Genomic DNA, 288,358 nt, shown 5'->3' with positions numbered 1-288,358 from the left:
ACATACCTTTGAAATATGGTGGCGGATAATTTAAAAAGAAAAATTCTACAGCAGCCATCTCTCGGCGCTAATTGCACAAGATGGTGGCTATACATGACTCTTTAAAGGTGCTTATGCAAGATGGCCGCTATACATAGGTTCTTATGAGACTCCCTTGGGATGCTTGCGGAAGATGGCGGTTATACATGGCTCCTTATGAGATGTCCTAGGGATGCTTGCGCAAGATGGCGGTTGCTCTTATGAGGCGGCTTAAGGGTCCTTGCAGAAGATGGCTAGAGACTCCCTAAGGATGCTTGCGCAAGATGGCGGACGCAAGATGGTGGCTATACACGACTCCTTATGAGACGCCTTAAGGGTGCTTGCGCAAGATGGCTGCTGCTCTTATGAAGAAAGCTAGCTTAGAGGCTAACGCGTCGTGCTAGTTCGATTCATTAAATTTGGGGCTTAAATGCAAAATGTTAAATATCTCGAAAGCGGTGCATCGTAGAGCAAAACGGACAAAAATTTTCTGCTCAGTACCTCGGTTCGCAGTACGAGGAACAAGAAAAACATAGTCTAATGATGAGATCGACGGTTCGATCCCTACTTAGGCCCTTTGGCATTCGCTCTGTTTTAGCTTTATTGAAGCAAGTCTTCGTAACATGATCAGGTTTAGCTATGGTAGAGAGTATAACGTGCCGTGCAGGTTCGATTCATTAAATTTAGGGCTTAAATGCAAAATGTTAAATATCTCGAAAACGGTGCATCGTAGAGCAAAACCTGATACCTAGGTTTGCAGTATCAGGAACATGATAGCATAAGAAAAACGTAGTCTAATGTTGAGATCGACGGTTCGATCCCTACTTAGGCCCTTCGGCATTTGCAGCTATCTAATTCTACAAGATGGCGGCTATACATAGCTTCTTATGTGACAGCTTAAGAGCGCTTGCACAAGGTGGCTGCTGCTCTTATGAGACGCCCTAGGGGTGCTTGCGCAAGGTAGCAGCGACAAGACGGTGACTATACACAGCTCCTTATGATACGGCCTAGAGGTGCTCACACAAGATGGTAGCTGCTCTGATGAAGAAAGCTAGCTTTGCATCGTGCAGGTATCTTTACAGCACTAAACCTCATACCTTTGAAATGTGGTGGCGGGTAATTTGAAAAATTCTACGTTCTTTTTCTTAACAGCACCTATCTTTAAACAATAGCGGCTATACATAAGCTGTTAAGGCCTCCTCTTATGTCAAGTCATAGCTCTATCGAACAAGTTTAAACCTGCATCGGGATAGCTAGAGAAAGCACGTGCTGCAGTGATGACGTCATTATGCATGTTTAGATTTGCAAATCACTAAAGAAACATAACAAGACTAGAATCGAACACTGCACTCTATGCCGTTAACTTTATCATGTGATCGGAACATTGATTGAAGTGTTTAGAACGCTAAATAAGTAGAACCGAACACTGTACTCGATACAACATGTGTTTAGAACATGTCAGGGGATACCTTTGTTCTAAGAAGATTAGGTTACTGCACATTCCTTGTAGGGCTAATAGGCTAAAGGGCTAATGGGCAAAAGGGCAAAAGGGCTAAAGGGCTAAAGGGCTAATGGGCTAAAGGGCTAGGGTGCCTCTCCTCTCTTTATCCGGGCTTGAGACCGGCTCTACAACTAGAGGCGGAGTTAACACCCTAAGGAAAGAAGAATGTTGGGAAATAATCTATACTAATATAGCTACTCGATCGACTATATACTACAGATGGATGACTTAGGCGAGGGTAAGCGCTTACTTAATAATACCTCCACGACGTAATTCATGCTCTATTTAAAAATTTCTTCTTTGTACTGTGTGTAACCAGCATCATGATAGGCTCTTAGCAGTTGTAAACGTTTTACGAGTACATTGGGGTCTTTACAGTACCTTATATCTACATAGGGTAACAAAGGCTTGTTGTGAACTTGGAGTCTATATGCAGACAGTTGATGTGTAGGGACTTGTTTTGATGTAATACTTGCTTCAGCAGTAGCGTTTCTAGGTACAAACTTAACTTGTTTCGATAGCGATGAAGCGTTGAAATTTCCTTCTTCTTTACCTTGCATCTCTTCTTGAGATGTTTGCACTGCGACAGAACGTGTAGTAGGCTTAGGAAATGAAGTAAAATCATCAAGCTGTAATAGCAATGAATTTTCTTCTTCTTCTTCTACTTTCCCTTTACTACTGTTTTGATCAACATCATTATCCTTATTATCATAATCATGATCTTGCCTCTCTTTATCTTGAAGTTTGTGCTTAGTAACAGAACTCGCAGCAGGTCTAGACAACAAGGGAGAATTAAAAATCTCTCGCAGAGGTGTACTTTTTAAACATAAATCAGTGTTCCCTTGAATATGGTTGAGCTCTTTGTATTTTGTTCCCGATGAAGCTACATTACACGCGGCTTCATGACGTTGAGCGTTGTATGCGTTCTTGAACTCTCTTCTACAATGTTTGCATTGAAAAATTGTCCTACATGATATCTCATGACGTCTCCTGTGATAGCTTCGGGAAAATGCTTTTCCACACTCTTCGCAAATATACCTAGAAGTGGGTTTTTCCATGACGGACTTTTATCTTCTACTAACAGATTCTTCTTTAAATCTACTTGACATTTGTTACTCTCTACTTCGATGATGCGAACAGCTTAGCGATTAACAGTAAACTAACACAAAAGCGTATAACCAAGGTAGCAACAGTAAGGTTTAAGCCCATCAAGATGGCAAGAGTGAGGTTAGCGACGTTCTGCTGTTGGATTTTAAATTCCGCGCTATAACATGCATAAGGTGGCAGCCTTGAGGTTTACCGCCGTAAAGATGGCAGCAGTGAGGTTAGCGACGCTCTATTGTCCTTCAAAGTGAGGTTAGGGTTCGTCAAGACAGCTGTCAAAAAAGCACGTGGCTATGTTTACCAAACAAGAGCACGTGGTCACGACGTCACGGTCACGTAGTATGCTGCTTCAGCATGCAAAGTTCAATGTCTACACCTACGTAGTTAACACTCTGCTATGTTCACAAGATTTTTACACATAGCTATTCTTTATGCTTTAAGTTCCTGCACATAGGTTATGTTAAGATAGCAGCACAAGTACAAGCGATGTTCACACGCTCGCGTAGAGGTTGTTTAGTACGATAGTTGATGTATGCATTATCAAAAGGTGATATGTACACGCTTATAAACCTTACTATTCTTACTGCTACTATGTTCGCAAGATTTTCAAACATCGCTATTCTTTGTGCTTTAAGTTCGTTCGTGCTACTATGTTCGCAAGATTTTCAAACATCGCTATTCTTTGTGCTTTAAGTTCGTTCGCTTAGGTCATGATAAAGTAGCAGCGCAAACACATGTGAACGTTGTACATTCTAGCGGGATGTGTTTAGTATAATAGTTGATGCATGCAAAATCGATAGGTGTTGTGTACACACTTTGAAACTTAACTATTCTTCGTGCTTTAAATCCGTGCACATAGGTTATGCTAAGATAGCAGCAAACTCTAGCGGGAGAAGTTTTGTACTCTAGTTGTTGCATGTACAATCGATAGGCAATGCGTACACGCTTTTAAAACATTGCTATTCTTACTGCTGCTGCTATGTTCACAAGATTTTTATACATCGCTATTCTTTATGCTTTAAGTTCATGCGTATAAGTTATACTAAGTTAGCAGCATACTTATAAGGTTGTTGCAGGCTCTAGTGGAAAAAGTTTAGTAAGAAAGACGATGCATGCAAAATCGATAGGTGATGTGTACACGCTTTGAACTTGGCTATTCTTTGTGCTTTAAGTTCGTGCACATAGGTTATGTTAAGATTGCTGCATGCACAAGCAATGATCGCACGCTCTAGTAGAAGAAGATTAGTACAAGAGTTAATGCGTGCAAAATTGACAGGTGTTGTGTACACGCTATTCTTTGTGCTTTAAGTTCACGCACATAGGTAGCAGTACACAATTGCGAACGTTGTACACTCTAGCGGTAGAAGTTTAGTACGATAGTCGATGCATGCAAAATCGATAGGTGATGTGTACACGCTTTGAACTTGGCTATTCTATGTGCTTTAACTTTATACACATACGTTAGCAATACACATATGCGATCGTTGTACACTCTGGTGGTAAAAAATAGTCGATGCATACAAAATCAATAGGTGATGTGTACACGCTGTTAAACATCGTTATTTTTTGTGCTTTAAGTTCGTGCGTATAGGCTATGCTAAAATAGGAGTACAATCTAGCGGAAGAAGTTCAGGGTGATGTGTACACGCTTTGAAACATGGTTGTTCTTTGTACTTTAAGTTCATGCACATAGGTTATGCTAAGATAGCAGCACAATCTAGAGGAAGAAGTTTAGTACGAGAGTCGATGCTTGCAAAATCGATAAGTAATATGTACACGCTTTGAAACATGGCTATTCTTTGTACTTTAAGTTCGTGCGTATAGGTTATGCTAAGGTAGCAGCACAATCTAGAGGAAGAATTTTAGTACGATAGCTGATGCATGCAAAATCGATAGGTAATGTGTACACGCTGTGAAACATGGCTATTCTTTGTACTTTAAGTTCGTGCGTATAGGTTATGCTAAGATAGCAGCACAATCTAGTAGAAGAAGTTTAGTGTGATAGTTGATGTATGCAAAATCGATAGGTGATGTGTACACGCTGTGAAACATGACTATTCTTCGTACTTTAAGTTCATGCGTATAGGTTATGCTAAGATAGCAGCACAATCTAGCGGAAGAAGTTTATTATGATAGTCGATTCATGTAAAATCAATAGGTAATGTGTGCACGCTTTGAAACATGGCTATTCTCTGTACCTTAAGTTCATGTGTATAAATTATGCTAAGATAGCAGCACAATCTAGTGGAAGACGTTTAGTATGATAGTCGATGCATGCAAAATCGATAGGTGATGTGTACACGCTTTGAAACATAGCTATTCTTTGTACTTTAAGGTCATGCGTATAGGTTATGCTAAGATAGCAGCACAATCTAGCGGAAGAAGTTTAGTACGAGAGTCGATGCATGCAAAATCGATAGGTAATGTGTACACGCTTTGAAACATGGCTATTCTTTGTACTTTAAGTTCATACGTATAGGTTATGCTAAGATAGCAGCACGATCTAGCGGAAGAAGATTAGTGGGATATTTGATGCATGTAAAATCGATAGGTGATGTCTACATGCTTTAAAACATGGCTATTCATACTGCTGCTCTGTTTCTAAGATTTTTAAACATAGCTAATCCTAATGCTGCAATTAACGACGTAGAGCTAAGGATTGATTACGTGACCGAGACGTCGCGACCACGTGCTCTTGTTTGGTAAACATAGCCACGTGCTTTTTTGACAGCTGTCTTCTTGACGAACCCTAACCTCACTTTGAAGGACAATAGAGCGTCACTAACCTCACTGCTGCCATCTTTACGGCGGTAAACCTCAAGGCTGCCACCTTATGCATGTTATAGCGCGGAATTTAAAATCCAACAGCAGAACGTCGCTAACCTCACTCTTGCCATCTTGATGGGCTTAAACCTTACTGTTGCTACCTTGGTTATACGCTTTTGTGTTAGTTTACTGTTAATCGCTAAGCTGTTCGCATCATCGAAGTAGAGAGTAACAAATGTCAAGTAGATTTAAAGAAGAATCTGTTAGTAGAAGATAAAAGTCCGTCATGGAAAAACCCACTTCTAGGTATATTTGCGAAGAGTGTGGAAAAGCATTTTCCCGAAGCTATCACAGGAGACGTCATGAGATATCATGTAGGACAATTTTTCAATGCAAACATTGTAGAAGAGAGTTCAAGAACGCATACAACGCTCAACGTCATGAAGCCGCGTGTAATGTAGCTTCATCGGGAACAAAATACAAAGAGCTCAACCATATTCAAGGGAACACTGATTTATGTTTAAAAAGTACACCTCTGCGAGAGATTTTTAATTCTCCCTTGTTGTCTAGACCTGCTGCGAGTTCTGTTACTAAGCACAAACTTCAAGATAAAGAGAGGCAAGATCATGATTGTGATAATAAGGATAATGATGTTGATCAAAACAGTAGTAAAGGGAAAGTAGAAGAAGAAGAAGAAAATTCATTGCTATTACAGCTTGATGATTTTACTTCATTTCCTAAGCCTACTACACGTTCTGTCGCAGTGCAAACATCTCAAGAAGAGATGCAAGGTAAAGAAGAAGGAAATTTCAACGCTTCATCGCTATCGAAACAAGTTAAGTTTGTACCTAGAAACGCTACTGCTGAAGCACGTATTACATCAAAACAAGTCCCTACACATCAACTGTCTGCATATAGACTCCAAGTTCACAACAAGGCTCTGTTACCCTATGTAGATATAAGGTACTGTAAAGACCCCAACGTACTCGTAAAACGTTTACAACTGCTAAGAGCCTATCATGATGCTGGTTACACACAGTACAAAGAAGAAATTTTTAAATAGAGCATGAATTACGTCGTGGAGGTATTATTAAGTAAGCGCTTACCCTCACCTAAGTCATCCATCTGTAGTATATAGTCGATCGAGTAGCTATATTCGTATAGATTATTTCCCAACATTCTTCCTTCCTTAGGGTGTTAACTCCGCCTCTAGTTGTAGAGCCGGTCTCAAGCCCGGATAAAGAGAGGAGAGGCACCCTAGCCCTTTAGCCCATTAGCCCTTTAGCCCTTTAGCCCTTTTGCCCTTTTGCCCATTAGCCCTTTAGCCTATTAGCCCTACAAGGAATGTGCAGTAACCTAATCTTCTTAGAACAAAGGTATCCCCTGACATGTTCTAAACACATGTTGTATCGAGTACAGTGTTCGGTTCTACTTATTTAGCGTTCTAAACACTTCAATCAATGTTCCGATCACATGATAAAGTTAACGGCATAGAGTGCAGTGTTCGATTCTAGTCTTGTTATGTTTCTTTAGTGATTTGCAAATCTAAACATGCATAATGACGTCATCACTGCAGCACGTGCTTACTCTAGCTATCCCGATGCAGGTTTAAACTTGTTCGATAGAGCTATGCCTTGACATAAGAGGAGGCCTTAACAGCTTATGTATAGCCGCTATTGTTTAAAGATAGGTGCTGTTAAGAAAAAGAACGTAGAATTTTTCAAATTACCCGCCACCACATTTCAAAGGTATGAGGTTTAGTGCTGTAAAGATACCTGCACGATGCAAAGCTAGCTTTCTTCATCAGAGCAGCTACCATCTTGTGTGAGCACCTCTAGGCCGTATCATAAGGAGCTGTGTATAGTCACCGTCTTGTCGCTGCTACCTTTCGCAAGCACCCCTAGGGAGTCTCATAAGAGCAGCAGCCACCTTGTGCAAGCGCTCTTAAGCTGTCACATAAGAAGCTATGTATAGCCGCCATCTTGTAGAATTAGATAGCTGCAAATGCCAAAGGGCCTAAGTAGGGATCGAACCGTCGATCTCATCATTAGACTACGTTTTTCTTATGCTATCATGTTCCTGATACTGCAAACCTAGGTATCAGGTTTTGCTCTACGATGCACCGTTTTCGAGATATTTAACATTTTGCATTTAAGCCCTAAATTTAATGAATCGAACCTGCACGGCACGTTATACTCTCTACCATAGCTAAACCTGATCATGTTACGAAGACTTGCTTCAATACAAGCTAAAACAGAGCGAATGCCAAAGGGCCTAAGTAGGGATCGAACCGTCGATCTCATCATTAGACTATGTTTTTCTTGTTCCTCGTACTGCGAACCGAGGTACTGAGCAGAAAATTTTTGTCCGTTTTGCTCTACGATGCACCGCTTTCGAGATATTTAACATTTTGCATTTAAGCCCCAAATTTAATGAATCGAACTAGCACGACGCGTTAGCCTCTAAGCTAGCTTTCTTCATAAGAGCAGCAGCCATCTTGCGCAAGCACCCTTAAGGCGTCTCATAAGGAGTCGTGTATAGCCACCATCTTGCGTCCGCCATCTTGCGCAAGCATCCTTAGGGAGTCTCTAGCCATCTTCTGCAAGGACCCTTAAGCCGCCTCATAAGAGCAGCCGCCATCTTGCGCAAGCATCCCTAGGACATCTCATAAGGAGCCATGTATAACCGCCATCTTGCGCAAGCATCCCAAGGGAGTCTCATAAGAACCTATGTATAGCGGCCATCTTGCATAAGCACCTTTAAAGAGTCATGTATAGCCACCATCTTGTGCAATTAGCGCCGAGAGATGGCTGCTGTAGAATTTTTCTTTTTAAATTATCCGCCACCATATTTCAAAGGTATGTACCTAAAGAGTGTAGCACTGAGGTTTGCGATGTAAGATGGCGGATGACAGCTGACAAAAAGCGCGTGAGTTTGTTTACTAAACAAGAGCACGTGGAATTTTTCAATTTGCCGCCACCACATTTCAAAGGTATCTAGCAAAAGGTGGCAGCACGGTGCTCTCTTGATTAAAGATGGCGGATGACAGCTAACAGAACTTTTCAAATTGCCCGCTACTACATGTCATAAAGAGGGCAGCACGGTGCACTGTGATTAAAGATGGCGGATGACAGCTGACGAAATTGTCCGCATGATAGCAGCACAGTGCTCTATTGATTAAAGATGGTGGATGACAGCTGTCAAAAAAGCACGTGGCTTTGTTTACTAAACAAGAGCACATAGAATTTTTCAAATTGCCGCCACCACATTTCAAAGGTATCTAGCTAAATATGGCAGCACGGTGCTCTCTTGATTAAAGATGGCGGATGATAGCTAACAGAACTTTTCAAATTGCCCGCTACTACATGTCATAAAGAGGGCAGCACGGTGCTCTGTGGATTAAAGATGGCGGATGACAGCTGACGAAATTGCCCGCATGATAGCAGCACAGTGCTCTATTGATTAAAGATGGCAGATGTCAGCTGTCAAAAAAGCACGTGGCTTTGTTTCCAAACAAGAGCACATAGAATTTTTCAAATTGCCACCACCACATTTCAAAGGCATCTAGCTAAAGAGTGCAGCACTGAGGTTTGTGATGCAAGATGGCGGATGACAGCTGTCAGAAAAAAGCACGCGAGTTTGTTTCCAAACAACAGCACGTGGAATTTCCCGCCACCACAAAGAGGGCAGCACTGTGCTCAAAGATGGCTGCTGTCAAAAAGCATTTTTCAAATTATCCGCCACCACATTTCAAAGGTAAGTAGCTAAAGAGGGCAGCACTGTGCTCTATAGATTAAAGATGGCTGGTGACAGCTGTCAAAAAGCACGTGGATTTGTTTATCTCACACTAGTGAGGTTAAGTTTGTAGCACTAAGGTTTAGGCCCGCCAAGATGGCAGCACTGCCGATGACAGGTGACGAATTTTACATCTATTACGATAAAGAGGGCAGCACAGTGCTCTGTAGTTTAAAGATGGCGGATGACAGCTGTCAAAAAAGCACGTGGCTGTCAAAGAGCACGTGGCTTTGTTTACCACGCGCTAGTTAGGTTAAGTTGGTACTACTGAGGTTTAGGCCCGTCAAGATGGCAGTACTGAGGTTAGCGATGCGTTGTTGTCTGTCAAAAAGCACGTGGCTGTCAAAAAACACGTGGCTTTGTTTACCTCACGCTAGTTAGGTTAAGTTGGTACCACTGAGGTTTAGGCCCGTCAAGATGGCAGTACTGAGGTTAGCGATGCGTTGTTGTCTGTCAAAAAGCACGTGGCTGTCAAAAAAACACGTGGCTTTGTTTACCTCGCGCTAGTTAGGTTAAGTTCTCACTACTGAGGTTTAGGCCCGTCAAGATGGCAGCAGTGAGGTTAGCGATGCGCTGTTGTCGATGAGAGCTGTCAAAAAGCACGTGGCTTTGTTTACAAATTCAAATCTCCCGCCAAAATTCAAATTTCCCCCAATAATTCAAATTTCCCGCCAGAATTCAAATTTCCCGCGGGAGGAGGCCGCAGAACTCTCCCATTATACTACTGTCAGAAAGTTACTTTGATTATTTTTGCCTCAATTCAGTGTTGCGACTTATTTATTGACTCACCCTCGTATCTGTGTCGGTGCGACGTAAAGTAACTAGCAAAATAAAAATATCGGAAAACTCGTTAAAATATGTCACATAGGCAATAAAATATTGAAATATGATGTATATAACAGAATCATAAATTATGCAGTCATTTGTACCATAAAATCGTTTCAAACGACTGAAAATTCCATAATTCGTACACATAATGCATAAGCATACATTTTCAATCCATAAAAAAAAAATACAAATGCATGAACTTCCGGGCTCTGCTAATTAGTTTAGTCCTGATTACTTAAGATTAGCTTCTGCTTGAGTAGGTCATTGCTCGCGTGTCTGACTCACGATCCCTAGATCGTGGGTTAATGGAGTCGATTTTTCAAGCACAGTAAAAGGTTTGGCGATCCGTGCTATTGTCGATGGATTGTCAGAGATACCTGTTGGTGCATTCAGAGTCTATTGACAACATTAACTCATTCTCAAGTGTCGTCCAATAAAATGCTTTGCTAACACGATTGGAATTTTCAAAAGTTGTCGGCAGTTCGCCTCTAGAGCATCTCTTTAATAGATCAATAGACCTGCAACTCGGTAGCTGAGGCCAAACGATTATTGTTATTATTTCCATTGGCAAATTATTTTAATAAATATATAACATTCTTTTCTGAAAAGAGTTCATCTTCTACGAAATGTTGTATTTTATTGTTGTTGTTATTCTTGGTCAGTTATAATTTAAGTTGAGACAATTTTTTGTTATAACCTTATTCTGTTACTAATTTCATTATTAATTAAAATTTTATCACAATGTTTATACTCACTGTCTATTGTAAAACGAACCAGCCAATATCCTAATCCATCTACGACGCAGACTTTTCATCTTAAGAATGGACAGGCTTTTCAAATTTTGAATTTCACTGGAACACTGCAGTACCCCAAAATGCCTAGGAGTTATTTTCGACCGTGCTTTGATTCAGAACGCACAGCTCGAACATAGAACAGAAAATGGGAGCTAGAAATGACATTCTACGGAAGTTAATTGGTACAACTTGTGGTGCACCTCTGCCCTTGCGTTGTGCTACTTCGCTGCTGAGTACGCATGCCCAGTGTCGTATAAATTCTGCCATGCCAAAACTGTGGATGTGGCGCCCAATGAGGCATGCGAAATTATCACTGGTTGTATACGTTTCACGCCTTCAGAAAAGCTCCACGGTCTTGTCAGCGCAGCACTTCCAGACACCCGCCGAGAAATTGTTGTCAGGATGAGAAAAACAAAGCAATGACATTTCAGGTCAGTCCATCCTCTGTTTGGATGTCGGACAACTTTCCAACGGCTCAGACCAAGAAGGAGCTTCTGAGCCACTTGGAGGAATATCAAGGCAAAGCAGGATTAAAGAGAAACAGGCAAGAAGTTTGTATCTAAATGAATGGATGATGCCAGATGAACATCTCCCTTCCGACCGCATGGTAGATTTGGAAGTCACTCAGAGTTAAACAATAGGCTGCATTTAGGTGTCGTATAGGAAAGCGGAGCTTCGATGCAGATTCCAACGTGTGTGAATGTGCAGAAGAGCAGACCACAGCACAATTATTATATGGTGGTAGATGTACAGCTTGTTGCACAGTGAAGACAACACCAACTGTCACCTTTTGGTCCACAAGAGTGTAATCCTATGAGCACGCAGTGTAAACTACATAGAGTTTAAATTTTTTGTGTATTGTAACGGTTCAAATCCCGTTACAAGATGATATCTGTATTTTTATTATTCTATGATTTTATCAGCTTTTTATTATTATTATTATTATTATTATTATTATTATTATTATTATTATTATTATTATTATTATGTCAGTATTATTATTATGTTATCTGTGATATTGTTACTATTATTGTAATTATCAGTCTTATTTAATTCAATTTTGCAATGCCTGTTGCTTGCAAGATTGTACTTAGATGCATGCATATATACGTATGTGTAGATTATCATTAAATACCTGTACAGTGAGAGTTTCGATGTATCAGATGTGGAAGTGACGTTGTTATATTGCTATACCACTGGCGATTCTGCCAAGTCATCGCCATTCCATGGCTACGTCATCGTATTTATTTAGATATGCGCTCAGAGAGTCGGCCGCCCCGGGCTATTTCACCACTGTATGTAATATCTGTCGCGTAGGTGGGAGTATGTCATTGTTATTTCTGGAGATTACGTAGCTGTGTCAACCAACGTCTATATAAGGTGGATGCATATTGTAGCGTCAGTCATTACTTAAACGGAAGCAGTACAGTGAAGAAGTCTACTAGATCAAGAGGCCTTAGTTGGTCAGCCAACGAGTGTGAACGAGAGATGGTGAAGACTCAGTGAGCCATTAATTATTGGTCATTGAGAGAGTGAGACCAAATGGTTGGTCCCTCACTTAGTGGAAGACACGGACGCAAGGGCTTACCATGAAGTCAGAGAGGGCAACCCTGGACCTACCAAGAGGTAATACCATATTGACTTACAAGTCAGATGATATGAAGAAGAAGCAGTCACAAGGATGTATCACCAAGTTAGGCGTGACACATCTACAGTAAACACCAGATCAAAGGAATACGTCGTAATTACACTAAAAGTGTTGAAGGTACAGTCAAGTGAATCAGTGAGGGAAATATTTCGTATAAAGTGTTAAATGTCCGGTCAAGAAGAATTCAAATTCATGCCTAGTTTCTTTCAGTTGCAATGTCATAATTTCATATTCTCATCTGTTTTATCGCAACAAGACTCACTATTTTTTATATATTATTTAAAGAATATATATTGTTCTATCAAACGAATTCATAGTTTTATTTCATTGACAGTAAAATATCTTAACCTCAAAATTAATGGGGAAACCGAACGCCAATCTCCTTTTCCCAGAACTTATATGGTATGTTGTCAAAAGTAAGCTTATTACCCCACACCCTAGAGATAGTCAAGAGTCTCATTCTATTATTGCTGCACTGAGTGGCAGCTGGCGCCCTTCAAATAACGTATGTGTAAGTGAGCAGGTAACAACTAAGTGTGAGTATAAGGTCCGACGAGTGTGTATTTTATTTAATGAATATTAATTTTCAGATTTTCCATTTTAAATGCAGATATTTCAGATTTTTCAAGTTAAAATACAGATTCATAATATTTGTAAAGTCAGTCAGCGAGTCAGGAACACTTACAGTATATGCAGCGTATGTATTAGCTTTTTCCTCAATGTGTTCTTTCTCTTCTGACACAGTAAATAAATAATGTTTCTAATATTAAATGTTAATTAATACATGCTATTTTTGCTGCACGATCAATTTATAAGTAGGAATAGTTGTTTCTTGAGCAACTAAAGATTGATGTATCAACATTACTATTTCTTATGTTTTAGATGTTGCCAACATCGAATGTATGAATAGATGAAGACGAAAAGGCTACAGGTTTTCTTTTAAATGTGTTTTATGTTCCTTATCAAAAGATGTAGGCTCTTTCAGTATCAAATTAGTTTTGGATTATTTATAGTTAATAAATGGTCATTTTATAATGCTTAATTACCTATTTTGTTACTTCTTATTCAAAGGAGTTAAAATATGCATGTGGTGCAAGTTTACTATTATTTTATTAAATTATATTAAACTAATTTTCACCTTCATCTAATTTGTTGTACTATTTTACACCAGATGTTTGACTCACACCACGTTATTTTCACCCAGTGAAAACATACGAAACAATGCTATGTCTACCGTGATCTGGCTGAGAAGGGGAGACTGTATGAGCATTATTCCGATACCGTTAACAGGTTTTACTCGACCGGCCATATCGCAATGTCAAATCATGCTATGGCAGCGATCTGTTTTTAATTATGTTCTTTCGATTATGTCCTCGCACAGAGTAATGGACATCAAGAGTACCAGCCCACATCGGGATACCGCATAATGAATATGTAGATGACTTAGCGAAGAAAGCATGTGACAGTGGACAGGTCCTGAATACTCCCAGCAACTTCATGCACTATACAGTGATTATGTTCCAACGAGCCTATAGTCAGTGGTCACAAAAGTGGGAAGAAACAATGAGCCACAAAGGTAAATTTTACTCAACGATTGAACAGAATCCCCCGCGACGTCCTTGGTTTGCACAATGGAACACTCAACGACGATTCATCTCGACTATCACCCGAATGCGCTTCAATCACGGAAGTTTTAGAAGTCACCTTTATCGCATCAACGTAGTGGACACACGATACTGTTCCTGTGATGGTCAGTCGATTCAGGACCTAAACCATCTCGTTTTTGCATGTGCTTATTACCACCAACAGCAAAATGTGTTTATTACAGCTCTGCTTCACGCTAAGCAACAGTTACCAACCTGTGTAAATACACTACTGGCGACCAAAAACAGAAGTGTATACTATTATTGGGAATTATTTAACAACTTGACTACAAATTTGATTGATTTCTTGTGGAAATTATGTGATTTTAATATAATGATGTGCAACATCTATGTGTTTTATATGTAATGAATTGTAAAGTTCAAACCAGCGTACTCTAATATCCAGGTAGCTGTTTGGTCTGTAACTGATCTAAAGCCAAATAAATATAAATTTTTAAAAATGGACATCAAGAGGACGAGTCTGGAAATACCACTGGGTTACTTGTCTTAAAGGTGGTGGAATGGAATAAAAATGAGTCTCCCTAACGCGGCGGAAATCTATGCGTTAGACTTTTATTACATTTAAGGTGACTGCCTACAGAAAGAAATAACACATATACAAATAATGTCGAGCCAAGAAAAAACCTCTCACAGTAAATCACTATTGAAACACTGAACTATTGACTTAAACCTGATGGCATACTACGAATGTTGTTATGAAGTAACTTATACAACTGCTGTTGAAACGTCCGCCTTGAGAACGTGAAAAAAGCTTTTCAGACTGCCAATTGCAATATGATATAATTAAAAATTTGAAACATAATATGCTGTCAAAGACAAACGACATGTTTCGTCGAATGAAGTGGACACATTTCAGATTCCTCAAATCTTATCAAATATAATAAATGGCATCAGATGTACAAGTATCGTATAAGATGTGTATATGAATTATATTCTAGTACCAGTATTTCAACATCTTTAATATTCTTCCTCTTCTTGTGTCATATTTGGCACATTTGGACTAGGTCCAGTGTTACGGTCCGATGCCCTTCCCTGTGTGGAGGATGTATTCTCTATTGGGGGTTTCTGCGGTGGTGTGTTGTGTGTTTGAAAAGCACTATTGAGACGAACACAAAATACATAATCCTCGATCCAGAGGAATTAATCAAACGTGGCTAAAATCCCCTCTTAGCCGAGAATCGAACTGGGCATCTTTTGAAAAGAAGGGCGGTTACATTGACCATTCAGCCAAGAAGCCACAAATCTTAATATCTGTAATAAATAAATAAATAAATAAATAAATAAATAAATAAATAAATAAATAAATAAATAAATAAATAAATAAATAAATAAATAAATAAATAAATAAATAAATAAACAAATAAATAAATAAATAAATAAATGTGGTTGGATTCTGACTCAATCCGGTAGTATTTGAAGGTACTCAAATACATCAGCCTCCTGTCGGTAGATTTACTGGCATGTAAAGGAAGTCCTCCGGCACAAAATTGCGGCATTTCGGCGCCCCCGAAAACCGTCAAGGTAATTAGTGGGACGTATAACCAAAATCATAATAATTATTATAATATAAAAGTACTAGTCACGAAATACTTTCTTCCTATCTTGGTTTCTTCCCATTTTTTAAATACGGGGTTGGCATTAAAGCGGATTGAACCCAGTTATATGGCCATATGCCCTTCTTAATGCCATCCCTATGTTAAGGGATGTATTCACTAATACGTGTTTCTATGGTGGTTGGTAGTGCAATGTGTTGTGTTTAAATACATATGTGTATTATGATGATCACAAAAATCCAGTCCCCGAGCTAGAGGAATTAACCAAACAGGACTAAAATCCGTGACACGCCCGGGAATTGAACCCGGTACCCTCTGAATCGAAAGCCACTAAGTTGATCATTCAGTCATGGGACCGGGCCTACGGATGAAATGCTAATGTGTGGAAATTTCCTTTATTAATCTAGTTGAAAAGTGTGAGTATACCTAGTTTTGCTGAAGAGACTGCGGCTTTCAAAGCGAAATCAGTGGCTTTCAAATTAACTTACTTATGTTATTAGGTTTAAGTACCTCACATTAAAGTTTAATATACCGATACTGTACGCATTCCAGCATTAATTTACAGAGTAAAATCTACAATACAACAACTTTTGGTGAATGAGTTTATTATTTAAAATACATTACTTCATTTTGATTAAAGTTGGTGGTTCAGAAACGTATCTCCTTAAATACGTTGTAATGTCGGGAATCAGTATCCATCTCTTTGTTAACAGAAAACAGGAGGTGGCTAGCTATCTTTGCCTTGAGGGACTTCACAAACCATCTACTCTCTCTCACATACACAGACAATGAATACATAGTTTCGCATTCATACTTTGAAACCACAAAGCTCGATGTTTTTAATATATATATTTTATACAGACAAAAAGTGTTCTTTTCCATTACATTTCAAAATTATATTAAAATAAATGAAATACGTCTTCTGTTTTTTAAAAAACTCTTGTGTTAAATATATTCTGAAGTCTGAGTCTGCTTCGTTCTCCCTTCCTCTGTGGCGCACTCTACCGGCCGGTCGTAATAAATATGTAAATTGAGTTCTGGAACATCATCAAACGTTCATTTGTGTCCCTCAGGCGGAATCATCCCCCGCACTCCCCTTCCACCTCTCCTGTAGCTGCCTCTTTCTCTCTCATCTTTTGCTAACTGATGTTAGATTTTTCTATTTATACTCCTCTGGCTTCAATGGAATCAACTCTTCAACTCAAACCCTAAAAAAAAACCCTACCCAGCCCACCTCGCTCAGTGCTGTCTCCCACCCAACATCTTTTTTTCCCCTGTACCACCACCAACACCACCACCGCTACCACCACTCCACCCACAAAGCCTCTCTCCCCCACCCTAAAAATTAATTATGTTGAAAATATAGTCCCTCTTTGCAATATATATACACCGTATACCCTGTATATGAGGCTTTACTTGCATTTGATCTGTTTCGTACAACAGTGATTTAAAGCGAAAGTAACATACTGAATTTAGAGAATAATATTATGTGGCAATTCAGTGTACTATAATTAACTTTATAAATAATAATAATAATATAGGATACATACTTACAACTTCATTATAAACTGTTGCGTCTTGCAGTGTACAGTCTGTAAGATTCTGCGAATTAATTTATTATGTGCCTCCAAGTTCTTTTATCTCTACTTTTTATTTTAATAAACTGAGTCCAGTTATTGTCATCTTGGTCTCCTTGTGCCTCTACTATCATCTACTACTATATTATCCTAGGTAATCTTTCCTCCTCCATCCGTCTCACATGATCCCACCGCCGAAGTTGGCTTATAAGCAGAGCTACATTCATCATATTCATTCCTAACTTAGCATTCATCTCCTTATACCGAGTAGACTCTTACCTTTGTGACCACTTGTTTGTGCCAGAAATCCTTCTCGCTACATTATGTCTGTTCCAACTTATGCATAAGTTATCCTGACTCCACCCAGACTTTACTCCCGTACAGTAAAGCCGATCGAAAAACAGACCCACAAGTTCACCAACCAGGAAATTCGTCTTCTACCAAGTGTTCGCCAATCTTGTTGTTTTATGATTTGTAGAAGGCGATAGTTTTGCCCTTTCCTCATAATGTGTCCAAAATTTTCAAGCTTCTTTTCAATAAATGTCATCAATTTAAATTGACAGTTCATTCTTGTCCATATTTGTGATGCGTTCGGTCCGCGAGATCCTCAAAATCCGCTTATAACCCACGTTTCAAAAATCAATCAATCAATCAATCAATCAATCAATCAATCAATCAATCAATCAATCAATCAATCAATCAATCAATCAATCAATCAATCAATCAATCAATGTCCGGCTCATTGGCTGAATGGGCAGCGTAGTGCTCTTCGGTGCAGAGGCCCCGAGTTTGATTTCCGGCTGGGTCGGAGATTTTAACCTTAAATGGTTAATTCTCCAACATCCCTGCAATTCATACACCCCTAATAACACTGTCCTCTATAATAATATCACGCAGTATCCAATACACAGGAGATGCCGTCCACCCTCATCAGAAGGTCTGTTTTACAAGGGCTGCACCAGGCTAGAAACAGTAACTGAAATTATTATCAATCAGTCTATCTACCTATCTATTTATCTATCTGTATTTAGGGCTGTCGCCTACGTGGCAGATTTCCTATCAATTGTTTAGCTAGTTTTGTTGAACTATTTAAAAAGGAGTTTGAACTTTATCAAACATCATCCCTGGGTGCAGGAGTCAACATTTCGGCGCCATATAGAAGAACTGATAAGACATTATCAGTGCTATAGTCAGGCTGGTACGTTGTACCGGTATAAATAAAAGCATGTGGTTAGCGTACCGGCAAACATTTATGGAACTGAATATACTCCTTTCATATTTATTATTTAAAATGTCTGTTAGCTGTTTAGAACCGTTATAATTAGGTTTGAGTTATTATTACTATTTTGAGTTTTGAAAATTGTATTTTATTCCCTCACTTGAAACACACGTTTGTCGTTTGACCTTTTCGGGAAACTATGGACAACCCCTGAAGAGTTGCTGTGGTGTGATCAGCTAATTTCGAACTTTCGCGGCTTGCCCTGGAAATGGCTAGTTCGCACCAAACATATGGGATGGCGCTTCAAGTATCACGCTCCAGTAATTGCCTTATTTCAAAACTCGCAAAGGGGACATGCTGACAGCTTGCTCGAGGAGAAATGAACTTATCCTGTTCCAAATGCAGCCACTTGCGCAGAGTTATTTAGCTACACCATTTCTTTAGCTTTGAACTGAAAGATATTACGTAGCTATACAACAATAATTAGCCAATAAAATAAGAGCATGAGTGTTAATATTGGAGTTAAGCCAATTTAAATTTCGTGGTGGCAATATTTAGTGTCAAAATGTTGGCTAGTTGGCACGAGTATAAGTGTAATGAACGACGTCACAGAATTACTGAAGTACGAGTCCTTCTGGGAACTCCTTTGACGTAATTATTATTTATTTTAAGAGTAACTTACTTTCTAAAAATACTACATTAGGCATAGCATCTTACCATCCTCTTCTTCAGGTCTAGGCTTAGGTCGCGGCAGCATAGTAGGTGATTCATCACCATGAAAGCAATTCTTGCTCTCTTATTTTGATCGCGTAATCCCTGTATTCATTTATGGTGTAACCTAGTTGGGCATAGCTAGAGTCTCTCTATTGGTTGAATATTTACAGTAGGAAAACTTGGAGGCATAGGTATCTTAACTGTGAGTATGATCATGCATTTGGTCTTCTTGATATTCATATCAAGACCATACTTGAGACTCATATGACATACTCGGTCAACAAGACACTGTAAATCTTGTAGGATTCCGGACAAACTGTGACATCTCGTACCGAATGTTATAGATAGTTTTACCATTAGCCCATTAGCTTTGATGCAATGCTTAACACCTTCCAGAGCTTCCTTTAAAATTTGTTCAGAGTACAGGTTGTAAACAGGATTAGAGAAATTCTTCAGCCTTGTTTCACTACTCTTCGTATTACGACTGGATTTCATATGATGCTATCAATACCACCCCGGGCAAGACATTAAACTGCGTCTACCGAGTGACCACCGGTATAAGTGGTCCCCCTCTACCAAGTGCCAACGGCCTCCCCGGAGGGCGGACGAGCAGGTAGAGGTCCAGGGCACCCTCTTGTCCTTGGGGTAGGAAACTGCCCCTAAAGGCGGAAGAGCCACTGGATAGCCAACGGTATAGGATCAGGAAGGCAAGGGGAAACCACCTGATTATCATCCCTTGAGCGCATCATGCAGAGTCAAGAAATGAATATTGGTATGCTGCGCGACCCGAGTAGCGATCGGCGTCATTTTGGGTCTGTGCCGAACGATGTGAAATAAGCGACCGGACGTGCAGAGGTGAACGATCAGGCCTCGCACGGTAAATCTGCTACTGATCGACCAAATGCAGACCAACTTCGCAAAGGTAAAGCAATAGCTTTTTTTTTTGCTAGGGGCTTTACGTCGCACCGACACAGATAGGTCTTATGGCGACGATGGGATAGGAAAGGCCTAGGAGTTGGAAGGAAGCGGCCGTGGCCTTAATTAAGGTACAGCCCCAGCATTTGCCTGGTGTGAAAATGGGAAACCACGGAAAACCATCCTCAGGGCTCCGATAGTGGGATTCGAACCTACTATCTTCCGGATGCAAGCTCACAGCCGCGCGCCTCTACGCGCACGGCCAACTCGCCCGGGAAAAAGCAATAGCTACATGGAATGTGAGAGGGTTACTTCAGACGGGAAAGCTTCACATTGTAGAAAGAGCAGTGCCGGATTAAGGTGTTTGGGGGCCCTGGGCTATTTAAAAATGTGGGGCCTCTTCTTCGTAACATTACGTAAGACTAGCATACTGAAGTCGTTATAGAACTACTTCCACTTAAATTGATGAGGAAGTGTTGAAATAGACTAAAATTTTTCTCTATTTTTCATATTAATATTTCATAATGCCTAAACATATTTTACATTCGTCTCATCATCACTATCGAATCAACATACAAAACAGAACTTACGTTTTTTTGGCACCATTAGGATATTTTCTATCCATTTTACATGAACATTACAGTTGTAACTTACGAATGGTATGCGCATTCCACCGTGCTTCCCCTGTCCCCTTCCACTCACTTCCTAGACCTTCCCGCCCCCCCACACCCTTTTTCACTCTCTGCCCGTACTCGCAAACTGCCAGATTTAAATTTTCGTCAACAATAACCTTTACAATAATTACAGTGCGTAAGAAGCGAGGATTCGTGTCTCCGAACGGTAATTGATTCTAGCAGTGATGAAATATTAACGCGGACAGCTGATAAGAAGGAAGTAAGAGTGAGTGTTCGATATTTTGCGAGCGTAAATATTCATATACGTGCACGGAGGTGGAGCAGCAGGCCTTTTTTTAAATAGAATTTTAGGTTCGACCAAGGGCCGGGGCCCCTTGGACGCGGGGCCCGGGGCTGCAGCCCCTTTAGCCCCCCCCCCCTTAATCCGGCCCTGAGAAAGAGAACTAAAGAAACATCAAATATACATTTGTGTACTGTCAGAAACTCACTGGAGAGGATGTGGGCATTTTGAAACAGATGACCATGTAATATACATCGCCGGGGCAAATGATACAGGTCATAACGGCGTCGCGTTTCTTGTTGATAAGCGGATATCCCAATATGTTGAGGAATACAGACCTATCAATGGAAGAATACTGACCCTCACTCACAACACCAAACCATATAAACTACACCTGATCCAGGTATATCTGCCCACCTTCGCTGCAGACGACCAAGAAATCGAAGACTTCTATGCAGACAAGGAAAATACAATAGCATCACTTAAACCAAGAGATATTACCGTCATATTGGGAGACTTCAATGCAAAAGTAGGAACCACCTCGATGGACAACCACTTGCGAGAAACTGTAGGACAGTATGGCCTGGGTGCACGTAATGAGCGAGGCAATCGGTTGATACAGTTTGCAACTGAAAACAATCTTTCCATTATGAATACCATGTTTAAACACCACAAATGTCGTCTCTTTACGTGGACCTCCCCGAAAGGGCATTTTAAGAACCAAATTGATTACATCCTTGTCGATAAAAGATGGAGAACCTCCTTCCGTAATGTGAAAACAAAACCTAGTGCCGAATGCGGATCGGATCATCGTTTACTCTGGGCCTACCTTAGAGTCAAACGGAGCAAACCAGTTGTCAAAATAAACTCCAAAAAGTTAGCGGTCCCTGAGCCAATTGCTTTCCAAGAAACACTACGAAGCACTGGGCCACCTGACCTAGAGGGAAATTGTGATATGGCTTGGAAGAAAATTGAAGAATGGATCACAGACGCAGCGAGCAAGGTCCCAAAGATGAACACCGTAGTGAAGCGACAATACTGGATTACTGACGAAACTTTGGCACTAGTTGAAATTAGACTTAACATCCGGCTCACAGCTACAGATACAGAACAACAAGAACGACTAATGAAAAAACTGAACAGTGATATCAAATATGCTTGTAGAAGAGACAAGAATTAACACATTAAGAAACTGTGTGCAGAACTAGAGGCGCGTGCGACCAAAAATCACAGCGCAGAACTGTACGACAAGGTAAAATACTTAGCACGAGAGTTTATGCCTAAGACTCAGATTATTAAAGATGACCAAGGGAATATCATCACAAATGCAGCGGGAAAGTAAGGAGATATTACTGCATCAAGCTGTTCACTGATGACCCACAACCAATTCCAGGTCACCAGAATCCAACAGACTTTGAACCAATGATCTTTAGAGAAGAAGTGGAACATGCAATAAAAAATCTCCGGAACCGGAAAGCACCAGGCCAAGATGGAATCACTGCTGAAATCCTAAAGAACATGGATGACCTAGGTGTCGACATCCTGCACAGGTTATGTCAGAAGATATGGACATCTGGAAATTGGCCGGACCAGTGGTACCACTCCGTCTTCGTACCACTGTTCAAGAAAGGTTCTCCAATTGACTGTGCAAACTATCGAACGATAGCCTTCATCTCCCATGCAAGTAAAATCATGCTCACGGTGTTGAACGAGAGGCTGAAGGCCTTCTTGCTTGCACAAATCTCAGAGGAACAAACCGGGTTTGTTCCAGGCAAAGGAACTCGTAAGCAGATCCTAAACATCCGGCAGCTCATAGAGAAGACAAGGGAATATAATATCAAGATGTTTCTGTGCTTCGTGGACTACAAGAAAGCCTTCGACAAGGTAAAATGGTCAAAGCTCTGGGCTATACTCACTGAGATGAAGACGTCGAGACATTCGAACACTGCGACAGTGAGAGTTAATGGTAACCTCTCAGACATCTTTTCTACTTATGCTGGAGTGCGACAAGGTTGCATTCTTTCCCCCCTCCTATTTATTGTATACAGTGAGTATATTATGAGGAAGATACTCGAGGACTGGAGTGACAGCATCACAGTTGGTGGCAGGAAAATTAACAATCTGAGATATGCGGATGACACTGTGATTATTGCAACAGATGATCATGAACTAGAAGCCATCATGCGGAGGTTAGACGAGCGAAGCAGAGAATACGGTCTTGAAATCAACAATAAAAAGACCAAAGTGATGATTGTAGACCGAGCTCGATAGCTGCAGTCGCTTAAGTGCGGCCAGTATCCAGTATTCGGGATATAGTAGGTTCGAACCCCACTGTGGGCAGCCCTGAAAATGGTTTTCCGTGGTTTCCCATTTTCACACCAGGCAAATGCTGGGGCTGTACCTTAATTAAGGCCACGGCCGCTTCCTTCCCACTCCTAGCCCTTCCCTGTCCCATCGTCGCCATAGGATCTGTGTCGGTGCGACGTAAAGCAACTAGCTAGATGATTGTAGACCGTTTTAATAACAACAGGCCTGCTATAACAAGAATTGCGGATTATGAGGTTGTCAGTCGCTTCGAGTATCTAGGATTTATTGTCACAAATACTGGAGACTAAGAACCTGAGATCCGCAAGCGCATTGTGATTGCGAAAAATTCAACGGCAAAACTTACTCGCATCTGGAAGGACACCTCCATCACTTCCAAGACAAAGCTCACCCTCATGCGAACTCTGATCTTCCCTATCGCGACGTATGTATCAGAAACTTGGACGATGAAGACAGCGGATCGCCGCAGGATTGATGCTCTAGAAATGTGGTGCTATAGGAGATCACTGCGAATACCATGGACAGCACACCGTACTAATGAAATATCAGAACATCAGAACATCAGAACAAGACTGTCGACCCTTGTCAACCGAAAACAACTCAGATGTTTTGGTCATATTGCCAGAAGACAGGAGGCAATGGAAATACTTATCATAGAGGGAAAAGTCGAAGGCCGAAGACCTAGAGGACGTGCGCCGTTACGATGGATGAACCAGATCAAGAACTTAAACCAGGATAAGCTTACAGCAGCAAGCAAGTCACCATGCCCACAGCAGAGACTCCTGGAGGAAGATCACCGAAAGGATTGTCGTGTGATGCCACTACACCCTTACGAAGGGTTGGACTAAGAGAGAGATCAAACCAACAGTCGCATATTGTTCCCAGCAACAATTTATAATTCTTCCAATAACCTTTCCTTTTTTTAAAATGATTGTCAATTTGGTCATGCAAACATCTATCGAAGGCTTTAGTATAATCCATAAAACAAGCATAGGCCTATATATTGCAATTAACGTCTTTGCAACGCTGAAACGAAACTTGTAGTGGAAATAAAGCCCCATGGGTGCCCAAACAACTTCGAATACCAAACTGATTACATTTCTAAAAATTAGGTAGGAATAATAGGCAGTTGTGTACGTTACGAGTCAACAGAAGCTGAAGAACGAACATCTTTTGTTGAGGAACATAACACGCATTTAGTAAAATTCGTTAAAAGTCGCTGAAAGACTCCATAGATGTATAATAATAATAATAATAATAATAATAATAATAATAATAATAATAATAATAATAATAATAATAATAATAATAATAATAATAATAATAATAATAATAATAATAATACATATGGTTTTGTTTTGCCTTTGCTACAATTTGGAAGTGACTGAGGTTTGTGCGATGCTAGTAATGCCAATCCTTATGCAGCTAGTCCCTACTATGAATGGTGTGAAAATGTTGCTCATAGGGTCGGTTGGTGCATGCATTTCAGTGAGCTTGGCAGACTGATATGTAACAGCAACTTCTGGCTCGGTGAAGAAAGCAACGGGAAACTACCTCGCTCTTGATTGCCATAGTATGCCTCTTCAGTGATGCCTAAGTCATTTATGGCAGCTGATGATGGAGCTGAAGAGGATCAAACCAGTCTGAAACTGAAAACACAACATACACACATGGTTTTGTTACATTAACTATTTTAGAAGCTTGTAAAACTGTTGTTTATGGTCAGGTCTACTTATACTCCCAACATCAACCTAATTGTTGTGTGACAGTGAGGTATGCACTATTCTGTATTCATAATTAATTGAGCATAAGGTTAGATAAGACGTTAACAGCTTGTCAGATATAAGCCTGGCATTTCGCAAGAGTTGAACTGGAAAAGTAGGAAGAATCCTTTTAAAAATATCTCAGAGTAGGAGAAGGGTTTCTTCCTTCGCTGTTTACCTTCCTAGCTCTCTAACTAGGATTTAAATCCTCCATGATAAAGTGCACAATGAGGAAAAGGAAGAACCATGGATAGTGGCTACGACCAAGGACGTACTGAGAGAGTCTTTGCTCCAGGGATCACTTCAATAACATTTGAAAAATGTAAATATAAAATACTCGCTTCGGTTCGTCACTAAAACGAACTTCATAAGGTCTCCAAAATGTAGTAACAGGAGTTTAACCCACTAGGATTCTTCTTCATATTATATTATTATTATTATTATTATTATTATTATTATTATTATTATTATTATGTAGTACGGCCTCTCCCTAGTTGTAGGCAAACCTTCTAACGCATGAAAGTGGTGAAGTATTTTTTTTGCTAGTGGCTTTACGTCGCATCGACACAAGTTAGGTCTTATGGCGACGAGGGGAAAGGGAGAGAAAAGGGCTGGGAGTTGGAAGGAAGCGACCGTGGCCTTAAGTAGGAAACAGCCTCAGCATTTACCTGGTGTGCAAATGGGAAACCACTGAAAACCATCTTCAGGGCTACCGACAGTGGGAGTGGTGAAGTATCTCCGAGACAAACTGAACTGGACTATGTCCACTTAAATTACTGGTTCATCACTAGATATCCCTACTGTTGTTTTAATGTCACCTAGGGTCTTGGATTGTATTTAGTTGATTATTGTCTTTTGTTTCTAAGTTGCCATTACTGTCTGGTTATGTCACTATCAGCCAATCAGCGTACCGCTTGTTTATGTCATTATCAACCTATCAGGACCCAGCTCGTCCTTATAAAAACTGTGAGCTTGACCATTATGGATCGATCATGATCTGATCTTTGAGACTGCGACGTAAAATGAGGCTCTCCTCCCTGGAGACGACGACGAAACTGGGGCTACAGTAAAGGCAGACGGAGCTTTGAACTAACATGCAAACTTATCTGTGTGTGGTGAAAGGAAGACAAGGTCTTCGTTTTATGAAACCAAAGAGGCTTGAGCGTCTATAGACCTACTTCAAGAGCAAAAGCTCAGTTAGTAAAGAAGATAAGAACTTTTATAACAATGTCGTAAACGTTATTGATATAAGAGTACCGCGTGCTGCGTGCTGCGATTACCTTTAATGTAAGGTTTTCTTCTTTTCAGTTTAGGTTATGTAAGGTTATGTAAGGTTTTCTTCTTTTCAGTTTAGGTTATATTATATAGGCTCCTAGGCTGGCTCCGGACGGAGTGTAAAATCCCTTTATGAGTACTATGTAAATTTAAGGACGAACGAGTGTGTACCCTCGTTTCCCTCATTCACTTTGCTTTCTGGTGACTAAGTTTCCTAGCTCCAAGTTTCTATTCTGTGTTTCGCACTTTAAATTCTTTCTGGTGTTAGTCACCTTGTAGTATGGCTTATCCTTTGTGTCAACGGGCCTTTCGCCCAACTAGGTTTTATGACAAGTTATGTCACGTAATTGCTTGAGGTGCTCAGCATCCCTTTCATTTTGTTTTCGGCCTTTCTATTAACTTCTTGTTCCATCATTCTTCGGCCGTTTATTATGAACTTCGGCTCCTGTGTTTCTTGGATCTTTCGATCTGCAATTTGTGTGTGGCTCACCTATTGAGTAAGGGCAGTGAGTGTAATATAAAAGCTTTTAAGCTTTTTCCAATGGCATAAAAGAAATGTATCGTAAGTTTGGTCGACCATTAAGCAAAAATTGTATGTGAAGCCCAGGGTTCGAGACCCTTCTCATGTGAAATATCAATAACGTTTACGACATTGTTATAAAAGTTCTAAACTTCTTTACTAACTGAGCTTTTGCTCTTGAAGTAGGTCTATAGACGCTCAAGCCTCTTTGGTTTCATAAAACGAAGACCTTGGTAAAATGCGAGACAACGGGAGCTGCTTCTCCCCGATGTTTATACTTTCAAAGCTTGATCGTTGTTTGTTGTTGTTCTTGTACGTTTTTCAAACATTTACTGTTGTTATTCTTGTTGCTTTGAAATTATTTCGAAAGGAAAAGAAGAGATAACTTGGAAAATGCATTCTAAATTTCAAAATGTTCTTGGTGTGCTTTGGTCCAGTGCCTGCTCCCCCACTTCGTTCCCTTTGAACCACAATTATTATTATTATTATTATTATTATTATTATTATTATTATTATTATTATTATTATTATTATTATTATTATTACTGTCGTCCGGCTCCTTGGCTGAATGGTCAGCGTACTACCCGTTTGTTCAGAGGTCATCGGGGATTCCAATGTCTGAACGCGAGATGGTTCACCTTCTTTGCAAGAATCGAACGCCGTAACATGTAAAGTCAAGAAGTCAGTATTTTCGGATGTAATCTTTTCTTTCCCATGACATCTGGCAAAAAACTTGCACGTTGCGGTACTCTTATTTGTGCAATAAAACTCATGCTCTTCGTACTGGAAGTTCTATCCCTTTAGGATATTTTATGGTCAGGTATTTTCCAGCGTTTGAAATACACACAATGGAGTGACTCCATCCATGTACACGATTCCTTCCGTGTAGCAGGTGACAAAGGAAAGCGGATTATGACGTCAACATCCACAGTGTCAGGTCTCTTTTCAACCAGTGATTACAAAAATCCATCTTACCAACTTGCAATCTATACCGATTGATTACTGAACACGAACTCAGTACTATCGACAAATTGATTAAATTGTTCAAAATGGAAATTTTGCGCATAACTTGTTTCCAAAATCGCTTACTTTTCACAAAAAACCCCCCAGCAAATTCGTTATTATGAATTTCGCGATGTTTTGCGAGCTCAAATAATTAAAATAGTTTTGAGGTTTTATATCAATAGTAATTACACCTATAAAACCAGGTTTTTCTTAAAATTCTCAAAACACTGGGTGTTTGTCTTCGACTCAGTACACTTATACTGTATATACAGTACAGTACACGAGGCCTAATTACCACCACAGTAACATACAATAGCGAATATATCCCTTTATGCGGGGTTGGCGTTAGGGAGGGCATTCGGCCATTAAACTAGTGACGACCCTAATAAATATGAATTAAGAGCGGGAGCAGATCAAAAATAACGTTGACTGTTGTTTAGTTACCTTCCCTATTTGCACGTAGGGACACAATACCAAGTACGTATTCATATATCACTTGCTAACACAGTGATTGGACTTCAGATCTTTGATACATGAAAAAATCCACAGCCTATTTCGAGTCATACGACCGGGTCAGGGTGGAATGAATGAGACCCTCATCTTGCGGCGAGGATAGGAATTTTGCCGGCTGCCGAAGCCTGTCGCACTCCTCTGGGATAATGATTAATGACTGACAGATGACGAACTGACATTGGAGAGTGTTGCTGGAATGAAAGATGACAAGGAAAACCGGAGTACCCGGAGAAAAATCTGTCCCGCTTCCACGTTGTCCATCATAAATCTTACATGGAGTGACCGATCTTTGATACATTTATAAACAAATCGACATTTTTCGCTCTTCGGCGTGCACTTCTGAACATTTTCTTTTATTGAGAAGTACTTTCTGCAAGTGTCATTGTAATTGAAATAAGTGTAGGCCTACATCTCATAAATATTAGATCTGTTTCCATTTAATGTTCATAATAGACACACGCAGTTGTGACGTCATTTTATTACAACTGTCATCACATCCTCGCTCAGACGAGTACAACGGGAAGTATGCCATCAAACCAATTGATAATTTGCAGCTAGATTCAAAAATGCAAAGTCGTCATGCAGTCAAAGTTGGAACATTTTGGCGCGTTATCTACGATTTGCACTACATATCGACTAAAACGGAAAATTCTGTACTGTTCCGAATACAACACTTTTTAACAGTTTTTGAAATTCCATTGGAAAGTAAAATGTTTCCTTGGATCCTGCGGTCGGATTCGAGTGAAGTTTTCAGGATGCGGATGAAATAGAATTCCATAAATATTCATATCCATGTAAGAGGAAGTGTTAACACCGCAGATGGCAACGAGCTTCGTCCCCTTGTTTCTCTGCAGACAATGCGACACCGCAGAATAAGACCGCACTGAAACAACAATGCACGCCAGCCGTGACGGATTACAAAACAAGAATCGGTGACACTTTCCTTGCTGTAATATCGAGACCGCAAATTACGGGCTGTTGCTTGCCATTACAGTGACACATGACGTCACGCCCTCCCCTCTCTCTACCTCTTCGTTTCCCTCCAATTGAATTATTCCGGCACTGAGCATTACATAAACTGTTGTGGGAAGCAAATGAGAGGGTAGCTGCGCGGAGATGCACAATGGATCAACTGAGCATCTCTCTGTGTCCTCGGAGTACCCGTGCAAGATGTTTCATTATACGCTCGCTTGCAGACGACTTTAAATCTGTTGATCGATGAAACGTACGAGTATGTAGAATTCATTAGTGACAAATGAGAAAGATAGGAATGCGATTCTTCTCCACTTGACAGCAAATGCCACTTATTTCTAATTAGCGCAGTGTATCTGTAATATTTAGAAATGACCGGCTCTGTGCGTAATTGAAATGCTGCTTGATTATGCCTAATGTAGAATAATGATGGTCTCTGTCATGGAGGGTAAGAGAAGCAGAGGCACACCAAGGGGACAAAGGTTCTACTCAGTTCTTAATGATTTAAAAATATGAGGACACAACCAAGGCTACAGAGTTAGTTGTAGATGGAGGATTGTGGAGGCTGATAGTTATTTCACAAAGGTTTGCAGACTGAACGCTGAAAGGCAGTCGTTATGAAAATAAGACTCGCTATACATTTCTCTTGCTTCCTAATCCCTCCTACCCATATTCCCTATACGGCCGGCAGTCGACCATTTTGGTGCTCGCGGCGATCAACCGACACTGAGTCATAGTTTGCTTAATCTCTTCGAGTTTCCTCCCCCTAGCTAGATGTTATGCATGGTACATTACCTGGCTACACAGTGACTGGGACCACTGGTACATTACCTGGCAACACAGTGACTGGCAACACTCGTACAGTACCTGGATACACAGTGACTGGGACCACTGGTACATTACCTGGCAACACAGTGACTGGCAACACTCGTACAGTACCTGGCTACACAGTGACTGGGAACACTGGTACAGTACCTGGCTACACAGTGACTGGGAACACTGGTACAGTACCTGGCTACACAGTGACTGGGAACACTGGTACATTACCTGGCTACACAGTGACTGGGACCACTGGTACATTACCTGGCAACACAGTGACTGGGAACACTGATACAGTACCTGGCTACACAGTGACTGGGACCACTGGTACATTACCTGGCAACACAGTGACTGGCAACACTCGTACAGTACCTGGCTACACAGTGACTGGGAACACTGGTACAGTACCTGGCTACACAGTGACTGGGGACACTGGTACAGTACCTGGCTACACAGTGACTGGGAACACTGGTACAGTACCTGGCAACACAGTGACTGGGAACACTCGTACAGTACCTGGATACACAGTGACTGGGAACAATGGTACAGTACCTGGCTTCGCAGTGACTGGGACCACTGGTACATTACCTGGCAACACAGTGACTGGCAACACTCGTACAGTACCTGGCTACACAGTGACTGGGAACACTGGTACAGTACCTGGCTACACAGTGACTGGGAACACTGGTACAGTACCTGGCTACACAGTGACTGGGAACACTGGTACAGTACCTGGCAACACAGTGACTGGGAACACTCGTACAGTACCTGGCTACACAGTGACTGGGAACACTGGTACAGTACCTGGCTTCGCAGTGACTGGGACCACTGGTACATTACCTGGCAACACAGTGACTGGCAACACTCGTACAGTACCTGGCTACACAGTGACTGGGAACACTCGTACAGTACCTGGCTACACAGTGACTGGGAACACTCGTACAGTACCTGGCTACACAGTGACTGGGAACACTGGTACAGTAACTGGCTACACAGTGACTGGGAACACTGGTACAGTACCTGGCAACACAGTGACTGGGAACACTCGTACAGTACCTGGCTACACAGTGACTGGGAACACTGGTACAGTACCTGGCTACACAGTGACTGGGAACACTGGTACAGTACCTGGCAACACAGTGACTGGGAACACTCGTACAGTACCTGGCTACACAGTGACTGGGAACACTGGTACAGTACCTGGCAACACAGTGACTGGGAACACTCGTACAGTACCTGGCTACACAGTGACTGGGAACACTGGTACAGTACCTGGCAACACAGTGACTGGGAACACTCGTACAGTACCTGGCTACACAGTGACTGGGAACACTGGTACAGTACCTGGCTACACAGTGACTGGGAACACTGGTACAGTACCTGGCAACACAGTGACTGGGAACACTCGTACAGTACCTGGCTACACAGTGACTGGGAACACTCGTACAGTACCTGGCTACACAGTGACTGGGAACACTGGTACAGTACCTGGCTACACAGTGACTGGGAACACTCGTACAGTACCTGGCTACACAGTGACTGGGAACACTCGTACAGTACCTGGCTACACAGTGACTGGGAACACTGGTACAGTACCTGGCTACACAGTGACTGGGAACACTGGTACAGTAACTGGCTACACAGTGACTGGGAACACTGGTACAGTACCTGGCTATACAGTGACTGGCAACACTCGTACAGTACCTGGCTACACAGTGACTGGGAACACTGGTACAGTAACTGGCTACACAGTGACTGGGAACACTGGTACAGTACCTGGCTACACAGTGACTGGCAACACTCGTACAGTACCTGGCTACACAGTGACTGGCAACACTCGTACAGTACCTGGCTACACAGTGACTGGGAACACTGGTACAGTACCTGGCTACACAGTGACTGGGAACACTGGTACAGTACCTGGCTACACAGTGACTGGGAACACTGGTACAGTAACTGGCTACACAGTGACTGGGAACACTCGTACAGTACCTGGCTACACAGTGACTGGGAACACTGGTACAGTACCTGGCTACACAGTGACTAGGAACACTGGTACAGTACCTGGCTACACAGTGACTGGGAACACTGGTACAGTACCTGGCTACACAGTGACTGGGAACACTCGTACAGTACCTGGCTACACAGTGACTGGCAACACTGGTACATTACCTGGCTACACAGTGACTGGGAACACTGGTACAGTACCTGGCTACACAGTGACTAGGAACACTGGTACAGTACCTGGCTACACAGTGACTGGGAACACTGGTACAGTACCTGGCTACACAGTGACTGGGAACACTGGTACAGTACCTGGCTACACAGTGACTGGGAACACTCGTACAGTACCTGGCTACACAGTGACTGGCAACACTGGTACATTACCTGGCTACACAGTGACTGGCAACACTGGTACAGTACCTGGCTACACAGTGACTGGGAACACTGGTACAGTACCTGGCTACACAGTGACTGGCAACACTCGTACAGTACCTGGCTACACAGTGACTGGGAACACTGGTACATTACCTGGCTACACAGTGACTAGGAACACTGGTACAGTACCTGGCTACACAGTGACTGGGAACACTGGTACAGTACCTGGCTACACAGTGACTGGGAACACTGGTACAGTACCTGGCTACACAGTGACTGGGAACACTGGTACAGTACCTGGCTACACAGTGACTGGGAACACTGGTACAGTACCTGGCTACACAGTGACTGGGAACACTGGTACAGTACCTGGCTACACAGTGACTGGGAACACTGATACAGTACCTGGCTACACAGTGACTGGGAACACTGGTACATTACCTGGCTACACAGTGACTGGGAACACTGGTACATTACCTGGCTACACAGTGACTGGGAACACTCGTACAGTACCTGGCTACACAGTGACTGGGAACACTCGTACAGTACCTGGCTACACAGTGACTGGGAACACTGGTACAGTAACTGGCTACACAGTGACTGGGAACACTGGTACAGTACCTGGCTACACAGTGACTGGCAACACTCGTACAGTACCTGGCTACACAGTGACTAGGAACACTGGTACAGTACCTGGCTACACAGTGACTGGGAACACTGGTACAGTACCTGGCTACACAGTGACTGGCAACACTCGTACAGTACCTGGCTACACAGTGACTGGGAACACTGGTACAGTACCTGGCTACACAGTGACTAGGAACACTGGTACAGTACCTGGCTACACAGTGACTGGGAACACTGGTACAGTACCTGGCTACACAGTGACTGGGAACACTGGTACAGTACCTGGCTACACAGTGACTGGGAACACTGGTACAGTACCTGGCTACACAGTGACTGGCAACACTCGTACAGTACCTGGCTACACAGTGACTGGGAACACTGGTACATTACCTGGCTACACAGTGACTAGGAACACTGGTACAGTACCTGGCTACACAGTGACTGGGAACACTGGTACAGTACCTGGCTACACAGTGACTGGGAACACTGGTACAGTACCTGGCTACACAGTGACTGGGAACACTGGTACAGTACCTGGCTACACAGTGACTGGGAACACTGGTACAGTACCTGGCTACACAGTGACTGGGAACACTGATACAGTACCTGGCTACACAGTGACTGGGAACACTGGTACAGTACCTGGCTACACAGTGACTGGGAACACTGATACAGTACCTGGCTACACAGTGACTGGGAACACTGGTACATTACCTGGCTACACAGTGACTGGGAACACTCGTACAGTACCTGGCTACACAGTGACTGGGAACACTGGTACATTACCTGGCTACACAGTGACTGGGAACACTGGTACAGTACCTGGCTACACAGTGACTGGGAACACTGGTACATTACCTGGCTACACAGTGACTGGGAACACTGGTACATTACCTGGCTACACAGTGACTGGGAACACTGGTACATTACCTGGCAACACAGTGACTGGCAACACTCGTACAGTACCTGGCTACACAGTGACTAGGAACACTGGTACATTACCTGGCAACACAGTGACTGGCAACACTCGTACAGTACCTGGCTACACAGTGACTGGGAACACTGGTACAGTACCTGGCTACACAGTGACTGGGAACACTGGTACAGTACCTGGCTACACAGTGACTGGGAACACTGGTACAGTACCTGGCTACACAGTGACTGGGAACACTGGTACATTACCTGGCTACACAGTGACTGGGAACACTGGTGCAGGTCTTTCGAGTTGAGATCTGCGTGTCTATGAAGATGGGGCCCTACTTGTGATGAATTATGATAATGAGAACGGCACACACACCCAGCCCCGGAGCCATCGACATTAACCAATGGGGGTTAAAAGCCCCGACCCGGCCGGGAATCTAACCCAGGACCTCTTGAGTCAAAGGCCAGAACACTAACAATTTAACCATGGAGCCGGACTATAGCAGGCCTCGCATGCTATTTATTATTATTATTATTATTATTATTATTATTATTATTATTATTATTATTATTATTATTATTATTATTACGGGGTTTCCGTGGTTCACAGAGGGATAAGAAGCGTCGTCTTGGTTGAATGGCTGGACAAGGAATTAACTAGAGCAGAACTTAACACAACAAATTTGGAATGTTTATTTATTTCCTTTTGTTAAAATTGAGAGATAGAAAATCTGAATGAATACCCAACAAATATAACAGGTTATTAATGAGGTCGTCATCTCTAACGATATCAGGGACTTAGAAGTCTGAAAATCAGGTACAAAACTTGTGATATTACCAGGCACTTAATTTATATAGAAGAGAGCCTTATTGCTCTTGGCAGGTACAATATTTTTTAAGAGAACGATTTGGTCTCAAAAGATACACTACTCAGAAGTCTGAGCTCCAAAATACCATAGTCTAGCCTCGCAGAGGCATCCGTTTCTTATGGCGCACTAACATTCCACATGGCAATCGATCGGTTGGCCTCACATTAAAGTATTCATGCACATTTGCCCCGATGTGGGCTTATCTCGTGCTCAGCAGTTACATTAGTCACTGTTCCCAAAGGGAACTAACACAATGAAATCTCTACGCTCAGAAATTAATAAACATTGGCATACTTGCCCATACTACGTGGCCTTAATAGTAAAAGAACAGGTTACATATAACCGGCCATAAACAAAAGGCAAGGAGGCGAAACACCAGCACTTCTTATAGAAATTGTTAAAACCCTAGGTGGGCATACGGCCCGAAGATACAGCGGCTAATCTTACACTACACGGGGGTGACTAAAGGAGAAACATTAATGCCAAGATAACATTCACAAAATTTGGAGGTTGAAAGCTTTAGTCAACCAGTGCAAGGTTGAATGGGAAAACGATAAAGGGTCATCAGTCTTTGTACACGTACATTACATCTTTCCCAGTAGGGAATACAACCAGAGTCCTCAGACTTGCCGAAAATTCTACATTTGAAACCACCAATTTACAAACTTACATTAAAAGAAAAGTAGTTAAAACCTTCCCCTCAAACTATCCGCAGGAGCTATCACATGTCTAGATAAATTCTGCCATTACCTTGTGCCGCTGGATCTTCCTCACGCAGGCCTCGCCCTGCTTCCCTTCGGACAAGTTGCACTCCCAAGCACTGGAGCAATTCAGACAAGACGGCCGTAAAGTGCCCTGCTTTTATAGCACCCTAAGGTGAAGCTTCCAGAACTCCTTACTGATAGGCTGGATTCCTGTACACACACCCGGTGGCTAAAGGACATACTTCCAAGTATCTGATAGGTTGATTCAATCGAGGAGGAGCCAGCTGAAGTGTTGACAACTTCGGTACATTATAAAATAACAATCCTCAGAACCAGGTTTACAAACTTCAAAATAAACAGGTAATTACAAATCGATGGTCTAACCACCTAACGATAAACGACAAAATCTTTGGAAGTTTACAAGTTCAAGGCCGTTGGCATAGATGACTTAGAGAATGTGCGCAGTTTAAACAGCCGGGTAAGTTGTACCCTTGGTATAGTCCTCCCACCCTAAGGTTTTACAGCTTTGAAATCGTGAAGTTCATTAGCACATTGCTTTAGAGAAATGCATAGGTAAGAGTTCATTCTTATTTGTTTGTTTCGGATTCTTGTAATAGAATTGTCCTGATAACAGCACCGAAGTAGTCCAAGTCCGGGCTATAGAGCCCAGGGTTGGATGGGCTCGCTCGGACGCCTCGGGTACCCTGAGATACCATCCTCCCAATACATTGAGGGCACGAGGCTGGCGTGCCCGTGACGGCATCTCTCCCAGGTTGATTTCACATGGCCTTAGATGTAATGCTGGGCACTGTAACATGCAAATTCTGGGGCGAAAGTGACTGTCGTGCATAAGATACTGTACTGTAGATAAGGTTGGCGACTTTGGAGGAGTAGCACATGAAGTTTCTGGTCAAGTTTGTTGGCAGGGGCGGCTTATGGCAAAATACGTAGAAATTAGAGAAGGGAATGTTTTTACAAATTTGTACAACGAAACAAAAGTTAAAACTTAGGATGCAACTTAAACTTATGAATAACTACTAGTTTACAAAAGGAGCAGAAGGCCTCCTTATCTTTACTTCCAATAATACTTAAACTTATACCATAGCGTATTGAAGAGGAAGTGCGACATCTTCTCCGTTCGGCCGTAAGAGAGCTCAAGAGGCTGGTAGGACACCCGCTTGGTGGCAGCACAGGCGATTGCGATGTCAACAGAGACCCTTGGCCATTAGCCCGCGTTATATTTACCTTCAGATGTAGTAATTTTTATTGCTCATTATTGTCGCTGTCAGAGATGTTTCGACAGTTTGCATTATTAGTGTATTCACGATTGAGTTGTGTGAGAAGTGTTATGTTTTAAATACCTCGGGCTTTGTCGCTATTGTGCTATAAGGCAACGTATATCAGTGCGGGAGGAAACTATCACATCATGCCCTCGTGTTTTGTACCAGGCTGCAGTTCTGAAGATGACCGATCGTATTCAGATAGGCATTTCTTTAGGCCCCCTAAAGAGAGTGGTGTTTTACTGAAATGGGAGAAGGCTATCCATAGAAAAGACCGAAAATTAACTCGTAACTGTTTCGTTTGTGACATTCATTTTTGCGATGACTTTCTCTAGTAAAAGTAGACTCGTTTACGGTGAATGGTAAAAGAGTAGAGACACCAAGACAGCGCTGGAAATTAAAACCAGAAGCATTTACTCACATATTTCCTAATCTACCCAAGTATATTTCTAAGGCAGTTAAGAAACGCAACTCTCCCACGAATAGGCAATCCACACGAAGATATTTCTCTAATAAAAGCCCTGAACAGATCGTAAATATCAGTGATAGTGATCAACCTGTATGCTCAGTAGTTGAAGATAGCTCTAATGTCGCAGATGCTAGGAAAAAAAAATTGCACTATTAAAGAGGAGATTGAAGAATCAGAAACGTAATTTCATTAGAACGCAAAATCAACATTTCTAATATAAAATCAAAGAGAAATTTCACTGAGTCAAAACAATTCGGTTCTCTCAGCAAAAAACAGAAAATTATAGTCGATACAATGTTAAAGAAATGTCAAGCAAAAAGTAAAAAAAGAAATGAGATATAGTGATGAATTTCTTCTTGATGCACTTCTTTTCAAAATAAAGTCTCCCAAGAGTTATCGGCACTGTTTAAATCATGACTTGCTGCCTTTGCCTTCTGAATCCCACTTGAGAAAGTTGGTGAAGGGCCTAAAATGTTCGTACGGCAGAAATGAGCATGCTACCGCTGCAATAGCAGATTTTTTTAATGGAAAGGAGGAACATGAACGCTTAGGGATGTTGATATTTGACGAGGTGAAGTTACGAGAAGAAATTCGCTTTAACTCGGAATCGTTGCAAGTGAATGGTTTTTTTGATTTGGGGAAATTTACTGAAGACAAGGGTCAGTTGGCAAATCATGCTCTAGTTTTTATGTTTTTTCCTTTTCTATATAACTGGAAACAGCCCATAGCGATATATGCTAGCCGGAACGCCACCCTTGGTGATATAATTGCAAACATTCTCATTCAAGTCATCATACAATTAGAGCAAGTAGGTGTCCGAATCATTGGTTTCACATCGGATGGTAGCCAGTCGAATACCAAGTTGTGGAAATGCTTAGGAATATCTGGTAACATAAAGAATCTGAAGTGTTATATTTCCAATCCAGCTGACTCCAACAGAAAATTATGGGCATTTTCAGACGCGCCACATATATTTAAATGTGTAAGAAATCATTTTCATGATAAAGGACAGGTTAATTATAATGGCAATATTGTTGATTATTCATTCTACAGAAAAGTTTACGAATGTGACTCGTCTCCTGAATTTTCCGGATTGAAAGTTTGTTACAAACTGACCTCTGCCCACTTGGATCCTAATTCGTTTCAGCGAATGAATGTAAGACTGGCATTTCAACTATTCAATAGATCAGTCGCTAATGGTATAGCATTCTATCGGGGTATTAAAACACAGGGTTTAGAAGACAGTAAACAAACGGAAATTTTCACAAGCGATTTAAACTGTCTGATTGACGCATTAAATTCGTCTATTCCCACTCAAGCACTGTATAAAGGATCACAGGCACATGAAACATTAATTAAATGGCAGAATGTTCTCAGAGATACTCAAAATTCATTTGCTTCACAAAGGACACTGGAGTCCTTAAGAGTTACCGTGGAAAGTACCTTAGAAGTGTCTGAATATTTGTGGAAACACCATTATAGCTATGTTTTGACAGGAAAATTTAATCAAGATCCCCTAGAACGTCATTTCGGTATTCTGCGATCACTAAGTTGTGATGATCATCCGTCCACTATTGACTTTCTACATTTACACACGTTGCAGTCTATTTACGTACTGTCTAAACTTGCCTTATCGTCTGGCGGTAACTGTGAGTACAGAGCTGAATCTCCATTGACGTCTCTTGTTAATCAAATGCGTATTCTTGCAAGATAAATTGAAAGTAAAAATCGTGCAGTGAATACACAAGCTGTAGATGAAATCAGGGAAAAAAATTGTGAACATCGAAAATGACATTCAAATACCAGACTGGGAAAACAGTTTACCTGAGTTAAGTGGGCGGAATTGTAACAAAGAGTACTTAGTGTATCATTTAGCCGGATACATAGTGAGGAATATTTCAAAAGTGATTCAGTGTGATTTATGTCTTCCTTTCCTTTTCGGCAAACCGACTGATAGTGTGCCTGCTTCCCTAACACTAATTAAAGATTACGGCTCAATGCAAAGCGCCACATATCTCACATATGCGTCGGAAAGTGTTTATAATGTGTTGTAGCGAGTGGAAAATGTTGTTGCGGAAAAGCTATTGTGTATGGATAGTTTATGGGGTGATACTTTCTTTGAGTGCTTGGATAAATTAGATGTTATTAAGGTGAAGTCATCGCAGTTGGGGTGCTGTGAAGATCATGTGCTGTGTTTGCTACCAAAACTCGTATTTCACTACTTGAAATGTCGATTCTTCTTCCGCACGAAGGAGATTAGAAGGGAGCTGGTTACTTCGAAGGCAGCGAAATCATCCAGGAAATATTCCAAAGTGTCCAGCAGATGAAATCATTTTCAAACGTAAGTTGCATGCTTGAGTTTCTTAGTAGATTTTGAAGTAGTAGTCCCGATAATGCCTCTGTTATCCTCTCTCTCAGACATCACTGTGGATGGCAGTGCCATCTGTGCGGCGGTCCACGGTAACTCGTGAAGACGTCGCACTTCCTCTTCGATACTCTATGCTTATACTAATAAAATACACTAAGGAAAGATATATATAATTTGGCAATTTAATCGCTTGGTGGCTTTTAAGAAACAACGAGAAAGACCTTCACATAGACTTTACTTGAGACAGGTGAACACAAAAATTCCTTTCAGTCTCCGGATTACTCACCAGAAAGGTGACAGGAGTAAGAAAATCAGAAATAATACAAGGTCCATGAAATCTCAGGGCAAGCTTGCCCGCGGGAATAACATTTTTAACCATGACCTGATCTCCAACTTTTAAACTGATGGGTTTTCGTCCATGGTCATACCTCATTTTTACTCTCAGATGAGAGATCTTTAGATTATTCCTAGTTTTTCTCCATATATCCCGCTTATTCTCTGGATCTATTGTCTCTGGTAAGAGCTCATTGATAGACCATAGATTTAACCATGGAGTGTTTGGGACGAACTTAAGAGAAATTGGCGAAAACTTGTGGAACTCATGAACGGCCGAGTTAAAGGCTAAAGATAACCAATGCAAGGATGTGCCAGAACGAGGATGATTTTCGTGGTGGAAGGCAATAAGGCTGATCGAAAATTTCGATTACCCCGATCAGCGAGAGGTGGCTGTGGGTAGTATGCCAACGTAGTGATATGTGAAATAGAGAGATCAAAACAGGACTTATGAAATAAATTGGAAGTGAAAGCCTTAGCGTTATCGGGAACAATGTACTGAAATGGTCCAAAAAATGAAAATATTGAGTTGAGACAAGAAACAGTAGTCTGTGCAGTGGAAAGCTTAGTCTGAAACAGCCATGAAAATCGAGTAAAACCATCCACACACACAAGAGTGAATTTATTTCCGTTCCCTTTACATTACGGGAAGGGTCGCATACCGTCAATATACAATCGCTCCATTGGGCGAGAGGCTTGGTGCGATGACAACAGCCCTACTTTGGTAGATAACGTGGGCTTGCTAATCAAATAGGATTTACATGCTTTAACCAGTTTCCCAATCTCGCCGTCCATACTTTTCCAAATAAACACTTCTCTTATCTTCTCTCTAGTTTTAAAGATACCCAGATGTCCCCCTAATGGGGTCTCGTGGTAATATTTGAAGATCATAGGTACTAGAATTGATGGAACAACAATTTTTATCTTTTGATCGTGCCCTGATGGGTAACACAGGACCCCATTCTTCAATACATAAGGAAAAACATGTTCCCCAGCACCGGATCTTCACGTTGGTATTTCGCTATGCCATGGTATAACATAGGGGCATCAGTAAGAATGGCGCTTACACCAGAAGGTGCGGGGTGAGAAGGCGGGGGCTTTCGTCAGAATGAGAAGAACTTATAGGGTGAATAGAAAACATTTTGCCTAACCCATCTGCGACCACATTCTCAGATCTCCGCACGTGTAGCTCGTCAAACTGAAATGCAGAAATTCTGATAGCCCAACTTAGAGCCTGACCGTCCGCCTCTAATTCAAACTTGACATGCTCTATAAAGGCGGAATTTTTCTAAGACAGCGAGTGCAGCAAATCCCTCTAGTTCATATATGGAATATTTGGCCTCTTGAGGTGACAAGGTACGAGACGCATAGGCGATGGATCGCCTTCCGAGTTCAGACTCCTGTAGAAGAACGGCAGCGACAGCAGATGAAGACGCGTCGGTCTGTACAATGAACTTCCTGGAAAAATCCAGCATAGCCAAGACAGGGGCATTGCAGAGGGCTAATGTGAGATCCTCGAAAGTGGCTTTTCAAGAAGGACCCCATTAGAATATAACACATTTCCTGCGAAGACGATTCATGGGTGCCGCTCAGTTAGCGAAATTTGGGATGAATTTTCTAAAGATGCTCACCATACCGATGAATCTAGCAACCCTTTTAACATATTTGTGAGGCTTGAAATTACGGACAGCCTGAGTTGTTGATTGGTCTACCGAAACTTCGTCGGGGAAACTATATGCCCCAAGAAAGACGTAGATGGTTTAGGAAAAGGTACCTTTGACAGCTTAACCGTCAAACCTGCGTTACGAAGGCGTTTTAGTGCTTCCTCTAGATGAGCTAGATGTTCTTCGAAAGTTTCTGAGAAAATAACATCATCATCCATATAACGGTAAAGATATTAAAATTTAATATCAAAGAAGAGCCTATCAAGCAATCTAGTAAGAACCACCACGCCCGTGGGGAGCGCGAAAGGCACGCGGTTGTATTCATACAGATTCCAGGCGGTAGCGAAAGCAGTCAGATGTTTCGATTCTTCCTCAAGAGTTATCTGATTATAGGATTGGTTGAGATCTAAAATGGTGAAGAACTTAGCCTTATGAAACCAAGAAAAACATGAATGCAAGTCGAGAAGGGGTACTGACTGGAGAACAATCATACGGTTCAACGCCCTGTAATCAACTACTGGCCGGAAGCCGCCTTGTAGTTTTGGCACAAAAAATGGGTGAAGAATACGCCGACTTAGAGGATCGAATGATACCATCGTAAACATTTCCTTGAGGGCCTTCATCTTAGGCGGAGACAATCTATAAGGAGGAAATCTTACGGGGATCGAATCCGTGACCTCTGTCTTGTATTCAGTTAAGTGAGGCACACCTAGATTTTCCGAAAACCCATCGTAGAATGACTGACATAATTTGCGGACGCTGGTAGCCTGATCCTCAGGTAGATGCATAAGGTCTAAATTCTTACTGTGGGGGAGGCGAAACATGCGAACATGATGCAGAATTACAATTCAAAATGGGCATATGGAAATTACTATGAAACTTGAAAGCGCACGATTTCCTATGAAGATTAAGCACGAGACCTGAATGCGACATGAAATCTGCCCGTAATATCAAAGGGCATGGCAAACTTTGAGCAACAAATAACTTAAATTTCCAGGTAAACATAAGAATTTTTGCATGGATGAATCCTAACATTTCTAAAGGAGAAGAGTTGGCCGAAACACAGTTTACACTGGAAGGAACATATTCAGAAAATTTGCAACAGTACTTAAAATTAGAATAACATTCTTCTCAAATGATGGGCACAATACTTCCGGAATCTAAGAGGGCAGTAACAGGTTCGTTGTTTATTTCGATTTTGAGGTAGGGCACAAATCCTGAAGTATCAGAGGCAAATTTTAAACATTCTCTTGGACCTTCAAAGGACGCCTTAGACGAGCCTGAAAGGGTGTGATCAGAATCAATCTGAGCTGAGCCCGGACACACAGACTGGGAAGAGGACTCAACCGGGCACTCTAGTCAAATTCTGTTGCTGTTGTTACCAGAGGTAGAACAAGAAGGTGTACTATTCTGTGCGTTACAATTCTTAGCCAGGTGTGTAAATGAACCACATTTAAAACAGCCTGAAGAAGACGACGATCCATTTTAGAACCTTTGGTATTTACAGTAGTAAAGGGTACTTATTCCTTACATGGTCCGCAGACCCACAAGCATACTATTTGCGGGGAGTGGAAATTTTACGAGGGGGTGGCCGAGAAACATTAGAAGAAAGGGGTGGGTCGCGCGCAACTCTCAGTGTGTCGGCATATTTCACTCCCTCCGCAGGAACAGACATCGCCTCAAGTTCCCTAAACGTGTGGGATGGGGAGCAAAACACAAATATGAGTGGTAAGATGGCGAAATTCCTTCAATAATGGTATGTACTATTTGACTTTCAGAATAGTGCAAGGGAAATAACCTTAATATTCTGAATGAAATCAGGTAGATTTTCACCTAGCCTGTGGACTCTAAAATAATATTTCTGAATTAATGATGACAGGGCTCTCGCAGGGATAAAGTTAGCCTACAAGTGAGCATGGAAAAGATCAATGGAACAACTTTCTGATATGGCTTTAACTCTTTTGTCTGCTTAAACACCAACTGTGTAGGGATATATTATTTTTACACTTTGGGAGGTTAACTGGGCAAACACCAAAGCATGATCCTGGTTTCCACAAAAAATATTAAGGAAATGACGTCATTAGTGGAGCTGGCAGAAAATTTAGACATCTAGAAAATCAGAACCAAACTTCAAAACAAACATTACTCTATCAAGTAATTACAAATCGATGGTCTTGCCATCTAACTGTACATGGCAAAATCTTTGAAAGTTTACAAGTTCAAGTCCTTTGGCATAGATGGCCTTCGAGAAGGCGCGCGGTTGAAATACCCGGGAAAGATAGTACCCCTGGTACAATTATAAACTATGCTTAAACTGGCTTCGGTGGTGGGGACGATTGTTAATCTAGGATACTAATAGACTTAGCCATGTAGGGTAGGAAAAGTAGAGGAAGACAAAGGAGTAATGGTTAGACTTAGTTTCTAATGATTTAATGACAAGATGTGTGGAACTATATGAGGCGACAGCGCTAGCTGAAAATAGAGAATTGTGAGGGTTTGCAGACTGAACGCTGAAAGGCATAGTAATCCACGGAGTGGGCGAAATGTCCGACTGCACCTATATCCTATCTGCATAGATAGGCCTTTTTAATGAATGGAAATGTACCTGTCAAGCATGTAGGATGTCGGTATGTGTTTGTCGGTATGTGTTCCTTCACGGAAGAGACGAATGTGGATGGCACCATATTCTCATATGCATTTTGTGGAACATTCGCTCAATGCATTATCTGAAGTAGATAGGTCCTGGGCCACGTGGGGACTTCCACGTCGTCAACCCAGTCACGGAGGTCAACTGCCAAGTGTGCTGGTGCATCATCCTCTTGCAGCCAGACAGTGTTCATCACACCTGCTGCTTGCAGTTGCGGACGTAATCAGTTATTCAGCATGTTGGAATAGGACACTCGATTCACTGGTCCATCAAATAAATAAGAGCCAAAACAGATGGTTTGAATTCAAGTCCGCCCACATCATCATATGTGGAAGTGTTATGTTCAATTTCTTGATAAAAGTGGGGATTCTCTTTAGCTCAGAAGATGAACTTCCGATTTATTGAACTGAGGTAAATGGTGGATTCGTCAGTAAAGAGGACGTCTTTCTGCCTCGGCCGTGTTAGAAATGTTTGTAATAACAAAGTACATGCTGCCTAGCGCCTGTCCAAATCCCTGTCTGATAATTCATTCACAATCACAGGCTGGAAAGTCCTTCATGTGGTCGGCACGTTTTCTTGTTGATTTGTCTTTGATCTAGCCACGGACTGAGTGAAGACAATACAAGCTTCCTGTCACTGAAGGTCTCCCGCTTCGTTGTGAGTAAAACCGCTAAAAGCTTTTGTTTTTCCAATTCAACAAATAATCTCTCTTCGATGGTGCCATGCCAAAATGAGACCTAAAATCGTCCATGATGTCACCCATGCATTTTTCGGTATTTGGCTGCTCGTGAATCTCTGCTGCAGCAACAAATCTTTATTCAACACCTGTATTCGCCATTGCTATTTGCATTGTTGTGGTCTTTCCCTCAGAGTCCCGTAATAATCGAATCCGAGTATTATCAACACCATTGTTATGCGTTTCTTAAAAGAACAGGTGTACTGGGATTTTTTCCCATTCTGTACATTATTATCACTATTATTGTTATTATTATTATTATTATTATTATTTTTCTTAATATGTTTACCATCAAGGGTTCGGCTTTTCCCTCGGACTCAGCGAGAGATCCCACTTCTTTCGCCTCAAGGGCAGTGTGCTAGAGCGTGAGACTTTGGATCGGAGGATACATCTGGGAAGGAGGACCAGTACCTCGCCCAGGCGGCCTCACCTGCTTTGCTGAACAGGTGCCTTGTAAGGGGGGGGGGTGGAATGGGAAGATCAGGAGGGATAGACACGGAAGAGGAAAGGAAGTGGCCGTGGCCTGCAATTAAGTACCATTCCAGCATTTGCCTTGAGGAGAAGTGGGAAACCACGGAAAACCACGTCGAGGATGGCTGAGGAGGGAATCGAAAACCCCTCTACTCAGTTGACTTCTCGAGGCTGAGCGGACCCCATTCCAGCCCTCGTACCACTTTTCAAATTTCGTGGCAGAGCCGGGAATCGAACCCTGGCCTCCAGGGGTGGCAGCTAATCATGCTAACCACTACACCACAGAGGTGGGCCATTATTATTATTATTATTATTATTATTATTATTATTATTATTATTATTATTATTATTATTATTATTCAAGGATAGATCCTGTGTACACTGCTAATTTTTAAACTAATGTTATAGGGTTCAGGAGATGGTGAGTTCAAATTCCAAATGTCAGGGTTGTACATTTGTTGAAGACATGTCCGCTACCTTCCCACTTCTCATCGTAAGCTGCTTCATCGTCGCTGAAAACTCCTATCGTTTGTGTGAGATTAAACAAGAAAAGGGGACATGGAACTAAATATAAAAGGATATGGTAAATTTCGTCACTTCTAAACGTTATCCCATTTCATTCCTTACTATCAGAGGCAAGCCAAGTTGACCGCTTGTTAGACCCAACCCTGCGACTTGTATTGTTCTTGATAAATCAGGTAGCGTAAAGCTCATTACTCTTGTTAATTTCAGTGTCCGGTGCTTCTGTCACTCTTTAGTTAGCGCGTTCTGCCCCTACAACAACAAGAAAATGGAAGATTAGTTCCTTCCAGCCGCATCAATGTGCTGAACACGTATCAGAAGTGAAATAAGAAGACAGCCAAACCCAAGGTTGAGGTTACCTCCCTAATACGCTTGTCAACAATGCCTTAACAAGATCAGCACCCTCTTCGGACGAATTGCATTTGTTCTGCCTCCTCAGGAGAGTGAATGATTCACGTTGTTCCTCTACGTCTGCGACCACCCAGTCAGGGTGAGAAAACACACGGGCCAAAGTATACTGGTAAACTGCTAACATTCAGTGATGATGACGATTATTATTATTATTATTATTATTATTATTATTATTATTATTATTAATGTTATTATTATTATTATCATCTCTCTTTTAGCCAGAGGTTGTCGGTTCGATTCCCTGTTTGTGGAAGAATTTTTTGCAAGCTGCTTCACGTCACATCGACACGTCTTATGGCGACGGTGGGATAAGGGAGGGCTAGGAGCGGGAAGGAAGCGGCCGTCGCCTTACTTAAAGTACAGTACCAGATGTGAAAATGGGAAACCACGGAAAAACGTCTTCAGGGCTGCCGACAGTGGGGGTCGAACGTACTATCTCCCCGATGCAAGCTCACAGTTGCGCGCCCCTAACCGCACGGCCAACTCGCCCGGTGTGGAAGGATTTGGATCCTAGTCTGAGACTTAAAGTACGTTTTCCTCGAAGCAACTCCAGCGATAATCACACCGCGATAGTCGCTTAGCGATCATCGTAGACGACTTCTCTTCTGAAATTGCATGTTACCATTTTCCTACTGTACACGCGATGATCGCTAGAGTCGATCGTTGAGCGGCTATACACGCCTGCTAAGAGCAGTCATAATCGCAGTCGCTAACGTTTCTTCGTGTTTAATAATTTTAAAAAAATCTTCTCAGAATGAAAAGTTGCAATTTTCCGCTGCAGAGGATGAAAAGTTCACGGAATCAGAGCGAGAACATCCAGCATTATTTCATATGCAACATGCACTCTACTGTGATACGCGAGTGAAGGACAATATTTGTAAGGAGATTGCAGAATATGTGGAAAGATCAGGTAAGTTTAATAACAAGTAGGTTGTTTTTAAACACGCCCACTACCGGGCGAGTTGGCCGTGCGGTTAGTGGCGGACAGCTGTGAGTTCGCATCCGGGAGATACTGGGTTCGAACCTCACTGTTGGCAGGCCTGAAGACGGCTTTCCGTGGTTTTCCATTTTCACACCAGGAAAATACTGGGGCTGTACCTTTATTAAGGCCACGGCCGCTTCCGTCCTTTTCCTAGGTCTTTCCTGTCCCATCGTCGCCATAAGACCTTTGTGTGTCGGTGCGACGTAAAGCAAAAGAACAAAAAACACACACTCACTAAAGTTAGGGGCGCACAGCTGTAAGCTCGCATCCGGGAGATACTGGGTTCGAACCTCACTGTTGGCAGGCCTGAAGACGGCTTTCCGTGGTTTTCCATTTTCACACCAGGAAAATACTGGGGCTGTACCTTTATTAAGGCCACGGCCGCTTCCTTCCTTTTCCTCGGCCTTTCCTGTCCCATCGTCGCCATAAGACCCATGTGTGTCGGTGCGACGTAAAGCAAAAGAACAAGAAACACTCACTAAAGTAATTCAATTAATAATTATTTATTGCTTGTTTTGTTTAGTGAATGTTCTGAATCCCACGCTACTCTCTAGAAAAGTAGCTTGTGAATGAATCTCTCATGAAAATCCGTCGTGGTTTGCAAATCCACCAGTTCTGGCCAGGCCAACGGGATTTTCTACTGGGAGGTCTTGAACTGTGCCAACTTCATCATAAAATTCACGTAACTACCGATTGTATCAACTAATTTTCTGCTGGTAAAGTGCTGCAATAACCGCAAAAGAAGCACACAGGAAGACACCTCAGCGGTTTGTGCCAGCGATGATCACTGAGCGACTATCGCTGGAGTCGCTTGTAGGAAAACGTACTTTTAGGTGTATGATATGGGAGACAGCTAACCTGGTCATGAAGGCAAAGTGATACAGATGGACTAGACGCCACGCTGTTCACGTAACACTTCGGTACCGTCCGTTCTCAGTTGATGTTCTAATCATCCGCTTTTCTCGTTTTAAACCAAAAACTGAACATAATTTTACGATATGACACCTTTTAATACTGCTCATCGATGTGGCTAAACGGCAGGTATACCAAACTACTGTAGTTGACACGCAGCTGAATCACACAGTTCAGATTGTATTAGGACTAGCCATCTGTTCTTAGCCATATCTCATCACACATATTCTTTGGGAAAGTGCTCTGCTACGAGAATACAAGAAAATAATGGAGGACATTAAAATGCTTAATTCATGATCGATTCCTTGGCTGAATGGTCAGAGTAGAGACCTTCGGTTTAGAGAGGCTAGGTTCGATTCCCGGCCTGGCGGGGGAATTTTAACCACGTCTCGTTAATTCTCTAGCTCTGTAGCTGAGTGTTTGTATTCGTCTCAATACACATCTTCATGTCCGCCTCCGTAGTGTAACGGTTAGCACTACTAGCTGCCGTCCTCGAGGGCCCGGCTTCGATTTGCGGTACTGCCAGAAATTTAAGAAATTTAAGAATGTCAGGAGGGCTGGTGTGTGATTAAAATGGTACATGCAGCTCACCTCCATCGGGGGTATGTCTGAGAAGAGCTGCACCACCTCGGGATGAGGACACGAGTTCACTTAAACACATATTCAATTCATATTTATATTTATTTTATATATTTATTTATTCATATTTATTTTTATAATTATTACACTACAAACCATTACAGAAACATGCAATAGTGAACACATCCCTCCATATAGGGTTTGCGTCCGGAAAGGCATTCAGCCGTACAACTGGGATTACTCCACGTATAGTGTCAACCCCATGTAACTGGGAAAATACTAGAAAGAAGAAGAAGAAGAAGAATAAGAAGGAGAAGAAGATTCTAATCCATGGAGACATCGATGATACTGTTATACGCACGTCTTAGGACAGCCAGTAACCTACCTGACAACAACTTCAGTCTGACGCCGGTCTAGAAGCAAGTATGAATTTCCAACGTCCCATCAGAATGTCATGGTTAAATCGGAAGATTTTGGATTACGTTGAAAGACCTGGGAAACAAAATCAGGATTCGTACTGCTATGGTAGATGCGCGGACCAATTGAATAAGCAGGGAAAACATTCCTCGGCAGAATTTAGTTGTGCAGTTCCAAGGCAAACACTCCAGCAATAGTGGAGCAGTGTCCTCGTACAGCATATCGGGGAATCTCCACAGACCTTTTTCAGCTAACGGGATCAAATGTGGACATCATCATTTGTTTATGTAAATAAGTTCCTAATAGTATTACTGTGATATGTTTAATATTTTTTGCCACAGGCGAAACACCAACCGTACAATACCTATAAAAATAGTAATAGACAGAATATTATGAAACAGGCATCAGTACAGAGAGGCCAAGAATGTGAAAAATACAACCTTCCCGAAATGCTTTGTAAATTACGAATATAATATCTGTGAAGTTAAATATTTTCTGACGGTTACCAAGAACAAAAACAGCATTTTGCCATGCAACTAGTCTGTACGCATCATCATCATCATCATCATCATCATCATCATCATCATCGTCGTCGTCGTCGTCGTCATCATCGTCATCATCGTCATCATCATCATCAAATATCCTGCGCATAGTTTCTGTATAAGGAAATGCAAGAAATGTATCTTCGTTTCAACAAATAATATATTTTTCTTCCACGCCATACACGGTCATCGTTAGTAATTTAGTACTTCATTTTATCATCACGTCACAGACTTAAGTTTTATAATGAAAAGTTTAATTAAGATGAAGGGTAATTTTATAAGTTCTTAATCTCTTACTAAGTCAGCTTATTTCTTTCATGATCCGTGTTCTTCTATTTCTGTAGTTGCGTGATATTCTAATGTAAATGAGAACATGTCTGTGGGATGGTTGTCGTGTACCTTAATGTCTGTTTGAATATATCTAACATTAAGTTGGAGATGTGATTTATATATGGTAAGATTTTGATTACATTATGTTGATAATAGGTATAACAAGAATTAGATTTTAGAGTGAAGCCGGCATAACATGATGCAATAATCTGCGAGCTTTAGGCTGTAGCCTACTTAACTTCGGGGCACCGAACGTGTGAAGTTATCGAACGACTATAATCATTAGCGAAAGTCCTGTTGCTTTCCGAAATGAAAGCGCTTTAGTTTTGTTAAATTAAGGTAAAATAATTCATGGTAATCGAACAGATCCTTCCAAAGGGTATCACATTTGAAGTACCTAGGAAGTCGGTTAACACAAGAAGAGGATCAGGAAGTAGAAATTAAAACCATTACAAGAAGTGTGTTTCTGAAATTATAACATATGGTGTGCAACCGTACCTTCCGACTCAAAACTGCTCTGCTACATTGATCAATCAATCAATCAATCAATCAATCAATCAATCAATCAATCAATCAATCAATCAATCAATCAATCAATCAATCAATCAATCAATCAATCAATCAATCAATCAATCAATCAATCAATCAATCAATCAATCAATCAATCAATCAATCAATCAATCAATCAATCAATCAATCACTACTAATTTTCATTTATGACTGTCATCCAGATGGCAGATTCCCTATCAGCTCATCTAGTCTTAAATTATTTCAAAAAAAATTTAAAATCTATCGAACATTTTCCTTGGCGGATTATTCAAATCCCTAATTCCTCTTGCTGTAAACGAATATTTGCCCCATTTTGTCTTGTTGAATTCCAACGTTATCTTCATATTATGATCTTTCCTACTTTTAAAATCTTGTTTCAATCTTATTCGTCTAATAAATATGAAAACCTACAACCTGTTTTCCAGTCATTGACGGGTCAGGGATGAAATGAATGAAGCCCTCATCTAGGATAGGAATTGCGCCGACTGCCGAGGCCTGTCGCACTCCTCTGGGGCTATGATTAATGACTGACAGATGAAATGATATTGGAGAGTGTTGCTGGAATGAAAGATGACAGGGAAAACCGAAGTGCCCGAAGAAAAATCTGTCCCGCCTCCGCGTTGTCCACCACAAATCTCACATGGAGCGACCGGGATTTGAACCACGGAGCCCAGCGGTGAGAGGCCGGTGCGCTGCCGCCTGAGCCACGGAGGCTTCCACTAATATATATTTTTTACAATTTGCATTACGTCGCATTGTACTAATGTCGTTCCATGCCATCTCTTCCTCACTTTTACTTTCCTGGGAACTAATAAAAATCCTTGAAAGCATTTTTCCTGCTGAATTCGAAAATATAGTTTGTTTTTCTATTACAGGTTCGGGTTTTGAGAAAATCGAGAAACTTTCTACAAAGACTTTCCACAGATTACTGTTGATTCTCAGGCGAGTGGTATAGTAAGTTGAAGGAAAAATATTACGTAGCAAGAAACAGGCTTTCCTGTGTTTCACTTACTCTCCGAAAAGCTGTTGTTGATAAGGAACCCCTGCCTCGTCCCAAGATTTTGCCTTCCCTGCTCATAATGTTAGGTTTAACCGAGGTTTCTTGGACAGCGAATGAAGGAAAAAAGAGACTGTCAGCATCTGAGGGAAACATTCCTAATATGATAGAGAAAAAGTTGAATGAAGGTTTCTTCATTGGCTCTCAGATACTGCAGTTAATAAAACATACTCAGTCTGAACACATGAACAGTGAAGTTAAAATATTGGTATGAATCTCATTCAAGAACGTCCCAGAAAACTTTCCGAGAAACAAAAAAATTGCGAACTATGTGCAACTGGTATACGAACTGTTATTAAGCTATCACTACATTAGAGACGACATTGCTGAGCCTTGAAACAAAACACATCACAGGTACACCCAAAACGAACCCTAATGTACGACATTCTTGTGTTGTGATTATTATTATTATTATTATTATTATTATTATTATTATTATTATTATTATTATTATAGCTAGTGGTTTAACGTCTCACTTTCGGCGACGCAGAGCTGGGAACGGGCTAGGGTTGGAAATGTATCGACCATGGTTTTAATTAAGGTACAACCCCGGAATTGGCCTGGTGTGAAAATGAGAAACCACGGAAAACCATCCTCGGGGCAGCCGATGGTGGTATTTGAACCCACCATCTCCCGAATGCAAGCTCACAGCTACGCGACAATAATGTTGTTTGTTTGCTGGTTGTTTGTCAAATACCTTCGTATTCTGTGTACGTGTGCACTATTTAATACATCAGAAGTGTGACAGTAGGTTCAACTTGTAATACGTTTTCGTATTGCTATTAGGTAATTGTTCTTAACTGCATCAAAACTGTGACACTTACGCCATAATCTTTTTCTTTCTTTCTTAATCTGCTTACCCTCCAGGGTTGGCTTTTCCCTCGGACTCAGCGAGGGATCCCACCTCTACCGCCTCAAAGGTAGTTGTCCTTGAGCTTCAGACTCTGGGTCGGGGGATGCAGCTGGGGAGGATGACCAATACCTCGCCCAGGCACCCTCACCTGCTACGCTGAACAGGGGCCTTGCGGGGGGATGGGAAGATTGGAAGGTATAGACAAGGAAGAAGGAAGGAAGCGACCGTGGCCTTAAGCTAGGTGCCATCCCGGCATTTGCCTGGAGGAGCAGTGGGAAACCAAGGAAAACCACTTGGAGGATGGCTGACGTGGGAATCGAACTTTCCATTACGTAGCAAAGTTTATTATTATTATTATTATTATTATTATTATTATTATTATTATTATTATTATTATTATTATTATTATTATTATTATTATTATTATTATTATAGCTCATAACTTAAGGCCACGGCTGCTTCCTTCCTTCTTCCTTGTCTACCCATTCCAATCTTCCCATCCCCCACCCCGACAATGCCCCTGTTCAGCATAGTAGGTGAGGCCGCCTGGGCGAGGTACTGGTCCTCCTACCAAGTTTATCTCCCCAGACCTAATGTCTCAAGCTCCATGACATTGCCCTTGAGGCGGTAGAGGTGGGATCCAAGTCCGAGTGAAGAACCAACGCTCGACGGTAACCGGATTAAAAAAGAAAGAATGTAACCAAAAAATATTTCCTACAGCGTGGTTTACTCTATCGATGGCGTAGATTTCATGAACTCCGGCGTTGGTACCGGTAAATGTGTTCCTGCAGTTAAAATTCACGTAACACAAACAGCTACTGATAAAACGTTCAGATGTGGAGGTACACATTTGTGTGCCTAGGCTGTGATATCTTATGAATACAATTCTAGGGTGTCTGCTGTGTGTAATATTGTTTATTTCGCCAAATTTTGACACATTTATCCGTTTCAGGTCAACCCGAGATCAATCGGTAGTGTTTAGCTTTCGTGCTTGTTTCTTTGCCTGTCTGTTTGTTTGATTGTGCCCCCATCACGGGTAAACGACTGGATAGATCTCAACGAGACTCCATATTTAGAGTCTACTCATCCAGGGTTAGGTTTCGACATGCATATCATTTAAAAATCGCTGAATAGACTGGGGGTTTATAGGAAGACTAGAAGATTTTTTTAAAGTTTTCTTTTACACTATTGATTACACCTCGACCAAACTTTATATTTAGAGTCTACTCATTCAGGAGCATGTTCCGATATGCATATCGTTTAAAAATCACTGAACAAACTGGGGGTTAATAGGAAGACCAGAAGGCGTTTCTTAATTTTCTGTTACATCATTGATTATATTTCGACCATTCTTCGTATAGTGAGTCTACTTATCCAGGAGCAGGTTTCGATATGCATATTATTCAAAAGCCACTCAACAGACTGGGGTTTTAACCTATAGGAAGACCAGAAGAGATTTTTCCAATTTTCTCTTACGCTATTGATTATACCTCGACCAGACTCATATCTGGAGTATACTTATCCAGGAGCAGGTTCCGATATGCATATTTTAAAAAATCACTGGACACATTGGGGGTTTATAGGAACACCAGAAGAGTTTTTTCAGTTTTCTTTTACACTATTGATTACATCTCGACCAAACTTTATATTTAGAGTCCACTCATTCAGGGCCAGGATTCTATATGCACGTAATTTAAAAATCAGAGAATAGACTGGGTTTTTTAAAGAATAAAGAGTTTTTCAATTTTGTTTTACACTATTGATTACATCTCGACCAAATCGTCCAGGAAGACCAGAAGAGTTTTTTTCAATTTTCTCTTACACTATTGATTATATCTCGACCAAACTTCATGTTTAGAGTATACGCATCCAAGAGCAGGTTCCAGTATGCATATTGTTTAAAAATCTCTGAACAGCCTGGGGGTTTATGGGAAGACCAGGGGAGTTTTCTTCAATTTTCTCTTACACCATTGCCTATATCTCCACCATACTTCATATTTAGAATATAATCAACCAGGAGCTGCTTTAGATACGCACATTATTTAAAAATCACAGAACAGACTGGGGGTTTAAAAAATAAAAATAGTTTTTCAGTTTTGTTTTACAATATTGATTATATCTCGAACAAACTTCATATTTAGAGTTTAAACGTCCAGGAGCACGTTTTGATATGCATATAATTAAAAATCACTGAATAGACTGAGGGTTTGTCGGAAGACAAGAAGAGTTTTCTTTTCAATTTCCTCTTACGCTATTGAATGTATGTAAAATCCGCGGACTATATGTGAAACGCCCCTTCATTTTGAGTATTTATGTACATAATTTCGCTTAAATAGAACTATTTAAACTTATTTTACCACCTATTCAATGCTTAACAAGCAATGCAAAATTAGGATCTCATCCTTATTTTATTGCCTAATTATTATAACATGAAACATGTTTCGTTCATTTTCTGAACATCTTCAGCCATAATGTTTTTTTTTTTTGGCTAGTTGTTTTACGTCGCACGGACACAGATAGGTCTTACAGCGACGAAGGGACAGGAAAGGGCTAGGAGTGGAAAGGAAGCGGCCGTGGCCTTAATTAAGGTACAGCCCCAGCATTTGCCTGGTGTGAAAATGGGAAACCACGGAAAACCATTTTTCAGGGCTGCCGACAGTGGGGTTCGAACCTACTATCTCCCGAATACTGGATACTGGCCGCACTTAAGCGACTGCAGCTATCGAGCTCGGTCAGCCATAATGTCTTTACAAGGTTAATATAATAATAATAATAATAATAATAATAATAATAATAATAATAATAATAATAATAATAATAATAATAATAATAATCTAGGATTTGTATATATGATTTGTCGTTAACACACTTATTAATAACAATCTTTATGGAACCTTATTAAATATAATTCTTTATATATTACGTCGTGTAATTAAGATATATAAGACAATTTGTTGAGCTTGAAATTAAAACTTTTTATAATGTTCAAAAATGCGATGTCTATTAGTTGCTCTAGGTATAACTACATTTCACAATCTATTAACACTGCTAATTGTCTTAATTTCTTTTTTTGTTGTTTGAACATAAAAACATTTTGTTAAAATCTGGCAGAAGTTTTCTCACATGTTGTACCATTTAGAAATGAAACTGATACACTCTCAAAACAAATGAGATTAGGCATAATTATTATTTTTTACGTCCTCAGAAACGTGCACCCGATGCGCCGTTATTTGTTATAGGTTATGATAATTGCAACTCTTTACACGTTTTTTAATAGTAAAACTTTCTGCTTGTGCTTTGTCACAACGTAGGCAGGAGTAGAAGGGATATGTCAACAATCTCACTTACATAGTTTGGGAGAAACCACTACTCATCTATCAACAAAGTTTGAGTGTCCCCATTTGACCCATGCCCTGCTTAAGCGCACAAGATTGTCAAACATCAATATGTGATTTCAACAAGTTCTACTATTACATTTTTTTAAAGAGTTGCAATTATCATAACCTATAACAAATAACGGCGCGTCGGGTGGTCGTTTTTGAGGACGTACAAAATAATAATTATGCCTAATCTCATTTGTTTTGAGTATGTGTCATAGTTTCATTTCTAAATGGTACAATATGTGAAAAAGTTTCTGCCAGATTTTAACAAAATGTTTTTATGTTCAAACAAAAAGAAACCGAGCTCGATAGCTGCAGTCGCTTAAGTGCGGCCAGTATCCAGTATTCGGGAGATAGTGGGTTCGAACCCCACTGTCGGCAGCCCTGAAGATGGTTTTCCGTAGTTTCCCATTTTCACACCAGGCAAATTACTGGGGCTGTACCTTAATTAAGACCATGGACGCTTCCTTCCCACTCCTAGCCCTTTACTGTCCATCGTCGCCGTAAGACCTATCTGTGTCGGTGCGACGTAAAGCAAAAAAAAAAAAAAAAAAAGACAAATAGCAGTGTTAACTAATAGATATCACATTTTTGAACATTATAATAAGTTTTAATTTCAAGATCAACAAATTGTCTTATCATACGACGTAATATATAAAGAATTATATTGAATAAGGTTTCTTAAAGACTGTTATTAATAAGTTTGTCAACGACAAATCATATATACAAATTCTCGGTCAATATTATCAATCATCCTTGTTAAGACATTACGGCTGAAGATGTTCAGAAAATGAACGAAACATGTTCCATGTTATAATAATTAGGCAATAAAATAAGGATGAGATCCTAATTTTGCATTGCTTGTTAAGTAATGAATAGGTGGAAAATAAGTTTAAATATTTCCTTTTATTAGATTTTCAATACGGGAAAAAATGAGAATAGTCTCTTGTAATTTCATTACTCTTAAAATGACGGAGAAAAATATTATTTTCCACGGGCTTCATGCTCTGCAGCCAGTGACGGACACCCTCGCGCACCTACAGTTATTTGAAGGATCATTAACAGGAGGAAATCAGTGAATGCATAATATTTCTCTCGGCTTGAAAATTAACGCTACTTAATGCATCTGAACACGGAGGAAACATGAGGTACAACTTTCCCTTTGGTGTTCTGTTTCTCTATCTGTATATTCCTAAGAGTGAAAACCTGGTGGACTTATTTCAACCAAAGTATTTATTTGGAATCTACTTCCTCCGGATCGTGTTATCAGGTGCACATGATGCCATGGTAACCACATAGAGTTGGTATTTATAGGAAGAATATTATCAAATATTTTTGTTCACATTAGGTCTAAGAATATGGTATTTCCGCCTCTTTATGCCATGTACGTATTTAGCGTACGAAGGATAATAACGGGGATGGTTACGAAAAATGGGATTTTTGTTCCAAGGCCGGTGGGGCATGTCGCGCATGTCACTTCAAGGTGGGTAACAGGAAGAACTAAAGATCCATTTTACTATTTTCGGTAGGCCAGATGTTAACAGAGGTATCATCGACGTCAGAGCGCCGCGCAAGTAGTGGGAGGTACAATATGCAACCTGAGAACCACGGAGAATTTCGCACAAATTCGGGTCAGGAACTGTACCGTGCAATAAATTCGGAAATCGTCCTCATTCTCTCTCGAATATGTTCAGCTTCACCATATTTCAAGTTACTGCCCCGAGCTGTCGTAGTAAAATATGATTTTAACATGTCAAATTAAACGTGTGAATGTTACTTCGCATAAATTCCTGAAGGAAACATGTAATCCACTGCAAATTCCCGTGCGAAGAACGGATACAATTGCTAGTTAACGAATAAGACGAGACATATTATAGTATGAGTACAGAAAAATCTCAGGACGGGACGAAGTGTACGAAGTTCGAAACTGATTCTTTCGAACAAGAGTCCTCTCGTAAAGTGTATATTCATTCAAGGTTGGTATAATGGATACTGTTTGTTAGTGTATAGCGAGGGTGAATACATTAGCAACGTAATGATCCCTTGCATTGTTGAATGTTGACTTGTAACAGTGCCTCTAGCTATGTACCCAGCAATCTTACTGTATACTAGCTGCCTTGTGGTAATAATGTTCCCTGCAAATACACATATAACAATAAGATTTTTACGTATTTGTATACGATACCTATGTTTGCCCATGAATAAGAAAACGAACTAGGCTTTTAAGTTTGAATTGATGGTGTATTCAAAAACAGTATTACCAAATTTATTAGAGGGAATTTTTCTGTGTGAAACTAGCTACAACATTATGCAAAAGAGTAAATATGAAGATAATAATAATAATAATAATAATAATAATAATAATAATAATAATAATAACAATAATAATAATAATATTTTCCCAACCCAGTACAGGCGATGAAGGCCCTTGGAGGAGTAGAAGTTAACGATTTCCACTACCCGTAACGTAGGCATTTGAGTGGGATAGAGTGATTAGCTCTGTGCTTCCCTTCCTGTTCTCCGAGGAATTAAGTTAGTTTTCATGTTTAGTGCAGTATGCCTCTCGTTTCGTTTTTTACTTCCTGATGGTAAACTGAGCCCACGACTTTCCAGGTAAACCGAACACACCATTACCACGTCATTTATGCACCCTCTAAAGTAATAATAATAATAATAATAATAATAATAATAATAATAATAATAATAATAATAATAATAATAATTGTACCGGAAGGTACACCTCTACGCCGCGCGTTCAAAATGAGCGCCTAAAAGAACTCCTCTATCTACCAAATGTGAAACCAATAATACAACAAGTTAGAACTTTACTCAGAAGATGTCACCACAGAAATTCGATGTAATTTTGTTATTGTGAAGTTTCCTGTACTGTGTGGATTTCTCTTTGCTTTGTTTGCCCTTCATCAAGAAGTTTGGACATTCTTTCATAGATGTCACTGCTGAAAACTATGATCATGCACCCTGGTGCGAAGTGAAAGAACCTTTAATTTGAAGAAGTTTTGTATTCATAAGTTTTTTTACTAATTGCTGTTGATTTATTTTTGGGTTGGCAATATTTATCTTTTCTTTCCACTAGTTTTGAATCCAGGCAATCCCAAATTTCTGCAATTAATTTTCAACCTATCACAGCCTTCTTCTTCGATTTGGAGTGTAACCTTTCAAACTGACCAATAAATTGAGAGGGTGTGGCTGGTTTATTCGTGAAAGGTCTCGAACTTTCCCCGAGGGTTTATAAACTGAGGATTTTCTCGTCTCTTGGCCAATTGATCGTCATCTAACCTAGTGTATGTGTCAAGCAGGAGGCGGGATGCGCCTCTCTCATCAGGCAGCAATACACCGACAAGGTAATGGCCACTTAACATCTTTATTTCTTGCTAGTTCTGCAGTTTAACCCGAGGGAGAGGTCCGAAACTTTAACTATGTAACCTACCTTTCTGAAAATATAACTTCGGCCGGCTTATGTAATCTTCTTTCTTCTTCTTTTCTAGCCTATTTCACTCCACTGCTGGATATAGGCCCCTTCCATATGTTTCCATCGTCTTCAGTCTTGAGCCACTTGGAACCAGCATGTTCCAGCCAACAGCTTTATGTCGTCGAGCCATCTCTTCTGGTGTCTTCCAATGCCTCTCTTGTGTTCCCATGGTCTCCAGTGAACAATCCTAGAGGTCCACCTGTTGTAATCTTGTCGAGCTACGTGTCCTACCCAATGGCTGCTGAATGAGTCTATCTATGTGGAACTGTTTTAATGTTAGACACAGAACAAACATTACTATGGAAGGGTAGAATTACAAAAACATTAGTAAAATTATAAAGCCTCACCCAACAATAAAATATCTCATCACCTGTCTAAAGCTGGAAGCAGAGAATTCAGATCATTCAGTTATGCGGATTCTGTTAATTTCACATCCGGCGGAGCTTGACTGTCGATTAGAATCCATCCACACTTTACATCTTCAGGCTTCAGGAAAACAAGTGCAGCATATTTTCTTACACTTCGCCTGATTTCTTCGTTTTCCTTGTAAGGAGTCGTCATTCCTATTTCCTGAACCTTCCTCCACAGACAGTGTGTGAAATGGAAAAAAATCATCCGTGAATCTCAGATCGAGGAAATGTTTTTCTTAGAGCAAAAATAGCACCAGTCTGAAAGTCTATTGTGAATTCCTCTGGTTTCATTCTGGAACAGCTTGCACAATGTTTTCGAGCATCCGAATATATGTTCCCTTTTTCTTGTCAGGAAGAAGTGTAAATACAGTAGGAGTGATGTATGTTAGTTTCACTTTCAGTACTTCCCAGGTCCATATGTATCGTGCATAGTTGGGTGAACTAGCTGGTTACACCCTTAAATATACCGTCAACGAAAAACAACGTTTTGTCTCGCAACATTTCCTCAGCTAAATAACTGGCGAAAATTAACATTTGTGCCGTCACTTGAAAGGAGGAAGCTCTTTCCGTCAAATATTTTCAACAGTTCTTCTCTGAGGATGATTTCTGACGGTTACTTCGGTTCTTTCTGCACTCCATGATCCTTATTCCTTCCATAGTACATTGAATGTTTAATACCTTGCAAACTGAGGAATGTGTGTTACAAGTTCGTATCCTTTATTATGCAAATGTTGAAATTCTCCAGAATCAATCTGAGGTATAGAAGAACTAGGCTCTTCTCTAGCAGGTTTCTTTGCACGAAATATTGCTTCTTTCATAGTTTCCAGATTGACAAACTTTAAGTCTTTCTGCGCGTGTTATGAAGCGAGTAGAAAACTTTTAAACTTAATTTTGCCTCATCAGGTATGGGATCATGATTTACAATTCTCACGATCATTACCTAAAATAAGTAAATAAATAATAATTAGTAATTAAATATTAATAATAAAAATAAGAATAACAAATACTTAATAATAAAACAACTGCTTTGGTTGCTAACAAATACAACCAAAATTAAGTTTAAAAGTTTTCTACTCGCTTCATAACACGTGCAGAAAGACTTCAAGTTTGTCAATCTGGAAAAAATGAAACTGGGTCAGAAATAGTAAATATACTGTATTTTAATATATTTGCAACTAAAGTTTAAATGAATCAGAGTTGAAACTTAACAGAGAGGTATACATATTAACATTATTAAAGTCTGTTAAGATTAAGTTCTGTTACATACCATTAGTAAATAATTTTCCTTTGCACTTCTTCGTTTTCTCCTTCAAACAAATCCATGTGGCAACACCTTTTTTACTAATTCTAAACTGTCTGTAACTATAACCATGCACTAAGGCACATGGCTTACCTTTCTCCGTCTCAATAAATTCCATAATCGCATCACGATTAATGAGCAGAAACAAGCAAATGAACTAAAAACTCAACACAGTGGTAAAGCTAACGTTATGTGTGACACTAGAGCAGAACTGGATTGTTAAGATGGGTGGAAGAGGGCTCGAAAACCCTGGAACGAGCTGGCATTCTTCCCAAATATTTTATGTCCGCAATCGACACTGTCCGCAATCAATACAGCACTTTTGCAAGTAGTGTACCATCCTGCTTCACGGATTTTTTTTTACCGAACACGCTCAGAACATATTAAGTAAGCCACAGACCTATGGAAGTAATGGATTCTCACTTCCATTTGACAGGCGAGGGATTCCTTGGAAACAACTTAGAAAACGAAATAGAGGCCAGTCAGGCAAGACGGGACAGATGTTTCATATCACAGCGGAACGGGGGTCGTGTTTCAATGCCGTCAGCTGATAGGAGTTCGCAGCTCGAGAATAACGGCATTTGGGTAGTGTGTTAGAATTGAGATCGCATTTCTTGGCAGTGGATATCAATAATTACGGAATCTAGTTGAAATTTTCATTTGGGAATAACGCGTGTGTTATTAGATACTGTAAATTTGTTTAATTTGGATTGTAATGTACATTTGAAACCTTAAAGTTAGAGTATAATGAGCGAAGTTAGCCAATTTCAGGGTTGTCCAAAATATAGAGCGATGGTAATGATGATTGTTTTGTTTGTGAGAGGCGCACAAAGATTCACGGAAATGTTATGACAAGATATGACATCGTAATCGGTTTACATTGTACGGCGAGTTACTTATGGTTTTGTACTTAATTATCAGGGTTATCCAAGTAGTAATAATGGTTAATATTAGATTAAATTAAAGTGCGATGTCACGAAACAGACAAATCCTGGGAATAAATGATGTAATTTTTTCCAGCTACAGCGACAAACAACTGACGATATACATCCAACATGATTAAAAATGAACTACGTCAAGACTTGTGTAGGGACTTGTGAAAGAAACCATTCGTCCGCGGAGATAGAATTTGTTGTTCATTAGGATTTTCATTAAATCATTTAAATTTATTTAATTATTAAATTCAGTGGAAACGTATTTTGAAATAACTTTAAATCAAGCGAATGACTTGAAGATGCATTCTGAAAATCTTAGTTTATTTTTCTGGGGAATATGTAAATGTTAACGTAACGATTAAGGGGACATATCCGAAGGTAATGGATTTTACTGCCACAAAGTATTGTGAGCATTGTTGTTGTTGCATTATTTGACTTTGATTGATGGAGCAGTAAATGTGCTGGGGTTAGTAAAGCGGAAACTTTGGTCATCAACCGATGTAACTTAATTGTCTTTAGCCTTCAGCTTAGAAACTTGGATGGTCATGGGGTCATCAACCTCAGTGACTTAGAGTAGGGCCATATGCCACCGTAACATCATTTTCCTTGCGGTCATCATCCACAATGACTTTAAAGTAACTTAGAAGTTTAGACGTCGGTCCATGACATAGTCGCAGGTCACATCGATTCAATTAAGGGTCCATGCCGTATAACCACTGTATGGCACACACCGATTGGACTGCCTTAATTATACCCAGAGTTCAGAGTTTGTGTTACGAGGACTTAACCATAAAGAATCACTATGATGGTACATGTAGTTTCACATGGAAGCCGAATTTAAGGATTTCGAGAGTTTCTTTTTTAAATTAATAATTGAGATAATGGTTTCTAATAAGGATGCCCATCAGGCAGTTATGTCAAAGGCTCACACCAGTGTTCTGACCTTCTGTGTAAAATGATTGTGGTGTCCAGTGGACACGATTGGATCCTAATGATACCGATGATAAATTATTAACTCTTCAGAGATTACTTGAATAAATAGGAATCTTTTTTAAACAGACCTTTCATTTGAGTAGATAGATTAGAATTACTGAACCGTAACTTTACCTCAGCAAGTGACGAAGAACCCGATACGACCCAAGAGACAGATCTCATGAAGTTTTGCTGATAGGTAAGGAACGTATCCTTCATAGTGGACCAAAGGGTTCAGTAAAATGTCGCACCAACAGTGTGGCTTGAGTCACGATAACGATTAGGAAACCTGAGTCACGATAACGATAAGGATATTTCGTAAAAATCGTGTACTAGAGGAAATGAGAAATAATGTTGAGGCTATGCCACGTTATGGATGATAAAATCGTGCACCAGAGTTGAGAGTGAACTCGAAGAAATAAATGAACGCCCGATGAGTAAGGCTAGGAGATAACACTATGAGAATAATTTATCTACTGAATGAAAGGTATAATTAATATATGTTAGAATAATTTCCCAAAATTTTGAATACTGGTTTGAGTGTTTTGACTGATCACTTTGATCAAGTGAACATTGAATTTCACATTTTATTAAATAATTGTTGAGATAATGTTGCATTAACAGTGTGATATGCTAGATAGGAGGATGTTGTGATGTTTATCGTCTGTATTTGTATTATACGTCGTGGAAGTCGTAGGCTCACCAGTGACTAATTTTCGATCAATTAGTAATGTCAATGCAGGAGGGAGAATTGGCCTAAGGGCAGTTTCTCCAAATGTTAAAGGACTTAAGTGAGAGTATAAAATAGATCAACAAAATATTTTTTAAACAGACCTTTCATTTGAGTAGATAGATTAGAATTACTGAACCGTGCCTTTACCTCAGCAAGTGACGGAGAACCCGATACGATCCAAGAGACAGATCTCATGAAATTTTGCTGATAGGTAAGGAAGGTAGGTATCCTTCATAGTGGACCAAAGGGTTCAATATAAATAATTCAACTCCTTCCTCACTTTCGTTACCGCCGCCCCCACCCTTAAGCGGATTTTCTGAAAACGAATATTTGTGTTCTTTTATTTTTAAATAGGATTCCAAATATCAATGTTCATGCCTGTAACATGTTAAGTTTTTGTGATTTATTGTAGATAATTTTGCTGCTGTAGAATCCTGGAGCAGACGTTGCCATGGTTACGGCAGTTCATTACTGTATCCGATTCCTATAGCAGGGGTAGAGTGGTGCCAATATCTCCAATATTTTTCCTACATATTCTATTATTTTTATATCTCCGCCCCCGTGTCCCCCACTTCGAATTGCTTTGAAAATAAAATACTGCCCATGTTACTCACTCGCAATGTAACTTTCTATAGGTGAAGAAATTTTTAAAATCGGTTCAGTAGTTTTTGAGTCTATTCCTTACAAACAAACAAATTTTTCCTCTTTATAATATTAGTATAGAAGTATAGATAGACATAGAAACACTCGCCTTGGAAACAGCAAGAAAATCATTCGAGGCGTAGGTTAATCCTATCCCTAACCTACAGCATTGAAATTATCTGGCCTGCTCTCATCGGGAAATCCTAGCTACTTTGCAAAATATTAAAGCACGTTTCGTAAAGAAAGCCCTAGGTGTATCCAAATCAACAAATCTCACCTAACATATTTACTAGCTAGAGAGACTAATTTTCTGGAAGATTTGAAAATATCATCCGTGCTCCCGTCGATCACAGCAGCAGAACAAGAATTACAATGTTTAAGGGACTACCACCTGGAAATCTGGCCAGTTCGACAGCGCGGGAACCATGATCGACAGAACCTAGACGTCAGGAAACTTCGAGATGAGCGATATAGTGACGAGACTGTCTGTGCATGGTTTTTGCCATCATCTCTGCAAAAACAAGAAATACCACATCCCCATGGATGTCAGCTTTGTGAGAAATCATGTGAACAACGAACTTTGTACAAAGCGAACAAAAACATACTTGAATACGCAAAACTAAGTGTTAATAGAAATAATATTTAAATCATTATTTAAATAATTTAAATCGTTATTAAACCATCATTTACCGGACAAGTTGGCTTTGCGGTTAGGGTCGCGCGTCTGTGAGCTTGCATCCGGGCGGTAGTAGGTTCGAATCCCACTGTCGGCAGCTCTGAAGATCGTTTTCCGTGGCTTCCCATTTTTACATCAGGCAAATGCTGGGGCTGTACCTTAATTAAGGCTACAGCCACTTCCTTCCAAATCCTAGGCCTTTCCTATCATCGTCGCCATAAGACCTATCTGTGTCAGTGCGTCGTAAAGCCACTAGCAAAAAAAAAAAAAAAAAACATAATTTAGTGCATTTCCAATTATTATAATAAATCATAATTTTGCGGAAGATATTTATTTAAGGTCCGTTCTTACTCCTGACAATAATTTTAAGCGAAGCTGGGATGTTGGAATTTCGTTCCGCAGGATTTCCTCAACTTTTCGGAAGACAAGTATTTAACGTCCGCCTCTGTGGTGTAGTGGTTAGCGTGATTAGCTGCCACCCCCGGAGGTCCGGGTTCGATTCCCGGCTCTGCCACGAAATTTGAAAAGTGGTACGAGGGCTGGAAAGGGGTCCACTCAGCCTCGGGAGGTCAACTGAGTAGAGGTGGGTTCGATTCCCACCTCAGCCATCCTGGAAGTGGTTTTCCGTGGTTTCCCACTTCTCCTCCAGGCAAATGCCGGGATGGTACCTAACTTAAGGCCACGGCCGCTTCCTTCCCACTTCCTTGTCTATCCCTTCCAAACTTCCCATCCCCCCCGCAAGGCCCTGTTCAGCATAGCAGGTGAGGCCGCCTGGGCGAGGTACTGGTCATTCTCCCCAGTTGTATCCCCCGACCAAGAGTCTGAAGCTCCAGGACACTGCCCTTGAGGCGGTAGAGGTGGGATCCCTCGCTGAGTCCGAGGGAAAAACCGACCCTGGAGGGTAAACAGATGATGATGATGATGATGAAGTATTTAACGCCCTCTCGACAACAGAAGGCCAACGATTGACTGACAGCAATCACAACTACCGTACGAACGTGTCGTGGCGACCATGGAGTTTTAGTTCCGTATTACTTCCACTTATTTACGGCAGACTCCTCTCTTTCACCTTACCTAATCGACCTTCCTTGGTAGACTTTTATATTTTCTCTGCACCTTCTTCTTGATCAGGGGCTGCCTGGCCGAGGCGGTAAAGGCGTGCTCGGTTTGCCCGGAAGGACATGGATTCGAATCCCCGTCAGGAAGTCGTAAAATTTAAGAAACGAGATTTCCACTTCCGGAGGTGCATATGGCCCTGAGGTTCACTAAGCCTACACCAAAAATGAGTACCAGGTTAATTCCTGAGGGCAAAGGCGGCCGGGCGTAGAGCTAACCATTCTACCTCATCACGTGCCGCGATTAACTGTGGTGGGAGCCTTTACCTTCCACTCCTCCAAGGGCCTTCATGGCACAATTTTGTAACATATTTATTACTCTATAAAGAATAACAACATCCTCAAAAAGCCTTATCTCTGATTCCACTTTTTTTACACATATCATTTATGTATATAAGGAAACATAAAGGCCCAATAATACTGCCTTGAGGAATTCCTATCTTGTCTCTACGATATACACTCCAGTTCTGTGAAAAAAATTCCGCATGCATAACATCACTTCTCAGCCATGATTCAACTCCTATCTGGTAAGTACAGTATATATCTGGGGGAGACCTAGCTCAACACGGGAAAAAAACAGGCCAATATTCATTCGATTGTTAAATTGTTAAACTTCATAACTGTCTTACTGTTTCACGGATAATAACGATTTTTTCAGAGTTTCCTCCCATAGTGTTGTTCTACAATCTGTACCTCATTCAGGTCAATGGGATTTATATTAGATTTTATATAAAATATTTATTTTTAGTATTTTCAGGTGCTCGGAATAAAAACTCGACAAAAATATCTAAATCACAATCTATGTTAGTGACTGAGGTTCATTTTGTAGGTGGGGGTTTGATATACACTTTAAAAAAGGAAAAGTACGAAAATTCTTATAAACTTGGAACTTATGAGGGAAACAGTGATATATTGTTAAAAAGGCGGGAAATTTAATTTACAATGTTATAATTAGAATTTTGAAATTATTGCAGTTGCTTCTGATTGCTAGGAAGCATGTCAATACTGGGATATGTGTAGAATTTTTCAACAACGTTTGTAGAATATTTAACAATCGAATGAATATTGGCCTGTTTTTCCCGTGTTGGGCTAGGTCTCCCCCCTTAATTATATTCCTTTCTTTACAATACTAATTCTACAGTTTTAATATTAATAACGTTATGTCATCCTTACTTGACTTCATGCACATTCTACTCTCATCACCGCTCCATTGTCCGACTCGCTGGCTGAACGTTCAGCGTACTGGCCTTCGGTTCAGAGGGTCCCGGGTTCGAATCCCGGCCGGGTCGGGGATTTAAACCTTAATTGGTTAATTCCAATGGTCCGGGGGCTGGGTGTATGTGTTTTCTTCATCATTATTTCATCCTCATCACGACGCGCAGGTCGCCTATGGGAGTCAAATAGAAAGACCTGCATTTGGCGAGTCGAACCCTTCCTGAGATATCTCGGCACTAAAAGCCATACGACATTTCATACCGCTCCATTGTCCACCTCGCTTCCCTGAATATACCTCCCTATAACTGTTCTAAACAAATCCCCTAACTTATAGAGTACGTACAATTGCTGTCGAAATGAAGTACATCTGTTCCGTATCTCTTACCAACCCACTAATATTTACAAATTTCACTTCCAATTTCCCATAAGACCACTCTAATTTATCATTTAAATGCCCGATCACATTCCAGTCAGTATCATTTCTATACAGTATCGCACTGACAACAATATACTCTCCCTTAAATCTGTCCTGCGCTTTTATAAACAGATACCATACATCTCCAACCATGTTAGTACCTATTCCTGCGCGCAGTACTTTGCTGGTACCAACGTGGAAAACGTACCCTCCTACTTCTTTCTACTTTTCTCACCATTTGTCTTAATCTAATTCGTGGATAACACTCTACCCTGGTTCCCTGTCGCCCATGAACCTTCCCCAAATGCATAACAATAAAGTCGCCCATGATCAGAGTCTCAACCCCACCTACATCATTAGATCTCATCCTAACTTGGTCCCCCTTAACTTCCCTGACGGCTGCAATCCCTACTTCCTCCTCTCTTCTGCCCCTCTCACGAACCTCTACCACCTCCCTCTTCCTATTCTCTTTTCTACATTTCCTACCGTGAGTGGGGGCGGTAGAATAACACACATGGCATCCCATGCCTGTCGTAAGAGGCGACTAAAAGGGTCCCAAGGGCTCTGAACTTAAGAGCGTGTACTGGCGACCACGGGGCCCTTAGCTAAGTCCTGGCATTACGTCCACTTGTGCCAGGCTCCTCACTTTCATCTATACTACCCGACCTCGGTTGGTCTACTCTTGTTCTTTGCCGGCCCCGACGCTATTAGGTTTCCGATGCTAGGGAGTCTTTCATTTTCACGCCCTTCGTGGCCCTTGTCTTTCTTTGGGCGATATCGTCATTTTTGCAGTGTCGGATCCCTTCCATTTTTTCTCTGATTAGAGGATGGTTGCCCAGTTGCACTTCCTCTTAAAACAGTAATCACCACCACCACCACCGTTCCTTTTCCTCTTGAGTTCCCCTCACTCATCTCTTGTTCTACCATCACTGAAATGAAATGGCGTATGGCTTTTAGTGCCGGGAGATCCCAGGACGGGTTCGGATCGCCAGGTGCAGGTCTTTTGATTTGACACGTGGGGGACCTGCGCGTCGTGATGAGGATGAAATGATGATGAAGACAACACATACACCCAGCCCCCGTGCCAGTGAAATTAACCAATGATGGTTAAAATTCCCGACCTGGCCGGGATTCGAACCCGGGACCCCTGTGACCAAAGGCCAGCACGCTAACCATTTAGCCACGGAGCCGGGCTACCCTCAGTGACTCATACCGATTCCTCACTAATACCTCTCCTGAACTTACTCCATTTTCCTTCCCCTTAAACCATTAGTCCACCTGTATTCCGCAACTTCTAACCTTACTTCACCTCCATCTTTCCCACCTGCCGTATTCTGTACATTGAATTAGGAGGATATATCTTCAGTCCTGTTCTTCGCTAGAGGCCTAATTATCTCGCTCAAACTCGCTATCTCTTCCCTCATATTCCTTAACATCTGCTCACACGGTCCGCCTCTGTGGTGTAGTGGTTAGTGTGATTAGCTGCCACCCCCGGAGGTCCGGGTTCGATTCCCGGCTCTGCCACGAAATTTGAAAAGTGGTATGAGGGCTGGAACGGGGTCCACTCAGCCTCGGGAGGTCAACTGCGTAGAGGTGGGTTCGATTCCCACCTCAGCCATCCTGAAAGTGGTTTTCCGTGGTTTCCCACTTCTCCTCCAGGCAAATGCCGGGATGGTACCTAACTTAAGGCCACGGCCGCTTCCTTCCCTCTTCCTTGTCTATCCCTTCCAATCTTCCCATCCCCCACCAAGGCCCCTGTTCAGCATAGCAGGTGAGGCCGCCTGGGCGAGGTACTGGTCATTCTCCCCGGTTGTATCCCCCAACCCGATGTCTGAAGCTCCAGAACACTACCCTTGAGGCGGTAGATGTGGGATCCCTCGCTGAGTCCGAGGGAAAAGCCAACCCTGGACGATAAACAGATTAAGAAAGAAAGAACCTGCTCACACTCAGGTCCCTATACCTGCTTACCTCGACCACTCTTTTATCTTCTTCACAGAAATATGAAATCATATGAAAATATCAACATAAATAAAATAACGTATTCTGTAGATATACATAATATCTGAGGAAAAAAATATGTACACTACAGAAGGATTTCAGGACAATAAAGCAAGAAAGATAATAACTGATGAAAATAACTATACCACAGTTCTACGTAAGCATGTTCTATTTATAAATTAATAAGAATAACAAACTAACTGAAACTACATAATGTAGTTACAATAAATATGTAAATCATTGAGCAAGACTTGATTGAATTGGACTGCAAAAAAGGTCGATGAGTAAATGAGAATTCGTCAGGATATTTTACGTGATCACAAATTATAAAAGCAACTAAACGAACGTGTCACCGTAATTAAGTTGCATTTATTATTTACTAAAGATCGTGAACCGGCTTCTGAATCTAATTGTTTCGTCTCAGCAGAGGTTGCCAATTATATTACTTCTTTTATGGATACGGTCATGGAGACACTTATTTAAATTAATCTGCACTAGCAACATTTAAATAGGAGGATGTGTGGTATTGTTAATAACACAATCGGTGTAATGGTAATGACAAAGCTCCCTTGAAATCCCCTGGGTATTCGTGAGCTTCGGAAATACACGTCTGGTTTATCATTTGCATTCCTCTTAATTATACACTTATACCACACAGTCCTTGTTTCGTTGTTAAAATCATATTCACAAACGTAAAAATCCAAGGCAATTTTGGTGTCCTGGCTCGAAAACTACGAGCCCTCTGGCTGTAGAATATCGGATTCAAATTCTTCCCATCATGTCTTGCATTAGGCTCGCGCCTCTACTGAAACAAAACAAGCATGGGTCGCATGAATTTCAGTAATCTAGCTCCTAAATGGGGGCAGTAAAGTACTCGCAGGACTTAGTGTTCCTATTGCTGCACCTTCAAAGTTAAGGGTGGGGGTGAGAGGCAGAATATTATTAACTTGCATCATCCGTGTATTTTTTTAAAATTTCGAGTAAGTATAATGTTTTATTTAAAATTTGTCTGACCGAGCTCGATACCTGCAGTCGCTTAAATGCGGCCAGTATCCAGTATTCGGAAGAGAGTGGGTTCGAACCCCACTGTCGGCAGCCCTGAAGATGGTTTTCCGTGGTTTCCCATTTTCATACCAATATAATGGTCCGTTATTGGACATTATAAAATTTCCAGCTAACTCATTCTTGGTTGCCTGCGTTTCGCCCTCGTGTGCTAAGTTGGGCTCGTCAGTTGGGACTTAGCACACCTCCCAAGACGCAAGGCTAGTGCATACGGCTGCTTCCATCCCATTTCTAGGCCTTTCCTGTCCCATCGTCGCCATAAGACCTATCTGTGTCGGTGCGACGTAAAACAAGTAGCAAAAAAATATCTGATAATCCTTTCATCTTGTTTTCAGCCGTGAGATTACCTGGAGATTATTTTAATTCAGATATTTTATTTCCTGTCTAAGAGATAAAGGCCATTTTATTTACTAGAAATATGTGTGTTCTAATGCCCATTGGGCGTGATGATGGGTGGTTGGTAAGAGACTAAGAAGGAGGTGCAGACTGGAAAGAAATAGAAATAGCAGTGGAAGTAAGGAAAAATTGAAGGAACTTACTAGGAAATTGAATCTAGCAAAGAAGGCAGCTAAGGATAACATGATGGCAAGCATAATTGGCAGTCATACAAATTTTAGTGAAAAATGGAAGGCTATGTATAGGTATTTTAAGGCAGAAACACGTTCCAAGAAGGACATTTCAGGAATAATTAATGAACAAGGGGAGTGTGTATGTGAGGATCTTCAAAAGGCAGAAGTATTCAGTCAGCAGTATGTAAAGATTGTTGGTTACAAGGATAATGTCGAGATAGAGGAGGAGACTAAGGCCAATGAAGTATTAAAATGTACATATGATAACAATGACATTTACAATAAGATACAAAAGTTGAAAACTAGAAAAGCGGCTGGAATTGATCAGATTTCTGGGGATATATTAAAGACAATGGGTTGGGATATAGTACCATATCTGAAGTACTTATTTGATTATTGTTTGGTCGGAGGAGCTATACCAGATGAATGGAGAGTTGCTATAAGTAGCCCCTGTGTATAAAAGAAAGGGTGATAGACATAAAGCTGAAAATTACAGGCCAGTAAGTTTGACATGCATTGTATGTAAGCTTTGGGAAGGCATTCTTTCTGATTATATTAGACATGTTTGTGAAATTAATAACTGGTTCGATAGAAGGCAATTCGGTTTTAGGAAAGGTTATTCCACTGAAGCTCAACTTGTTGGATTCCAGCAAGATACAGCAGATATCTTGGACTCTGGAGGTCAAATGGACTGTATCGCGATTGACCTGTCTACAGCATTTGATAGGGTGGATCATGGGAGACTACTGGCAAAAATGAGTGCAATTGGACTAGGCAAAAGAGTGACTGAATGGGTTGCTATATTTCTAGAAAATAGATCTCAGAGAATTAGAGTAGGTGAAGCTTTATCTGACCCTGTAATAATTAAGAGTGGAACTCCTCAAGGCAGTATTATCGGACCTTTATGTTTTCTTATATATATAAATGATATGAGTAAAGGAGTGGAATCGGAGGTAAGGCTTTTTGCGGATGATGTTATTCTCTATAGAGTGATAAATAAGTTACAAGATTGTGAGCAACTGCAACGTGACCTCGAAAATGTTGTGAGATGGACGGCAGGTAATGGTATGTTGATAAACGGGGTTAAAAGTCCTCTCAGTTTTAATTACTGCGTTGATGGGGTGAAAGTTCCTTTTGGGGATCATTGTAAGTATCTAGGTGTTTATATAAGGAAAGATCTTCATTGAGGTAATCACATAAATGGGATTGTAAATAAAGGGTACAGATCTCTGCACATGGTTATGAGGGTGTTTAGGGGTTATAGTAAGGATGTAAAGGAGAGTGTATATAAGTCTATGGTAAGACCCCAACTAGAGTATGGTTCCAGTGTAGGGACCCTCACCAGAATTACCTGATTCAAGAACTGGAAAAAATCCAAAGAAAAGCACCTCGATTTGTTCTGAGTGATTTCCGACAAAAGAGTAGCGTTACAAAAATGTTGCAGTATTTGGGTTGGGAAGAATTGAGAGAAAGAAGAAGAGCTGCTCGACTAAGTGGTATGTTCCGAGCTATCAGTGGAGAGATGGCGTGGAATGACATTAGTAGACGAATAAGTTTGAGTGGCGTCTTTTAAAGTAGGAAATATCACAATATGAAGATAAACTTGAAATTCAAGAGGACAAACTAGGGCAAATATTCATTTATAGGAAGGGGAGTTAGGGATTGGAATAACTTACCAAGGGAGATGTTCAATAAATTTCCAATTTCTTTGAAATCATTTAGGAAAAGTCTAGGAAAGCAACATATAGGGAATCTGCCACCTGGGTGACTGCCCTAAATGCAGATCAGTATTGATTGATTGATTGATTGATTGATTGATTGATTGATTGATTGATTGATTGATCTTCATTTATTTGCCGTCCGGCTGCATGGCTAAATGGATAGCGTGCTGGCCTTTGATCACGAGGGTCCCGGGTTCGATTCCCGGCAGGGTCGGGAATTTTAACCTTAATTGGTTAATTTCGCTGGCACTGGGGCTGGGTGTATGTGTCGTCTTCATCATCATTTCATCCTCATCACGACGCGCAGGTCGCTTACGGTAGTCAAATCAAAAGACCTGCACCTGGCGAGCCGAACTTGTCCTCGGACACTCCCGACACTAAAAGCCATACGCCATTTCATTTCATGTATTTGCCCACACAATCTTTGGTCAAGATGTCCTTGTCTTATAGCAGACCATTACACGTGTGTTGTTTCTGTGTCATGTGTGATGACTGTATGTTCAGTGTTGTGTAGTGTGTGTGTGTGTGTGTGAGAGAGAGAGAGAGAGAAAGAGAGAGAAATGCTGCTGCTGCTGCTGCTGCTGCTGCTGCTGCTGCTGATGATGATGATGATGATGATGATGAGGTTGGCAGAGGGTGAAGCGTGGTGTCCGCACATAGCCAACTCCTGTCGGATAATAACAAAATCAACAGGTCTGCTCAAGGCTTAACGTCTTCATCCGACGGACGAATTACAGCTTTATATACCCTCACCCCATATGAGCACTGCAAAGATGTTTGAAATTTAACCCAGGCTTATGGCAGAAATCTAGTGATTCGGAATTGTATATTACCACACATCACCTCTCCTATCATGGTGACGTTTTTCCACCTTCGGGATTCGAACCGGCTAACCACGGTGTCAGATTATAAAGACTTTAAGCCTCAACGATCATGGCCACAAGATGGGCTTTTCCCCAAGAAATATAATAGTTACTATATTAATCCTCCAATATGAACAAGGAAAAACAGTAATTGTGACGTATTATGAAAGGAGCACCGCCGAAGTCGAACTATAGTAAATATTCGTTTTCAGGATTGTGATATTGAAAATTGGAATGCGTTACATGCAACAACCTCGGAGAAGAAGTCCAAAATATATTGCAAAATCTTCTGAATTATTTAAAGCAATATTTGGAGTTTCTTAGCGTTGTAACGTATCTAACTACATGTAAGATTACTGCATTGTTTGTTCTGTAACAATAGAGGAAATTCAAAGTAATTTTATTTCTAATTGTTGAACGTTCAGCATGCTACTATAGCATTTACGGATTATGAATATTACATATTTTCTGTTAGCTGTAGAGGTTCGTTCAAAAGTAAATTATTTTTAATTTTATAATGAATTTTATATTCTACTGTAAGCAAATGTTCTTTCCAGGATATATCTCAAGTACAATATACGAAGGTGGATCAATAAGTAAGGCTCAGTGTTTCTTGCTAAGGGTTTAAGTATAACTCATATAAAACGTTATTTGGAACTGAAAATTAATATCTGCTGGGCTGAGTGGCTCAGATGGTTCTACCAAAGATATGTCTGTAGCGATTCAAATAAATTAAAATCTGATACAAGATCTCTTCTAAAGACTTATGACACTTAATAGTCGTAATATTGCTTAGCACCCTGTTGTACTTCCTCTTAACACAATGCTGCGCCAGCATTATCCCACGAGGTCATTGATTTCTTGTTGAGTAGGTAGGCTAGGGAGGTTTTGACCCGACGTCATCGACCCCTAGTTGAGTAGTATGGCTATGGCGGATCGCGAATATTGCGTACGAGAGCAAGCCTACCCTCACAGACGCCATTTTGGGGTGGCCTAACCTAACAGACGGCATTTTTGAGGGGCCCAACCTCACAGACACCATTTTGATGTTGAGTAGTTAGTCTACGTGCATTCTGTACCCGAGCAGTATGCCAATGTACGTTCTATGAGGAATAACGTCTTATCGTTGCGTACGAGAGCAAGCCTAAACTCACAGACGGCAATTGGAGGGGCCTAACTCACAGAGGCCATTGGAGGGCACGAGTAGTATGCCAAGGTACATTCTATACCGAGCTTGCGTACGTGAGGAAGCCTAACCTCACAGGTGCCATTGGAGGGGCCTGGGGTACATTTTGAGCCCCTGCTAACCTCACGGAGTGTTTTTTGAACGCAAGACGTCATGGTCCACTTTGCAGGAGCCAAATCGAACGAGTTCCCTTGGAGGAACCGAATCGGAAAGTCAGTACGAGAGCAAAGCTAACCTCATGGACCCCATTGGAGGAGCCGTATCGAACAGGTACACTTGGAGGAGCTGAATCGGATGGATCCCCTTGGATGAGCCGAGTCGGAAAAGTCAGTATGAGAGCAATGCTAACGTTACAGGCCCCTTTGGAGGAGTCAAATCGATCGGGCGCCCCATGGGGGAGCAACTGAACGTACATTGGCTTACTACTCGGGTATAGAACGTACATTGCCTTACTACTCGGTATAGAACGTACATTGTCATACTACTCGATTTAGAACGTACCTAGGCAAACTATTCACCAATGGCGTCTGTGAGGTTAGGCTTGCTCAGAGCGTACGTTGGCTCACCACTCGGGTTTAGAACGTACATTACCTTACTACTCGGTTTAGAAAGTACATTGCCTTACTGCACGGTTTAATCATCCCGTATATCAGCAGAATTAGTTATTGACTACAAGAAATATTCATTAAACTCGTGGATAAAAAAGCAGTTACCATTTTTATTGATTATTTTCTTTAAACATTTTCAAGTCTATTATACGTTAGGGACGTAGTGAGGAGGAGACCTTTTGTCCACCTGATAAGACGTGTGTCTTGATGCAAGATGAAATGAGGAAGGGGGCACAGGTAGAAACTGACACGCAGGTAACCTAGATTGTGCCAAATAAGTGCTCATGCTAGCTGAGACTATACGATTATTTGTATTCTTTTTATTATTATTTCCACCATCGCGGTGTAGTGGTTAATGTGATAGTGGTTAATGTGATTATCAACAGTAATGCAAACGTTGACATGCAGGCAACCTAGATTGAGCCAAATAACTGCACATGAGACTATACGATTATTATAATAATTTCATTATTATTATTATTATTATTATTATTATTATTATTATTATTATTATTATTATTATTATTATTTCCGCCACTAGAGTGTAGTGGTTAATGTGATAGTGGTTGATGTGATTATCAACAGTAATGCAAACGTTGAAATTGGCATGCAGGCAAGCTAGATTGAGCCGAATAACCTAGCCCTACTACTCGTGCCCTTCAATGGCCTCTGTGAGGTTGTGCTCGTACACAAGGATATAACGTTATTCCGCATTGAACGTGCATTGGCATACTACGCCTGTATATAATGCACGTAGGCTTAACTACTCAACAACAAAAGTGGCGTCTGTGAGGTTAGGTCCCTCGACAAGGACGTCTGTGGGGTTAAGCTTGCTCTTGTACGCAAAATCCGCGAACCATCATAACCATACTATTCAAGTATGGGTCAATGACCTCGGATCAAAACCCCCTAGCCTACCTACTCAACTAGGCGTCAGTGACCTCGTGGGGAAACGCTGACGCAGCACCCATTGTTTTACAACCGGTGTTGCCCTATTACTGACGGGTTCTCTTAAAGTCCAACCAACGTCTAGCAAACTCTAGCGGAATTTTTAAGAACAGAGATAACGCACGTTAATTTCTTGATAACAAGCGATTTTTCGTATAGAAAAAATGATTTTTCTGTATGGACTACAAAGTATAATGATTTCCGAATGCTGTACAAATAGGCCAATAAAGATACAAAGAGAAGTTTAACACAGACAATCAGAATTGTAAGAACAGTGAAAAGAAATTTCACGATAAATGGTTTTCATTTGTTTTGTCATGTATTTAGATATTTTATTTCGGCAAAGCGTATATTAATAGCGTCAGGCTAATATTTCAGCACTGGAGTGAATGCACAATGCATACTGTATGTTTCTGATTAGATGTGGTGAATTGTTTCTTTTTAATTATTCGATCCTTATTTATTTTATTAGATATTTCATATCCAAAGTGAATCACTTGAGAAAATTGAATGAATGTAAGTCGACCACAAGGAAGTGAGCAGGAATTAAATGAAGTAGTTTTAAGAAAAGCATCATTATTTAGTCTTAGAGTTAGAGGGTTGATGCTCACTCATCATAAATCTTTACCTCCTGCCAGTGGATTTCAATGGGAGATTCATCTTTTGCCCATAACAAGAGAATCAAAAATAAAATTACCACATCGGATCACATTTCATGTTGTCATGTTGTGCTGTTATCATAGGTAAACAATCGTTCACTTCGAGGACCTGGATTGAACTGTCGGAACACTGCATCATTAACAGTGTAAACACACGAAAAAGGCAAGGAACGATTACTGTGGAAAACCTTACTTATTGGTCGACGATTGTATTAAAAATAACTAGCAGTTTCCCGCTGGCTCCGACCACAATATACAAAGTATGGTGTTGTTCGTTATCGTGTATGTTGTATGTTGGGTCTTCAGCCCGAAGGCTGGTTTGATCCTCTGCAGCTCCGCCAACAGCTGTCATAAATAGCCTAGGCGTCACTGAAGAGGCGTACTAGGGAAATGAGGAGTGAGGTAGTTTCCCGTTGCTTTCCTCACCGAGCCAGCCGCTGCTATTACATATCAGTCTGCCAAGCCCACTGAAATGCATGCACCAACCGACCCTATGAGCGATATCTTCATACCATTCATAACAGGGACTGGCTGCATAAGCAATGGTATTACTAGCATCACTCATACCTCAGTCACTTTCATATTGTCAAAGCCAAGGATGAGACTGAGACAGGTCAATGAAAGTAACAAATTTGATATAGCCCATACCAGAAGACATAGTGCACTGTAAACACTACATCTCGCCAGCAAAGGCATTGTTCGTTATTATCCTCACGGATGTATCTGCAAATTTTCGAGTGAATGAAATAAAGCACATGATCTGCTGTGGTAATAGAATGTAACATTATGTCAACAAAACACTTGAAAATACATCACACAAAGAAATTGAATTAAGCGTTCCTTGGAACAACACTACGCGCCGAACTGATAAAAAGTCCTTTAAAGAACTTCGTCATGGAGACAAATGTACTCATAACTTTTCTCAGAATCTACCAATTTAAGTAGTTATTACCTCAAAGGAAAGCGCTTGATCCACCGAGTGTTTTTAGACCAAAACGAACTGCGTACCTCATTTAGAATGAAAAATATGATTGCTTCAATGAGAAAAAATGTTGAAGAAATGAGACGGCAAATTGAACGTGCACTCATAACTCTGTGGCTTGGTTCTAAAAGGGCCAGTGCCATTTTTAAAAATCGAAATTGAGATATTAACTGATACAAACGCGTTTTATCCTAGCTTTCAACATGTTAAAAGGGCCAATGTCTCTGTTAAGTATTAAACGAACAGTTAACGTTTAATTAAATAAGCCCTTGCCTGTAATGTTAGATTACCAATAAAGACTAGAGACCTGGCAATTTTTAAAGAATACGATAGAAAAAATTAGCGTTTAATCAGGTGACTTCCACAAAGAAAGTATAAAGTTATTTAAAGTTAGTTGTTGAAAAAAAAAATTGGAAAACTATAACCAAAACTTCAAATGCTCATAGCTCAAAAACAGGTTTTTTGACATTGGCCCTTTTAGAACCAAGCCACTGAACTTTCCTCAAAATCAACCAGTTTGAATAGTTAAGAGCTGAAATGAAAGATCTTGATCCACTGAGTGTTCTTAGGCCAAAACGAACTCCGTACCTCAATTAGAGCCAAAGATATAATAGCTTCAAAGACACAAAAAATTGAACAAATCAAATAATTTGAGGAAGGCGGAAGTTAAGTGATGTATAGTACCTGATAACAAATCTGTGCACAGTAAAAAAAAAAAAAAATAAAAAAAAAAAATAAATCGACCGGATTGAATGGCTGGACTGACTGACTTTAGTTTTCATAATTTTTTAATACATAGACAACACTCATAATAATAATAATAATAATAATAATAATAATAATAATAATAATAATAATAATAATAATAATAATAATAATAATAATAATAATAATAATAATAATTCTAACCTCACTGTCGGCAGTCCTGAGCGTTTTCCGTGGTTTCCCATTTTCATACCAGGCAAATGCTGGATCTGTACGCCACGGTCGCTTCCTTCCCACTTCTAGCTTTTTCCTATCCTATCGTCACCATAAGATCTATCTGTGTCGGTGCCACGTAAAGCAAATTGTAGAACAGAATAATATAAAAGTATTTCAATATTTGATAAAAATATAACAATAAGTTGTGGCCAACTTGCTACAGAGACTGTACGTACCTGCGGAAGGAAGCAGTCGCGACGGCTGACATGTTTGAGGGTATTTATTTCTTTGATCCGAAATATTAATGACTGTCATAATTACATCTCAATATAGAAACCATCCTTCTTGTCATACAGAGGCGTGCCTTGTTCCCTTGTAGTAGCATGATGATCGTTCAGTAAGTGATTTATGTCTGGAATACTGAATGTTATAACTCAAATATTTCACCTACTTGTTTTACCGTCGCTGTGACAGAACCTCCTAACTTTTATTCAGCCACACTGAAGCTAATCATTCAAAGATCATGACATTTCATATTTTATGTTGAACGTTACATGATAATTAAGATGATTATGTCCTACAAAATTTAGTTGAGGCGAAGGAATTGGAAAAGTTTTATCAACGAATGTTAAAATCCCTAACTATAAATTATTACAAAAATATGCATGAGTATTGGACGGCAATCAATTATTATCGTTCATTAAATGCCTTCGCAGATTAATACACCACAGTATTACTGCTTTATAAATTACGCTAAACTACTTCGATGTTCTTGTTTTAAAGCATGATTGAGTAGAAAGTATATATTTAGTCTCGCTCTAAGATATAAAACTATATTACACAATAATCCGATAGTGAGGGACATTAAACGTTATGCAATTTATCAAGACTAAGCAGATTTTAAACAAGTACTCTCGTACGATATATATTTAGCATTACAAATACAGCTCGTAAAATTAGAGGTATTTCACATTTTATCGAAAAACTTATTAAATCATGAAAGGGCCGTGTAGCCGTAAACATTTGGGAGATGGTGAGCTCAAACCACCACACCGCTGCCAGTTCTGAAGATATTTTCCGTGCACACCCATTTTGACAAGAGGAAAATTCAGGACCATTATTTTAATTAGGACCACAGATGTTTATTCCTAGCTCTAGCCCTCTGAAATCTAATCGTCACTGACAACCTTTACCGCTGTGGTGGTAAACAGCTAGTAATGGGAAAACGAAATAATCTTAATTACGACCGATGTTCACATAATTATCGTCGGTGTTTTGAGAAGGCGTCGATATTCTTGTGAGATGCAGTCGTGTTAGAAATAATAATATTTCCTATGAGAATATAAAGGTAGGGAGCCTTCGTGGCTCAGGCGGCAGCGCATCGCCCTCTCACCGCTGGATAGCGTGGTTCAAATCCCGGTCACTCCATGTGAGATTTGTGCTGGACAAAGCGGAGGCGGGACAGGTTTTTCTTCGGGTACGCCAATTTTCTCTGTCATCTTTCATTCCAGCAACACACTCTACTATCATTTAATTTCATCTGTCAGTCATTAATCATTGCCCTAGAGGAGTGCGACAGGCCTCGGCAGCCGGCACAATTTATATCCTCGCCGCAAGTTGGGGGCTTCTTTCATCCCATCCCGGACCCGGTCATTTACTGGAAAACAGGTTGTGGGTTTTCAATATAAAGGTAGGCCTATCAAAACGACGTTTGATGAGAGGTCAGGAAGAGTAACTGAGGTAATGCACTTGAATAATATTAAATAATTGTTTTTCCATCCTTGTGAAATTGTGTTGGCGATACAGTTTGATGAGCTATTTTGTAGAGTCACGAGATTTTGGAGATATTGTCGAGTATTAACCCTACGAGCTCGCATGTCGGGTATGTTCCAACATCACCCATATGTGAACTCTTCCGATGTATGTCTATTATCAGAACAGCACAACATTTAATCTTTTTATATTAGGCAATATCATGTAAATAAAGTAGCAGTTCACTGTCTTTGGATGTAGTTTTCCTGTCAAGACGAAAAGCCCCTGAAAGGAACGTCACCCTTCGTCTAGCCACACACTCAGAAGATATATACATGCATAGGCCTACTAGCTGATGTACCCGTGCTTCGCTACGAAATTCTACGTTGTATACAGAATTCTAGGTTAGGTAGTGTACACGTTGTGAGTAAGACTGTATTAAATTGCATAGCTCTTAACATTACCCTGGAAACGCGACGGGGAAGCCACCAAACGTCTTTTCTCATATGAAAACTGGGTTAGGGAATTTTCATTGTAATGGTTGGCCCAATTTCCTACCATCAGTTACAATCAGGTTGGGGAGTTTTCATTATAATGGCAGACACTCACTCTCCACCTGCATTTTAAGACTGTTTTGGTGGTTTTTCCAACTGAAATGAACATAGATCATTAGAATGACGTCAGTAGGAATGGCGCGATCAAAAGCAATGCTTCCATGTGAAATACTCGATCAAATAAAAAACCACTTATTTTCTCACATTTAACGAACAGTACTACGCTGCCGATCAAACAGTCCAAAGCCCCAGAGCTGGAATGACCAAGCCACAGACAGCCGTGATCCGTGAACACTCTTCGTCTTTTTCGGCGGGAGGGGGGAAATGTCAAATAGTGCACAGTCCCAGGGCAAAAAATACCAATTTTATTAATATGTTTCTTAGGAGTACCTGATGAGTCGGAAAATCTCAATTCACTACACTGGCGGCGGAAAAATCTGACTTGGAGGCAAATTTGTTCTCCAAGCCAGAGGAGAATCCCTCTTCACTGTTGATTTGGAATAAAATGAATGTAGAATTTAATAAAAGTGACAAGGAAGACGCTTTTCTTGAGAAACGGCTCTTTCCAGAGTTGAATTTTGAGTTATTTAGTGAATTGTGGTGCTATAATTAGGAATAGGCCTAAATTGTAATTCTACACAGGACCAGGTCATACTACTACTAAGTGAACCTCTGCTTTAGGCCTAAGTGTGCACACTGCCCATTCGAAACAGCGCTTCAGATTAGGGATGGAATAGCTGGAATACTGTGATGAACCAGTGTGTTACGTACCAGCAGTATCAGAAAATGTATGAACCAGAGCAATAGCATGCTAAAGAAGAACGTTTCGTAACTCCCCACCTACTTCCCGCCAATATTCTGTCAAGCTGTTATACTCAGCACGCAGCAGTAATCCCATCTATCGGAGTAGAGTGCCAGAATAAGAGACAAAGAACATCACAGCAAACAATGGTGAGTGTAATGTAATTGTTGATCAATGTTGTGCGCTTTCGATATTGTAGGCCTTCACATTTAGTTTCTTCCGACTCTGAAATACCACTCTTATCATAGTCGGTACGGTAAACCTGAATAAAACATAAATGATTCGGAATTGTTTTCTCTATAACTTTTAGAAAGGACCGCAGTGGCGTGCACTGAACCCCATCTACGCCAGCGCTGCTGGGGTAAAGAACTTCGTATTAATATTTTCTAATTATTCCTTAGAACGCTTTTTATAATGTTTAAAAAAATGCGAACGTGTAAGCCAAACCAAGTACAGCTGTCCCGACAATCCACTCGCACTACCGCAGTTCAGCTTCCCCAGCGAGCTGGGTTTCCTTGCCGGCGCCATAGAGAGCTACCCCCAGCGAAATTTAAGGTGCCTTGGGTGACGCATGCTCGAGGCCGAGCTTTACTCCCTCCCCCGACAGCAATTTACGGCGACAGGCCAGCTAGCTTATGTAAGGGGTGTTAGTTTTAATACTTGACACTCGAAGTCTTCAGCGCCACACACTAGAGACTGCAAAGAAAAATATCAACATCTTAACAGTATAGCCACTTGCACATGGTCTTGATAATAAAAATAGAGCCAGTATATGAAATAAATTGTAATATAGAAGAATATATTTTATCCTTGGTTTTCGGCATGTATACAGTTTTTTCGAGCAATTCATTGATGGCAAGTGTAGAGTATGTGTTCCGATAGCCGCAGAACAATATTTAGGTTGCCCAGCATGAACACAGAGTTAAGCGCGAATGGTTGTCTGTGATGGTGGTATATGGTGAATTTTTGTAGTGTTCCTCTTGGATTATAGGTGAAGTTTTCGCGAGTTCTGTGGCATTCTTCATGTATATAACGTGTGTTATACGTCGTGACAAATATTTTGTCTCGTTTGTCGTTGATGCACGTACACTCAGTATGCGAGTGAAACTATAAAACTTCAACGACGGTAAAATACCAGTTAAATTTTGCTGATTAGTTTAGATTAGTCTTTTAAAGCAAAAAACAAATAGTTAGTGCCAGTGCATTTTTGTGAAAACCATGACTGTACTATCACGAAGCGTCACCGGATGAAACTGTAAGTACATTGTTTAAAATCTACTATAGATTAAGTTATGATGGTGTCGTCACTGCCATGAATTTCAATTTGGAAGTATGTGCGAGCGTGTGGTTGAAAATATTCTTGAAAGATCATTCTCAGGTAGAACTTTCCACGAAAAATGCAGCCTTATAAAATAGTAATGTTGACTTTAGAGAGTATAGTGGGCCTACGATTGTTTATATTTAAAGACCTTTTTTGCAGCTGGGGTAATGAATATGTTCACCACACGCCAATAACATAGGTATTTAAAAATTAAATATTAGGAGCCTTCCCCTAAACTACAATTTCATCCAGGGTAAATAAAATTATCCATAGCTTAGACTGTAGTTTCTTATTCCCCGACTCTATATACCGATTTTCATTAAATTCTGTTAACCCATTTTCTCGTGGCTCGGCGTTGATATGGACTTAGCAATAAAAATACAAATTCATGAATATCTGTGTTATCATAGTCGGTACGGTAGAATGTATAAGACATAAATGATCGGAAATTTAATTCTATATAACTTTAGTTATGTAGTCGATAGGACCACTAATAATATAACTATTTGAGAATTAAATTGTAGGCCTTCCCCTAAACTACCATTTCACTCAACGTGAATAAAATGATTCATAGTGGCTCATCCCCAGACTTTACATACCGATTTTCAGTAAATTATCTTCTCTGTACATACATACATACATACATACATATATACATACATACATACATACATACATACATACATACACACATACATACAGACCGACAGAAAATACGGAAAAGTAAAAAGTGCAATTCTTTGTTACTATGGACATGGTCGAAGCAGAAATACCATTCATTCTTTTCAAATTCTGAGCAATGTACAGACAAAACTCTTATTTTACATATATAGATATTTACAATGTGCTTTACGTCGCAGGTGAAAGGTCTTATGGTGACGATGGAATAGGAAGGGGCTAGGAATGAGAAGGAGGCGGTCCTAACCGCACTTCCAACTCGCTCGGTCATAAGATGAACACGTACTGAGCTAAATGTAATATCAAACAGAGAAAAAATCTTCCCCAAAACCTTTCCAGTGCAACTTACTTTCATCAAGGTGTTTACTTTGAGACGTCCTGTACAGAGAACGAGAGAAGCTTACCTACATTTACGAATTTTCAGTAAATATATCATTATGTAAAGTTCACGGTCATTTAACTAAAATATAGTTCTCCGTAGAGAACGATAATTGGATTTCATCGATTGAGAATATAACATAAATTTTCAAACTCTTTAGGACTTTTCAGTCGTAAATTAACCAACGTTTCGCCCTAGTGTGGCATCAGAGTCATCAGCTGGAATGCTACACGAGTCCAAGACACTAGTGCGCTGTTGAGATTCCGGTCAAAGCCTTTCTTGAAGTACAATGCAGTGAAATAGCAGTAGATATGCACCACTATATCTATAATGCAGCCTTTGACTTTCGTATCCCTTATGGGAAGTTATTACGGTACTTTTAAATGAATTGCGAAGTCAGGCACTTATAGTTCACTGTCACTGCACTGTACTTTAAGAGAGGCTTGCAATGGTGTCCCAACTGTTCGTTTGCCGCCAGCGTCCTGGAGAGATATGGTATTAAACTGATGAGCCTGACGCCACACTAGGGCGAAACGCTGGTAATTTAACGATTTAAAGTGCCTAAAAGGCTTGAGTACGTATATTTCTATTTCAGATTCGTATAAAACATTTTTGCTTCACGAGTAGATGGCAATATATTCATAGTTTCCCAGAAAAATAAAGTGAGTAGACTTTTTTTGATATTTGTTCATGGCGTCTATCTCTGCAGATCTTTTACCACTACTTTCACCATATGATAGGAACCTGCGTGTAAGTGTCATTGCCGAAGTGTAGAGTGTTGAATGTGAGGAAAGGAACGTTAAGGACGACTCAAAGACCCAGTCCCCAGGCCAGAGATATTAGAAATTTACAATTAAAAGCCCCCTGACCCGGCCGGGAATCGAACCCGGCGCCGCCGAGTGACAGGCGGACGCGTTGCCCCCTACACCGCGGGGCCGGACAGTGAGTAGAGTTTATCAGCAAAACTTTTTCGACTACAAAGTGTAAACATTTCTCTCTGTAAGCTGTAGTTTTAGCGGTATCAGCTTATTCACCGAGGCCATTTATTTAATATCCTCGTAAAATGCTGGCATTGGTCTATACCTGTCTGTCAGTCTCTTAATTTAAGCTCCCTTGAATGTCATCAATGCACATGCGATTAACCACCTTCAGTTTACCACCGGTAATTCTTTTTTGCTAGTGGCTTAACGTCGCACAGACACAGATAGGTCTTAAGGCGACGATGGGGTAAGAAAGGCCTAGGAGTCCGCCGTGGCCTTAATCAAGGTACGCCCCAGCATTTGCCTGGTGTGAAAATGGGAAACCACGGAAAACCATCTTCAGTGCTGCCGACAGTGGGATTCGAACCCTCCAACTCCCGGATGCAACCTCGCAGCCGCGCTCTCCTAACCGCACGGCCAACTCGCCCGGTCCAGTAATATTGAAAGGGAAGGTACCGGCAGAGGGAACTCCCTATCCATGCATGTATACAGTACTGAAATATAATGGGTCTATGGACAGGTCAATAGTGGAGCTGATGACCAAATAGGCCTATGCCTCGAGCGCCTTATATGAATCATGGTCATAATCATAATTATATTCAAAATTGTAACCTTCGAAGTTAACAAACAAGCATTCCGCTTCGTAAAAAGTGCGCAATGTACCGTTACAGGGGTCCATAATTTTCTTTGGTGCGACGTTTTCAAAACAAGAATTTAGAAGGGACTAACTCACAGTTTGATTACTCTTGGTATTCGCTGTAAAATCAGAAATCACCAGGCACGTGCTGTTACCGCCAGCAGATAAAAGGGTCAAAGTATGTACGGATAATTAGAAAGAAAACTCCCTCCAGTGTAATGTGATACGGGAAATCGCACCGGTCTACATGACAGGTGCACGGTTAAGAGCTCTATTAGATTGTACGGCGAATTAAAATGAAGGCCAGTAATTGAAAGGGAAGGTGCCGGCAGAGGGAACTCCCTGGTCAGGCATGCATACAGCAGTGAAATATAATGGGAATTTAATTTATATTCAGATTAGATGTCATTACCATTGAAATATAGGCTGCCACTAATCGCTTGAGACATTCTCGGCCGAGTATTTCCAAGATAAATAAAGCATTAATTACAGCAGGAGGGAAGGAGTGGGTTGGATCTAGCAACAGTGCAGCCGTGCAGAAATAAGGTCAGCAACACGTGTTTCTACAGCACCTGCAGTTAGGACTTGTTTCGATAAGTACTGGAAACAGTAATCAGAGGATGAATTTAGAGTCATACATCCTAAGGCAACATAATTTGATAAAAAACCATTTTAAATGTTTATTATGTTTATTGGACAAACCTAGTCATTTATTATTATTATTATTATTATTATTATTTTCTGATGAGATAAAATGATTTGCAATTTAGGCTGCTGGGCAGCTTGTACGTATGTGAATGAATTACATTCTTTGGCTTTGTTGTTTAGCTTCCTCTGTATCCCTTTGGTCTCAATCCTTTTTCACACTTCTTGCATAACTCTTTTGGAAGATATATATATGTGTTAGACCTACTGTTTCAGGGATGTTGAAAAAATTCAAGATCTTGTCTTACCTGTTTTTGTCAATGAGGTGTTGTTCTCTTCCATCTTTTCTAGGTGTCCATCATATTTTTTAGGAGTTGTTTTACGTAGCACCGACACAGATAGGTCTTATGGCGACGATGGACAGGAAAAGGCTAGGAGTGGGAAGGAAGCGGCCATGACCTTAATTAAGGTACAACCCCAGCATTTTCCTGGTGTGAAAATTGGAAACCACGGAAAACTATCTTCAGGGCTGCGACAGTGGGGTTCGAATACTGGATACTGGCCGTACTTACGCGGCTGCAGCTATCGAGCTCGGCTCCATAAACTTAAGGCGCCTTCTATTAATGGTGCCATTCAAAGGTTACTAATAATAATAATAATAATAATAATAATAATAATAATAATAATAATAATAATAATAATAATAATAATAATAATAATGTTATTGTTTAGATATCTTCCTACATCCCTTACGACTTGCCTCAGACTATTATGTTATAAAAATAACGCCTAGAGGTGTTCGGACTACGTCTTATTAAAAAGACGAGGTACATGGTTATGGATACTATCCAAATCGACGGCATCGACCTGCTGGAAATAAAAGGCCTTCATATATCGTGGCTCTACCATCACTGCCGATGGGACCCTCAGTACCGAAACAGCCAAGCTTGTCAGTGATGTGTGGCGGAAGTGGCAGTCTGTGACTGGTGTGCTCTATGACGAGAAAATTCCTGAACGGTTATATAAAAAATATATCGGACTGTCATCCGCCCAGTTGCACTATATGGTGCAGTGTGTTATCCTGCAACAAAGGAAGTGGAATATCGACTTGCCGTTATGGAAATCAGAATGCTTCGCTGGACATCGGCCCTGACACTCCACGATCATGTCACTAATGATGGCATCTGTCGTAGGTATGGAATTGAACCTATCATAGACAAGATGTGGGGAAAGCGCGTGCGATGGTACAGACAGGTGCTTCGAGCAGACAGCACATCTGTCACAGGGACAGGTTTGACCATGGAAGATAAAAGCAGCGAGGGCTCGACACCCTTCATAAACGACCAGAAGACCGTCGGTTTACGTCTTGACTAGGTGTATGATCGTGCCAAGTGGAGAAATAAAGCCAATAAAGCGGACCCTGCCACACTGCGGGACAAACGCTGAGAATAATAATAATAATAATAATAATAATAATAATAATAATAATAATAATAATAACAAAAATGTATATCAAAAAAAGTAAACTTACGACACTACAATACAGTCATCAAACCAGAGGCACTTTATGCATCTGAAACACTGATCATTGGCGGCAGGTCACGAATGAAAAGCATTGAGAAACAAGAGAGGAAAATTCTCAGAAAAATCCTAGGACCAAAGTTCGAAAATGGAATTTGGATGAAAAAGAAACCATACGAAATTTTTCAATTCACAGAAAAAATCACAGATACCATCAGAAAGAGACGACTAAAATTCTACGGACACCTACACAGAATGGATAACAACAGGCTGACAAAAAAAATTCTAAATCTAGCTCTAACCCTGAAAATCCCCAACAATGGTTAGCAGAAATTCATGAAGATCTACAAGAAATGGGTTATTGAGGACGAAACCATTCAAGATAGAATGAAATTTAGAAGCTTAGTAAACAAACATAAATTTGCAGAGAAACCAACAAGAAAAATACAGGCTGGACAGAAACACGCAGAAAGGAACACAGTGAAAAAATGAAGATATATTGGGAAGAAAAGAAGAAAAAATATTGTGCAAAATAAGTTCCAACGCACTCCACAGTTGGGCACAACGAATCAATAATAATAATAATGATAATAATAATAATAATAATAATAATAATAATAATAATAATAATAATAATAATAATAAATAATCTTATGAACGATATGTGGCAGGTGACGATCTACATTTTGAACACACACTGTACCAATGCAATTAAGTAAGTTTATTTTTTGCTATTTGCTTTACGTCGCACCGACACAGATAGGTCTTATGGCGACGAAGTAACATTTCAGTGTCATTTAATAATAAATAATGTTTTTGGTTTTACGTCCCACTAACTACTTTGTTACGGTTTACGGAGCCGCTGAGATGTCGCAATTTAGTCCCACAGGAGATCTTTTACGTGTCAGTAAATCTACCGACACAAGGCTGACGTATTTGAGCACCTTCAAATACCACCGGACTGAGCCAGGATCGAACCTGCCAAGTCGGGGTCAGAAGGCCAGTGCCTCAACTGTCTGAGCCACTCATCTCGGCTCACTGTCATTTGTTATGCTGCACACGGTACTAAAATAAGTAAATGGTCTTCATGCATACAGTGTGCATGTTTGAGAAGGGAGACAAATTGGTTATATAATAGTTCGACATTAGTTAAATCTCTTTCTGAGCGAGATTTCGTGACAGTCTTCGTTCCTCGATTAATTTGTACCAGATGTCACATGTGAATGACCTCTGAGAGTTCTTATTAGCTCTATACAGTATCTAATTTATAAGACACTTGCATTTCTTTGGTGGTTCTAATAATAGCGGGCTTCTTTGTTGTCAAGATCGCAGTTTAAAAAGATGGAAGGGATGTTGACCTACGAAATGAGCAAGAAAATAGATTTTTTCTTGGAGATAATCATTATGCTAGTTAACAATGTAAAAAGGATGAGAATATGACGTAATATTATTAATTACATCTAAGTAATATTTTCTCGACAACATGCACACTTGTTCAAGTGAATTATTTCGTCATGCTAGGGAAGATTATAGGGCTCGTGTACGTAATACCGCGTGAATGTGTACAAAAATTTTAATTGGTAATGGTTTAAGGTCGCTCTAACTCATCTTGCTGGCGGTGGGATAGGAAAGTCTCAGGGTTGGTAAGGAAGGAGTCGCAACTTCGATTAAGACACAGCCCCAGCATTTGTCTGGTGCACAAATCGGAAATCTCGGAAAACCACCTTCAGAGCTGCCGATAACGGAGTTCCAACCCACCATCTCCCGAATGCATGCTCACAGCTACCAGGATTAAACTGCGCAGACTGCTCATTTGATCTCTGTGATATAGTTGGTTAGTTGTTGGTATTCCGCTCTCTACATAGCGGGCTTGATAATGGCTGCGGCCGTGAGTATTTGACGGGGCTTAAGTGCGAAAACTCCACGTCGTTGGATATTAACTACGAAAAATAATCTATAGCCGCCTCTGTGGTGTAGTGGTTAGTGTGATTAGCTGCCACCCCCGGAGGTCCGGGTTCGATTCCCGGCTCTACCACGAAATTTGAAAAGTGGTACGAGGGCTGGAACGGGGTCCACTCAGCCTCGGGAGGTCAACTTAGTAGAGGTGGGTTCGATTCCCACCTCAGCCATCCTCGAAGTGGTTTTCCGTGGTTTCCCACTTCTCCTCCAGGCGAATGCCAGGAAGGTACCTAACTTAAGGCCACGGCCGCTTTCTTCCCTCTTCCTTGTCTATCCCATCCAATCTTCCCATCCCTCCACAAGGCCCCTGTTCAGCATAGCAGGTGAGGCCGCCTGGGCGAGGTACTGGTCATTCTCCCCAGTTGTATCCCCGACCAAGAGTCTGAAGCTCCAGGACACTGCCCTTGAGGCGGTAGATGTGGGATCCCTCGCTGAGTCCGAGGGAAAAGCCGAACCTGGAGGGTAAACAGATGATGATGATGATGATGATGATGATGAAATAATCTATAGCCTAGCGTCTGCAATTAGGATGGATTTTACTATTACTACTACTACTATAATAATTTCGTGTGGCTATTTCTAGTCGTGAGCAGCACCTGTAAGGCAGAACCTCCGATGAGGGTGGGCGACATCTGTCATGTGTAGCCTAGTTGCTTTACGTCGCACCGACACGGATAGGTCTTACGGCGACGATGGGACGGGAGAGATCTGGAAGTGGGAAGGAAGCGGCCGTGGCCTTAATTAAGGTACAGCCCCAGCATTTGCCTGATGTGAAAATGAGAAACTACGGAAAACCATCTTCAAGGCTGCCGACAGAAGGGTTCGAACCCACTATCTCCCGAATACTGGATCTGGCCACACTTAAGCGACTGCAGCTATCGAGCTCGGTTTATGTGTAGGTAACTGCGTGTTATTGTGGTGGAGGATAGTGTTACGTGTGGTGTGTGAGTTGCAGGGATGTTGGGGATAGCACAAACACTCAGTCCGCGAGCCATTGGAATTAACGAATAAAGGTTAAAATCCCTGACTCGGCCGGGAATCGAATACGGGACCCTCTGAACCGAAGGCCAGTACGTTGACCATTCAGCCATCGAACCGGACAACAACAACAAAAACAACAACAACTACTACTACAACTACTCCTACTACTACTACTAAGTTTTACTACTAGTTGTGCGGACAGTTTTAATTTGACGTCATCTAAGCTGGTTGTCAATTTTGACGTTCTGCTTTACTTGGATGATCTATGGCAGACTTTTAATTGGTTTTGTAGGATGAATACTAGCTGTGTTACCAGGGATCTTTTAGGTCAACATGCCAACATTGTAAGTTACGACGTGGACTATTTTCCGCCATCGTGAATCGACTACTTCAGCTGGATGAACCTGTGACGTTGGGATGCAGAGGTCGACAGTCTGCCAATGAAATGTCGTATGGCTTTTAGTGCCGGGATATCCCAGGACGGGTTCGGCTCGCCAGGTGCAGGTCTTTCTATTTGACACCCGTAGGCGATCTGCGCGTCGTGATGAGGATGAAATGATGATGAAGACAACACATACACCCAGCCCCCGAGCCAATTAAGGTTAAAATCTCAGACCCGTCCGGGAATCGAACCCGGGACCCTCTGAACCGAAGGCCAGTACGCTGACCGTTCAGCCAACGCGTCGGACAGTCTGCCAATGATCCATTATTATTGATCCGATATACGCATCTCGCTTTCAGCATTCCTCTGTTGCACCACATTTCAAGAGCTTCTATCCCCTTTATTTCTGTGCAGGTTATTCTGCATGTTTCACTTCTAAACACTGCCTAGCTCCACGGAAAAGTTTTTTCCTTTGCAAGTTGCAACGATGGGATAGGAAAAAGTGTAAGAGTGGGAAGGAAGCGGCCGTGGCCTTAATTAAGGTACAGCCCCCAGCATTTTCCCAGTATGAAAATGGGAAACCACGGAAAACTATCTTCAGGGCTGCCGACAGTGGGGTTCGAACCCACTATCTCCCGAATGCAAGCTCACAGCTGCGTGCCCCTCACCGCACGGCCAACTCGCTCGGTACAAAAGTCTAGAAAAAGATATGTGTCCGATATTCATAAGTCTGTCTTTGTTTGAAATGGGCAAATATTCAGTTAATTTGACGTCAAGTTGGAGAAGTGGGCATAGCTCTGGAACATACACTGTTCAAACGTTTACTATTTGTTAAGAAAGATTGGACATGAAAGCCCAGCGACTACTTTTCTCACCAAACGTTCGAATCCCAGCCATTACTCATCACGACGCGCAGGTCGCCTACGGGAGTCAAATCAAAAGACCTGCACCTGGCGAGCCGAACTTGTCCTCGGACACTCCCGGCACTAAAAGCCATATGCCATTTCATTTTTACTTGTGAATTTTTTTAACGTGGAAATGCATCTTGTAATCGTTCTTGTATCTCGTGAAAGTGTACATCACGTGGGTTGTTATCCTAAGAATAACAGTCATAGGAGAACTTAAGTCCTGTGTTCAAGTTTTTCTGCAAGATAGAACAACAAGAAACCGTTACAGTACAGTTTAGAGAGTCCATTGCTAATCATCTTATTCACCAGCGTATGTACTTACCCGCTAAACTGTGACACCCTATCATATCGATTGATCTTTGTTTAATGGTGTATTGTCAAACTTCCGACTGGTTCATGTTTGCCTGTTCTTCTGGTGATATTCCCGGTACCTGTAACACAAGTCAGAAAGTTCTGTATAAACTGAACCTGTACCATAAAGCGCAGGCCTATAAACATGAAAGCTACAGATCACCATAAAGCACAGCTCTGCCAAAGGCGATCCTCAAGGTTCCAGGAAATCCTCGCGTTATAATTACTGTTATTTACAGACCGCCATAAAAAGAAGTTGGAACCAAAGTTTTCTAATACCCAACCTTAAAAATAGCATACGATTTCTCTTACCTCTGAAGACCACCTTCGAAGTTACGATGTACACTCGAAGTTTTATGTTGTCGAAAAATTGAATTGATAGTGTTTTAATCATTCCCGTCTGATTTTCGTACGTTGAAAACCATAATATATTTTTAATTTTTTTTTTTTTTTGCTAGTTGCTTTACGTCGTACCGACACAGATAGGTCTCATGGCGACGATGGGACAGGAAAGGGCTAAGAGTGGGAAGGAAGCGGCCGTGGCCTTAATTAAGGTACAGCCCCAGCATTTGCCTGGTGTGAAAATGGGAAACCACGGAAAACCATATTCAGGGCTGCCGACAGTGGGGTTCGAACCTACTGTCTCCCGAATACTGGATACTGACCGCACTTAAGCGACTGCAGCTATCGAGCTCGGTGTAATATATTTATGTAGGGTGTTCATGTATGTCAACGAGAGTGACATACAAGGCATAACAAAATGTCGTTAAATAATAACTGATGCTGATGAAGGCGACGAAGACAAGTACCAACCTCTAACTCGCAATTTTCATTCAGAGTCAACCGGGGGAAAGTAAGGTAATTTTGTATCATAATGTATCAGGTGGGGGCATCCGTGGTGGTTCTGTGTGGTCTCCGTTCGATTTTTACTTTCGAATGATTTTGTAAGTACAGAAATTAGACCCCAGTTTTGACGGATACAATGACCGAAAATGTGGGATTCGCAACATAACTGTGATTTAAGGCATCATGTGGTATGACGGGCTGAGTGGCTCGGACGGTAGAGGCGCTGCGCTGGCCTGCTGAGCCCAGTTTAGCAGGTTCGATCCTAACTCAGAGTAGTGGTATTTGAAGGTGCTCAAATACGTCAGCCTCATGTTGGTAGATTTACTGACACGTTAAAGAACTCCTGCGGGACTAAATTCCGATACCTCGGCGTCTCCTAAAATGGTAAAAGTAGTTAGTGGGACGTAAACCAATAACGTTATTATTATTATTATTATTATTATTATTATTATTATTATTATTATTATTATTATTGTACTTCCTCGCCTTTACTCTGGATGAAAATTGCTTCTATCCTCATTTTACCTGTTCACATCCCCTTTATCATGGCCTTCTGTTATGGGGGGCCATTCTCCCTACGCCGTGCATATACCGGTGTTATTTCCACAGAGTAAGGCATTAACTACGACACCATCCGCGACCACCATCGCAAGCCTTAGGATTGAGTAGCCCTCGGTAGACATATCGAGAACAAGCAACTTCTCTTTTGGAAATTCGTTAACGTAGCTGTTGATGTTACATGAGATTAGGGTGATTTGCTCGAACTTAGGGAATCAGCCATCGATATGAGTTTACCATCACCTCGGTTCAAAAAGACATCAGCTGTTTATATTCTTCCTCTCACGCCACATGCTCATCGGATGTGACTGTCATCAGGGCGATTTGGTGTTTATTTTCTCCTTCTGCGAACAGCGCTGATCCCGTACCAGTTTCGCAGGTTCCTTAACCGATATATTCATCTTCGTTCACGGCCTCTTCTTCCTTCAATTTTACCTTGGATGATAATTTAACGGAGGTGGTACTTAATGTTTGGCATCATGTGTCCAAAGTACTCTAGTTTTCACTTTTTGTTGATGTGCATGATCTCTAGTTTCTTAGTAATCATTTAAGAATTTCGGTGTTACGTACTTAATCCATCCATAGTATTTTTATGTAGCACCGCGTCTCAAAATATTCTAATCTTAAGTTAGAGTTCGCTGTGAGTGTCCAAGCCTCAGCTCCGTAGAACAATGCTGAGAAAACGTTGCAACGAAGTGTACGAAGAGGAAGACAATGTTAAATTTCCTGTTGCAGAGGATTTTGGAATTTTCTTTAATGGAACTGTTCCCTGTTCAGTCGGAGATCTTATTTCTTTTCAGCTGTGGCACTCGTGATAAAGAGAAAAGTAGAAAAGTTGTTGTAATGTGTTATCGGCGACTGTCAGGATAAGAATGGGAATGGCATGTCTGTTCACAACCATCACCTTGGTCTTGGTGCTTAGATATACGCCTGCAGATGCACTGTATTGTTCTGCCCAGTTCAGTAGCGCTTGCAGATCTTCAGTACTTGCGTCGAGTAGAACCGTGTCATCTCCATAACTCAGGTTGTTTGTTACAACTCTACTACATTCACTACAATCCCTTCCTTTTTTTTTTTTTTTTTTCTTTCAGAACTTCAGAGAAAATTCTTTCAGAATAGATGCTGAAAATCAGCAGAGGCAAAAGACAACCTTGTCTTACTCAGTTTTATTTCATTGGCTGCTGTTTATGTAAGACGTGGAATACTGCATTGTATGCAAATTAATCATAACAATTATTCATGCGCCTCAATTCCTGTCAACTCACAGCTGCGCGATCATAACCGCACGGCCAACTCTTTCGGTGGAATAATGAGGCTGTTGGTGGGGGGTAAGGTAATGTAGGAGCGGAAAGGAACTAGCCACCCTACCGTACGTAAACTCCGGCTCAGGTACACCTCTGCGGAGGTTCGGAACTGCCTTCGGGCAGAACACACCCTTACTTTACCTTAATCTTTCGTAGGTTCCTTTCGTTTTAAGGATTTCCGTCATAAATACTTATTTCTGTCGAAGGCACTTACTGTGTGTGGACATGCGGCTGTCATTCTTTTTGCTGCTCTTGATCTGATCTATTCCTTCCAGTAAAAAGAAGTATATACTAGATTAATATTCAAAAAGTATACTACAGAAAAATGCACATAGCCGTTAAACGTTGTCAGGGTGATTTCCATAGCAACTCTCCACTGAGATATCTATCGGCTCGTGGACTTACCTTCCACACAAATGTGTCTGACATTTCCCTTACTTTTTTACCTTAACGGTAAAATGTATAAAACAACCAGTTTCTAATTAATATTCTAAATAGTAATAATAATAATAATAATAAATATTATTTATTTAGCTTATGATGAATACAATATTATGTACAACGATCATCTCAAATTCATAACTGAAGTTCCCTATCAAAAGTTGAGAGCCAGAAAAGAGCTTCGCTTGAGACACAGCGTAAGTCCTCTATAGCCTCTATAAGCGTGAAAAGGACACTCAAATCCAATGTGATCCACTGTCTGCTCCTCTTCTCCGCAGTCACATTGCGGAAATGTCTTCTATCCCCATCTGAAGAGAGTGGCTTCACATCTACCTTGGTCGGTCCTAATTCGGTTTAGCGTCCTCTACTGCCATCTGGGAAGGGAAAAGCCATCTGGGTACTTGCAGGGGTTCTCAATGATGTGATGATGTGGTAACGAGGATTGTTGTTGCCATTGTTCTTTCCAGGCGTCCGATACATTAAAGGAGGTGTCCTGTAGATTCATTGCAGTACGCCAAGAAGGGTGTCTGTATTCCAGTCGTTTAGCTGGAGAAGCTAAATAATAATAATAATAATAATAATAATAATAATAATAATAATAATAATAATAATAATAATAATAATAATAATAAATTCATGTAGGATTCAATAATATCGTTGAGATAAGCAGTTTGTTACTGAGTGACCACGTAACGACCTTCTTTTTTTTGCTAGTTGTTTTACGTCGCACCGACACAGATAGGTCTTACGGCGACGATGGGACAGGAAAGGGATAGGAGTGGGAAGAAGCGGCCGTGGCCTTAATTAAGGTACAGCCCCAGCATTTGCCTGGTGTGAAAATGGAAAACCACGGAAAACCATTTTCAGGGCTGCCGACAGTGGGGTTCGAACCTAATATCTCCTGAATACTGGATACTGGCCGCACTTACGCGACTGCAGCTATCGAGCTCGGTGTAATGACCTTCAGCTGTGTGTCGAGCTGATTAGCCCAAACAGTACAAGCGATATTTCAATGTGCTCAGTTACGACGCCTCAAGGCGGTAGATTTACTGCCACGTAAAACAACTGCTGTGGGACAAAATTACGCCATCTCGGCGTTTCCGGAATCTTCTTTTTTAAAAGTTGCTTTACGTCGCACCGACACATAGTAGGTCTTATGGCGACAATGAGACAGGAAAGGGTTAGGAATGAGAAGAAATCAGCCGTTGCCTTAATTAAAGTACAACCCCGGCATTTGCCTGGTGTGAAAATGGAAAACCACAGAAAACCATCTTCAAGGCTGCCAACAGTGGGGTTCGAACACCGAAAACTTTACCTTTAAAGTTATTGGGAATATTATTGAATCAATAATAGTATTACTGTATTTAGTTTATGGGGTTCTGTTTCATATCTTCAAATCACACACACACACACACACACACACACACACACACACACACACACACACACACACACACACACACACACACACACACACACAGCACAGCACAATACAGCACACTCCCAGCAACTGCAGAAATACGTAATTATTCAATACATCCTTCTACACAGGGTTGTTGTCGTGAAGGACATCTATATCCTGTGTTCATGGAGCAATGAAAATTAAAAGTTTGGCTAGAACTCGCAAGCCAAATACTGTCGGGAATGGAAGACTACACGGGTTGAGTGAGTGAGGTCCGACAGAAAGATGAATGTGGTGAAGCTGCTAGAACACGGAAGCAATGTCAGACATGGCTAGGGATCCCGCGGTTTCAAATTTAGACCCTAGGATTACCCCTTTTAGTGGCCTCTCACGATAGGCAGGGATACCGTAGACATATCCTACGCCCCAACTAACGGGCACAGATTGTTGAACAGGTACTTTCAGAAGGTAATAAAAATTACAGCCATAAGTAACGAAAAGCGTAACACCTAAGAAGCTACAGCAAGAAGAAAATTCATAAATTATAGCACAATTTAAAAGGCTGTGATATCTTCCTCCACACATGTGTGAATTTCTCGTTGAACTGTTCTACGTTTTATTTCCAAACCTCAACAGTGAATCAATTAGAGACAGGCATAATGGCGGGTATTCCCTCTCTCAGAAACTGGAACTGGGAATGGGAAACATGTCTTCCTGTACTGTAGTACACTCAACGAGCTAGATTAACAGAGAGGCAGAAGCGCTGCCTGGCTGCAGCTAATTGAGCGAACGTCGATCATGTTTCTAGTGGTCACATAAGCAAAAGAGCGTGGCTTTCGAATGACGAAAACTGTTGAAAATACGCATTATAGGATCACTTGTGCAAACATTGAAGACCGTTAGCCGAAAGGTTAGAGCATTAGTAATAAGAGTGCGAAAGCGCTACTTCATCCATGTTGTGGCGCGAGGCCAACATCACGATCAGGTGATTATATAAGGAGAATCATCATACAGTGACATACGAACTGGCCAAGAAATCGGATCAAAAGCATTACACTGCTTGTCTGTTGTGGGTAAGCGTAAATTGCAATAAAACGCCGTCGACAGAAATGAGTATTTATGACGGAAATCCTTAAAACGAAAGGACCCTACGATAGATTAAAACCTCCTTCCTGCACCGAGCGAGTTGGCTATGCGGTTATGGTTGCGCAGCTGTAAGTTTGCATTCAGGAGATAGTGGGTTCGAATCACACCGACGGCAGATCCGTGGTTTCCTATACCTAGACCAGGCAAATGCTGGGGCTAAACTTATCTGTATTTCATTTTTTACAATTTGCTTTACGTCGCACCGACACAGATAGGTCTTATGGCGACGATGGGATAGGAAAGGCCAAGGAGTGCGAAGGAAGCGGCCGTGGCCTTAATTAAGGTATAGCCCCAGCATTTGCCTGGTGTGAAAATGGGAAACCACGGAAAACCATCTTGAGGGTTGCTGAGAGTGGGGTTCGAACCCACTATCTCCCGGATACAAGCTCACAGCTGCGTGGCCCTAACCGCACGGCCAACTCGCCCGGTGTAACATAATTAAGGCCACGACCGCTACCTTCCTAACCCTAGCCCTTTGCCATCCCTTCGCCGCCGAAACCTTCGAAGTGTTAGGGTGACATTAAAAAATACCGGGCGAGTGGTTTTAAATTGCGTCTGATTAATTCTTCTGGCCAGAGGACTGGGTGTTCGTTTTCGTCCAAACACTCTCCTTTTCAAATTCACACAACACAACACACCATACTACAAACCAACAGAGAAACACGCAATAGTGATTACATCCCTCCAAACAGGGTTGGAGTCGGGAAGGGCATCCAACCTAAAACAGGTCCAAATCAATATATGCAACACAGTTCACACGCGCGTCCCCATAGGTGTAGGAAAAGCGGAAGAAGAAGAAGAAGAAGAAGAAGAAGAAGAAGAAGAAGAAGAAGAAGAAGATTTGTGCCACCAACCTGGTACATCTTAAGCATTTTTAAAAATAAAATAATGTAATTAATGCAATTTATGTAAAAACGACATGTTAATAAATATTTTTATTCTACTTTTAAATAAATCGTTAAAAGCATTTAACTGTTGAATTAATAAACGCGGGTGAAGCCGCGGGTACATGCTAATACAGTATATAGATAGATTTTAATTCACATTTTTATGAGTTTCTTTGTTATAAAAGCATTGTTCATATGTTGTTTCATGGAAACGCTTTTAATAATTATATTGTTGGTTTCAGGCAATAAATAATTTTAAGGTTTTCGGAGATGCTGAGGGGCCAGAATTTTGTCTTGCACGAGTTCGTTACCTGCCAGTAAATCTAAAGAAACGACGCTGATGTACCTGAACACCTTCACATACCATCGGAGTTGCCAACCTGGGCACTTTAACCGTCTGAACGAATCACCTCGGGAAAAACTATTTCATATTTTATTTTCTGTTATTATTTATTATGCCTTTGCTGGCGGGATCTTGTGTTTACAGTTCACTATGTCTTCTGATATGGGCTAGAGCAATTTTGTGACATTCATTGATCTGTCTCTGTCTTATCCTTGGCTTTGACAAAATGAAAGTGACTGAGGTATGAGCAATATTAGTAATGCCATTCCTTATGCAGCCAGTCCCTGCTATGAATGGTGTGAAAATGTTGCTCATAGGCTCGGTTGGTGCATGCATTTCAGTGGGCTTGGCAGACTGATATGCAATAGCAACTTCTGGCCCAGTGAGGAAAGCAACGGGAAACTACCTCGCTTCTCATTTCCCTAGTACGCCTCTTCAGCGATGCCTAGGCCATCTATGACAGCCGATGGCAGAGCTGTTGAGGATCCAACCAGCCTTAAGGCTGAGGACTAAACATACATTCATTTTATTTACTGTAATTTCAAGAATATAATAATAATAATAATAATAATAATAATAATAATAATAATAATATAATAATAATAATAATAAAAAAATAATAATAATAATAATAATATTAATAATAATAATAATAATAATAATAATAATAATAATAATAATAATAATAATAATAATAATAATAATTGTACCGGGCGGTACACCTCCACGCTGCTTATTTAAACTTTGCGCCAGTTGAAACTCCCCTACTGGAAGAAGTCTGAACTTTGTTTTATGTGATAATTTTCAAGTTACCCTGAAGATGCCACTACTTGGAAATTTTGAAGTTTCTGAACTGTGTTGTTTTCGATGTATTTTTGTTTTGCTTGTAGTAAGAAGTGTGAACATTCTCTTCTAGAGGACACTACTGAAGAACTACAACGGTGCACCCTAGTGCGAAGTGAAAGAACTGTTTTTTTTTGGAGAAAATTTAATTTCAAATGTTTGTTCTTTGCTAAATTTCTTTCAGTCATTGTTTAAGTTGGCAATATTAACCCTTTCTTTCCCCTTGTTTTGAATTTAGCCAATCCCGAATTTCTCGAATTAATTTTCCACCAATAATATGTTTCTTCTTCGTATTGTGTAGGGGGTTTCTTGGTGAACCAATAAAATCCTTGTGGGAGGGTGTTCTCATTCCAAAAACGCCTCGAACTTTCCGCGAGAGTATATAAACTGCTGATTTTCGGGTCTCGAGGCCACTTCAGTACCATCGTTCAGTGTGTAAAGTACATAGCAGGGGGCGGGAAGCGCCTCTTTCTTCAGGGAGCAGTTCAACAGCAAGGTAATGACCGATTAATAACTTCTTTCCTTGCTAGCTCAGCAGTTTAACTCTCGGGGCGGGTCCGAAGCTTTTCCACCATGTAACTTTCCCTAAAATGTAAAGAATCTTTGTATTTATTCTACCTTTTAAGCTTCATATTGGGATAGAGAGTGCTTAACCCTCTCGAGCTCCCTCTCATATTGCATTGAGGTGAACTTATTTTCACAACCGTTTCTTCCTTAACGTAATGTAAATTGTTTCCTTCTAAAGTCACCTCTTTAGTATGGGATTAGCCCTTGCATTAACGGCCTAGTGCCAAGTAGGTTTTAAACAAAGTGTATTAGGAGCGCAAGTTCGCCTCCTCTCAAATTGGTATTTTAGAGGCCAGGTAATTAAATTTTCTCACTTAATAGGCCTCAGTAGGTTGGGTATCTTTACCCCTGTGTCTATGTCCTTAGTGGACAGCTTGAAGGTGGAATTTGGTGTGGCCTTTGACAGGCTTAAATTTTGAGAGCAAGTTGCTCTTTCTTGAAAATTTTGTTTTCTGCGCGCCTCAAGGAGGCCTTACTGTGTAATTTGGAGCAAGTGCTCCTGGGCTTGATTGGGGTCTTCTGCCCCTTTGTTAAATTCTGTATATCGTAAAGTTGGGCTAATTGCTCAAGAATTGTGTGTCTGGCTCTCGGAGCCCCAAATCCTGTAATTGTACATTCTCGATTAGTGGTTTTGCTACTCTGTACCTGCCATTATTGTTATTTCTTGTTTTTTGCTAAGAAAATATAACCTTGTTAAATTTTAAATTCACTTTAATTTCGTAGCCTGAGACCTGTTCACCCCCCGCACCTTCTTTCACCTCTAACTACCACGGAAAACTCCGTAACAAGTGGTAGCAGAGCGTGGTTGAATGGATCTCAATTTAGCCACTTTTGACGGCTAAACATTGTTTTGATTCGAACTCTAACAATTTTCTCTGTTGCTGGAAATTTTGATTTTTTCTTTTTCAAAATTGTTGTGTCATCATGCCCGGCCCTCGCGATGTTCTCCATCTCAACTATTTGCGCAAGGAGGAGTTGATCTATGAATTAACTATTAGAAATGTGCAATCTGGAGGCACGGTTGCAGTAGACACAAACAAGCTTAGAGAGTCCCTTGATTTGCCCATTTCCATCCCCACTTTGGGAGAGAAAGAAATTGACGACTCTCTTTCCACGATCACCGAGAATACTACTGGGCTAGCATCTGTAGTTAGTTTTTTTTGACGAAAATGATCCTTCTCCGAATCAAATTAAGCGTGTGCAAGCCAGGCTATTTCATTTTTCAAATAGAGTTAACGATCTGTTGTCTCTGAAGTTGAATGACGTTCAGAGGAAGGAAGCTAGTACGTTGCTTGAAAGTATTTCTGAATTATCCAGTAAGGTTACCCAATTGTTAACTGGGGAAGTTCCTCCCAAAATCGATCAACCCACCACGGTGAATGTAGGTAGCGAGGAAGAGCCTCCTAAGGGAGAAGTCAATAGGATAACCGTTGGAGCTCAAACGATCTCTGCCCCATTGGACAACGAGTCTGTACGCCGTGCATCGTTGAATAATGTACGTTCTGAATTAACTTCTTTGCCACTGAAACCTTTACCTACGATGTCACCTGGGTTCAGCAGCTTGCCTCATCCATTAGCAATGTTGCTCAGAGGTATCTCGAAGTTTTCGGTTAACACTACCAGTGAAGTTATTTCTTTCTTAAGGTTTTTAGTTGAATTTCAGGATCATGCCCTGGTTTTTTCTCTTTCTCCATGTCAGATTTTGCAAATCATCTATCCCTATGCAATAGGTATTCTCTCAGACAAAATAGTAAGAGCCATTGCTGAACAGTCATCTATTGAAGATTTTCACGCACACTTGCTTGCAAATTTTATTCCTGCTCGCGCGAGGTCATCTCTGATTCAGAAGTACTATTATCGAGTACAAAGATTGGATGAAAATCTGGCTGATTTCATACAAGACATTAAGTTTTATACTAGGGTGTTTGCTCTTCACTTCCCTGAGGATCAGATTGTACAGGCTATTGTAGAAGGAATTTCACCATCCTACAGGTCATATTTGTGTTTCGCGGCGTGCCCGCAAACCTTCTCTGAACTTGAAGCATTGGCCGTCTCAGCGGAAGGAGTTAGATACGCCGATTCCTTGCGTGTCGCGAAAGAACCCCCGCCTTCTTTTAGTAATACTCGGCCTCCACCTCGCCGATCAGTCACACCTCGTAAATGTTACGCTTGCGGGTCGCCTGACCATCTTCGGAACAAGTGTCCATTGATCAAATCTAGTAGGGCAAATAATGGAGCTCGCTCATCACAAGGCTGTTTTAAATGTGGGGCTTCCTCACATATCGCCAAGAATTGCCCAAATTCAAATAGCACCCCCTCCTGCTCAACTTCTGGTGCAACTTCCACCAATGTCACTAATAATAAGTGACTAGCGGCTTCGGCTGAGTCGACTAATTCTGCTTCCCAAGGCTCAGCTCCTGGCAAACAGGTCGTAAATTCAGGGAACGTTCAGTCTTCAAAGTCATCTTTTGAATGCCCCAAAGAGTGTCTTAGGATTGCGGCAGATACCCCCGCATCTGTTCCTTTTCTTAAAATTGAGTTAAATAATGAGCCTATAACAGCTCTATTAGATTCAGGCAGTGTTTGTTCAATTATTTCGGATCTATGGTATTCAAAATTGAAATCGGTTTGTAAACTACCTGACTATGGTTCATCTCCTGTTCAATATGTTTCGGCTAATTCATCTCCATTAGAAATTCTCGGTTCTGTAAATGTCAAAATTCGTATTTTTAAATTTACATGGAAAATCAAATTGTTTGTGGCTACGCACTTGTCTTGCCCCATCATATTGGGAGCCGACCTAATTTCTCACACGGGTCTTGTGCTCGATCTTCAGAGTAAGTCGTGCACATTCAAATTTGCTTCCAATTGTAAAATCCCCTTGTTGAAATGTAATTCTGCGTCATGTTCATCTATTTCGCCTACCCAGGATGAGATGTTGTTAGACCTTAGACATCTACCTGAGGAGCAGGCTGATAGTATTCGTAAGTTGTGTCAGTCGTTCCCAGAGGTGTTCTCTGATACTCTTGGTGTTACTGACCTTATCGAATACAAAATTGAGGTCACGGATTCGATTCCTGTCCGTTTTCCACCTTATAGGCTATCTCCACCTAAAATGAAGGCTCTGAAAGAAATCATCGATCAGATGTTGAAGGATGGTATTATTAGGCCCTCTAAGTCGGCATATTCTTCGCCTATTTTTCTAGTCCCGAAACCCCAAGGGGGCTTCAGGCCTGTCATTGATTATAGGGCTCTCAATCGGAAGGTGGTGTTACAATCTGTGCCCCTTCCCGACCTTCACTCTTGTTTTTCATGGTTCCGTAAGGCCAAGTTCTTCACCATCTTGGATTTGAATCAGGCCTACAATCAAATTCCCCTAGCGGAAGAGTCTAAACATCTTACAGCGTTTGCCACGGATTGGAATTTATACGAATACAACCGCGTGCCTTTCGGGCTTCCCACGGGAGCAGCTGTACTCACTAGGCTGCTAGATAGGGTCTTCTCCGACATCTAATTTGAGTACTTGTATCACTACTTGGATGATGTCGTCGTATTTTCGGAGACCTTTGAAGAACATCTAGATCATCTGCGAGAAGTTCTCAATCGCCTTCGTAAGGCTGGGTTAACTGTTAAGTTGTCCAAGGTTGCCTTTGCGAAGCCCTCTATGTCATTCCTAGGGCATATTGTGTCACCTGATGGTGTTGCCGTCGATCATTCTAGAACACAGGCCATCCGTGATTTTAAACCTCCCAAGGACATTAAAGGTATCGCCAGGTTCATTGGTATGGTGAATTTCTTCAGGAAGTTTATTCCTAACTTCGCTAATAGAGCGGCGCCCTTAAACCTTCTTCGTAGGAAAGGCATCAAATTCGAGTGGGGACCTTCTCAACAAGCCGCTTTTGAAGATCTTAAATTAGCTCTCTGTAATGCCCCTGTCCTTGCTATGCCTGATTTCTCAAAGAAATTCATCGTCCAAACTGACGCGTCGTCGTCAGCAGTAGCTGCAGTCCTTCTTCAAGAGACTGAACTAGGGAGGCGACCCATCGCCTATGCATCTAGGACTCTATCGGCTCAAGAAGCCAAGTATTCCATCTATGAGCTCGAAGGTTTGGCAGTCTTATTTGCCTTAAAAAAGTTCCGTCTCTATCTGGAACATGTCAAATTCGACCTGGAGACAGATAATCAAGCCTTAAGCTGGGTCTTAGGTAGGCCGCGTCGTACTGGTCATATAGCCCGTTGGGCCATCCGTATTTCTGCCTTCCAATTCGATGTCAGGCATATCCGAGGTACCGAAAATGTTGTTGCTGATGGACTCAGCCGTATGTTTTCCAACGAGGTCGAGACCCATGATCCGGTCGATAGTTCTTCACCTCCCGAGTCCATGCTATCTGATGTTAATGCCATCTTAACAGATGCTCCCATGCTCTTTAGGGATGTCGAGAAATACCAACGTGAAGATCCGACGCTGGCTCCGATAATGGAAACCCTTTCTTCTGGGGAACATGTCGTCCCTTATGTTCTGAGGAATGGTGTTTTATGTTGCCCATCAAGGCATGATAAGATGATGAAGGTTGTCGTTCCAGCTGTTCTTGTACCTATGATCTTCAAATACTATCATGAGACCCCATTAGGGGGGCATCTTGGAATCTTTAAAACCCTTGAAAAGATTCGTGAAAGGTTCATCTGGAAGGGTATGGACGGTGAAATCCGTGAACTAGTAAAAGCTTGTAAATCTTGTTTGCTTAGTAAACCAACCATGTCCACCAAGGTAGGCCTTCTGTCTTCGCATCAAGCGTCGCGCCCCATGGAACGCATGTATATTGATTATGTAGGACCCTTCCCCCAGTCAAGGGGAAATGCCAACAAGTTCATCTTTGTATGCGTAGATGGTTTTACAAGATTTTCCTGGTTATTTCCGACTAAGCTGGCTACCGCTCAGTCCACCATTACTTGTCTAAATTCTATCTTTGCTTCTTTTGGTCCGTGCCAATATATTGTGTCTGATAATGCTAAGGCGTTTACATCAAATCTTTTTCGTAAATTCTGTTTTGACTTGTCCATCTCTCATGTGACGACTTCTGCTTATTACCCTCAACCATCTCTGGCTGAACGGGTTAATCGTAATCTCAGGTCCGCGCTTATTGCCTATCATCATGAAGATCATTCTAGGTGGGACACGTCCCTGCATTGGTTAGCTTTTGCTTTGAATTCGGCGGTCCATGAATCTCACAAGTTTACTCCAGCTTCTTTGATGTTTAAGTTCGTTCCTAACACGCCGCTCTCTAACCTCTGGTCTCTGAGTGACATTCTACCCGAGACAATAGATCCAGATAATATCAAAGATCTTTGGAAGAAAGCTAAAGCCAATCTTAAAGTGTCTCATGAAAAGGTTAGTGAAAGATATGATCGTGGACGGAGACCCACCCATTTGAAGGTAGGCGACCAAGTGATGGTCAAGAATTTTGTTCCCGCGGGCAAGCTTGCCCCCAGATTTCATGGGCCGTGTGTCATTCTCGATTTCCTTACGCCCGTTACGTTGTTATTAAGTAATCCAGCCACCGAGAGGATATTTAGGGTTCACCTGTCGCAGGTGAAACCTGTATAATTTCTGTGCTAACTTGCTTCATATTATTTTAAAAGAAATAGGAAGGTTATATTTTTTTGAGGGGTTTCACTTTTAAGGCCTTCTGCCCTTGGGAGCTGTTTCCTTTATGTGTAATTATTTTGTGTAAACCTCCCCCGATTATTTAAACTGCCATCCTGACCTTGCCACGGCCATTACCACGCTCCCGTCTCCTGCTCCACTATACACAGTGGCTTGCTTTTGAAAAGAATTTCTCCACGCCGCTGGCCCCTCAACCTAACCTCAATGAATGTACCCTACTATAATTCTGGTTCAACAGAAATTCTGCCGCCGAGCTTTAATGTTTCAGTGCCCCCGCAGCCGCGCGGCACCGTACCGCTACTGGAATAGAGGAAGGGCCCCCTCTCCTCCAGCGAGGTCGACCAGTGTACGGCGAGCCGGAGCCCTCCTCCCGGCCAAGGCTGATGTGCGGCGCACGACCTGCTACTTGCCCGCAGCCTGTATACGTTCACCGCGGGCGCGGCGTGCTTCAACACCACTGCTCCTCTCATAGTGCGGGCGAGCGGTGTCTCAGGGTACTTGAGGGGTCCGAGCGGCCGCCTTTGGACACAAGCTGCAGCGGCTGGTCTGGCCGTCAAAATTATCAACGTTTAAAGTACATATCCAACTACATGGACATTTACTATCAGCAATTACTACACTTGGGAATTCGACAGCAATATCTGGTGGACTTAGAAGATTTTTTTTCCTCAACTTCAAAAACTAAAATTTTCCTTCTGAATTCAACTTCTACAAACATAAAGACATTACTTCAGCAGTTACTACGAGAATTTTTGAAACTGGATCAAATCAAATTTCAACAATTTTGATAAATGCTTCTGCAATTAATCTCCATAGCAACATCATAACTTGGACCTTGTTTTCAAACAAAAGTTTATGTTATTCTGTGTTACCCCTTGGAGGAACTTTTGGGGGGGGGGGGGAGGTCTGTACCGGGCGGTACACCTCCACGCTGCTTATTTAAACTTTGCGCCAGTTGAAACTCCCCTACTGGAAGAAGTCTGAACTTTGTCTTATGTGTTAATTTTCAAGTTACCCTGAAGATGCCACTACTTGGAAATTTTGAAGTTTCTGAACTGTGTTGTTTTCGATGTATTTTTGTTTTGCTTGTAGTAAGAAGTGTGAACATTCTCTTCTAGAGGACACTACTGAAGAACTACAACGGTGCACCCTAGTGCGAAGTGAAAGAACTGTTTTTTTTGGGAGAAAATTTAATTTCAAAAGTTTGTTCTTTGCTAAATTTCTTTCAGACATTGTTTAAGTTGGCAATATTAACCCTTTCTTTCCCCTTGTTTTGAATTTAGCCAATCCCGAATTTCTCGAATTAATTTTCCACCAATAATATGTTTCTTCTTCGTATTGTGTAGGGGGTTTCTTGGTGAACCAATAAAATCCTTGTGGGAGGGTGTTCTCATTCCAAAAACGCCTCGAACTTTCCGCGAGAGTATATAAACTGCTGATTTTCGGGTCTCGAGGCCACTTCAGTACCATCGTTCAGTGTGTAAAGTACAAAGCAGGGGGCGGGAAGCGCCTCTTTCTTCAGGGAGCAGTTCAACAGCAAGGTAATGGCCGATTAATAACTTCTTTCCTTGCTAGCTCAGCAGTTTAACTCTCGGGGCGGGTCCGAAGCTTTTCCACCATGTAACTTTCCCTAAAATGTAAAGAATCTTTGTATTTATTCTACCTTTTAAGCTTCATATTGGGATAGAGAGTGCTTAACCCTCTCGAGCTCCCTCTCATATTGCATTGAGGTGAACTTATTTTCACAACCGTTTCTTCCTTAACGTAATGTAAATTGTTTCCTTCTAAAGTCACCTCTTTAGTATGGGATTAGCCCTTGCATTAACGGCCTAGTGCCAAGTAGGTTTTAAACAAAGTGTATTAGGAGCGCAAGTTCGCCTCCTCTCAAATTGGTATTTTAGAGGCCAGGTAATTAAATTTTCTCACTTAATAGGCCTCAGTAGGTTGGGTATCTTTACCCCTGTGTCTATGTCCTTAGTGGACAGCTTGAAGGTGGAATTTGGTGTGGCCTTTGACAGGCTTAAATTTTGAGAGCAAGTTGCTCTTTCTTGAAAATTTTGTTTTCTGCGCGCCTCAAGGAGGCCTTACTGTGTAATTTGGAGCAAGTGCTCCTGGGCTTGATTGGGGTCTTCTGCCCCTTTGTTAAATTCTATATATCGTAAAGTTGGGCTAATTGCTCAAGAATTGTGTGTCTGGCTCTCGGAGCCCCAAATCCTGTAATTGTACATTCTCGATTAGTGGTTTTGCTACTCTGTACCTGCCATTATTGTTATTTCTTGTTTTTTGCTAAGAAAATATAACCTTGTTAAATTTTAAATTCACTTTAATTTCGTAGCCTGAGACCTGTTCACCCCCCGCACCTTCTTTCACCTCTAACTACCACGGAAAACTCCGTAACAATAATAATAATAATAATAATAATAATAATAATAATAATAATAATAATAATAATAATAATAATAATAATAATAATAATAATAATAATAATAATAATAATAAAAAATAATAATAATAATAATAATAATAATAATATTAATAATAAGTGTAATGGAGTGTGGCCACCGGAGAGGCCTGGTGCAAGTCTTTCGAGCGGACGCCTTAGAGGTGACCTGAGTGTCTGTGAGGATGGGGCCCTTTCTATGATAAATTCTATTGCTGAAGACAGCATACACACTCTTTCCCCGAACTACCGGAAGCCGTCAGCAGCCACAGAGGGCCAGAAAGCTAATATGTCATGACAAGCCACTGACAGCCGGACCGGGAATCAAATCCGGGACCCTTGGACCAAAACCAGCACGTTGGCCATTTAGCCATGAAACCGGACAATATAATGTGATGTATCCATAAGAAGTATCTTTAAACATTTAGGAAAGGCTTCCGTACAAATATTCGCCCGGAAGGACGTGGGTTCGAATCCCCGTCAAGAAGTCGTAAAATTTAAGAAACGAGATTCTCACTTCTGGAGGTGCATACGGCACTGAGGTTCACTCAGCCTACACCAAAAATGAGTACCAGGTTAATTCCTGGGGGCAAAGACGGCCGGGCGTAGAGCTAACCACTCTACCCCATCAAGTGCCGAGGTTAACAATGGTGGAAGCTTTTACCTTCCACTCCTCCAAGGGTCTTCATGGCCTGTACGGAGGTGACTTTGCTTTGCTTTTCCGTACAAATAATACGTAGTTGATACTGAACAAATATTAATTCCATGACTGGATAGCATTTGTGATAAATCATAATTTGTCTTTTTCAACGGAGATAAAGTTTGTGTTTCTGAGGGCTGTACATTCATTACTCACAGAGGTGCACATGAATTATCAAAGCAATGTCTGCAGCTGACAGCAGGCATCTGGAATGCATGCTCCAGTGAACTGTAAAGATCTTCAGTGCATTATCACTATATTGATAGCTTTCGGATTCATAAGAAGACCTGCGCACTACTATCTTCTTAAAGAAGCAATACATATTCGTGACATATTCGTTACGGAAAGAATCGGAAAGGAAATATTCTATATCTTTCTAATTACATTAGACTGAAGGTAATTACTACCCTCATGTTAGGGAATTTCCTATTTTAAGACAAATTCAGTCCCCGTCTGGCTCTGCTTATTCACATCGTGTTCCTGTTTTTCCCTGCAGTCGAGTAAGTGGTCTTAATGCGTGTAGTATTGGCTTTTTTCTGCTCAGTAACTTTATCAGGCAATGCTGTGTTTTAGTTCCAGAGATTCACTATACTGAACCCTTGAACTTACCATTCCATCGTTGGTCGGCCACGGCTGCTACAGTAGAACAATTTAGAACTCTTAAATCTTGGGTCGCTGCGGGAATAAATTCGGTCACGATCTTAACCAAACGATGGGGTTCAGAAGAGAGCCTAACTACTTGAAATGAGGAGCAAAAATGTGCTTACTAACTTTTATTAAACTGAAAGAGCACGATAACATCGTTAATTTAATATGCATTCTTGCCACAAAAATATAAAAAAATTTAATTATTGATTTTTGAAAAGTTCCAAACACAGTCACATTACATAACGTCACTTCGTTTCTTCCAATGTCGAAGAGTTGCTTCGGATAAGCTAATATGTTAGTGGACAGCGAAACTGAAAAACTGAAAAAGGGAAGACCTGAAAACCGGGCACCTATTATTCCAAACGAGAACTGAGAGTTAATCCACACGATCCGTGGAAAATCTGACTTTCAACAAGTAGAACGCCTGATTTTCTCTTAATTAAGGTTATCCACCAGTCAAATACCCTTCACGGATACGGAACATCCGCCGAATGGACCCTTAATCGAACCAAACTGACTATCAGTTGCTTTGGATAGGTTGCGAACTATTATGGGAAAGCATGGTGTTCACTACAAGTTAATGGCATCATTCACAATTGAAATAAAATTCCACCATGTATTTGTCATTCATGACACCCTTAAGTGATAAGGTAATCCCGATGCTAAACGTGCATCACCCCACACAGCTGTTCGGAAGGAACCAACAACAACATGATCCGGGAGGATCTTACGTTAAGTCGTTCTAAAGGAACAAACCTGCGAAATGCAGGAAACACTTACTAATCATGCATTTAGAAGAAATGCCAAACACTGAAGTTAATCAAAAAGTGAAAAGTCACTTGAAAATATTATTATTGAACCGATTTTCAGGTTAGAAATGGGTTTATTATGCTTAATAAATTTACCAGTCCACGCTAAAATTTACTACAATTTTAAGGAATTCTTTCCCTTGAAAAACAATGCTACCAGTACAGATCTCTCTATTTACTGTCTGTCCCAACACACTACTGGTAAAGTGATTACTTACTTACTCTAACTATGAATACGAATGAAAATACGACAAGATAAAAAATGAAATAAAATACTGGCTGACGAATCGAAACCGCATTCGCAACTCAAGTCTCACTCTAAAACACTGAGTGTCAATATGCACACTATCAACGAAAACGGACGTCAAGACGAGGAAACAATAAAGTCCGTAAAAATAAATTAACATCTCGAAGTCATACAGCTTAACACGCACGAAGAAACACAGTAAAAATATTTAATCTAGATCGGGTCGATGTCCCACACTTGGACAGCCCTCGACTCGTCTGATAGCATTCCCGTTATCTCAATGAGAGCTTCGCATAGACCCTCTACAATAAATCAAATCGTACTGTAACTGCTACCTTCCTCCAGGCCACTTCACAAAAAGAACAAACAAAAGAAAAACATCCAAACCGAGACTTGAGTGTGTACAGCTACCATCCCAGACCTATCGTCGGGCTCACTTGAAATCTGTACACCCTAAACCTAATCATTATGTACATGATGCCTTCCAAATTCTATCGTCGGGCGTGACCTAGGACGTCTCATCATCAATGACTCCAAGAATAAACACGTGACGTCCTAATCCTATCGTCGGGCGTCAAAGTGGGTCGTACTACGCCTCCCTTAACATATCAGGCGAAATGCAATTCTCAAACAACTCTGATATTTAACACTAGATTTCGTCAAACAAATACGCACGACGGAACCCACGTCTCTATTATCAAATGAATGCAAGTCGAAATACAGCAAGTGTCTACCTCTCGAAAAATACAGTAAGTGTCTACCTCATTATAATATGTGAACTCAAAAATAAATAGACGTGACGAACGGTTCTCCACCTCGAACACAATCTCAGCCTGTGCACTGACGTGTTAGGGAAGCAAATGAAAATTCCCAAACACACGTGTACCCTTTTAGTGGATGCCTTCAAAATAATAACCATCACCATCGCATTCGAAATTCTCAGATCGCCTATCATCAATTCCAACCATCTTATCCATGACCTCTCCAGTGAACAAATTAAATATAACCCAACCGTGTGTCCAAAGTGCTCTTTGATCCTGGAGATCGTTCATTCTCTTATCATCCATGCGGGCTTTACATAACATAGATCACTGGATGTGTACTACCCAGACTTTAACATTTTACAAGAGTCGTTTTCACTTGGAATCTTTCTATAAATTTCACAATGCTTCACATCATAGTCATCTCAAATTCGGATTGATTGCGGAAAACAATACAGCCTGCTTCACACAGCCTGTTCCTAAATACTTCCTCTACAAAAATACAGCTTGTCTCAACACTCTTTCTCCTCGCTTTATTCCAGCGGTATTACTTCCATCTATCTCGTCTCCACATACATGTCAATTCATCGCTCTCAATTCCTTTTCCTTCAAGATCCTTTTTCATACATCGATCCCCTGGTGAAAACGACAACCATTATTAAACACATCTCTTACTTTACTATTATTAAGACTTTCGGACCTCAAGAATCCAAGAGCACACATCGACCTTTCGCAATTCAAGTATACACGATGTCTCAAAATTTCCTTCCCCTTAACGACTGTGACTCTAACAAATTTTATTGACATTATCTAAATATGCTTACGATCCTTGTAAAAATAACTGGTTAAATGTAATTTAACAGAGAGGAATTTCCTTATCCCGCGGTAAACATTATTATTATTATTATTATTATTATTATTATTATTATTATTATTATTATTATTATTGACCAACATTTCTGAATGCAACTGACACCTGAAATTACGATATTCGCCACGACAAATTTACACTTATAACGTTCACAAATCCGCACTTTGAATGATATCTCATCTCAACACAAAATTTTAAGCGTCGCATTTTACCGTTCTTGACATGAACTTTACACACTGAAATTTTCACACGCTGACCAAAATTTACAACGCCTTTCGCCTGATAATTACGAATATCACCCGACAATCATCTGGAAATTTTGTTTAGGACAGACAGTAACTAACTAACTAACTACAACATAATATAAAATAGACAGACCTGCACATTGGTGACATTCTCAGCATTCTGATTACATCATCACCAGCAACCTCGTACTTAGCCACTCATTTTCACAGATAACATTTTCATTTTCAAAAACTCACTCATCCAAACACTACCCTTCACACACACGAGATTAAAATTACCATATAAATAATGCACTTTCTCTGTAACTTGCACCACGAACTTCCCTCGTTCTGCAGTCGACTATAACTGTCTGATGCGTTTCCCAGAGTGGTTTCTCTCCCCGTTGTTTCAATAAGAACAGGTGTTCGGCCGATAAGGGAGTAGAACTATTTTGAATCGCTTCCCCCAGACCTTCTTCACTTACAAGAGTACACGAAATGATAAAAATAAAATCTGCTGTGTATTTTTCAACCAGCCTACACCTTCCCAGTTCGTCTGCAAACGTTCACAGCTTCTCCAATCACTTTTCTTCTTAACTAAATATATGGACCTTAGCCACGAACATGTATTGAATTATTGTCGGTCAATCTGGCGCGAATTTCTAATGACGACGGGCACAAGCTCCCGCGGCTTCAAGTTCCAGATCGACACTGAAAAATCTACGGTGGGGGGTTTCTTTTATAATTTCCGGAAGGACGCTATCCCCTCTATGAGGCTTGGTTGTGAAATCTGCCAAATTTGCTTCTAATAAACCAATTTTGATAAGACTTGTCCCAGAACTCCGGACAGACTTGCACTTATGTTCGATGTTAATTTTATAATTTTTCTACACTCACAACAGGAGGAATAAATTGTTTCTGCCCGTGTGTTTCGCGCGTTTTCTTCCTTCCATGACCTTGGCACGTGTAGCTAGTTCGCTGGTCTCACGCTACCATGTACTTGGGCTTAACTGCACTTAAAATTTTCCCTGGTGTCTCTACCTTCACAGAGGGTGTGTGAATAATTTTGCTTATTTCTTTCATTATTTACTATATTATCAAAATCCCTCATTCTGCAGAATTCCATGGATTAAAAGAATTGTCGGGCACTCGAGCCCCGCCGAGGTGTCCCGGCAATTCACGAGCTCGCCGTAAGGAAGAACCTCCCCACGCAACATCGGGCTCTTGGGAGCGCAAAATGGCTGCCCTCAAACATACAGTAGTTTCTGAATACCAAATAAATATTTGCGAAAAATAAAAATTTTCCTCACCGTAGAATTATGGGTTCATAATCCACCTACGACGAAATGTTTACCCAGAAAGGGGAAATATTTAAACAGATATATTCCTTCAAAATTCTGAATTGTACATGGGAATTTTGATACAAATGAACCATGATTCTACGTAAAATTTCCCAGCCGATCTCACTCTTGACGTAGGGCTCTGTTACTTTCACGTATTTCCCTGTTTTCTTCTTCCAACAATAGGATTGCGTTACAGATATCATCAACAAAGTCTTCTCTTAAGAATGAACATTGTAAACATTCAGCGTCTTCCTCTTCTTTACTCCCACTGCTTGCCTGTCCTTGGAGTGGTGCCTCGACCTGTCTTCCTCTCGACGTGACGATCATATTTACGGGTTGTACTTCTTCTTCTTCTCCTTCGGTGACCATTTCCCCAGCTGGTAAGGCTGCGTCATCCTGTAGTGGAATTCTTTCTTCGGCTCTATGATCAATCTGTAAATTTCTTGTTGGGTTGCGGTCATCATTTAATTGGGAGTTGCTCGAAGTCTGTTTCCTGTTGTTATTGATGTTATGTGCGTCATTCGGTTGTCTCTCCTTCAGAATCTGGGATGAAAGACTCTGAACCTTTTCCTACTGGGAATTTGAAGTTGTTTTTCTTCTATCAAGAGTCGACATTGACTCCTGCTCAAAATCTGGCGCAAACGGGTTCAGACCGGAGTTTCGTTGGTCTTGCCTATGTACCTTCTGGAATTCCAAACTTTCAGCCCCGAAACAATCGGTGTTGACGTCCTGGCGCTGTATAGCCCCCTGCCATTTTTTCCTTTCGTGGTCCTTCCTTAACCCGTCGGTGTACTGAACACGTTCACGGTACCGTTCATCCTCATCACGGCGGAAGTTCTGGGTTCGATTATTTCCCCAGTCCCTGCGGTTATTAAGTCCATTCCTGAAATTCCTCTGGTTTTCTCTGTCCCCATCGTATCGCCTCCAGTAAGGGTTCCTCCTTTGTGGATAATTCCAATTACCCCTACGCCTTTTCCAATCCTCATTTCGTGGATGCGAGGGTTCCCAGTTATTGCGAAACTCACGCCTCCGCTCAGTCGGCTGTGGTTTCCCCTGCTCAGGTGCCTCTGGACTTCCCTCTGGAACCTGGCTAACAGTGTTTACATGTTGCTCGTGCGATCGTCCCCCTCTGGGTGCTATTTGATTATGGGTATGATCCAGTTGCCTAAGGATCATTTCTGCCTGCATGGGGGTCTCTACCTTTGATGCAATGAGCATCCTTTGTACTTCGGGAGGTAACTGCTTCTGGATGGCCTGTACCAACTCTTGCTCCGAGGGCGGCGCCTCAAGTTCTCTGAACTTTACCATTTGTGCAATAAAGTATTCACTGAACTTTGTAGGGCCTATTGCAGTATAGCGACGTGAGTATAGCTCTAATCTAAGACTCTGCTGAATTTCCGTACTCCAAAATTTATTGAGAAACGCCCTCTGGAATTCATCAAAGGTATCAAAGTGGTATCGGAAGCCTTTAAACCATAAAAGTGGTGCCCCCTCTAAATATCTTTCAGCTACCCTCAACTGACGTTCCTCAGGAATCTTGGCGTCCCGGATGTACTCCCTGAGATCCTTAAGAAATCCCTTCGGCGTGGTATGTGGACCTCCATTAAATTTCTTAGGCTGGTCCTCATGTAACTTGATCATGTTAATAACGTTGGTGACCCCTGAGCTTTGAGATCGACTGGTATCTACATTCGAGCTCTGACCGTTATTATTCACATGATTAATATTTGGCAATTGACCACTGAGGTCAGAGTTAACAGCTGTCGAGGTTTGACTTAATACTTTGTCCACCTTGGACTGCATATCTACCACGCTGCTAATCCAACTGCTCACTTCGCTCTTAATGAACCCAACTTTCTTGTCTGTCTCTTCCTGGGCTGACGTGATTTCCCTTAAGTCCTGTTCTATACTAATTTGCCTGTCGTTGAATTCCCTGGTATGTTCATTTTTCATTTCAACTAACTCCTCTTGAATTTCTTTAATTAAAATTTCGGAGTCCTCATTAGCCGCTTGGAGTTTACTAATTGCTTCCTCATTAAGTTGCAACAGTTTCTTCTCCATGGTTTCGGTTTTCGACAATACTTGACTCTCCAATTCCACACTAATTTTATCTACCTTGTTGTTCAGTGACTGAATGTCCGCAGATAATATTTGACGTTGTTCCTCTATTATGGTTAGCGTTTTCCCCTTTTCCTTATCACTGGAGATCCGCATCTCTACGACCTGTTGTGTAATGTCGTCCTTAAATTCAACCTGACTGTCAATCAGCTGTTTATGCGCCGCCTGGCTCTCCAGTAAATGCTTGTCAAGTTCCTTTCTCATCTCATCCTGACTATCACATAACCTATTGTACATGTCGTGGCTTTCGTCAAAACGCTTGTCCATATCGGTTTTTAAGCTGTCATGGATTTTAGAAAATTGTTTATCAAAATCGTTCTTTAAATTGACCAGCACTTCCGCAAATTGTTTGTCAATTTCATCCCTAATTTCCACTTGGCTATCATCAAAACGCTGGTTGAGTTTACCTATCTCACCCCTAACTTCCTCTTTAAGTTCGGTGCAAATAGTGTATGTCTCCTGAACTACGTTCTTCAATCCAGCCTTCAACTCATCACTAGACTCTTTACACCTAGCCTGGGTATCCTCGATACTACTCTGTAACTCCTCAATCTTACCATCCAAACTTTCATTATGAGCCTTCATGTCCTCTCTCAAATTCTCACTCTGGACTTTCGTGTCCTCCCTCAAACTATTCAAACTATCACTCTGAACTCTCACATCCTCCCTCAAACTATCTATCTTACTATTCAAGTTCTCATTTGTCTTACTATTTAAACTCTCATTCTGGACTTTCATGTCCTCCATCAACTTACTATTCATTTCTTCCATCCTCTGCATTAGCAGATCCATCATCACCTGACCTTCCATCTCACAATACCACAAAGAATACAATAATGAGTACGCTGGCTGTCGATGCAACCAGAATACTCCAAACTACTAAGGAAAGAATTCACTATCTACTGCGTTTTCACATACAAACGCTATTATAATTTAATACCGAAACTGACAACATTCCAACAGTCGTCTTATAAAATTTTGTTTACATGGCTGGTATCACAAACTCGTTTAATAAAAAGAAAATCTGAAGTTAATAAGTTACTCTGGATAAATATCCCAAATAGTTTCGCTTCCGTAAATTAAGTAAATAAAGAACATGTTAGCGCATAAACATTGAATGTAATTCAGCATTACCACTTCCAAAATTTATATTGGCAACATGACATAAGCTTCAATACAGCTTTAAATACTGGTTTCCTAAAATGCATTGTGACTGTTATTATTATTATTATCTACCAAGTAGTTACGCTCCTCATTAAACGTGTTAATATCTAGCACTCTCATTGGGCATAATTCGTTTAACTGTGGCTCAGCCATAATTTTCACCCGCTTGTATTATTTATAATGTGGCTTAAGCCTCAACATTATTTTATATTTTTCTAACATTTATTTTCAATGGATAATTTCATTATCGTTATCGTGGCATCGTATCGTTATCGTGACTTTGGGCTCCTCATCGTTATCGTGACATTAAGCCCCACAGTTGGTGCGTCACTTCTACTGAACCCTTGAACTTACCATTCCATCGTTGGTCGGCCACGGCTGCTACAGTAGAACAATTTAGAACTCTTAAATCTTGGGTCGCTGCGGGAATAAATTCGGTCACGATCTTAACCAAACGATGGGGTTCAGAAGAGAGCCTAACTACTTGAAATGAGGAGCAAAAATGTGCTTACTAACTTTTATTAAACTGAAAGAGCACGATAACATCGTTAATTTAATATGCATTCTTGCCACAAAAATATAAAAAAATTTAATTATTGATTTTTGAAAAGTTCCAAACACAGTCACATTACATAACGTCACTTCGTTTCTTCCAATGTCGAAGAGTTGCTTCGGATAAGCTAATATGTTAGTGGACAGCGAAACTGAAAAACTGAAAAAGGGAAGACCTGAAAACCGGGCACCTATTATTCCAAACGAGAACTGAGAGTTAATCCACACGATCCGTGGAAAATCTGACTTTCAACAAGTAGAACGCCTGATTTTCTCTTAATTAAGGTTATCCACCAGTCAAATACCCTTCACGGATACGGAACATCCGCCGAATGGACCCTTAATCGAACCAAACTGACTATCAGTTGCTTTGGATAGGTTGCGAACTATTATGGGAAAGCATGGTGTTCACTACAAGTTAATGGCATCATTCACAATTGAAATAAAATTCCACCATGTATTTGTCATTCATGACACCCTTAAGTGATAAGGTAATCCCGATGCTAAACGTGCATCACCCCACACAGCTGTTCGGAAGGAACCAACAACAACATGATCCGGGAGGATCTTACGTTAAGTCGTTCTAAAGGAACAAACCTGCGAAATGCAGGAAACACTTACTAATCATGCATTTAGAAGAAATGCCAAACACTGAAGTTAATCAAAAAGTGAAAAGTCACTTGAAAATATTATTATTGAACCGATTTTCAGGTTAGAAATGGGTTTATTATGCTTAATAAATTTACCAGTCCACGCTAAAATTTACTACAATTTTAAGGAATTCTTTCCCTTGAAAAACAATGCTACCAGTACAGATCTCTCTATTTACTGTCTGTCCCAACACACTACTGGTAAAGTGATTACTTACTTACTCTAACTATGAATACGAATGAAAATACGACAAGATAAAAAATGAAATAAAATACTGGCTGACGAATCGAAACCGCATTCGCAACTCAAGTCTCACTCTAAAACACTGAGTGTCAATATGCACACTATCAACGAAAACGGACGTCAAGACGAGGAAACAATAAAGTCCGTAAAAATAAATTAACATCTCGAAGTCATACAGCTTAACACGCACGAAGAAACACAGTAAAAATATTTAATCTAGATCGGGTCGATGTCCCACACTTGGACAGCCCTCGACTCGTCTGATAGCATTCCCGTTATCTCAATGAGAGCTTCGCATAGACCCTCTACAATAAATCAAATCGTACTGTAACTGCTACCTTCCTCCAGGCCACTTCACAAAAAGAACAAACAAAAGAAAAACATCCAAACCGAGACTTGAGTGTGTACAGCTACCATCCCAGACCTATCGTCGGGCTCACTTGAAATCTGTACACCCTAAACCTAATCATTATGTACATGATGCCTTCCAAATTCTATCGTCGGGCGTGACCTAGGACGTCTCATCATCAATGACTCCAAGAATAAACACGTGACGTCCTAATCCTATCGTCGGGCGTCAAAGTGGGTCGTACTACGCCTCCCTTAACATATCAGGCGAAATGCAATTCTCAAACAACTCTGATATTTAACACTAGATTTCGTCAAACAAATACGCACGACGGAACCCACGTCTCTATTATCAAATGAATGCAAGTCGAAATACAGCAAGTGTCTACCTCTCGAAAAATACAGTAAGTGTCTACCTCATTATAATATGTGAACTCAAAAATAAATAGACGTGACGAACGGTTCTCCACCTCGAACACAATCTCAGCCTGTGCACTGACGTGTTAGGGAAGCAAATGAAAATTCCCAAACACACGTGTACCCTTTTAGTGGATGCCTTCAAAATAATAACCATCACCATCGCATTCGAAATTCTCAGATCGCCTATCATCAATTCCAACCATCTTATCCATGACCTCTCCAGTGAACAAATTAAATATAACCCAACCGTGTGTCCAAAGTGCTCTTTGATCCTGGAGATCGTTCATTCTCTTATCATCCATGCGGGCTTTACATAACATAGATCACTGGATGTGTACTACCCAGACTTTAACATTTTACAAGAGTCGTTTTCACTTGGAATCTTTCTATAAATTTCACAATGCTTCACATCATAGTCATCTCAAATTCGGATTGATTGCGGAAAACAATACAGCCTGCGTCACACAGCCTGTTCCTAAATACTTCCTCTACAAAAATACAGCTTGTCTCAACACTCTTTCTCCTCGCTTTATTCCAGCGGTATTACTTCCATCTATCTCGTCTCCACATACATGTCAATTCATCGCTCTCAATTCCTTTTCCTTCAAGATCCTTTTTCATACATCGATCCCCTGGTGAAAACGACAACCATTATTAAACACATCTCTTACTTTACTATTATTAAGACTTTCGGACCTCAAGAATCCAAGAGCACACATCGACCTTTCGCAATTCAAGTATACACGATGTCTCAAAATTTCCTTCCCCTTAACGACTGTGACTCTAACAAATTTTATTGACATTATCTAAATATGCTTACGATCCTTGTAAAAATAACTGGTTAAATGTAATTTAACAGAGAGGAATTTCCTTATCCCGCGGTAAACATTATTATTATTATTATTATTATTATTATTATTATTATTATTATTATTATTATTATTATTATTATTATTATTGACCAACATTTCTGAATGCAACTGACACCTGAAATTACGATATTCGCCACGACAAATTTACACTTATAACGTTCACAAATCCGCACTTTGAATGATATCTCATCTCAACACAAAATTTTAAGCGTCGCATTTTACCGTTCTTGACATGAACTTTACACACTGAAATTTTCACACGCTGACCAAAATTTACAACGCCTTTCGCCTGATAATTACGAATATCACCCGACAATCATCTGGAAATTTTGTTTAGGACAGACAGTAACTAACTAACTAACTACAACATAATATAAAATAGACAGACCTGCACATTGGTGACATTCTCAGCATTCTGATTACATCATCACCAGCAACCTCGTACTTAGCCACTCATTTTCACAGATAACATTTTCATTTTCAAAAACTCACTCATCCAAACACTACCCTTCACACACACGAGATTAAAATTACCATATAAATAATGCACTTTCTCTGTAACTTGCACCACGAACTTCCCTCGTTCTGCAGTCGACTATAACTGTCTGATGCGTTTCCCAGAGTGGTTTCTCTCCCCGTTGTTTCAATAAGAACAGGTGTTCGGCCGATAAGGGAGTAGAACTATTTTGAATCGCTTCCCCCAGACCTTCTTCACTTACAAGAGTACACGAAATGATAAAAATAAAATCTGCTGTGTATTTTTCAACCAGCCTACACCTTCCCAGTTCGTCTGCAAACGTTCACAGCTTCTCCAATCACTTTTCTTCTTAACTAAATATATGGACCTTAGCCACGAACATGTATTGAATTATTGTCGGTCAATCTGGCGCGAATTTCTAATGACGACGGGCACAAGCTCCCGCGGCTTCAAGTTCCAGATCGACACTGAAAAATCTACGGTGGGGGGTTTCTTTTATAATTTCCGGAAGGACGCTATCCCCTCTATGAGGCTTGGTTGTGAAATCTGCCAAATTTGCTTCTAATAAACCAATTTTGATAAGACTTGTCCCAGAACTCCGGACAGACTTGCACTTATGTTCGATGTTAATTTTATAATTTTTTTACACTCACAACAGGAGGAATAAATTGTTTCTGCCCGTGTGTTTCGCGCGTTTTCTTCCTTCCATGACCTTGGCACGTGTAGCTAGTTCGCTGGTCTCACGCTACCATGTACTTGGGCTTAACTGCACTTAAAATTTTCCCTGGTGTCTCTACCTTCACAGAGGGTGTGTGAATAATTTTGCTTATTTCTTTCATTATTTACTATATTATCAAAATCCCTCATTCTGCAGAATTCCATGGATTAAAAGAATTGTCGGGCACTCGAGCCCCGCCGAGGTGTCCCGGCAATTCACGAGCTCGCCGTAAGGAAGAACCTCCCCACGCAACATCGGGCTCTTGGGAGCGCAAAATGGCTGCCCTCAAACATACAGTAGTTTCTGAATACCAAATAAATATTTGCGAAAAATAAAAATTTTCCTCACCGTAGAATTATGGGTTCAATACGTGTGATTTTATATGTGAAATTCGTTCAAATGTGTGTTTCGGGGAATGGGACTGTACGTGACGTCAAGAGAACAAAAAGTGTAACTCTTGGAAAAGTTAAGAGTGAGGGATGAGGACGTGAGATGGAGTTCAAATATAATATTTTTCTTCACTGCAAGCAATTTTTCTAAAACGTACGATAACGTTAGTAAATATTCAAAAATTTTGAACACTCGGTCCAGAGGAAAATTACAAATCATTCATTACTAAGTAGAAAAATAAATTAGAACATCACAGAATCCTGCCAAGTTAAGCCCGTTACCGAAGGGACAACTTCACTTAGGAGAGAGGGGAGTGAGAATACTAACTTGTGAGAATAAACCGAGGGTTCATTTGTCCATTATAGTGTACATGGTCTCTTGTATCTTTTCATAGGTACTATAGGTCAGTTCAATATATAGGACTGTATTACATAGTCATAGTAGTCATTAATATGTAATACATATTCGTAGCATTTATATATTGTAATACTGTAACTTACAAGGCAGTGATGTTCAGCAACGTGGTAGGTTTCAAAAGAAAGGAAATATTAATTAAGGAAATATTTATGATTAATAACCTTCTAGTGTTGGAAATAACAAGTGACATTTAGTGAGAATGTACAAAAGTCCTCTCATCTGTCACGATTTCATTGAAAAACGCTTGATTTTTGCGTAGCTTCCCAAAATGTATGACCTTTTAGTGGTCTGTCTGCTTGAAGTACATGTAGTAGGGATGGCACAATCGCTCCATACTTTATAGAAAGCTGTCGTGAGTGCGAGCCTTTTTCACCTTTTCTTCGCATGCCCTTCTCGCTTTATGTTGACAAGGCTTGTGTACGGTTTTATGGAATTCTCTGCTTCTGCTGGTACAGTGGCATTTATCAGCTCTTGGTCGCATTCATTTGCAAAAATAATTGCACAATATGAACAAATCGCACGAATACAACGGAGGTTGCCATGTTTCCCATTTGCGTTTAATGTAGATTGATTACGCGGAAGTGTCAGTATGGGGTGTACATTTTCCTATCTCATTCATACATGCCAGACACCGAATACGACCTTAGTAGCAGTGTGAGATTCTGAACATGCAACATGCCTCAACGGCACATTCGACAAGCCTTTGCCCAGCTTTGTGAGAGTAGCTCGTTTGAGAGGTCGCATCGTCGGACTAAGAGAGGGAGGTTGGATGTTTCGGCGCAGTGCTGAAGCGTTCTGACTACAGTGTGCGCCAGTGCTGGATACAGTGGGAACACGAGGGTACAAACACGCGTCGGACAGGCTCGGATAAAATCCAGTGGACCACCAGCAGAGAGGATCATTCCATCGTGCGACAGGCTGTAAGCACTCTTTGGGCGTCGCTTCGCATCATCTAGAGACATGTCGCCTCTGTACACCAGTATTATATCCAGGTGACTAGAAGAACAGGATGCGATGTCTACCATTACGACCTAGGAATCGCCGAGCACGTTTGAAGTCTGCCAGGAGCATGGAGACCTCCTGGCCAGAGCGACACACCGTGCTTTTTCCTACGGTTCTCACTACCCGCTGGTGGCGATTGAAGGAAACCTGAGCACAGTACGTAAGGGAAGTTCTCCGAGCCTGTGTGCTTCCAATCCTGGAGCTGTTCCGCGATCTCTTTTTCCAGCAGGATAATGCCCCATCTTACACAGCATGTATATCTCTGACCTGCCTTTGAGATGTCAACATCCTTTTCTTGTCAGCAAGGTTTCCAGACCGCTCGCCCCTCGGGAACGTTTGGGCCCAGTGTTGCCAACTTATATTTTCAAGATCCGCTAAATACTACTAAAAATCCGCTAAAATTCCGCCAAGAAATCCGATCTCAAATAACGAGCAATAAAAATGAGCTTTAATAATAATAATAATAATAATAATAATAATAATAATAATAATAATAATAATAATAATAATAATAATAATAATAATAATAAAATGTCCCGGGCATGACGTTAAACTGCGTCCACAAACCGAGTGACCACCGGTATAAGTGGTCCTCCTCTACCAAGTGCCAACGGCCTCTTCGGAGGGCGGATGAGCGGGTAGAGGTTCAGGGCACTCTCTTGCTCTTAGGGTGGGAAACTGCCCCTAAAGGCGGAAGAGCCACTAGATGGCCAACGGCATAGGATAATAATAAATCCAGTAGCGTCTGTTCACCTATTTGGTGCGGCAACTGGTCAGCGTCTGTACTCCGAGTTGGAGCGGCTGCCTCAGAAAACCTTCAGGAACTCACCCACCTGATTGTACTCCGATCCCTCGGGATCAACCCAATCGCTTGAGAACAAGCACACCATGATTCGTACAAGTAAGAACAACATTACTCCAGGTGGTAACCAATCCACCCGCCAACTGAAAACGAAGGCGGCAACCGGCCACTTGGATTCTGGAGGAGCCGGGCTGACACGAAAGAGAGAGTCGGAGCTCTCTGGCAAACTTCCCACTAAAACGCCCTTCTACATCGGCACGCTAAACGTAAACACACTCCTACAAGTAGGAAAACTTCTCAGATTAACATCAGAATTAGATCAGCAAAAAATCCAGCTACTCGCCGTACAAGAGACCAGACTCACTGAGTCGGAGACGTCAGAATATGGTAACTACCGCATTTTCAAGAGCAAAACTACACGAACAGTAGGAAAAGCCACACCAATGTTAGGCATGGCCTTTTTCGTACACAAAAAGATCGTGAACTCCGTAGAAGAGATCATACCCATAAACAACAGACTAATGACCTTACGACTTCGCTGTGCAAATCGCCAATACACCTTTGTAAATGCCCACGCACCCACCAACGACTGCAAAGATCAGAAACAAACAGAAAACTTCTGGAACAAACTTGAAACCACACAGATCAAAATACCTGAAAAAGACACCATCATTCTCCTCGGCGATTTCAACGGTAAAATTGGTAAAGAAAAGTGCTACAGAAAAACCGCAGGAAGATTCTCAGCACACGAAAAGACCTACAAAAATGGCAAATGCCTCATCGAGCTCTGTCAACAACACGACCTGAAAATCATGTCAACATCCCTACGGAAAAACCCCAATAAGCTCTTCACATGGGAATCACCCAACACCTGCTGCGGCAAACACCAGATCGATCATGTCGCCATCTCCTTCCCAGCGCAAAAAGAAGTACACAACGTTCAAGTCCGCAGAGGAGCCAACATTGACTCGGACCATTATCTAACAAGAATCAAAGTGAAATTTACCCCAAAACGCTTCTACCAGAAATCCAAGGCAAACAAAAAATTGGACACAGCACAAATAAAAACATCAAATCTCAGGGAAACATGGGAAAAAATCCCAGCCAAAACTTGGAACGAATTCCACGAAAAAATCATGAAGAGTGCATCAGAGCAAATCCCACTACAGAAAAAGAGCAGACACCCGTTTTGGAACACCGAATGTGACCAAGCCATATTGAATAGAAAAAACGCATACCAGAAGTTCATCAGCAACCGTACACCTGAAAACGAAGAAAAATTCCGCGAAGTCCGCAGACAGACCTCTAAATTCATCAGACAAACCAAGAGGAAATACCTGGAGGACCAACTGAAGTCGGCCGAACAGGACTTCAGCAACTACAACACCAGAGATTTTTACAGCGTCTTCCGCAACAGATTAAATGGGTACACGCCCAAGAACCTCTGCTTCAGAAAACAAAACGGAAAACTGGCACTTACAGATGACGAAAACACCAAGGAACTCGCGAGATACTTCGAGTCACTACTCAACTGCCCAGAACCAACGGAGAGGTTTCCACTTAAACCCCACCCGAATCCAAACCCAGACTCATCCCCACCTACACAAGAGGAAATACACCGACACATACAACGACTGAAAAACAACAAGGCATCCGGAGACGACGGCATCATAGCAGAGCTTCTTAAACATTTAGGAAAGAATTCTCTCCAAGAACTCACACAAATCATACAAGAAATTTGGACAACGGAAAAACTACCTGAAAATTGGACAAACGCCATCCTCGTTCCACTTCACAAAAAAGGTGACCGAACAGATGTGAACAATTACAGGGGAATTTCCCTGATGCAAGTCACATACAAAATCCTCTCTGCAGTCCTCCTCCAAAGAACACAGGAACAACTAGAATCACTCATAGGCGAATACCAAGCGGGCTTCAGGCCCCACAGATCCTGTGCAGAACAGATACTCAACCTGAAAACCATCTTGAAACTACGACACACAAGAAAACAACCCACAATCTGCACCTTCGTGGACTTCCAGAAAGCATACGACTCCATTGACCGGCAGTCTCTCTTCCAAACATTGAGTGAGTACGGACTGGACAACAAGACTCAAAAAATCATCAGACTAACTCTCACCAACATAACCTCCCAAGTAAAATTCATGGGAAATATATCTGAAAAATTTCAGATAAAAATGGGTGTCCGACAAGGAGATGGACTTTCCCCACTACTCTTTAACATAGCCCTGGACAAAATCATGAGAGAAAGGGAACAAGTTCTAAAAGCTCAAGGAAATCGGCAACCGTTAAGTATGACAAGAAGACAGGTAAAAATCTCCAGTCTCGCTTTAGCAGATGATCTCGCGATCCTTGCAACAAACGAACAACAGGCAATCAGCCAAATCGAAACTCTCAAGAAATGCTCAGAAAAATTCGGCCTACAAATCTCCTTCTCAAAAACCAAGGTCATGTGCAACCACAGCAGCCTCCAGAATTTGAACACGAAATTTGGCACAATTGAAAAAGTAAGTGAGTTCCGATATCTCGGAGAAATTATAGTACCAACAGGAAAAGAACAGAAGGCCCTCGAGGTCCGCATCCAGAAAATGAAGAGAGCCCTCGGCCGAACGCAAAACATTTACAACAAAAAATGCCTTTCAATCTTCACCAAAATTCGACATTACAACACTGTGATCAAACCTGAAATACTATACGCGAGTGAAACACCGGATCTCCACAGGGAAACAGTACTCGAAGACATCCTGAAAGAGGAACGTAAAATCATCAGAAACATTCTCAAACCTTGCGGCCGACATCAGAAAAAGACGCCTGAAATTTTACGGACTCATCAAACGCCTTCCAGAAAACAGACTGACAAGAATCTTACTTGAGGCAACAGAAAACATCAAAACAAATAGGTGGACAACGGAAATCCGCCAAGACCTGGAAAAATCAGGAATCAAAGTGGCCGACATCGCTAACCGAACCTGCTACAGAACGAAAATCAACAAGTGGGAAGTAGAGTCAGAGAGAAACCATAAGAAGAAGACAGGAGCTAAGTGGACAGAAGAACGAAGAACCACGAGGAGAGAAAAACTGAAGGCTGCCTGCAAAGAAGGAAATGCACAACTTCTAAGTGAGCTTTGCGTGATCAGTTTTCTGGTCTTTTTCGCATCTAATAATAATAATAATATTAATAATAATAATAATAATAATAATAATAATAATAATAAAAGTAAATGTCTGCACTCACCTGATCTGTGAGTTTCACTGCCTGCGAGCCGGCGAACTAAAACTTGTAGGCGTTTTACTGCCGGGTGCAAACTAGGCGAATACCCTACCTCACGGGCTACACACAGAACAGACCAGTTCATTAAACGGTCTTCCTTCACAGCATAAATATAAATGCTATTCTCTCACAGTTTCATTATCTGTCATCATTCGTCAACTAAGAGATAAGTAACCTTTCCCAGGCATTACAAATTTATGATACCATGATCTCATAACATCAAATCCAAATAACATGTATTCCTCATGTGACTGCTAGCTCCTGACAAGAAATATGGAATAGATCGTAGAGAGACTGGAGTACAAATTTTAAAAATCGTGAAATGAATAAAACACTAAATTCCGCTATAATAAATCTAGAATTCCGCCAAATAATCCGCTGTCCGCTAAATGATATATTTCTCCGCCGACAGTCTTCTAATTCCGCCAAATTTAGCGGGAAATCCGCTAAGTTGGCAACACTGTTTGGGCCAGATAGGACGGAAACTTCAGCCATCACCAAGTCAATTGCACCAGCTATGAAGGATCTTCCTGAGAACATTCGATCTTTATGCCTTCATGCTCAACCTAGTCGCCGCCTGACTTCATGCTACGATTGGTTTAGCACCGTACTTAATGAACCTTGCAAGTTGATGTTACCCTGCATTAAATGTTTGATGTGGCATAATATTTTGTTTTCTTTATAGTACCATGTCCTGTGCGTGTACCCACTTGCGTGCCCCTGCGATGAATCATTTATGGTGTGCAATTTCTTTTCAGATGGCTCCATGAACAACTGCTTTCTTTCTTTCTTTCTTTCTTTCTTTCTTTCTTTCTTTCTTTCTTTCGTTCGTTCTTTCTTAATCCGTTTACCCTCCAGGGTCGGTTTCCCCCGGACTCAGCGAGGGATCCTACCTCTACCGCCTCAAGAGCAGTATCCTGGAGAGTCAGACTTCGGGTCGGGGATACAACTGGGGAGGAGAATCAGTACTTCGCCCAGGCGGCCTCACCTGCTATGCTGGTTTAACAGGGACCTTGTGGAGGGAGGGGAAGCTTGAAAGGGATAGGCAAGGAAGAGGGAAGGAAGCGGCCATGGCCTTAAGTTAGTTACCATCTCGACATTTGCCTGGAGGACAAGTGGGAAACCACGGAAAACCATTTCGAGGATGACTGAGGAGGAAATCGAACCCGCCTCTACTGAGTTGACCTCCCGAGGCTGAGTGGAGCCCGTTCCCGTCCTGGTACCACTTTTCAAATTTCGTAGCAGAGCTGGGAATCGAACCCAGGCATCCGGGGGTGGCAGCTAATGACGCTAACCACTACACCACAGAGGCGGTAATCATGGCTCACTGACATAAATTATCTTTTGTAAAACATGTGGTCAAAGACTCATTTTATTGACATATTTTTTCATCGCCATAGACTATCGTAAATGCCATTAAAAGTTTAAAGACCGAGCTCGATAGCTGCAGTCGCTTAAGTGCGGCCAGTATCCAGTAATCGGGAGATCGTGGGTTCGAGCCCCACTGTCGGCAGCCCTGAAGATGGTTTTCCGTGGTTTCCCATTTTCACATCAGGCAAATGCCGGGGCTGTACCTTAATTAAGACCACGGCCGCATCCTTCCACATCCTAGGCCTTTCCCGTCCCATCGTCGCCATAAGACCTATCTGTGTCGGTGCGACGTAAAGCAAATAGAAAAAAAAAAAAGCAAAAAAGTTTAAAGACCGAGCTCGATAGCTGCAGTCGCTTAAGTGCGGCCAGTATCCAGTATTCGGGAGATAGTAGGTTCGAACCCCACTGTCGGCAGCCCTGAAAATGGTTTTCCGTGATTTCCCATTTTCACACCACGCAAATGCTGGGGCTGTACCTTAATTAAGGCCACGGCCGCTTCCTTCCCACTCCTAGCCCTTCCCTGTCCCATCGTCGCCATAAGACCTATATGTGTCGGTGCGACGTAAAGTAACTAGCATAAATAAATAAATAAATAAATAAATAAATAAATAAATAAATAAATAAATAAATAAATAAATAAATAAATAAATAAATAAATAAATAAATAAATAAATAAATAAATAAGTAAATAAATAAATAATAAAATAAAATTCAAAGCTGTGCTTAAATTGTGTTCTTTCGCAAGGCACAATTTCATTATAAGGAATATTTTGTACCAATGAAAACAATTCAGGTTTGAAATCGTTAATGACCACAAGGAAGAATTAGTTGACCGAGGCGACATTTTGGAAAGTTGTGGGATAAACAGGCATATGACCTATAAGAAAGAGGATGAAGACGAAGAATACTTTGGGAGTGAAGAACGTGGGTACAATTTCACGGGTAAAACAGTTGACAGAAGGTTTAATTACCACACTCGGCCATACTAGAAGTGATTTTCCGTGGTCCCTCCACAGCATTCTCAAGCGAATGTCAGAATGGCACCAAACGTACAGGGCACAGGTAATAATAAGAAACACATACATTGGTAAGTATACCACAGTCACACTAAGAACACAAAGGGGTAATCACTTACGTTCGAAGAGTTGACTTGGCAAGATAGGCTGACCGTTGATCACCACACTTGGTTCCACAAAACCTGGCGGGCAGGTCATGTTGCCCCGGGCTGCTTGCTGGGCACGTGGCTGCCTGCCCTCGCTCCACGCCGCGCCGCGGGCAGCAGGCAACGCACACTTAGTGCGCTCGAATCGTCCTCTTCATGGGTCGTGGAGTCTCACTCAGGAACCGCTATAGCCGCCTGGTGTACAGTTTTATTCCTTCATAGAGCGAGCAGAAGTTGTGAATTTGAAATAGAGGATAACTTGAAAATTGTGTGTCGTACAACGATTTTAATGAAAATTAAAATCCTCAGCCTGTTTCCAGTCCAGTATTGCCAACTCAGCGGATTTTTAAATGGAACAGCCGATAATTTTTACATTTAGCGGACAGCGGATTTTTGACGGATTTTCAAACTTCCATTAGCGATTTTTAGCGGTAACAATATCACCTTTCATCACGAATATAAAGAATAATATAGAACTTCTGTTAGGTCATCAGCCCAGAGGCTGGTTGGATCCTCAAATAGCACCACCAAAGGTTATGCGGTTATAAGGAAACCGCAAAAACCAATGGCAGCACCAAAATGAGGCGTACTAGGCAAGACCAGGAGTGAGGTAGTTTGCCACTGCATTCCTCACTGGGTCAGAAAGTGCTATTGCAGCACGACTGACCCTATGAGCAACACCTTTCATAACACTCAGATGCACTAGATATAGAACTTACTACGGTATAATAGTCTACTTATTCTCGATGTATTGAACTTATGCTGCCTACTACCACTCGTTTTCTAGAACAGCTCTGACCCACAGCCTCAGCAAGAATTTGTTGCAATCGTTACCGTACTCTTGATGAGCCGGGTACTGTCGTGTTTGATAACGTGCTTCTTTTGACATCAGGTTCTTTTTGGTACGTAAATATGTCGAAAGAAAAGGTTAAAAAGTAGTCAAATATTTCGTAAAGAGTGGTTAAATAATTAATCTTTAAAGACTAGTTGGTTGAGCTGCCCAGTGATCTCAAACACGGGCGGTGCATTAATTGGCAGTCGAAATATGTTACTTTCTACTGCTCTAGATCAAGAACCCAACAACATAGTAATTCACCAGTGTTAAACTCAATGAAAATATTTAATAAATATAGCAATGAGTATAGACTAGATATATTTGCAACTACATACATATCCATAGTAAAACAATATAAACAAATAACTTAATTGTTTTCTGTTCTAAATTAAAATCCCACTTTGCTGATTCCTATTGTTCAGCTCATAACTTTAGTTAATATTCTAGTTTCTAGTTATACCATCTACCTCATCATCATTATTATCTTCGATAACATCACTGCCATCATGTATAATTACACTACTAATACAGCTTTATTATTATTTTTTTTTTGCTAGTTGTTTTACGTCGCACCAACACAGATAGATCTTCCGGCGACGATGGGACAGGAAAGGGCTAGGAGTAGGAAGGAAGCGGCCGTGGCCTTAATTAAGGTACAGCCCCAGCATTTGCCTGGTGTGAAAATGGGAAACCACGGAAAGCCATTTTCAGGGCTGCCGACAGTGGGGTTCGAACCTACTATCTCCCGAATACCGGATACTGGCCGCACTTAAACGACTGCGGCTATCGAGCTCGGTAATACAGCTTTAAAGCAGTTCGTAAATCATTTTAATTGTAATATTTTAAATACCTTGTTATAGTATGTGCATATGTAACTGAATATTTGTAATACTATGTTACTGAAGAAAACTGTATTTTTTATTTCATTTATGACTTTATTTTACAAGGACTTTCATAAGAGATATTATAATTTTAATTTAATATTTGTTTTTATCTAATGTAATAGTAAATGTATATGTGTTTCACATCATTAGGTTTGTACCTGTGTGAAGCACAATTGAACCCTTGACTTACCGTTCCATCGTTGGTCGGCCACAGCTGCTACAGTAGAGCATTATCGAACTCTTAAATCTTGGGGTCGTTGCGGGAATGTTTCGGTCACGATCTTAACCAAACGATGGGGTTCAGGAGAGAGCCTAACTACTTGAAATGAGGAGCAAATATGTGCTTACTAACTTTTATTAAAATCTTAATGGCACAAAAAATTGTATTTATATAAATCCTGGATCAACAATTAATATTAATAATTATGAAAAGTTTCAACGCAATCACATTGCATAGCGTCTATATTTTCTTTTACAATATCGAAGAATTTGCTTCGGTGAAAGTAGGAATATCATAAATTAGTGGACGGAGAAACTGAAAAGAAAAAAAAATGAAAGGATAACCTGAAAAATCGGGCATCTATTAATCCAAACGATAACTGAGAATTAATCTACACGATCCATGGAAAATCGGACCTTCAACAAGTAGAACGCCTGATTTACTCTCAATTAAGGTTATCCACCAGTCGAATACCCTTTCGGATACGGAAAACCCGCCGAATGGACCCTTAATCGAACCAAATTGACTATCAGTTGCTTTGGATAGGTTGCGAAATATTATCGGAAAGCATGGTGTTCACTACAAGTTAACAGCAGCATTCACAATTAAAACAAAATTCCACCATGTATTTGTCATTTCATGACACCCTTAAGTGATAAAATAAACCCGATGCTAAACGTGCATCACCCAAACAGCTGTTGAGAAGGAACCAACAACAACATGATCCGCGAGGATCTTACGTTACGTCGTTCTGAAGGAACAAAACTGGGAAATGCAGGAAACACTTACTCATCACGCATTTAGAAGAAATGCCAAACACTGAAGTTAATTAAAAGTGGTAAATCACTTGAAAGATATTATTATAGAACCGACTTTCAGGTTATGAATAGTTACGTTACGCTTAATAAAATTACAAGCCCACAGAAAAAAATACACAAATTACAGAATTAAAGAATTCTTTCCTACTTAACAATGACTACCATCACAGATCCATCTACTTATTGTTTGTCCCAACACACTACCTACAAAGCTATCAATTAATCGAACTCAACTACGTATAAAAATGAAAGAACGACAAAGATTGAAAATAAAATATATTACTGGCTGACGAATCGAATCCGTATTCGTAACTCAAGTCTCACACTAATACGTTGAGTGTCAATATGCATACTACCAAAGCAAAAATGGTCATCAGAACGACAAACAATTAGTTCCGTAAAATAAAATAAAATATCGAAGTTATTGAACTCAACACGCATGGAGAACTGCAGCAAAATATTCAATCACCGTCAGCTCAGCATCCAATGTTGGACAACCCTCATATGCCGATAGTGGTTCCACAATCTTAAGTCAACACCTTCCAGCTGTTGAGGGTTGCGCGCAAGTTTGGCCTCATTATTACCAAGCTAACTCTCTTCATATTTCGTATTTTACTGCAGATGCTACCATCGCCCAAGTCACTTCGCAAAAACATCTAATCAAAGACTTGAGTATGTACAGCTGACATCCCAGACCTATCGTCGGGCCTACTTAACATCTGTACACCCTAACACTAACTAACCTTCCTAATTCTATCGTTGAGCGTGAACTAGGACGTCTCATCATCAGTATACTCCTAGGATAACATGTGACGTCCTAAATCTACTGTCGGGCGGAAACTGGGTCGTATATTCGTTCTGATCGATCAGATTTCTTATTTTACAGACTTCTTTGAAAGTCGGTCGTTAAGTCTCCTCTGTGTCCAGCTTGTTCAGGTCACTCTTCTCTTCATCCACATCTCTGTTTATTTCATGTTCCCTGCAACGTAAACCTACTACTATACAACACAGCTGACACGGAGCAATATGTGAAACACGCTCTCACAGAGTGAGTAATGATAATCAATAAGATATTGTGTCAGTGTAGTTCACACGCGTTTGGGGGATTCATTATTCGGAAACAGTATTTTAATTATCTAATTCATATCAGGTTACAGGCAATGAAACATAAAATGATCCATACATTTACAACACACATTGCAGTACCGGTAGCAGTAAAGAGTCCTCAATCTGTTACAAATGGGGAAGAGAATGTTTACTTGGGAATCAACCCCTGTACTGACCCTTCAACTATTTGGATACAAAATCTAGTGCCACCTCGAAAATGCCTGGGAACCGACTGGCAAATTTTGGAACCAACTCCAGTCCAGCCAAAAGTGAGATGAAATGGAGTATGGCTTTTAGTGCCGGGAGTGTCCGAGGATATGTTCGGTTCCCCAGGTGCAGGTCTATTTTATTTGACGCCCGTAGGCGACGTGGGCGTCGTGATGAGGACGAAATGATGATGAAGATGGCACATACACCCAGCCCCCGTGCCAGCGAAATTAACCAATGATGATTAAAATTCCCGACCCTGCCGGGAATCTAACCCGGGACCCTTGTGACCAAAGGCCAGCACTCTAACAATTTAGCCATGGAGACGGACTGCCAAAAATAATACTTCAGAATACAAAATGTTTCGTTTCTAAACCGGGAAATTGATAATTTATTGAAATCTGTTACCTGCAAAATTCTTATAACCTTTTCTCAAAAACGAACGATAATAAAAAAAAAAGAAAAACTTACAGCATACTGTATTGTCTAAATTTATATGTGATTGTGTTGTAAATAGTATCTAGCAAGCAGTAAAGCATTGTGCCTCTCAGTTACAGTAAATTGTTGCGTTACGATATTGGAAAATTTAAGTTATCTGTGATTTCCTTTGTAATTATAATACTAGACTACTTATGATGGAATATTTTAGGCTATAGTTTGTACATTTTGTCTTAATTATTATTATGCCATGTTACTTATAATGGAATATCTTGACTTATATTTTGTCAATTTTAATGTGAATTCCTGGATGTCTGCGCTGCGATGATTATGTTACTTGCAATGGAATATTTTTTTCCATATTTTGTTATCTTGGGTATATGCATTGCAACTGTTATGTTACGTTGCTCGTAAATGCATATTTCGTAAATTTTGTGTGTATTCCTGGGTTATACTTGTAATTACGCTACGCTACTTATTCTCTTTCTTTCTTCCTTTCTTAATTCGTTTACCCTCTAGGGTTGGTTTTTCCGTCGGACTCAGCGAGGGATCCCACCTCTAGGGCCTCAAGGGCAGTGTCTTGGAGCATGGGACTTTGGGTCGGGGAATACAACTGGGGAGAAGGGTCAGTACCTCGTCCAGGTGGCCGCACATGCTATTCTGAACAGGGGCCGTGTGTTGGGGGATGGGAAGATTGGAAGGGATAGACAAGGAAGAGGGAAGGAAGCGGCCGTGGCCTTAAGTTACGTACCATACCAGCATTTGCCTAGAAGGGAAGTGAGAAACCACGGAAAAAACTTCGAGGATGGCTGAGATGGGAATTGAACCCGCCTCTACTCAGTTGACCTCCCGACGCTGAGTGGACCCCGTTTACGCTACTTGTAAAGGAATATATTGCGTTGTTTTCGGTAAATTTCATGTGAATTCCATTGCGAATGTTTGATAATACTGCATTATGTTACTCTCCTCCTTTTTGTTGTTTTCATGTTTTTATTTTATATTTCTTTCGTTTGTTTGTTTGTTTGTTTGTTTGACATGTCTTGTAATAATTTTTATGCAATTATTTGTTTTTTTTTCAATTTTTATGTAATTTATTTTTAATTTAGTTTAAGTACAACCGAGTGAGTTACTTACGCGGTTCGAGGCATATAGCTGTTAGCTATATTCGAGAGAGAGTGGGTTCGAATCAGGCTGTTGGTAGCTCTGGAGATTATCTTCCGTTGTTTCCAACTTTCACACCTGGCAAATGCCGGGACTGTACTTTAAATTAACACTACTGTTGGTTCCTTTCCTATTCTAAGCCTGTCCAAAACCATCGTCGCCATAAGACCTGTCTGAGTCGCTGTGACTTTAAAACAAAAAAGAAAACAAATAGCACAATAATCGTTGCTTTGGTATTCTAAGCAGATATTGCTATCGGGCTACCAGTTAACTGTAACGTCTTAAGTGTTAGTAGTAATAAATTTAGAAATGAGACTTTCGTATAGTCCTGGGTTTTGCTCAGCCTACAACAGAATTGAGTGTCAGGTCCATGCCTCTCAGTCATCGTTAATGCCGAGATTGCGAACAATTGAAGAATTTTCCCACCACTCCTCCCGGGGTCTTCATCGCTTTTACGAAGATAATTTTGCTTCCTTCTTCCTGTCGCACTATAGGACGGGTTGGATGACGCCATTGCTTTACTCAGGATCACCCTCCACCATAGAACGATTTAAATATAAGTGAACCTACATGAATTGCTGGTTCCTGCGCCTGAGGTCATGTTGTATGTGATAGAATCATGGCTGTGAACAATACCACGCTTTTACATTAGATTGTTCTCACAACGAGTTCATTGGCAAGGCAGTGAAGCTCATTTAGCAACGAAATGATGTTGTGAGGTTTAACTCTTCATTTCCAGTTTAACCATTTAAAAGTGCTGTTTGATTATTTCCCACGCAAATAATTAGCATCCAGTTGAAGTAAATATTGAACTACACAACAACTGTCACATGGGGCTCCCCAATTTAGGGAAGGAATGGTGGTAATAAAATGCAATTTGTGTTTGTGTATATAGTTGGTCTGGTATAGCGTGGTACTTAACCGCTGTTTTCACAAGCGCAGTGTATAATCACCAACGATATAATTTGCGTGTATTAGCTCAGAAATTGCTCTTAATAGATTTGGAATTCCTCATCATTATCATCTTTGTGGTCTTCTTGAGATAGAGATTCGTGTGACTATGATCTTAGTGCCATCTGCCCTCAGGAAGACAAAAGGCTTTTGCTTTGTTTGGTGAAACAAAATCTAAAGAATGGAGAGAAATAAAAACCAGCATCATCTCCATTATGTCCAACTCGTTGGCTGAATGGTCAGCATACTGGCCTTAGGTTCAGAGGGTCCCGGGTTCGATTTCCGGCCGGGTCGAGGATTTTACCCTTCGTTGGTTAATTCCAATGGCCCGGGGGCTGGGTGTTTGTGCTGTCCCCAACATCCCTGTAACTCACACACCACACATAACACTGATGATGATGCTTGTTGTTTTAAGGGGCCTAACATCGAAGGTCATCGGCCCCCACATAACACTATCCTCCACCACAATAACATGCAGTTACCAACACATGGCAGATGCCGCCCACCCTCATCGGAGGGTCTGCCTTACAAGGGCTGCACTCGGCTAGAAACAGCCACACGAAATTATTATTATTATCTCCATTATAGGCCACGGAGGCTTGTGAAGGAGTGCGAGGCATAGGCTTCAGGAATTATTCATAAACTCGGAACTTCTTGTTCTTCTTCTTTTACCGCTTTTCTATCACCTGTGGAGTCGTGGGTTCGAACTGTGTCGCACAAGTGGAGTTGGCCCAGTTTTACGGCCGGATACCCTCTCTGACGCCAACGCCATGTGAAGGGATGTAATCACTATTGTATGTTTCGGTGATGGTTGGTAGTATGGTGTGTTGTCTGGACATGAAGAAGAGAGTGATCGGATGAGCACAGTTTTAATAATTTGCTTTACGTCGCAGTGACACAGATAGGTCTTATGGTGACGATGGGGCAGGAAGGGGTTAGGAGTGGGAAGGAAGCGGCATTGGCCTTAATTTAGGTACAGCCCCAGCATTTGTCTAGTGTGAAAATAAGAAACCACGGAAAATAATTTTCAGGGCTGCCGACAGTGGAGTTCGAACCCACTATCTCCCGAGTGCAAGCTCACAGCTGCACACCCCTAACCGATCGCTTTTATTATAATTATATTGCTATTATTTTTTATTATTATTTTCTTGTTTTACTGTATACTTTGTTCTAAGGGGTGACCTCCAGTTGGGGAAAGTCGAAATAAATAAATGAAGTAGATCAGATTAGTGAAGTTAATATTGTAGTTTACTCTTAAATGAGTCATGGCCATAAATAATTTCTTCCACTCCAAATACTAAAATTTTAATTTTGGTGTTAGAAAATGTAGTTTTAATTTCAAGTCATAATCCCTATTTCAACATCACTAAAAAGAGATGAGTTAAAAATATGACTGGGTCAAGTTAGCTAAAGAATTGTTCAGAATAGGGACGAGGCTTGCTTCAATTAAGGTTACAAAAATATTATAATTTTACGAATTATATGTGCAGAAATGTGTCCCTAAAACATGCATTTGCCTTCAGTAAGACTGCTTCCTTCTTAATGCGAACATCTTGAATGCTATTGTTCACCCCCTTCCCACATGGCACTACAGCCCTTGAAGGGCCTTGGCCTACTAAGCGACCGCTGCTCAGCCCAAATGCCTGCAGATTGCGAGGTGTCGTGTGGTCAGCACGACGAATCCTCTCGGCCGTTATTCTTGGTTTTCGAGACCGGGGCCGCTATCTCAGCGTCAGATAGCTCCTCAATTCTAATCACGTAGGCTGAGTGGACCTCGAACCAGCCCTCGGGTCCAGGTAAAAATCCCTGACCTGGCCGGGAATCGAACCCGGGGCCTCCGGGTGAGAGGCAGGCACGCTACCCCTACACCACGGGGCCGGCTGCTATTGTTCACATGTTTTCTTTATTAAAAATATTTCACAGTTGCTGAGATTCTTCAATACGGGCTACAGGCTGTTGCAAAGAGAACGTAGCAAGACAGATAAGTCCAAACTTCCTTTTTAGATAAAATGCCACGTAAAGTTGAATTCAGAAACAGTAACAGTAGACTGGAGTGGCCGGGTCGGCCTTCTAGCTTCTTGAGGCCGGGGTAACAAATTCGATCCTTGTTGAGGTCGGTGGAATTCTGAAGGTAGCAATATCCATAGTTCACTATGTCGGTTCACGTTGGCGTGTGGCAGAACCCTGGTGAACACATTATATATTTGGTCGGCAAAATTGTCTCGCGACTCAGTGACAGACTAATGAATTAGAGAATAGCGATGGCCTCTCGAAAACTCGGCCCAGGGTGCCTGTCTAGTGGCTGTAATCGGGTTCTCAATTGTAACATGAACATATAAAATCGAGAAAGAGAGCTCTGTTGCTGTAATTTCCTAATTAAAACGTTCAGAAAGTCCTCCTAGAGGAGTGAGTCTGAAGGAGACACCACTTCTGTGTAACATTTTACAATCGTTCGAGAGAGAATAGTGTGGAATACTGATTTACATTCATTGTACATGAAAAACAAGTACAACGCTATGTTTTCCTAAATTAACACTGACAAGGCGAGTTGGCCTTCCGGTCAGGGGCGCGCGGCTGTGAGCTTGCATCCGGGAGATAGTGGGTTCGAATCCCACTGTCGGCAGCACTGAAGATGGTTTTCCGTGGTTTCCCAATTTCACGCCAGTAAATGCTGGGGCTGTACCTTAATTAAGGACACGGCCGCTTCCTTGCAACTCCTAGGCCTTTCGTATCCCATCGTCGCCATAAGACCTATCTGTGTCGGTGCGACGTAAAGCCACTAGCAAATAAAGTTAACACTGTTATGCTAGCGAATGTAATTTGTATAGTTCCATCAAAAAAATGCCAAGTTGGTATCGACATCGTCGTTATTAATAATCCATTGGAAAAGTGGAGCATATAGTTTTACGAGTACCTACCTTAACCTTTAGTTACACGCGCTCATTCTTCACCCTAATTGCTCGCGTGAGGTCGCTCACGTCCGTAGTAGATTATGAATTTGAAAGATCCTCCAATTACAAAACACTTAATCTTATTTTATTGCAGACATTAAATGACGTAAGAAGGAACATATTTACAATAAATTAAAACACTTTCAATGGTAATAACTTTAGGGATGTATTGTACCCTTGAAACTGGTCGACATATGGGTGCAGTATGAACCGCATATTGGCCATCATCGTTAGGGCGTAAAGTCCATATGGTCTGACACCACGGTTACCTGGTTCGAGTCACGGTGGTGGAAACACCAGAATGGTCATCGGCAGGGTAGGAGAGGTGGGGTATACCATTTATAATCACTAAATCGCGTGCCAAAAGACTGAATTCAATTCTAAACTTCTCCGCAGAATTCATATGGAGAGAAGGCATAAGACGCTGGTGATTCGTCCGTCGGATGGAGACAGAAGTAGGATATGTTCGGACACCGGACTTCACCCACTCCCTACCTCATTATCTCCATCATCATCAACCCACATCTAGACGTGCAGGTCGCCCATGGGTGTCAAACATAAAGACCTAAACTGAGCACCCCAGTGGGTGGAGACGGTAGAATAACACCCACGGTATCCCCTGCCTGTCGTAAGAAGTGACTAAAAGTGGCCCCAGGGGATCTTAACTTGGGAGCGTGGGTTGGCAACCACGGGGCCCTCAGCTGAGTCCTGGCATTCCTTCCACTTACTTGTGCCAGACTCCTCACTTTCATCTATCCTATCCGACCTCCCTTTTTTCAACTCTTGTTCTTTTCCGACCCCGACGGTATTAGATCACTCGAGGCCTAGACAGTCTTTCATTTTCACGCCGTTCTTGGCCGATACCTTCATTTCTCGAAGTGTCGGACCTCTTCCGGTTTTTCTCTCTGATTAGTGTTATATAGAGGATGGTTGCCTAGTTGTACTTCCTCTTAAAACAAACCGGGCGAGCCGAAGATGTTTTCGGACACTCCAGGAACTAAATAAATAAAGCAGGGATGTATATTCTTTCCCGCACATTGCACACGCTTTAATAAGGATCATCTTCATCTTCTTCCAAAAGTCACTGTTTTTGATGATTTTGTTTTCCAGTCATAATCATCTAGTAAAAGGAACTCGGAAATAATGGGAAAACTGAATGACATATTCAAATGAATATCATCATTTCGAAGTAGAAGTGCCCAATACTTCTTATAGAACAACAATTGATGATGATGATGATGATGATGATGATTGTTGTTTAAGGGGCCTAACATCTAGATCATCGGCCCCTGATGGTACGAAATGAGACGAAATACAATGAAAAAATAAAATTCAAAATCCTCCACTGACCAGAATTCAAAGCGCGAGGACGAAAAATGAACAGATGGATATGAAATTAAAACAATCAGTGGAGCCGACCCGCAATGCTTCAGTCTCAGCAACTGACGGAAAACAATAGTAATAGACTAAGGGAATGCTTCTATAGCTCAGTACTGAAGCGATGATGCTTGCAAGCTAAAGGGGTCCAAAATATAGGTTATCGGCCTCTCATAATGGTACTTATCGCTTGGAAAGTAGAACCATGGTATTTGTCATGGTACGGTACTAATCAAAAGTATCGAAGACTCGCGGTATTCCACACATTATGGTAAGACTGACAGGTTATGAAATTCGCACATGTAATACAGACCTATGGTGTTCCGCACATAGCGGCGCCATTTACAGGCAACGCAAACCTATGGTTTTCATCACATAAGTGTACTAACCACAGGGACTCGTACTATCCCGTGGGGTTCCTTATATAGTGGGTACTAATCATAGGCAAGCCAGAACCCTGGTGTCGCTCATATAGTGCTACTAATCACAGGTACCGTAAAAGCCTGACCACGCGGTGCTCCTGCGTGCTACTAATCACAAACCTATTTGGTACCTAACATAGTGGTACTACGCGCAGGTAATAGCGACCCATGGTGTTCCCCGCGTGGTGGTACTAATCACAAGTAGTTTCATGGTTCTAATCCAATCATCCCTTGGTCGCCTCTTTTAGTCGCCTCTTACGACAGGCAGAGGATACCGTGTGTGTATTCTTCGTCTGCGTCACCTACCCACAGGCGGTTGTGTGTTTGGTCCGCGAGAGGTATTTTATTTCCCTCAAGTCCGCCGGCAAACCGGTTAGGACCCCCCTATCTGCCACCTGGGACGCGCCACGTGGGAGTATCACCTCTCTCCCTGCTACGCCAGCGTAGTAGGTTCGAGGCGAACAACAATTCTCACAGAATGTTTCAGAAACAAGTCGAAATATGTACATTTTTTTGTTTACACAATTAAAACTATTTTTTAAATTCACAAGCAACACAAATAAAGAAACCGAAAAAGTTTACCTTGTTTTATTTTAATACGTACTTAATACTGCCTGCTGTCATTTCTTGATGGATACAGTACTTTTGCATCCATCTCTTGGCACAGGCCAGAGCAAAGTGTAGCTTCCACCAAAGTCCCAGTCAACATCCATGGCTGTGACAATATGGAAGTTGCTGGGGTATGAGTAGTGCTGAGTAATGACATTCAGAGCATGACTAGAGCATCTGAGTGTTATGAAAGGTGTTGCTCATAGGGTCAGTTGTGCTGCAATAGTACTTTCTGACCCAGTGAGGAAAGCAATGGCAAACTATCTCACTCCTCATCTTGCCTAGTACGCCTCATTTTGGTGCTGCCATTGGTTTTTGGGGTTTCCTTATAACCGCATAACCTTTGGTAGTGCTATTTGAGGATCCAACCAGCCTGTGGGCTGATGACCTAACAGACAGACGTACTTAATCTCATCAGGTCTTCCAAGCCTCGTCACAACTCTACATCAGAGAACCTTATTTGGCAGCGATAAGCCAGCTACCGAACTGAGCTCTGAGTACACGGATGCATGAATATCTGTATCTTTTTTTTCAAAAGAACGATATTTTTCATACATTCTTTGCCTCCCACGCATGTGATGAGTTCATTTTGTCATGCCGTCTACTCACAGAAAACTGGCAATCACATGGAATATTCATTCCTATTTTGGGTTTTCCATATCAGAGTTACCATATCGTGGTTGCCGAATCATTGTCGGAGGTTCCGCGCCTGGTTTAATCTTCTCCACTCACGCCCAAATCTCTTCTCTATCATTTGAATTGATTATGTGTCACTTTGGAAGATGTGACCGAAATCGGTGTTCCTGCGTTCTGCGACGTAACCAACTAGTGGGAAGAATATTCTAGACGCGATGCTGCTAAAACCAGATGAGCTCTGTAGAGAAACTGAAATGATCGTTGGTGTAATTGATCACGACAGCTGTTTTAGTCTTAGTTCTTGTAACAGTAAGAAATGTTGCAAAAATAGGATTATTAAGCAGTACCATGTGGTTGATTAAGATGGGCATGAGGGAGTTTCTTTTAAGAGTAATTAGGATCAGTGAGAAATGGAAAATAAAACTGTAGACAGCCTTTGGGATGAGTTTAAAGCAATTGTGGAGGATTATGAAAAAAATGTTATCTTTAAAGGCATATTATAACAGAGAGATAAGGAGTTTAAGAAGAAGGTGCAGGTTAGAAGGAGACAGATTCATGAATAGTTGAGGAATTGAAAAGAGATTGAGGGAACTTACAAGGAAAATAAATTTAGCACTTAGCAATAAAGTCAGCTAAGGATAACATGATGGCAAGCATAATCGGCTATCCTATGCATTTTAGTTTAAAAAAAATGGAAGAGTATCTGTAGGTGCCAGACAGAGAGAGATTCCCGGAAGGAAATTCCAGGAATTATAAGTGATCAAGGGCATGTGTATACGTGAGGATTTAAAGAAGGAAGAATTAAAAAAAAATATTATTATGTTTTTACAGTGTGATATACGTCGCGCCGACACAGATAGGTCTTACGGCGACGGAAGGCAGAAGTATTTAGTAATCAGTGTGCTAAGAGAATTAGACATCAGGATGATGTCTAGGTTGGGGAGGTGACATACCTGCAAAGCACGGAAATTTACCAGTGATAAAAACATATTTACAAAAGGAAACAAAAGTTGAAGGCCGGAAAAGCAACTACAATTGATCAAATTTCTGGGGATTTACCAGGGGCAATGGGTTGGAATATACTGTAGTACCATGTGTGAAGTACATATTTGATTACTTTAACATGGAGGAGCTATACCAAATGAATGGAGAGTTGCTATAGGAGCCCGAGTGTACACAAAGTAAAGGATGATCAACATAAAGCGGATAATTACAGGCCAGTCAGCTTGACATGTGTTGCATGCAAGCTCTGAGAAAGCTTTCATTCTGATTATATTAGACACGTTTGATAAATTACCGACTGGTTTGATAGAAGGCAGTTCGGATTTAAGAAATGTCACTCCAGTGAGGCTCAACTTGTAGGACTCCAGCAACATATAGCCGGTATTTTTGATTCAAAGAGTGAAATGGCCTGCATCGCTATTGGCCTATGCAAAGCCTTTGATAGGGCAAGTCAATTAATGACTAAAGTGAGAGCTACTGGACTAAACAAAATTGTTATTAAATGGACGGCCAAATTTCTAGAAAATATAATTCAGAGAATTAGAGTATATGAAACATTATTTAACCCTATCATGATTAAAGAAGGGGTTTCGCGACGCAGTATTATTGGACCTTTATATTTTCTAATATACCGTATTTAAATGATATGAGTAAGGAACTGGATAACAGACAAGGATTTTGCGGATGATGCCTTACTGCAGGGCCTCTCATACGCCCAAAATCTCACGCGTGCAAACAGCGGCGCAGAGTTCCTGTGGACAGTGCATCGGTTCCACTCGTCTCGGCTCGGACCAACTTTTCGTCTCTGGGCTACTCGGCTAAGCTCGGCTGAACTCGGCTCGGATTTGGAGCGGTACGGAGCAAGTGAGGAAGAGGGAGACAGGAGGAGCGAGCGAGACAGGCGTGGGGAAAGAGAGAGAGAGATAGCGCTATTGCTCCAAATCGAGGAATGGGGTCTGCACTCTGGGCAACCAAGCGAAGTCGTCTTTTGCACCGTGCACAGTGCATGCACCAGGCGCATGCACCCTGAGAGGCCCTGCCATGCTGTATAGAGTAATACATTTATAGGTTTGTGAGCGACTGCAAACAAGATCGGACAGCAGATAATGGTATGATGGTAAACGGGGTTAAAAGTCAGGTTGCAAGTGTCAAAAAGAGGAAATTTTCTGCCAGTTTTAATCACTGTGTTAATAAAGAGAAAGTACCCGATGGAATCACTGTAAGTACCTACTGCAGGTGTTATCACATTAAGGAGGTTGTTAATAAAGGTTACCGATCTCTTCCCATGGTTAGGAAGAAATTTGGCGGTAAAGGAGTGGGCGTACGTCACTAGTAAGACCCCAATTAGAGTCTGGTTTCAATGTGTTGGACCTTCACCAGGAGTACTTGATTTGAAAGCAGGATACGATCCAAAGGAAAACTGCACGATTTGCTCAGGATTATTCCAGTCAAAAGAGTAGTGTTACGTAAATGTTGCAAACGCGTTGGGCTGGGAATATTTGGGAGTAAGAAGACGAGCTGTTCGACTAAGCAGAATGTTCAAAGCTGTCAGTAGAGAGATAGCGTGGAATTATATTAGTAGGCGAATAAGGTTGATTAGGTAGGTAAGGGTTATTCTGCCCGAAGGCAGGTCCGAACCTCCGCAGAGGTGTTCCTGAGCCGGAGTTTACGTACGGTAAGGTGGCCAGTTCCTTTCCGCTCCTCCATTCCCTTACCCCCCACCAACAGCGCGTGGCAACCCGTCCAACTCCAGACCACGTCCAATGTTGCTTAACTTCGGAGATCTCACGGGATCCGGTGTTTCAACACGGCTACGGCCGTTGGCGTAAGGTTGATTGGGCTTTTTAAAAGTAGAACAGATCGTAATGTATAGATAAAGTTGGAGTTCGAGAGAACAAATTGAGGCAAATGTTAGAAATATTTCCAACTTCTTTGAAATCATTAAAAAAAAAAAAGATTAGGTAAACAATTGATAGGGAATGTACCACATGGGAGACAGACCTAAATACAGATCATTGGTGACTGACTGGTTGATTGATTGTTATACCCTTTCGTTGGTGTTGCTATTCTGAGTGACAACAGTGTTTGTAATTTTCTGTTTATTCGCTTCCCGTTGGTTTCAATTCCTTTATCAACTTCATCGAAGGCAATTTGAAGAATAGCTTCCGAGTTAAATTTATAAGAGACTGGAGAGAGAATACCTTTCCTCACACTTTCTTTTTCAATCCATGTATCTTCGGCGTCCTCCCCCCCCCCCCCCCCCTTCCGCGCCTCAAAAAAAAACCATGGCCTTCGAAGCGACCGCTGCTCCGCCCGACGACCTGCAGATTACGAGTTGTCGTGTGGTCAGCACAACGAATCCTCACGGCCGTTATTCTTGGCTTTCGGTATCATGGACTCTCAATTAGATGTGAGATGTCTGGTTTCAGTACAATTCCTTTACTGTCAAGTCTAATGTGTTACAGCTGTTGCATAACGATATCATTTGCCGAAATAATTTTCATAAGCAATGAAACGAGCAAGGACACTTTGTTATGGTCATGAGATCAGTGTTATAACATTATCGTGTGTTCTCAGCTGTGGAAATACAACTTTTCTGAGCCTACACCACACAGACGACTTGAATGTCAATTTTAAGTTTCACTCTCACTAACAGACTGCTCCATTGTAGTCAAATGTAGTCAGCATTTCTACAAGCGAAACCGAAAATAGGCGGTTTTTTTTTTTGCAAGGGGCTTTACGTCGCACCGACACAGATAGGTCTTATGGCGACGATGGGATAGGAAAGGCCTAGGAGTTGGAAGGAAGCGGCCGTGGCCTTAATTAAGGTACAGCCCCAGCATTTGCCTGGTGTGAAAATGGGAAACCACGGAAAGCCATCTTCAGGGCTGCCGATAGTGGGATTCGAACCTACTATCTCCCGGATGCAAGCTCACAGCCGCGCGCCTCTACGTGCACGGCCAACTCGCCCGGTAAAATAGGTGTAGATGGATTGGAATGGTGAGATGATTTGTTCGAATCAACACCTCTTGTTTATATGCTGTCATGAAATACATGACGTGCTATGGATCTCCTGTGTTAAAAATATTATCGATCTCGGTCGCGATCAAAACTGTAGTCTTGGATACAAGAAGCTAGAACACTAACAATTCGATTACTGGTAATAGCAAGTATTAAATGAATAAGACGCTCTTATTGGCGGAGTTGGTTAGGTTGCTTTTGTTGTTGGGTTTACGCCGCACCTACTCAGACAGGTCTTATAGAGACGATGGGTTACGGCATGGGGAAAAGAAGCGATCCTGGCCTTAATTAAGGTAAAATCTTTGCATTTTTCAGTTTTAAAAATGAGAAACCACGGAAAACCATATTCAGAGCTGCCGACAGCCGGATTCGAAACTACTATCTCCCGAATGGAAGCTCACGTGACTCCAACTGCGAGTTGGTTAGTCGCCTGCCTTCTGTTCTAATGATTTAGACTAGTGGCAATTATACGTCTTCAAGTGCGAAAACATTGAATCGGTAGCTAGCAGCATAGTGGGGGACTTCTGTGGACACACTAGCTTATGTTATGACTGTGAGCATTTAGAATAGACGTTAACTCGCCAGTGGTCGCTAGGATAAAAGTAACGCGAGTGGTCGTGCGTTGAGCAAAATGCTCACGGTATGATATGACGTGTTTACATAATAAATACCAACCGATTTCAAGCGTAAATATATTAACACATTAAATTAACATAAGAATAAATCTCAAATGGTTATAAAGACCATTAAAATTACAAATAAAATTACAAATAGTAATAAATCTCAGATGGTTATAACTGTATCTGAAAAAAAAATCCAAACTTTCTAAAATAGTGTGTGGGTCTTTCACAATGCCCTTTACACAAGGAGGATGAGTCACTATATTTTCAGCACAAGTACGTGAGCGTGGATTTCTTCTCTGTGAAAGTCTGCCCCACTTTGTCACCTTACCTTTCCCTATATAAACATTGTCACTAAACATGAAATTCTCATTTACCTCCAACATAATTATGTTGTTCGCCAGCTAGAGATTGTTCTCCGGGTACGGCTCCATCAGGAAGTTCTTCTGGCTCGGACTGTTCAGTATCCGTATTATGTTCACTGTGTTCACTTTCACAGTCCGAGTCACTGTTTTCGCCCTCGAGTTGATCACTAGGAATTTCTCCAAACCAAGCTAAAATGTCACGACTTGAAGCCATCGTCACGCACTAATTATACAACACATTAATACAATAAGTTGCAAGGAACTGTTTCAACAATGAAACAGCATACAACAATAGTGAAACTATAACACACACAGAAATAAGCGCTAACGTGACTGGTCGCGCGTAAAACAAATTGCTCACCCTTGACGGTCGCTGAAAATTCCTCCCTCCCTGTCCCTTCTCAAGGTCATAGATGTGCGTTTCAATGCATCCGTCCTTCTCTTAAAACTGCAGTGCGAAGGCACACCAGGGCTTAAGTTCGAAACTACATGCTGTTTAAAAGAGCAGATTATTTTCTACGACCGTGAGCATTTTGCTCATATAGCGACCACTGGCGGGTTTTAAAGATGTGGCATTATTCTTAATATAGTACAGTAAATTAGATTCTCATTTGTGGTTAACTTTTAAACACGTTGTTCGTTTCTCTTGCATCCATAATTATGATAACTCCACTAGAATAACACATATTCGAGACTCGACTCAATTTATCTACGCAGGATAGCATCGCTAATCGAGGCTGATGTAACTCTGACGGAATTAGAAAGTTTGTCTCGTTACAGAACTCGCTGTTTCATCGAAATCTAAATCTGCATATGAGAAGGCCATACCATTTATATTGTCAGTCTGGCATATAATTATCATTACCACTGCCACTAAAGTGAAAATGTATATAATTTTAAATAATTATTCATTTATTAACTTGTGCATTTTTTATTTTTCTGATCGGTTGTTCAAATTTAATTAGGCAAATATTCTCTTGTAATTAATGCATCGATATAATTATCATTCCAAATCATGGAACTCGAAAGTTTTCTGTTTTGTAGACATGGTGGTGTCGTTATATTTTGGCAGATCATTTCATCAATGAACAGAAAGGTTGTCGTGTTGTTATTGTCTCAATTGAAGGGCTCTGTGTAATAAGAGACCAGGTCAACTTACATTGGCTACATGCATAGTTCAATAAAATCGAGGTAAATACACTTGCTCTGTTGTTGCACAAACGAATACACTCGTGTATTATACATTTAGTCGTGTAAAACCATTCTTTACTTGTTTGCAGAAGTTCTTGCAAACCCTAGCTTAATGACGGCAGTGTCACCGTCATGTGGACGGGTAAGAAGCTCTCACAGACTACGAAGCAACCTTACAGGGGTAAGTTATGCGGCCAAAACGGTTTAGATTTGACGTAGAAGCGAAACAACATAGCTATTGTAAACGAAAGTTATAAAGACCTAGTGAATCATAAGTACCCCGTTAATTGCACCATCAACTTGAACGATATACCTAAGTGGTCCTAGGTTTTTTCCCCCGAAAAGAACAAGGGCCCGATATATGAGTTAGAACAATCAGCTCTACATAAGGAGGGAACATTTCAGATTTCAGTCGGGACGTATCCCAACTAGAATATTTAAAACATGCAAGAGAGAATTAAACGGTATTCAGCTCAAATTCAACCCCCTTGAACTTCTGCATTCTAAATATTCAGAATCTACGCACCTTAAGGATGTTTATTTCCTTTTAGCAGTATAGAATGTACATAACACTTGAAATGATTGAATAAAGTTAGTTTAGCTTGTTAGATTAAATTGCCACCTAATCGATACTTTATTACATTCCTTTGGAAAAATTATAAAAACATTAACAATAACAGTACATGTTTCGACCACTTAGTGGTCATCTTCAGCTGTAACCAAAAAGCTTAGATGATAATGCATGAAGAGTAAGCACATTATAAAACCTTAATCTCTTTTACCATGGGATCCTTAAGAACTACTACTATGTGGTGTTCAAGGATTGGGGGGGGGGGGGGGGAGGAAGAATATGTTTTAACAATATTGTAGACACGAATTTTAATTTTAAGTATCCTCCTTTATACCATCTTACCCAATTCTAACCCCTCCCCTTTCATCTTTCAACACCACATAGTAATAGTTTTTAAGGTTACCATAGGAAAAAAGATTAAGGTTTTATAATGTACTTACTATTCATGTATTATCGTCTAAGCTTTTTGGTTACTGCTGAAGATTGCCACTAAGTGGTCGAAACATGTACTGTGATTGTTAATGGTTTTATAATTTTGCCAATAAAGTATCGATTCGGTGGTAATTTAATCTAATAAGCTAATTTAACGCATCGATTAATTAAGGCCAAGGCTGTTAACTTCCCATTCCTACTTTTTCCGATCTTTACGCCGCCGAAAACGTTCGATGTGTTAGTGCTACGTTAAACCAATACCAAAAAAAGGCATTACAAAAGAAAGACCGAGCTCGATAGCTGCAGTCGCTTAAGTGCGGCCAGTATCCAGTAATCGGGGGATAGTGGGTTCGAGCCCCACTGTCAGCAGCCTTGAAGATGGTTTTCCGTGGTTTCCCATTTTCACACCAGGCAAATGCCGGGGCTGTACCTTAATTAAGGCCACGGTCGCTTCCTTCCACTTCCTAGGCCTTTCCTATCCCATCGTCGCCAAAGATCTATCTCTGTCGGTGCGACGTAAAACAAATAGCAAAAAAAAAAAGAAAGACTTCATTTTTGTAAATAATTTTGTGCCATTGCTATCCTCGGTGTCACTTCTTTCTCAGGATCAAGTTGTTCAGGAATACCCAGGTATTTCAAACTGGATTTACTCTTTCAATCTGCTGGTTGTTTTGTTGCACGATGATTCAGGATTGGCTTGTCTACTGAAGATAATGAATTTGATCTAATTTTTTTTTTGCTAGGGGCTTTACGTCACACAGATAGGTCTTATGGCGACGATGGGATAGGATAGGCCTAGGAGTTGGAAGGAATCGGCCGTGGCCTTAATTAAGGTACAGCCCCAGCATTTGCATGGTGTGAAAATGGGAAACCACGGAAAACCATCTTCAGGGCTGCCGACAGTGGGATTCGAACCTACTATCTCTCGGATGCAAGCTCACAGCCGCGCGCCTCTACGCGCACGGCCAACTCGCCCGGTGATCTAATTTTAGTAATACCATTGAGGTGGAAATGAACACCCATCAAGAATTATACACACAAGATGGCCGTATCGTCTGCGTATCTGATGTTGTGGCACTATATACTTCTATGCCATCTGGATGATTTTTTAAAAGCTGTTCAGAAAAAGAAAAATTGAATAACAATTACGCCCGTGTGGGGATTTACCGGTTACCTCCATCGGGCGCGTCCCATTGGAATTGGGGAAGCTCGCTGGCTCTGCCGCCAGCAGAGTCAGAGGGTAGTAGGGAAATAAAATACCACCGTGAAAAAAAAACTGGTCCCTTGCCAGGGTTACGGCGAAGACTGGTAAATGACCAGAAGCCATAAAACATCTTGAGGCAACCTCTAGGGCTGACAACCCTAGTTGTAAAAGGATGGGTACCCGTCCAAAGCAAAGTCAAGTCAAAAAGCATGATGGCACAACATTTCAAGAAACATACCCCAGGGGGTAAATCTTCGGATAAATCCCTCGTCGTGAACGCCACGGCGCACGAGTCTCGTTCGGATTCTGGGGGAGACGCGACATCATGCAAGAGACGAGTCGGAGCGTCTCGGTGTACCCCGAAGAGTCAAAAACTCAGGCCAAAATCTAAAACCTTTCTAGCAACTTTCAACATACATTCACTTACACAAACTGGCAAGCTGAAAACCCTCACCAAAGCTCTTCACGAAAATCAGATATCCATAATGGCCCTACAGGAAACAAGGTACCCAGATGAACAGATTTTTGAATCCCAAGGCTACCGATTTTTCAAGAGCAAAGCGCAAAGAGGAATCCTCAATGGAGCTGTGATGCTTGGAAACGCGTTTGCTGTTAGAACCAAGATCCTTAAATCGGTTACAAATTTCGAACCTGTGAATGACAGATTGTCTATACTCACAATTAAATGCGCGAACAAAACCTACGCCCTAGTTAACGCACATGCTCCTACAAACGATAAGAACAAGACTGATCCAGACGAAGTTGATAATTTCTGGGACCTACTGGATGAAAAATTAAACAAAATCCCCAAACACCATGTCAAGCTTCTTTTGGGTGACTTCAGTGCCCAACTAGGTCGTGAACAGAAGTACAAGAGAGTTATAGGAAATTACCCTGCTCACAAAAGAACCAATCCCAACGGCAAAAGACTCGTGTCCATTTGCGAAAATCACAACCTGCAGGTCATGTCGACCCACTTTCGCCATCTACCCAGAAAACAAATGACTTGGCGTTCTCCCGTCCAAGCTCTCGGAGAGTTCCAAATTGATCATGTTGCAATCTCCAGGAGAAACATCCCTGAGATTATGAATGTCAAGGTAAAGAAAGGCATCAATGTGGCCTCAGATCATTATATGTCTCTTATCAAATTCAAACCAATTCCCGCAAACACAAGGAAGACAACTAAACAGATCACACGTTTCGACAATGATAAACTTCGGCAAAGGGTCGAGGAGTTCCGGGAGAAGGCTAGACCAAATGACACTGACTTTAATAACGCCAAAAGTCTCCTTGTTGAGGCCGCCAAAGACGTTGCAGAAAACAAGAGAGGCAAAAAGCATGCCTGGTGGAATGGTACCTGCGAATCAGTCCTCCAAGAAAGACTCAATGCGTGGAAACAGTACTACTCTACGAAATCAGAAAATGATTGGGAAACCTACAAAACCCAACGTGCCCAAGCAGCTAGGGTGTTCAGAACTGAGAAACGTAAATACGAAAAATCTCTCATTGAAAAGATAGAACAAAACTTTAGGAAGAATGAAAGCAGAGAGTACTACAGAGCCTTCAAACGCAAACTCACTGGCTATAAACCACCATCTCTATACTTTGAGCGAAAGGACGGCACACTGGCGACATCAAATGAAGAAAATTGCAGCATTCTGGCAGATTACTTCAAGAATTTGCTTAATTGCTCTAAACCTCAAAGCGCCATTGAGACCAAGGAACCCTTACTCAGGTACCCAGATTCCAGACCACCCGACAGAGATGAAATCAAGCGCCACATTGCCCGTCTCAAAAATAACAAAGCGCCGGGGGAATACTCAGTAGTAGCAGAACTATGGAAATATGTCCCAGAGGAATCACTTGATATCTTGCAAAAGCAAATAGAAGAAATTTGGAACAAGGAGACCCTACCCGAAGATTGGAAAATAGCTTTGATCCATCCATTACACAAAAAAGGCAGCATGAAGAACATCAACAACTACAGAGGAATATCTTAGCTACCCGTGACTTGCAAAATTCTATCACTTGCCATCCTGAAGCGTTTGGAAGCACAAGTCGAACATCAAATAGGTGAATACCAAGGAGGGTTCAGAAAAGGTCGCTCAACAGCTGAACAGATCCAAAATCTCAAAACTATCATCAGATATTGTACGCTAAGGTCCAAGCAGTATGTGTCTGTCTTTGTGGACTTTAAGAAAGCGTACGACTCCATTGACCGGGAAGTCCTGCTAAACATCTTAAATGAATTTGGAGTTGATTTGAAACTGCTGGCATTAATTAGAGCCACCCTGACCGATACAAAATCCAAGGTGAAGTTCCACGGATGTTTCTCGCATTCCTTTGACATCAAAACAGGAGTCCGACAAGGTGATGGGCTATCCCCGATACTCTTCAACTGTGTTCTTGAAAAGATCATCAGAACCTGGCGGGTGAGATTACAGGAAACCAACTACAGTCCATTGAGAATAGGAACAAAATCCAAGGGGATCGCAACAGACTGCTTAGCATTTGCCGATGATATTGCTGTTCTCTCAAACGACATAGAAACCGCTAGATTTCAAGTTGAAATGTTAAAGGAAATTGCCGAACAAACTGGTTTGCAGATATCGTTTGAGAAAACAGAAGTAATGACTAACATCAAAGAGGCTCCACCAAAACTCCATACAAAATACGGGGACATCACCCGAGTAGACAAATTCAAATACCTGGGTGAGATCATCATGAAAAATGGACTGGACAAAGAAGCACTTCAGGAGCGAGTACGCAAACTGGAAATAGCCTACCAAACATCCCGCACAATCTACAACAAAAAATGCCTTTCCCAAAACACCAAGATACGTCACTATGAAACAGTTCTGAAGCCAGTAGTTCTATATGCAGCCGAAACCCTGTCTCTAAATGCCAACAAAGGACTCCTTGAAGAACTGGAGAAAAGAGAACGCAAAATTGTGAGAGGAATCTTGGGATCAAAGTACAAAAATGGAATCCATCAAAAGAGATCCAACAAGGAAGTCTACAGCAAAATAGAGAAAATTACCGACACAATCAGAAAAAGATGGGCACGATTTTACGGTCATCTGAAAAGAATGGACGGAAGAAAGTTAACTAAAGAAATCTTTCACTTTTTTGATTCAAACCCCAAAACCACAATTCCCTGGTTTAGAAATACCAAAGAAGACCTGCAAATGCTACATATCTCAGCTGAAGACGCCCTTAACAGAGATCTCTTCCGCAAGAAAATATTGACGAACGGGCTAAACCGAGACGAGCAGCCGAAGAGAAGACACGGTGCCCCTTGGACAGAGGAGCGTAAGCAGGCCTACTCACAAAGAATGAGGGAAATTTGGGCTCTAAAGAAGGCCAAGTTCAGTGTCAAATGCAACAAGACTTAACGTGGTCCTTGATGGCCCCAGCGAATTATATATATATATAACAATTACGATAAAACAAATAGATATACATTTTAATTCAGTTATCTCTGGCTGGAAAGGGTTACTTACCTAGGCTCAATATTTTATGTTTTATATGACAGAATCAGACACGACACAAGGCCATGAGACGCTCATGGTTAGCCTTTTGACCTGTAGCATTCGTGATTCTGGACATTTGGAAATCTGAAAAGCCGCTCTATCCTGATAGCGTTTTTCGATCATTTTGAGTTATTTAGTCCATATTTTGCAACACGAAAGAAAGTTTCGTTACTTCTTCGCACCACAATTTTCTGAAATGTTCACAATATGATTTTTTTTCTTCAATGTATTTGTAGTACTTACTGAGAGGGATTAAGCGACACCTCACGCGACATGCTACGACGCTAGAGTCCAGAGCTACACTAATTGAGGGGTGTCTGTTGAAAATACGTTATTTACATCCTAAGAAAGTTGTAGAAAAACGCAAGGGAACGTATAATAAAAGGCACATAGAATGTACTCATGATCGGGTATGGTACAACCTTTAAAGAATTACATCTTCCTGGTCTGGATGGCTCATGACATTCGATAGTATTCAATACTGCAATGTATATGGACGAAACACTACACATTTTTGTGAAGTGGAAATAGCACCTATTGAACAGATATTCCTCATTTGTTAGCTGAGCGGTACGGAGATTTTAATACCTCAAGTTGGCGATGGTATTGCTTCACCCGATGACGTCATCCCGAGGATTGACTCTTGTTTCTCAGTATATTGGTCCCTCCTCTTTCCAACGAGTACCGAGCTCGATAGCTGCAGTCGCTTAAGTGCGGCCAGTATCCAGTAATCGGGAGATGGTGAGTTCGAACCCCACTGTCGGCAGCCCTGAAAATGGTTTTCCGTGGTTTCCCATTTTCACACCAGGCAAATGCTGGGGCTGTACCTTAATTAAGGCCACGGCCGCTTCCTTCCCATTCCTAGGCCTTTCCCATCCAATCGTCGCCATAAGACCTATCCCTGTCAGTGCGACGTAAAGCAAATAGCAAACAAAAAAAAAATTCCAACGAGCTACTGAGCATTGTCGTCGCACGTATTCGATTTCTATTTGAAAACTTTGATGTTCCTGTAACATCCACGAGCCCCAGTACACGTCCCCCACGTCAAAATAAGATATCGACAGTTTCGTGTTCATTGTGTTTCTTAAGGCCTGTTTTCACATGTAGGACTGTGCTTCGGCTGTGCTTCGACCGTGCTACGGCGGTGTCGCCTACTCTGTCTTTTCACATGTAGGACTGTGCTGTGGTCATGTGGTCCTTGTTCATTGCATCTGTGCTCACAGGTTGGAGACATGGATCTGAACGAAGAAGACGTAGTTATTGCCTGCGCAGCGTACACGGTTTTACAACAAAATAAGAAGAGAAATAAGAATTATAAAGGCATTCATGTTGTTGAACTAAAATTATCACTTGTTCGTCCATCTTTAAGGAAGACAACTGCGCCACACCTACTACTGCAAACTATCACACAATGTATCTCAACCAACGAGCACAGTACTCAGACAGCGCATTGCGCACTCTATTATTCTGTGCTCGTTGGTCACTGGATCACGTACGACCGAGTGCTTCCGATTACCACCGAAATAAGACGGAAGTCCGGCTTGGCGACACTAGGGCGACCGTTTCTAATTTTCACATGTGGTACTGTGCTGAGACCAGGCGACGACTGTGTGGGCCGTAATCGCTCTGCTTGGCGATCCATGACAGCACGGTACCAACACGGTAGGGACACAGTCCTACATGTGAAAATACTCAACTGCTGTTCAATGCAAATGGAATGGTTTATACTGTTTGGTGATTGCGGACGACACAGCACGGTCGAAGCACAGTCGCAGCACAGTCCTACATGTGAAAACAGGCCTTTTAACGATTAAGGAAAACCATTCATTGCTCCAAATACTTTGGACTGGAAAGGGTTAAGCTCTAAGCACTAATGAAATGGAGAGCTCGCTCACTGGTAATTACCACGGACGGCCACCCCTTTACCTGCACGTTTCTGACGGTCACTCCAAGTCGTTCGGATGCATAAATAGGTCTAAAATGAGGAATTGTGTTTCCACACATCACGATCTGTCTGTGGTCACGCAAGCAGCGCCCACAGGTATGGGAGGAATGAGACTCAACAGGTAGAAAAAAAAAATCCAGGACTAGTAAGGAGACTTTAGCATACACGAATCCTCCTCCCTCACTTGCTCACGCACTGTATTTTGGAAAACATGAGCTCTGACTGGCTTGACAGGGGGATTGCTACCTCACTCGCCTTTTGATGTCTTGACTGATGGTCGTTATTCACCTCACCCTCTTGAAATGCGACGGATTCCAGACTTGAATTCCTATTGGAGTGGTTACTCTTGATTTCTTTCCACAGTCTACTGTTATTCCTGATTCCTTCTAACACAAAAGTGGTAAATATTGCAATTCCCTCCTAAACTACCGAGCTTTATTCTTTATCAAATTACTTTGCGTCACACCGACACAGATAGGTCTTACAGCGACGATGGGATAGAAAAGGACTAAGAGTGGGAAGGAAGCGGCCGTGGCCTTAGTTAAGGTAAAGCCCCAGCATTTGCCTGATGTGAAAATGGGAAACAACGGAAAACCATATTCAGGGCTGCCGACAGTAGTGGTCGAACCCACTGTCTCCCGAATGCAAACTCACAGCTGCACGACCCTAACCGCACCGCGCTAAAAAGGAGCAACAATATTTAAATACGTCGATTCCCTCCCCTAAAGCCTACTAGACGGACTACTACTTCCGCTTCACAAATGCATACACGTTTTCTATCAGTATGCCATCGCTTTTAGCGTTCATTTCATACCCTACTGAAAGCTCATAATTGGCACGTACCTTTTTTACATAACCGTATGACAGTTTGATGCATTGTGTAAATGCCTGTCGGATACGGTACATGTTTTTGCAAAGGTAATGGTGCAGTGAGTGATTAAAGGCGATTGTTGCTTGGTATACGGCAAAGGAGAATAGACCATAACGACACCAGTGACGTTCGGTGGGATGCCTAACAGCATAAAACGTCATGCGCGTCTGACTCACCCGGTATTTTACACACACTTCGGACTCTCAAGCGTGTGTTGTGTTTAACAATCATGTACATCCTGTCGAAGATTATCTTTTCCCTGCCAATCATGCATATTTAAAACTGAAACAGTCTACTGTGCTATAAAGTACGAAACAAGTCACACCTTATTCAACTCATTCTGTGCATCGAAGGCCAAATGCTATGTGACGGAAGAGACTTTATCTTTATTTTCGATTATTTTCAGTCAACGGCATATCATAGAATCCGAATAAAAACTATCTATGTTATTACTGGTGAATTATCGGTGAATAATACACAACAAAAGTTGTACAGAGTACAATTTCCGATCATTTATGTCTTATACTGTTTTACCGTACCGACTATGATAACAGAGATATTCATGAATTTAGACTTGTGTTGTTTAGTTAATACCAATACCGTGCCACAAGAAAATGGGGGAGAAAGAATTTAATGAAAATCGGTTAGTAAAGTTGGGAAATAAGGCACTTCTGTGGAGGGGGTAAGGAATTTAAGAGAACTGAATGTCAGATTTGGAAGACAAAACTGTAACACGTAGATAATTTCATGTATTTAGGATGTGTGCTCTCCCAGGATGGTACTATAGTAAGTGAGATTGAATCAAGGTGCAGTAAAGCTAATGCTGTGACATAGCAGTTGCGATCAACAGTATTCTGTAAGAAGGAAGTCAGCTCCCGGACGAAACTATCTTTACACCAGTCTGTTTTCAGCTTAACTTTATTTTACGGGAGTGAAAGCTGGGTGGTCACAGGATATCTTATTCATACGTTAGAATTAACAGACATAAAGTAGAGAGAATGATTGCCAGCACACAGAGGTGGGAACAATAGCAGAAGGGTTCTCGGAATGAGGAGATAAAGACCAATTTAGGAAAACGTCGATTGATGACGCTGTTCGCGTAAACCGGATTTCCTTATTCTTCTGTTATTATGAAGATGCTGATTTCCTTTATCGCATATATCGATTTTCCTGTCTTTCAATTTGTATATCGCCGGCCTGATTGGCTGAAATGGTTGAAGCGCTGGCATTCTGACCGCCCCCCCCCCCACCAAACTTGACAGGTTCGAATCTGGCTCAGTCTGGTGGTAACTGAAGGTGCTGAAGTATGTCAACCTCATGTAGGGTAATTCCGGGAGAGTTGCCGCACTTTTTATGTCTTTTGTTATATCTCGATATATTTACTTTAAAAATTGTTGCAAATTCATCGAGCATAATTTGAAAACATGTACATTTGATCAGGGATGAACAAAATATTGGCAATTGAAAGTAAATGGGAGAAAGGAGTGAACAAAGGAATTGTTGCATCTGCGGCGTCTCTCCCTGGATCCCGGTATAGATGCCGACTTTGCTCGGGGGAGATGCCGCGAGTAAAATAATTAATGACAAAATCAAATTTAAGCCAATTTCTTCAACTTTAATATAACCGAACACTCGAACGTACTACAAGACAATTATATCCACATAATATAATCATTCAATGGAAAAAAATCTATCTGATAATTTACAATATTAAAATCATATTTTAATTTCGATTTACTATAAATGTGCATGTGCAATGGATTCTTCACTGTATTATATAAAACCCCACGACACTTAACACCCTTGAAATGGCTCTGGCCTGCACAGCGACCGCTGCTCAGCCCGAAGGCCAACTATCAGGGAGAGACGCCGCACCCTCCTGTTTTCATACCTCAAGGCTATCATGGCCCAAAATTAGCTTACTCTCAACTACAGTTATGTTTCTGACGTCTACTGTACTAAAAACGTCTGATTTAAGCATTTGAAGCCAACTTAATATACAATAAATTAACACACGCAAAAACTTTGTCAGAAGGAAACATGTACTCGCCTCATGATATCGGCTATAATTGGCGTAAAATACGAGCAAATTTCGTCACACTCGCAGACAGTAGTTCTTCCTTAGAAACTGAAAAACCACACATATTGCCATCTAGCTGTAACGATGGGAACCTTTAGCTACAGTGTATGCGGCATCTCTACCGGGGCGGCATTTGTCCCGGATTTACCTTAGGTAGATTTACTGGCACGTAAAATCTCCTGCGGAAATAAATTCCGCCACCTCGGCGTCTCTGTAAACCGTAAAAGTAGTTAGTGGAACGAAAAATCAATAACATTATTACCGGTATTATTATTATTATTACTCTCTACATCAAATGTAACCATTCTTTTAGAAATTATTCATATTTACCAATAAAGAAAACTGGTCTCAATACGAATGAAGTAGAGTCTAGTTACACCGATATTCTTTAGTGATCACGTGACATGGGTACCTACCCAGCTTAGAGATAAGTCATATTTAAAATAATTTACACTAGTCTACCCCATTTTAATCGAGGTATGCCAAACCGAAAACCTATGGCACAACAGCCCTGGAGGGCTCCGGCCAACCAAGCGACCGCTGTTCAGCCCGAAGGCATGCAGATTACGAGGTGTCATGTGGTCGGCACGACGAATCCTCTTGGCCGTTGTTCTTGGATTTCTAGACCAGGGCCGCTACCTCATCGTCTGCTAGCTTCTCGATTTTAATCACGCAGGGAGTGGACCTCGAACCGGATCTAGGTAAAAATTCCTGACCTGGCCGGGAAGCAAACCCTGGACCTCCGGGTAAGAGGCAGGCACGCTACCCCTACGCCCTGGGACAGGCTAATCAAAGTAAACCCTACTTCTGAAATAAAAATCCCCACAAAAATACTGTTTTGGGAATGTAAGCCTATACGTAATTTCAGCTTGAAATCGAAAAAAAAAAAAAAAAAAAAAAAAAAAAAAAAGCGAAGTTAAACCAATTTGGGAATGAGCTCATCAATGTTACAAGCACTAATCTATCAATGATAGGTATGACTACTGGTAGTGTATCAAACACATTATTTTCCATTATATATAGTATTGCATTTTTTGTGAGCAAGTTCCATATCGAGGACTGAACTTCATACTTAATTCAGTTTCCAACATGTTTAGCAGCGGTGGACCCCATGATGATTCTGTTTTAATAGACACCGCAGTGAAGAACGGCACTATCCCGACAAGTGCACGAGATGAATTTGAATACCTGTCCATCTTACGTATGCCTGATTGGCATTTCACGGAGAGATGTCTGGCTTCAAGCCCTGGGCAACCAATTAGTCAGAGATTGGCTGCATCGGTCCAGTGCCGTGTTTCAGCAGAGAAGATGTGCCCTTCCGCCCCGCGGCTGACATCTTCTAAGTGCCAGCTGACCGCCCGTGATCTGCCAAGGGCACAAACTGCACATTGATGACCACAACCCCTCTAGCATACTGTACATCTCAACTTTTGTCCATTAGAACTTCCTGCGTTTACATCAAGTGATGACCATGGTCCGAAATATCTTTTCAGACAATCCTTAATTTAATTTAATTTGATGAAAATTATAGTATATGTGTGCCATCATTCTTATTTTGCTATCCCTTAGTCTCTGCGCATGGAGTCCGGTGTAAAGAAGATTTCATCGATTGGAAACGACAAGAAAAATCTACTCCATTAATTAACTATTGAACAATTTTCTATGAATATTCTTATTCGCAATATTAAAATAGTTATAAAGTATTTTAGTAAAACGAATATTGTAAAGCGATATACTTAAAACACAGAGCTACGTCTGCCTGCGGTATGTAGTGAAGCGATTTATCTAAATCTTTTTTTAAAACTGCAACTATCTTGGTGCTTGTTAATGATTGTTTTCATTAACAACACGAAGTAAACCGAAAACCATTCCCTAACCTAAAAGGCTGGTATTTTGCGGTAGTTCTAGAAGAAATGCAACACTAAAACAGAATCTTCGAAATACGTGCAGTACACATGCAGCCTGATTAAGGAAGGGCTTTACACGACAATTCTCGGAGAAAATAAGAATGTGAGGAAGTACAATGAAGGAAATACAATTCAACCTCTTTTCCTTGAATTAAACATTAGCGCTTATAGGTATGAAAGGAGACTGCTTGCTGGTTACTTCAATGACAGAACGTAATCTCTCGATCAATCAGCAAACTGAACAAAGACGTACCATGCCCTCATTTTAAAAACGGCAATTCATGATAAGCAAACGTAGTACTTCTAGAGAAAATAAGAGTGAGTCATCCCTTGGAAGATGAAATTAACATCAGTAACAGTAGTGACAGTAAATTGACATCGCGTTAGAATTTACACAGTGACAAAAATACAATATAGCTAAATGTAATGTAATCGTATTGTATCTACATAATTGAAATAGTGTCAAATATCATTGTAATCCTTTTTATTCATTCATGTGTGTTTAATGTTTCAGAAAAATATAAATGTCTACTGAATGAGAACCTTCTATTGACGGGGTTAATGAATGAATCAATGTCTGCAATGTGAGGAATCTACGAAAGCAAGTCAATAAGTATATGCAATTATGCTTTAATTGTCTTTAGGTTGGCTCTATGCCGTTGTATGCTCACCAGCTGCTAGACGGCACCGTAGTCTACGTCTGTGGTAGATTTCAGCGCTTTCAGATCAGTACAGCTTGCGCCGTTGTGACGTAAAGTTGGCCGCGCCACCCTTTGTTTGCACCAAATCGTAATCCAATTTTTGTGGTCTGAGAGTATACCAGGAGCGGAAACTTATAGAACAGTCACCCGTCTGTTATTCAGGATCATATCACGCACTTGTTTAATATTGGCATTAGTTACGGCTACAGATGGACGCCCGGATCTTTCCTCATCTTTCACGTTCGTGCGACCCCTTTGTGTAGAAGTTGACACTACGCGTGGTAGCTTCGGAAGTGAAACGATGCAGCGGTGATTGCTGTGGTCAATGACGCGTGACAGCACCGAGTATCCGAACACGTTTTGGCAGGGTCCAATTTCCAGCCTTTCTGGTCAGTACTTATGAAATTGCAAGTAAGGTAGTGTGTTTTCATGAAAGTATATTGGTTCTGAACAGGAGTTAAAGAGCTTCTTGCCTGTCTTATTGTACTGAGAATTTAAGGATAACAGTAATTGTTCAAAAATGAGATGAAGTTTGTACAGTCTTATGAACTTTGAAACATGCTACTGTAGCATGTTCTCTAAATGATTTTACCCATGTCTCAATGAATATGTATCTGCCTCGCTTAAAGTGGCCTATGTACTTCTGCTTTCCAATCGATAGAGGGCAGCTCCCTCAGTCGCGAGCACGAAGGATCATTATTTCGGCGAGCCTCTTTTAATATCATCTCCTTGGAGAAAATCTTGTTGTGTTTATGCATGCTAATTTAATCATGGAGCCCTCACACAGGAGCGGCGTTTTTACATTTCATATGGGTGTTTATTAGATTTAAAACGGACCTAAACTACCGCATCTTTATCATGCCCCGATGATTGATATTAAAGGTACTGTAATATTTTGAAATGATGTTATTTCTGCATTCTCTGTTTACTTTTTCTTTTCTTCGTATAATGGCCGACCGATACGCATTTTTGTACTCGGGGCGAGAATGGTTGGTGTGTCAGTTGTGGACGTGATTGTGGTGCATCAATAGCTGGGTCTCTGTTTATTTTGATGAGCTTCACTATGATATATTTGCCAGCGTTTGGAGGTATGGCCTGCGTGTTGGCTGGGAGTTCCATTCTGGTCGTACGCAGTGCGTATGTGATGGGTCTACGCGTGACCGTGGGGTCACGAACGTTCTGCTGGCAATTGCCCTGGCTGAGCTAAGTATCTATAATTAATGTGAGCCCTAATTTGTGAAATGATGAGTTGCACTATACGAGTTGCCTTGATTTATTTACTCGTACCAATCTGCTGGTATTGTTTGCCTAGGAGGGCAAAACGTCGTATGTTTGAATGAATGTGAGGATGAATGAGCGGGGTGTAAGGATGACGTGTCGATCAGCTAAATTAATTTTTATTTATTCTTTACCGTGCCTTGTTATTTCTTGGGTGCGATGTCGTTTATTTGTTTGATGGCCGTCCTAGTCGTTTGTGACCTGGAGGGCGCCATGTTATTTCGTTTCTTTCGTGGGCATGCGCAGGCCCATGTTATTCTTTGAGATTGGCATTCCATTCATTACTCCAGAGAGCTTTGTCTCTGCCCTTTGATGAAATCTTCCTTGGTCGTACACTCTCCGGTTTAATTTATTATTATTTTATCTGCTCCTTGGTGTGGGGAATCTTTTAACGAGAGGAATTGTTGGAAAATGATTTGAAAAGATAACAGACGCTCACGCTTCGATTTAGTTTTTTATCGCTGATGGAATGATCAAATTAAGCCCGTGCAAAAGATATTAACATCACAGCATTATGTTGCGAGATCACTGATTATTCGATGGAAACATTATATGAATAACTATGCCTGGTGTTTAAAAGAATTGATGAGGTCACGTAATGTTGACACGTTTTCCATTTGGGGCGACATCAAACAAGTATGCATTGCCCTGTTTCAATGCTGGTATTTTCCCTTAAGTGATTTATTTGATTTGCCTTATATTTCAATAAACCCTCATTTAGTATTTATATGGATTTTTACTCATAGTAGTATTAGTCATTAACTTGAATTGTGTTGATAGGAGGGACATTTTCAGTTCTGGGCTGCGTCGTTCGCCATTCCTGGTCGGGGATCTATGCCTCACTTTTCTTTTCGATGCATGCATTTAAACATGTATGTATAGTTTTTGTGGTGGGTGTGGCTCAACTTCCAATTTTAGGCGCCATACCTCCACCCCACCCACGCTTTGGACCTTTGGATTAGAGGAAGTTGAAACAAGTCAAGTAGCAAGAGAAAATGATCAGCCAGGAAGCAAGGAGAGAAAGGATTTACATCTACGAAATAGCGGAGAAGGAAATTTAAGATTTTGTGAATAAACTGCTCTAAGATATAAATAACCTTATAAAGATAGGCTGCAGTGAAATAGTCATTGGTAACATGTACAGAGTGAAGAGATTAACGAAGACGAGACCAGTTAAAGTATAGTTGGTCTCGGTTCTCGTGGAAAAACAAAGTTTTACTGAATGCAAATAATTTACAAGGGGAAAGGATATGGGTTAAAAGAGATGTGGATACAAAGACTATCACGGAACAGAAAATCCTATGTTCCTATTCAGGAAACAATTCTGGACTTAAGGCATGCACCTCATAGTTGGTGATGGAAATTGGTCGGGAACTTGGACTCCAGCTCAGTTGAAAGAAATGGATACGCAGTTAAGTTCATCGACTCCGGAAGTGCGTACTCACAAGGAGCGAGGAATGTGCAAAGTAGCTGCGAGTGATAATTCTGCGACCAAATCACCAGCTAACAATAGGGACGGGCACGTTACAGGTAAGGCGAACGGAAGGCACAAGCAGCTGACTGTCGGCCAGTGTTGCCAACTCAGCGGATTTTCCGCCAAATTTGGCGGATTTTTAAATAGAACAGCCGATAAATTTTCCATTTAGCGGACAGCGGAATTTTGACGGATTTTCAAACTTCTTTTAGCGATTTCCAGCTGTAACGATATCACCGTTCATCACCCGGAGAAAAAAATAATATAGAACTTACTACTGCATAATAGTCTACTTATTCCCGTTGTGTTGAACTTATGCTGCATACGACGGCTCGTTTTCTAGACCAGCTCTGGCCCACAGCCTCATCAGAATTTGTTACAAACGTTACTATACTCTTGATGAGCCGGGTACTGTTGTGTTTGATAACGTGTTTCTTTTGACATCAGGTTCTTTTTGGTGCGCCAATACTGTATGTCGAAAGAATAGGTTAAAAAGTAGTCAGATATTTCGTACAAAGGGGTTAAATAATTAAACTTTAAAAGATTAGTTGGTTGAGCTGCCCAGTGATCCCAAATATCGAAGGTGCATCTATTGGCAGTGCAATATAAATGCGAAAAGTTTTGACATTATTTCTTTTCGCACTTATCAATAACAATGAAAACAGTAATGAAAGTGAAAATAACTTTCGAAATAGATTTGAAAATTTCCATATGTGCTTGGTTGCTGTGAACTGCCAGCATATTCTTCGAAAAAGAATGGTACCATGTGACTTCATATGAAACCACAGGACCTCAACCCAGCACATCTGCTTCAGTGCATATAGTGCGAAGAGGAGAAGATGATGAAGTCCTGTTCTGAAACTGGTGAGTGTTGAGTTAATCTCTTAAATTAAAACAGCTGGTATATGCTATTTTGCTTCAGTTCGAAATTTAGCGGATTTTCAACTAAAATTTGGCGGAAAAAAGATTTATGGGTTAGCAACACTGCTGTCGGCTCTATCTGAGTCAGGAACCCGTGGAGGAACAGAGGACAGAGGTAAAAGTTTGAGCTTAAAGGTCTTCTGGTCCAAAAAGGGAAAAGCACAAGAGGACAGTGTAGACAATGGCATTAGTAGTTCATCAGAAGGCAATATTTTAGAGCTGGAGAAAGTGACAGTGACAAGAAGTAAAATTAGCAACTTGACAGAGGGTAAACATAAAAAAATTACAATTTAGAATAGAAAGTGTCGATGTAGAGGGATTTTTGAAGAAAGTAAGAAACGGACAGGTGAAATTATTAATGGCCGAAATTCACATTAGTACCTTTGTTGGGAGTTGGATTGCACCGGGATATGAAGTATATGTTGAAGGTTTGAAAACGTATAGCAAGACAAGGGATATAGTTGCTCGTACTGGAAGATATCCTTGTGAAATTCTAGCCTTAATAAGGGAGGAAATAGAAATAGAAGAGAAACTTGAACTACTAGAAATGGAAACAGAAACAGAAGAAATACTGTATTTTGGGTAAAAACAATGACGAACCAGAATGGAGATATAAACTTACGCTTCAGTTTTGTCTACAACCCTCCCGAAGGCTCCACATTTGGAAATAAAGATTTTTCACTGAGTTAGCAATAGAAATGAATAGATCAAGGGACGTGAATGAGGACATAGTTACTGTGTTGATGGGTAATTTCAGTGCGAGGGTTGCACACCGAAATCCGGTATATTGTAAAGAAGCAAATGAAATAATAATTTTAAAAAACAAGTCAAGATAAAGGTTATAACAATTATGGCGAAAAATTACCAGAACTATCTGCTACCAAAAAACTTCATATTTTGAAACGGTTGTGGTCAGGAGATGAAAGAGATAATTTTGCGTATATAACAGAAACGGGAGGAAGTTTTATACAGTAGCTCTAGTATTATGCTCAAGGGAGGTACTGGCACTCGTCAAGTAGGTAACAGTTGGAAGGATGTGAAATATCCCATCACTTATTCCTAATTATAAATCTGATAAACAATGAGGGGAATCGCGTGGCTTATTATCACAGGAATATTAAAGAAAGATTAATGCCCAATATGTAGATGAAGAGATGACCTTATAATAGACTTCAGTAAAGGTATAAAAAGGAGCACTTTCGAAATTATTAAGATAGGAATAGAACCAGCGTTTGAAAATAGCCAAGACGATGAGGCAGTAAAGCTTGCAGACTATTCCTTATTATAGCAGGACAGAAGATGCATGTGCAGGGGATATGAATGTCAAGAAATAGTGAGTGGTACAAAGAAAAATACAGAAAGAAAAAGACCGATGTTACGACAGCCTTAAAACACAAGGAAAGTAGTAGATCCTGAAACAAGAATTGCATTTTGTAGTAAAAGAAAAGATTATAGAGTATTATTGACTTGTGGCAGTAGAAACAAGGTGATAACCTACACAGAGATTCTAAAAGTAAAGGAATTAATAAAGTGTGGTATAGAGTAAACCAAGTCTGTAGAGAAAGGAAACGTATCGCACAGATAAATAAGTCCTGGAGAATGGATAAAACACTTCAAAAAACTTTTAAGTGGTGAGGATAGTTGGAAACAAAAGTATAGAACAAATAGGAGTTTCGAGGGGACTAAAGTGCCCCCTGCCTAATTAATTTGATGTAATATCATTATTAGCTAAAGGGTGGAAGGGAAAATCAGGAGCGATTTCAGGTATAAGCAATGACGTTTGGAAGGAAATAGGTACAAATAAATCCTTGAAGGCATAGTTTAAACATTCAACAAATGTTCGACGGAGCGATATTCCTAAAAAATGGCGAGAGGGAATCATAAGCCTTCTTATGTATATAAGAAAGTGGAAGATCAAATCCAAGTAGCTATATAGGAGTAAACTTGTTAGATTCACTAAGCAAGATATATGCAGGAATGTTGAAAATCGACTAATGGATTGAGCAGAGGAGTGCTCGATCTTGTCGAGACTCCAGTCAGAATTCGGAAAGGGTATGAGGACAAGCGATAACATATATTGTTGTAAAAGCAATGATGGATAAATATATGAAGAAGGAAAGAGTCAAGTTGTACATGGCGGGAATCCATTTAGAAAATGATTTTTATTCAGTGAGTAGACGGGCTGTCGCCTGCAAGTTGAGGCAGACAATTATAAATGTAATTGAAATTACATATTCAGAATTTAAATGTTCTATTTAAAGCGAAGAATGCAGGGTCTAAAACAGGGTTATTAACTGTTACATATATTATTCTTATTGTTTATTAATTATATTTTCCAATCGAAAGGATTTGAGAAACGTGCAGCTTCTTTTTGTCTGGAGAACCGTGATGCTGCACGCCTGATCTTCGCCGACAACATCCTTCTACTCGCATTAATACCTTTCAAGTTGCAAAATGATATTAAATCGATTGAAAATTATTGTAAAGAGTGTAAAGTTAACCCGCAAAATTCTTTAAAACTTTAAAGTTATGAACAGTGGTGGATTGGGTGATAAGAAAAAGTTACAAGTTATTAAAATTAATTGAATACCTAGGGACGTTTAAAGGCAGCAAAGGCCGATGGGCAGAACAGATAAAGAGAGGAAAAATGAAGGGAGTAAGTGCTTTGGCTAGTAGGTTTATAAAAATATTGGATGGAAAGATGCCAAATATCGAATATAAACTTCATAAAAACATATTTAATTCAGTAGTTAGAGCAAAGGTATTGTATGGAGTAGAATTTTGAGGAATCATGAAATTGTTGCTTTAGGTGCAGTCGCAAGTAAACATGCAAACATATTTATGGGACTGCCAAGCTCTACTGAAAATAGTGGAGTGAAAACGTTGTGCGAAGGTATGAGTATATCGGGCATATAAACGTATTGTTATGTAAAGGTTGAGGTTAAAAGCAGGGGAAGGAGATGAAATTGTGGGCATAGCGATCCAGCAACAAATTGAAACATCAAAGAGAGGGATACAGGATGGATGGCGTGAAGAAGCTACTAGACGACATATGAATAGGGTGCTACTGCGAAATGAATGTATCAAAGGATGACAGCAGATTGTGTAAACAGGTTTGCAAAGAGTGAAAGACATAGAAAGACAAGCGAATAGGACATAATGCAATAGCAAGAGTACACTAGTATATTTTTGTAAAATAAGAGAAAATATGGCAATAAGGACTCAAATGTTAACAAGAAAGGAAATGAGAGGGATAATTTGTTGTCTGATGGGAGTATACAAGAATAAAACCTTAAGAAGAAAATAGCGAAAATTGATTATTTTATGCAATTTTATGCATTAACAAAGTGACACATCTGCTAAATGACTGTAATGAAACGAGAAAATACATTGATAGGAAGAAATGGGCAATGAAAATGAACCCGAGCTTTGCAAACTTGCTAATCTATTGAATACAGAATGGAAGGAACCATGAAGGACAGCAAAAATATGTAATTATAATGTGTAATTTTGGGGATGTTACGTCTTGTGATATTTATTATAAGCCGACGCGTTTCAAACCTGCAATCAGGATCGTCTTTAGAGCAATAACAAAGATGTTAGTGGCAAATGTTGTGGCATAACATGCCGTAAATATTGGTCATCAAATCATTTTTGATGCAACAACTGTCATTCGTACAAAGAAACAATTGATATCTAGAATGACCTGAATAATTTTAACAAAGACGACGGGTATATACTGAGTAGATCATGGGTCCCCTCCATAGTTAACTCTTTAATGTCGTTCTCCTTGCCTCTGTAGGCCCTGGAATGAACTAAACTCCTAACTGGGTCTCTCTATCTTGAATCTAGTTGCTATGGAGAGACAATTGCCACGTTATCCGGACGTAAACACACTACAATTTTATTTGTGGAGGCATTTAAAAGCTCTTGTGTACGGAACGCCGATACGAGATGCAGAGAGTCTTCGCCTCCATACTGTGGAAGGCTGTGAAACCATAGAAAGGATTCAACTTAAAATACCACTTATCAAAGTAAATGAAATACCGGAAGTGTCCGAAGAGATGTTCGGCTCGCCAGATGCAGGTCTTTTGATTTTGCTCCCGTAGGCGACCTGCGCGTCGTGATGAGGATGAAATGATGATGAAGACGACACATACACGCAGCTCCTGTGCCAGCGGAATTAACTATTGATGGTTAAAATCCTCGACCCTGTCGGGAATCGAACCCGGGACCCCTGTGACCAAAAGTTGGGCTGAGTGGCTCAAATGGTCAAGACACTGGCTTTCTGATCTCAAGTTGGCAGGTTCGATCCTGTATCAGTTCGGTGGTATTTGAAGGTGCTCAAAAAGGTCAGCCTCGTGTCGGTAGATTTACTGGCACGAAAAAAATCTCCTGCGGGACAAAATTCCGGCACCCCGGCGTCTCCGAAAACCGCAAAAGTACTTAGTGGGACGTAAAGCCAATAACATTATTATTATTATTATTATTATTATTATTATTATTATTATTATTATTATTATTATTATTATTATTGTCCTGGTTCTTACACGGAGGTTCTGTGTTCGATTTCGGGCCAGTCCAGGAATTTTTAATCTGAATTGAGAGCTGAAACGGGGTTCATTCAGCCTCGTGGGATCAACTGAGAAGCTGTCTGATACGAAGGGCAGTGGACCCAGTCAAGATAGCCAAGCAGTAAAACTGGGGCTGACCACGTGGCATTTCAGTACCTACTGGTTATCCGGTAGATCAAAAGTCGTCTTGATAGGCCAAAACTTTTAATGAGCTGAATGTATGACGGATTTAGTTTTTTTTCTTTTCGAACTGTGGGGTGTTGTCTTTGATAATGAAGTGGTTGTAATTAGTCTTCATAATTTATTTTACAAATTTTCTACTTCCTGGACTTCAGAAGAGGCATTAGTGAGCACTGAAAGACTAACTAGACATGGCAGTAACATATTTCTCATTCTCATTTCAAGCCAAGAAGTACTTAGTTTACGGTGGGTCGAATTGAACGGAAATTTTTCCGTTTATACACCACTATGCCCATCGAAAAATTAGTTCTCTTGTATTTCATTCTGTATAATTGCCCAGATCCATCCTCATGAGAGATATCATTCAGAGTACACTGTGTGTTTAGGCACGAGCGACATCAAGTTTATTCTTTTCATGAGTCTTAGCTCAGTTTTAATTTTGTGAAAACCGAGCAAGTGGTCATGTGATTTGGGTTACGTAGCTATCCACTTGCATTCGGGAGATAGTGAGTTCGAATCCCCGACTGTCTGTAGTCCTGAATATGGTTTTCATTGGTTTCCCCATTTTCACACTTGGAAAATGCTGGGACTGTATCTTAATTAAGGCCACGGCCGCTTCCTTCCCACTCCTAGCCTTTTCCTATCTCATCGTCACCGTAAGACCTATCTGCGTCGGTGCGACGTAAAGCCAATTGTAAAAAAAATAAGGCCACGGCCGCTTCCTTCCCACTCCTAGCCCTTTCCTGTCCCATCGTCGCCATAAGACCTATCTGTATCGGTGCGACGTAAAGCAAATTGAAAAAAAAAAAAAAAAAAAAAACCTTTGCGAAAGCAGCAGAGATATGCATTCCTTGCACAGCCAGTCTCTTTGAACATATCGCTCGTAGGGTAGGTTGGTATATTTATTTCAGTGGACTTGGTAGACTGGTATGTAACAGCAAATTCTGGCTCCGTGAAGAAAGCTACGGAAAACCTCATTCCTCATTCTCTTTGCACACCTGTTTAGCGACGTCTAGTCTACCTCTGATAACTGATGGTGGAAATGTTTGGGACCCAAGCAGCCTTCTTACTGAGGATAATATGTCTCTTGTCCCGATTTGTAGTTTTATGGAGCGTTAAGGATTTTTTTCGTCGCACCAACACAGATAGGACTTATAGCGATAATTCAAGGAAATTAAATAAGGTGATATTCCATCTATGTCTGGTCCGGTTCCATGGATAAATGGTTAGCGGGCTGGTCTTCAGTCCAAAGAGACTCGGGTTCGATTCTCGGCGGCAACGGGGATTTTAACCTTAATTGGTTAATTCCTCTGGCTCGGAGACTGGCTGTATGTGCCGTCTTCAACATTAGGATTCATCACAGGATAGAGCTGCAGATATGCAGATCAAATTAAAATATCATTAAGACCTATCCGGATACCACACGCCATTATTATTATTATTATTATTATTATTATTATTATTATTATTATTATTATTATTATTATTATTATTATTATTATTGTACCGGGCGGTACACCTCCGCGCCGCTAATTCAAACATTGCGCCAGTTGAAACTCCTCTACTGGAGGAAGCTTGAACTTTAACTTCCACATTAATGCTAAGATTTCTCAGAAGATGCCATTACTATAAATTTTGAAGAGTTCTGAACTGTGTCTTTTTCGATTTTTTTTTCTCTGTAGTAAGAAGTGTGAACATTCTCTTCTAGATGGCACTACTTAAGAACTACAATTGTGCACCCTAGTGCGAAGTGAAGGAACTTTTTTTGAAGAAATTTAGTATGTATAAGTTTGCTCTTTGTTAAATTTCTTTCAGTCATTGTTTGAGTAGGCAATGTTAATCCTTTCGTTCCGCCAGTTTTGAATTTAGCCAATCCCGAATTTCTTTAATTAATTTTTGACCAATCAGGTGTATCTTCTCCAACATGGATATGTTGCTTGACCCTAGCCAATAAAGTGAGGGGGGTGTGGGTTCTCATTCATGAAACGTCTCGAATTTTCCGCGAGGCTATATAAACTGCTGTTTTTCTGGTCTCGGTGCCACTGCAGTAACATCTCTCATTGTGTAATTATGTAGCAGTGGGCGGGAAGCGCCTCTTTCTTCGGGCAGCTGTTCAACCATCAGGTAATGGCCGTTTTATAACTTATTTTCTTGCCAGCTCAGCAGTTTAACCCTCGGGGCGGGTTCGAAACTTTCCTCTTGAAACCTATATTTAAAATATAAAAGACACTTGGTATAAATTCTGTTTTCTTAACTACAAATTGGGATAGAGAGTGCCTAACCCTCTCAAGCTCCCATTCATTTTGTTTTGAGGTGACTACATTTTTATAACAGTTTCCCTTCTACTCGTAATGTCATAACATTTTTCAATCGTGTCACCTCCGTAGTATGGGATTAGCCCTTGCATAAGTGGCCTGGTGCCAAATAGGTTTTAAAGAAATGTATTAGGAGTGCAGTTTCGCCTCCTCTCAAGTTGGTATTTTGGGAATTGTCCTGTTTCTTTATTGAGTAGGCCTCAGTAGGTTGGGTATTTTTACCCCTGTTTTCATGTGCTTGCAGGACAGCTTGAAGGTGGAGTTTGGTGTGGCCTTTGATAGGCTTGAACTTTGAGAGCGGGTTGCTCTTTCTTAAATTTGGTTTCTGTGTGCCTCGAGCAGGCTTTACTGAGTAATAGGGAGCGAGTGCTCCTGGGCATGATTGGGGTTTTCTGCCCCTTTGTTAAACCTTGTGTATAAGTAAAGTTGGGCTCATTGCTCAGGGATTGTGTTTCTGGAACTCGAAGCCCAATATACATTAATAAACTGTAATTGTACATTCTTATTTTGTTGCTATATAACCAAGTTCCTGTTGTACTTGTTATTTCTTGATCTTGAAAAGAAAATATAACCTTGTTGAATTTTAAATTAACTTTAATTTCGTAAGTTGAGACCTGTTCATCCCAGCACCTTCTTTCACCTCTAACTACCACAGAGAACTCCGTAACAATTATTATTATTATTATGATTATTATTGTTATTATTATTATTATTATTATTATTATTATTATTATTATTATTATTATTATTATTATTATTATCTACGTCTTACATTATAAGTTACGTGAAAGCTAACAATACTTATATGTGAAACAGTTGAATGCCTGTAGTGTGAACATTTGTTGTTTTTTTTAAATTTTTTTTGCTTTACGTCACACCAAATTTGATATTATTGCCTTTATCGGTGAATAGGAATACCTAAGACGTATTTTATAGATGCTAATTTTGGTGGAAATACGTGGAGTCATTCGATGCATAATTACGGATAGACTTACTATTTTAAATTTTGAAGGATCCCAGTTCTCTTCAACCGCAGCTGGCAATTTCGAACACCGTATGGACATGCATTATCTGTTTACAACATAGGCCGTCAAGGGAGGACTGACGACGCAGCAGCGATCGGCTTTTAGTTACTCTTTCATGAAACGAAAAGACTTGTGATTCAGAAGCATTTTCGATAACAGTTTAACACACAATGGGCCCCTTGCAAGAGGACCATTCACAGGCTGTAGGGGAAATTTGTACGGGAAAGAACAATATTGGAACTGAAGCCTGTTTGTTCGCCGGAGAACAGTATCGGCGATTGGGATTTTTTTTTCTTTTTGCCATTTGCTTTACGTCGCACCGACACAGATAGGTCTTATGGCGACGATGGGACAGGAAAGGCCTAGGAATGGAAAGAAATCGGCCGTGGTCTTAACTAAGGTACAGCCCCAGCATTTGCCTGGTGTGAAAATGGGAAACCACGGAAAACCATTTTCAGGGCTGCCGACAGTGTGGTTCGAACCCACTATCTCCCGGATGCGAGCTCACAGCTGCACGCTCCTGACCGCACGGTCAACTCGCCCGGTGATTGGGAATTAGACAGACAACAAAAGTACCATGGTTTATGGGATATAGCGGCCGGGGGGAGGGGGGGATCAAACATCGAAACTGAAAAATTAAAAGCTACAAAATGATAAGTTTTTTATGCTCTCTGAGCGAATTTCGACTCAGAGGTAAAGGTTGACAATTGACCAACTTCAGTGCGGTAATAATAGGTTTTTGAGATTTTGAATCAGTAATATAAAGTAAAACTTTCACCAAAGAAACAATATTACACATATTTTACAATTAAATAGGAGTTCGGCGTGATTATAGAATTAAAAATAATTTAGTGTTTGACTACACACTAGGAATATAACAGACACTAAAGAGACTGCCAGACTGACGAATGCGCGCGGCAAGTGGGTGAATCATACCTCAGTGTCCATGACCTTGACCAAAAAAATATGTTCCCCTGCTACCCTTCCTCACAGCACATGTAAAGTGTCCACTACTTGCTGTGGCGATGTACAAATTGGTTAACCGCAACGAGCGACATTTTGTGCGTATTTCCGTTAATAATTAAAGAAAATAAAGAAAAGACAACAGGGCTTGTACAATTGCTTTTAAAAATAATTCTTATAACAAAAATGTAATGTTTTCTCCAAAAAGTGAGGGGGCAACTGTCCCCCCCCCCCCCCACCTCGCACTTCCCCCCAATCGCCGCCACTGTCGGAGAATATTGAAGCAGTACGAGTTAATATAGAGGAAAACCCCGGCAAATCGTGTAGAAAGACAGCAGTACAACTAGGAATATCCAGACTCTCCGTTAAATGGAGCCTTAAAAGTGACCTCCATGTGTAGCCTACCTGTGAAAGATGACCTCTGCGCAAAGCTCACTGATTGATACAAGCGGTAGACACTACTTGTTTGCACGCTGGGCGGAGGAGAGGCAACAATCTTTTATCAACGTTTGCTTTTCTGATGAGGCACATTTTCATTTAGACGGTGAGGTTAACAAACAGAATGTACGCTTTTGGGCTACTCAAAACCTACAAGTGCTTCTGGAACGACATCTTGCTCCCGAGGATTACAGCCTGGGCCGCAATTTCCAGTCGAGGACTTAATGCAGCCTTTTTCTTCGAAAAAACTGTGGACAGTGATCGTTATTTGAGCATGTTCCGCAATGACTTCGTTCCACAGCTTCTTGCTACTGCACTGCCCTTCAACACGCAGTAGTTTATGCAAGATGGAGCAAGGCCACACACTGCAAACATTGTGTTCATTTCTTCCACGAGCGTTTCGACATGCGGGTCATTTCACTTCGGTTTCCAGGTCGTTTCAATGACGGACAATTTTTGGCCCCCAATAGGCCAGAGCTCAATACATGTGACTTTCTTCTTCGGGGATACCTAAAGGAAAATATTTATTCGAAACGTCCACGAGATTTAATGGAGCACAGATGATTTATTCTTCAAACTTGTAGTGAAATCGCGGGAGACATGTGCCGTAGGGCAATCGCTAATCAGTGTTCGTTTGGAGAAAGGTGGATTTTTTAAACAATTTCTTTTACGTCGCACCGATACAGGTAGGTCTTATGGCGACGATGGGATAGAAAATGCGTAGGAGATGGAAGGAAGCGGCCGTGGCCTTAATTAAGGTGCAGCCCCAACATTTGCCTGGTGTGAAAACAGGAAAACTACTGAAAACCATCTTCAGGGCTGGCGACAGTGGGGCCCGAACCCACTATCTCCCGGATGCAAGCTCACAGCTGCGCGCCCCTAACCGCAGGGCCAACTCGCCCGGTAAAGGAAGTTAGAAATCGAAATTGTTGCCATATTGAGAATGTGTGCTGTGTTAGAACAATTTTCCACAGTATATTTTTCATCGCAGTGTATGTTTTATTGAGTGTGTGTATTGACAATAACGTTTTTATGATTATGCTTGTTGTTTTAAGGGCCTAACATCTAGGTCATCGGCCCAACGTTTTTATTGAACAAGGAAAGGGTGACTCATTTTGTGTGCCACCCTGTATATGAACGTTATCTTTAAAATTAACTTGGTTTAATATGAAAATATTGTTATATGATTCACACTTTGGGAGTGACGACCCCATCGTACTAATGGCCTATATCTGCTTCATTCATTCCATCCCTGACTCGGTCAATGACTGGAAAACAGGTTGTAGGTTTTCATTTTTCATTCAGTTATGATTTAATCCCTATGGTATTGTATCAACTTTAAATTCTCAGCAGTGGAAGATACTAGAATTCAAATTTGTAAGTTCGTTCGTTCGTAATCTGTTTACCCTCCAGGGTCGGTTTTTCCCTCGGACACAGCGAGGGATCCCACCTCTACCGCCTCAAGGGCAGTGTCCTGGAGATTCACACTCTGGGTCGGGGATACAACTGGGGAGAATGACCAGTACCTCGCCCAGGAGGGATGGGAAGATTGGATGGGACAGGCAAGGAAGAGGGAAGGAAGCGGCGGTGGCCTTAAGTTAGGTACCATCCCGGCATTTGCCTGGAGGAGAAGTGGGAAACCACGGAAAACCACTTCCAGGATGGCTGAAGAGGGAATCGAACCCACCTCTACTCATTTGATCTCTCGAGGCTGAGTGGACCCCGTTCCAGCCCTCGTACCACTTTTCAAATTTCGTGGCAGAGCCGGGAATCGAACCCGGACCTCCGGGGGTGGCAGCTAATCACGCTAACCACTACACCACAGAGGCGGACAATTTGTAAGTTCATTGATAGAATGTTCGATTTACGGTCGGGGCCTATGACCTTAGATGTTAGGCCCCTTTGAACAACAATCATCATCATCATCATCATCATCATCATCATCATCATCATCATCATCATCATCATCATTATCATCATCACCAACGATTTACGGTCTATAATAAAGGAAACGATTAACAGTTAACTCATTATAAGGTATTTTCTATGATTCAAATGTATAAGAGAGGACACAATGAAGCATATTAATATTTCCAATAGCATTGATAACCAACTCCTCATAAAAAAATAAAAATAATACGGCCTAAATTCATTTAGTGAATCTGTAATGCATAATATTTGAAGTGCACCGAAGGTAATGGGTGAAATTATTCAAACACTTAAAAGTAATTTGTCCTACTTAAGAGTGTTATGGGGGCTATGTTCAGTTCTTTTTTTTTTCGAAATTATAGCCATAAGATATCACCGTTATTTGATGGCAAATTGTAGGTATGATGTACTGTGATATATGTTAGTGTATACAGCTGCTGTTTATATTTTGTGACTACATGTGATGAATGGAACTGTTAGCTCACACACCTGTTTGCATGCTCATATCATCCCCGGAGCGCTCCGCTCTGGGGGGTATATTGGAGGTCTGTACTGTCCAGCTGTGACAGAGCAAAGGATTAACTCGTATTCCTCTTGTGTCTTCTGCCTCACTCACGAGTTTACTGACCTTCCATCCGGGGCACATAGCTCGTTTGTTACGTAAGACTTTCTGTGCAATTCTGCAAGACCATTATCGCAAATCAAATGGTGTACCACTAAGATAAACTGTACAGATTCCAAAGTGGTCAGCTGGTGTGCATTTTAAATTGCTGTGAATGTCTGTCAAGTTAGTCACGTCTTCAGCCTGGAGGCTGGTTAGATTCTCAAAAAGCACACCCAGATAATACAGGGTTATTCACCTAAGATGTTACACGACAATAACGTCTAAACTATTAAAGATATGGGCATTCTGTATTCATATTCGTAAATGATACCCAGGGGCTTGTAAAATAATGTGCTGCTTATTCTCATGGTGTGATTATAATAACTGAGATATTGATACTAACTCCATATTTTAAATGGAACGGCACAAATTTATACAGCTGGCCTGAAAGTTCAACTGAGTACAAGTTCAAATATGTAAGTATTTTCAAAATCGGACAGTTAATTTTTGAGATATCATTAAAAACCGCATTTAGGCTTTTGCGTGCCACATCAGACAGCGTGCGGTCGGCCAAGGACGTATTGACATGCAAGCTGTTTCTTGGCATTGATTCCAGCCACAGAACGGATACCAGGCATGTACTGTAGACTATCGTACACATAATGTGATATAGGCTACCGCAACATACCCTGGGTGTGCGACTGGCGAACACCCAACGGGGAAGATAGATTAAAGTTTCTTTGTTTTGTTTTGACTTGAAATCCACGTGTAACAGGTTGCGCTCAATTTGGCGTCTTTCCCCACGGATGGGAATGGGAAGGATTTGGAAAAAACGTCGGCCGTGGCCTATCTCAAAGGTACCAATCCAGCATTTGCCTGGTTTTGAACATGGAACACCATGAAAATCACTTTCAGGTTGGGCGAGGCAGAATTCGAACCTGCGCTCCCCCGAACGCACACTACTATATTCGCGCTTGAGCACCGCGGAGATTCATGCATGTAAAATAAGTAAATAAATAATAGTGTTGCTGCCAACTCAGTAAAAACATAATAAGTTGAGCTGTTTGTTTCCTAATGTCTAATCTATCCCAGCCCAAATAATCCAGCATTGGTAGAACACTGCTCCTTCGCCTGAAATAACCCAGCCAACACGGTCTCTAAATGCAAAATGTCAGCGTCATAACAATGACACTGACGAGAGGTTGTTATGTTCCCGTACCCACGCCCTTAGAATCATTTCCAATGACTACTACTACTACTACTACTACTACTACTAAACGTTTTCATTTCTCCCCTGAAGGGGGGAGGCGGGCCTCCTAGACGGTGACGCCGTCTCTCAGGCCCGGAGATTTGTTACTGTGAAGGAGATGTGCGGAGAAGGTGAGGGGGTGGGCGGCCGTGGCCTATCCTATGAACTGTCCCGGCATTCGCCTTAGTGCAGGAGAATGGAAAACCACGGAAAACCATTCTCAGGACAGCCGACGGGTGGGGCCAGGCGTGAAGTCCGGCACTGTGCCCCAGGCCCGTCTCCCGAATGCAGAGGCGTAGAGCCACGGTAGAGCCGTGGCCAACTTTCCTCTGCTCGGTTGGCGGGTCAGAGTACAGAGCTTTTGGATCACGGGCAAGCCGTGGCCTCTTAAGGGACGAAACCCAAGGGCCGAAACCCACTCTGCATCCACCTACCTCGGATGTTATCCATATTTGTTTGCTTTTCTAGAAGGAGCTCTTCAGGTGTCCTGTGTTATGTTTATTCCTCAATTCATACAGTAGTGTGTACTGTACACTCAAACCAGTACAATTACAGCTTTCGTTATGTTCTTTTAAAGTCAAAGTAATTATTTTATTCCCTTTAAAAACATCAACCCTCCCTGTCCTGTCATGAGTTTGCCTGTCATACACACTTTGCAAACCCATCATATGTGTACGATATGCTTACATGCCTCGTATCCATTCTGTGGCTGGCATCACACCCAAGAACCTGCTTGCGCGTCAATATGTCCTTGCCCGACTGCACGCTGTCTGATGCGGCATGAAAAACCACGAATGCTCTTCTTATTGATATCTCAAAACCTAAATGTCCGATTTTGAAAATACTTACATATCCGAACTTGTACGCAGTTGAACTTTCAGGCCAGCTGTATGAATTTGTACCATTCCATTCAAAAATATGGAGCTAGTCATCAATATCTCGGTTATTAATCACCACATGAGAATACGTAGCACGTGATTCTACAAGCCCCTGGGTATCATTCACGAATATGAACACAGAATACCGAGATCTTTAATGGTTTAGACGTTACTTACATATAACATCATTGGTGAATAACCCTGTATAGTGACAGGGAAACCGCAAGAACTGACGGTGGCGTACAAGAAATGATGAGAAGTGAGTTAGTTGTTGGCCATTGCTTTCCTGTCTCGGTCAGGAGTTGCTATTGTAGCACGATCCTATGAGCAGTACCTTTCATGACACTCGCACGCGCTTGTCGTGCCCTGAATGTAATTACTCAGCACCCCCCATACCTCAAGCAGCTTTCATGCTGTCACGGAGACAAATGAGGAGCAACCAATCAAAACGTGTATGGGAAAACTCAGTCGTATATGTCATTCAAAGTAGTTTCCAATACATTATATACGTTTATGTATTCAAAATTATTTTATGTCTGGAATTAAACCCAAGCTGGAAGTGGCAATGTATTGAATAGTCCACCACAGCTCTCAGATTTTTTATGGATTGTGATGAGCAGAATAAAAAAAAACAGCATCTAGTACACGCAGTTGCATTCTGACTGTTTAGAAGATCTCCTACGCAAGTAAACGAAGTGTGTTTCTTCCTACCAGTTCGTGGACATTTATTTTTGACAGTGATTTTCGATCGAATTGAAAGGAAACTACGTAAACTTCCTGAAATGGTGAATAGTGATCAATACGAGAAAATATTTACTGAAGTAGAAGTAACAAAGTAATTTGAAAATGATTGGCAGCTAAAAGATTGCAAAGCGTTATTAAAATGACATGGAAAATGACATACCACCTCAGTGGAGTGAAAATAATTATCTTGAAGAAATCTAACACTGGAAATAGTAACTAAAATGCGATGTTGAAAACAGAACTCCATTATTATTTTTATGGCCCTCAAAAATATTTTATAATAACGGAAAAACGTGGGCGAAGTTCCATTACTGATATCAAGATACCTTTACTATCATCATCAAGCAGCATAAAAGTGAAAGTGGATGTGAAGAAGTTGCTTAGCCTGAGATTCAGTGAAAATAGGAAAGATAAACAAAATTTTCATAAAAGTATGACAGAACACGATGAAGAGAACATGGTATGGGACTTTTTTCGGGAATAACTGACCTGTATAAGAACTGGAATACGCATTACACCTCAAGCGCTGAAGTTATTTGCCCTTACCCAGGGTGCAAAATCGGAAAGAAATGATATTAGTTAACAGTAGTGTGTACTTAACTTATATGTATTTCATATCTCTGTCATGCTTTACAACTAAATTGTACTGAGCTCCATCTCAGGGAATCTTGGACGAAATGAAAAATACAATTAAAAAGCGAAGGTTATATCAGTACGCAAGAAACAAAAAATGCACAAATAATTACCAAAATGGATATCCAAAATCTGTAAAGTGAATCAGGTTTTGCTATTTCGAGAACTGGTTGATAAGCGACAGAGGAGCACTGCAGAAATTAAGAGGAGGATAATGTTCGCAAAGAAGGTTATTTTTTCAATAAGGTACACTTAATTAACCTCCCCTGTGAACCATGTTACCTTGCCGCGGTAGAGAGGCTTACGCGTCCCAATGGTGCAGATACCAGTAGCCGAACCGTAGGCGCAACCATATCGGATGGGTATCTGTCGACAGATCAAACTAACGAATGGTTAATGGTAGAAGTCTTTCAGAAGTTACAAGGGCGGCAGTCTGAATGATTGACTCATATGGCCTTGCTGCATCAAAAAGTCTGTGGACTGATGACTCAAACAACAACAACAACAACAACAAATTTTTTTTTGCTAGGGGCTTTTACGTCGCACCGACACAGATAGGTCTTATGGCGACGATGGGATAGGAAAGGCCTAGGAGTTGGAAGGAAGCGGCCGTGGCCTTAATTAAGGTACAGCCCCAGCATTTGCCTGGTGTGAAAATGGGAAACCACGGAAAACCATCTTCCGGGCTGCCGATAGCGGGATTCGAACCTGCTATCTCCCGGATGCAAGCTCACAGCCGAGCGCCTCTACGCGCACGGCCAACTCGCCCGGTAAACAAATTTATTAACTGGCAGTCATATACATTTTAGAATAAGATTAAAAGTAAGTTTGTATAGAAGTCAGAGTTGAATCTTGGCAAAATTATTTAATGGGTTGAAACGTTCGATGTGTCCGCCTCTGTGGTGTAGTGGTTAGTGTGATTAGCTGCCACCCCCTTTCGATTCCCGGCTCTGCCACGAAATTTGAAAAGTGGTATGAGGGCTGGAACGGGGTCCACTCAACCTCGGGAGGTCAACTGAGTAGAGGTCGGTTCGATTCCCACCTCAGTCATCCTGGAAGTGGTTTTCCGTGGTTTCCCACTTCTCCAGGCAAATGCCGAGATGGTACTTAAGGCCACGGCCACTTCCTTCCCTCTTCCTTGTCTATCCCTTCAAATCTTTCCATCCCCCGTCAAGGCACCTGTTCAGCATAGCAGGCGAGGCCGCCTGGGCGAGGTAGTGGTCATCCTCCCCAGTTGTATCCTCCGACCTAGAGTCTGAAGCTCTAGGACACTGCCCTGGAGGCGGTAGAGGTGAGATCCCTCGCTGAGTACGAGGGAAAACCGACCTTGGAGGGTAAACAGAGAAAGAAGAAGCGTTCGATGTGTGCATTAGGAGAATGATGCTAAACTAAAAAGTGACTGGATGGCAATAAATCAATTTATGAAATATTAAAGATGATTGCGAAAGGAAGGACACTGATTAATACTTAAAATAGGGAAAATTAATTTGTAGGCCACATCACCAGACATCGTGGTAAATTTCTACTGACTATTTATTTATTTATTTACTTTACTTTACTTTACGTCCCACTAACTACAGTACTTTTAAGGACCGGTGGGCCGAGGTGGTAAAGGCTCCGTTCACCCGAAAGGACGTGGGTTCGATTCCTCATTAGGAAGTCGATACATTGAAGAAACGAATTTCCACTTCTGGAGGTGCACCTAGCCCTAAGGTTTACTCAGCCAACACCAAAAATGAGTATGAGGTTAATTCCTGGGGGCAAAGGCGGCCGGGCGTAGAGGTAATCACTCTACCGCACCAAGTGCCGAGATAATGGATAGTGGAAGCTTGTACTTTCCATCCACGCAAAGGTCTTCATGTCCTGTACGGAGATGACTTTGCTTTTACTAACTACTTTTACGGTTTTCGGAGACGCCGAGGTGTCGGAATTTTGTTCCGAAGGATTTCTTTTACGTGCCAGTAAATCTACCGACACGGAGCTGACGTATTTAAGCACCTTAAAATACCACCGGGCTGAGGTAGGGTCGAACCTGCCATATTGGGCTCAGAAGCCCAATGATCAACCGTCTGAGCCACTTAGCTCAGCTCTTGGAAGACACAGAGGGAAGACCAAGAATAAGATGTTTTGAGCATATTAACAAACTTACGGAAACACAAAATTATTAACATGAAGAGGACAGCTGACACGAGAGAATGGTTGCAACGTCAAAGCAGATCTTGTTTTCATTAATGAAAATGAAAACCTACAACCTGTATTCCAGTCAATGACCGGGTCAGGGATGGGATAAATGAAGACCCCAACTTGCGGCGAGGATAGGAATCGTGCCGGCTGCCGAGGCCTGTCGCACTCCTCTGCGGCAATGATTAATGACTGACAGATGAAATGAAATGATAGTGGAGAGTGTTGCTGGAATGAAAGATGACAAGGAAAACCGGAGTACCTGGAGGAAAGCCTGTCCCACCTTCGCTTTGTCCAGCACAAATCTCACATAGAGTGACCGGGATTTGAACCACGGTATCCAGCGGTGAGTGGCTGGCGCGCTGTCGCCTGAGCCACGGAGGCTCTACCTTGTTTTCATTGATAATGAATTTAAATAATTTATTTTCCTGAATGTAAGGACGCGTCTGAACCGTTTAATGCTGCCTTAACTAATGGTGGAAAATTTGCAGTCATGAAGACATTAATTCTAAACTATTTTTAAATTATAAGAGTATACTAATAGGAATCATTCGGTGTTGGTGTTAGTTGTAGTGATTATTCAAGAGAAAGTACAAACGGACATCCATCCTTTCCTAAAATTATACAGAAATGAAAATGGGTGATTCCGATCCTACGTACGAAAAAGAAAGGAAAAGACAAGTGCCACAAGGGCGTGAAAATGGAAGATTCCCTAGGCCAAACTTACCTAACGCCATTCGGGGTCGGAAAAAACAAGAGTTGACCAAGGAAAGTCAAATAGGAAAGTTGATTAAGAGAGGCTTGGCTCAAGAAATGTGAAATAATTCATGACTCAGCTAGGAACTCCATGGTCGTAAATTCACGCCCCAAGGCTAGCCCCTTGGGGGTCCCGTGCTAGTCTTTCGACAGGCAGAGAATACTGCGGATGTGCTTAACAGAAATCAAATTATTGCATCCCCGCTAAGCATTGTTGAAGGTTTATCGACAGGATCAATGTTTTCTGTACTGACTGTGGGGATGGTATGACTGGTATTAAAGATGTTAGTGTTTTCCTTCGCCTGTGGCGCGCGTGTTGGAAGTATGTAATTGTGTTGGGGCTACACGCATGGCGCGGTTGTTAAAAATGGCGGCTGGAACCAGCAGGAATCTAAACACCAGTTTATACTCCCGTTGAGAGATCCTGTTTCAAGAGACAGATTTAATGAAGATGGTGTTATCTATCTCACACCACGACATTGTGCTTATGCTTCTTCACGCGAGACCGCGATTTGTAGCCTCAACTGCCTCATAGTTCGCAGCCGCGGTAATTGGAACTCCCAGCGTCGTCATAATATAATAAACCCGATCCCTTCTCTCTGAAGGGAGCCGTCACATCGAATCGTCTTCCATCTTCTGCCATAAAATACTTGAAAAGGAATTACACTGCCTTTTCAGAGAATTCCAAATAAAACCTAAAGTATTAGAATACATTTATTCCAAAAAAAACCAATCCTTTTCTTATCATCGTTATCCGGTCAATTACATTAGCAGTTTGCCTTTTTCCACAACTACGAGTGCTAATGTGAACCAATGCATTGTTTCACTTAAGCACCACTACGAGCGCTAATGTGAGCCAATGCATTGTTTCGCTTAAGCACCACTACGAGCGCTAATGTGGGACGATGCATTGTTTCACTCAAGCATCACTACGAGCGCTAATGTGAGACAATGCAGAGTTTCACTTAAGCACCACTACGAGTGTTAATGTGAGACAATGCAGAGTTTCACTTAAGCACCACTACGAGTTCTAATGTGAGACAATGCGTTGTTTCACTTAAGCACCACTACGAGTGCTAATGTGAGACAATGGATTGTTTCACTTAAGCACCACTACGAGTGCAAATATGAGCCAATGCATTCTGTTTCACTTAAGCACCACTACGAGTGCTAATGTGAGCCAATGCATTGTTTCACTTAAGCACCACTACAAGCGCTAATGTGAGCCAATGTATTGTTTCACTTAAGCACCACTGTGTTGTTTGAGTCAACAGTCCACAGACTGGTTTGATGCAGCACTCCGTGCCACCCAATCCTGTGCTAACCTTTTCATTTCTACGCAACTATTACATCCTACATCTGCTCTAATCTGCTTGTCATATTCATATCTTTGTCTACCCTTACCGTTCTTACCACCTACACTTCCTTCAAAAAACCAACTGAACAAGTCCTGGGTGTCTTAAAATGTGCCCTATCATTCTATCTCTTCTTCTCGTCAAATTTAGCCAAATCGATCTCCTCTCACCAATTCGATTCAGTATATCTTAATGCGTGATTGCATCTATTCATTTCACCCTCAGCGTTCTTCTGTAACACCACATTTCAAAAGCTAGTTATAGTCCATGTTTCACATCCAAACAATGCCACGCTCCACACGAAAGTCTTCAAAAACATCTTTCTAATTCCAATATCAATGTTTGAAGTGAGCAAATTTCTTTTCTTAAGAAAGCTCTTCCTTGCTTGTGCTAGTCTGCACCTTATGTCCTCCTTACTTCTGCCATCGTTAGTTGTTTACTACCCAAGTAACAATATTCATCTACTTCCTTTAGGACTTCATTTCCTAATCTAATATTTCCTGCATCACCTGCCTTCGTTCGACTGCACTCCATTACTTTTGTTTTGCTCTTATTTATTTTCATCCAGTACTCCTTATCGAAGACTTCATCCATACCATTCAGCAGCTTCTCGAGATCTTCTGCAGTCTCAGATAAAATAACAATATCATCGGCAAATCTCACGGTTTTCATTTCCTCTCCTTGGATTGTAATTCCCTTTCCAAATTCCTCTTTGATTTCCTTTACTGCCTGTTCTATGTAAACATTGAAAAGGAGGGGGTACAAACTGCAGCCTTGCCTCACTCCTTTCTGGATTGCTGCTTCTTTTTCAAAACCCTCGATTCTTATCACTGCATACTGATTTTATACAGATTGTACATAATTCTTCGTTCTCGGTATCTGATCCCAATCACCTTCAGAATCATAAATAGCTTGGTCCAGTCAACATTATCGAATGTCTTTTCTAGATCTACGAATTTCATGTACGTGGGCTTGTCCTTCTTGATTCGATCCTCTAAGATCAGACGTAAGGTCAGAATTGCTTCACGTGTTCCTACATTTCTTCTCAAGCCAAATTGATCTTCTCCCAACTCAGCTTCAACTTCATTTTCCATTCTTCTGTAAATAATACGTGTTAAAATTTTGCAGGCATGAGATACTAAACAAATGGTGTGGTAGTTTACACACCTATCAGCACCGGCTTTCTTGGGAATAGGTATAACAACATTCTGCCGAAAATCGGATGGGACTTCTCCTGTCTCATACATCTTGCACACTAAATGAAATAACCTTGCCATGCTGGTTTCTCCTAAGGCAGTCAGTCATTCAGAGGGAATTTCATGAATTCCAGGTGCCTTGTTCCTATTTAGATCACTCACAGCCCTCAAAATTGGGTCTCCCATTTCATCACTATCAACAGCCATTTCTTGTTTCAGAACCAAATCATCTACATCTTTACCTTGATACAACTGTTGGATATGTTCCTGCAATCTTTCTGCTTTGTCTTCTTTCCCTAGAATTGGCTTTCCATCTGATCTCGTAATATTCATACACCTAGATTTCCTTTCTCCAAAGGTTTCCTTGATTTTCCTGTATGCAGCATCTACCTTTCCTAGGACCATACAACCTTCGACATTGTTGCACTTTTCCTTCAGCCATTCTTCCTTAGTTACCTTGCACTTTCTATCCACTTGATTCTTTAATCGCCTGTACTTCAGCAGCCCTACTGACTTCATTTTTCAAGACTATCCACTCTTACCCTATTGTGTTTCCTTCAGCCTTTTTATTTAGCCCTTGTGCAACATGTTCCTTGAAACTATCCCTCACACTCGTTTCTTTCAACTTGTCTAGATCCCATCTTTTTGCATTCTTCAATTTCTTCAACTTCAGATATCATTTCCTGACCAACAGGTCGTCAGAGTCCACGTCTGCTCCTGGGGAAGTTTTGCAATCCAACACCTGGCTTCTGAATCTCTACCTAATCATAATGAAGTCTATTTGATACCTTCCTGTGTCTCCAGGTCTCGTCCACGTATACAGCCGTCGTTTGTGGTGTTTGAACCAAGTATTGGCAAGGACTAAATTATGATCAGTGCAGAATTCAACCAGCCGACTTCCTCTTTCATTCCTTTGTCCCAATCCGAATTCTCCTACTGTATTACCTTCTCTTCCTTGGCCTACCACTGCATTCCAGTCTCCCATCACAATTCAATTCACGTCACCTTTTACATATTGTATTAAATCTTCTATCTCTTCATATATTCTTTCGATTTCCTCATCATCCGCTGAACAAGTAGGCATATAGACCTGCACTATTGTGGTGAGCATTGGTTTGGTGTCTTTCTTGACGACAATAATTCTTTCACCCAGCTGGTCGTAGTAACTTACCCACTGCCCTATTTTCTTATTCATTATTGAACCATCTCCTGCATTACATCTGTTTGATTTTGTGTTGATAATTCGGTAGTCGCCTGACCAAAAATCCTGTTCTTCCTGCCAACGTACTTCACTTATACCAACTACATCTAACTTTAGTCTATCCATCTCTCTTTTCAGATTCTCTAACCTACCACACCACTACGAGCGCTAATGTGAGACAACGCACAGTTTCACTTAAGCACCACTACGAGCGTTAATGTGAGCCAATGCATTGTTTCACTGAAGCACCACTACGAGCGTTAATGTAAGCCAATGCATTGTTTCACTTAAGCACCACTACGAGCGCTAATGTGAGCCAATGCATTGTTTCACTTAAGCACCACTACGAGTGCTAATGTGAGCCAATGCATTGTTTCACTTAAGCACCACTACGAGCGCTAATGTGAGCCAATGCATTGTTTCACTTAAGCATCACTACGAGTTCTAATGTGAGCCAATGCATTGTTTCACTTAAGCACCACTACGAGCGCTAATGTGAGCCAATGCATTGTTTCACTTAAGCATCACTACGAGCGTTAATGTGAGCCAGTGCATTGTTTCACTTAAGCACCACTACGAGTGCTAATGTGAGCCAGTGCGTTGTTTCACTTAAGCACCACTACGAGCGCTAATGTGAGCCAATGCATTGTTTCACTTAAACACCACTACGAGCGCTAATGTGAGCCAATGCATTGTTTCACTTAAGCATCACTACGAGCGTTAATGTGAGCCAGTGCATTGTTTCACTTAAGCATCACTACGAGTGCTAATGTGAGCCAAAGCATTGTTTCACTTAAGCACCACAACGAGCGTTAATGTGAGCCAATGCATTGTTTCACCTAAGCCCTTATAAATACATTGGGTGTGGACATTTAAAACAATCAAAAACTCCTCCGAGGAACACATTATAGAAACAAGTATGTAAAATAAGAATTTGGCTAGGATTTAAATAAAAAAGAAGACGAGTACAGAAACAAGCGATTTCAGGCTGCTTTTACGGAACTGCATTTAGGCCATAAGTGATTTTCGAAATTTATTTTTTAGTTTGGTAGTGTTGTCCAAGACTCACAATTTGAAACATTTTCGGGCCCTTTAGCCCTTCAAATTTCGTTACAACTGAGAAAATTGCTTAATTTTACATTTAGTAAGGGACCTCCACTTTGTCTGACAAGAATGTTTTCAACATTAAAATGGTAGCATTATCAAATATTGTTGTTGTTGTTGTTGTTGTTGTTGTTGTTGTTTGGGACATCATTCCAAAGACTGGTTTCATACAGCTGTCCATGCCACTCTACCTGTACTAAACTTTTGATTTCTACGTGACTGCTACATTCTACACCTACTGTAATCTGTTTGTCATATTCATACCTTGGTCTATCCACACCGTTCTTACCACCTGAACTTCCCTCAAAAATGAACTGAACAAGTCGTGAATATCTTAAAATTATTATTTCCTATCACTGTATCTCTTATTCTGGTCAAATTTCGTAAAATCGTTCTCCTCTTACCAATTCCATTCAGTATTTTCTTTCGTGATTCGATCTACCCATCTCACCTTCAGCATATATCTGTAACAACACATTTTTCTATTTTCTTTCTTACCTAGTTATTGACCATGTTTCATTTCCTTACATGCCACACTCCACAACAACAACAACAACAACAACAACAACAACAACAACAACAACAACAACAACAACAACAACAACAACAACAACAACAATAATAATAATAATAATAATAATAATAATAATAATAATAATAATAATAATAATCAATAATCAAAATTCAAGACGGTGTTATACACTATAAGAGAGAAACTTGTTCAAAGATTTAAGGATTAGGTCGAAGAAGGACGGAGTGGAAATTGACTGCTGGGCTTTCGCGGATGATATAGTGATAATGGCAGAGAATTTTGAAACTGTGACAGAAAAAAATAATGCGCTGATCTGGGGGGATGTTAGACTGGTCACTGTGAACCAAAGAAAGTTTTCATGTGGTTGTATAGCGAACAATTGACGAGATATTTATTTATTTATTTATTTATTTATTTATTTATTTATTTATTTATTTATTTATTTATTTATTTATTTATTTATTTATTTATTTATTTATTTATTTATTTATTTATTTATTTATTTATTTTTGTCCGGTTGCATGGCTAAATGGTTAGCGTGCTGGCCTTTGCTTACAGGGGTCCTGGGTTTGATTCCCGGGTCAACCTGGGTTTATGTGTCGTCTTCAACATCAGCCCCCTAGTCCCATTAATACAATGTGTGTAGCCGCCATCGTGTTCCAAATTCAGCTCCAAGCCCCTGAGTTTGCCATCGAAAATTACGCTCCTATGAATAAAGAATATGTATTAAGTTTTACACCATCTCCCTAGTCCTTTTAGTGCAACGTGCAGCCACTAAGCTAGTGTGTAAAGCTATGTCCGAGCTGTCCGAGCTGGTGTCGGTTAGATTAATGTCTGGTCAGCGTTAAGCGTTAAGCCTGCACTTTTAGCCAGGTTGTAGGGAAGGGAAACCGGTTAGGTTAACGCCTTGTCAGCGTAATGTTGTGCAGTTAGTCCGGGTATCTAACTTAAAATCTGTTAAGTTAAGCTTTCACTGTTATGCGGTTAGCCTGGGAGGTTAGGTTAGGTTAACGCTTGGTCGGCGTAACCTTAGGCCTGCACTTTTATGCCTTAGCCTGGGTATCGAACTCAAAGTCTGTTAGGTTAAGCTTACACTCTCATGCGTTTTTTTTTTGCTATGGGCTTTACGTCGCACCGACACAGATAGGTCTTATGGCGACGATGGGATAGGAAAGGCGTAGGAGTTGGAAGGAAGCGGCCGTGGCCTTAATTAAGGTACAGCCCAAGCATTTGCCTGGTGTGAAAATGGGAAACCACGGAAAACCATCTTCAGGGTTGCCGATAGTGGGATTCGAACCTACTCTCTCCCGGATGCAAGCTCACAGCCGCGCGCCTCTACGCGCACGGCCAACTCGCCCGGTCTCATGCAGTTAGCCCGAGTGTTGAACTTTGAGTCTCTTAGTTTAAGGTGGTACTCTTGGGCTTCGAACTAGGCTCTGTTCGGTTAACGCCCTTAGACCTGGGGTCCAGCCGGAGATCTGTGAGGTTAGGCCTGCACACGTAGCTAGCGTAACGTCATGTGAGTTTAAGAGTGCACTCTTAACCAACCACCGTACTTTTCAAATAAGTTCATGTGAGGTTAAGCATGCACTGTTAGTCAGCACATCTTGCGTGGCGAAGGCCTCTCTCAGAGGAATGTGGTGGTGGCGGCGGCCGACCCGTGAAAAAATCTACTTGCAGCTGTGGAAAAACACAACCGATGCTTTCCTATGCGCAGATATCCTGATAAGAAAGTGTTTGCCGGAGTTGTTCATACATTGTGTGGCACTGGTGTGCTTCCCAGTGTTCATGTGCGGCCTGAACAAGAACATCATCGTGGTGTGAAGGAAGAAGAGAACATTACTTGCGATATTCTGCGGTGTCCTATTAGTAGCACACGGCGTAGGGAAAAATGTCAGGCGTCTCCAATTTTGTCACGGGTTACGTACATATCATCATCTGTTTCCATTAATAATCTTCTCTGCTGAGACCATGTAACATATGGATGGCTTAGAGCACAAACATTGTATATCCATTTATGGCCAGTTTGGAGTTAATACCATATTCGGCTGTCTCTCAAACATATCTAGCTAATTCACAATTATAGTATGCCCAAATAATAGGGAACATGCTGATTTCCAAGGTGCAAATATTGCATGTCCTAGTTAAATCAACAACCCTCGAATATTGTATGTCTCGTATAATAACTTTAGCCTAGGTATGTCCATTTGGTTTTCATTTCACTTAAAGGCGCAGATATTGTATGTCCGGACATACAATTTTCATGTTGAAAATTTCACGTTGTTACTGTCTTGATGGAGCACAAATATTGTATATCTTGGACACTGTTTTGAAAGATTTGAGACATATTTCAAACTGAACAGTGATTATTCAACTTTATTTAATCACTTATTATTCATACCTTGTGAAGTTATCAAAATAAAATAATTTAATAATAAATGATGAAAAAGAATGTTGAAATAAATTCCTTTGGGAAATACAACGTTTGTGCTTTGAAGTTCTCTTTCACATGGTTAGTGCCAAATGTTGTATGTCCTAACCTTCCATAAAACTATAGTGGATAATTCCTTCACTGATGCACAAAAATGTGGTCCAATTGTTGAAATACAATTACAAAGAAAGTAACTGCAACTTCATAAACTTTGTATTTGAGTTTTCTCAGAATTATGATTTTTGGACATACAATGTTTGTGCACTAAGCTATCTTTACTGGTTCCCCAAATACCAAAAACCACATGGTATTGCATTTTTAAAAAATTCAATATTGTTTCTCAAGTAATGTGTCGTGTGGTATAGAAGATGAGTCGCATTAGTTTAGGCGATCGTATAGATTGGGCAAACTACCTGCAATTTTTGCAGTGTACATTGCCAGAACTATTCGAGGACGTTCCTTTGGCCCCAGATTGGCACCGGGCGAGAGAACATTTCAGTACCATACTTCCTAATCGGTGAATTGGTCATGGCGGTACAATTCCCATGCCCTCCAGATCTCCAGTCTTCAAAGTACAACTGAGCAACCATCCTAATCACAGAGAAAAACTGGAAGGGGTCCGATACTGGCAAAAATGAAGGTATCGGCCGAGGAAAGACAAGGGCGACGAAGGCCGTGAACATGAAAGACTCCCTAGGCCTCGAGGTGCTCTAATACCTTCGGGGTCGGAAAAGAACAAGACTTGACTAAGGGTGGTTGGATAGGGTAGATGAAAGTGAGAAGCCTGAGACAAGTAAGTGGAAGCACTGCCAGGACTCAGCTGAGGGCCCCGTTGTTGCCAACCCACGCTCCCAAGTTGAGAGCTCCTGGGGCCCCTTTTAGTCGCCTCTTACGACAGGCAGGGGATACGGTGGTTATAATTATTTATACATGGGACGGATATAGCTTGTATAATGGATGCCTTTCTCGACGTACGGGAACGTCACAGTGACCTTCGACGAACAACATGCCAACTTCTTCAAGTTGAAAAATGCAACGAGGTGGACGGTGGAATTTTTCAGAACTTACTGTAAAATGGTTATCGCGGTACCAGAAAATGACTCGACATGGAACAAGAATATCTTATACTCCAATTGTTACTTCCATAAGGTCCGACTCGCTGGCTGAATGGTCAGCGTACTGACCTTCGGTTCAGAGGGTCCCGAGTTCGATTCCTGGCCGGGTCGGGGATTTTAACCGTAATTGGTTAATTTCAATGGCTCGGGGGCTGGGTGTTTGTGCTGTCCCCAACATCCCTGCAACTCACACACCACACACAACACTATCCTCCACCACACTAACACGCAGTTACCTACACATGGCAGATGCCGTCCACCCTCATCGGAGGGTCTGCCTTACAAAGGCTGCACTCGGTTAGAAATAGCCACACGAAATTATTATTATTACTTCCATAAACACGAAATGAGCAGGTTTTTTGATGTTTATCTTCAAACCGGGTCTATCTCGACAACTGTTCAGTATAGACCTCATGCCTTTATGAGAGTTTCTGTTCACAATTAATAGTACTATCATCCCCCAGAACACTGACATTTCCTCCTTCGATGCCCTCTATTTGATTGAAATTCATCTATTTGCATATATTATTCCAATTTTATTCACTTACGTAGCTAATTTGTTTAGAGAGCTGATGTTTCTTATAATACTTCCTGCAAAAAAAGAATGAATTTATGAGGAAGGAGATACTACGATATTTCGCCGAAGAGATTTATAAACTAAAATACAGATGTGTATGCAGATGGAAATTCTTTAGCATGTATTCCATCAACTTAAAACTCCGAAATACATTTTGCTGGGCTGGGTGGCTCAGTCGGTTGAGGCGCTGGCCTTCTGACCACAACTTGGAACGTTCGATCCTGGCTTAGTCCGGTGGTATCTGAAGGTGCCCAAATACGTCAGCCTCGTCTCGGTAGACTTACTGACACGTAAAAGAACTACTGCGGGACTAAATTCCGGCATCTGAGTGTCTTCGAAAAACCGTAAAAGTAGTTAGTGGGACGTAAAGCAAATATTATTTTAAAAATTAATTAATCAATTATTATTATTATTATTATTATTATTATTATTATTATTATTATTATTATTATTATTATTATTATTATTATTATTATTATTATTATTATTATTGAAATACACTTTACTAATGAGCACTGTTATAAGAGAGGGTTGTGAGTCCTGCCTTCGCCAGGAATAAATAAATAAATAAATAAATAAATAAATAAATAAATAAATAAATAAAATTCTGTTGGGGTGGAATGTTATTCAGTTCACGGAATAGGACAGTATGTTTCAGCTGACGAGTTTAGGCACCTTAACTAGGATCTTCGTATATGGAAAGATAACTGGACGTCTCGCTGCCAGTTGATGGAAAGGAAGTCATTACAACTCAATCCAATACTTCGCACTGTACAAAACAAAGAATGAACCCACAGCTACGACTGCCAAATCACAGATTTTCTACTTTCTCCTTCTCTCCTTCTATTCATACAGTATCTCTTTTCAACTGAGAAACCTAATGCCACAACCTATGTACTGTATAGCCACACCAGATTTACACATTACCGAACCCTTTAGGCTTCTTGTGAAAAGGATTTACAATTGTATTTGCTTTTTTTTTGTACATTTAAATATCGTCCTTAATTTAATGTGTAAATTACCACTAGGCCTACTTGACTTTTATGATACCTAGACCTAAAGCGTAGTTACAGAGCTTCCATTATGCCGCTATTCTTTCACTGAACAAAAGTCCTGAGAGTGCATATGAAGTCAGTGATTACTATAGGTGTGGCCTGCTAATCCTAATAACTATTTGACCTTACTCTTAGATCCATGTCAAGAGGACCATCACTTTACCATGTCCTGGAGCTGTATCCGATAGCTGAATGCAGCCGCAAATCACCTGATTACTGACTCATGAGCGTTTCTGTTACAATTTTGGGCTGCTATCAGAATTACTTTATTGTGCGCTTAAAGCTAATCAGGTTACATGAACTTGTTCTGAGATAATTTCTACATCAAAGTGATATTTATTGTTCTCTTGCAAGTCACTGTAAATTGGCATTCTCAATTCCCAAATTTGAAAGAATTTTGCCTAACCCTAAGATAATCAACTGCTATTTGTTGGAAAACACGCCTCTTGCGAAGTTTGCTGTTACATTTTAATGTTTTCCTCAAACCTGTTTTCAAGATAATGTTCAGTTGTATCCTCACGGTATTACTTCAAGAGATTTGTAAGCTTTCTGTGGTTATTTTCTCTTTTGTTAATCATATGGTACTTTATGACATTTTTCTCTCTCTTTGTATGACCTCGGGGACCAATAACGCCGATGTTCACACAACAATCACCGCCAGTGTTGCTTCACTCAGCTGTGACGATCACAGGCATTAGCTAGGGGGGGCTTTACGTTGCACCGACACAGATAGGTCTTATGGCGACGATGGGATGGGAAAGGCCTAGGAGTTGGAAGGAAGCGGCCGTGGCCTTAATTCAGGTACAGCCCCAGCATTTGCCTGGTGTGAAAATGGGAAACCACGGAAAACCATCTTCAGGGCTGCCGATAGTGGGATTCGAACCTACTATCTCCCGGATGCAAGCTCACAGCCGCGCGCCTCTACGCGCACGGCCAACTCGCCCGGTACAGGCATTAGCGTTGTGACATTTTTCAATCCTAGAGCTTTCCTCTGAACTGTATCAATTGCTTAAATTTCTTGCTTACAAATGACTGAAGCTAAATGTAGTATCTCATTACTTTCCGTCAATATGCAGTGTGTCCGGCTCCATGGCTAAATGGTTAGCGTGCTGGCCTTTGGTCACAGGAGTCCCGGGTTCGATTCCCGGCAGGGTCGGGAATTTTAACCAAAATTGGTTAATTTCGCTGGCACGGGGACTGGGTGTATGTGTCGTCTTCATCATCATTTCATCCTCATCACGACACGCAGGTCGCCTACGGGAGTCAAATCGAAAGACCTGCATCTGGCGAGCCGAACTTGTCCTCGGACATTCCCGGCACTGAAAGCCATACGCCATTTCATTTCAATATGCAGTGTGTATAAATTTTCGCGGACAAGGATATCACCCATCTGGATGGAAGGACAGCAGCTAGGTTTCTGCGATAAACACAGCCCCTTCCCCCCCCCCCCCCGCCACACACTCTCTTCAGAAAACAGGATACAGACGAAACTACAAATTATGAGCATGATGTTTATATTAAGCTATGTAATACTGTATTTGGTTTTAGTGAAATCGTCTTGGTGGCCTTCGATCTGCTTAGGATATTGTGTAATTGAAATACATACTGAGTAAACGACGTAAAAGCAATCAAAAGGGCACAGAGGTCTTAAGAAGAAATGTGAACATGTTATCACATTGTAAAATTTGGTTTGAAGATGGGAGTGATTTAAGGAAAGTCTACATACATAAGTACGTACGTTTTTTAAAGTCCTCCCTTATCTCATTTTTCAGTACTGGAGCACGTTCACATGATGTATCATCAGAGCCGGTTCATATGCACCGTTTCACCCAACGTTTTCCCTTTAAATTAGCACTGGTATTTAAATTACGATTTGCTCGTCTTCTAATGTTTCCACACCTTCGTGCAATTAATCATTTGTTTGGAAGTCTTCATATTTGATATAATAATATATTATGAATATATCCAGATTTCATTTCCAAAGAGAAGAATATTGATTGTAGTTTTTGGAAACACGTCGAGAAGCAAATGAATGAATCATGGACGAATGTATATTTATAACTGATGTTTAGAATTACTGTAAATGAATCAATAAATTCAAGGAAGAAAGATGAAAACGCCGGTGGGGAAAAGTTGTGTTAGTCGACAAGCAATAAGGGAATATTGCAAGCAAGAAATTTCGTGTAAGAAATTCAAAACCTACCATAAAAGCTGACATGAGTAAACATCTTCGCTATTCTGTACTTGTGAAGGTTAATATAGCGCACATCCCGAATAAGAGCATGATGTTTGTGCTCTGATTAGAAAGAGAGAAAGAGAGATTGACTTTCAAGTTGTGAGGTGTAGTTTGTTATTTTAACAACAACCGAGCTCGATAGCTGCAATAGCTTAAGTGTAGTCTGTATCCAGTATTCGGGAGATAGTGGGTCCGAACCTTACTGTCAGCAGCCCTGAAGATGGTTTGCCATGGTTTCCCCATTTTCACCCCAGGCAAATGTTGGGGCTGTACCTTAATTAAGGCCACGGCCGTTTACTTCCCATTCCTAGCCATTTCCTGTCCCCTCGTCGCCATAAGACCCATCTGTGTCGGTGCGATGTAAAGCAACTTCCAAAACAACACAAAACAAACAAAAATAATAACAAGGACAAAATATATGATTGAGTGGCATAGGGGTATATTTGCCATAAAAACGAGTAAATTATTCATATTTTCAACCTTAAATTTTATTCATGAAAAACGGGTGCCGCAAACCAATGAAAAGGAGCGGTTGTTTTAGTCTCAGGAAGTTTTAGTCCTTAGATACTCAAAATCTTTTAATAAATGATAGAAGTTTATAATGAAATAGTGGAGTAAAGGTAAATGAAAGTAAATAAATTAAGTTTGTCTTCAATGAAGAGCGTATATTACTTTTTGAATACAATCACAATAGTTCAATTAATAATGTTATTGACTTTACGTCCCACTAACTACTTTTGCGGTTTTCGGAGACGCCGAGGTGCCGGAATTTAGTCCCACATGAATTCTTTTACGTGCCAGCAAGTCTACCGACACGAGGCTGACGTATTTGTGCACCTTTAAATACCAACGGACTGAGCCAGGATCGAACCTGCCAAGTTCAGCGCTTCAGCCGTCCGAGCCACTCAGCCCAGCTGTAGTTCAGTCCTTTAAAAGTAAGAGTATATTATTCCCACTCCTTGCCCTTTCCTGTTCCCTAGTTGCCATAAGTCCTATCTATGTCGGTGCGACGAAAAGCAAACTGTAAATAAAATATATTATTTCTATTGTAAAGAGCATGAGCAGGTGGAGCAAATGGTGAATAAAACAGTGTCATAAAGCAGCAGTACTCAACCAAATTTGACCAGAAATGGTGAAATATAAGGACAAGGCTGAGATAAAATTGCTCTATCGAGTAACGAGGTTCGCATGGGATTTTTGTGAAGTGTTTCCAAGTCGGATTATAGCAGTGATAGCACCAATCTACACGCAAAGAGGCAAGCAGGAAAATACAATATGATAGACGTTTGGCCTATACCATGGAAAATTCGAAAGAGACCCAAAATGCAGTTGTTTGACTCAGATTAACCCATTGGAGCAGCTCAAAAAGTAAATAATTGAAGCATTTTCAGGATTCGTTTTAGATATCGATGAAAAATTACATTTTCCCTTCAAATTTTGGTAGGAGATTCTGTATAAATACGATATTTTTATATTTAGTAATTGTCATCTGAACTAACGAGAAGAAACATTTTATGGGCCTCATTTGAATTAGCTAGAGGATAACTTCTGTTTATCATTTCGGTTTCTTTTGTTTCTTCTGATTTAATTTGATTTAATATTTGTCTAGAACTGGTTTTTCTCCGGGTATTCCGGTTTTCTCTGTCATGTTTCATTCCAGCAACACTCTCCCATATCATTTCAGTTCGTCTAGCATTCATTAATCACTGCCCCAAAGGAGTGCGACAGGCTTCGGCAGCCGGCACAACCCTATCCTCGCCGCTAGATGGGGGCTTCATTCATTCCATTCCTGACCTGGTCGAATGACTGGAAACAGGCTGTGGATTTTCATTTTCATTTGTCCAGAATCCTTTTCATTCCTATAGGATAATCTTATTCTACCTTTTCCATCTTAACAGTCTGTTTGCTGTACACGTGTTCTACAGCATGTTCCCAAACATGTTGGAAGTAATCGGGGGATGGATAGTAAACCCCAAAACAACACAAAAAGTCTCTTACGGTCAATCATTTACGACTTTCCAACTTGGTACGGTAATAGTCTTATCTGCCACACCCCACTTCTAATGGCTGTCCTTATGTTGGTGTAACAGTAGGGATACTAATTCTAATACAAGAAATGTTCAAAATCTCCTGTATGCACCTGAATGCACGCCTGAACACGCCACCTCATTGATTGTCGGACACGTTTGAACACTGAAGGCATCGATGGTAACCTTGTTCCACACCCTGGCGAAGTAACATACTCGAATATCCGTAAAGGTATGCCCGACTCCAAACTCTCGAAATCTCCCCACATTCCAGCTGATAACAGCTGAAAGAGGCTTACCTCGTAAACGATCGGCCATAGGGAATATGTTTATAGAGACTGGAGTTTTTCTCCGATTAATTTCCACATGTCTCGGAACATCTTGTATAACCAAGAATCTCTTATCACTAGGACTATTCGATTAAAGAATTTAAATTTTTAAATTTACATTCCTGCTTCACATAACTGAGGAACTCAGTTCCTATGCGCAGTAGAGACTCTGTTAATTAACAGGAAAGGCAATCCAATCAATACAATCCAATCAATACTGATCTGCATTTAGGGCAGTCGCCCAGGTGGCAGATTCCCTATCTGTTGCTTTCCTAGCCTTTTCCGAAATGATTTCAAAGAAATTGGAAATTTATTGAACATCTCCCTTGGTAAGTTATTCCAATCCCTAACTCCCCTTCCTATAAATGAATATTTGTCCCAGTTTGTCCTCTTGAATTCCAACTTTATCTTCATATTGTGATCTTTCCTACTTTTATAAACGCCATTCAAACCTATTCGTCTACTAATGTCATTCCACGCCATCTCTCCGCTGACAGCTCGGAACATACCACTTAGTCGAGCAGCTCTTCTTCTTTCTCTCAGTTCTTCCCAACCCAAACATTGCAACATTTTTGTAACGCTACTCTTTTGTCGGAAATCACCCAGAACAAATCGAGCTGCTTTTCTTTGGATTTTTTCCAGTTCTTGAATCAGGTAATCCTGGTGAGGGTCCCATACACTGGAACCATACTCTAGTTGGGGTCTTACCAGAGACTTATATGCACTCTCCTTTACATCCTTACTACAACCCCATGACGACCTGGAAAAGCTGAAAGACGTATCCTCAGGAAAAGTCATGACCGAGAGTACTCTAAGACTGAAGCCCACCTGGTGGCCATGATCGTTAAGGCGTTGAAGTCTAAACGGTTTGACACCGTGGTTAGCCGGTTCGACTCCCGTTGGTCGAAAAACTGTCACCTGCAGAATGTTGGCCGGCAGGGTAGGAGAGGTGGTGGTGTACAATTTCTGATCACTAGATTGCGTGCTAAAAGCCTGGATTAAATTCAAATCATCTCCGCAGTGCTCATATGGAGTGAGGGCATATGATGCTGTTGACAGTGATTCGTCTGTCGGATGGAGAGGTTAAGCTTTGAGCAGACCCCTTGGTGCTATTCGACAGGAGTAGACTACGTGCCGGCACTGAGTTTCACCCTCTCCCTTCCTACTATCATATATCACGTCATTAATTTCACCTCATTAACTCATATGATGAGGTTGACGTCAGGAAGTGCATCCAGTCATAAAAACCCGCCACGACAGATTCATCTCTCATTATACGCGACCCCGTAGAGAAACGGGACAAGGGTTGGACAAGCAAGGAAATTTACAAATGACATAAACTAAGAAAATGTGTTGTGCATAAACGTGTTTTTCTTCCATTCTGAGTAGTTATGAATAAATGTCATTCGCCTTGTATCAACAAACAGTTTACCCCGGTAACTCAGCAATCTCGGCCGCCTCTGTGGTGTAGTGGTTAGCGTGATTAGCTGCCACCCCCAGAGGTCCGGGTTCGATTCCAGGCCCTGCCACGAAATTTAAAAAGTGGTACGAGGGCTGGAACGGGGTCCACTCAGCATCGGGAGGTCAACTGAGTAGAGGTCGGTTCGATTCCCACCTCAGACATCCTGGAAGTGGTTTTCCGTGGTTTCCCACTTCTCCTCCAGACAAATGCCGGGATGGTACCTAACTTAAGGCAACGTCCGCTTCCTTCGTTCTTCCTCGCCTGTCCCATACAAAACTCCCCATCCCTCCACAAGGCCCCAGTTCATGTGGTCATTCTCCCCAGTTGTATCCCCGACCCAAAGTCTGAAGCTCCAGGACACTTCCCTTGAGGCGGTAGAGGTGGGATCCCTCTCTGAGTGCGAGGGAAAAACCGGAGAGAAAACAGATTAAGAAGAAAAACTCGGCAATCTCTACGAAGTTTAGTCATGGCATCTCAGTGTCAAAGATGGCATACGAAGACGTGAATAAAATTTGCCTTGCACCAACAATCACTTCAGCACTTAGTCAAGAAAATACGCAATAAAGATAGGTATTGTTCTAAAATTGAGAAACAAGGAGGAATACAAAATTATGGTAGCCTACATTCGATTGAAGAAAGTACATGCGTCCAAACTATCACCAGTACGAAGTCTGTATAGGTTGGAATAAAGAGTCAAGACAATACTTGTAAAATAATCACTCGATACTCATTCCAGACAATAAATTACTATGTTGTATCATAGAATCCGTGACCTGTAAGCAGTCATTTGATACTCATTTATGGAATTAAGGTTAATTTTCCAGAGAATAAAACGCCATATTGTATCATAGATATTCCTTGTTATTTTAAATCTCATGCTATTCGTTTGTTCAGTCTATCCGTTAAGAGTTTTGCTACCAAGAATGGTGTCAACACATAAAGCGAAGTGTTTTCTCGAACCTTGAATTGATTGTAAGTGCATGAGATGCGGGTAACTATGCGAGATGTACCATTTACTAAGGTGTATAGTGAGGACAGAATCACTAAGATTTTTCTGTAGAGAAGTTTAATACTTTGTATCCATGAACATTGTGCGCAATTATTATAAAACCTTCTACCTGTATATCACATATTATGACCAGTTTTATGGCTTCATGGCTAAATGGTTAGCGTGCTGGCCTTAGGCAGGTCCCGGGTTCGATTCCCGGCAGGGTCGGGAATTTTAACCATCAGTGGTTAATTTCGCTGACACGGGGGCTGGGTGTGTGCGTTGTCTTCATCAACATTTCATCCTCATCACGACGCGCAGGTGGCCTAAGGGAGTCAAATCAAAAGGCCTGCACCTGGCGAGCCGAACATGTCTTCGGACACTCCCGGCATTAAAAGCCATACGCGATTTCATTACAAGTTTCATGAAATCTTTGACGATATAAGTACCTCAACGACCCGTCTGAATGCCTCATGCGCCTTGATACAATTTTCGGTACTGATCAGTGGGGGCGGATAGATTTTTATAACGAACGAACTTACTTTTCATTTCGTCCGACTCGTTGGCTGAATGGTCAGCGTTCTGGCCCTCGGTTCAGAGGGTCCAGGGTTCGATTCCCGGCCGGGTCTGGGATTTTCACCTTCATTGGTTAATTCCAAAGGCTGGGGGACTGGGTGTTTGTGCTGTCTCCAACATCCCTGCAACTCACACACCACACGTAACACTATCCTCCACCACAATAACACGCAGTTACCTACACATGGCAGATGCCGCCCACCCTTATTGGAGGGTCTGCCTTACAAGGGCTGCACTCAACTTTGCATTACGGGAGCGAAAGCTGGGTGCACTCAGGATATCTTATTCATAAGTTAGAAGTAACAGACATGAAAGTAGCAAGAATGATTGCTGGTAAAAACATGTGGGAACAATGGCAGGAGGGTACTCGGAATGAGGAGATAAGGGCTAATTTAGGAATGAACTCGATGGATGAAGCAGTACGCATAAACCGGCTTCGGTGGTGGGGTCATGTGAGGCGAATGGAGGAGGATAGGTTACCTAGGAGAATAATGGACTCTGCTATGGAGGGTAAGAGAAGTAGAGGGAGACCAAGACGACGATGGTTAGACTAGGTTTCTAACGATTTAAAGATAAGAGGTATAGAACTAAATGAGGCCACAACACTAGTTACAAATCGAGGATTGTGGCGACGTTTAGTAAATTGTCAGAGGCTTGCAGACTGAACGCTGAAAGGCATAACAGTCTATAATGATAATGTATGTATGTAGAAATAGCCATACGAAATTATATAGTTTTACATTTTTATGTTTGTGGGTTACTGTAGTCACGTCCTAGTTCGTGAACCATGGGCAACGGCTGAGTGGCCTAGTAAGTGGTCCTGAGAGTTGGGATACCAGTTGTTATGGAATGGGAGTGGGCATCTCGGACATATTCTGAGTCGTGGCCCTCCTTGTGCTCAGGCGGCTAGGACTACACAATTCACCGGTGGTCCATAACCCGTTAGAGGAGAGATCCTCACTTGGACTATGTGCAAGTAGGGCAGCATCCTGCTTCATGAATTTACCGAGCTCAGAACATTTTAAGCAAGCCTCGGACCTATGGGAGTAATGGAGTCCCACTCCCATTTGACAGGCGAGGGACTCCTTGGAAACAACTTGGCGAACGAAATGGAATTCGATGGGGAGCTATCAATATTAATGGGGCTTATGGAAGAAAGAAGGTAGAACTTGCTAAATCAGCAAAGAGGATGCATCTGGATGTGCTACGAGTAAGTGATATTCGGGTAAGGGGAGATAAGGAGGAAGAGATAGGAGATTATAAAGTGTACTTGACGGGTGTTAGAAACGGAGGGGCAGAGTCTGGGGTAGGGCTCTTTATCAGGAATACCATTGCACGCAACATAGTTTCTGATAGGCACGTAAGTGAGCGAATGATGTGTGTAGATTTGTCAGTGGGAGGAATTAGGACAAGAATTGTGTCTGTGTATTCACCATGTGAGGGTGCAGATGAGGATGAAGTTGACAAGTTTTATGAAGCATTGAGTGACATCGTGGTCAGGGTCAACAGCAAGGATAGAATAGTGCTAATGGACGATTTCAATGCGAGAGTTGGGAATAGAACTGAAGGATACGAAAGGGTGATTGGTAAATGTGGGGAAGATGTGGAAGCTAATGGGAATGGGAAGCGTTTGCTGGACTTCTGTGTTAGTATGGGTTTAGCTGTTACGAATACATTCTTCAAGCATAAGGCTATTCACCGCTACACATGGGAGGCTAGGGGTACCAGATCCATAATAGACTATATCTTAACAGACTTTGAGTTCAGGAAATCTTTTAGGAATGTACGAGTTTTTCGGGGATTTTTCGATGATACAGACCATTATCTGATCTGTAGTGAACTAAGTATCTCTAGGCCTAGGGTAGAGAAAGTGAAATCTGTCTGCAAACGAATAAGGGTAGAAAATCTCCAGGACGAGGAAATTAGACAGAAGTACATGGATATGATTGGTGAGAAGTTTCGAACAGTAGACAGTAAGCAGGTTCAGGATATAGAAAGTGAATGGGTGGCATACAGGGATGCTGTAGTAGAAACAGCAAGGGAATGCCTAGGAACAACTGTGTGTAAAGATGGGAAAAGGCGAACATCTTGGTGGAATGATGAAGTGAGAGCAGCCTGTAAACGTAAAAAGAAGGCTTATCAGAAATGGCTCCAAACAAGGCCCGAGGCAGACAGGGATTTGTACGTAGATGAAAGAAACAGAGCGAAACAAATAGTTGTTGAATCCAAAAAGAAGTCATGGGAAGATTTTGGTAATAACCTGGAAAGGCTAGGTCAAGCAGCAGGGAAACCTTTCTGGACAGTAATAAAGAATCTTAGGAAGGGAGGGGAAAAGGAAATGAACAGTGTTTTGAGTAATTCAGGTGAACTCATAACAGACCCCAGGGAATCACTGGAGAGATGGAGGGAATATTTTGAACATCTTCTCAATGTAAAAGGAAATCATCATGGTGGTGTTGCAAACAGTCAAGCTCATGGGGAGGAGGAAAATGATGATGGTGAAATTATGCTTGAGGAAGTGGAAAGGATAGTAAATAAACTCCATTGTCATAAGGCAGCAGGAATAGATGAAATTAGACCTGAAATGGTGAAGTATAGTGGGAAGGCAGGGATGAAATGGCTTCATAGAGTAGTAAAATTAGCGTGGAGTGTTGGTAAGGTACCTTCAGATTGGACAAAAGCAGTAATTGCACCTATCTATAAGCAAGGGAACAGGAAGGATTGCAACAACTATCGAGGTATCTCATTGATTAGTATACCAGGCAAAGTATTCACAGGCATCTTGGAAGGGAGGGTGCGATCAGTCGTTGAGAGGAAGTTGGATGAAAACCAGTGTGGTTTCAGACCACAGAGAGGCTGTCAGGGTCAGATTTTCAGTATGCGCCAGGTAATTGAAAAATGCTACGAGAGGAATAGGCAGTTGTGTTTATGTTTCGTAGATCTAGAGAAAGCATATGACAGGGGGACTATGGAATTAAAGGTAGATTATTAAAATCAATCAAAGGCATTTATGTTGACAATTGGGCTTCAGTGAGAATTGATGGTAGAATGAGTTCTTGGTTCAGGGTACTTACAGGAGTTAGACAAGGCTGTAATCTTTCACCTTTGCTGTTTGTAGTTTACATGGATCATATGCTGAAAGGTATAAAATGGCAGGGAGGGATTCAGTTGGGTGGAAATGTAGTAACCAGCCTGGCCTATGCTGACGACTTGGTCTTAATGGCAGACTGTGCCTAAAGCCTGCAGTCTAACATCTTGGAACTTGAAAATAGGTGCGATGAATATGGTATGAAAATTAGCCTCTCGAAGACTAAATTGATGTCAGTAGGTAAGAAATCCAACAGAATTGAATGTCAGATTGGTGATACAAAGCTAGAACAGGTCGATAATTTCAAGTATTTAGGTTGTGTGTTTTCCCAGGATGGTAATATAGTAAGTGAGATTGAATCAAGGTGTAGTAAAGCTAATGCAGTGAGCTCGCAGTTGCGATTAGCAGTATTCTGTAAGAAGGAAGTCATCTCCCAGACGAAACTATCTTTACATCGGTCTGTTTTCAGACCAACTTTGCTTTACGGGAGCGAAAGCTGGGTGGACTCAGGATATCTTATTCATAAGTTAGAAGTAACAGACATGAAAGTAGCAAGAATGATTGCTGGTACAACCAGGTGGGAACAATGGCAGGAGGGTACTCGGAATGAGGAGATAAAGGCTAATTTAGAAATGAACTCGATGGATGAAGCTGTACGCATAAACCGGCTTCGGTGGTGGGGTCATTTGAGGCGAATGGAGGAGGATAGGTTACCTAGGAGAATAATGGACTCTGTTATGGAGGGTAAGAGAAGTAGAGGGAGACCAAGACGACGATGGTTAGACTCTGTTTCTAACGATTTAAAGATAAGAGGTATAGAACTAAATGAGGCCACAACACTAGTTGCAAATCGAGGATTGTGGCGACGTTTAGTAAATTCTCAGAGGTTTGCAGACTGAACGCTGAAAGGCATAACAGTCTATAATGATAATGTATGTATGTAGAAATAGCCATACGAAATTAAATTTTTTTACATTTTTAGATATAGATTGAATCAAATTCTTGAAATGGTGAACAGCAGGAGTGTCAACTTAAGAGAAATTAATAGGGGTAATATGTTTAGGATATGTCTGTTATTTCATTGATAGCTATAATGAGTGATTTTAAGTATAAATAGTCAAACATACGAAGCAAGTGGCTGTGCGGTTTGGGTCATGTACCTATCAGCTTGCATTCCTTTTAATTAAGACATAGCCCCAGCATTTTCCTGGTGTGAAAATTGGAAACGACGGAGAACAATCTGCAGGGCTGTCGACAGTGGGATTCGAACCTACCATATCCTGAATGGAAGCTGACAGCTACGCGCCCCCTAACCGCGTGGCCAAATCACTCGTTCAGTCCTCATTTCTACACTGCATTTCCATCTTAGATTAACCCATGCGTGTTTGTTATTTTATGGCTGAGTTCTAACTTCCCATCTGGAAGCTTGGAGTTTTCGACCAGAAAGAGCTTACCAGAACTATTGGAAAGTAAGTAATGATGGAGAGAGACTGTGAAGTCCTTGGAACGTTATAATTTTATAAAGTACCGGTAATCCCATAATATGAATATGAATTTATGGCCCATTTAAACTTTGCAACCACCTGGCAAGTTGACCATACGGTTAGGGGCGCGCAGCTGTGAGTTTGCATCCGGGAGATAGTGGGTTCGAACCCCACTGTCGGCAATCCTGAAGATGGTTTTCCGTAGTTCCCCATTTTAGCTCCAGGCAAATGCTGGAAGTGTACCTTAATTAAGGCCACGGCCGCTTCCTTCGCACTTCTAGCCCTTTCCTAAGACCTATCTGTGTCGGCGCGACGTAAAGTAACTTGTAAAAAAAAGAAAAAGCAACCTTTGCACATTTGCTTTATTTTAAATTCCATTTTCTGTATGGCCAAGCTTATTGTCGCTGGATATGTGCGTGGATAGTGTGACATTTGATACCATAGCCTATATTATCTTCCCATGAGCATCAATCCAATATATTCAAGCCATATTCTCCGGATGAGATCTGGAATGTTTGCTCAGTGAAATGTGTTTGTAATGTATTTGGGTATGTCCTCTTATTCGCACGGTGACAATTTCTGGGAACCTTCTGGAGTTTATTATGTACGTGAGCTTGGATATCTTTTCTGTACTTCGGGACATCTTTTTCTATCTCAATCTGTTTACCCTCCAGGGTTGGCTTTTCCCTCGGACTCAGCGAGGGATCCCACCTCTACCGCTCCAAACGGCAGTGTCCTGGAGCTTCAAACTTTGGGTCAATGGATACAACTGGGGAGAATGACCAGTACTACGCCCAGACTGCCTCACCTGCTATGCTGAGCAGGGGCCTTGTGGAGGGATGGGAAGATTGGAAGGGATAGACAAGGAAGAGGGAAGGAAGCGGCCGTGAGGTACCATACCGGCATTTGTCTGGAGGAGAAGTGGGAAACCACGGAAAACCACTTCCAGGATGGCTGAGGTGGGAATCGAACTCACCTCTACTCAGTTGACCTCCCGAGGCTGAGTGGACCCCGTTCCAGCCCTCGTACCACTTTTCAAATTTCGTGGCAGAGCCGGGAATCGAACCCGGACCACCGGGGATGGCAGCTAATCACGCTAACCACTACACCACAGAGGCGGACACTTAGGGACATACCTGTCTGTACCTATTCTATTTTAACTGCTATTGAAGTATTACACTTCGTCTTATATGTGTTTTATGAAAGTGTTGCATTAATAAACTCAATAATATTCTTCAGGATGGAAGCGATCGACTGTTGGAGTATAGGAAAATGAATATTTTTGTCAAATTATCCAATACTGTCTACCTATTAGTGCTGGATTTGCTAAACGCACACCTCCCAAGATTATAATATACATTAGGAATTGTATTCTCCGTTTGTAATTTCCTTGGTGGTATTCTTCACAATTCGATATTTTAATTTCTAAATTTACAATGTCAGAGTATTTTTAGTTCGATATTCCAGTCCATGCTTCAATAACCAACTGACATTTCTAGCGTTCAAATTCTTGGGTGCTAGTAGGTGAGACGTTATATGAAGTTTTAAATCCATTGATTGTATGATTCATGTGTTTTATATGAATTCCAATTATCTATGCAATATCATAAACATTTACTTATGAGACAGCTAGTACACGTGATAATGTTGTAATTGGTGCGAGATATTCCATTTGAGAGCAAAGAACAAAAATATTCTGTTAATTATGCTCCGCATTGTGGTTGAAAAACGCAACAAATTGTCAACTGCATTTTAATAATTACCATTTATTTTAAAGATCAGTGTATCCTCATGTTCCACCCCATCACTCCTGGTTAATTAGCTGGTTGTTTTTGCGAGCTCCGCAGCTGGATTGCGATTCAAATTGAATGCACCATTATGCTAATGAGCAGCTTGTCGGGGTGAATAGTAGTAGTGGCTGACCCCAGTTCGATCCTCGCCTCCGGTCCAACCGGGTGTTGGAGAAGTTTGCCTTTGTGCTTACCCGACAATCCCTGAGATAATACAGTATTATATTTAATGGTTTAGCTAACGAAGTAACGAACAGCTTCTTGCTGAGTACGATAGCCATTTTTGAACTTACAGGAACTCGGTAAAGTACATTCTGCCTTTGCTGTTGTTACGTATGTCACTCTTAAGTACACTGTTCTAGAAAACAACAACAAAAACTACTATTTCTTCTACTACTACAACTGCTACTATACCACCACCCTGAAGGCATGGGGCGGGCACCTAAAGGGTGAGCCCTTTCTCTGACCAGGGGATTCGGACGCATTGAAGGGAGAGTGAAATAAACATGAGTTTGTTAAAATGAGGTTTTAGTTACGAGGAGAGAACGTTGGGTCTCTTGGCCAAATTCATTGCTGATACTGTAATTCTTGGTTATTTGGCATGAGATGAAGCGTGGGTGCTTGGGATGTGGACGTGCAGTGAACTAGTTGATAATGGATGATTGGCAGATGAAATGATGCGAAGTGATGTTGCTTATGTTGATTTCATTCACTATTCTTTAAAGAGCTTTTGCGAAATGAGTGATGGTAGTAATAAAGGGAAGTAAAACAAGACAACCATCCTACAGTAATTCTAATCAGAAGAGAAAATATGAATGTATCGACAAAGAAAAGGAAATAGAGCGACGAATGGAGTGAAAAGATAGCTATTTCAGACCTCGCAAACCTAATACTATCGGGGTCGGAAGAGAACAAGTTTTGACCAAAGGTGGTCAAATAGATATTATTGCTTTAAGATGAAATGCAATTAGACAACCATTCTCTCTTTGTTGTAATCAGAAAATAATATGGAATACTGTAGTTCTGATCCTTCGGAGAATGAAGGTATCGGCTAGAGAAAGGGGACTACGAATAGTTGTGAAAGTGAAAGATACCCTAGACTTCAAAAACCTAGTACGGAAAGAATAGGAAAAGGATGAGAGAGGTTAGGAAGTGTGAAAGTGAGAAACCTGAAATGAAAATTGAAATGGCGTATGGCTTTTAGAGCCGGGAGTGACCGAGGACAAGTTCGGCTCGCCAGATGCAGGTCTTTTGACTTGACATCCATAGGCGACCTGCGCGTCGTGATGAGGATGAAATGATGATGAAGATGACACATACACCCAGCCCCCGTGCCAGCGAAATTAACCAATTAAGGTTAAGATTCCTGACCCTGCCAGGAATTGAACCTGGCACCCCGGTGGCCAAAGGCAAGCGCGCTAACCATTTAGCCATGGAGCCGGACTAAAAAACCTGAAACATATAGGTACAAGTATTGAGAGATTCAGCGAAGGGTCCCTTGATCACCATTTCATGCTCCCAAATTGAGAACCCTTGAGAACCAGTAGGGATGAAAGTGAAGACTCTGGTACAAGTAAGTGGACATGACTCGGCTAAGATCCCCTTGGTTGCCAAAACCACGCTTCTAAAATGGGAACCCCTGGGGAATCAACCCTTTCTTATCGCTTCCTCGACAGACATGATATACTTAGAGATTATTTACCCCCATTCGCCGGGAGTTAGGAGGGTTTCCAACAAGATCTAAGGAGTATAAATTATTAGTAGATATAGTTTTCTCACTGTATATAATTTTTGGTTTATAAGTGGAGATAATTTCCTAAAAGGCACCTGACATCTTGAAAATGCCTTCGCGTGTAAACATCTATTGATTTCTTATAAACTTTTTTCTTTTCAGTATATTGCAACATTTGTGTTGAATGTATTTTCTGAAGGTACTTAGGAATTTAAGGTGCTGCTTAGTCGAGACGATAAAAGTGTACCTAGTTCATTCAGAAGTATGTGGGTTCGATTCCTTGTCAAAAATTCGAACAAATAGAAATCAGATTCCCACTTCTTGAGATGCATATGGCCCCCAGGTTGACTTACTTTATATTAGAAATGAGAATTGGGTTAATTCCTGGAGGGCAAAACGACCCGGCATAGACCTGGCTGCTCTATTCTTCTTAATGCCGAGCCAGGCTCAGGAGCTCAGACGGTAGCAGGTTCGATTCTGGCTCAGTCCGGTGGTATTTGAAGGTGCTTAATACGTCAGCCTCGCGTCGGTAGATACTTCTACGGCGCAAAATTCCGGGACCTTGGCGTCTCCGAAAACCGTAAAAGTAGTTAGTGGGGGGTAAAAGGTTATTATTATTATTATTATTATTATTATTATTATTATTATTATTATTATTATTATTATTATTATTATTATTATTATTATTATTATTATTATTATTATTATTACTGAAGACGTTATGTTACGTTCCGCTCCATCAAGGCTCTTCATTGCCGAGAAGGAGACGGCTTCCTATATTACTTCAGATTTTATCATTAGTATATTTTTGAGATTGTTGTTATGAAATATCGAACAACCTTGCAACGTTTACGTAAATGTTCGTTATATTCTTGTTTCACGCATCATAGGACTGGTAAAAATGTCTGCAGTAGTTCTAGGCGTAGTGCACCTGCCTCTTACCCGGTGGCCAGGCATTCGATTCACAGCCAGGTCAGGGATTTTTACCTGGATCTGTGGGGTGGTTCGAGGTCCACTCAGACTACTTGATTTGGACTGAGGAGCTATTGACGACGAGATAGTGGCCTCGGAAACCAAGAAAAACGCCGTGTCGACCACACGACACCTCGTAATCTGATGGTTTTAATGTCATCGCCTCATCACCCCCACCCCTCTAGGGTTGCTAGGGGTGTCTTACCCCACAGTATTTTTATCCAGATAGTAAGACATATGTGTACCAAGTTTGACTGAGAGCTGCTTAAGAGCATACAACCATAATCTCGGTCATTTTGGATATTTTTTTTTCACCCCTTCTCAACCCGTCGTGCCAATTGGGGCTTAACTTAGACTTAAACGACATCCCGTGTGTCACTATTCACTTCATTGACTCCGAAAGCTATGGATTCGACACTATTTTCGATTATTGTTACATGTCACTCCTCCCATCCCATTCTACCACCCCACCCCTTTATACACACCCCCCGTACGTATGCTAGGGGTGTCTTACCCTCACAGTATTTCTTTCAGATAGTAAATAATAAGTTTCGGTGAAACGGGTCCAGTGGTTTAGAAGGAGGTGTGGAATAAGCCCACGTACAACCACACATATATATATATATATGTATATATAGAGAGAGGTTAGCTGTAATAGCTACCGTCCTCGGGGGCGCGGGTTCGATTCCCGGTACTACCTAAAATTTGAGAATGGCAGGAGGCTGGTATGTGGTTAAAATGGTACATGCAGCTCACCACCATTTAGGGTGTGCCTGAAAAGAGCCGCATTACTTCAGGATAATGACACGATTTTTTTTTTAGTTTTTTTTTTTTACTTTTACCTAGAGAGGTATTTATCTACTATTTATACCTCGTTCGTTCGTAATCTGATTACACTCCAGGGTCGGTTTTTCCCTCGGACTCAGCGAGGATCCCACCTCTACCGCCTCAAGGGCAGTGTACTGGAGATTTAGACTCTAGGTCAGGGATACAACTGGGGAGAATGACCAGTACCTCGCCCAGACGGCCTCACCTGCTATGCTGAACAGGGGCCTTGCGGGGGGGGGGGGAAGATTGGAAGGGATAGACACGGAAGAGGGAAGGAAGTGGCCGTGGCCTTAAGTTAGGTACCATCCCGGCATTTGCCTGGAGGAGAAGTGGGAAACCACGGAAAACCACTTCCAGGATAGCTGAGGTGGGAATCGAACCCACCTTTATTCAGTTGACCTCCCGAGGCTGAATGGACCTCGTTCAAGGTCTCGTACCACTTTTCAAATTTCGTGGCAGAGCCGGGAATCGAACCCGGACCTCCGGGGGTGGCAGCTAATCACGCTAACCACTACACCACAGAGGCGGACATTAGTAATACCTAATAATAAAATAATGCTGTTCTTTGCCCAACTTCCCTTCACATACTGTAGACTATAAAGAAACTGGAGCCTCATAATTTTGTCCTACAGTAGCTTTCTAACACGTCAGAGACCAACGAGGCAGAGTTGTATTATTTGAACACCCATTTGTTACCGACCTCATGTGGGTTTGAAGTCACTGCCTTGGGAACTGAAGGTCAATGACTAAGCAATTATGCCTCTGAGATAAGCGAAGGTTTAGAGTGAATAATTATTTTATTGAGTAGGTCATGCTTTTCTTTCGTGATGCAAATAAAGATGGTCCACAGCCAATACTGCTTACTTGAAAAAAGCTTGAATCTCTACATTTGAAAACTATTTATTTGGCTCTTCTCAGGTTTCTTTCTTTCTTTCTTTCTTTCTTTCTTTCTTTCTTTCTTTCTTTCTTTCACTGCCCGTAATCTCGATACTAAGTGGTAAGGTAAGGTAAGGGTGTATTCTGCCCGAAGGCAGGTCCGAACTCTGCAGATGTGTGCCTGAGCCAGAGTTTATGTACGGTAGGGTGGCCAGTTCCTTTCCGCTCCTCCATTCCCTTAGGCCACGTGCACACCGAGCGCGCTTCGCATAGTGTGTCGCGTGTATAGTTGGGGACAAATCATGACGTCCTCGCCTCACACCACTACTTTCCAGCGGCAGCTCTGTGTTTATTAGCGACTTATAGGATTTACTACCTCTACTGCAGCCAGAGTTGCCAAATCGGCTACTGCATTCTGCATGAAGAAGGGGTAAATACCACAGAAAATGAGGAAGCCTCTCCAAAACAAACAAGTATCACTTAGAACTCGTTAACTCAGCAGGATGCAGGGTGTGATTTCAGCTCGCTTCCAGGAACTGAGGTCGTCATGTTTTGTCCCCAACTATAGCGTTAAATGCTATGCATAGCGCAAGGCGTGCTTGCTGTTCACACCAAAAACTCTACGCCGTGCTCTCAGCTTAGTTTGGCGCGAGGCGTTTTAAGGTGGTCACAAACTAATGCCGTTATCCAAGTACACTAGAAACAGTTTACTAATGGATAAAAGTTACCTGAAATTGAAAATTAGAAAGAAGAATCGAAAGTGGGTTCATGAATTTAATGAAGAACAAATTACTTTCGGAAAATTCCATCGTTTGTACAGAGATGCAAGACTTTATCGCGATAAATTTTATGATTACTTAAGAATTTAAAAAAATACCTTTGATCTTCCAAACCTTGCAACTGAATTGTGGCGACAAGTAGCAGAGAAGTATTGGGAGAATTCAATTTTCCCAATTGTCTAGGTGCACCGGGCAGCAAACACGTGGAAATTAAGTTTCCGGCTAAATCACGCTCTTTATATGTATGTATGTATGTATGTATGTATGTATGTATGTATGTATGTATGTATGTATGTATGTATGTATGTATGTATGTATGTATGTATGTATGTATGTATGTATGTTCAGTCTTCAGCCTTAAGGCTGGTTGGATCCTCAACAGCTCTGCCATCAGCTGTCATAATTATAAATAGTATTTTGCAAATATTGTTACAATTAGCACGCCCAATTTATCATCGTAACAAAAGTGGAGAAAATGTGTGACAAATATAATTCATAAACAGAAATATTTACTTCCAAGCCCACTACTAGCCTGCAGAGTGATATTCTTCATGTTAACACCCTCCATTGGCAAAATTATAAACCGACATGACAGAGTCTGGGAGATTCTATGCACTTTGTCACAAAGTGTCCGGCTACATGGCTAAATGGTTACCATACTGGCCTTTGCTCACAGGAGTCCCGGGTTCGATTCCCGGCAGAGTCGGGAATTGTATTCATGATTAGTAAATTGCATTGGCATAGGGGCTGGGTGTATGTGTGTATTCATAATCATTTCATCCTCATCATGACGCAGGTCACCTACGGGGGTCAATTCAAAAGACCTGCACCTGGCAAGCCGAACTTCTCCTCGGACACTTCCGACACTAAAATCCATACGCAATTTAATCCTGTCACAATGTTAAGCCCAGTAAAGTGTGACAGTAGAAGTAATATCTATATAAATAAAATTGTAGGGGGTCCGCTGTCTGTGATTTCTTTTGTTTTACCAATTTTTCAGATATTTATCCGTTTTAGGTCAACTCAAGACCGAATCGGTGGTTTTTACGTTTCGTGTCTGTTTGTTTGTCTGTTCGTCTGTCTGTTTGTCTGTTCCACCATCACGTCGAAACGGCTGGATAGATCTCAACTAAACTTCATATTTAGAGTATACTCATCTCGAAGAAGGTTTCGATATGCACATCGTTTTAAAATCTTTGAATACACGGGGGATTTATAGGAAAACCAGAATGGTTTTTCCACCATCACGTCGAAACGGCTGGATAGATCTCAACCAAACTTCATATTTAGAGTATACACATCTCGAAGAAGGTTTCGATATGCACATCGTTTTAAAATCTTTGAATACACGGGGTATTTATAGGAAAACCAGAATGGTTTTTCCACCATCACGTCGAAACGGCTGGATAGATCTCAACCAAACTTCATATTTAGAGTATACTCATCCAGGGGAAGGTTTCGATATGCATATCATTTTAAAATCTTTGAATACACGGGGGTTTATAGGAACACCAGAATGGTTTTTCCACCATCACGTCGAAACGGCTGGATAGATCACAGCCAAACTTCATATTTAGAGTACACTCATCCCAGGAAAGGTTTCGATATGCATATCATTTTAAAATCTTTGAATAGATGGGGGGTTTATAGGAAAAGCTGAAAGGTTTTTCCACCATCACTTCGAAACGGCTGGGTATATCTCAACCAAACTTCATATTTACAGTATATTAATCCCTGAGAAGGTTTTGATATGCATATTATTTTAAAATCTTTGAACAGACGGGGGGTTTATAGGAAAACCAGAAAGGTTTTCCTCCATTTTCTCTTATACTATTGATTTTCTGTAAACTTAGTTTACCGTACGTGAAACGTCTCTTCATTATAAACAACTTTTGTTATGTTCATAATTTACCTTACTCTTCACATGACGGAGAAATTTACAAATTTCCGCTGGTATCATGCTCTGCATTGAGTGACCGACAGACCGACAACGAACCTACAGGTTACCATGGCAACGTCTCTGACTGCATGCCAGCAGGGAAGTAACGTATTGCCATTTTCCTCATCATGCTTTTAAATTCGTGGTTGTTCCTTGCGTAGAAGGCAAGAGAGGCGTCAATCGGCCTATCTGCGGGATATAGGCGGAATATCGTTGGAGTTTACAACCGCCCTCGAATAGATTAAGTAATAACACCATTAGTCATCTCCTTATCTGTTTACCTAAGAATCACTGCGCCTAAATTTCTCCTCTGTTACCGCTTTATTATATCCATAACTCACACCAGCTTAATTTATTGAGGGGCTTTTGATTTTCCAATACATTCACTTGGCATTTAGATATGTGTCGTTATCCGGCTGTCCTCAGTTATAATCCATTTTCTATTACTTTCAACTTTCTTAACTGTATTTTCTTCCTTAATTACGCCGTATGTACGCGAGTGCTACAAACTACTGGATGTATTTTCACCAAGACTCATATTTAGAATACACCTGTCCTTGATAGGTTTTAGGGCAAATATTGTTTCATATCCCTGAACTGACTGGGGGTTTATACGAAACCGAAACAGTGATTCTGCACTTCCACAAAATATACACAACCAAACTTAATGGAAATCTACCTACCTTGGTAGAAATATAATTTCTAAACCTTTTTTCTCATGTGCATCATTTCGATACGAGGATTAATAAGGGAGATATCATTAACGGACCGTTTTTCGGTACAAGTCCCATCGGACTTAACTCACGAGCGGGTGCGTGTAAAGCGTATTCCTTACAACTTGAAAACTACTGAAGACATTCGAACCAAAATTTATATTTAGCATCCACCTGTCCAAAGGTAGGTTTTAAACGTAAATAACATTTCATGTTCCGGAATGGACTGGCGGTTTATAGGGAACCGAAATGGTGATTTTACTCTTCCACAATATATACAGAACAAGACAAACCTGACTGGAAATCGACCAAACGTGATGGAATTCCACCTCTAAAACTTTTTTTCATGTGCATTTTTTCGTCAGGATAAGGGAGATATCATGAATGGTCAGTTATGCAGGTTAAGTCCAGCGGACATAGCCCAAAAGGTGTTTTACATGGAGCAGATTCCTTATCTATATAAATCAAATCGTAACGACTGTGTGCCTCTACACTGACTATTTTGGCGAAATTTTCGTACAGCTTTCCGTTTAAGGGGTAATAATGACCATCTCCATAATTTTTGGTTTAGTTTCCTGAAAGTCCTAATTTTTACCCGCCTCGCCCAAAATCCAGATTGCGGCATAATCTGCCAGAAGAAAAAGAAGATAATTGAAATTTGACAAAATTATACGTTTTAGCCAGTAACGAACGGAAAACGTCGAAGATCATTAAATTTTTCACTTTTTATCCCCGAAGAATATCGAAATATGCAGGCAATTTCAATGATGGTGCAGACCTTCGAAATTCCTATCACATAACGGATTGCACAATCTCCGTTCAATTTGGAATGATCTACAACTTTGGTCTTATGACTTTTTGCCGTATCTGTATCCCTTTTACGTTTGATTTTTCTCTATTAATCGATGCTAAGTAAATTTGGAATTTTCACATGCATAATTCATACTTTCAATTACTTATATGAAATACAGAATCATTAAACTCTTCACGAAAATTGGCCCACGAAGTAGCCGCATGTGAGCCAAATGCTAAGTATGTAGCTGTCACATAATTATCCGAAAAGTAATGTAATGTGAGATAATCTTACAAAACCTTTACCTTGTTCCACGTTTCTAACTCAATCTGACCCAAGAATAGATGACATATCATAGGACCAGCCATTTAGACCACTAAATCCGGCGTGTCTTATGGTATAATCCTTTATCGATATGACGTACGTTTAGTAGCAGTTAATCTGTAAATGAAGGTCTGCAATATTGTAAACACGCATATACTTCCGTATGTCGATCTATATATATTCACTGATGTCGATTTTTAGCGATCGAGAAAGGGTGGGTCTGCTATTGTAATCAGTACTCCCCACACCGACTTTGACTGGCAGTAGGAAAGGGTTCCTTCTCCAACTCCTGTGTAACTGTCATAAGTAAGGAAGGCCTACAATTGTAATGAATAGTTCCCTTCTCGATTTGACTTGCAGAAGGCAAGTGAGCATGCACTTTTGTTTAAAACTCCCCTACCCGATTGTGTTTGGCAGTAGGCAAGGGTGCCCGCCATTATAAAGAAATGTCCATATCTAAAATGTGACTGGTATTAGGCATAGTGGCCTGCTATTTTGATGAAAACTCGCCAACTTGGTGTTACTGGAAGTAAGCTGGCTGGCAGTAGGAAAATGGGCCTGGCATTATAATGATAACTGCACAACTCAATTTCGAGTGATAGTAGGGTAATTGCCTGCCATTATAATAGAAACTCCTCAACTGTAATCTGTCTGGAAGTGGGAAAGGGGGGCTGCCATTTTAACGAAAACTCCCCAAATCGATTGTGAATGCCAGTAGGCAAGTGAGCCTGCCGTTATATCACAAATCCGTAACAAACACTTTACATTGGAAACAACGTACGGGGACCTCCGCATTTCTTTCTCGGATAACGCTAAGAGACATGTAATTTTAAAACAATCTTGTTTACTGCATGTACACTATTTACTTCGATATTCGAATACAACGTAGAATACCGTAGCGAAGCACGGGTACATTCGCTAGTTACTGTATATGTTTACTGTAGGAATGCGATAAAACTGTTGGATACTTAAGTCCACTTTTTTTTGCAAAACAGTTACATTTTAATCGTTTTTATGTCTTGGGTTCCATATTTCTTCTCTTTGAAACACTGCATGAATAATTTCTTCTTCCGAAGCTTCAGAACCAGCTAGGTAACGCTAAGCAATTAACTAACACTGCGCGTTGTCTGGCGCTTCGCTTAGCTGTAAGGCAGGCGTTCAGCACAGCAGAGCGCGGACGGTGTGAAACCTGGCTTACGAACAAAGCACTGGTTATGCGTAACGTAACGCTTAGCGTTGAGCAACACGCTATACACTATGCGAAGCGCGCTCGGTGTGCACACGGCCTTACCCCCACATCAACAATGCGTGGCAACCCATCCAAATCTTAACCACGCCCAATGTTGCTTAACTTCGCAGATCTCACGCGATCCGGTGTTTCAACACGGTTACGGCCGTTGGCATACTATGTGGGATAGAGGGGTTATTCCTACGCTCATCCGCCTTTGCACCAAAGAATTAATCTGGTACTCAATTTTGGTGTGAGCCTCTGTGGCTCAGGCGACAGCTCGCCAGCCTCTCACCACTGGGTTCCATGGTTCAAATTCCGGTCACTACATGTGAGATTTGTGCTGGACGAAGCGGAGGTAGGACAGGTTTTTCTCCGGGCACTCCGGTTTTCCTTGCTATCTTTCATTCCAGCAACACACTCCAATATAATTTCATCTGTCAGTCATTAATCATTGCCCCAGAGGAGTGCGACAGGCTTCGGCAGCTGAACCTTAGGGCTATGTGGCTCTCTAGAAGTGGAAATCTCGTTTGTAAAAGTTTCAACTTCCTTTTGGGAGAACCAAGTATGCCTTTACTTTTTCGGCTGGGCTGGGAAGCCCATTGTATGGATGTACTACTTCTTAAGCAATAATAATAATAATAGTAATAATAATAATAATAATAATAATCACCACGTCTTTCTTTCTTTCTTTCTTTCTTTCTTTCTTTCTTTCTTTCTTTCTTTCTTTCTTTCTTTCTTTCTTTCTTCTTCCCTTTTGTACGCCTAATTATGTGTGTTTCTTTCTGTCTCCAGTCTCAAAATGACATAGCTTCTTGTTCGGATTTTTAGCCGTCATTGTTTGACATTATAATTATTTTCTGAAGATAATGAGATTTTATACTCTTTTATTTCAGGAACACATCTCCTGACATTATTCCCATGATATCAGTGTTATGCACTTAGTCTTGTCGTTTGAAAATATATTTGTGGATAAAATTTAAGGGTCATCCAACATTTTCTCTTGTTTATTATGCTTTTGGTAATGAAGTATTTAACTCCACTATAAATAAATAAATAAATAAATAAATAAATAAATAAATAAATAAATAAATAAATAAATAAATAAATAAATAAATTTGTTCTATTCCTATACTAAAACATATATAATTAATGTTATTTCAATTAAACAAGCTCTCCCAACAGAAATAGTAAACGATCCGTCGATGAGTGAGTGAACGAGGAGTGAATGAATGAATGAATCGATCAATCAATCGATCGATCATTCATTCAGTCAATCAAACATTTAATCAATTATTCAATCAATTAGTCAATCATTGAATGAATCAATCAACCATCCCACCAGCAAATCTTTCATAAAGTTACACACTCTAAACATTATGTAACTTACCGAAGGCGTACCTGACGGCTTGACGTCCCCCAGCATGTTATCATAAAAGGTAGGCCTACTCTACTTGTTTAAATCTGCTGACATATCACACAACAGTATTACAAAAAGGGATTTGGATGAAAGGCAAAATCTACATTAGTAGCCCATAGCAAAGGCTCTGTACTTTTAGAATCATCCTGAAAATGTGTCTGAACATCAAAACAAAGCAGGTCAAAACTGGTGATATGTGATTCTCTCTTTTACAAATGTCGTGCAACAAAATTATTTATTTCTGAAAATAGTAACTATTAACTAGCAAACTCCAATCGAGGGCGTAAAATACATGTACCTGGCAGGTTGTAAAATGTGAGTAACCTCCCTTGGGCCATTAAACTAATTACGTACATGAAATTCTACCTTTCTCATACAAGTTTAATTTTTGAAAATAAAAAAAATTGCTTTAGGGTTGCGTTATAACTCACAGGAACTTGTTGGCAATAAGTAAAACTTTATTACGAGTAGAATGAATAGGTACCTTACCGGCGAAATCTCAGGTTTTATAATGATGGGGATGAGAATGAGGAGAGAAATAACACTTGAGGAATTAAGATAAGATAAGCTTATATCCCACTTGAAGAATTAGGAATAGTAAATTACCTGAAGTTAAATGAAAGAAATGGGCAATAGCACCAATTTATTGAGAATCTTCTTCTTATTCTACTTCTTTTGCTACCGCTTTTTCCCACACCTGTCTAGAATAGTGTATGCCACTTTGTACAGATTCTAGGACACATTAAATCTAGGGAGTTCTTTTTCAAACACTTTGTATATACAGTGAAACGCAACATGCAGTCAGACATGCTAAAGCAACGGAAGCGCAACAAAAGTACGAAATTGGCAATGTGGGATTTTGAACACAAAATCATTGTTTATTGTGTGGCAAATCAATACCGTTCATAGCCACCTCGAGCACTGAGGCATGCTTGAATACTTCGAGGCATACTCAGCACCAAATAATACAACTTGTTTTGGGACATACTCCCTGCTATTCGATAGCAGCTTCAGTCTGTTGGTGAATATCAGCAGGAGGATTAGATTGGTGAGAAATATTGCTCGCCTCGGTTCAACACTGTTCATGCCGTAGGATATGCCAGTTACCCCATTCGCTATAAGCCATGCGTCTTAAGGAGATGATTGACCCCTCTGGCTTGATGGGCACGAGTGTAGAGCCCTTATCCTAGGTGGTGGCAAATCCTGTAAGTACAGATTGGAGTATGTTGCCTCCGTGTACCACACAAGTCATGTTACGTCGATCAAACAATATACCGTTCCAAATTATGACGAAACCTCCTTGCTCCTACTGCATGGGTGCAGACGTATGGTATCATCATCAGGAATTAGCGTACTCTTGCACCGTTCCTGATACCATGCGTTATGAGTTGTTTTACATCACAAACACATGTTGTCCTATGATATGGTTTAGTAGGAACTTTCGGCGCAGGCCTCCAGAGTATCAGTCCTCCGTCGTGCAGACGATAGAGGAAAATAGTTAACCAATAGAGATCGTTTAGGAAAGATGAAAATGAGGAGTGGAAACAATGCCACACTCGGCTGGGAGCTCTCCAAGCTTCTCGTGGGTTCCCCTTTCAGCTCCTCTTACGACAAGCAGGAGATACAGCCACCACCCGCAAGGAGAACATGTAAGTGGAAACAATGCTAGACTATCACTCGGCCATATAATTGGTAAATATGTCAGAACTGATGGTTCTCTGGAGGAATTATTCCACACTTCTCTTCGTAGTTAAGTCAGAAAGAAGTTTTCCAAAATTCATTACTCTGAAACAAAGAGACATACTGTAGCTCACGCAGAACCTAGCAGTGATGATACAGACAAATAGTCGAGGCACGAACTGAATAAGGCAAAAACAAAAAAAACAAAAAACAACACATTGAAGCAGTAAAAGCATATTCATGTTTTTAATAACTAGCAAATGTACCGGTGCTTCCTTACGGTATTCTATACTGATATCGAAGTAAATTACTGTACATGCGGCGAGGGAGATCTTTTAAAATTGCATGTTTCTTAGCGTTATCCGAGAAACAGCATGGGGAGGAGCCCATACGTGGTTTCCAATGTAAAGTGCGAGTTGCGGAGTTATGATGATAACGTCAAGCACACTTCCCTACCGCCATTCACAATCGAGTTACGAAGTTTTCATTATAATGGCGGGCCCCCTTGCCACAATCGATTTGGGGAATTTTCGTTACAATGGAAGGCCCCCTATCCTAATTTCAGACACATTACAGTTGAGGAGTTTTTATTATGATGGTAGGCACCTTCCTACTGCCAGTCAAAATTGAGTTGCGTTGTTATCATTATAATGACAGGCCCCTTTTTATAATGCCAATTACCTCACTGCCAGTCACACTCGAGTTGGTGAGTTTCGATTATAATAGCAGGCCACTATGTCTAATGCCAGTCACATTTTAGATGGAGAAATTTGTTTATTATGCCGGGCATCCTTGCCTGCTGCCAGACACAATCGGGTAGGGGAGTTTTGAACAAAACTGCATTCTCCCTTGCTTTCTGTCAGTCAAATCGAGAATTAATTACAATGGTGGACCCTCCTTACTAATGCCAGTTACGCAGTAGTTGGAGAAGGACTCAATTCCTACTGCCAGTCAAAGTCGACGTGGGGAGTATTGATTACAATAGGAGGTGTCTTCCTACTGACAGTCAGTATCGATTTGTAAAATATTAATTAAAATGGCAGACACCCCCTTTCTAGATCGCTACAAATCGACTTCAGTGAATGTATATATAGATCGACATACGAAAGTACATGCACGTTTAGAATATTGCAGACCATCATTTACAAATTAACTGCTGATAACCACTACGTCATATCGACAAACGTATTGCACCATAAGACGCCTCTTTTAGCGGTCTAAATGGCTGATCCTATGACATTTTTTTCGGATCTCCTCTACTTGTGGGTTAGATTGAGTTAGTAGCGTTGAATAGGGTGAAATGTGGGTACATTTTCGAACAGTGCATTACATTTCGGATATTATGTGACAGCTAGAAACGTAGAATTTGGCTCATATATGACCACTGTGTGGGCCAATGTTCGTGCCGAATTCGACCATTCTGTCTTTAAAATAAGTGTGCCAAACTACGAATTATCCGTGCAAAAAAAAAAAAAAATACAAAATTTACGTACAATCGAGAAATACAGCCAAATCTAACATATAAGGGGATAGAGATACGACAAAAATTCATAGAACCGTTCTAGATCACTCCAAATAAGATTATGCCATCCGTTTTGTGATATGACTTACCGTTTAGCCACCACATATCTCGAAAGGAAAGTCTATACCGTCATTAAAATTGCCTCGATATTTCGATAATTTTCGGGGTTAAAAAAATGAAAAATTTAAACATCTTGTAATTATTCTCCGGGTTACAGGCTGAAAGCTATATTTTTTGCCAAATTTCAATATTCTAGATCGTTCAGCAGATTGTGCCGCCATCTTGATATGGAGGAGGGGCTAAAAATTAGGACTTGCAGGAAACTTTTTAAGCCCATGAAACCTTTAGGTTGGATAAATATATCCGACTGCGTTCTAATGCTGAGCCCCAAATTTCAAACCCAAGCGTGGCCCCCTCAGGGAATTTTTAGAATTTCCGATTTTTCTAGAATTTCTGAAGTCATTAGCTTCTCTGGTACCAAGTTTTAAGTTTCTAAGGTGTCTGGAAGTGCCTCATTATTTCACGTCTATTTTAATTTTTATGCATTAATATATATACAGTATAATTATACTGATCGCTCCAAATTGACTTCTACTTATTAGTATAGATCATATTTCGACCCTTTCCCCAGGGGTCCAGATAGTAGGTAATATTTGTACCAAGTTTAGTTGACAGCTATGCTCGAACATGCACACAAACATCCATAATCTCGGTCACTTTCGACATTTTCTTTTCTTTCCCCCTGCCGATTGGGGCTCAACTTGGACTTAAACGACATCCGGGAAGTCACTATTCATTCTAGCGACACCTTAAACTATGGATTCCACAGCATTTTCGATTATTTTTATACTAGCGAATGTACCCGTGCTTCGCTACGGTATTCTACATTGTATTCGAATATCGAAGTAAATAGTGTACATGCAGTAAATAAGATTGTTTTAAAATTGCATGTCTCATAGCGTTAACAGAGAAAGAGCATGGTGATGTCCCCATACGTTGCTTCCAATGTAAAGTGTTTGTTACGGATTTGTGATATAACGGCAGGCTCACTTGCCTACTGCCATTCACAATCGAGTTGGGAAGTTTACATTATAATTGCAGGCCGCATTGCCTACTGCGCGGTCACAATCAATTTGGGAGTGTTCGTTACAATGGCAGGCCCCATTTCCTACTTCCAAACTGATTACAGTCGAGGAGATTTTATTATAATGGCAGGCAACTTCCCTACCACCAGTCAAAATTCAGTTGTGCCGTTATCATTATAATGTCAGGCCCATTTTCCTACTGCCAGTCACACCAAGTTGGTGAGTTTCCATCAAAATAGCAAGCCACTATGTCTAATGCCAGTCACATTTTAGATGAGGACATTTCTTTATAATGGCGGGCACCCTTGCCTACTGCCAAACACAATCGGGTAGGGGAGTTTTAAACAAAACTGCATGCTCCCTCTCCTTCTGCAAGTCAATTCGAGAAGTGAACTATTCATTACAATGGTAGGCCTCTCTTACTAATGACAGTTACACAGGAGTTGGAGAAGGAACCCTTTCCTACTGCCAGTCAAAGTCGGTGTGGGGAGTACTGATTACAATAGCAGACACACCCTTTCTCGATCGCTACAAATCGACATCAGTGAATATATATAGATCGACATACGGAAGTATATGCGTGTTTACAATATTGCAGACCTTCATTTACAGATTAACTGCTGCTAAACGTACGTCATATCGACAAAGCATTATACCATAAGACGCCGGATTTAGTGGCCTAAGTGGCTGGTTATATGATATCTCATCTATTCTTGCGTCAGATTGAGTTAGAAACGTGGAACAGGGTAAAGTTTTTGTAAGATTATTTCACATTGCATTACTTTTCGGATTATTATGTGACATCTACATACATAGCATTTGGCTCACATATGGCTACTGGGTGGACCAATTTTCGTGAAGAGTTTGATGATTCTGTATTTCATATAAGTAATTGAAAGTATGAATTATGCATGTGAAGAGTCCAAATTTACTTAACATCGATTAATAGAGAAAAATCAAACGTAAAAGGAATACAGATACGGCAAAAAGTCATAAGACCAAGGTTGTAGATCATACCAAATTGAACGGAGATTGTACAATCCGTTATGTGATAGGACTTTCCGAAGGTCTGCACCATCATTAAAATTGCCTGCATATTTCGATATTCTTCGGGGATAAAAAGTGAAAAAATTTAATGATCTAGGATGTTTTCCGTTCCTTACAGGCTAAAACGTATAATTTTGTCAAATTTCAATTATCTCTTTTCTTCTGGCAGATTATGCCGCAATCTGGATTTTGGGCGAGACGGGTAAAAATTAGGACTTTCAGGAAACTAAACCAAAAATTATGCAGTTGGTCATTATTACCCCTTAAACGGAAAGGTGTACGAAAATTTCGCCAAAATAGTCGATGTAGAGGCAAACAATCGTTACGATTTGATTTATATAGATAAGGAATCTGCTCCATGTAAAACACCTTTTGGGCTATGTCCGCTGGACTTAACCTGCAAAACTGACCATTCATGATATCTCCCTTATCCTGACGAAAAAATGCACATGAAAAAAGTTTTAGAGGTGCAATTCCATCACGTTTGGTCGATTTCCAGTCAGGTTTGTCTTGTACTGTATATATTGTGGAAGAGTAAAATCACCATTTCGGTTCCCTATAAACTGCCCGTCCATTCCGGAACATAAAATGTTATTGACCTTTAAATCCTACCTTTGGACAGGTTGATGCTAAATATAAAGTTTGGTTCGAATGTCTTCAGTAGTTTTCAAGTTGTAAGGAATACGCTTTACACGCACCCGCTCGTGAGTTAAGTCCGATGGGACTTGTACCGAAAAACGGTCCGTTAATGATATCTCCCTTATTAATCCTCGTATCGAAATGATGCACATGAGAAAAAAGGTTTAGAAATTATTTTCCATCAAGGTAAGTTTGGTTGTGTATTTTTTGTGGAAGTGCAAAATCCCTGCTTCGGTTTCGTACAAACCCCCAGTCAGTTCAGGGATTTAGAAACAATATTTGCCCTAAAACCTATCAAGGAACAGGTGTATTCTAAATATGAGTCTTGGTGGAAATACATCCAGTAGTTTGTAGCACTCGCGTACATACGGCGTAATTAAGGAAGAAAATAATACAGTTAAGAAAGTTGAAAGTAATAGAAAATGGATTATAACTGAGGACAGCCGGATAACGACAAATATCTAAATGCCAAGTGAATGTATTGGAAAATCAAATGCCCCTCAATAAATTATGCTAGTGTGAGTTATGGATATAATAAAGCGGTAACAGAGGAGAAATTTAGGTCCAGTGATTCTTAGGTAAACAAATAGTAAGAAGATGACTAATGGTGTTATTACTTAATCTATTCGAGGGCGGTTATAACATCCAACGATATTCCGCCAATATCCCGCAGATAGGCCGATTGACGCCTCTCTTGCCTTCTACGTAAGGAACAACCACGAATTTAAAAGCATGATGAGGAAAATGGCAATACGTTACTTCCCTGCTGGCATGCAGTCAGAGACGTTGCCATGGTAACCTGTAGGTTCGTTGTCGGTCTGTCGGTCACTAAATGCAGAGCATGATACCAGCAGAAAATTGTAAATTTCTCCGTCATGTGAAGAGTAAGGTAAATTATGAACATAACGAAAGTTGCTTATAATGAAGAGGCGTTTCACGTACGGTAAACTAAGTTTACAGAAAATCAATAGTATAAGAGAAAATGGAGGAAAACCATTCTGATTTTCCTATAAACCCCCCGTCTATTCAAAAATTTTAAAATGATATGCACATCGAAACCTCCCCGGGATGAGTATACTCTAAATATGAAGTTTGGTTGAGATCTATCCAGCCGTTTCGACGTGATGGTGGAACAGCCAAACAGACAAACAGACAAACAGACAAACAGACACGAAAGGTAAAAACCACCGATTCGGTCTTGAGTTGACCTAAAACGGATAAATATCTGAAAAATTGGCAAAACAAAAAGAAATTACAGACAGTGGACCCCCTACAATTTTATTTATATAGACAAGCGAATGTACCCGTGGTTCGCTACGGTATTCTACATTGTATTCGAACATCGAAGTAAATAGAGTACATGCAGTAAATAAGATTGTTTTAAAATTGCATGTCTCTTAGCGTTATCCGAGAAATAGCATGGGGATGTCCCCATACGTTGTTTCCAATGTAAAGTGTTTGTTACGGATTTGTGATATAACGGCAGGCTCACTTGCCTACTGCTATTCACAATCGAGTTGGGAAGTTTACATTATAATTGCAGGCCCCATTGCCTACTGCGCGGACAGAATCGATTTGGGGAGTTTTCGTTAAAATGACAGCCCCCTTTCCTACTTCCAGACAGATTACAGTTGAGGAGTTTCTATTATAATGGCAGGCAATTACCCTAATATCACTCAAAATTGAGTTGTGCAGTTATCATTACAATGCCAGGCCCATTTTCCTACTGCCAGCCAGCTTACTACCAGTCACACCAAGTTGGTGAGTTTCCATCAAAATAGCAGGCCACTATGCCTAATGCCAGTCACATTTTAGATATGGACATTTCTTTATAATGGCGGGCACCCTTGCCTACTGCCAAACACAATCGTGTAGGGATGTTTTAAACAAAACTGCATGCTCACTTGCCTTCTGCAAGTCAAATCGAGAAGGGAACTATTCATTACAATTGTAGGTCTTCCTTACTAATGACAGTTACACAGAAATTGGAGAAGGAACCCTTTCCTACTGCCAGTCAAAGTCGGTGTGGGGAGTACTGATTACAATAGCAGACTCACCCTTTCTCGATCGCTAAAAATCGACATCAGTGAATATATATAGATCGACATACGAAAGTATATGCGTGTTTACAATATTGCAGACCTTCATTTACTGATTAACTGCTACTAAACGTACGTCATATCTATAAAGGATTATACCATAAGACACGCCGGATTTACTGGTCTAAATGGCTGGTCCTATGATATGTCATCTATTCTTGGGTCAGATTGAGTTAGAAACGTGGAACAGGGTAAAGATTTTGTAAGATTATCTCACATTACATTACTTTTCGGATAATTATGTGACAGCTACATACATAGCATTTGGCTCACATATGGCTACTGGGTGGGCCAATTTTCGTGAAGAGTTTGATGATTCTGTATTTTATATAAGTAATTGAAAGTATGAATTATGCATGTGAAAAGTCCAAATTTACTTAACATCGATTAATAGAGAAAAATCAAACGTAAAAGGGATACAGATACGGCAAAAAGTCATAAGACCAAGGTTGTAGATCATTCCAAATTGAACGGAGATTGTGCAATCCGTTATGTGATAGGACTTCCCGAAGGTCTGCACCATCATTAAAATTGCCTGCATATTTCGATATTCTTCGGGGATAAAAAGTGGAAAATTTAATGATCTAGGATGTTTTCCGTTCGTTACTGGCCAAAACGTATAATTTTGTCAAATTTCAATTATCTCTTTTCTTCTGCCAGATTATGCCGCAATCTGGATGTTGGGCAGGCGGGTAAAAATAGGACTTTCAGGAAACTAAACCAAAAATTATGCAGTTGGTCATTATTACCCCTTAAACGGAAAGCTGTACGAAAATTTCGCGAAAATAGTCGATGTAGAGGCACACAATCGTTACGATTTGATTTATATAGATAAGGAATCTGCTCAATGTAAAACACCTTTTGGGCTATGTCCGCTGGACTTAACCTGCAAAACTGACCATTCATGATATCTCCCTTATTAATCCTCCTGACGAAAAAATGCACATGAAAAAAAGGTTTAGAGGTGGAATTCCATCACGTTTGGTCGATTTCCAGTCAGGTTTGTCTTGTTCTGTATATATTGTGGAAGAGTAAAATCACCATTTCGGTTCCGTATAAACCGCCCGTCCATTCCCGAACATGAAATGTTATTTACGTTTAAAACCTACCTTTGGACAGGTGGATGCTAAATATAAATTTTGGTTCGAATGTCTTCAGTAGTTTTCAAGTTGTAAGGAATACGCTTTACACGCACTCGCTCGTAAGTTAAGTCCGATGGGACTTGTACAGAAAAACGGTCCGTTAATGATATCTCCCTTATTAATCCTCGTATCGAAATGATGTACATGAGAAAAAAGGTTTAGAAATTAATTTCTACCAAGGTAGGTAGATTTCCATTAAGTTTGGTTGTGTATATTTTGTGGAAGTGCAAAATCACTGTTTCGGTTTCGTATAAACCCCCAGTCAGTTCAGGGATTTAGAAACAATATTTGCCCTAAAACCTATCAAGGACAGGTGTATTCTAAATATGAGTCTTGGTGAAAATACATCCAGTAGTTTGTAGCACTCGCGTACGTACGGCGTAATTAAGGAAGAAAATAATACAGTTAAGAAAGTTGAAAGTAATAGAAAATGGATTATAACTGAGGACAGCCGGATAACGACAAATATCTAAATGCCAAGTGAATGTATTGGAAAATCAAATGCCCCTCAATAAATTATGCTAGTGTGAGTTATGGATATAATAAAGCGGTAACAGAGGAGAAATTTAGGTCCAGTGATTCTTAGGTAAACAAATAGTAAGAAGATGACTAATGGTGTTATTACTTAATCTATTCGAGGGCGGTTATAACATCCAACGATATTCCGCCAATATCCCGCAGATAGGCCGATTGATGCCTCTCTTGCCTTCTACGCAAGGAACAACCACGAATTTAAAAGCATGATGAGGAAAATGGCAATACGTTACTTCCCTGCTAGCATGCAGTCAGAGATGTTGCCATGATAACCTGTAGGTTCGTTGTCGGTCTGTCGGTCACTCAATGCAGAGCATGATACCAGCGGAAATTTATAAATTTCTCCGTCATGTGAAGAGTAAGGTAAATTATGAACATAACAAAAGTTGTTTATAATGAAGAGACGTTTCACGTACGGTAAACTAAGTTACAGAAAATCAATAGTATAAGAGAAAATGGAGGAAAACCTTTCTGGTTTTCCTATAAACTCCCGGCTGTTCAAAGATTTTAAAATAATATGCATATCGAAACCTTTCCCGGGATGAATATACTGTAAATATTAAGTTTGGTTGAGATCTATCCAGCCGTTTCGAAGTTATGGTGGAAAAACCATTCAGCTTTTCCTATAAACCCCCCGTCTATTCAAAGATTTTAAAATGATATGCATACCGAAACCTTTCCCGGGATGAGTGTACTTTAAATATGAAGTTTGGCTGTGATCTATCCAGCCGTTTCGACGTGATGGTGGAAGAACCATTCTGGTGTTCCTATAAACCCCCCGTGTATTCAAAGATTTTAAAATGATATGTATATCGAAACCTTCCCCTGGATGAGTATACTCTAAATATGAAGTTTGGTTGAGATCTATCCAGCCGTTTCGACGTGATGGTGGAAAAACCATTCTGGTTTTCCTATAAATCCCCCGTGTATTCAACGATTTTAAAACGATGTGCATATCGAAACCTTCTTCGAGATGAGTATTCTCTAAATATGAAGTTTGGCTGAGATCTATCCAGCCGTTTCGACGTGATGGTGGAACAGACAAACAGACAGACAAACAGGCAGACAAACAGACACGAAACGTAAAAACCACCGATACGGTCTTGAGTTGACCTAAAACGGATAAATATCTGAAAAATTGGCAAAACAAAATAATTACAGACAGCGGGCCCCCTACAATTTTATTTCTATAGATACGAGGGCAGTTTCAAAAGTCAGGACCACTGTGCCTAATTTTTGGATAAAACAGCAGCAAAGTAAATCCACTATGCATTTGAAGACCATTGGAATGTGCTCCTCAGTGCTATACCGGGTGATTCTCCTGAGCCTACTAATTTTGTTTTATACAGACCAAGAATCATGTGAAAACGTCGTTAAGGTCCATATTTCTATACTGGCATCCTTTATGATACCAGTGCCCCGATAGCTCAGCATGCAAGCGATGCTATCCTTAATAGCATATACTGCACGCACATAAATATCATTCCAGCATCTACAGTTACACAAAGAGCTCCACTAGCGAGATTTTGAAGCTCGAATTAATTTCTGTCAGTGGCTATTCGGAAATGAGGAAAATGATGCAGCATCCCTGTCGAAAATATTGTTCTCTGACGAATCGCGAATCAACAATAATGGAACCGTCACAACATGCACTATTGGAGCACTGACAATCCTCACTGGGTGCGACAGGCAGCCTATTACGTACAGTAGGGAATGAATGTACGGTGTGGAATCTTGGGTGATCCCTTTGTCGGACCGTATTTCTTCGAGGGTCATTTAACAGGCACACGCTACCTGCACTTTCTCTGCCATGAACTCCCACTTCTGCTTGAGGATGTACCACTTGGAGATCGTTTAACAATGTGGTTTCAACAGGATGGAGATCTACTATATTCGATGTTAGCCGCCCGTCGCCATCTGAATGAGACACATCCAGGAACATGGAAAGGAAGAGGAGGTTGCAGGATATAACGCCGTTGGATTTCTTCATGTGGAGGAATTTGAAACAAATAATTTACAATCAAGCGCCAAAAAATCCCGAGCACTTCCGGCAACTCATCACTAAAACTTGCAGACTAATAACACGTGCTAGAAGATCCATTCAGCAGCAGGCCCAGATGTGCAATAACCAAGCAGGTCATCACTTCGAGCATATGTTACCGTAGCTAAACATTGTCTGTGTAGTTTCGTTCCCCCTACTTCTTATTTCGTATTTATCCGGCTCTGATGCCAAATCGGTCCTCCGTAGGGCTACGTACACTGTTATTCCGTGAAAATATGCACAAAAGAGGATATTCCACGTACACTGAGGTAAAAACTGGAAAAAGAGAGATTTCAAAACGTATCTTTGGCCCGGATTCGAGCCTCCCACCAAAGACCTGCCACTTTCCTCGCCCTTAGCGTAGTTTTAACGCGGTCACAATGCCCATTTTTTGTTTCGCAGACGTTTCATTTTCATATAATTTAGAGAGCGCACTCGTGATTGCCATTGTTTAATAATGTTACAGCATAACGTCTTCTTATTATAGTTAAGCGGTAAATACAAATATATATGTTTGGTTTTGCTGTGCGTACCAGAACGGCCGATGTTTTCATGATATAAATATAAAACCGCTGGTTAGTTGGGCTGCATAAAATCACATTAGTAGGCGCAAGAAAATCATCCTGTATATAGCATCAAGTTAGGTCCCGGTACAGGAGCTAATGGTGAAGGACAACGAAATATAATTAAACAGGACTCATTTTTTATTATGCGCTCAAACATTGTACACCTGTTGTTCTACTGTAAAATTTGGATCATTGTCAACACAGAAATACCCTTATGTGCCCACAGCCCAACGCCTGTCTTCTGTTAAGCACTTTTCGATGACGACCACTGACATCTGTGTTAGTGGAATGTTTCACTGTTGCTAGACGTCTGCGTTTGAAGGCCTCGACAGTTTGGCATGACAAATCATTGTCTCCCTATATTTCCCTTAGCTTCGAATGTCTCAGCCGTGAACTTCTGCCTCGGAGAGCAGTATTTTTCACGTATAACCGCTCCTTAACTTTACTTATTCTACATTCATCTTGGAGCACGGCGGTCACACACTAACTTTACCGTGCGTTAGTAACTAGTCACAAATGCAGACAGACGCCATCAGTGAGTGGCACTCAATAGATTGTAACACGCATAAACAGGACTTCCCGTGCCTCCTCCACATGTTCAGAAGATATATCATGGTTGTCATGACTTACGAAACGACCTCGATATTAGGTAGTAGGCCTACGTTAGAGCTAGTAGCGATAGTGTTGTTTGTATGAAAGGCTGTTATATGGAGAAATTGAATTCTCAGCTGTTTGGAGGAAATCTTCCTCCTTTACATCTAAGTAAATTAAGCACTCTACCGCACTCTACAGCACTGAGACTTCATTTCGGCCGTGGTCATCACTATCTGAAAATCCCACTCGAAGGTCACCGTGATTCGAAACCCAGAATACTCGAGTTAGAAGTCAAGTGACTAAAACACTAGCACCTGCCCTCCACTGTCCACGTCCATCCCCTCCGCACAACATCTCAAACAAATAATTTAAATTCTTTATGGATCTCGGTGTTGACAATGGTGGTGATTGTCTTAGGGAAAAGTACAGCTAGGCATACAAACCCTCTGAACTCTGATAATAAGTGGAAATAAAAGAGGTCTAACTCTTCGAAGAATGAAGATAAAAGCAAAAGGAAGTGGAGAACGACGAAGAAAGGGAAGGACTACACAGCACAGACCTCACAACACCGAGGAGAACAAGATTTGACCAAGGGAAATTTGATAGGAAAATGAAAGTGAGGAGCATAGCAGAAGTAAGGAGAAGCAAAGCCAGATTCATTAAGTGGGCTATACACGCTGAGACACGTATCAAGAGACTCATAGGGCGCGGACCCTAGATACAAGTCTCTCTTCTCCGTGGCGCTATACACGGCCAGATTTGTTGCCAGTTTTGGTGGAAAGAAAATGGCGTCCGACATCCAACAGACATGGGGATAGTTCTTGGTGTATGTCTGATGAAAAATCGAAAGGAAAACGAAGAATGTAATCTAAACATGGTTAACAAAGAGTGTAAATTACTCTCATGTCTCACTTTTAACGGAGTTGGCGGATACTGCTCCACAATATTTCTTTAATTATTTGAGGATAGATATTTAAACATTTTGTACTTTTTAAGAATTGATAGGCCCTGAAATTCAAAACCAAGATACGATTATGAGGGAAGCAGTGAGTACCAAGGAAGGACTAGTAGTATCATTGAAGTGTCCGCCTAAATGCTCATCGGAAATTGTGAATTTTTTTGATCCATAACTCTCTACCAGCCTCAGGGAAACACGTCTGACAAAACGTAACCAAAATTTAGTACGCGTTGTTTCTGGCCCGTCTGTCACTATAACTATCATTTTTTGAATCCATGGACAGATGTATTTTTGATAGGAGTTTATAAATTCTTCCCTAAATCCACGCTCAGATATTTTTCCTGTCATGATCAGTTTTCATAGAAATATTCTAGAAAAGCACAGTGATATACGCGATACCTTCCTGCACACATGTAATTCGGTTGAGACTTGTATTGTGTTGCTTGTATCGGTCTCAATGGCTCTTGTCCGGAGCGAGAGACGTGATACCTCTTCCATTTCGTCATGATACCACGTGAGACCAGTTGTGACAACGCTACACACTATAGAACTGGTATTGGCCTTAATTAAGGTACAGCCCCAGCACTTAAGCGACTGCAGCTATCGAGCTCGGTGAACAAGGTTTGACCAAGGGAGATTTGATAGGAAAATGAAAGTGAGGAGCATAGCAGAAGTAAGGAGAAGCAAAGCGGGCTATACACCCTGGGACACGTATCAAGAGACTCATAGGGCGCGGACCCTAGATACAAGTCTCTCTTCTCCGTGGCGCTATACACGGCCAGATTTGTTGCCAGTTTTGGTGGAAAGAAAATGGCGTCCGACATCCAACAGACATGGGGATAGTTCTTGGTGTATGTCTGATGAAAAAGTGAGGCCAGTATCCAGTATTCGGGTGATAGTAGGTTCGAACCCCACTGTCGGCAGCCCTGAAAATGGTTTTCCGTGGTTTCCCATTTTCACACCAGGCAAATGCTGGGGCTGTACCTTAATTAAGGCCACGGCCGCCTCCTTCCCACTCCTAGCCCTTTCATGTCCCATCGTCGCCGTAAGACCTATCTGTGTCGGTGCGACGTAAAACAACTAGCAAAAAAAAAAAGTCTCATGATTCATATCTCAGCATGTATGGCCCGCTTTATATCTTTCACATAATACATTATCTTGCACAGAGCGCTTAGGATTAGAAAGCTATTTTACCACTTTATCCAGGGTTTCTAAGAGGGAACATAGTATTTCCCAACTATCTGGATTATGAAAAGGATGTGTAAGAATTTCGTATGAAATCAAAATAAATTGTCATAGTCGAGACACAGTTTATAACATGCACTTCTACCACGTGAAGTGAATGAGCAGCACATGGCACCAGCTCTGTACTCTTATTTAGTTCTTTAATTCTGACTGGTAATCGTGAACATCGCCCCGACATATTTGCAACACTGTCATAGAACTCACCACCAATGATTCACAATATCTAGGTTTTTTTTTTTGTGATGTGAGAACCTCGGCAATATGCTCTCACTTACGTCCATGAATAAGAATAACTTTCAAAATCTCTCTTTTAGAACGGCATTAATCACATGTGTCATTATAAATGTAAGCTAATCAATATGAGTCACATCAGGTGTCGAATTTAGAGAAATAGGACAGTATTTTGCTTCTTGAATTTCTGAGATAATAATCGAAAGAACTTTATAGTGGCTGACAAGTGCAATATGATATTGTCCCATTCCCTGCATGTGTTCGTGTAAGAATGGAACAAACTGACTTTTAATTTCCAATATACAGAAATAATTTCGCCTTTTCACTGAACCAAAGCCTCTTAAGTGGAGCGCTTTATACCAAAAATGTAACGACTACAGTGATTCTTTTAAATTCTTAGTTCCAGTAATAGCGGTCATTATTCAACTGGCTGACTATAACTGGACATCTACAGTACATTCCCGACGATCTTTGAACGACTGCAATAAACTACCATACGGTTTCTACGTTCCTGGCTATTTTAATGTTCTGGTGCAGCTCAGAGCGTGTTTCCAGTCACTAAATTCGCTGTAATCAGAGGGGCAGAATTAGAATGAGAAAGCAATTTACATGCAAAACAATAAACTTTTCCCTTGTTTGGAAACTGTAGCAAAAGCATTGCTTGAGAAAGGAATCATTTCTCGATACTGTATACAATGTTGAACTCACGGGATGATTTATTTGAAGTACTACCTTTTAGTAAGCCGAAGGTCTCTTTTGTATCCATTAATCCCATAAGATATTATCCATATCTGGCCAAAGACCAGGGTCTGAATCCCCCTGTGGGTGGGGGCGGTAGAATAACACCCAGGATATCCCCTGCCTGTCGTAAGAGGCGACTAAAAGGGGCATCAGGGGCTCTGAACTTTGGAGCGTGGGTTGGCGACCACGGGGCCCTTAGCTGAGTCCTGGCATTTCTTCCACTTACTTGTGCCAGGCTCCTCACTTTCATCTATCCTATCCGACCTCTCTTGGTCAACTCTTGTTCTTTTCCGACCCGGACGCTATTAGGTTTGCGAGGGCTAGGGAGTCTTTCATATTCACGCCCTTCGTGGTCTTTGTCTTCCTTTGGCCGATACCTTCATTTTTCGAAGTGTCGGATCCCTTCCATATTTTCCCTCTGATTAGTGTTATATAGAGGATGGTTGCCTAGTTGTACTTCCTCTTAAAACAATAATCACCATCACCACCACCACTAGGGTCTGAAATTTTATATCGATTTTTCTCCGGAATAATGGTCAGTTGTTTTCTGAAGCATAGTCTGCAGTCTGATCTTGAATATCTGGACTGAACGTCGCCGAATCATCCAGATGGCAGTTTGCAATCCTTTTGGTATGTCACATTTCTCCGAATTCGAAAATGGGGGGCGAGGAACGTCATGTGATTTATCAGTAGTTTCAACATCACCTTCCTTGCTGCCAGTGCAACTAGAATAGTTAATTATTTTTGGAATTCTGTTAGTACTTTCTTTCCGTGATTCAACTTTATTTCGCTTAGCACAATCACTTCCAAAACATCGCATTACGAACAGGAAATTATCAGGGGAAAGCGTTAAAATAAAAACTTAATAAACTTTCTCACACACAGTAAAATGTCAAATGTATACTGTCGACCGATGTCTTTAATGTGTAGCTCCTCCGGAAACCGTAAAAGTAGTTACTGGGACGTAAAGCCAATAACATTATTATTAAGGTGTAGCATGGTGGTGGGGGAAGGGGGTAGATGACAATACTGGGTTGTTGAGTGCGGTAATAATATGAGAGAGAGGGAGTCGGTCAACAACGCTTTATAACTCATAGTAGTGGTGGTGGTGATTATTGCTTTAAGAGGATGTACAACTAGGCAAACATCTATATATATATATATATAAAATAAGAGTTTTGTGTGTACATTACTCAGAATTTAAAAATAATGGTATTTCTCTATCGGTCATGTCCATAGTAACAAGAAAATGCACTTTTTACTTTTCCGTACTTTCTGTCTGTCTGTCTGTCTGTCTGTCTGTCTGTCTGTCTGTCTGTCTGTCTGTACAAGCATCACGAGAAAACGACTGAAGAGAATTTAATCAAAATTGGTATGTGAAGTCGGGGGATGAGCCATTACAATCTAGGCTATAAATCATTTACTCACGCTGAGTGAAATGGTAGTTTAGGGGAAGGCCTAAAATTTAATTCTCAAATATTTATATTATTAGTGGTCCTATCGATAAATACTACATAACTAAAGTTATATAGAATTAAATTTCCCATCATTTATGTCTTATACATTGTTAGTGTACTGGCTTTGATAACACAGATATTCATGAATTTGTATTTTTGTTGCCAAGTCCATATCAACGCCAAGCCACGAGAAAATGGGTTAACATAATGAAAGTCAGTATATAGAGTCAGGGAATAAGAAACTACAGTCTAAGTTATAAGCCCTGTATGAAATTGTAGTTTAGGGGAAGGCGACTAAAATTTAATTTTTAAATACCTGTGTTATTGGTCTTATCGAAAAGTACTACAAAACCAAAGTTATAGAGAATACAATTTCCGACCATTTATATTTTATTCAATTTTACCATACCGACTATAATAGTGGTATTTCAGAGTCGGAATAAACGTAAATGTGAAGGCCTACAATATCGAAAGTGCATAACATTACATTGACCATTGTTTGTGGTGATGTTCTCTGTCTCTTTTGCTGTCGCTCAACTCCGATAGATGGGACTGTTGCGTACCGAGTATGACAGCCTGACCGAATATTGGCGAGAAATAGCTGGGGAGTTAGAAAACTTTCTTCTTTAGCATGCCATTCCTCTGGTTCATAGATTTTCTGATACTGCTGGTACGTAACTCACTGGTTCATCACAGTATTCCAGCTATTCGATCACTACTCTGACGCGCTGTTTGAATGAGCAGTGTGCATACTTAGGCCTAAGGCAGAGGCTCAGTTTGTAGTAGTATGATCTGGTCTAGAATTACAATTTAGCCCTATTCCAAATTATAGCACCACAATTCACTAAGAAACTCAAAATTCAATCCTGAAAAGAGCCCCTTCTTAAAAAGAGCTCCTTCCTCTTCACTTTTATTAAATTGTACATTCATTTTATTCAAAATTAGCAATGAAGAGGGGGTTTCTCCTCTGGTTTGGAGGAAAAAATTGCCTCCAAGTCAGATAGATTTTTCCGCCGGCAGTGTAGTGAATTGAGATTTTCCGACTCATCGGGTATCCTAGGAAAAAATTAGTAAAAGGGCATAGTTTCTGCCCTGGGACTCTTCACTATTCGAACCCTTTCTCCTCCAAAAAAGACTAGAGTGTTCACGGATCCCGGCTGTCTGCGGCCTGATCATTCCAGCTCTGGAACTTTGGACTGTTAGATCGGCAGAGTAGTACTGTTCGTTAAAAGTGAGGAAATGTGTGGTTTTTCATTTGATCGAGTATTTCATGTGAAATCATTGCTTTTACTCGCGCCTTTCCTACTGACGTCATTGTAATGACCTATGTTCATTTTAGTTGGGAAAACCACTAAGGCAGTCTTTCTGAGGATTTAAAAAGGCAGGTGGAGAGTGAGTGTCTGCCATTATAATGCAATTCCCAACCTGATTGTGACTGATGGTAGGCAAGCGGGCCTACAATTACAATGAAAATTCCCGAACGCAGTCTTCATATGAGAAAATACGTTTGGTGATTTCTCCGTCGCGTTTCCAGGGTAACGTTAAGAGCTATGCAATTTAATACATTCTTGCTCACAATGTGTACTCTACCGAACATTTCTGTATACAATGTAGAATTCCGGAGCGAAGCACGGGTACATCAGCTAGTCCTCTATATAACACTACTCAGAGAGAAAAATTGGAAGGGATCCAGCACTTCGAAAAATGAAGGTATCGACCAAAGGAAGACAAGGGCCACGAAGGGCATGAGAATGAAAAAGAACTCCCTAGGCCTCGAGTGCTCCAATACTGTCGGGGTCGGAAAACAACAAGAGTTGACCAAGGGAAGTCAGATAGGATAGATGAAAGTGAGGTGCTTGGCACAAGTAAGTGGATGCAATGCCATGACTCAGATCAGGACCCCATGGTAGCCAAACCATGCTCCAAATTTCGGAGCCCCTGGGACCTCTTTTAGTCGCATCTTACGGCAAGCAGGGGATACCGTGAGTGTTATTTTATCTCCCCCACCCACAGGGAGATTATAACCATTATAGACATCACGATATGAACTCAGTATTTATTATGAAAATAGGAAGGGCAGAGAGACAGAAACGAGCCTAAGAGAATAATAATAATAATAATAATAATAATAATAATAATAATAATAATAATAATAATAATAATAATAATAATAATAGGACCGAGCTCGATAGCTGCAGTCGCTTAAGTGAGGCCAGTATCCAGTAATCGGGAGATAGTGGGTTCGAGCCCCACTCTCGGCAGCCCTGAAGATGGTTTTCCGTGGTTTCCCATTTTCACACCAGGCAAATGCTGGGGCTGTACCTTAATTAAGGCCACGGCCGCTTCCTTCCACTTCCTAGGCCTTTCCTATCCCATCGTCGCAATAAGATCTGTGTCGATGCGACGTAAATCAAATAGCAAAAAAATAATAATAATAATAATAATAGCAATAAGAATAAGAAGAATAAGAAGAAATGCATGTATACATACATACATACGTACACATACTTTATACATCAGCCTGAGTGGCTCAGGCTGTGGAGCGTTTGCCTTCTGAGCTCAAGTTACCTGGTTCGATTCGGGCTCAGTCCGGTCTCATGTCATCCTTCTGTCAGTAGATTTACCACCACGTTGAAGAAGTCTTGCGGGACGAAATTCCGACAGTCCGGTGCCTCCGAAAACCATAAAAATAGTTAGTGGGACGTAAGACCAGTAAAATTATTATTATTATTATTATTATTATTATTATTATTATTATTATTATTATTATTACTATACTACATACATAAGAGGCTCCAGACCCGTTCGTTAAGACGTTACTGCTCTCTTCCCCTACAGTAGTTCCGGATCACCAGAAACTGAACAGAGATTATTAGTTTATTGTCATTCAAATAATTTGATAATATGTATATTTAAAAAATTATTTGTTCGTGGCGTCGACTTTCTCCAGATCTTTTGCCACTAATTTCACCATGTGAGAGGAACCTGCGTGCAAGTGTAATGGGGAAGTGTAAAGCGATGAATGTGAGGAAAGGAACGTTAAGGACGACACAAACACCCAATCCCCAGGCCAGGGATATTCATCAGTTACAATTCGAATTATAAATCCATGACCCAGCCGGGAATCGAACCCCTACACTTATTAAAATTAGTTTGCCTGTAATTATAATTCTTTCCTTATTTAAGAATTGTCCTACACCCATTTTTCATATGACTATATTAGATTGTTTTAAGACCTACATTTTAAATGGTGTTATCTTCCCCTTTATTATTTTCTAGCTGTTGTACCCCTGCTTCGCTGCGGAATTCTACATTGTGTACGGAATTCTAGATACATCCTTGGTAAGATATTAAATAGCATATTTCTTAGCGGTACTCGAGAAACACGATGGAGAACTTGCCATTTGTCATTTATCTTGTGAAGATTCACTCTCCCCCTGTCGTTCTATACCCTCAGAAAGACTGTGTCTGTGATTTTCCCAAAGTCTTAAAGGATCTACCAATGGACAGAAATCCAACATGACAGCAATATCAACGCAATAAAACAGGTTTTAGTACGTATCTGCATTACTATAAATTCAAAGGAAATGTTATTAAGGATTAATATTCGTTTTCTTATTGGAATACATATGGGATAATTGGCCTGCGTATAGATATTGTGCAACACGGTTCTAAGACATATTAATAACATTTTTCATAGCAATAGTTAAGAATCAGGAAGGCTGTGATTGAGTGAGAGATGAAACGATCTCTGTTAATGCACTATCTTTCAGTGAACCTCCATGACGTGATAGCTGACCGAGTGTGTGTTGATGTTCTTTGTTTTGTCACATGTTTAATCTATTCATGTTCCTTGCCAACCAAAGGTATATTTATAAATAAAACTGCAAGGGGTCCGCTGTATGTAATTTAGTTTGTTTTGCCGATTTTTTTAGATATTTATCCGTATTAGGTCAACTAAAATCCGTATCAGTGTTTTTAGCTTTCGTGTTTGTTTGTTCTACCATCACGCCAAAACGACTGAATAGATTCCGACCAAACTTCATATTTAGAGTGCACTCATCCAGGGAAAGTTTTAGATATGCACATGATTTAAAAATCACTGAGTACGCTTGGGGTTTATAGGAAAAGCAGAACAGTTTTCCTCAATTTTTTATACTATTGATTTTCTGTAAAATCCGTGGACTATATTTAAAACATCCTTTAATTTTAATCAACTTTTGTTAAGTACATAATTTCGCTTACTCTTCAAATAACGGAGAAAATTGACTGTTCTGGTTTCATGCGCTGCATTGGATGATCGCCGACCGACAACGAACCTATCGGTTACCATAGCAAAGTTTCTGGCTGCTTGCCAGCAGGGAAGTACCGGTAACGTAATGTCATTTTCGTCATCATTCCTGTACTCTTCTGGTTGTTTCTTGGGTAGAAACCGAGAGGGCGTCAAGCTGCCATTCTGCACGATATTTACGGAATACCGTTGGAGGTAACAATCGTCTTCGAATAGCACTAAGGGGAGATGTTAATATTTGAACAGTTACGACGTTACTGCTCTCTTCCCCTACAGTAGTTGCTATAAATTTTACTGTATTTCTCTTCTACTTCTCTCTCTTGCTTTATTATTTTGCCTCGGCTTTGGCTCTTTGGGCTTAAGTAATAACACCATAAATCATCTTCTGATCTGTTTACCTAAGAATCAATGCGCCTAAATTTCTCCTCTGTTATCGCTTTCTTAAATCCGTAACTAATACCATCCTTATTATTTATTTAAGCCCACTAAGGAGCGCTGATGACTAGTTCTTCCTCGATGCTCTCCTTCGTTCTTGATAATTTCTCCTTTCTCTCCTGTGGAAGGGGCTTCCGACTTCTAGGTACTCTAGGTGGTGGGGTCCAAGACTGTACCATAGCACAAAATTTGGAACGATCTTCTATATCAATGTCTGAAATCCCAGCCGAATACAAGTCCTTCTGTACTTCATTAAGCCGCAAGCTTCCAGTCTTGTAGCTTTTAACCAAAGAGAAGATCTTCTTGGGAAGCCTGTTGCTGTCCGTTCGTTGTAGGTGTCCGTAGAACTTAAGCTTCCTACGTCGCATGCTGGTATTGGCTGATTCTAACTGTCGATGCAGCTCAGAGTACGATTTAAGTCTGTAGGATCCATCTGGGAGCAATCTCGGTCCATGAATTTTCCTTGAGGATACGTCTTTCGGCTTTCTCTAGATCATCCATGATGCCTTTTTTATTCATCAGGAGGGTCTCTGAGGCGTACAAAAACTGTGGTTTGACAACAGTTTTGTAATGACAGATCTTAGCATTTTTCGAAATGCACCTCTTACTAAAATGGTTGTGGGATATTTGGTACGCTGCATTGAGTTTGTCACATCTTTCTAAGATGGATGTACCGTCTCTACCATTGGGGTGGACCCATTTACCAAGTTAGCGGAAGCGATTGACTCTCCCAATCATTCCATGTATGGTCGTCACAGGGAGGTTTCCGGGATGCCGAGTCTCAAAGTACTTGGTTTTGTCGTACGATATCTGTAATCCTGCCTTCACCGCTATCTCGTGCAGGGCTTCGATGCAATCACAGCATCCTTAGAGTTGTTGATTAGGATTGCAATGTCATCTGCGATTGCTAGGCACCTGATCTCAATCTTTCTGATTCCGGCTCCAATGGCAACTGGTTTGATTTCTAGACTCCTAAGTGTACATTCCCAGTTTTTGATGACTTTATCAAACACTAGATTAAACATAATGGGTGAGAGGCCATCACCTTGTCGTACTCCAGTTTTTATCTCGAAAATCCGTGATAGTTCTCCCCTGAACTTCACCTTAGATGTTGTATCCGTAAGAGTCTGTTGGATGAGGGTGCGTGTGTTGTAATCGACACCTCGTTGTTGCTGAACGGAGAAGAGTGTCTGGCGGTCGATGGAACCATAAGCTTTTTTTTTTTTTTGCTAGGGGCTTTACGTCGCACCGACACAGATAGGTCTTATGGCGACGAGGGGATAGGAAAGACCTAGGAGTTGGAAGGAAGCAGCCGTGGCCTTAATTAAGGTACAGCCCCAGCATTTGCCTGGTGTGAAAATGGGAAACCACGGAAAACCATTTTCAGGGCTGCCGATAGTGGGATTCGAACCTACTATCTCCCGGATGCAAGCTCACAGCCGCGCGCCTCTACACGCACAGCCAACTCGCCCGGTCATAAGCTTTTTCAAAGTCGACGAAAACCACAGCGATATTCATACTCCTTACTTGTTTTAGTTGGAGAATGGTTTTTAGGTTGAAGATCTGCTCTGTACAGAACCGTCCACGCCGAAATCTTCCTTGATATTCACCAACCGTTCGATCACATTGGCTTTCTACACTGTCCATTAAAATCCTTAATAGCACTTTGTATGCTACTGACAGCAGAGATATCCCTCGGTAGTTGTTGACATCACTGCAGTCACCTTTCTTATGTAAAGGGTGTATTATAGCTGATTTCCAGTCATCAGGGATCCTGCCAGTCACCCAGCAGTCGACCATCATAATTTAGTGAGGGACATTTTATGTTTCAATACATCCACTTGGTATTTATATGTTTGTACTATCCGGCTGTCCTAATTTATAATCAGGGCCCAGATTTTGATGACCTAAACATGTTTAGAAAACCCTATAAAATGACTGCAAATATCCCATAAAATGACTCGAGAACTTAAAAAAAAATCCTAAATATTTGAATGAAACTGACATCATTTCATCACACAAAAAATACGAACAGACTATGTCATTGTACGTTGAAATGATTTTAATCGGTACCTAATATTATTTAATTATTATTTGACACATACGAATTATTTGCACACAAATACTGGCTATTATTTCAGTCTATTGTTTGGCACTCCAAGTTCTGTGTTCTTTTCTTCGAGGAAAATAACACTTTATGGTATGTGGAACTGTAAGGCTGCAACATTTGAAGAACAGCAAAGAGAGAATTTCGCCGTTAGGTACTCCAATTCTTTATCGGATTAGGGCTAATAAGAAAAATGTGCACTTAAAATACATGACAGGCTATACAGGCTTACCTCACACCGCGTTACAGTAGACGACTGTGACCATTCGTAGATTCTCACAGGAAAAAGAACGACGATTGTCCACCCGCACGTTTTTACACTTTGAAAAGATCCTTTTCAACGTCTACGAATGCTATTGAAGCATACTTGAAGCGAACGAAATCACTGGATGTAAGTTCTTCTTCAATGCCAATAATGCTGAAATCTCACCCGCCAAAATCCGAGAGATGGAGCACAAAGCATTAAAACCCGAATTCTTGTCAAGAACACGTTTCAGTTTGTCTGACAGTGCCGCACCAGAATCGCCATGAATGCATTTTAATTCGTCTGTGGCTGTTCTGACTAAATTGATAATATTTTCCAGAGCCAAGCCTCTCTCCTGAAAACGTGTCATAATTGACGACAAGGAACTGAAATTTGCTTTGATGTACGCTAATTTTTCTTCCATTTACGTATCCGAAAACAATTCTTGAGCCATCTGAATGGCCTTGGCACCTTGTACGTCGAAGGAATCTATTACATGCTTCACACTCTGAAAGTGATCACAATAGTAAATACAGGCGTCGATCCACGTACACCACCGTGTGATGCAAGGTTGTGGTGGTAATGGAATGTCGGGTGCTTGGGATCTGAAAAGTTCCCTGCGTGATGGAGCCTTAGTAAATACTTTACTTAGTTAGGGACACAAGCTTGTCAACTTCAGGGAAATTTGATCTGACTTCTTCGGCCATTCTGTGAAAATCGTGAGCTAGGCAGGTTACATGTACCATTTTTTAGTAAAATGCTTTCATTGCATCTATGCAGATTTAATTATGTAAGGTGTTGCATCAGTCACAAACAGCAGAACATCATCATACCTTACACCCTCAGGCCATAGTAGTCCCATCAATTTATCGAAGAGGCGTCATATTGTAGAATGGTTCACAGATGGCAAAACTTCGGTCGTGAACAAAAATATTTTTCCAGGTCTATTCACTTCTAACGTACCCACGATAACATTGGCAATGTAATGGCCCTCTACATCAATTGTTTCATCGATTGAAACGAATATTTTGTTTCCACAGCCTGCTTCTCTGATATTCCTTCTTGTGTCGTCATAGCATTGGGATACATAGTTCTTTCTCGGAGTAGACTCATCCGGAATTACATGGCCCGTATACCTTTCTAAGAAATCTCCCAATTTAATATTGTTCAATTTCCAGAGTGGAATGTTCAAAGAAACCAAAGCTTCACACAAGTCTTTACAAAACACAGAGGAGTAGTGCCATCGGAGGATGACTGTGAGGGTAACAGTTGAGAAACTTTTCGTTTGCCGCTATTTTGGACTCCACGTATGTGTTTCTCTCGACCGATGTGTTGCTGAACGGTAAATCTCCTATCTCCTGCTTCTTTCACTTCACGTATTTTACAGAAAAGAATGTCACCATCGATGGTAAAGTTATCCTCGCCGAATTCCGAAATTATTTGTTTGAAATGAGCAATCCACTCTTCGAAGTTGAGAGCTGTAGGATCCCACTTTAATCACTCCCGCTGACTCTGCACAAAGGAATCGAATGAAGAGTATTGGATAACGATGATGGTGGTTATTACTGAAAGCAATCCCCTCTTAACTTTAAACATGGAAGATAATTGAAGAATAAAGGTATGGGTAAAAGAACGAAGACGGCCACGAAAGACGTGAAAATGGAAGACTCCCTAGGCGACGGGATCGGGATCGGAAGTTGTTTGTCTTACGGAGATAAGGCTCCATAAAGCACTCTTTTGTTTTAAAGAAAATGGCGCGAAAGAGCTGTCATTGGATGACTGTGCTAGAAGATGGTGGCTTCAAATAACGTATGGTCGCCTAATCTTCCTCGTATAGTACAATAACTCTGGAAGGGAATGGATATTGTGAAATTTAGTCATTCGAAAGGCTGCGAGGAGATTATGATACAAAAAATAAGCTTTCTTTGGCAGCTTCGAAAACATGCAGAGTGAAAAGTACGTCACCAATCCAAATGCAGAGTGTATTACAACTATACCGACAAAAAATAACAGATGATTTTTCGTGTTACGCTAAGAATGATGGTGCAATCGATTGGCGGAGACATTTTTCTTTTCGAGAAAATGGTATTACTTTACTTTCTGGCGCACAGAGCTCGATAGCTGCAGTCGCTTAAGTGCGGCCAGTATCCAGTATTCGGGAGATAGTGGGTTCGAACCCCATTGTCAGCAGCCCTGAAGATGGTTTTCTGTGGTTTCCCATTTTCATACCAGGCAAATGCTGGGGCTGTACCTTAATTAAGGCCACGGCCGCTTCCTTCCCACTCCCAGCACTTTCCTGTCCCATTGTCGCCATAAGACATATCTGTGTCGGTGCGACGTAAAGCGTAACGCCAATAGCAAAAAAAAAACTTTCTGACGCACGATTCAAATTGACGAACATCCGTATTTCTTATGACAGAAATCCAGCCGCTGCCTGTCACTGTGCGTCAGAGGAGGGCTGAGAAGGGAGGAGAAGTGGGAAGGGCGAGACACAGACTATACATCCCACATCCTGAACAGAGTCCACTACTGCACCGTTGCGAACTGTACATCGAAGTAGGAGGGGGGGGGGGCATATTTAACATCTACTGTAATCAAACCATTGGTCGTATTGTTTCCTTCATTCAGTATTTCCTTCCATTTACAACGTTGCGAATGAAAGAATACACAATCGTATCACATCTTCGAGCATATTAAATAATAAAGAACGTTACTGCGACCGACAGACGAGAGAATAAACGAGCTGGTGCATTCCTTGACTGACAAATGTGTTTTAATTACAGTGTGCTCTTGTACTGTGTGTGAAGTTACGGCTGTTTAATAAACGAACAGTGGACATTGCTTGTAAGGTACAAGGACAGTCCTGTGCCAATCGAACCAAGAAACTTGTGCACACGCGCAGAGCGTTATCTCTGTCTCCATCATATACCCCCACTTCCCCTCCCTCCCCTTCTTTTCCCTGAAGCACGGCGGAGGCGTGCTCTGGCCTAGCAAATACATCAAGTTCGTCAGTTTGAATCGCGCGTCCGGAGGTAATAAAGTACCTAACCGCGTTTTCTCGAAAAGAATAATTCTCTCCGCCAATCCGATTGTGCCATCGTTCTCAATATAACACGAAGAGCATCCTTGACTTTTTTGTTGGTATAGTTACGATATACCCTCTACTTTAGGCAGAACATCAGCCATCTCTAGGTTTCTTCATAAGAGACAACTAGGACAATCGCCGTAAAAGTTTGCGAACAAGTCCGTTCTGTATTCATTGTTAATCTATAATATTATAAAAGGAAGTGTTTGTCTGTCTGTCTGTGTGTCTGTGTGCGATGTCCAGCAAAATCTACAGCACGTAGAGATCTGAAATTTTGAACATAGGTAGATGGAAAGGCGTCCGAATGCACCTGGAAGCCGGAATTTTCATTTTCGCTTTCGTTGGTGAGTTATGAACGAAAAACCATCGGAAAACGTGCATTGGGATATGACAATCCAACGTGCTGTCACCAAGATTAATGCATAGAGTCGCTGTCGCTAGGCAACGTATATAAGATAGGTAGAGAACACAGTATTCAAGGAGCCATTTTACGTCCAGGACGTAGGAAGCTGTTTTTGGTCTTATGTGGTGTGAGGGCACATGACGGTGTTGATGATGACTCGTCCTTCGGATCGGGACGTTAAGTCTTGAGCTATTCGAGAGGAGTTGCATATGTGCCGGCGCCGGGTTTCATCCACTTCATTCTTACTATCATATATCATGTTATTCATTTCTTTCAACAAGCAACTTTTACAAGAATTACCCGATGTTCTACACAGTTACAAGTCTATCGACCACACAGCAGAGCTTCGAAAGACTTGGAGTCACCTGGAGTACCCTCGAACATATTAGAGCGGACGATTGTGGCACCAATTATCCTTCTTAAGAATAAGAATCCTGCCCTCTGCAATGAACACGACTCTGAAACTGATGGCTAATATTATTGAAGCCATTCTCATGATTGGGCATGCCGCGAGCGAAGTAATATACATTCCTCGGATTCGAATAATTTCTTCGGATATACAGTTTAAGTTTAGATCTCTGCAGTGTTCAAAATAAAATTTCTCTATGTAATAATAAAGCAAGCATAGTCTTCTTCTTCTTATCTTACTATATATAAAAATGGATGTATGCATGTATGTGTGTAAATGACACATCTCCTCCTAAACCACTGGAGCAATTTCATCCAAACTTGGTACACTTATGACTCACTATCTGGAGACGGGCACTGTGGGGGTAAGCCATCCGTAGCTCCCTTAGGGGTGGAGGGTCAGGGGGGAGCAAGGAATAAAAATAATCGAAAAAAGTGCCGAATCCTCAGTTTTCGGGGTCGCTGAGATGAACAGTGACACTCCCCATTTTTCAAATGTCAAAGTTCAGCTCCCTTTCGCATGGGGGGAGAAGGGGGAGTGATATATAAAATTAAACGAAAATAATGTCGAATACATAGTTTTCGGGGGTCACCGAAGTGAATTGTATACTCTGGAGTTTTAGTATCAGGAGACAAACAACGTGGGGGTAAGAAAGCCCAGGAACCCTTAGGGGCGCGGGGGGGGGGGGTGAGGTGGGTCAGATAAACAAATTAACGAAAATACTGTCGAATCCATACTTTTTGGGGTCGCTGAGATGAATAGTGACACCCCGGATTATTTTAAAGTTCAAGTTCAACCCCCTTTGGGGTGGGGGCGAGGGGGAATGATATATAAAATTAAACGAAAATAGTGTCGAATACATCGTTTTCGGGGTCGCCGAGGTGAATTGTTCACTCCGGATTTTTAGTATCAGGAGACAAACCACGTGGGGCTAAGACAGCCCAGGAACCCTTAGGGACAGGGGGGCGAGGGGGCTGAGATATAAAAATAATCGAAAATAGTGTCGAATCCATACTTTCCGGGGTCGCTGAGATGAACAGTGACACTCCGGAATTTTTTAAAGTCCAAGTTCAGCCCCCTTCGTGGTGGGGGGCGATGGAAGAGTGATATATAGAAATAATAATGATATATAGAAATAATAGTGTCGAATACTCATAGTCGCTGAGGTGAATAGTGACACTCCGAATTTTTAGTATCAGGAGACATACCACATGGGGGTAAAACACCCCAGGAACCCTTAGGGGCGGGGGGGGCAAGGGAACTGAGATGTACAAATCATCGAAAGTAGTTTCGAATCCATACTTTTCGATGTCGCTGAGATGAAATAGTAACATTCCGATTTTTTAAAACTCAAAGTTTAGCCCCCTTTAGGGTGGGGGGAGGGGGAGTGAGATATAATAGTAATCGAATATACTGCCGAATCCATAGTTTCCCGGGTCGCTGAGATGAACAGTAACATCGCGGATGTTTAAAGTCTTACTTCAGCCCCCTTTGGCATAGGGGGTGAGAAAGGGTGAAAAAATAAATTGTCAGAAATGACCGAGATAATGGACGTGTGTATGTTCCAGTATTACTTTCAAGTATGACTTACTACCTGGAAAACGTACTGTGGGAGTAAGACGCCCCTAGAACCACTAGGGAAGCGGGTAAAATATTATCCGCCCTAATAAATGGAAGTCTGTTTGGCGCGATCTGTATATACTGTACTATATATATATAAATTAAGGCATAAAAATGAAAACATACGTAAATTAGTGAGACCATTCTAGGCATCTTAGAAATTTAAAACTTAGTACCAGACAACCTGATGACTTCAGGATCCCTAGAAAAATCTCAAATTCTCATAATTCTCTAAGGGGTACGTGCTGGGAGTTTCAAACCTGCATAAGAACGCAGTCGGTGATATTTATCCAGAACCTGCTGGTTTTATGGGCTGAAAAGTTTCCTTAAAGTCCTGATTTTTAACCCACTCCCGCATATCAAGATCGCAGCACAATCTCCAAGACAAGTTAGAAAATTGAAATTTTGCAAAATTATAGCTTTTAGCACGTAACCGACGGAAAATTTACGAGATGTTTAAAATTTTTATTTTTTACCCCCGAAAAATGACGAAATATGGAGGCAATTTTAATTACGGTGCAGTCCTTCCTTTCGATGTATTTCGTGGCTAAACGGTAAGTCGTATCACAAAACGGATGGCACAATCTCGTTTCAATTTGGAGTGATCTACAACTTCGGTTCTATGACCTTTTGTCGTACCTCTATCCCTTGTACATTAAATTTTTCTCTATTTCTGGATTTACCTAAATTTTGCACTTTGTTCACGTACAATTGATGGTTTTATTCACTTATAGGGAAGATGGGATCATCAAATTCTACACGAATATTGGCCCACCCAATAGCCATATGTGAGCCAAATTCTTATGTTTGAAGCTGTCGCATAAGTATCTGAAAAGTAATGCACTGTGTGAAAATCTTACACAAATTTCACTCTATTCAACGTTTCTAAAACATAATGAATTGTGGTAGACAAGCGCACCTGTCGTTATCATCACAACTCCACAACTCGCACTTTACATTGGAAACATCGTCTGCGGACTTCCCTATGCTTTTTCTCGGATAACGCCAATTTACATGCAATTTAAAAATTATTATTAACTTCATGTACAGTAATTTACTTCGATATCCGTATACAATCTGGAATACCGTAGCGAAACACGGGTACAATTGCTAGTGATAATTAATCGAATTAATCTCATGCCTCTTCATCTTCGACTCCTCGGCTGAACGGCCAGACATTCGCTTCAGAGGGTTGCCGGATTTGATTCCTTACCGGATCGGGGATTTTAATCGCGTCTTATTAAATCTTCTTGTTCGGGAACTGGGTGTTTATGTTTTTACTAACATTCCCCTGTTCATACTCAGATAACACATCACATTACCAAACACCACAAAAACACGCAATAGTAATTATTATCGGCACACTTTATCTTGATGCATTTGTGTACGGGGGTGAGGAGTAAGCAGGGAGCTGTCCCGGTTCCGGTAGTGCTGCCAACTGAATGAAAAATGAAATCTGAATTGAATCGAGAATATGATAGATCGATATGAAGTTTCTAAACCGTTATTATCTTAAGCCAACAACTGTGTCACATACACATTATATAACATTTCTCGATGCTAATCTTGTTCCTAGCAGGAATTCTATAGTTTGGCTTTGCTGTGTAAACAACAACAGTACTAGTACGTAAAGTGCACGCCAGATGTCGCACAGCGATGCTTAAGCGATTCATAGTTTGTGTTTCAAAGGTTGCCAGTAAGAATCTCAAAGATTGCCGAGGTCGACCGATTCAGCACTAGGGTGTAAATGCATCAAGATTAAGTGTGCCGATAATACATCTCTCCACATAGGTTTGGTGTCAGGAAGGGCATCCGTCCGTGAAATAGAGTAAATTCACATTTACTACACAGTCGCACCCGCGACCCTGCAGGCAATGTAAAAGCGGCTAAAGGAGAGGAATTGCATTCCTCCCAAAACAGCTTGTTGATGATAAAAGAGAGATTATGTTTTTTTCTGAGAAAGGCTAAAAAATGGTATTACCTCATTGCCTGTTGACTCATTAAATGCATTTATCACAACAGTAGACTTTTTGTATTAAATCTTTTGCAGTGTCAGATAATTTAACAGATAACACACAAACAGATAACAACACATAAGACAGAACATTAACATGTACAATTTTCGGAATAAACATACAACTTCATAAATATTTCCATTGACGTCGTTCGGTAGTTTCTACGCAGAGCGATTGCAGGTGATGATTTTCCAGCGGTACTCCCTGTTCGTCCAAGATGCTGGTTCTTCCTGCCGGAACAATGTGGGAAAACGATTGAGTATGTCTAAGAGGTCTCTTTGTCGCAAAGTTGGATCTGAATTGTGTAAGAAGCCATAAACCGTAGTTAGGGTAGCCCCATCAGGACACTCATTGAGCACTGTCGTGATCTTACTAATTAGTTTTGCTTCTTTCGAAGAAAGACTAACGGGAATTACCATTGGTTTCTCCTTCCTGCGGAGATCTGTAAAGTTCCTTGTCTGCAGCCTTTTGTGGGCAACCTTCAACCGAGCACCAAGCTTACGCAGTCTCGCCTCTTCCTCCCTTTGCAATCGGCGTACATCCTTCAAGTACTGCTCCAAGCCATCAATGTCACTTTGAAGAACTTGATTACGAGTCTCTCGATATTCCAATTCACCTTTGCACTCTGATAAGATGGATATTACCTCATGCCGGTAATTTTGCAGCTGGCGAAGGAGATATAAGTTTTCTCTATCGACTAACTTTTCTGTCTGCCTTTCCAGACGTCGTCTCTTTCTCGGAACAGCATTGGATTCGTTCTCTAAATGATAACTCTGGTTCCCACATGAAATGTTAATTATGCTTATTAATTGTCGCCTCCAAAATCGTATATTATTTCTCTGTGTCTTCGTAAAATGGCGCCAACGTTTCGATCGAAGAGCTGTATTGAATAATTTTTGACACTGATATAAAATCTTAAGAAACTTATTTGTTTTAGATTTTTGTGTGCCTAACATTTTTGCTTCCTTCTCAATTATGTTATGAATATACGTGTAAACGGAAGACATCATCCCATAGAAAATTTTAGCATTGGGTTGCGTGAGACGCACGTGTTCTAAGCATGCAATGATGACCTCCATGGCCACAGAGAACGAGTCCTCGGTTCTCAGTTTCATCAAGAGAGAAATTACATCATAGCCATTGGGTTCTATGATGGATCCTTTGACTGTTGAATCAGATGAAAGAATAGCAGAGTCTTGACGCTGCACGTCCGATGTTGCATCAATTTTACCCGACCCAGAGCGGCTGTCATCACCAGAAAGCGTAGAAATAGGTTTGACTGATTCATTATCAGGAATGCTACTCTCACTCTCTGTACATGGCTCAGTGCATTGTACGATCGTTTCATCTCCATTAATTGTGGTATCCGATATGTTGGGTTGGTTGATGAGGTACAGGTCTGCATTGGTATTTTCTGATCCGTGCAATTCATTATGATAATTGTTTATATTACCATGACTTCTGGTCTTTCGAACCACTCCGTTAGGAGTTGTTGTTTTGCTTCCTTCACTACTGGGTCTAATTAACGAGGACTTCGAGCGAAGACATCTTTTGTTATCAATAACCTGCACACTGTCAGGAGTGTTTGGGCGGTCATCTTCAGCGAGTTCTTCACAGGAATCCAACTGGCTCACACTGCCATCTTCTGGTATCATACTAGAATTAGTTGGTGGAACGTACGAGGCTTCTTCGTCGTATGACACAACAGAATCATCTATTTCGAAGGTACCGCTTTTTACATTATATTTTATTCTTATTGGTTCACTTGTTCGCAGGTCCTCTTCACTGATCTTCTGTTCAACAATCTCATTTTTCTCTAGATCATCATTTTGCTCATTGATTGATATATCTGTGGGTCTAAAATGTTTTTCTTCATGTAACAGCTTACCAGTACACTTATTATCGAATACAAAGTTAGCACCATGGTCCTGTTTTTCATCAGATGTTCTTGAATTGCTAGTCACGTTTTCTTCTTCACATGTATTTTGAGTTGAACACTCTGGCAAAGATGTGGGACATTCCTCTCTCCTGAAGTCTATTTCTTCAATTAATATCTGTTCTGTGTCGTCATTTGTATGTAACGCTGAATTCCTTTCCCCGTTAGGAGTAACGGTAGTTTGTAATAGACTAGATTTATTTTCTTGATTTGATGGAACTGAAGTAGCAGCTGATTCAGAACAAGTCGATTTCTCCTTTATACTAACGCCTGGAGTTTCTTTGTAACTTTGTGTTTTCGGGAGAGTATCTGGTTCAATGTCCATACTCTCCTCTGAATTGCTAATGGCTAGATCTTTATCACAGCAATATGCAGCTGGCTCAGAATATACCTCAACCTCAATGTCCATAGGTTCCTCCTTGCTTCTACATATATTGTTCAAAATGTTATCTGGATTTTTGTTGGAGTTCGTTACTATTGAGGTACTGCTAATTTTAGTACATGGTCTTCGAATAATGACTCTGCTTTCAATATCTTCAGTGGAATCGCAAGGTTGAATGGTTTCTATTCTTGGATGGCAAGAAAGAATGCTGAAGTCATCCAGTTTGTCATGTTGATTGAAATGTCCTTTGACAGAATCGCTTAAGTAAATGATGGTATTCTCTTCATCACTCAAGTCCATTCTTGAACCTAGCTGACTAATCTCTTCTTCCCGGTCTTTGTGTATTTCTATGAATGATTCACTTGGATCTATTGTAGTACTTTCTGGACTATTTAATCGTGTATTAGAGTCACAAGAATAAATAAGTATGTCATCTTGACTATGTCGTCTCTTTATTCCCTTCTTATGATTAAAACTCGTATTACAGCTTATATTTTCCCGAGATGTTGTGCATAAGTCCTCCACAGATACATTGCGCTGACTTAATGAAGTACCAGCAGAATCTCTGTTATGCAATTCGGTATAATGAACATCGGTTACCATATCAGCATCGTGATTTGAAATACTGGTGAGCGAATCAGAATCCTTTACATCATGTAGTTGAAAATTTTCGTCAGAAGCACATACTTGAGTGATACTGATGTCTTTTACAATAATCGTCTCTATCGCATTCACATCATCGTTTGTTGCTTTAAAACTACCGTTTCCATCACAGCCTACCTGTGGTGACTTGACATTGTTGATAGACGATGAAGGTTGTTGATCTCCTGATTGAAGTTGGAGGGTTTTCTCTTTAGCGAGACCAAGGCAGTCTCTGCCTTCTCCACATTGATCGTTGCCAATATCTCCAATCTGAAACTCCTCCATAATAACGACTTATATTTCGTATCTTTGACTGGGATTTGAAACGCTGGTAATACGTGACGTCCCTGAAAAAAAAAAAAGTGAAATAAATGTTACTGTGAGATTAGAATAACTGGAAGAGTAGCTATGAAGATCAATCATTAAAGCACATTAATTTCACAACCTTCCTGAGAATGTTTGCCCAAGAAATAACAACTGTACTTTATTGTACTGGTTGTGATAAAGCCAACCTTGCATGCGTTCTTTTACATCAGGCGTACTTCCAAGAACCAACGGCAATGCTACATTTGGGATGAGTTTCTTTATTATTATTATTATTTTTATTATTATTATTATTATTATTATTATTATTATTATTATTATTATTATTATTATTATTATTATTATTATTATTATTGGCATCGAAATTGCATCCGACCGTAAGACTGATGACGCCAGGAAATTGGGAAAATGCAAAGCAGATTATTTGTACAATCTGCATTACGTCCCACGGACACAGATAGGCAATGATGGGATAGGAAAGGTCTAGGAGTGGGAAGGAAGGGACCGTGGCCTTATAATTAAGGTAAAGCCCCATAAAATGCCTGGTATGAAAATGGAAAACCACGGAAAACCATCTTTAGGGTTGTCGATAGTGGGGTTCGAACCCACTGTCTCTCGAATGCAAGCTGATAGTTACGTGACCCAGACAGTGCAGCCACTTGCTCGGTAAGATTATTATTATTATTATTATTATTATTATTATTATTATTATTATTATTATTATTATTATTATTATTATTATTATTATTATTATTATTATTATTATTATTGTTACGGAGTTTTGTGGACGTGCAGAGGTGAAAGAAGGTGCTGGGATGAACAGGTCTCAATCTACGAAATTAAAGTTAATTTAAAATTTAACAAGGTTATATTTTCTTTTCAAGATTAAGAAAATAACAAATATAACAGGTACTCAGTAGCCGAAACACAAATCGAGAATGTACAATTACAGAGTTACAGGATTTGGGCTCCGAGAGCCAGACACACAATTCTTGAGCTATAAGCCCAACCTTACGATATACAGGATTCAACAAAGGGGCAGAAGACCCCAATCATGCCCAGGAGCACTTGCTCCCAATTACACAGTAAAGCCTCCTCGAGGCACGCAGAAACAGATTTAAAGAAAGAGCGACCCGCTCTTAAGTTCAAGCCTATCAAAGGCCACACCAAATTCTACTTTCAAGCTGTCCTCCAAGTACATGAAAACAGGGGTAAAAATACCCAACCTACTGAGGCCTATTCAGTGAAGAAACAGAAATATTACATGGCCTCCACAATACCAACTTGAGAGGAGGCGAAACTGCACTCCAAATACGCCTTATTAAAACCTACTTGGCACTAGGCCTCTAATGCAAGGGCTAATCCCATACTAAAGAGGTGACTTATAGAAGGAGACAATTTACATTACATTAAGGAAGAAACGGTTGTGAAAATAAGTTCACCTCAACGCAATATGAGTGGGAGCTCGAGAGGGTTAAGCACTCTCTATCCCAATATGTAGTTTAAAAAGATAGAATTGATACCAAGTGTCTTTACACTTTAGGGGAAAGTTACATGGTAAAAGGCTTCGGACCTGCCCCGAGAGTTAAACTGCTGAGCTAGCAAGAAAAGAAGTTATTAAAAGGCCATTCATTACCTGGTGGTTGAACTGCTGCCCGAAGAAAGAGGCGCTTCCCGACCCCTGCTACGTACTTTACACACTGATAGATGTTACTGAAGTGGCCCGGAGACCCGAAAATCAGCAGTTTATATACCCTCGTGGAAAGTTCGAGGCGTTTCAGGAATGAGAATACCCGCCCACAAGCCTTTTATTGGATAATGGCAAAAACTACTACACTAGACGAAGAAGAAACACCTTATTGGTGGAAAGTTAATTACAGAAATTCCTTATTGGTCAAATTCAAAACTGGCGGAAAGAAAGGGTTGATATTGCCAACTTAAACAATGACTGAAAGAAATTTAACAAAGAACAAACTTATGAACCCAAAATTTCTCCAAAAACACAGTTCTTTCACTTCGCACTAGGGTGCATAATTGTAGTCCTTCAGCAGTGCCATCTAGAAGAGAATGTTCGCACTTCTTGCTACAGATAAAACAAAACCGAATCGAAACTGACATAGTTCAGAACACTTCAAAATTTATAGTAATGACATCTTCTGAGAAATCGTTGAATTAGTATGGAAGTTAAAGTTCAGGCTTCCTCCAGTAGAGGAGTTTTAACTGGCGCAAAGTTTGAATTAGCGGCGTGAAGGTGTGCCACCCGGTACAATTATTATTGGTGGTAGTAGTAAAAACTATTATAGACAAGAATAAATCATCGCAGTGTGATTAAAAATTCTATCGAAATTGAAATTTATATTTGTTGAACGGAGTAAATAAGATGTTCAAATTCTTCCCATTTTCTAACAAAATGATGGCGAGATGTTTATCTGATAGGGACTGTATAGCTTCAAGTTTCCATTTAGGAGATTGTTGATTCAAACTAAATTTTCGACTGCCATGGCAATGGTTTTCCCGTTGATTTTTTTTCATTTTTACACAGACGAATACCAGATTGCAGCTTAACTAATTCCATGACAACTGCGTTCCCATTCCTAACACTTTCTTTGTCCACCGTCATCAAAAACCTTTCTGTGTTAGCGTGACGTTGAACAGAAAAGAAAGCCGATCTGTTTCTCAGTCTGTCTAAAGGAGAAGGCAGTCATATCCTTGGATATACTGATACCTTTCCGACAAATTTCCTTCAGTCTTTGTTAGATCCTTATATTATTTGCTCTCCTTGTCAATGTAATAGAATTCAAAATTCGAACAAAAGCCCAAAAAGTGTACATATGTATATATATACTCGTAGATGTGTGTGTTTGTGTTTGTGTGTGTGTGTGTGTGCAATCAGCAGAATAATTTCTTCAAAGTATAGGCACCGTGCAGATACATCGAAATGCTACTACTAGCGCTACATAGTGGCCCGTTTTGAAACAAGAGGCGAGGTGTAGTGCGAGAGTCTCAGTACAACATGTGTGACATTCGAACAAGTTGCGGGTTTAAAGCTATTCAATTCGGGGATCTAAGTGAATCATCATGCAATAAAGGAAGAAACCTTGTTGTCAGTGGCCACGTGAACGGCGCTGAAGAGTTAATTTCGAATGGTTTCGGATACATCACAGGAAAAGTCATCCGACAAACGTCTGTCAGTTTGCCACCTTATATCGTGAAACTTGAGGTAGGCAAGATGTAGTTAGGTAACAATTTATAAAGTTTATTTAGTAAGGATTACTTAATGCATGTTTGCTAAGTTGTACGCATTTTTATTTTGTGTTCAGGTTGACCAGAATCGTAATGTCTCTACCAGCGAATGTTCCTGTCCTGCCGGCGCCAGAGGAACTTGCAAACACGTGGCTGCGGTAGTGTATTATATAAATAATGAAAATGTTGTCTCCAAAACAGACCGTCCGCAACAATGGGGAAAACCGAGCCCGAAAACAATGTCAACAGAAAAATATAGAAAAGGCAAACGCGTAGAACTGTTCGGTAAAAAGACTTTGAGGACATCTCCTCCCCCCTTCGAATTAACTGAGAATATTTTAAAACACATCCCTTGCAGTCTTCGTACAATGCTTCGAGCAGAAGCAAGTACTGAAATCGAACAATCGTGCAGGGCCGTAGTCATCTCATTGATAGACAGGGTAGTGAATGATGTGGAGAGAGAAGAATGTGAGGAAATTGTGACACAGCTATTACATTTACAAGTCTCTAACGACGTGCGCTTGCCAGACAAATACACCTTTCGCACTGTGAGTGACGAAATGTTTACCAGCAAAGTGCAGGTTGATACAGATCATATAATTAAAATCTCCCTGGATACTCTATCTCAATCAGGAAGCCCTCGGTGGTTTCAAGAAAGAAAGATAAGAATATCTGCTAGCACGAAAGCACATCGGATCAAAACTAGGCGACATAACTTCGATACTTTAGCTCTCGCATTTGTAACTGAATCTCCAATTGGGGGAGCTGCTTTGAACAATCTTTCTTACGGAAGTGAAATGGAAAGTGAAGCAATAGAATGCTGTGGAAGTTCATTTGGTGTTCGTGTTATTCGATGTGGGTTAATAATCCACAAGAAACAACCTTGGATTTGTGGATCTCCAGATGGCATAGTTCTCAGAGGAAATGTAGCTGACAGAGTGTTAGAAGTTAAGTGTCCATCTTCGTGTAAAGATAAACCAATAGTAGATGAGTCAGGAAATGTGCGAGTACGTTATCTTTACTTTGACGAGCAAAATAACATACAGTTAAAGACAAGTCATATGTATTACACACAAATACAAATACTGATGTACATAACTGGCTTGGAAAAATGTGATCTATATGTATATAGCAAAGCACAACAGTTGACAATACCTATTTACCAGGACAATAAGTATGTCCAGGAATGTCTCACCAAAATGACAAAGTTCTATTTCAATAATTACTTGCCAAAAATTAGCGGTATTCCTAATAATAATAATGATAAAAATAATTAAGTATTTATTTGCCAATTCTTGTTTTTTGAACATTGAACAGATCAAAATGTAAACAGAGAATATATAAAACAAACTGATGGTAGAACATTTCTTAAACTATTCTTTAATTATTGGAGGTTGCAAATTCGTTAACACGCAACACATATGCACGATGTCATCCACGTGTGGAAAAAGTTCTGTTGGCAATTTCTGTAATATATTGTATATTTTAATTCTTTGAATACACCTTTCTACGTGAATTCTAACACTCGCAATATTGTAAGTACTCTCAACTTCCTCAACTGTTAATCTCCCGTCATGTAAGAACGGTGGTGTCACGATTACCACACCGCGGCCAGATAAGTTAGTTCTGATCCCAGGAAATCCTTTATCACCCATGACCTCATCGCCAGGTTGAAGGAAAGTTAATAAACCACTGTCGGTTGTTATGAATGAGTCGCTAGCTCTTCCACCGTAACATTTAGATTTAAAGGTGATCATACCACTAGGCGTGATTGCAATTAAAACTTTTGCAGTGTAGCAACCCTTGTATTGAGAATAGAAATACACTCTCTGATCTACTTGGGGAGGCTGTTCAACCCTAAATTCCGTGCAGTCAATAATGACTCGACAATTACCGTAATTTCTCTTGAATGCTGAAGGCATTGTTTCTTGAACACTTTCCTTAGTAGGCCAGAATATGAAATGTTTCGTACGCAGTGTCAGTTGCATAAGCACGGTCGTAAAAATACGTGAAATTGTTGTCCTGTGAACACCGAACAGCACTCTCAAAGCAGAATAGGACAGTCCGGTTTTCATTTTCACTAGGAAAATCAGTAATCTGGTTTCTTTACATAATTTCGAAACGTTACAGTTTGGTAATAACGCAAGCAGCAAGGCAAAGACGTTGAAGTTCACACCTGTTAAATCACGCATTTGTGTATTGTTCCTTAGGGAATTGTAGCCTTGGAAACCTGAACCCTTGATGTCTGCATGATCGTCTTCCGTTCCACACATTTGATCATGTTTCGTAATGTCCCCTCCCAGACCGAAATTAAGTGGAATACATGTTTGTGTATTTACGTCGTTTTCATGTATTGAACAAGAAAACATGAAGTCTGAACAATGAAAATCAGATGCCTCTGTTCCCACGGATGCATCCTTGGTTATGTTACTTGGGCATACTGTACTCGAAAATTTTCCGTCTGATTCTTCCTTTTTCAATCGCTTGAGTTGTCTATGAAAGCGCTGTAAGCTGGGCCCCGGCGACACATTCCTCTTCTTGTATTCATCCGGAAATATTGTCGGAACATAGGCTGGACTTAGTGGATGTCCAGATCTTCTGTTTCCGCTGAAATGTGCACTACATATTCTTGAGTAAGTCGTGGGTTGCCAAAGTGATCCATCAGTGCTAAAAATTAAAACCAAAATGAAATTAAATCGGATCAATTGAACTTGTTGCAAACATGTGCAGTACGTATGTGTAGACCTACTTACTTCGTTCGGTTAACTGCTTGTATCTATCGCCTCCTTCGGTCCACTTCTATCGCTCGTTTTGGAAAACAATAAAATTGTACTTCACTTCCTGTATTTGCGTAAGTATTGGAACATCCGACAACACAACAATTGCGTTTACTTGATCTCCTTTTCTCTGCCATTTTCATCGGAGTAACTACACGCTCACTCAGAACAGCTACTGCGAGTCTGGAGTCTGTCTCACTTGTTGTTCTCCGCCCGGCCGCTAGAGCGACACGCACGGTGCCTATACTCGCGGTGTGGGTTAGTGTAGTTACATTCCAGTTCGTGAACCATGGGCAACGGCCGAGTGGCCTTGTAGGTGGTCCTGAGAGTCGAGATATCACTTACTGTGAAATGGGAGTGGGCATTTCGGACATATTGTGAATCATGGCCCTTCTTGTGTTCAGCAGGCTAGGACTATACAATCCGCCGTGGTCCCTAACCTGCTAGAGGAGAGATCTTCACTGGGACTATGTGTAAGTAATGGTAGCATCGTGCTTCACAAAATTTTCACTGAGCACGCTCAAAACGTTTCAAGCAAGACTCGGACCTGTAGGAGTAAGTTAACGGAGTCCCACTCACATTTGAGAGGCTAAGGACTCCTTGGATGGTGGTGGTGGTGATTTTTGTTTTAAGAGGAAGTAAAACTAGGTAATCATCCTCTCGTAAGAAATTAGTGGAAAATAAATTAAAAATATATATTCAACGAAAGGAGTTTTAAACGCAGTACAAAATAAAACAAAACAGTTTTAAATTAGGCCCAAAAATTACTAACGAATCAAAAGTGAACAGCTTGGCAAACGAAATGGAATTCGATGGGGAACAAAAATTTGAATGGGGCTTTTGTAAGAAGGAAAGTAGAAATGGGTGAATCAGCAAAGATGACCCGTGTTAATGTGTTAGGAGTTAATGATATTCGGGAAAGGGGAGATAACCAGGAAGAGATAAGAGGTTATAAAGTGTACTTGGCGGGTGTTAAAAAGGGAAGGGCATAGTGTGGCGTAGGACTGTTATTCAGGAATACTACTGCAGGTAATATAGTTTCTGTTAGGTACGTAAATAAGCGAATGGTTTGGGTAGATTTTGCAGATGGAGGAATCAGGTCGAGAATTGTCTCAGTGTATTCGCCATGTGAGGGTGCAGATGAGGATGGAGTTGACGTTAGTTTTATGAAGCACTGAGTGGCATCGTAGTCAGCGTCAACAGCAAGGATAGAATAGTGCTAACGTTCGATTTCAATGTGAGATGTAAAATAGAACTGAAGGATACGAAAAGGTAATCGGTAAATGTGGGGAAAATGTGGTAGCTAATAGGAATGGGAACGGTTTTCTGGACGAATACAGTACATTGTTCAAGCATAAGGATCTCCACTACTATACATTGGAGAGTAGAGGCACCAAATCCATAATAGACTCTATCGCAACAGCTTTTAAATTCAGAAAATCTGTTAGGAATATGCGGGTGTCCCGGTTTTTTCGATGATATAGACCAATATTCATGCTGAGTCTAAAACCTAGTGACTTCCTCACTGAAACTCCTTATTTCTTAATATTAGTGGAACTTAATTGGGGCTCGTAGAATAGCAAAGGCGTAAGCAAACTCCTTATTTCTTAGTGGAACTTAATTGGGGCCCGTAGAATAGCAAAGGCGTAAGCAAACTCCTTATTTCTTAGTGGAACTTAATTGGGGCCCGTAGAATAGCAAAGGCGTGAGCATCAAAAGATAGCTTTGGAGAACAATGCGATTAAAGGTTTACTGCGCTTTATTAACAGAATCAATAAATATATTAATAAGTGTTAATATGTGAACATATTAATCTGAACGCATTAATAGTTTAAAGTATCATTGTATAATGCAATTTGACAGATATGCAAGGTTTCTGAATGCTAGTTTCATCGACAATGTTGTTTAAATGAAGTATGCATTCATGCGTGTGATAGCCGAAACTGTTTTCCTGTAACGTTAACATTTTGCAAGAATTGTTCTAATATTAATGTTTAATACAAATAATAAAGAATAAAAAATAAAATATAATGAATAAACTAATTAATATAACAAAATACATAGTGCACCGAAGATACTTGCTCAGGTTGGGTTGTGCTGTGAGGAACCATGCGTCTAATTTCATCGACAAAATTATTTAAATAAGGTATGCAGGTTTAAGTAGGTAAGCAGGTTTAATGCCAAATCCCATTTTGTAGTTGCTGGAGAAAATAAAAACTCTTCCCTCTGAGAACTCGGCGCCCGGGACTTGCCGCTTCGTTATGTGTTGTTGCAAAATTCCTACATCTTTAAACTGGTCACTCGTTACCACAATGACATCAAAAAGATTCTTCCTTCTGCAAATTCTTACTTGTTGGCTATTCCGAATCCCAGTAAACATTTCTCTTCTCCTGAGATACAATTCTATATTCCCAAAATATCGATCTCAAGGAAGATTGGAGTGGCCGAGAATCACGAAGACGTGTTCATTATTTGAGAAACGGTGTGCATGGATGTATCTGAGACACGTCAAAACTATGTTCATGTTTTTATTCTGCCTACTACAAGTACCGCGGAAAATTCATAATGTCACCACTTCTGGTGGTATTTTACTTTCAGAGTAGTGCATGAGGCAACTTGAAATTTCAGCAGAGCCTCGTTTTCCAGTACTTTCATTCCGAAGATACACTGAAGCTGTTCTTTCCTTTATATTGTGTATACCAAAATCATAAGTCCACAATTTCCTTTTGTAAAATTGGATTCCAGAATTTATTTTGGGTGTGTGAAGCGCTTGTTGGATGTCTATGGTAACAGCAGCGTATGTTGGATCTTTGTTATCAGCCATTTGTTTTAACAGTGTTTGTGCCATCTTAGCTCTGTGTTCATGCAAACTCATTTCTTGTTTTAATTCTGTTGTTTGTTCGGAATCGATGTCTTGTCTCATTGTGTTTATCTGTCGCTTTGTTTTGTCACAATAGTTGGATGTGTCAGACATAGGAGGAGTAAATCCAAGATTCAATTCTGTGTTAAATATTTGATGGTAAAATGACGAAGAAACTGGAAGATCTTCAGGATGGTTATCAACAATCCAATCACAATAAGCCTCGTACATTTTGGATATGTTTAAATCAGAGGCTAAGTATTTCCTTGTGGACTTTTAGCTCCGCTGTAGTGGCTGGATAAGGTAGGGAAAACTGTTAATGTGTGCCTTTACTTTTCCTCTATCTGAATCAGGTATTCTTCTTGTCTTTTCCTGATACCCACGATGATCTACATCAATGGTTCCAGTTCCTGTAACCTTGTCACGAGCAGTACTCGGTCGCTTTTCACTAACACCAAGTACGTAGCGAAAAGCAACTGCGCAAACGTTGTAACTCTTATTTCCACGAATCACTTTATAATCTACTGTCCGCAATCTACGAGACGAAACGAGTCTTTTACGTGCGATCTTTTTAGATCCACATTTGTCAATTGTTTATTAAAATAAGTATTTTTTAGGTTGTGTTCTCCTATGTCCCAACATGTCTGAAATATTTCATCAACTTTATCTTGACCCAGTTTCTCAAAACAATCACACCGACAAGCAGGCCCTATTTCTTTGGCCTTTATAACATTTTTTGTTTTCACTAGTATTTCTCTTCTTCTTGGCCAAGTTGATTTTCCATTGGTTTTTCTGCACGCAGCGTTTTCTAGCATGACAAGTGATGAGACGTAGAATCACGGCCTGTATCACTCACTGTGTTTACTAAACGTACATCATTATGCTAAATGCACTAAAGGTTTGTTGAATGGTATCATCAATACACAACACTACTTTAAATACACAACACTACATGCACTCAATAAACCTTGCTCCGAGAGCTACATGTCACCAGATTGCATGTTACAACTGTCTTCACATGCAACAGAGAGAACTCGACAGGTACCCGGCCCCGGTAGGCAAGCTGGCTCATACGCCCTTGCTATTCTCGAGATCCACCTGCAGCCCGGCCGATCAGGCTGTAGTCGAATGGCGTGTTTGTTCATATCCAAGCCGTATCGACCATACACACTTAGCAGGCAATAGTACGCTCCATACTGTATGTTGCAATAACATACCAAAAAAGCAGACTTTGGCGCATACGCCTCTGCTCTTCTAAGGGCTTCAAATTGTTCCTATGCTGGACATAATTATAATTTCTTAAATAATTGCCTTATTCATATATCTCATGTTATGCTACATGTATTTAACTCGATTACCTTTATAGAATTCAGCTACACTGTGTATCCCACGTTTACCGAGTTTGATCCCCGGAGAGAATAGATGTCCTGTGCTCGATGTTAGGGACACGACGGCAACTGGCGTTTATTTTTACTCCATGTCAATGATAAGCTATAAGAGACATCGTTAGCCTGAGCATCCTATCCCATACGACAGCCATCAAGCTCTTTTACCTGAAACTTGGCCGTGTAGGAAAGTATATGGGTGTGCCTAAAAGGGATACCTTTGGAGAGAGTAGAGAAATTCCAGACAACCTTCTTAAAAAGAGGACTGTCCTTCTTGACTTACATACACACTTACAAGAGAGGTATTGAACGTTGAAGATTTCAAATTATAGCTGTCTGCCGGCCACACCAGTATCTGTGGAATTTCTGCAAGAACTCTGAATGATGAACTACAGCGTTTGGAAGCAGTTGGACACTAGCGACGGCTTGGCCACCGGTGAATGTACACAAGGTGGCTACGAAATGAGGCATGTAATGACAGGGCGATCTTTTTACATCCACACTTGTCATTTGTTTATTTAAATAACTATTCTGTAGGTTGTATGTCCCAAAATGTTTGAAATATTTCATCAAGTTTATCTTGACCCAGTTTCCCGAAACAACCACAAACTGTCACAAACTGTGCCGAACAGGGCGAGTTGGCCGTGCGGTTAGAGGCACCCGGCTGTGAGCTTGCATCCGGGAGATAGTGGGTTCGAATCCCACTGTCGGCAGCCCTGAAGATGGTTTTCCGTGCTTTCCCATTTTCACACCAGACAAATGCCGGGGCTGTACCTTAATTAAGGCAACGGGCGCTCCCTTCCAACTCCTAGGCCTTTCCTATCCCATCGTCGCCATAAGACCTATTTGTGTCGGTGCAACGTAAAGCCACTAGCAAAAAAAAAAAAAACTGTGCCAGACGAAATTTTGCCATGGGCAAGGCCCAGAATGCATTTGTATTAGATATCAGAATCCCTGTACTGAATTGCAACCAGCGTACGGAATACTGGAGTATGAAATTTAAAGTTATTTGGTTCCAATAACAGCATTATTACGAGGGCGAATCAGAAAGTAAGTTACACTCACGCTGTGTGTCGTGACCGTGGCCAATGCGGAGCAAGCTACAGTAACTGCTGACACGTCCGACAGGAAGGTTGGTGTGATATCCCGTCATGTTGTATGTGCAGAGTGGGCTAGGCTCAATGGCGCGTCAACTGGAATTTCACTCTAAACTGGAGGTTCATGCAACTTTCAGATTTCTATGGGCTAAACGGCTCAATTGTACGGTTATTCATCGTGACATCACTGCCGTATATGGTGAGCGTGCAATTTCTAACCCAGGTATTGTAAAGTGGTGTAAGCAATTTAATGCCCGACGCACGGATCTCACGGACGAATATCGCGAAAGCAGGCCCGTAACGTCCAGTACCATGTACATAGATCATTAGAATCGGCACATAACCCTGTAGAAATGGCCAGCATGCTGAACATTTCGTATGGCAGTGTGTTCTCCATTGTTCATCAGCACCTTGGATTTCGTAAACTGTGTCAAAGATGGGTCCCACGTCTGCTCAAGATTTTCACATGGGATAAGGTTTCCAATCGTCATTGGCATTTCTGCAACGGTATTCTGTGGAGAGCACCGAGTTTCTGCGGCGAATCATCACAGGGGACGAAACGTAGGTCCACCAATCCCCCCTCCCCCCCCCCCCGAAACAAAGAGAACATCGATGGAATGGGTGCACACCACATCACCACCACGAAAGAACCTCAAGGTCCAAGCTTCAGCAGGAAAGGTAATGCCGACAGTGTTCCTTGACATGGAGGGTGTGGTGCAGGTGGAGTTTATGCCGAAAGGCACAACAATCACTCGGCTTCGTATTGCTAAACGTTGAACCGGTTGCGTAAGGCAATTACAGAAAAGCGGCGGGGAAAATTGAGAGCCGGTGTGATTTTGTTGCACGAAACCGTAACCCCGCCAAACGTCCGAGCTGCTGCAGCAATTCAAGTGGGAGGTATGGCAACATCCTCCATACCATCCAGACTTAGCGCCATGCGATTATCATGTGTTCGGTAAGCTGAAAAAGGATCTCGGTGGACGACGATTCCGAAACGATGCTTTTTTTTTGCTAGTTGCTTTACATCGCACCGACACAGATAGGTCTTATGGCGACGATGGAACAGGAAAGGGCCGGGAGAAGGAAGGAAGCAGCCGTGGCCTTAATTAAGGTACAGCCCCAGCATTTGCCTGGTGTGAAAATGGGAAACCACGGAAAACCATCTTCAGGGCTGCCGACAGTGGGGTTCGAACCTACTATCTCCCGAATACTGGATACTGGCCGCACTTAAGCGACTGCAGCTATCGAGCTCGGTCCGAAACGATGAGGAGGTGAAAGCGGCTGTCTCCAGGTGGTTATATAGCTCTGGAGGTGATTTCTACGCATTCGGAATCGAAAAGTTGGTCGACTGTTCCGAAAAATGTTTACAGTCTCTTGGGGACTATGTGGAAGAGTGAACTTACATTGTATGTTGTCATAGCCGTGTTACCTATGTGTAGGTAGTTTCGTAAATGGCCATAACTTGGAAGTGTAACTTACTTTTTGATTCGCCCTCGTACATATTTAGGTATCGTGGGTTTACACACGAAACACATCTTACATTTGAGAAAAGAAGAGTTGAAAGTTTTCAGTCTATCTTTGCCAACATCTACTCTCAGAATTTATAATTATATTCGGTTTTATTTGTTAGACGGGCTGCCTGGCGGAGGCGGTAAAGGCATGCTTGGTTCACCTGGAAGGACGTGGGTTCGAATCCCCGTCAGGAAGTCGTAAAATTTAAGAAACGAGATTTCCACCTCCGGAGGTGCATATGGCCCTGAGGTTCACTCAGCCTACACCAAAAATGAGTACCAGAGTAATTCCTGGGAGCAAAGGCGGCCGGGCGTAGAGCTAACCACTCTACCCCAACACGTGCCGAAGTTAACAATGGTGGAAGCCTTTACCTTCCAGTCCTCCAAGGGACTTCATGGCCTGTACGGTGGTGACTTTGCTTTGCTGTATTTATTAGAGCATCTGGCATAACGCTGTGTAGCTAAAATTGTATTTCTTGTAGTCGACCAAGTTTAACTAATGGTCTTATCAAAATAGATCACTGAATGGCTTAATGTGTTTTACGTGCCGTAAGTAGTTCAAGAAAAATGACTGAATTTGACTAATTTAGACAGTGCATTTTACCTATTTATTCTTCACTACTAAGTCCAACTAAGTCACTAGTCAGACCACAATTGCATTTGCTTAAACACACTCACATAGTGTAATTTACCTGAAGGAAATTTCTCTCCTGAGACTTACTAAAATAATGAACATTTAATCAGTAGTAATGGATATCACCAGAACAGAGCGAAAACTATCGCCTAGGTTAATTTCCAATGTCAAAAATTCCCAAAACTTGCGAATTATGATTTTTTAAATTCACGATATGATATACTCTGACTGAGCAAATATCATGGGATAGTGGAGCACTGATGCGCAGGTGTATTGTCTGCGCACCACACGCCCCATGTGCCAGCGGCAGTTGTATAGGAGATCTTGTGAGCAGTGGCTGTGTATGTGACAGGTGTAACATGGAACGTCGTCGTGAGTTGACACCGCTCGAACGGGGTATGGTGGTCGGTACCCGATGGATGGGAAGTGCGATTTCGGAAGTGGTGCGGGAATTCGGCTTCACACGATCAACCGTGTCCAGGGTGTATCGTGAATGGTTGAATGCAGGTGTCACCGTCCATAACAGACGAACGACCGGCCGTCCAGCCACCCTCGAAGACCGCGACCGGAGACATCTGAGACGGATTGTCAATAGTGACAGACGAGCAACCGTGCAATAAATCACGGCTCAATTCAACACAGGCCGTGCTAGACACGTCTCCCAGTGGAAAATCCGTAGGAACATGGATTCTATGTGGTATGGGAGCCGGCGCCGCACACGGGTGCCACTGTTAACCCAACGTCATCAGGCACAACGACGCGCATTTGTCGCCAGTCACCAGGGATGGACACTGGAACAATGGCGTAACGTGATATGGCCCGACGAATCACGATTTCAACTGCACCATGCCGATGGGAGGCACCGTGTATGGCGCAGTCCACATGAAGCGATGGAACACGCCTGCCTCGAAGGTGTGGCCCAGGGCGCGGGTGTCTCTGTTAAGGTCTGGGGTGCATTTTCCTGGTATGGAATGGGTCCCCTGGTTGTTCTGGAAGAGACTTTGAATGGTACGCGGTATGTTGAGCTGCTCGGAGACCATCTCCACCCATTTTTTTACCTTCCAGCGCTCAGACGGTTCTGCGGTGTCTCAAGATGATAACGCGCCGCCACATCGCTCCCACGTCGCCCGGGAATGGTTCCAGGAACATGCAGCGGAGGTTCAACGACTGCAATGGCCATCCAGGAGCCCCGATGTGAACCCTATCGAGCATATCTGGGGTGTCCTGAAACTCAGGCTCCGTGCCATGGATCCTGCACCCACAAACAGACCAGCATTGGCGGCCGCTTTGCAAACGATTTGGTGTCAGCTGCGTCCAGAGGACTACCAGGGACTTGTTGACTCACTTTTACGGCGTCTCACTGCAGTTCGCAGGGCCAGAGGTGGCCCCACACGCTATTAGGTGACTATCACATGACATTTGCTAAGTCAGTGTACTTGGCTTAATGCCACGTAAAACGCATACTGGAGGGAAACTTTACCACGCTTAGAAGTATACTAGACCGGTAAGGGTGATCATGGTTCACCTAAATCAATCAATAAGTCAGTCAATACTGATCTGCATTTAGGACAATCGCCCAGGTGGCACATTCCCTATCTATTGTTTTCCTAGCCTTTTCTTAAATGATTGCAAAGAAATATTGGATATTTATTGAACATCTCCCTTGGTAAGTTGTTCCAATCTCTAACTCCCCTTCCTATAAACGAATACTTGCCCCAATTTGCCCTCTTGAATTCCAACTTTATCTTCATATTGTGATCTTTCCTACTTTTAAAGACGCCACTCAAATTTATTCGTCTACTGATGTCCTCCCATGCCATTTCTCCACTGACAGCTCGGAACATACCACTTAGTCGAGCAGCTCGTCTTCGTTCTCCCAAGTCTTCCCAGCCCCAACTTTGCAGCATTTTTCTAACACTACTCTCTTGTCGGAAATCACCCCCAGAACAAATCGAGCTGCTTTTCTTTGGATTTTCTCCAGTTCTTGCATCAAATAATCCTGGAGAGAATAAACTGGAGCAAAGTATGTCTCTTATAAAAGATAAGATAACTATTGTTCTGGCCCGTAAAAGTACCAGCATATTTCAACACAATATCCAGTAAAAATAACTGAAGTCATAATAATTTCTACCAGGATACAATTTTGTAAACATTTCAAACAGATTTGATGTAATGCTTTAACAATACGTTGGTTGTGGATATTTTCATTAAAAAACTGAACGAAGGAAAATGCGTGATGAACAGTACAGGCTGTACGTCTACCTTTATCTGTTTATCACATTCATACCTTGGTCTACCCCTGCCGTTCTTACTGCCTACACTTCCGTCAAACACTAACTGAACAAGTCCTTGGGGTCTTACGATGTGTCCTATCATTCTGTCTCTTCTTCTCGTCGAATTTAGGCACATCGTTTTCGTCTCCTCTCACCAATTCGATTCAGTATCTCTTCATTTGCGATTCAATGTATTTTTCAATTATATATATATATACAAGTTGCTTTACGTTGCACCGACACAGATAGGTCTAATAGCGACGAAGGGATGGAAAAGAGCTAGGAGTGGGAACGAAGCGACCGTGACCTTAATTAAGGCACAGCCCCTGGTGTGAAAATGGGAACCCACGGAAAACCATCTTCAGGGCTGCCAATAGTGGGATTCGAACCCACTATCTCCAGAAAGGAAGCTGTTAGTGATTATATTTCATTTTATAGCACTTTAAAGAGTTTTCTGAAATAATGGCATTTGAATATACTTTGATGTTAATTTCCATTCAGTGTTTTTACTTGTCCATGAAAGCCACGAAATGTCTAGAAAACAATTAGACCTACAGCAATAGGTTCTTTCCTCAGTTTTCAAGGAATATACACTATGGACTTTTCTACACTTCTGGAAAAATTCTGTATCTGCTCGTCCTCGTACATGCCATAACATTTCCAGGAAACAAAGAGACTCAGAGCAACACTTTCTATCTCTGTTTTTTAAAGGATGTGCATACACTCCTGGGGAAATTACTATTTCCAGGTAGACTGCATTTTCTGAGGTTGATTGAGTATTCAGTTACTACTAAACAATAGTAGGATGCTCAACATGCAGAGTAATATTGATGATGATGATGCGTGTTGTTTGAAGGGGCGTAACATCTAAAGTCATCGGCCTCAGAGAAATGTTAGTCTACAAGGCATTTGATGAGCAAATGGCTGCCGAGAAAAATGTTTACGTTAGAAAAATACTTGTCGTAAAACATAAGCGTGTTCTACAGTGACTTCAGGAAATAGCTAACAGTAGGTGCCTCTGAGGGAAACTCGTTCAATATTTTCGCCAGTTTGAGAGAAGTCAAAGTGACTGACGGTCAGAGTTACAAACAGCCGTGTAGCGCATGTGCAGTCTATCGTCAAAAACAATTGTTAAGTACAGTATAAAAGTATGAAAAATAAGATTAATGTTCCATTGATCTAGTTTACATTTTAAACACCTTTGGGGCAGCTAATAATTGGACGGCATTTTTATAAAAGGAAGCAAGTACCATTTCTAACATTTATGAGATATACCCACATGTTATCGCATGAAACCCGCTCATTTTTAATTAAATGGAACCAAACATTATCTAGGCTGTGCTGACTTCTGTGAACACTTGCTCCAACAGCCAAACTGCATGATCGTTTTCTGCTTTTATTTCAACGGAACTAAGTGATCTTTGGCAGCTACAGTTTGCGAAAGCACATTCTTGTTCATATTGGAATGAAAGTGACAGATCTCATTTTATGATCAGACTCACGTGGAGGAGGAGGTTGCTCGTGTGAGGTCGGACTCAAAATCAAAATGGTACGTATGATGAATATGTTCGTTGATGATCTGGAAACACTGAATTCTATAACACTAAAGTTGCCTCCCAAACAATTCTGATTTAGGTTATCTGCCCTAAAAACCAAAAGCAACTGCGCACCTTGGAGATTTACCTTACGGTAATGGAGAGCTGTCGCAAAAAAAGAGGAAATTTCTTGAGTCACAAATGCAGAAAGATTTTTGAAGAGCAGAAAAGTTTCCATTCGTTACTCTGTGTCGCATGTAAATGATCTTTGGTGATATAATTGGTTTTTAAACGACAAAATTAATTAAAATGTCCAGTAGACCACCCAACAGAAATCCGTATCTCTAGCATCTGGTAGAGTAAAACAGAATGCAGAAATTGACATCAACGCAGCCTAAATGGAATGAAATTAAAATGCCGCACGTGGCGCACGTGTTAGCTGGGTCATACGATTGTCATCATCATCATCATCGCACAAGGTCTGCACCAGAGATTTGTGAAACCAGTCTAAAAGAGGACAGTCGACACAACAAACAACAATATTAAGGAAACAACGCTGCTGATAATTAATGTGGTTTTAAATATTGCGACGAAGTCTCATTTTTATGGCTTTATAAATTAATTTCGTTACTCCTTACTGAGAATATTCCGAACTTAAGCACAAAAATGAGGATTAACCCTCAAACGGTGCTGGACAATTTTGTTTCGTGTCGTGAAGTCGAAAAATAAACTTCTGTGTTATCATCATCATCATCATCATCATCATCAACGTTTACTGAAGACTATGCCTTTTCGCTGCAACCAATTTTCTCTCTTCATTGCCAGCATATTCTTCTCTTCATATGAGCTGTAATTCATTTGCGACATGGGTTTCTTGATGTATGAAAGTCTTGGTCGCCCTCTTCCCAAGAACTTTCCCTTCTACGAATCTGCAAATGATTTGGTTATCTCATTAGGTGGCCAAATAATTTCAGCTCTCTTTTCTTTATTTCTATCATAAAACTTTTCTTTTCATTTACTTCTATCAGCACAATGATGTTACTTTTATTTCAGCCCAGCTTGCTCGGTTTAATCGTTTTACATAAGATTCAACAGTTTTTTTCTGGTTTCAAGGTTTAAGTTTTTATTGATTAACCAATTATTATTTTTCAATGCATTCTTATTTATTATACAATCTTTCCGCAACAGCCGCAGGTTCCCCAATGACAAAGAGTATCTGAATAACAATGAAAATGAAAACCTACAACCTGTTTTCCAGTCTTTGACCGGGTCAGGGATCTAATGAATGAACCATATAGGCTATTATTACAATGGGGTCGCCACTCTCAAGGTGATTTTAATGACTGATAGATGCTATGAAATGAGAATGGAGAGTGTTGCTGGAATGGAAGATGACAGGGAAAACCGGAGTACCCGGAGAAAAACCTGCCCCGCCTCCGCTTTGTCCAGCACAAATCTCACAAGGAGTGGCCGGGATTTGAACCACGGTATCCAGCGGTGAGAGGCCGACGCGCTGCCGTCTGAGCCACGGAGGCTCTCCTGAATAACAATAATAGATATAAATGAAGGGATCAGTCCTACACGAGATAGTATGAAGTTACATAAGAGTATGAAAAAGAGTGAGGCATGTCAAACATTTATCTGAAGTCCGTAAACATGGTTCTTGAATAACATGATGGAATTCTTGAGGGTAGTTATGTTATGTTATGTTATGTTATGTTATGTTATGTTATGTTATGTTATGTTATGTTATGTTATGTTATGTTATGATGTTATGTTATGTTATGTTATGTTATGTTATGTTATGTTATGTTATGTTATGTTATGTTATGTTATGTTATGTTATGTTATGTTATAGCTATCCTCTTTTTAACATTCCTCATGCTTCTCTTATCGTTAGTGACGGTACTTACAAGGTAACCGAATTCTTGAAATTTCATATAGTTCCACCTTTCCACCTCCCGCACTCAAAAGTCTTATTACTGCTTCCTGCCCATGACTTTCTTTGCCTACAATTATTGTCTTACAGTAGTCTTTTCAGTGTTGTTTTTGAGCTTTAAAATGCCTAAAACTTTTTTCCGTAATTTGTAGCAAACTACCCATGTATTTTTTCTGTTCCTAAACAATAGCGATGTCGTCTGTAAATCTTACACTATGTAATCGTTTTGATATGGCAGTGAAGACTACTTTAATTTGTTATCAAAAATGCTTACCATATATATTTTAACGTAAAGTAATAAAATGAGACATATTAGTAAGATAAAATCACAAGATGATAATTAAAAACAGCCCTACATAAAAAGAAACGAAAATGTGATAACCCTGAACAATCATTATTGTCGTGAGAAATGCTACAAACATGTAATCTCATGCATTAATATGAAAATATAGAATATTCGGCATTTGGATATCATACAGGTTGATTTTACGAATATCCAATACTGAAATAAAACTATGAACATTTACGGTGTCGTAGGTCACTTCTGGCATACTCGGAAATTTGCGGCTAAGGAAGGACGACTCTATTGTCCACTTTGCTTACGTGTTGATGTTGAACTGCCATAAAGATGCAGAGAAAATGATAATAAGAAAACGAACAGAGGAAGAGGGATATATAGTTTCACTGATTTAATAAGAACCCCCACAAAACCATGTGAGGGTTAGCTAGGACAATCTACTCTTGACTACACAATCAAGGCATGAAGGATTTCAATATACATGCAAGCAGTAAAGAAATTACTCACTCTCACAGAGGCCACACATAGACTGAAATATCAGACATGAAATTTGTTATATATTTTCACGTGATTTAACCTTTTACTTTCAGCTATAAAATCACTAATTTTAATGCCATTCCTGGCTTACCTCCGGTAACCTAGCAATAACTTCCGTTGTTGATATTTCGTACTGTCAACAATACCACAACATTGTTCCTAGATTAGAGAGGTCTGAATTGGTATCGAAATACAAGGTAAATTGTAAATCATTCGGCACTTCAATAATCGATAGGGCGGCAACCATAACACATCGAGAAAATCATCATAGGCGTTCATTCACTGTCCAGTAGTGCTGGGCTAAACAGTTGCTATTGTACAACGGTTGCCGCCAAAACATTTGCGCGGAGACAACCTTTTTCTAAGACGGTTACAAAATGACGTACTCCTACCGATGTGTTTAAAAATGAAGTAGTGCATAAAACCGCGGGAACATCTCACGACTTACGCTGTACCGGCCAGCCATTGATCCATATCATTATTCCAATACAAATACAAACTGATATAAAAGAATGGGTGGCTATATTTCTAGAAAATAGAACTCGGAGAGTAGGCGAAGCTTTATCTGACCCTGTAATAATTAAGAGGGGAATTCCTCAAGGCAGTATTATTGGACCTTTATGTTTTCTTATATATATCAATGATATGTGTAAAAACGTGGAATCAGAGATAAGGCTGTTTGCAGATGATGTTATTTTACAAGATTGTGAGCAACTGTAAAATGACTTCGATAATGTTGTGATATGGACAGTAAGCAATGGTATAATGATAAACGGGGTTAAAAGTCAGGTTGTGAGTTTCACAAATAGGAAAAGTCCTCTCAGTTTTAATTACTGCGTTGATGGGGAGAACGTTCCATTTGGGGATCATAAGTACCTAGGTGTTAATATAAGAAAAGACCTTCATTGGGGTAATCGCATAAATATGATTGTTAATAAAGGGTACAGATCTCTGCTCATGGATATGAGGGTATTTAGGGGTTGCAGTAAGGATGTAAAGGAGAGGGAATATAAGTCTCTGGTAAGACCCCAACTAGAGTATGGTTCCAGGATTACTTGATTCAAGAAATAGAGAAAATCCAAAGAAAAGCAGCTCGATTTGTTCTGGGTGATTTCCGAAAAAAGAGTAGCGTTACAAAAATGTTGCAAAGTTTGGGCTGGGAAGACTTGGGAGAAAGGAGACGAGCTGCTCGGTTAAGTGGTATGTTCCGAGCTGTCGGTGGAGAGATGGCGTGGGAGGACATTAGTAGACGAATAAGTTTGAGTTGTGTCTTTAAAAGTAGGAAAGATCACAATATGAAGATAAAGTTGGAATTCAAGAGGAAAAATTTGGGCAAATATTCGTTTATAGGAAGGGGAGTTTGGGATTGGAATAACTTACCAAGGGAAATGTTCAATAATTTTCCAATTTTTTGCGATTATTTAAGAAAAGGCTAGGAAAACTACTGATAGGGAATCTGCCACCTGGGCAACTGCCCTAAATGCAGATCAGTATTGATTGATTGATTGATTGATTGATTGATTGATTGATTGATTGATTGTTTGATTGAATTACACATTTCACAGTCATATAGCATGAACATTGTAGCCTATATATAAAGACTACAATGCGATCAAGAACGAAAATTTCCAACCACCCTGATAAAAAAAAAGGATTATTTTTGGAAACATACAATTCTGAAATTTTATGAACAACGTAAAAAAAATATATTGTGTAAAAATTTGGATTCGATCACATACATTTTCAAAGACGCAGAATTTTGTCCCACAGGAGTTCTTTAACGTGCCAGTAAATCTATCGACACGAGGCTGACGTATCTGAGTCTGCCATTATAATGCAATTCCCCAACCAGATTGTGACTGATGGTAGGCAAACTGGCCAACCATTACAATGAAAATTCCCTAACACAGTCTTCATATGAGAAAAGACGTTTGGTGAATCCTCCGTCGCGTTTCTACGGTTACGATAAGAGCTATGCAATTTAATACAGTCTTGCTCACAACGTGAACTCTACCTAACCGACAGTTCTGTATATAATGTAGAACTCCGTAGCGAAGCACGGGTACATGAGCTAATGATAATAATAATAATAATAATAATAATAATAATAATAATAATAATAATAATAATAATAATAATAATAATAATAATAATTGTTACGATGTTTTGTGGATTTGCAGAGGTGAAAGAAGGTGCTGGGTGGGAATAGGTCTCAGCTTACGAAATTAAAGGTTAGTTTAAAACTTTAACAAAGGTTATATTTTCTTTTCAAAATCAACAGATAACAACAACAGAGTAACAGGTACCAAGTAGCAGGAAAACAATTTAAGAAATTACAATTGTTACAAGATTTGGGCTTCGAGCCCCAAGATTAATTTCTGAACTCTCAGCTCACCACCACAATAGCTAAAGGGCAGAAAACCCCTAAGTACGAGGAGCACTTGCTCCTAATTACAATGTTAAGAAAAAGAGCAGACCCGCTCTCAATTTGACAAGCCTATCAAAGGCTACAACAAACTTCATTTCTATCTGCCCTTAAGGCACACCAAGAAACAGGGGTATTTGATACCCAACCTACAGGGCCTTTACATGAGGAAAATAAAACATCAGGTTAAGTTACTGGCCCCTAATACAAAATAGAATGGAGGCGAAGCTTGCCCTCCTAATACACTTTTGAAACCTACTTGGCACTAGGCCGCATACGCAAGGGCTAATCCCATACTAAGGAGGTGACACGATAAGAAAACATTATTACATTACGAAAAGAAGAAAAACGATTATGAAAACGTAGTCACCTCAAAACAATATGAGTGGGAGCTCGAGAGGGTTAAACTGCTGAGCTAGCAAGAAATAAAGTTATTAAACGGCCATTACCTTGTGGATGAACTGCTGCCCGCCCCCTGCTACATAATCACATACTAAGCAAGATGTCGATGAAGTGGCACCGAGACAAGAAAATCAGCGGTTTAAATACCCTCGTGGAACATTCGAGACCTTTCAAGAATGAGTACCCACACCCCCCTCAACTTTATTGGATAGCTTGAAGCAACATCTCCATATCGGAGAAGACATACGTTATTGGTTAAAAATTAATTAGAGAAATTCGGGATTGGCTAAATTCAAAACAAGCGGAAAGAGAACCCAAAAAATGACTGAAAGAAATTTAACAAAGAACAAACTTATGAATACCAAATTTCTTCAAAAAAACAGTTCCTTCACTTCGCACTAGGGTGCACAATTATAGTTCTTAAGTAGTGCCATCTAGAAGAGAATGTCCACACTTCTTGCTACAGAGCAAACAAATACAAATCGAAATAGACATAGTTCAGAACACTTCAAAATTTACCGTAGAGACATCTTCCGAGAAACCGTAGAGTTAATACAGTTTGTTGAAGTTCAGGCTTCCTCCTGTAGAGGGATTTCAACTCGCGCAATATTTGAATTTGCGGCGCGGAGGTGTACCGCCAGGTACAATAATAATAATAATAATAATAATAATAATAATAATAATAATAATAATAATAATAATAATAATAATAATAATAATAATAATAATAAAGGGGTAGCAAGTCTGTCCCTTACCTGAAGGTCCCGGGTTCGATTGCCTACCATCTGGATCTGAGGGCTGGTTCGAGGTCCACTTAGCCTACAGTTGAGGTGCTATCTGACGGTGATATAGCTTTTCCGATCTAGAAAGTCGAGAATAACGGCTGAGAGGATTCGTCGTGCTGAGCACGCGTGACCTCGTAATCTGCAGACCTTCGACCTGAGCAGCGATCGTTTAGTAGACCATGGACCACCAGGATTGTAGTGTCATGGGTATTTTGTTCTTTCGTTTTTGTTTTTGGTTTGGTGGCGGTGGAGCAAATGATTGTTTTATGCTGAAGTACAACTAGATAACCATCCCTTCTTAATCGTAATCGAAGTAGTAAGATTTTCGAACGGAGCCGTGTCGCTGTCATACTTACCGCGTGATGCGCATTGTAAAAATGAAATGAAAAATGAAAACCTACAACCTGTTTTCCAGTCATTGACCGAGTCAGGAATGAAATGAATGAATCATATATAGGCTATTAGTACGATGGGGTCGCCACTCCCAAAGTGATTTTATTAATGACTGATAGATGCTATGAAATGAGAATTGAGAGTGTTGCTGGAATGAAAGATGACAGGGAAAACCGGAGTACCCGGAGAAAAACCTGTCCCGCCTCCGCTTTGTCCAGCACAAATCTCACATGGAGTGACCGGGATTTGAACCACGGTATCCAGCGGTGAGAGGCCTACGCGCTGCCGCCTGAGCCACGGAGGCTCTTGTAAAAATGAAATATATAGTTTAAAATGTATTTTTGACATTTTATCTATTAATTGTAATCCAGTTTATACGAGTGCAGACTATGTGTTCCAAATCATTTATCTCCACTAGGCTGATGATGTTGGTATCCTCGTGTAGAGACTGCTTACTTGAGAAGAAATGAGGCCCCTAGTACACTCACAATCATTAGTAACTAGTGGCCAGAAATATTCATTTCAGGTAAGGTAATCTGTACCCCACTCTCTTTCATTGGTCAGAGTAGAGCTATGCACACAAATGCAAAGCGAAGATAAATGTGTCAACTTATTGAGGGTCAAATTCTCCTGCTTCTTTGTAATCCTTGTGTAACAGGGCATAATAGGCCATGTTAGAGGACGTTATTTTAATATGGCCACCAATAAAAATGTTGCTAATGATCATTTTTCATACATAAAATCACAATGTCACGACGCACGTTTTGGTTTTTGGATAGGGGCTTAATTGTGCCCTCTTCTACCTATAATACGTTGTGGAGGAGCATTCTCCAACACTCAACGCGACAAGACTTTCGCATGTATTCATTTTCCTTGGTATAGAAGACAGAAGATACAGTCCATTGTCTACGTAGCGTAGACCGTGGAATACTATAGGACTTCGACGCTTCTGAAGAATTCAGTCTACCGAATCTTACAGAATCTGCTGTTTCCCCACCTTCTTTCTCCATCCCTAATCTGGCGCTGCCTTGTTCTGACTCTCACTTTAGAAGACGTCTACAAATATCACGCATTTCAATCTGGTCAGAAAATATCGATGGCTTAGCGCACAAACATTCTATGTCCAAAAACCATGATTCTGAGAAAACTCAAATAGAAAATTTATGAAGTTGCAGTTACTTACGACAAATAATATAGCTGTAGACAGTGTTACTGGTTTGTAGACTATTTCTTTGTAATTGTATTTCAACAACTGGACCACGTTTTTTTTACACCAGTGAAGGAATTTTTCACTATATTTTAATGGAAGTTTGGGACATACAACATTTAGTACTAACAATGTGAAAGGGAACTTCAAAGCACAAACGTTGATTTCAACATTATTTTTGATCATTTATTATTAAATTATTTTATCTTCTTAATAAAATCACAAGGTATGAATAATTAGTAATTAAATAAAGTTGAATAATCACTGTTCAGTTATAAATATGCGTCAAATCTTTCAAAACAGTGTCCAAGTCATACAATATTTGTGCTCCATCAAGGCAGTAAGAACTTGAAATTTTCAGCAGCAAAATGGTATGTCCGGACATACAGTATCTGCGCCTCCAAGTGAAATGAAAACCAAATGGACATATATAAAGTTATTATACGGGACATACAACATTCGCGAAGTAGAGTTGGTGATTTAACTAGGACACGAAATATTTCACCTTGGAAATCAGCATGTTCCCTATTATTTGGACATACTATAATTTGAATTAGATATGTTTGAGAGACATCCGAATATGGTATTAACTCCAAAGTGGCCATAAATGGACATACAATGTGTGTGCACTAAGCCATCAACTTAAAACATTTTATACTACTTTACAAAATAAATGTTAAATTGCATGTAAAATATAACCATGTTTACAGCTCAGTGCAAATCAAACGAAAACACACTTGCTAACCTTAAAGGCCATGCTTTCACTAACACAATCAGTCTTTTGTAATATAAACTCTAAAAGAGAAAATGGCGTCGTCAGGCTTACCTTCCAACATGGGCTGTGATTTATTTCCTTATAAAAATATCCAAAAGCAGGCGGAGATTGCCAACACGCAACCCAACACACGCAAACTAAATACGGCGTTGAATTTAAAAAAAACTGTTGAGGTTATATCTCAAATGGCATATTTAATTTTACGTAGGCCTATAGGATATAGTTGGTAATATAATATGAGAGTAAATGTCTAACATTATTTTAGTTGAAAGATGAAATATCTTAAAATCATTGTTCTGGACAATCCGCTGTTTTGAGATGTAGTACTATTGAACTGAACTGTCGATTTAGTAATGCTGACTACTTTTAGCATTTTTGCAATGTTGAAGATAATTGGAGTAAAGTTCAGGGAATGAATAATTAACCCATGGCGGTCGACAACTTTCTGAGAGGAGAAGGCATCAGCAGAAGAAGACCGAGTGAACTGGCTGAACGATCCCGACCGTGTAGCTGTTAACTTGCATTCGGAAGATGGCGGGTTCAAACTCCATTATCGGCAGCCCAGAAGATGGTTTTTCATAACTTCAAATTTTCACACCAAGCACGTGCTGAGGCTGTAGCTTAATTAAGGCCACGTTTACTTTCCTGCCTTATCTCATTGTCGCCATAAGATCTGTCTGTGCCGGTGCGACGTCAAACTAACAGCAAAAGAAGTAGGTGGAGGAGAAGAATCGACCTCTCGTCTTCAAATCTTGTTCTCTCCTGACCTTCATGCAAGATCGAGAGAGTAATTTCCACCTTCTTCGTGGACCTTATTTTTCTTTTGTCGATACCTTCAACCCAAACGCCCATTTCCTCTGTTTGGTCACTTCTGCCATCGTCACTATATTAGAAATACACTGAGCGGCACGAAAATCGCAGCACTTCTATTTCTTTTAAAACTGAAATTTATATATTTTCGACGATGCCGAAATATAAATATTATATGCCAGAAAACTGAATCTTAATGAGGCTCATTCTAGTTCAAATTCCATTATGATACAGGTTCTCCACCAATCAGAGTTCAGATTTTCATTATGATACAACTGTTTGACCAGTTAGGTAAGGATATCACCACACCTGCGCTCAACGTACTAGCTTCGCAGTTGTTTCCAAAATCAAACATGTCCGACACACATAAACATCAATGCACCTTCTACTTCCAATATTCCACAACCACACGGCACATTCCCACAAATAGGGATAAAATGGGACAAATATTCGCTTATAGGTAGGCGAGTTAGGGTTTGGAATAACTTACTAAGGGAGATGTTGAATAAATATCCAATTTCTTTGAATTCATTTAAGAAAATGCTACGAAAACAACAGATAGGGAATCTGCCACCTGGGCGACTGTCCTAAATGCAGATCAGTATTGATTGATTGATTGATTGATTGATTGATTGATTGATTGATTGATTGATTGATTGATTGATTAATTGAACCCGACAGTTATCTAATCCACTATCTTGTGATAGAATATTGTGGTACGGTCCCATCTAAGTATCTAACAATGAAAAGAAAAGACCATTATAAACAAATTGAACAAATTAAGCCAGAGATGCGCATTTCAAAGAAATATTGAGTAACCTCATAAAAGTAATGCACTTCTGGTTTGATGTTATATACTTCACACTTTCACTTTGCAGACCTCGGAGACGATCTCGGAGAGCTCTGTCCGCATCTTCAAAAGCGTGTATTGTCACCTCAATGACGGCATTCAACATTTCAGGCATGCTTCTTATTGGTGCGATAATGTCCTTTTGAGGAACCATCTCCCGTTCTTCCAGGAGAGCGTTCCGTAGGTCCTGTAGGGTATCTGGATGGTCATGTCGGGCTCTTCTTCCCAGCTGATCCCAAACGTGTCAATAGGATTCAAATCAGGGCTTCGAGCAGGCCAAGAACTCTTGCATAATTCTCGCAAAATGTGGGCGTGCATTGTCGTGCATCAGTGTAAAATCATCACCAATAAATGGAGTGAAAGGCACAACATGCTCCAGAAGGATTTCCTCCACATACCGATGTGCGATTTAGCTCCCATTCTCCACGAAGACCAAATCCGTCCTTGCAGCTGTATTGATTCCTGCCCACACCATCACAGAACCACCCTGAAAAGGCGTCCTGAATGAGAATGTGCAAGGGGAATACTTTTCTCGTTGTCTTATCCACTCTCTCTCTCTTCCGTCAAGTAATCGGAGGCCAAATCGCGAAAAAGATCTGAGGCAGATTGGTATTTCAGACCAAGAAATTCATGACAGGAACGCATTCAGAAGATTGGTGAACAACTATCAAGGTTTCCAAGTGGCATCAACTTCCAGAAGACGGAAAGGACCTTTGTCTGATGAGCATAAACAGGCACTCATCGCTGGGCTCAGAAGATACTGGCAGGAAGTCAAAGCCGGAACAAGAACAAGACCTAGACACTGAAATGAAGTTGGTTGTTACCACGCAGTCCATAGAGGCTCAACTCGGTGTATAAATAATAATAATAATAATAATAATAATAATAATAATAATAATAATAATAATAATAATAATAATAATAATAATATAAACTTCTGTGCCGAACAATGTTCTTGACTAGCCTCAAGCCATTCAATATTTAGTAGATGATTTCTAGTTTTTGTTGGTATGCAGGGTTGTTAATTTTGAATGCTACAGCCAAAGTTTGTTAAAATTCCGCCGTAGAAACAATGGCAAATCTCCACATCAAGTGCTGGTAATGCTCTTCTCCGTAGGCAAATTGCTTTGCGATACCAGGTAATATTTCATTGCGAACTAAACAACGCTACCCTTGGGGCCAAGTTACTTGTGCGACATAAAAATATATTTCTATTTTAATTTTTCCCAGAAAATAAAAACCCTTACGGCACCGTTTTAATACAAAATACAATGTTGCTTTTTATTTTTGTGCTTTCTGCTTGGGGGATATCCTTTTACTCTCAGGTCTCCTAGAATATTGTCCTCTCCGTTTCATTACAAGCTCGCCACACTCAACAAAATGGACATGTACCGCAAACTGAAAGCCTATCGATTCATTGTCCATTATTTAGTTGTGAGAGGGAAAGGGTGCCGTGCTAATGATGGGAGCAACCCGCGCAGCCCACTTTTCAACCCCCGAGGTCTCATTTAGTAACCCTTGGCTGAGTTTCGAGGGATTGCGGTAGCGTTCTGCTACGCCAGTGACATCTGTTGGCGGTGGTGAGCCGTGAAATTGGTCACCGCCTCCCTTAATTAGACTGGGCCGGTATCTACGTCACATCCGGTCAAGTGCAGGAAATGGTCAGACTTAATTAGGTCAGAGGAGGGAAATTGATTTTCTTACCACAAGCGCCACTTTCTCTTGATATCCTCCTCTAAAGCCAAGACATAGCAGACTTCATTTGGCTCTATAAGAGGCACGTTTGTGCAAACATTGCTTCTCTCTCCCACCTCCATGTTCACAAGGATCTCAATCATATAACGCCAATATTAATTAATCATAAAATAATATTCATTACAACTACTTCCTATAACCTCTGCTCAGTCTCATAAGCTCAATTTGTACTCTTTCTTCGATTCTTATGTTATATACTAGCTCCTGTGGGTGTCATTCATAACTACCTAATCAGTTTTTACTGTAGCACAGAAATGATTCGCATCAACCTTAGTAAACTTGCTCCAGTGCATTCAGAGCGATACTGAACAGGTCCTCGTCACACTTAAGAAGAAGCATAGCGAATTTCTGCCGACATATTGGTAAGAAATACCTAAGATTGAAATTTGTATTAAAGTTGTTTGTTGCAGTCGCTTAAGTGCGGCCAGTATCCAGTATTCGGGAGATAGTAGGTTCGAACCCCACTGTCGGCAGCCCTGAAAATGGTTTTCCGTGGTTTCCCATTTTCACACCAGGCAAATGCTGGGGCTGTACCTTAATTAAGGCCACGGCCGCTTCCTTCCCACTCCTAGCCCTTTCCTGTCCCATCGTCGCCGTAAGACCTATCTGTGTCGGTGCGACGTAAAACAACTAGCAAAAAAAAAATGTTGTTTGTGTAACAATAATGTGTCTCACTGGACAGTAAAAGAAATATCCTGTATTCTTCTAATAAGTTAATGTTTGTTACATTTATCATGCCAGGCACTGACAATGGACCCCAGTAACAAAATACTTTATTATTATTATTATTATTATTATTATTATTATTATTATTATTATTATTATTATTATTATTATTAAACAGCCGTATCAGCACACAAGTGGTTTTGTTCAGAACCAGTTCTCGGACACCAAGGTCCATCATCAATGATTAAAAATGATTTAAAACATGTTAATCCAGATAGGAGAGCCTCCGTGGCTCAGGCGGAAGCGCTCCGTCCTCTCACCGCCGGATACCGCGGTTCAAATCCCAGTCACTCCATTTGAGATTTGTGCTGGACAAAGCGGAGGTAGGACAGGTTTTTCTCCGGGTATTCCGGTTTTTCCCTGTCATCTTTCATTCCAGCAACACTCTCCATTATCATCTCATTTCATCTGTCAGTCATTTATCATAGGCCCAGAGGAGTGCGACAGGCTTCGGCAGCCGGCACATTTCCTATCCCCGCCACTAGATAGGGGCTTAATTCACACCATTCCTGACCCGGTCGAATGACTGGAAACAGGCTGTGGATTTTCATTAGGATAGGATTGCTAAGAACTTATTAATCCACATAGGATATAAATAATTTTTAATCACTAATGATGGATCCTAGTGTCTGAAAATTGGTTCTGAACAAAAACATTTGCGTGTTGATGCGACGGTTTAATGTTGATAATAATATAACCATCAGCACTGTTCTAATATAAGGGCGTTGATATTTTGTGATGATTACAACTCAGATAAAATGGTTTCGACGTAGACCTATTGCTTTCGATGACAGCT

The sequence above is a fragment of the Anabrus simplex genome, chromosome 1, assembly GCF_040414725.1.
Source record: "Anabrus simplex isolate iqAnaSimp1 chromosome 1, ASM4041472v1, whole genome shotgun sequence".
Classification (NCBI taxonomy): Eukaryota; Metazoa; Arthropoda; class Insecta; order Orthoptera; family Tettigoniidae; genus Anabrus; species Anabrus simplex.
The sequence above is the reverse complement of the archived record's forward strand: the minus strand, read 5'-3'. Positions refer to the sequence as shown.